Source organism: Myotis nattereri (genome assembly GCF_964212035.1).
Source record: "Myotis nattereri genome assembly, chromosome: 16".
Taxonomy (NCBI): Eukaryota; Metazoa; Chordata; class Mammalia; order Chiroptera; family Vespertilionidae; genus Myotis; species Myotis nattereri.
In genome coordinates this window covers 16,906,827-17,139,064 of record NC_138091.1, presented here as the reverse complement: position 1 = coordinate 17,139,064, position 232,238 = coordinate 16,906,827, and the positions used below count along the sequence as shown (strand labels likewise).

At 53.9% G+C, this 232,238-nt stretch overlaps 22 protein-coding genes across 26 annotated transcripts; 16 read left to right on the top strand and 6 right to left on the bottom strand.

The window, feature by feature from the left end:
• Positions 1-9,195: 9,195 nt before the first annotated feature.
• SLC2A4 (solute carrier family 2 member 4) lies at positions 9,196-15,132 on the top strand. The gene is made up of 11 exons (XM_081110062.1): positions 9,196-9,438; positions 10,741-10,857; positions 10,973-11,145; positions 11,233-11,357; positions 11,474-11,589; positions 11,679-11,841; positions 11,927-12,114; positions 12,281-12,385; positions 12,484-12,585; positions 13,329-13,532; positions 14,057-15,132. Exons 1-11 carry the CDS (start codon positions 9,406-9,408, stop codon positions 14,258-14,260), a joined length of 1,530 nt encoding a protein of 509 aa, XP_080966188.1. The 5' UTR covers positions 9,196-9,405; the 3' UTR covers positions 14,261-15,132.
• Positions 15,133-15,569: 437 nt separating this feature from the next.
• On the bottom strand, positions 15,570-21,338 carry YBX2 (Y-box binding protein 2; the record flags this gene model as incomplete). 2 transcript variants are annotated; one of them, XM_081110060.1, is made up of 9 exons in its annotated part: positions 15,570-15,951; positions 16,059-16,142; positions 16,517-16,694; positions 17,029-17,132; positions 17,285-17,569; positions 18,100-18,189; positions 19,021-19,054; positions 20,425-20,488; positions 21,062-21,338. In XM_081110060.1, 8 exons carry the CDS (start codon positions 21,336-21,338, stop codon positions 16,092-16,094), a joined length of 1,083 nt encoding a protein of 360 aa, XP_080966186.1. In that variant the 3' UTR covers positions 15,570-15,951; positions 16,059-16,091. The 2 variants fall into 2 exon arrangements, with proteins under 2 accessions (XP_080966186.1, XP_080966187.1); XM_081110061.1 differs by lacking the exons at positions 20,425-20,488; positions 21,062-21,338 and adding an exon at positions 18,534-18,768 and having other exon boundaries at positions 19,021-19,044.
• A 17,724-nt stretch (positions 21,339-39,062) lies between these two features.
• Positions 39,063-43,638, top strand: EIF5A (eukaryotic translation initiation factor 5A). Its single transcript, XM_081110269.1, has 6 exons — positions 39,063-39,266; positions 41,115-41,300; positions 42,295-42,399; positions 42,550-42,681; positions 42,778-42,851; positions 42,996-43,638. The coding sequence occupies exons 2-5, from the start codon at positions 41,136-41,138 to the stop codon at positions 42,838-42,840; spliced, it is 465 nt and encodes a 154-aa protein (XP_080966395.1). The 5' UTR covers positions 39,063-39,266; positions 41,115-41,135; the 3' UTR covers positions 42,841-42,851; positions 42,996-43,638.
• Positions 43,639-43,857: 219 nt separating this feature from the next.
• GPS2 (G protein pathway suppressor 2) lies at positions 43,858-46,649 on the bottom strand. The gene is made up of 11 exons (XM_081110268.1): positions 46,441-46,649; positions 46,068-46,230; positions 45,630-45,739; positions 45,441-45,553; positions 45,237-45,316; positions 45,066-45,148; positions 44,757-44,907; positions 44,558-44,647; positions 44,389-44,468; positions 44,207-44,302; positions 43,858-44,039 (listed from the first exon to the last, which is right to left on the bottom strand). The coding sequence occupies exons 1-11, from the start codon at positions 46,639-46,641 to the stop codon at positions 43,956-43,958; spliced, it is 1,251 nt and encodes a 416-aa protein (XP_080966394.1). The 5' UTR covers positions 46,642-46,649; the 3' UTR covers positions 43,858-43,955.
• Positions 46,650-46,708: 59 nt separating this feature from the next.
• NEURL4 (neuralized E3 ubiquitin protein ligase 4) lies at positions 46,709-58,463 on the bottom strand (the record flags this gene model as incomplete). The annotated part of the gene is made up of 29 exons (XM_081110267.1): positions 46,709-47,407; positions 47,968-48,133; positions 48,217-48,329; positions 48,486-48,630; positions 48,766-48,873; positions 48,961-49,048; positions 49,388-49,567; positions 49,933-50,091; positions 50,647-50,811; positions 51,003-51,164; positions 51,249-51,347; positions 51,443-51,667; positions 51,781-51,926; positions 52,336-52,467; positions 52,555-52,724; positions 53,057-53,135; positions 53,235-53,311; positions 53,402-53,600; positions 53,696-53,858; positions 53,980-54,065; positions 54,378-54,559; positions 54,781-55,045; positions 55,189-55,261; positions 55,726-55,814; positions 55,908-56,019; positions 56,183-56,481; positions 56,625-56,690; positions 56,887-57,331; positions 58,182-58,463. The coding sequence occupies 29 exons, from the start codon at positions 58,461-58,463 to the stop codon at positions 47,203-47,205; spliced, it is 4,680 nt and encodes a 1,559-aa protein (XP_080966393.1). The 3' UTR covers positions 46,709-47,202.
• A 902-nt stretch (positions 58,464-59,365) lies between these two features.
• On the top strand, positions 59,366-61,409 carry LOC308532598 (uncharacterized protein). Its single transcript, XM_081110111.1, has 4 exons — positions 59,366-59,991; positions 60,339-60,446; positions 60,599-60,661; positions 60,868-61,409. The coding sequence occupies exons 1-4, from the start codon at positions 59,510-59,512 to the stop codon at positions 61,307-61,309; spliced, it is 1,095 nt and encodes a 364-aa protein (XP_080966237.1). The 5' UTR covers positions 59,366-59,509; the 3' UTR covers positions 61,310-61,409.
• Positions 61,410-63,016: 1,607 nt separating this feature from the next.
• Positions 63,017-78,014, top strand: ACAP1 (ArfGAP with coiled-coil, ankyrin repeat and PH domains 1). The gene is made up of 23 exons (XM_081110110.1): positions 63,017-63,053; positions 63,400-63,537; positions 64,064-64,121; positions 69,513-69,632; positions 69,847-69,900; positions 69,986-70,044; positions 70,275-70,458; positions 70,582-70,626; positions 70,737-70,832; positions 70,943-71,017; positions 71,339-71,448; positions 72,665-72,716; positions 72,812-72,912; positions 73,243-73,366; positions 73,462-73,673; positions 74,719-74,788; positions 74,913-75,007; positions 75,111-75,280; positions 75,858-76,030; positions 76,422-76,531; positions 76,612-76,722; positions 77,507-77,556; positions 77,836-78,014. The coding sequence occupies exons 2-23, from the start codon at positions 63,485-63,487 to the stop codon at positions 77,934-77,936; spliced, it is 2,223 nt and encodes a 740-aa protein (XP_080966236.1). The 5' UTR covers positions 63,017-63,053; positions 63,400-63,484; the 3' UTR covers positions 77,937-78,014.
• A 1,288-nt stretch (positions 78,015-79,302) lies between these two features.
• KCTD11 (potassium channel tetramerization domain containing 11) lies at positions 79,303-81,328 on the top strand. The gene has a single exon (XM_081109688.1). It carries the CDS (start codon positions 79,365-79,367, stop codon positions 80,064-80,066), a length of 702 nt encoding a protein of 233 aa, XP_080965814.1. The 5' UTR covers positions 79,303-79,364; the 3' UTR covers positions 80,067-81,328.
• A 267-nt stretch (positions 81,329-81,595) lies between these two features.
• Positions 81,596-82,838, top strand: TMEM95 (transmembrane protein 95; the record flags this gene model as incomplete). Its single annotated transcript, XM_081108917.1, has 6 exons — positions 81,596-81,764; positions 81,971-82,027; positions 82,208-82,288; positions 82,391-82,415; positions 82,527-82,630; positions 82,747-82,838. The coding sequence occupies 6 exons, from the start codon at positions 81,596-81,598 to the stop codon at positions 82,836-82,838; spliced, it is 528 nt and encodes a 175-aa protein (XP_080965043.1).
• Positions 82,839-94,990: 12,152 nt separating this feature from the next.
• Positions 94,991-105,089, top strand: TNK1 (tyrosine kinase non receptor 1; the record flags this gene model as incomplete). The annotated part of the gene is made up of 12 exons (XM_081108916.1): positions 94,991-95,153; positions 95,323-95,393; positions 95,504-95,695; positions 95,826-95,981; positions 96,098-96,381; positions 96,613-96,886; positions 102,488-102,582; positions 102,878-103,042; positions 103,270-103,349; positions 103,718-104,016; positions 104,098-104,193; positions 104,278-105,089. The coding sequence occupies 12 exons, from the start codon at positions 94,991-94,993 to the stop codon at positions 104,389-104,391; spliced, it is 1,989 nt and encodes a 662-aa protein (XP_080965042.1). The 3' UTR covers positions 104,392-105,089.
• PLSCR3 (phospholipid scramblase 3) lies at positions 105,045-110,160 on the bottom strand. 2 transcript variants are annotated; one of them, XM_081109674.1, is made up of 7 exons: positions 109,713-110,160; positions 109,203-109,527; positions 109,067-109,109; positions 108,749-108,969; positions 108,352-108,513; positions 105,961-106,122; positions 105,045-105,777 (listed from the first exon to the last, which is right to left on the bottom strand). In XM_081109674.1, the coding sequence occupies exons 2-7, from the start codon at positions 109,470-109,472 to the stop codon at positions 105,721-105,723; spliced, it is 915 nt and encodes a 304-aa protein (XP_080965800.1). In that variant the 5' UTR covers positions 109,473-109,527; positions 109,713-110,160; the 3' UTR covers positions 105,045-105,720. The 2 variants fall into 2 exon arrangements, with proteins under 2 accessions (XP_080965800.1, XP_080965801.1); XM_081109675.1 differs by having other exon boundaries at positions 109,203-109,450; positions 109,713-110,159.
• A 7,601-nt stretch (positions 110,161-117,761) lies between these two features.
• On the bottom strand, positions 117,762-119,324 carry TMEM256 (transmembrane protein 256). The gene is made up of 4 exons (XM_081109687.1): positions 119,195-119,324; positions 118,907-118,938; positions 118,584-118,664; positions 117,762-118,489 (listed from the first exon to the last, which is right to left on the bottom strand). Exons 1-4 carry the CDS (start codon positions 119,277-119,279, stop codon positions 118,346-118,348), a joined length of 342 nt encoding a protein of 113 aa, XP_080965813.1. The 5' UTR covers positions 119,280-119,324; the 3' UTR covers positions 117,762-118,345.
• A 4,095-nt stretch (positions 119,325-123,419) lies between these two features.
• NLGN2 (neuroligin 2) lies at positions 123,420-134,978 on the top strand (the record flags this gene model as incomplete). Its single annotated transcript, XM_081109659.1, has 7 exons — positions 123,420-123,876; positions 127,463-127,513; positions 129,595-129,744; positions 129,917-130,102; positions 130,222-130,414; positions 130,729-131,325; positions 132,116-134,978. The coding sequence occupies 7 exons, from the start codon at positions 123,420-123,422 to the stop codon at positions 132,987-132,989; spliced, it is 2,508 nt and encodes an 835-aa protein (XP_080965785.1). The 3' UTR covers positions 132,990-134,978.
• A 223-nt stretch (positions 134,979-135,201) lies between these two features.
• Positions 135,202-138,607, top strand: SPEM1 (spermatid maturation 1). Of its 2 annotated transcripts, XM_081109673.1 has the most exons (4): positions 135,202-135,493; positions 135,794-135,875; positions 135,971-136,031; positions 136,241-138,601. In XM_081109673.1, exons 2-4 carry the CDS (start codon positions 135,846-135,848, stop codon positions 136,966-136,968), a joined length of 819 nt encoding a protein of 272 aa, XP_080965799.1. In that variant the 5' UTR covers positions 135,202-135,493; positions 135,794-135,845; the 3' UTR covers positions 136,969-138,601. The 2 variants fall into 2 exon arrangements, with proteins under 2 accessions (XP_080965799.1, XP_080965798.1); XM_081109672.1 differs by having other exon boundaries at positions 135,256-135,875; positions 136,241-138,607.
• Positions 138,608-139,942: 1,335 nt separating this feature from the next.
• On the top strand, positions 139,943-141,658 carry SPEM2 (SPEM family member 2; the record flags this gene model as incomplete). Its single annotated transcript, XM_081108915.1, has 3 exons — positions 139,943-140,080; positions 140,238-140,295; positions 140,424-141,658. The coding sequence occupies 3 exons, from the start codon at positions 139,943-139,945 to the stop codon at positions 141,656-141,658; spliced, it is 1,431 nt and encodes a 476-aa protein (XP_080965041.1).
• A 978-nt stretch (positions 141,659-142,636) lies between these two features.
• On the top strand, positions 142,637-146,669 carry SPEM3 (SPEM family member 3; the record flags this gene model as incomplete). Its single annotated transcript, XM_081108914.1, has 5 exons — positions 142,637-142,774; positions 142,926-142,987; positions 143,213-143,302; positions 143,423-143,822; positions 143,913-146,669. 5 exons carry the CDS (start codon positions 142,637-142,639, stop codon positions 146,667-146,669), a joined length of 3,447 nt encoding a protein of 1,148 aa, XP_080965040.1.
• Positions 146,670-148,881: 2,212 nt separating this feature from the next.
• Positions 148,882-150,718, top strand: TMEM102 (transmembrane protein 102). Its single transcript, XM_081109664.1, has 2 exons — positions 148,882-149,239; positions 149,323-150,718. The coding sequence occupies exons 1-2, from the start codon at positions 149,026-149,028 to the stop codon at positions 150,639-150,641; spliced, it is 1,533 nt and encodes a 510-aa protein (XP_080965790.1). The 5' UTR covers positions 148,882-149,025; the 3' UTR covers positions 150,642-150,718.
• Positions 150,719-152,636: 1,918 nt separating this feature from the next.
• Positions 152,637-156,122, top strand: FGF11 (fibroblast growth factor 11; the record flags this gene model as incomplete). The annotated part of the gene is made up of 5 exons (XM_081109686.1): positions 152,637-152,829; positions 154,459-154,569; positions 154,770-154,873; positions 155,589-155,787; positions 156,052-156,122. 5 exons carry the CDS (start codon positions 152,637-152,639, stop codon positions 156,120-156,122), a joined length of 678 nt encoding a protein of 225 aa, XP_080965812.1.
• Positions 156,123-157,144: 1,022 nt separating this feature from the next.
• Positions 157,145-168,102, top strand: CHRNB1 (cholinergic receptor nicotinic beta 1 subunit). Of its 2 annotated transcripts, XM_081109662.1 has the most exons (11): positions 157,145-158,182; positions 158,263-158,402; positions 158,929-158,973; positions 159,719-159,828; positions 159,942-160,050; positions 160,426-160,573; positions 160,885-161,094; positions 163,652-163,875; positions 165,146-165,327; positions 165,632-165,779; positions 166,110-166,748. In XM_081109662.1, exons 1-11 carry the CDS (start codon positions 158,116-158,118, stop codon positions 166,248-166,250), a joined length of 1,524 nt encoding a protein of 507 aa, XP_080965788.1. In that variant the 5' UTR covers positions 157,145-158,115; the 3' UTR covers positions 166,251-166,748. The 2 variants fall into 2 exon arrangements, with proteins under 2 accessions (XP_080965788.1, XP_080965787.1); XM_081109661.1 differs by having other exon boundaries at positions 165,632-168,102.
• A 582-nt stretch (positions 168,103-168,684) lies between these two features.
• ZBTB4 (zinc finger and BTB domain containing 4) lies at positions 168,685-174,249 on the bottom strand. The gene is made up of 2 exons (XM_081109658.1): positions 173,198-174,249; positions 168,685-172,557 (listed from the first exon to the last, which is right to left on the bottom strand). The coding sequence occupies exons 1-2, from the start codon at positions 174,238-174,240 to the stop codon at positions 170,631-170,633; spliced, it is 2,970 nt and encodes a 989-aa protein (XP_080965784.1). The 5' UTR covers positions 174,241-174,249; the 3' UTR covers positions 168,685-170,630.
• A 204-nt stretch (positions 174,250-174,453) lies between these two features.
• On the top strand, positions 174,454-191,855 carry SLC35G6 (solute carrier family 35 member G6; the record flags this gene model as incomplete). Its single annotated transcript, XM_081108913.1, is given in 8 exon segments — positions 174,454-174,514; positions 185,157-185,341; positions 185,345-185,358; positions 185,360-185,565; positions 185,568-185,739; positions 185,741-185,796; positions 185,799-185,914; positions 191,757-191,855. Coding segments are annotated over 8 exon segments (909 nt in total).
• Positions 191,856-199,892: 8,037 nt separating this feature from the next.
• Positions 199,893-213,834, top strand: POLR2A (RNA polymerase II subunit A). Its single transcript, XM_081109657.1, has 28 exons — positions 199,893-200,899; positions 201,044-201,180; positions 201,273-201,446; positions 201,536-201,817; positions 202,145-202,306; positions 202,435-202,655; positions 202,835-202,967; positions 203,450-203,574; positions 203,681-203,891; positions 204,374-204,583; positions 204,669-204,837; positions 205,014-205,108; positions 205,257-205,460; positions 205,609-205,831; positions 206,294-206,477; positions 206,872-207,043; positions 207,136-207,241; positions 207,337-207,542; positions 208,843-209,067; positions 209,219-209,465; positions 209,727-209,827; positions 210,271-210,375; positions 210,466-210,648; positions 210,890-211,093; positions 211,272-211,458; positions 211,568-211,681; positions 212,030-212,179; positions 212,274-213,834. Exons 1-28 carry the CDS (start codon positions 200,773-200,775, stop codon positions 213,428-213,430), a joined length of 5,814 nt encoding a protein of 1,937 aa, XP_080965783.1. The 5' UTR covers positions 199,893-200,772; the 3' UTR covers positions 213,431-213,834.
• The last annotated feature ends 18,404 nt before the right edge of the window (positions 213,835-232,238 follow it).

Below are 232,238 nucleotides of genomic sequence, written 5' to 3'. Positions count from 1 at the left end.
GCTCAGTCTTTGTGGTGTAGAGATTGAAAAGAACATATGCAACGTTTTTATTTTATTTTTTTAAATATATTTTATTGATTTTTTACAGAGAGGAAGGGAGAGGGATAGAGAGTTAGAAACATTGATGAGAGAGATCGATCAGCTGCCTCCTGCATGCCCCCCATTGGGGATGTGCCCACAACCTGGGTACATGCCCTTGACCGGAATCGAACCCGGGACCCTTGAGTCCACAGGCCGACACTCTATCCACTGAGCCAAACCGGTTCAGCAGAACATATGCAACGTTTTTAAATCATCTATAATAATAAAAGTGCAATGTGCTAATTAGACCTTACAACCTGCGAGAGAAGCCAGGGTCCTGGGTGCCAGAGGGAAGCTGGTGCTGGCAGCTGGGGGAAGGAAGGCCTACTCTTGCACAGATTTCGTGCATCGGGCCTCTAGTTAACCATAAAGGAATCTGTCATTTTGATTATACCAAAATTAGGGTTTCTATTCAATGAAGTTCATTGAAAATTTAATGGGCAGCTGATAAAATGAGGGAAATACTTGCAATGTTTGTCTGACAAAGAACCAATTTAATTTTTTAAATGTTGCCAACCAATAGAGATAACAGGCAGAAACTATAAGGAGAGAATTTACAAAAAAAAAAAAAAAGTCAAAGCACAGCCTGGCTGGTGTGGCTCAGTGGTTGAGCATCAAGCTATGAACCAGGAGTTCACGGTTCAATTCCTGGTCAGGGCACATGCCCCAGTTCCGGTTGCAGACTTGATCCTCAGTAGAGGGTGTGCAGGAGGCAAGCAATCAATGATTCTCTCTCATCATTGATGTTTCTATCTCTCCCTCACCCTTCCTCTCTGAAATCAATAAAAAAAATATATTTTTTAAAAAGAAAGCCAAAGCGCTAATAAGTGTTTAAAGGGATGCTTTAAGCCATGACTAATCAGACGGAACTTCAGTAAAATATCACCTTTCATCCATTGAACTGACAAATATTAGAAATCCAAACCAATTCTCATGTATTTGATTAAAATCTGATAAGGGTATTTTGAATTTTAAAAGACTGATCAATGCCCTAACCGGTTTGGCTCAGTGGATAGAGCGTCGGCCTGCGGACTGAAGGGTCCCAGGTTCCATTCCGGTCAAGGGCATGTACCTTGGTTGCCGGCACATCCCCAGTAGGGGGAGTGCAGGAGGCAGCTGGTTGATGTCTCTCTCTCATCGATGTTTCTAACTCTCTATCCCTCCCCCTTCCTCTCTGTAAGAAATCAATAAAATGTATTTTAAAACAAAAGGCTGATCAACTTATTTGTGACAACATGGGTGAAAATTGAGAGTATCATGCTAAGTGAAATAAGTCAGATGGAAAAGAACAAGAATAATATGATTTCACTCATATGTGGGATATAAAACAAAAGAGCAACAAATGAAAACACACACAAATTCATAGATACAGACGACAGAATGGTGATTACCACAGGGAGGGGGTTTGGGGGAACTAAGAGGGAAAAGGGGGGCAGGTATGTGGTGGCAGGGAGACTAGATTTCTGGTAGTAAACACACAATGGAGTATACACATATCGTGTTATAAAGCTGTACACCTGAAATTTATATAATGTTATTACCCAATGTTACCCCAATAAATTTAATTAAATATTTTAAATTTAAGAAAAGAGTGACTATCTTTTTTAAAAATATATTTTATTGATTTTTTACAGAGTGGAAGGGAGAGGGACAGAGAGTTAGAAACATCGATCAGCTGCCTCCTGCACACCTCCTATTGGGGATGTGCCCGCAACCCAGGTACATGCCCTTGACCGGAATCGAACCTGGGACCTTTCAGTCCACAGGCCGATGCTCTATCCCCTGAGCCAAACCGGTTAGGGCAAGAGTGACTATCTTAAGTGTTGTTGAGGGGGTAGATAAGTCAGAACTCTCAAACACTGCTGATGGGAATGTAAAATGCTACAACCACTTTGGAAAGCAGTTTGGCGGTTTCATAAAAAGTGACATATACACCTATCATACAATCCAGCCATTCTATTCCTAGGTATTTCCCAAGAGAAATGAATGCACATATTTGTACAAAGACACTTGTACATGAATGTTCCTAGCAGCTGTATTTGTAATAGCCTGGCGTTGGAAATAACCCAAATGTCCATCAACAGGTGAATGGATAATCAGACTAATTACTATTAATAATCAAATAAATAATATTCAGCAATAAAAAGGAATGCACTATTGATACATGGAACAACATAGATGAATCTCAAAATAATTGTTAAGTGAAAGAAGCTAGACAAAAAGGATACATTCTGTATGATCCATTTACACAAAATTCTAGAAAATGCAAACTAGTCTATAATAACAGAAAGCAGATTAGTGGTTACCTAGGGGATAGGGAAAGGGCTGAAGGGAAGAATTACAAAGAGGTACAAGGAAACTTTGGGGGATAATGGAAATGTTTATTATTTTTTTAAAAATTGATTTCAGAGAGGAAGGAAGAGGGAGAGAGAGATAGAAACATCAATGAAGAGAGAGACCCACTGATTGGCTGCCTCCTGCAGGCCCCCCGCTGGGGATTGAGCCTGCAACCATGGCATGTGCTCCCTACCAGAATTCAACCCGGGACCCTTCAGTCCCCAGGCCAACACTCTATCCACTGAGCCAAACCAACTAGGGCTATTATCTTGATTATTTGGACAGTTTCACGGGTATATACAAATATCAAAAGTTAAACTATACACTTTAAATATGTGTACTTTATTTTTGGCAATTATGTCTCAATAAAGCTGTTTAAAAACAAACAAACAAACAAACAAACAAAAATAACAGAAACAGAGGCTAGGGGGCTGTCAAGGGCAGGGGAAAAAAAAAAAAAAAGAAAACAAAAATAACAGAAACAGCCCTAGCCGGTGTGGCTCAGCTGGTTGGAGTGTGATCTCATATACCAAAACGTTGTGGGTTCAATTCCTGGTTCAGGCCCGTTCAGAGGTTGGCTGATTGATGTTCTCTCTCTCTCTGCTTCCTTTCCCTTCTCTCTAAAATCAATAAGCAACCCGGCTGGCATGGCTCAGTGTTGAGCATCATCCTATGAACCAGGAGGTCACGGTTCTATTCCCAGTCGGGGCACATGCCTCGACTCAATCCCCAGTGTGGGGCATGCAGGAGGCAGCCAATCAATGATTCTCTCTCATCATTGATGTTTCTATTTCTCTCTCTCTCTCTCCCTTCCTCTCTGAAAAAAAAAAAAAAATATATATATATATATATATAAAATATAAAAATATATATATATATATTTTTTAAATAGTGGGTGAGAGTGGCTGGGGAGAGGTCACTGGGGGAAAAAGGAGACATATGTAATTCTTTAAACAATAAAAAATTTTAAAAAATAAAATCAATAAAGCATATCCTCAGGTGAGAATTAAACACAAACACACACACACAGAACAGAAACAGAGCCCTGGCCAGGTAGCTCAATTGGTTAGAGCGTCGTCCCAATACACCAAGGTTTTGGCTTTGATCTCTGGTCAGTTCACATACAAGAGTCAATCAGCGAGTGCATGACTAAGTGGGACAACACATCGATGTTTCTCTCCCTCTCTCTCTCTCTCTCTCTCTCTCAAATAATAATTATTTTAAAAAGAAACAAAAAACCTTACTCAGTTCAATCTATTCTAAGCATTATATGAGTATCACATTATTCACCTTCATTAAAACTCTAAGATGTAGACACTATTATTATCCCCCTTCTCATTTTACAGATGAGGTAAATAAGGCACAAAGAGCTTAGGTAACTTTCCCAAGGGCACAATGTTAGCAAGTACCAGAGCTGGGCCTCAAACGCAGGCCGTTTGGGCCCCAGAGTCCATACTCTTAACTATGCAGCCTTTGGGTGGCAGTGAGTGAGAGGGTGTGGTGGCAGCGAAAGCCTTCCACGCTGCTGATGGGAGCTGAGCCGCGGCCAGTCATTCTTAACAGCAAGCTCTTAGTCATATTAGGTATAAGTATACCCTGTGACTCAGCAGTTCCACTGTGGAGCTAGATATAAATAAAGACCTAGGCATCGGCGGAGGAGGGATAGATCTTCCAAAGAAGCGCTCGCAGAAGTTCATGGTGACCCTCGTATGAAAACGTTCATCGCCACATTGTTTGTTCAGCTGGGAGCTAGAAGTGACATGGGGCTCCTCAGTGGGATGATAACATGTGGTGTGACCGGTAACAATTTTAATAATCACAGAACATGAGTTTTTAAAACAGTGCTTACTGAAAATAAGACCAGAATGAAAGATATAACAAGATGCTATTTATATTAATTTAAAATGTTTGCACACCAAACAATTCATATCTTGCAGGACCACAAGTAAAAAATGAGCATGAAAGGCATTTAGAATGGTTGCCTTTGGAAGGAGAACAAACGAGAAATGGATATGTAACTAAAAGAGAATAGATAGTTTTCAACATAAAAATAAAGCATAGATCAATGAAAACAACGGACCAAAAACTGTGTTATTCATTCAATCCTCCACATCTGAGACCCTAATACATAGACAACTGCAGTGAAAGGACAAAAGGAGATAGCATTGCTGGAGCTCAGGAGTCAAGGGTTCCCCCCAGAAGCGAGAAGCAAAGAGGACCTGTGAGAGTAGGAGCTGGAGGCAGGGTGCAGGTGTTGTGTGAAGGAATATGCTGGCTTTCTCTAGCCCACCAATCTCCTACTGCCATGGGCTGAACTCAGCCAGAAAGCAGGGAATACAGGAGCTCGGGAAACAAAAGCCTGCAGGATTTAGCTCCCCATGACATAGGGCAGAGTTTAGGAAGGGCTGCAATTGGTTCTGAAATCACATGGGCCCAGGATTACTATGCGAAATCAACACACACACACACACACACACATGCAGAGCTCCAATTCAAAGTTCCCACTGCTTCATAAGTCTCTCTCCTTTATTTTCTTTCCTATTTTTTAAAAAATATATACAGAGAGGCATGCATATAAGCATAACCAATGGACATAAGACACTGGGGGATAGGGGAGGCTAGGGGACTGTCTAGGGCGGGGGGATAAAATGGACACATATGTAATACCCTTTGTAATACTTTAAGCAATAAAAAAAATAAAAAAATATATATATACAGAGAGGAAGGGAGAGGGAACGATACAAACATCAATGATAGCCAGGCCCCTGGCCAGTGTTGCTCAGTGGTTGAGCATCGACCCATGAACCAGGAGGTCACAGTTTGATTCCAGGTCAGGGCACATGCAGGAGGCAACTGATCAATGATGAGCGAATCATTGATGTTTGTATCTCTCTCTCCCACTTTCTTCCTCTCTCTGAAATCAATAAAAACATTTTTTTTAAAAGAAATATCAATGGCCGAAACCGGTCTGGCTCAGTGGATAGAGCGTCGGCCTGCGGACTGAGAGGTCCCAGGTTCGGTTCCGGTCAGGGGCATGTACCTGGGTTGCGGGCATATCCCCAGTGGGAGATGTGCAGGAGGCGGCTGATCGATGTTTCTCTCTCATCGATGTTTCTAACTCTCTATCTCTCTCCCTTCCTCTCTGTGAAAAATCAATAAAATATATTTAAAAAAAAAAAAAGAAATATCAATGATGAGAGAATCATTGATTGGCTGTCCCCTGCATGCCCCCTACAGGGGATGTGCCCTGACCAGAATTGGAACCATGGCCTCCTGGTTCATAGGTTGATGCTCAACCAGAGCCAGGCAAAACAGGCTCTCTCCTTCATTTTATTTTATTTTATTTTATTTTTATTGATTTCAGAGAGAGGAAAGGAGAAGTGGGAGATTGAAACATCAACGATGAGAGAGAATCACTGATCGGCTGCCTCCTGCACACCCCCCTGGGGATCGTGCCCTTGACTGAAATCGAACCTGGGACCCTTCAGTCCGCAGGCCGATGCTCTACCCATTGAGCCAAACCAGCTAGGGCTCTCCTTCATTTTTAATCTTCTATCAGTCAACATCTTTCCCCCCATTTTCCATGGCATTTTTTCTTTTTCTCTCCCAACTCTCTCATTTCTTTTTTTGTAAATCCTTACTGCAGATATGTTTTTATTGTTGAGAGAAAGAGAGGGAGGGAGGGAGGGAGGGAGGGAGAGAGAGAGAGAGAAAGAGAGAAAGAAAGAAAGAAAGGGCAATTGGTTCCTTCTGTGCACACCCTGACCGGGGCTCCTTATTTTTTTTTTTTTTTGTCTTCTCTTCTACTTCCCCATCACTTCGCCACATTTTTTGTATCTAGATCTGACTTGCTTCCCTTAATCCTGCTTTTCCTGGGATTTAAATCCCTACACTGGTCCCCGAGAAGCATCAGAAACAAGGCATCTGAAGGCGAGCAGGAACGTGCCTGTGCTGGAGTGGCAGCACAGACCCCAGGCGTGGGCCCCAGCCCTGCACTTCACCTACACGGACTTCTCATCCGCCCCCAGCCTGTGCTTCCTGCCCATTTCCTGCTTTCTTCTTGGCACCTTTCTCTGCTTTTCCGGTCTCCCTGACCTCCTCGTCCCTGGTTCTCCTTTCACCGTCCAATCAGTCTTCTCCGCTGCCATCTATTGCTTCTTCTCCTTTCTGCTCATAAATAACTGGTTCTTAATGTTCAGACCTTAGTTCTTCATCTACTCCCCTTCAGTGAGAGGGGGAAGCCGTTTACCAAGTGGTTCTCTCCTTTGTGATTGCTCCCCAACATGGCCACGGGGAGCAGACCTCATTTCATTCATTCAGCACATATTTATTGAGTGCCCACTCCTAGCCTGGGTGCTGGGGACACAGGTAAGCAAGGTGACTTTCTGTCCTCAAGGTTACAGTACAGGGAAGAACTGATAACAATATACTCTTGGGGACACATGACTTTCTGGAGGAAAGCCAAGGAAGGTTTCACAGAGGGGGTGAGCCTTTTTCTGGAGGATGAAAGGAGTCCTGTGGTATTCCAGACTGAGGGGTTATTAGTATGACAAAGACACCAAGGAATGACAAAGCACCGTGTGTTCTGGGCACAGGAAGTCGTTAGGTATAGAGTGGAGAAGATAGAAAGTGAGGAAGAGACAGGAGAGGAGAGACAGGGCGTTCTGTTTACTCTTTTTTTATATATATATATATATTTTATTGATTTTTTACAGAGAGGAAGGGAGAGAGACACAGAGCCAGAAACATCGATGAGAGAGAAACATTGATCAGCTGCCTCCCGCACATCTCCCACTGGGGATGTGCCCGCAACCCAGGTACATGCTCCTGACCGGAATCGAACCCGGGACCCTTCAGTCCGCAGGCCGATGCTCTATCCACTGAGCCAAACCGGTTTTGGCCTGTTTACTCTTTTTTTTTTTTTTGGAATTTCTTTTTTATTTATTTATTTATTTATTTATTTATTTATTTTTTTATTGCTTAAAGTATTACAAAGGGTATTACATATGTGTCCATTTTATCCCCCCGCCCTAAACAGTCCCCCAGCCTCCCCTATCCCCCAGTGTCTTATGTCCATTGGTTATGCTTATATGCATGCATACAAGTCCTTTAGTTGATCTCTTACCCCCCTGTTTACTCTTAAAAGGGTTTTGAACTTGAGAGTGGGGGCAACCAAGAGCCAGCGACTTTTGAGGCTGGAGTGATAAGGTTGAACTTTTTTGTATTACACCCTGCCCTCCGTGTAAGGGAGAAGGAGAATCAGGAGGAACAGGCAGGGTGATGGTGGTCTGGACCAAACTGGCAGCAGAACAGGTGAAGAAAATCAGATGGTTGTGAGTTTCGAAGGTCCAGACACCAATGTTGGTAACTGGATAAAGGGAGCTGCAGGAGAGAGGAAGTTAAATATGACTTCCGAGATTCTTTTTTTAAATCCTCACCCGAGGATAATTTGTTTTTCATTCATCTTTAGAGAGAGTGGAAGGGAGAAACACGATGTGAGAGAGACACATGGATTGGTTGCCTCTCACATGCGTCCCACCAGGGCCAGGAGCCTGCCAGCGAGGTATGTGCCCTTCCCCGAAATAGAACCCAGGACCCTTCAGTTCGCAGGCCGATGCTCTATCCACTGAGCCAAACGGGCTAGAGATTTCCAAGGTTCTGGTAGGAGTGACAGGGTTGCTATTGAGACCACTCACAGGGATCAGAAAGTTAGGAGGAGCAGGTTTGGACTCGGTCCAGGCAGTAGCTGAACATTCGGAGCAGAAGCCCTGGAAAGGCAGCAGGGCCTGGGACACCGGGCCGGAGGCTACGCCGGCCCGATCCGCAAGCGCGTCCCCGCTCTCCCTCCAGGTGGCACTGCTGCCCCGCGCGCCTGAGCCCGGTTTCCCGAGCCGCGTGCGTTCGGTATTCACCCCTCGGTCCGCTTTTCTCAGTCCGCGCCCCCTCTAGGTCGCGACCTCCCCGCGGGGCCGGAGCGAGCTGGGGATTCAAACCAGGAACGGCCTCCAGAGAGAGTGTCCAAGTTGCCCACGCGACCAGCACATGCGTGGGGGCGCAGGGACCTCAGCGTGGCGTGGTTGCTGTGACCACCTGTCCCTCGGGCTGCTTCCAGGAACCGACATGGGGACCGGGGGCAGGGAAAGGGCCAGATGGGCTGTGCCGGGAGCAGGGACGCATGGAAAGAGGACCCCCCGACACGCTCGGAACGGAATGCCCCGTCCTCCATGGCCACCCCCGCGTGGGAAACATGTCGCGGACCCTTTAAGGCTCCATCTCCCTGCCCTCCCCAGCCCAGGACAAGCCGGGACACCCGGGACTTGACATTTGGCTTCTCCCAACGTGGGAGCTAAAAATAATCGCTGTGGGTTACTTTAGGCCATCGCTTCTCAGGCACCGCGCGCGGGCTCGCACGCTCTCCGGCCGCCCGAGTGCCCTCTGGGGCGAGGATACCTGGCCCATTCCCTGCACTCGAACCCGCGGTCCCAACTTGCGGCGCCAGACTTTCCAGTCGCCTCTCCAGCCCCCAGACCTCGGCTGGTGGGAGGAGTCTTCACGCGAGGGGGCGGGGCCTCCTCCAACCTGGAGGGAATCCGAGGGGCGTGTCCTGCCGGCACGCTGTGGGGTGTGGCCTGGCTGACAATCCGCTAGCAGGTGCCAAGCTCTTAAACCCTTCGCTTAGGGGCGTGGCCTCCCGGGGTGTGCGGGACCCTGGCCAATGGGTGTCGTGAAGGGCGTGGCCCTTGGCGAGGTGGGGGCGCTCCTCGGGTCTTTTCCCTCGAGCCCGGTCCTGCCAGATCCCCGGAGCCCGGCGGCTCTCGAGCTCCCTGGCTTGCGGCGGTGGGTCCCGCTGGGCACCCCTCCGCACTTCACCCGGGACCCCCGTCGCCCCCGCGCCCTCCGCCCGCCAGGCTGGGCCGAAGACCCCCAGTCGCCTCCGTCTCGTGAACTGCTGCAGCTCCTTTGCCTGCCTCCAGCTCCTAAGACAAGATGCCGTCGGGCTTCCAACAGATCGGCTCGGAAGTAGGGTTCGGCATGGAGTGGTGGGACGGGGTCGGGCCCCGCTTCTCCCGGGCGGGGGTCGCCGCCGGGGTCGGCGGAGGGGCGGTCCCCGCGCAGGCGCAGGGGTGGGGGTGGCAGCCTGGCTATTTATACTCCGGACGGGACAACCCGTGACGGTCGGATTCCAGTCCCTCCCGGAGCTGAGGGAGCCTGGGGGGCTGTTCAGGGCCACGGGCCACGGGCCACGGGCCACGCCGGACTGTGTGAGGCCAGGGCACCCCTTCTCCAGCGCTCGGCGAATTGCGCCAGAATCGGGGACACTCTGCCCTCGATCCAGCTTGAGAAAGCAGATCCGGGCGGGCCTTGAATTCCAGGAGCTTCGTCCCGGCTCCTGGGAAGTGTTTCGGGGCCCGAGGCCCCGTGCTGGCCCCCGCCCCCACTCCTGGTGGTTCTCCAGAACGCTGAACTTTCCCTGGGCCCCGGGGTTGGCGGAGGGGCACCCCCCCCCCCCCCCAGCTCAGGTTTCTGCTCGGAGACAGTCTGTGCCGCCAGTGAGCGACCGCCACCGCCCCTCACGCCACTTTCCCGCCCCATCCCCTGGGCCCGGCTCTTCCACGCGAAAGCTCGGCATGGCCCCCTGCCCTTCGACGGGGCTTAGGGGGAGGGAGGCGGGCGAACGTAGAGAAGGCCACCACCAGGGCCATGGGCAGGGAGCAGTGACCGCGATGTCCTTTCTGGAATCACTCTTCTGGAGCCTGTTGGGGGCCTCCCGGAGCCGCCGAGAGAACCCCCAGCGGGGAGGGAAGAGGACGGAGGGGCCGATGGAAATGCACATTTATAAATGTCCGTTTACAAAACCAGCGCTGTCCAGGATGCCGTTAACATTTTATTTTGATTTTCACACATTCATTGTAGGCAAAGCAAGCCACAGCCCAGCCCCCTTTCCTCCTCCCCCAGAGGAAAGCTATGTTCAGGGGGGAAGTGACTTGTCCAAGGTCACATCAACCTGAGCTCAGGTCTCTCAAGGCCAAACCTGTCCCAAGGTCACAGGAATGGTGAGACCTAGGTCCTCAAACATTGCTCTGCTGGCTGGACGCAAACACCCAGTGTCTCCTCCACGCCCTGGTTCCTGTGGGGTTCTTCCTGCCCCTGTTTATGCTGAGGTCTTCCCGCAAGTCCTAATATGGCCCAGTTTCCCTCACCCAGCGTGCTGGATGGAGCCCAGGAGCATAGGCCCTGGCTGGGCGCAGGCCCAGGCCCCTGGAAGAAGGAACGAAACCATGTTTCCGGGTGACATGCCTCCTCTCCACTCTGCCCGCGCAGGAAGGAGAACCTCCTCAGCAGCGCGTCACCGGGACCCTGGTCCTCGCCGTGTTCTCTGCTGTGCTTGGCTCCTTGCAGTTTGGCTACAACATTGGGGTCATCAATGCCCCACAGAAGGTGAGGCTCCGGCGGCCGGCAGAGCGGGGGTGCCCAAACAAGGAAGGCAGGGGACCGCAGGGATGAGCAGAGAGGGAAGGGTCTGCAGGAACTCACTCCTCTGCTGTCTCCCCAGGTGATTGAACAGAGCTACAATGAGACATGGCTGGGGAGGCAGGGGCCTGGGGGACCTGGCTCCATCCCCCCAAGCACCCTCACCACCCTCTGGGCTCTCTCCGTGGCCATCTTTTCTGTGGGCGGCATGGTCTCCTCCTTTCTCCTTGGCGTCATCTCTCAGTGGCTGGGAAGGTACGGGGCTAAAGGACAAGGGTAGGGGACAGGAAGGGGCTGTTGTACAGGCACCCTAACTCTCACAGCCCACTCTCTGCCTGCCAGGAAGAGGGCAATGCTGGTCAACAACGCCCTGGCAGTGCTGGGGGGCGCCCTCATGGGCCTGGCCAACGCTGCTGCCTCCTATGAGATGCTCATCCTTGGACGGTTCCTCATTGGTGCCTACTCAGGTACCCAAGGGCACCATGGCCCTGCCCAGTGCCCTGCTCTCCTTTACTATCCCCGGGTTTGGTGGGAAGGAGTGGGCAGCCAGCTGCCTCAGCCCCCTCTTCTTCACTCTGCCCAGGGCTCACATCGGGGTTGGTGCCCATGTATGTGGGGGAGATCGCTCCCACTCACCTGCGGGGCGCCTTGGGGACACTCAACCAACTGGCTATCGTCATTGGCATTCTGATTGCCCAGGTGATTGGGCCTGCCCTCACAGGGGGGTGGGGAGAGGTCTGGGGCGGGGCTCGGGGGCACAGGCTGAATGATCTGCCATCCTCCCACAGGTGCTGGGCTTGGAGTCCATGCTGGGCACTGCCACACTGTGGCCACTACTCCTGGGCATCACAGTGCTGCCTGCCCTTCTGCAGCTGGTCCTGCTGCCCTTCTGCCCAGAAAGCCCCCGCTACCTCTACATCATCCGGAACCTGGAGGGGCCCGCCAAAAGGAGTGAGCCTCCACCCCACTTGCTAGAGCCTATTCCCGCCCCTGCGCCTCCCCCTGGCCTCTCAGTCCCGACCCTCCTCGCCTCCAGGTCTGAAGCGCCTGACAGGCTGGGCCGATGTGTCTGGGGCACTGGCTGAGCTGAAGGAGGAGAAGCGGAAGCTGGAGCGCGAGCAGCCGCTGTCCCTGCTGCAGCTCCTGGGCAGCCGAACCCACCGGCAGCCCCTGATCATTGCAATCGTGCTGCAGCTGAGCCAGCAGCTCTCCGGCATCAATGCCGTACGTATGCAGCGGCCTCCAGGAAGGGCAGGGTCAGGGAGCAGCCGGAGAGGAGGGGAGAGGGAACAAGCCCCCTTCCTTAAAACTCGGGGTCAGTCCAGGCTGGTGGGCCGCAGGGAAGGAAGGAACATCCCTCCCATCCCCTCTTTTCCTCCCCCACGTCTAGGTTTTCTACTATTCAACCAGCATTTTTGAGACGGCGGGGGTAGGGCAACCAGCATACGCCACCATAGGAGCTGGAGTGGTCAACACAGTCTTCACCTTGATCTCGGTAACTGCGGGCCTCTGGGGCGGCCACCACCATTGGCTTCGCACCCCTTGGTTGTCTCCATCCACTTCCCATCCTGAAGGCCCTGACTCTCCCTGCAGGTGCTCTTGGTGGAGCGGGCTGGGCGCCGGACTCTCCATCTTCTAGGCCTGGCAGGAATGTGTGGCTGCGCCATCTTGATGACTGTGGCTCTGCTTCTGCTGGTGAGGCCTGGGGAGTAGGAAGGGGACCAGTGGCCCAAACCCACGGGGACTGCTCCAAGAGGCTGTGTCCAGCCAGGGCCACTCCTCAACACATGTGCTTTTTTTTTTTTTTTTTTTTTTTTATATATATATTTTATTGATTTTTTTACAGAGAGGAAGGGAGAGAAAGTTAGAAACATCAATCAGCTGCCTCCTGCACACCCCCCACCGGGGATGTGCCCGCAACCAAGGCACATGCCCCTGACCGGAATCGAACCTGGGACCCTCCAGTCCACAGGCCGGCGCTCTATCCACTGAGCCAAACCGGTTCGGGCCACATGTGCTTTTGATCCTGGAGCCGGCCTGTGTGCTGGGATCATGGTCTGTGCTCCCTAGAGGCCCAGGTTACACTTCCTCCCATGATGGGAGGGAGCTGTAGCACAGTTCTGGCAGCCAGGAGGGAGAGCCGCTGTCTGGCCGGCCGTGGGAACAGTAATTCCTAAGGACCCAGCTTTAGAACCAAGGGGAATTGATCAGCTTAATAGCCGAGAGTCCGTACCATTCCCTCGGCCTTGAATTGGCCTAGGGAAACCAGCTGAATGTCAGTGTTTAGAGATGCTCAGGGGTCTGCTTTAACCTAGGGTGGCAGACCCCCGTCCCCCACGAGCTGCTGGGAGGAGTTGATTTTAGTTCTCTGGGTTGAGGGCAAAGGAAGATGCAGAAAGACCTGACCTGAAGTCCCACCCTCCCTGCCTGGTCCCCAGGAGCGCGTTCCAGCCATGAGCTATGTCTCCATCGTGGCCATCTTCGGCTTTGTGGCATTCTTTGAGATTGGCCCTGGCCCCATCCCCTGGTTCATTGTGGCCGAGCTCTTCAGCCAGGGACCTCGCCCAGCAGCCATGGCTTTGGCTGGTTTCTCCAACTGGACGTGCAACTTCCTCATTGGCATGGGTTTCCAGTATGTTGCGGTAGGTGGCCCACTCCCATCCATCTCCCACCATAGGCCAGGGCGGGGCGGGGCTCTCAGCCACTCACTTCCCAGTCAGGCACTCCCTCAGCTCAGACTACTGGTCTTGAAGATCACTTTGGTGAACCCTGAAGACACCTGCCCCACCTGCATCAAAGGAAAGAAGGGAGCTGAACTAGATTGCATAGCAATAGAGGTGTCTTCAAAACCAACTAGTGGCATAACTTATCTAGACTAGGAATAAAATTATAAACTTCATTGTTAATACTGTGAATGTCTGGGAATCCACTCTCAGTACAGTAACTCAGGATGGTAAGAGGGTGGAAAACTATAGGAGTTGGGGTTCAGAGGATCCTTTTTTCACTAAATTCTCATTCCTGGCTATTTCCATTACCCTGCAAAGGAGCCACCTGCTACCTGCAGTATCCCTGCTCCCTAGGAGAGACTTTCGTTCCTAGCTTGCCTGAGACGGCCCCCCCCCCCCCCCCCCCCCCCCGTCAACACCTCTTTCTCCGCCTGTCCCAGGATGCTATGGGTCCTTACGTCTTCCTTCTATTTGCGGTCCTCCTGCTCGGCTTCTTCATCTTCACCTTCTTAAAAGTGCCTGAAACCCGAGGCCGGACGTTTGACCAGATCTCAGCTGCCTTCCATCGGACACCCTCTCTTTTAGAGCAGGAGGTGAAGCCCAGCACGGAACTTGAGTACTTAGGGCCCGATGAGAATGACTGAGGGACCAGGCAGGGGTGGGAGAGCCAGTCCTCTCTGACCCCCTCCTTTCCTCGGTGGCACTTTAACCCTCTCGTCCCCAGCACTCCCAGGGTGGGGAAGCCCCTGCTGCCTGGTGGAATTGGGAAGCTGGAGGGAGGGGTGGTCCGAGACCCCCTCATTTCCCTCGTGTGACTTTCTTGGATTATTTATGTGTTGTGGTTAGGCTGTGGCCGCCAGGGTGGGCCGTTCTCCCCCCTTGTCCCCCTCCTCCTTCCTCCATAGTTCACCCCAACCCGCCTCAGCTCCAGAATACTTTGCCCCCCTGCTAGAGAGGCGGGATTGGAGGAGAGGCTCTAGGACTGACTTAGGGAAGGTGAACTGAAGTACAGAGCAGGAGTGGACAAGAGAAATCGTTTCCTACCACCTTGGACTCCTCCCACTCTCTGGCACTCTCTCTGAATTCTTGTCACATAGACTCTGGGTGAAGAGGGCTCCGTCTTGACCCCTCCAAGGCGAAGGATGCACCCTCCCAAGGTCTAACCTCACTGCTCTCACTGAAGGCTCAGTCCTCTTGCTCACCTTCCAGGGCGAGAGGGCACACCTGCCCATGTGTGAGAGGAAGGGATAGCAAGCTCTCGCCTCTAAACGCAGGGCTCTGCTCCCAGAGGCCCAGGTCTTTCTTCCTCTCCCATTCTGGAAGGTGTTGAACCCAAAGGCTTTTGGCCAACTAAGGGAAAGAGACATTTGAAAGGCTGCCTGCAACATTAGGCTGGGAGGAATCCTCGGATATTTTTGTATATGCTTGAAAAAGAAGGGGCGGGGAGAAGAAACCAAAAGTCTGTTGTATTAAATGTAAATATATAGATACGTGTATAAAGTCACTGTATGAGACAAGCGTCCTGTTGTGCAGGCACTCGAGGATGGGCTCAGACAGGGATGGACCACAACATCCCCTTCCCCTCTTCCCCTCTATCCCGTCCCACCCCTCAGCTCCCGGCTGAAGAATCCGCTGGATGCTGTCACTCATGCCCCACTTATATTTCTAGTCATTGCTTTAATTAATAGTAAATTAATAAGTTGTAGCTGGAAGTGTCAGACTGCGCTCTCAGCACTTTACAAATCACTTATTCTGCAAGGGAAATATTATCCCCATTTTACAGATGGGAAAAGTGACTCACAGGTTTGAAAGTGCTTGTTCAGAGCTCCACAGCTAGAAACATGGGAACAACGATTCATGACCAGGCCCTGCCCACTGCCCCACAACCTCCTCCCCACCTTCACCCGCCAGTTACCAGCAATTCTCCGAACAGAAAAGAGGCAGAGACCAAGACAACAAGAAAGCCTGTTTTTGTTTTTACTGGAGGCTCAGGTGGCACATGACAGTTCATAAAATGGCTTCAGAGGTAGGGGGTCGAGGGGAAACAAAAAATAAACTGGGGTGGGCAAGAAAAACAACCAGGAGGAGGTAAGAGCTGGCTGGTTCCTTCTCAGCCTGATTTAGGGGAGGGAGTTGATGCCTCTGAACAAAAAGGATGGATCCCTTCCTTCAGCCCTTGGTAGGGAAGAGAGAAAAAAAAGCAAAAAGCTGTTGCTTTGGCCCTCCTGAGTCTCATGGAAAAGGGGGAAAAGCCAGTGTTTTGATGTCATGAATATGGGAAAGGGGGAGGGGGTGCTGGGTAGGGTGCAGGTCAGTTGGAAAACCTGGCAGATACCTGAGAGAGAAAAAGAAATGGACAAGTCATGACTAGTAACTTCTCAGGACCCAGTCTCCGCCCTCTTGGCTCCCCACCCTGGGCCCTCTCCGAGCGCAGCCACTCACCAGATGGTAGTTCTGGGTGTCCTTGAGTTGGAATCACTCCAGGATGGTGGTGGTGGGGTCCCCACTGTTGATGGGGGCTGAGGTCTAGAGAGAGGGGTGGTCAGTTGAGACCTTCTTGTTCGTTAGGGCCCCCCAACTTCCATCTTCTCCCATCTTTTCTCTTCCCATTCCTATAACCCCTTCCCATTCCTCCTCAAATTCACATCCATAGCTGGTGCTGTGGCACCAAGCAGAGCTGAAAGAGGAATCTGCAGGGGCTGACACGGGCTGGACTGCCTCTGCTGGGGTTTCCCGGTGGGTGGGGTGCCTGCCAGAGGTGGGCCCAGCAGTGCTGGCTCTGGTGTCAGGCTGAATGGAAGGGGTGGGGTGGGGTGGGGGCAGGGCCAGGAGATGGGGGAATAGGAGGATAGAGTGATATGGGAAGGGGAAGGGAAAGAAAGGCAGCCCAAGGTCCTCACCTCCTGGGCTGTGGGCTGCCTGGGTCCAGGGGGCTGCTGCCGTCGCCGCTGGAAGTAGGGGCGGTTTCGTGGGCGCTGGGGCTCAGGCCGGGAACCATCAGTGGGACCTTGGCTGGGCTTGGTCTTGCCATCCCCACCTTCTGTGGTAGGCTGCTGGGGTGGCCGGGGGCGGAAAGGCCTGGGGAGAAAAGTGGGGGCCCTAAAGGGCATGGAGGGGCCCAGTGCAGACTGCCTCCTTCCCTCTCAGGACTCCCCCAGGAGAGGTGGGCCAGCCAGCTTCCCATCCCCGTCTCCACCCCAGGAGCCAGCTTCTTTAGCCCTAGGAGTTGGTTCCCCATGGCACCTATGCATTAATCTCTCGCTATCCAGCTCCCGGCAACCCCACCCCAAACCACCGGCTTCAGGCCTGTCTGAGAACTTTGCTCTTCCCCTTCCCATCCCCCTACACCCACCACCCCCATCCGATACTGGACAGTGAAGGGTGAGACAGGACCCTGGAAAGTGAGTCTTACCTTCGGTATCTGGGCCGGAATCTGGGTGGGGGAACCCGCTCATCTCCCTGCTGTTGGTCCCCCTCCAATGGGGCTGTCTCTTTAGGGTCTACCCCATCGGTGCCCTGGGAACACAGAGAGGCCCTGGTGAGCGGGGTGTCCACAGCTCTTCCCAGCCCTGGGTCCCATCCTCTGGGGACTCTGGCTCTCTCTTCACCAACTTCCACTCCTTTCCTAGGACTTGGGAAGCTGGTTCCACATCCCGAGTTCCCCTCACCTCTATAGGCTGCTGCTGGTTGGGGGGCCTCGGGCCTCGCACAAAGCGCCGTCGGTAGAAGAAGGGCGGTGGGCGCCGTCGCCTGGGCCTCTGCCCAGGGTCTTCAGCTCGCTCCCCTTCGATGCACGGTTCTGTCCCACCCGATGGAGCCTCTGCCACCATGGGTGGTGGGGCAGCCGGGCGAGGCCGGGGGATAAATCGGCGGAACCTACGTCGGTTGGGGGCATAGCGGCTACCCTTCACTGGCACCCCTCCAGGCCCAGTTACGTTAGCAGCTTCTGCACCCTGGAAAAGAGGTGGGGAGAACTTGCTCCAACAACAAATGCACAACATTCCCAAAATGGCTCGAATCATTTGTCTCCCCCTTCTTCCAGCTAAATCCCCTCTCCAGCTTTCTTCAGCCCCTCTAACTTCTGCCCACCCTCCCTCAGGGGGGCAATGGCATGTTTGGGCCCTTCTAGGAAGGGCCACCTCTGCAACTTGTCCTTTTGGAATAGCTGCTACTGAACCCTCTTCATTTTAAGCCTGGAGGGCGAGGGGTGTGGGTGCAAAGGCCTGGCAACTGTCCATGTTACTAGAGAGCTGACTGCCTCTGAGGGCCTGCGAAGGGCCCCGTGTGAACAGACAGAAATGCTTGAAGTACAAAGAAACCCAGATATGAAATACTGAGTGATAAAAGGGACATGTTCTTTAGGATGTCTCTTTAAGCAGCCAAAGTGTTAAAGATGACAGTCTGCGTGCGGACACAGTCCGGGCTAACGCGCCAGAGGAAGGGGGGCAGCCTCCCACTCGGTCTCCCGCCACGGCCCCCAAACCTTCTCTCCTTCCACGACATCAAACTCCACAGTCTCCCCGTCTCCAACGCTGCGCAGGAACTTCCTGGGGTTGTTTCTTTTAATCGCTGTCTGGTTAGGGGAAAGGCCGTGAGAAAGGTGAGGACTAGTCTGTCTCACCCCTGCTGGGCCCACCACCCGCCTGTACCCCTTTCAGCATTTTACGTGTGGGCTGGGGCTGGAGGGTGGAGCAAGGAGAAGGTAGTCAGAGTTTAGTAGGGGAAGAGCCATACACTAGGGGCCTCAAGAACAATTGTGCAGTTACCACCATCCCTAGGACACACTCCCTCCTCCTTTACCCCTCAGGCACTTACAAAAGGGAGGCGAGAAACACGAACTCAAAACAAAAACAACCGCAACAAAAAGCAGAGACAGCCCCAAGTTGCAAAGTGGGGAAAATGTCCTGTGCTTCTTACCTCGATCCCACTGAGAGCTCTTTCCACCAAAGCAGTGGTTCTCAAACTGTGGCGGGCATCAGCATCACCTGGAGTGCTCGTTAAAAGATTGCCGCCTCTCCCCCAAGTCTGATTCAGTAGGTCTGGGGTGGGGCCTGAGAATTTGGATGTCAGGTGATGCTGCTGGTGCAGGGACCGCACTTTGAGAACCACTAGCCTGTGTCCTTTGCCTCCGGACATCGCCTGTGATTCGTCCCTGTGGTGTTAACAGGTCACAGTAGGCACTGCGCATGCCAGGCGCAGAGGGCAGCGCATACGTTTCTGACGGACAACCCAACACAAGTGGGACCAATGGCAGTTAATGTGGGCACCTGATGCAGATGGGGAGGGAAACCATTGCCTGGTGGACATGCTGTTGTGAGGTAAAAGCTGCAGAGCATGATCTGTGCTGCTCAGCCTTTCAAGAGAGGGCAGGTTCCTTCCCTCAGAAAGCCAGCCTAGCTCTTACCTGGTGAACAAAGACATCTTCCTTGGTGTCATTCCTGCAGGACAGGATGGCTGTTAGGGGGTGGCTTTGGTGAGGTGCTCACCTCCCCCGGGGGGCGCCCTAGCTGCCCATCCCTAAACTCCGCAGGCCCACCCCCTCGCCTTCCGTGGCTGATTGGAGGTAGGCAGGGTCCCAGAAGCAGGCATGAAGAGAAGTATACCTATCCCTCCATGGAAAACCTGGGCTTCATGAAGAAAGGGTGGAGGAGGAAAGGAAATTCACTTTGCAGGAGCTGAGCACTCCACCCTCTACCGCTTAGAACCTGGTAGGGCTGGGTATAACTGTCCCTGTCAACACCCCCTCATCCCCACCCCCCATCGTGGTTGGAAAATTCCACTCCTGTCTCCTTCCTTCTACAGTCAGAGAGTGCAGGCAGGAGGAGAGGTGCAGAACAAGTCTGAGATGGGGACAATGTGTCAAGAACTTGCTCTCAACAGCCCCAAACTTCATTCTCAGCCTCAACCAGGAGGTGAACCCCAAGGTCAGGCCCCTTTTCAGCACACCAAGGGACCAAGGGTAAGAGAGAAGATAATATCCGGCCATCCTCTATTACGGCTTGCCTATTACCCCCGTTTATCCTAGCACCCCAATGCGGGGAGGGGAGAGACGTTCCTTCCAATCTCCCAGGAGTCCTGTTTTCAGAATTAGAGGAGGGCCCTCCCCTAGAACAAACATTCCAGCTGTAAAGCACTTGGGTCTGCACAAAGGTCAGCCTGCGAAGAGGGAACTAGGGCCTCCCCAGAGGGCTGGGCTGGGCAGGGTGCCCAGGCTGGGGAAGGGCCCACAGGGGGGGACCTGGCTTTGCTCAGAATCTGCCACTAGGGCCTCTCCCAGTGCATGGGGGTGGGGTGGGGCGGGGGGGAGTGAGGCTGCCAAAGAGAAGAAAAGCAGCAGCCTCTGGCTGGGCTGGCTCCTTCCCCAACCCCCACCAGCCTCAGTCCCATCAGGTGGGGGTTTCAAATGAACCAACAACCCAGTAAGGAAGATGAGTTATGAGAGTGCTATGTGTGCTGCCCGAAACAGGAAAGTGAGTGCGGCCCAGCGCCCCGGGGCACAGACAGCAGGTACATTCTGCCCCAAAGGTGAGGCAAACTAAACCAGGAGGTGAGACAGACAAGCTGGGAGGGTCGGAGCAGGTTTGCCAACTTCCTAGATCCTTAACCCTCCGCTGCCCTTGGAGACGAGGAGCTTCATCTCGCCCACATTTGTGTTAGGATTAAAGGCTTTCAATCAACGTCAGCTGGACATTGCAACCATGTGCTTCGTTCGGCAGGCAGGGGCGGAGATGAGGTCGGGGAGGTGTCCACTCCCACGGGCCAGCCGGGAAGACGCCCCTTCCTCCCCCTCCCTAGGCTCCTCGGATACCTGTTGATGAATCCGTAACCATTTCGGACGTTGAACCACTTGACAGTGCCCAGGACTTGGATTGCTGCCAGGCAGAGGTGCCGTAGGGACAGTAGGTGGGGGAAGAGATGGAGTCGGACTCAGTTTGGAGACACCCCAAAGCCTAACCTACCTTCCTACGGCCTCAGTTAACTTAGCTTCAAGTGGAAGTGCCCCCACAGGGAGGCGCGGGCTTTCCACACCTTCCAGCACTGAGACTGGCTCCTCGAGGCCTCCAGCCCAGGCCTTGCACCTAGACTCGTGCACTCACCTGCTGCACCAAGTCTTAACGTCAGAGTCCCTAGTGCACCTGCTTCCCGGGCTTAGCCATTGCGTGGGACTAACCCGCGCCAAGCCTTCCGCCCGGGGCGTGGCCAGACCCTGCGGTTCCTTCTCCACCCGAGGCCCTCGCTGGACCTGCTCACCACGCCCCCCCACCCCCACCCCCGCCCAGAAGGCACGGCAGGACTCCCACCAGGGACCCACTCCGGTCCGCCGCCCCTACCCCGGCCAGTCCTTTGAGCCCGGGGCTTCCCAGACCCCGCCGGGCTCCACGATGCCCCTCGCCCAGCCCGCCCGCCCCCTTAGAACCGCCCTGGCTCGCGTCCTCCCCCCTCACCCAGCACCGGCTTGTCCGCCTGGCTCCGGGTTGAGGGCGCGGGGGTCCCCGAGGCCGCCGTCGCCGGGTTGCCAGGAGTGTGGGGGCCCAGCGCCGACGGGGTCCCAGCGGCTGGGCCGGAGGCGGCTCCGACCCCGCCGCCGCCCGCCCCGCCGCCTGCTTTCTGTGGCTCCCCCGCCGGCACCGGCACCACCACCGCTACCACCCCTGCCGCCGTCGCGGGCACCGTCGCCGCGGGGGCCGCTGACGCCACCGCTGCCGCCTCCGCCTCGCTCATCCCGCCGGGTCCAGTACCGGCCCCCGCCACCACCGCCTCCTCCGCCACCACCGCCGCCACCGCCCCGGCCCCTCCCCCTGGCTCGCGCACCCGCCACCCCGCTCGGTCCTCGCGCCCCGAGCCTCGCCCGCACGCCGGCAGCGGGCCCGGACCCCAGGCCAATCGCAGCCCGCAGCCGCGGCGCGCGCAGACCCCGCCTCCCGGCCGCAGGCCAATCCCCGCGGACCCGCACGCCCGCCCCGCCTCCCGGGCTTCGCGTCGCGGCCGCAGCCCGCGCCCGCCGCCCCGTAAGTACACCTGGGCCCCGCCCCGCCGTCATCACGTGACTGCGCACGGCCACACCCATTGGTCGGCGGCCCCTTTCCCCACCCCTCCGCCCCTTTTCACCGGCCGCGGGAAATCAAACGGGCTGGTGGCGCCCCAACGGCCACCTGGGCTCGGCGCGAAGGGCGGGGCGGGGCGGGGCGGGGCCGGCCGCTCCACGGTTGCCCCTAACGACCTGGGTGGGGGCCGGACGCCGCAGTCTCGGTTCCGGCGTGAGCGGCGCGGATCGCCTGCACCCTCGAGGCGGCCCCAGCCCGCTCCGCGGCTCGCGAGTGAAAGCCTCCTCCCAGCCGCCCCGCCCGCTCTAGAGGATGCGGGCTCGGGCCGCCCGGGCTGCGGCCTTTGCCCGCGGAGCCAGCTGGACGGCGCAGCACAACAGTTTTCCCGGCTCACGCTTGCTTTCACAGCCGGGGACTCCCGCCTTTGCTTTTCAGGTAAAATTTACAACCAAATGCACAACTCTCCACCGAGCTCTGATAACCGCGTTAGTCCAGGTGGTCGGTGTCCTCGTCCAGGTGTTCTTCCCTCGCCCCCAGCAGTTCCCTCGAGCTCCCTGCAGACGATCGGCCTCCCCGCGGGCCACCGCGGCGACCACCCTAGATGCATTTCCGGGTCCGTGCTGGGCGCGGTGGTCGCCGGTCAGGCGGGGCCTCCCTCTCCAGCTCCCTTCTCCCTTCTCTTGTCCAGCTGGCCAGGCTTAGGGCCTTTGCACCGGCGGTTTTCCTCCAAGTCTTGCAGGCTGACTTCTTTAAGTACCAGCGTACATATCCGTCCTATGACATCGTCCTTTATTTTTCTCATGGTGTTTTTGAAAATATGGGAGTATCCTGTTTGTTCATTTGCCCCTTTATTCTATTTCTGGCCCCCCACCCCCATGGTCCCTTCTGCCACGCTAGACTGTGAACTCCACAGCGGCAAGAATTCCGTAGTTATGCCTGACGCCTGGGACAGTGCCAGCCACAACACAGACAGACTCTCTATATTTCTTGAATAAATGAATGGCCCCCGTTCCACAGATGAGAAGGCTGGGTTTCTCGGGAGCCCCGGAGGTCTGACCCGGGAGCCGCCATCTCTCTCCTGGAATGATGCGGCTCCAGAAGTTGCTCCTCCCGCAGGCGCCCTCCGCGGCCCGGGGCGGACCTGGCCCGCGCCGGGCAGCGTGTATTTTTAGCCGGGACAGCACACGTGCCCCTGGGCGCAGCTCGGCCCCACGTGCGCTTCCCGGGTCCAGGTGTCCCCACGCCCAGCCCGCCCTCGGCTCCCCAGCCGCGGCCTGTCCCGGTCCTGGAGCGCCCTCTCCCGGCGGGTCCCGGGGGCCGCCGGCACTGGTTTCCTTGCCGTCCTTCAATCCGGTGCCTCTTACCCCACCGTTTCCGAATGGAGGATTCTGTTTCCCAGGACACAATGGACAAAAAAGGAGAAAAGATGAGAAAACAACTAAATCACGAGGCGAGGCAGTGAAGGATCCAGAAATGATCACCTTCCTTTAGCCTATTAAGGACCGACTCACCTGTGCCCACTCCTGAATTCAATTCGAGGCTGGGGAAGGCAAGCAAGGCGGTTCGGTGTGTCCCTGGCAACAAAAGAAGGGCCCGGGCCTATCGAGAGGTCTCTGGTTGGTGCCCCGTCAGGGCACATGCAGGGGCTGCGGGCTTGATCCCGGGTGGGAGACGCGCAGGAGGCAGCCGATTGATGGTTCTCTCTCAACACTGGTGTTTCTCTCTTTCTTCCTCTCCCTTCCTCTCTGAAATCAATAAAAATACATTTAAAACAAGCAAACAAAAAAGATTAAAAATTAGGAGACGAGGGGCGGGGGTGCTGCAGGGAAAAGCACTCCCCCTGAGGCCTCTGAGACATGAAACAACATGCGTACATACAACAGTTACCGACTCTCTGCCTCCGTGGATAAGAATTAGCAGATGCCACCCAGAGATGCTCAGGGGAGTTGAATGTCCCTGTTCAGTTGGAGGGTTTGTGATGTAATGTTCTGGGTATTTAAATATCATTATGTGCTGTGGATAACAAGGACTCCAAGGCATTCGGAGGAAGGCCGCCTCCTTTCTCTGTCACTCTCTTTGCATTTGCTCATGCCACCTGAAGTTGTCTCGCCTACTTTGTTCACTGTTACAGAACAAACACCGCCATGCCTCTTTAGCTATTGCCCCGTATATTTCCGTTAATTTAACACCAAGCTTCCTGAAAGCAGTCTTTTTTTTTTTTTTAAATATATTTTATTGATTTTTCTACAGAGAGGAAGGGAGAGAGAGTCAGAAACATCGATGAGAGAGAAACATCGATCAGCTGCCTCCTGCACATCTCCTACTGGGAATGTGCCCACAACCCAGGTACATGCCCTTGACCGGAATCGAACCCAGGACCCTTCAGTCCGCAGGCCGACGTTCTGTCCACTGAGCCAAACCGGTTTTGGCCTGAAAGCAGTCTTTACTGTCGCTACTCCCTCATCTTTCTTTCACACCCCACCAGCCCAAATCCAGTTTCTGCTCTACCACTCCACTGAGATGGCTTCAGCAATGGTCTTACAGTCCCTTCTTTAAAAAAAAATTTTTTTAGCCCTAACTGGTTTGGCTCAGTGAGCATCGGCCTGCGGAATGAGCGGTCCCAGGTTCGATTCCGGTCAAGGGCATGTACCCAGTGGGGGGTGTGTAGGAGGCAGCTGATCAATGTTTCTCTCTCATTGATGTTTCTAACCCTCTCCCTTCCTCTCTGTAAAAAAAAAAAAAAAGTCGCCGAAACCAGTTTGGCTCAGTGGATAGAGCGTCACCTGCGGACTGAAAGGTCCCAGGTTCGATTCCGGTCAAGGGCATGTACCTGGGTTGCAGGCACATCCCCAGTAGGAGATGTGCAGGAGGCAGCTGATCGATGTTTCTCTCTCATCGATGTTTCTGGCTCTCTATCTCTCTCCCTTCCTCTCTGTAAAAAATCAATAAAATATATTTTTTAAAAAAGTCAATAAAATATATATATATATATATATATATATATATATATATATATTTTTTTTTTTTTTTTTTTTAAGATTTACCTGTGCAACCGGCCAGGCCAATCCTTCTTAATTGAGACATTCGGTGGATGTTTTTTTAGTTCTCTTTCTACTCCATCAAGAGAAGTGCTCTTTCTGTAGCTTCTACTGCCCAACCTTTTTTATACCTCTCCTTTTGTGGCTTGCCCTTCTCACCAGCCTCATTCTTTCCTGGGCTGTCTTCTCCTGCCACCTGCCATCTATCTGCAGGAGTTTTTATGCATTCCCCTGCTTTGGGTGACCACCTGCTACTGTCACCCTTAAACCTGTGTCTCCAGCCCTGTGTCCTTCCCACCTCCTGTCAGACTCTGAGCCAGGCACTCTGTAGCCCGTTGCTCCACAGGCTTCTGAAACTTGACAAGCCAACCTCTCAGCTCCTCTGTTTCCTCCCTCCCACTTCCTCCTTGCTGAGTTACATCACCACATTCCCACAAGGGATCATCCTTTAGTACCAATTCTCCATTTGCAGAGCAGTTCCTCCTGGATATGTCCAAGCTTAGCATAGCAAAGATAGCAAAGGCGGAGGTTTGTGGCATCAAACTGTGGCATCAAACCTTGAAAGGTTTAAAAGGAGTCACTCACCACCTGGCCAGCGTGGCTCAGTGGTTGAGCATCAACCTGTGAACCACGAGGTCATGGTTTGATTCCCAGTCAGGACACATGCCCGGGTTGTGGGCTCGATCCCAGTGGGGGGCATGCAGAAGGCAGTCAATCAATGATTCTCTCTCATCATTGATGTTTCTCCCTTTCTTCCTCTCCTTCCCTCTCTGAAATGAATAAAAATATATTTTAAAAAATAAAAGGGGTCACCTCTGCCCCTGGTACCAAATACTCCCAGCAACATTCCCCTCCAACTTTCTTGTTGCAGCTCAAATCAGATCTTACTTCTTCTCTCATCCAATTCCTGTTCTCTTATTTCTCATGCCTACAGCCTCCACCTTCTCCCATCTACTCCTTAGCTGCTGCTACCTCTGTCCTCCCGTTTCCAGGCTCTGCTCGCACTCTGCCAAATCCTTGATCGTTTCTCCACCGTCCATCTCCTTGTCCTCTCGACCATATCTGATATTACTTACCACCTCCTTCTGGAAACCTTGTTGTTTTTTTAACCTAAACACAGTAATTGCTGATATTTGTTGAGCATTTACTATGTCCCATATGCTGGGGGCCAGCCCCAGCGGTCCAGGGGTTCCCAAAGGTGTGGACTGAGTCGGCGAAGAATGTTTTACACGGAGACAGCGTTCAGAGCTCTCTAGCTTTCCTTAGTCTCCGTGGATCTTCCCTGTGCCTGGCTGAGGCCTCAGAGAGAGATCCCAAGGCAAGCTGAGCCTTTATTTTATAGTGAGAGGTAAACAAGGTAGTGGTTTCCAAAGTTACACTGTTCTTGTGAGTTTCACTTGTTTTGACCATGGTTATACTTCCTGCACTTCCTCAGCCCATTAGCTTCCCAGATAAGATCTAGGGAGTGTTACAAGGTCAAGCCTAATTATGCTAAGAGGACTGTGCCCTCTAAGCTGGGAATTGTTTGTGACTTTGCCTACAGGTCAGTCTGAGGCTTAACCCTATATCAGCTCCCTACACCCATATACACTTTTAAGCACAGTAGAGGCCTCTAGTCATTGCAACCGTCCTGGGAAGTGGATACTATGAAAATTATCCCATTTTTCAGATAAGGAAACAGAGGTATAGTAAAGTGAAGCAACCAGCCTAAACTCATAATACTGTGGAACACACTGAGCTGAAATTCAAATGCAGATCAGCCTAACTCCAGAGCCCAACTTCCAAGTCATCAGCCTCTTTCCGCTGTGCTGGGACTGCACTTTTCTTCTTTTCTTTATTTTTAAAATATATTTTATTGATTTTTTACAGAGAGGAAGTGAGAGGGATAGAGAGTTAGAAACATTGATGAGAGAGAAACATCGACCAGCTGCCTCCTGCGCACCCCCTACTGGGGATGTGCCCACAACCAAGGTACATGCCCTTGGCCGGAATCGAACCTGGGACCCTTGAGTCTGCAGGCCGACGCTCTATCCGCTGAGCCAAACCGGCTAGCGCTGGGACTGCACTTTTCCATCTTCCTCACCATCTTATGGCCTCGCGCCCCCTCCAGTTCTTCCCACATATCAGGCTTTTCCTCCCAAACTAAATTTCTGGAGAGGCTGTCTGCATTCCGCAGGCACTGCTGCTTCTCTGTCGGCATTCAGGAAAGACTCTGACAGTTGTCATGTTACTTAGTTCAATGAACACTTTTTTGCTCTTATTTCTGTCTGTGTGGCAGATGCAACTGGAGGCCATTTCCTTCTCACGTGTCTTCATGGGCTCCTCAGTCTTTTACTTGCCCCTTCCTAAAGGTCAGAGTCCCCGGTTCCTCTGTTCTGCCTCTGTAACCTCTCCTGTGGAGACTCATCTGCTCCCACGGCTGTAGATATGCCCTGTTGTGGGTAGAATTGTGTCCCCTAAGAATATATGTTGAAGCCCTAACCCCTGGCACCTGTGAATGTGACCTTGTTTGGAAATAGGATCTTTGCAGATGTCATCAAGTTAAGGTGGAGTCACTAGGAGGTCCTAATCCAATAGGATCGGTGTCCTTAGAAGAGGAAAGTGCTACGGAAAGACAGGCACAAAGGGAGAAGGCCGTGTACTGAGGTGCTACAGCTGCAAGCCACGGAACGCCTGGGGCTGCTAGCAGCTGGAAGAGGCAAGGAAGGATCCTCTGCGAGGCTTTGAGAGGACAGCCCTGCCAGCATTGTGATTTCAGACTTCTACAGAACTGTGAGGAGGAGTTTTTGTTGTTTTTAGTACCAAGTTTGTGGTACTTCGTTGCCATAGCTCTAGGAAACCAGTCAACAGCACAGACACAGAGGACTCCCCGATGTTTGCCTCCGGCCTAGAACACCTGAGCTCCCGACCCATGATGGCCAACTGCAAGCTGGGCGTCTCCAGGGTGCCCTGTCTCGGTAAAGGGCTCCACCGTCTCTGGTTCACACCGTCAGCAACGCTCACCTCCGTCACTGCAACAGCCTCCTGCCTACTTGGCCTCCTCACCTCCAGTGCTCCCACCCTCCAGCCCTTTTCACGGAGCTCCTCCCCGTCATGGTGTTCCATGGCCTACTTTATTTTCACTTTGTACTTATTCGCACCTGATATCTCCTTGTCCCTGTTTTCTTGTTTCTAATATGTAAGCTTGGGATCTTGTCTGTCTTACTCACTGCTGTACTCTCAGTACCTAAAACGATACCTGACATCTAGTAAATGACCAGTAAATATTTGGCTGCATGAATGAAGGCAGCCAAAAGATCTTGATACAATGTATTTTTTTCTGGCAATATTTAGGCACATTAAATATACACATTCCCACCGAAACCGGTTTGGCTCAGTGGATAGAGCGTCGGCCTGCGGACTGAAGGGTCCCGGGTTCGATTCCGGTCAAGGGCATGTACCTGGGTTGCGGGCACATCCCCAGTAGGAGATGTGCAGGAGGCAGCTGATCGATGTTCCTCTCTCATCGATGTTTCTAACTCTCTATCTCTCTCCCTTCCTCTCTGTAAAAAATCAATAAAAAAATATATTTAAAAAAAATACACATTCCCTATGACCCAGAAATGCATCTTCTGAGCACATAACATAAAGAGATTCTTTTACAGGTCTGTAAGGAGACAGGCATGAGTGCGTGAAGGTGGGAAGGTGGAGGCATCCTGGGCATCCATTGCTGGGAGTGTGATAGGTAAGATGTGGTGAGCTGAGTGAATACCATGGAATATTATGCACAATTAGAAACAACCGGTTAGAAGTACTTATGGTAAAAAAAAAAAAAGTTCTTATGGTAAAATAGATGCTTAGAGAAAGAGTTAGAAACAGAATGACATATGCAATGATTTTTCTTAAAAACACATATTCCCAGCTGCTCTTGTCTGTGGAGTAGTCACTCTCAGTCTCACTGCTTCCCTAATAAACTCTCTCACTTTAAAAAAAAAAAAGATTCCCACAAATAACAATTATGTCTTGTCAGAATACATGAAAATAAAAAGATATATACTAGCACAATTGTATATGGAAGGAAGGGGATAAGAATAGGGTAAGAGCCGAAACCGGTTTGGCTCGGTGGATAGAGCGTCGGCTTGCGGACTGAGGGGTCCCAGGTTCGATTCCGGTCAAGGGCATGTACCTGGGTTGCGGGCACATCCCCAGTGGGAGATGTGCAGGAGGCGGCTGATCGATGTTTCTCTCCCATCGATGTTTCTGGCTCTCGGTCTCTCTCCCTTCCTCTCTGTGAAGAATCAATAAAATATATTTAAAAAAAAAAAAAAAAAAGGGTAAGAACCCTGGCCAGTGTGTCGCAGTGGTTAGAGTATCTGCCAGAGCATCAAAGGGTAGATGGTTCAATTCCCAGTCAAATTCATGTACCTGAGTTGCAGGTTTGATCCCCCGTCCTGGTCAGGGCCTCTCTCTCCCCCCTCTCCTCTTCCTTCCCTTCTTTTCTCTATCACTAAAAAATCAATGGAAAAAATATCCTCAGGTGAGGATTAACAAAAGAAAAAGAAAGGTTAAAAAATAAAATAAACTTTATGAATGAAATACTCTATTCTGCTTAAAACTCTTCCATGACTCCCCATTGGAGACACATACGTAAAGTTCGAATCTCTTAGATTAGCTCTGAAGACCCAAGATTCAGCCTTCTGTCTTCCCATTGAGTCCCTGCCCATCCAGGCCCCAAACATTCCTCCTGACAGGTCTTCCTGACGCTGGTCTGAATTGTCCAATACAGAAACCACTAGCTATATTTCAAGAGCAATGGCTAGTGGATACTGTATTAGCACAGATACAGAATATTCATCAACACAGTTCTAGTAAATAGTGCTACTACAGAACTATCTATATTTTTAATACGTTTTTATTGATTTTAGAGAGCGAGGGAAAGGGAAAGAGAAACATTGATGAGAAACATCGATTGGCTGTCTCCTGCACACCCCTTACTGGGATTGAACCTAAAACCCGGCATGTGCCCTGACCGGGAATTGAACTGGTGACCTCTAGGTTCGGGGTGGATTCTCAACCACTGAGCCACACTGGCCAGACCAGATCTATCTCTATAAATCTTAACTTTCATGATAATAAATCATCTGTTCTCTAATTTCACTGACATTTACTGAGTACCATTTTCTGACCATGAAGTGAGGAAGGCAAGTGCACCAATAACTAATGGTAATTGCAGTGCTTGTTAGCAACTCTGTGACTTCTAAAAATATTTCAGATAGTTTACAATAAAATATGCATATTCATTTATTTCAACAAATATATACTGAGTATCTACTGTGTGCCAGGTATGATAAAAGGTGCTGGGGATATAGTGGTGAATAAGACATACAAGATTCCTGCCCTCATATGACTCACAGTCTAGTAAACAAGACAGTGTATCTGTTTAGTTACATGTGCTAATTATAGATACAATAAAAGCCCTGAAGGAAATGCACAGACTGGTGTGACAGAGAAGGATGTGTGTGTGTGGGGGTTAATCTAGATTAGGCTGTCAAGAAGACACTGCCAGGATGCGGGTCACAGCTTAAACTGACCTGAAGGCTGAGGAGAAGACAGCTAAATGAAGGGATGAGGGAAGAGAGTTTGAGGCACATGAAACAACTAGTGCAAAGGCCCTGAGGCAGCAGAGACCTGAATTTATTAGAGGGAAAAATTTAGTGAATAAGGAGGAGGGTAAAGTAGGCAGAGCCAGATCCACCAAATGGATGTATTCCAAGCATGATGGCAAGTCTTTGAAGGGTTTTAAAAGGGGGATTGAGTCATGTGGCCTGATGAACTTATTTTTAAAGCATTTTTAGGTTCACAGCAAAATTGGGCAGAAGATACAGAAATTTCTCATATACCCCCCTCCATGCACAATCTTCCCTACTTAATTTATTTTTTAAATATTTGGCTACTCTGTGGAAATAAGTTGGAGGGAGGCAGAGATGCTGGGAGCATGGGTTAGTGTGGGGGCAGTGAGGATGGAGAGATGTAGACCAGCATGAAGTATGTTTTGGAAACAGTGTGTGCAGGACTTGGTGGAATGGATGTGTGGGAATGTGTGAAAAGGAATCAAGGAACCTGGGTTTTTAGCTTAGGTGACCTTTGCTGGGTGATGATGCTATTTACTTCAGTGAGAAACCCTAGAGGAGGAACATAGTCAGGAGTTTGGTTTGAAACACCCAGGAGGAGAGCTCAAGCCAGCAGTTGGAGCCCTAGTGGAGTAGCTCAAGTGGTTAGAGCAGCGGTTCTCAACCTGTGGGTCGCGACCCCTTTGGGGGTCGAACGACTCTTTCACAGGGGTCGCCTAAGACCATCGGAAAACACATATATAATTACATATTGTTTTTGTGATTAATCACTATGCCTTAATTATGTTCAATTTGTAACAATGAAAATACATCCTGCATATCAGATATTTACATTACGATTCATAACAGTAGCAAAATTACAGTTATGAAGGAGCAACGAAAATAATTTTATGGTTGGGGGTCACCACAACATGAGAAACTGTATTAAAGGGTCGCGGCATTAGGAAGGTTGAGAACCATTGGGTTAGAGAGCATCGTCCCATACACCAATGTGGGTTTGATCTCAGGTCAGGGCACATATAAAAATCAACCGATGCCCTGGCTGGTTTGGCTCAGTGGATAGAGCGTCAGCCTGCGGACTGAAGGGTCCCAGGTTCGATTCCAGCCAAGGGCACATGCCTGGGTTGCGGGCTTGATCCCCAGTGGGGGGCATGCAGGAGGCAGCCAATCAATGATTCTCTCTTATCATTGATGTTTCTCTCTCTCTCCTCCCTTCTTCTCTAAAAAATCAATAAAATATTTTTTAAAACATCAACCAGTGGATAATACATAAATAAGTGGAATGAAGAATCTCTCTCCATACCTCATCTCCCTCTCTTCCCCTTTCTTTCTCAGATCAAGCCTATATAATAAAAGGGTAATATGCAAAGATTACTATGATGTGCACTGACCACCAGGGGGCAGACGCTCAAGGCAGGAGCTGCCCCCTAGTGGTCAGTGTGCTCCCACAGGGGGAGCTCCGCTCAGCCAGAAGCCTGGCTCATGGCTGGCCAGTGCAGCTTTGACAGCAGGAGCCTTGCCCACCTCCACAGCAGCACTAAGGATGTCCAGCTGATGGCTTAGGAGCAGCCAGACATCCCCTGAGGGCTCCTGGACTGCAAAAGGGCCCAGGCCGGGCTGAGGAGGTCCCCCCGCCCCATAGTGCACGAATGTCATGCACCAGCCTCCAGTTTAAAATAATTTAACAAAGCAGGCAGTTGGAGGCAGGAGTCTGCAACTCAGGAGACAGAACTGGAGTCCTGCCTTTGGAGTCCTGAGTACAGATGAGGCTTATAGCCCTAGGGTTGGTGAGCTCTCTACAAGGTACTAGTAAGTGTTAATCTCTCTATTCTCTTAGATGAGGAAATGGTCTCAGAGAGGCTAAGGGACACCCCAAAGTTAAAGAAGCACTGAGGGCCCAGGAGTGGGAAAGGCATGACGACTATGTCAAATACAGGAGGCCTGCAGGGGCTATGGGAAGGAACAGCTGGGACAGGTAGGTTGGCACCTAACTCTGGCAGGCCTTGAATCCCTGCAGAAACTTGTTCTGAATTGAGTGGCCCTGCATGGTTGTCTGAAGCCATCTACTAGTACTGGGTTCTTGGTTGAATTGAATCATCTCAGAGACTGCTGTCATTGGTGGGGATCTAGGCTTCCCTTCCCTGGCAGACTCCCGAGGGCAGTGAGGGTGGTGGGTATTTTTCTGGACCGGCAGATCTGTGTGGCCTCTCAAATCAAACTCTGACATGACAGCTCAGTCTGGGGAACCAAGGTCGCCCATAAGATGGACGGCTCAGGTGAACTGTGGGGCTGACTTGGAGGACTGTTTTCTCCAGGGTGGCGGGAGGGGGGACTCCCTCTTCTGTAAATAGGCAGGAGACTTGGGCCTCAAGCCAGGGAGAGGAGGGATCCTCTTCTTGTATAAGTTACATCTGTAAGGCTGGTCTCCCCCCTTTGTAGAGTTTAGGATTTGGTGAATCCCACTTGTCTCTGAGCCATCCAGCCACCTCCCTTCAAAGAAATTGAGAGCACCAGTGCCAAAAGAATCAGATATTCTAAGCTGGACCAAGCACCCTGAGGAGGAGAGGAGGCGAGGAGGCAAGCACAGGAGGGAGAAGACATGCAGGCCTCCGGCCTGTTTCCTGAAGTGTGCCAGGAGTGTATTCTTTAATCTCTAACTTCAAACTCCCATCCCACTGTTTTACAACATTCTTTTTTTAAAAAAATATATATTTTATTTATTTTTTACAGAGAGGAAGGGAGAGAGATAGTTAGAAACATCGATGAGAGAGAAACATCGATCAGTTGCCTCCTGCACACTCCCTACTGGAGATGTGCCTGCAACCAAGGTACATGCCCTTGACCGGAATCGAACCTGGGACCTTACAGTCCACAGGCTGATGCTCTATCCACTGAGCAAAACTGGTCAGAGCACAACATTCTTTTTTAAGAATCATTATATTTATTGAATTTTCAATCAAGTGGGAGAACAAAATGCAAATTAAATGGAATGTTTACAAATAAACCAGTACAAACTAATGTGCAGTCAGATGAAACCATAAGACTTAATATCCTAAAACCAAAGAAATGACTAAATAAGCCATTAAGCAGCTAAAGTGTGTCATAAACTTTTTTACTGGAACTCATACTTGACTCATTATGAAGCCTCTTTAATCTTCAACCAAAAGATCAACTGATTCTTATAGTGTGGTGTTTAACTTGTTCACTTGTTCCAGTTACTACCTCAAAGCTTAGTGTATAAAATACAACTATTTTATTAGGTTCATGGATCCTATAGCTTAGGATTTGGACATGAATGGCCTGATGATGTTGGCTTGTCTCTGCACAATGCCCATGGTCTCAGCAAGGACAACTCACATGCCTCGTGTCTAGAACTGTTGACAGGAGTCCTTATGCATGGCCTTACCATATAGCTTCGGTTTCCTAACAGCCTGGAATATGTTAGTTGGATTTCCTGCATGATAGTCCAGGGCATCAGGTGCAAGTGTGTAAAAAAATATATAAGGTAATAGCCTGTTTGGCCCAGTGGATAGAGCGTTGGCCTGCAGACCAAAGTGTCCCTGGTTAGATTCCGGTCAAGGGCACGTACAACAGTATCAGGGCTCCTCCCCTGCTCGAGCCCTGATGAGGGCACATGCAGAAGGCAACCAATCGATGTGTTTCTCTCACATGGATATGTCTCTCTGTTTTTCCCACTCTCTCTAAAAATCAATGGAAAAATATCCTCAGGTGAGGATTAAAAAAATAAAACAATAAGGTGAAAGCTGCATCACTCTTCATGACTCAGCCTTTTAAGGCCACATGGCATCACTTTCACCCTATGCTTTGGCCAAAGCAACCAGAAGCCTGCCCAGATCCATCAGACTTCTTGATGGGGAATGGAAGGTCACACAGGATAAGAACATGTGAGAGGAGAAATATTACTGTGACAATCTTTGGATAATACAATGGAACATGGTCTGCCCTCTCTCTAACAGTTCACCTCATTCCCATTGCAGAATGCACTACACCCTTCCCAAGACCTCCAAAGTCTCAATTAATTATGTCGTCAGGACAGTTTCAGACCTCATCCTCTAAATCAGGTCCATGTATAGATTAGGCTCCCCAGTAGTGGTTTCTCAAGTAGACTTCCTCTTGATCTGAAGACTACTTTGACTATGTATCTGAAGCATCTAAAACAAAATAGTAATTACTGGGTGTATTATGTATCATTTGTTACCAAACTGATGCATAAATGATGCGAGCTTTCATCTCCCTCTAGGAGAGCCCCCAGCACAGGAAGACCATCTACCTGAAGTGCTAAGAAGACTCAACACTCTTCCTTCCTGAATTCCTTTTGAGTTCTTGGCAGTTTCTCCTATTCAGATTGCCTCCTCCCTCCAATTCATTCATTCTATAAACACTCAGAACTGGCCATATGCCCAGCTCTGTGGTGGGTGCTGGGGGTGGAAAGACTCTGTTTATAGTCTGGAGGGGTAGACATGTTGTCTGTAAGACAAGTGCTAGGTTGGGGTCATCACAGAGGTAATGAGGCAGAAAGGAGGCCATCCAGGTCAGCCTGGGAGCGACTGGGATGGCCTCAGCGGGAGGAGAAGCTAGATCCCATTCTGAAAGGCACACAAGATGCAGCAAGGGTATCCCCTCGGATTGGAGGCCTACAGCTGAGGCCCAACCTGCCCTTTGAATCTTTCTTCTCTGAACACAGATGTCCCCTGCTCCTCACCTCCTCTTTTACATCTTGAGGTATTCTTCTTATGGTTCTAGACCAGCCAAGATGGGTTGATACCCAGCTAAGGTTTCTTTTCTTTTTTTAAGTATATTTTTATTGATTTCAGAGTGAGGAAGGGAGAGGGAGGGAGAGATATAAACATCAGTGATGAGAGAGAATCATCAACCAGCTGACGCCTACAGGACCCCCACTGGGGATCAAGCCCAAAACCTGGGCATGTGCCCTAACCAGGAATTGAAAGCTGACCTCCTGGTTCATGGATTGACGCTCAACCACTGAGCTACACCAGCTGGGCTGTTTCTTTCTCTCTCTCTCTTTTTTTTTTTTTAAATGTATTTTATTGATTTTTTACAGAGAGGAAGGGAGAGAGATAGAGAGTTAGAAACATCGATGAGAGAGAAACATCGATCAGCCGCCTCCTGCACATCTCCCACCGGGGATGTGCCCGCAACCCAGGTACATGCCCTTGACCGGAATCGAACCTAGGACCTTTCAGTCCGCAGGCCGACGCTCTATCCACTGAGCCAAACCAGTTTCGGCTCTTTCTCTTTTTTAAAATATATTTTTATTGATTTCAGAGAGGAAGGGAGGATAGAGAGATAGAAACATCAATGATGAGAGAGAATCATTGATCAGCTGCCTCCTGCACGCCCCCTACTGGGGATCGAGCCCACAACCCAGGCATGTGCCCTTGGCCGGAATTGAACCTGGGGCCCTTCAGTCCGCAGGTTGATGCTCTATCAACTGTGCCAAACCGGCTCGTTTCTTTATCTCATCCACAGAACTCCCAGATCCTTCCTCACCCTGTTGAGGGCTGATCCTTCTGATTCCTCAGCTCTAGGTCTCCACTGCCAAAAGACCTACCAGCCTTCCAGACTGGGTTTGGTCCCATCTTGGTGCTCACTCAACTCCACATTCCTTACAAAGGGCTGCGTCACACTGCTCTACAGTTGCCTGGCTTTCCCCCATTGGCCATAAAGCATGGCCCAGAGCAAGGCTTCCGAGACCACCTGGAGAGTGAATGAATGAGTGAATGAATTATCATAGTCAACACGCTATAGTCATTTGTGATTGACTCATTGAGCTTCTTTCCTCTACGAGCCGCGTCTATGTTCTGTCCCCAGCCTTGTTCCTATTCACTTGGTCCATTTCCTAAGAAATGTTCTGACTTTTCTAGCACCCAGGTTGAGCAAGATCTCATGGAGGGTGGGTAGGTCTTTTCTTCCAGGCCCAGAACAACTCCAGTCTCATTCTTTTCCACCTGCTGCCTCTTTTCTTTAACTTCCAAAGAGGCAAGGTCAGAATCACAAAGATCCCTCAGGCATCCTTCAGGGTGCTGCTCCTCCTCCCAACTCTCATTATAAACCCATCACTCACTGGTGGTAGACCCGCACTGGCCTGAGCACACAGACCAATATTAGATTTCTGTTTATTATCTGACAATCTCCTTCCCCCCAACTGTGGGGCAGAGCTCATACTGCTAAGCTCACCATCTTTGTGTCCCAAGTATCTGGTACTTAATAGACTCAGTAAATATTAACTGAATGAATGGGTAAGTGAGTGCAGTCAAGATTTCTGCTATGATCCCAGCAGCTGGGTGTTGTGAGAGCAGGTTCAAGACCTGTTCTTCTCCAAAGGGTTACCTATTTGACCATTCTCAAGGTCCATTTGATGTATTTGACTTTTATGCAAGCCCTTGAGGGTGGAAGGAAGAATAAATAGTTCCTGCCCAGGTCCCTGGATAAGGATCAGTTCACTGTGAAATATTTGTACCACAGAGAACCCCCACCTCAACCCCAATCCTTGCCTGATTTCTCTCTCTCTGGGAATTCTTTTCATCAGCTGGCTTAATTTATCTTTACATGAAACACAGAAACAGTTTACTGTGGTCTCATGTATGTTGTTAATCCTCACCCGAGGATATTTTCCCCCTATTGATTTTTAGAGAGAGTGGAAGGGAGGGGGAGAGACAGAGAGAAATATCCTCCACGAGCCTGACCAGGGCCCTGCAACCAAGGTACATGCCCTTGACCAGAAGAGAACCCAGAATGGTCTGCAGGCCAATGCTCTATCCACTGAGCCAAACTGGCTAGGGCCAAAAAATTTTGTTTTACAAAGGAAAGGGCAGGCATTTCAGAAAATTGAGTGGAAAGAGCTGGGGGTGATAGTATAATCCTATATCCTATATAATAAAAGCCTAATATGCTAGGTGTCTGGTCTTTGGGTCATCTGTTCAACCAATCAAAGCATAATATGCTAATGATATGCTAAGACTGCTCAACCACTCGCAATGATGTGCACTGACCACCAGGGGGCAGAAGATAGACCGGTCGACCAGTAGCTATGATGTGCACTGACCACCAGGGGGCAGACGCTCCAATAGGTAGGTTAGCTTGTTGCTGGGGTCTGGTGATTAGGACTGAGCTAGATGGGCTGGACATACCCTGGAGCCCTCCCATGGTCCCTCCCTGGCTGGCCAACCTCCCGGTGGTGTCCCTCGGCCTAGCCTGTGCCCTCTCCAATCTGGGACCCCCTCAGGGGATATCGGAGAGCCGGTTTCAGCCCAATCCCGCAGGCCGGGCGGAGGAACCCTACTAGTGCATGAATTCGTGCACTGGGCCTCTAGTGTGCTACCTAAATGTATTAATTCAAGCTGATGTTTGCAGCTCACATCTATCGTCACAGGATTCTTAAACAAGAACCAGATTCAGGCCCTCGCTGGTTTGGCTCAGTGGATAGAGCGGCAGCCTGTGTACTGAAGGGTCCCGAGTTGGATTCCAGTCAAGGGCACATGCCTCGGTGGGGCTGGAAACCAGTAGGGGGCGTGCAGGAGGCAGCCCATCGGTGATTCTCATTGATGTTTCTATCTCCTTCTCCCTTCCTCTCTGAACTTGGTCGAGTTATTATGTTCAATAAAAATATTTAAAAAGAATAAAAGAACCAGATTCAGGATTTTGGATTCTAATGCCAGATGGTTCGTTGCTGGTCTTGTTCACCTAGCTTACTGAAGCCAACCAAGAAGCCGCGAAGGTGGTCTGGACACCTAGGAACTGGTGGGAGACCGAAAGTTTTCAGGAAATGCAGTTTTCTCCTCTAGAACGAGGGCCGGGTTAATGCATCCCAAGAGACAGCTTGTTTCCATCTTCATGGACATCCTCTATGATTTATGAGAACGTCAGTGGAATTTAACATACCATTCTTATAATTTTTTTTCTAAGTGTGCTCGAAGAGAATTGTTTTTGGAGACCACCGAGAACAGTTGGCGTGAGGGGAAAGAGAAATTACAAATAAGTATCCTAATTCAGAATTCAGAGGTAGAGCAGCCCCTGCGTGAGCCGTAGGGACCAATGCGGATCAAGCGTTTAAACAAGATGGTGGCCGCGGCAGGGCCGCTCTATCTTTCCGGATGAAACTCTATGGCAGAGCGGGGCGCAGAGCTGAAGCTGAGAGGGGTGATAAGCCCACCACACTGGCGCCTGGGAAGACCGGAGCGCAGGGCGCTCCGCTGCGCATGTGTGACTGGGCCGGAGGCCGGCTGGGGGGGCGGGGGCGGGCTTGAGACAAGGAGCCCACCCCACACGGCAAGTTTTCTGAAACGTGTGAGTCGTTTAGGTCCAGTTACAGCCGTGGTGGGGCGTTTCCTACAACGCATGCGTTCTAGACGAGGCTAACGATACGGTGGCGTGGTCTTTTCAACGTCCGGCGTACAAACGACGTCTGAGGTGGAAGGGGTGGTCAAGCTTCCCAATACACATGCGCTTTGTGGCCGAGGCGTTTCCTTCAGAGGGTGCGGAGTCTAGGGCTCCTTATTGCGCAGGCGCAAGAACTGTCCGGTAGGGCTAGTGGTCTGTCACGGGGAGGGAAGAGGAGGTTAAAGGATTAAAAAACCGGGTGCGCCTGCGCGTTGCCTACTAGTGGGCTGAACTCAGGATTTCTGAGGGGCGGAGTCACGTATACACGTCATTGGATGGGTAGGTGGGAGGGAGGATGGAGCCTGGGGAGGATCTTTGCGCTTGCGCAGTGCGGGGGTGGAGGGCGGAGGAGCTAGATAGCACGCTTGCGCGGCTGTCACAGGGCTGCTTGGTTGGTCAGTGGGGAGTCGGCGCCTGCGTACTAAGACCCGTGTGCAGCAGCGGCGGCGGCGGCGGCGGCGACGGCGGCAGCGGGCTCAGAGGCAGCGGTTGGGCTCGCGGCGAGCGGACGGGGTCGAGTTATTGCGTTCGCGCGAGGTGAGAGCGGGCAGGGCGCGCGTGCGCGGAACCTTGACTTGGGTCTGGGAGTAGAGATGGAACTGCGCGGGGGTCGGGGAGGGGGCAGAAGGGAGCGGCGGTGGCCGCCGCCGGGGTCCGGTCGGCGAGCGGCGCGAGGTGCGGAAAGGCGCGGGTGCGTGCCCTGGTTAGCGCGTGCGGTGACGGTTGGGTCCTGCCGGGTGACGTTGGAGCGACGCAGGGCGGGGGACGGCGAGCCGCGAGGCCGCCACGCGGGAGAGGCCGCCAGGCGGTCACGCCGGGGCGAGGGCCGGGGGCCAGATCGGCCCGGCGGGACAAGGGTACCTGGGCGGTTGAGAACCAGGCGCCGCGCGGCCACGTGAGGTGGGGGAGGGGGCTATTCGGTGAGAGGGCATTTAGGGGGGGCTGGCGGCCAGCGGGGGGAGGGGAGGCGGCGTGGCTCCGGACTGGCGCGGCCTTTGAGGAGGGGGCAGCTGCGGCACCGGAAGTGCCCCGTACGGAAGGCTGCCCTCGGGGTCAGAGGCCGCATGGCCAAACGTGGACTGGGTCCGCATGGCAGCGCGGGGACCCCTCCCCCCAAGTCCCGGCCACCGGAAGCCCCGGGCGGCCACATGGGCGGGAGTCGGCAACCCTCAGCGCGGGGAGAGCGGGTCCTCGTGGGCGCCTAAGGGCGCTTGGGAATTGGAGGAGTGGGAGAAGCCGGAGGCCCGGACCGCGATCACCGAGAGCGCCCACTGCGGGCATATGTTAGCGCGCTCCCACCTCGTGGGCCCCGGGAGCGCTCCCCCAAACCTCAGGTGAAGTGAGGGGGGCCAGCCAGGTGTAAGTGACACTGGTCCTTGCTAGGAAGTCAGAGAAATGGAGAAAACGAGGGCGATTGGACGGGAGCCCAACTCAGTGGTGCTGACAGCGCCTTAAAGTCCGGGGCGGATGAGTTCCCCGCTGTTCTGGGTGCTCAGAGCCTTGTCACTGTCTCCCCCGATGTGTGTGTTTTGGGGAGTTCTGGCTTTAGAGTCTTAATTCTACTAACCTAGTATAAGTTATAGTACTAATTACTACCAGTCTTTTGCTTTCGTTTTATTGTCATTCACCACTCCCCACTCCCTCACTTTCTACTGACTTACAGGCCCCGTCTGAAAAGCCGACAGGACCGGAGCATCTTGGGAAAAGTGGGAGGGCCCTCGAGGAGACGCTGGGTTCCTGGGTTCCCCTTGGGAAACAAGATTGAGGTGTTTGGCAGGGGGATCAGTTAGAAAACAACTTTACTTTCTCCCCCTTGGCTGCATCGACAAATGCCTGTTGGAGAGGCGGGAATCCCCCAAAGAGCCCTGTGGTTTCCTGTACCAATGACTAGCTTGTGTGTGGACAGGGTGGGGGGGGGGTGTAACAGAGACGGGTGGGGCCCTGCCCTCCGGTATCCACCCGCCCTTCTCCCCTCCGCATTAGCCCCGCCCTTTGGCTGGCTCAGAGCTGCTCACCTAATTATAGCCCTGGTTATGTGTGGGCTAAAGGGGTAGTTGGTTTCAGTGGCAAGTAGCACCTGAGTCCTCGTCCTCCCCAGGGATTAGGTCTTTGCCCATCTCAGATTTGACATCCTAATGCCCCCAAACTTCTTTTCCCAAGTCCCCTTTAACTTTCAGTTGGGGTGGGGATCCAGCTTATTCTCCCCAACAGGAGTTCTTGAGTATTTGTGATTCCAATCAGTATTTAATTTAGGAATTTGTATTTTATTTTAAGTGGGAAATGGAATAAACATCTGGAATGAAAATGAAGCAGTTTCTAGAGAGTGGGATAAAGTGGAGACACTTAGCCTCCATCCTTGCTGACCCCAGTTTTTTTCTTGACTAGTTGGAATCGAAGCCTCTTAAAATGGCAGATGATTTGGACTTCGAGACAGGAGATGCAGGGGCCTCAGCCACCTTCCCAATGCAGTGCTCAGCATTACGGAAGAATGGCTTTGTGGTGCTCAAAGGACGGCCATGTAAGATTGTGGAGATGTCCACCTCCAAGACTGGCAAGCACGGCCATGCCAAGGTTAGAATTCCACCTCTTCACATCTTGCCTTCCCCACATTTCCCATGCTCATGGGGCTCCTGGCAGCAAGCTATCAGCAGTCCTAGCCTTCTGTTTACTCTTTTCCTTTTTATTGTCCAGTTCTGTTCAGCACTCAGCCCCGATACCGTTCTTTCTACACTTGCTACCAGCCTTGAGCCTCTTCCACCATCGTTCTGTGATAACTCCCTCTATAACTTCTCTTGGTGGTCCATGGTCCTTTGTGCTCTGGCTATTTAGCTGCTCCATCCTTATTCATGGCTTCCACTTTTTCTGTTGGTCTTTCTTTGCTTGAATCTCTATAGGTGCTCTTTATTCCTATCACTTTGCCCAGGGTTTCTTCAATCCTAATGAACTGTAGCCTTCCCTGAAGGGGGCCAGGGTAGCTGCCCCCTCTCCTTGAGTTAATAGAGCCTCCTTGCCCATTGGGTCCTAACATTCTTGCCCAGTGCTTTCCTTGGCACTTCAGACTTATTTTTTCCTCAAAAGTTCAATCCTGTCTTCTGTTGACTTGGCATTAATCCTGGGTTCCCCCTGTTGTCCTAGATTCTTCTATTTCATGTTTTTCTTATTTCCTAATTGCTTTGTTCTTTCTGATTTACCTAAGTAATTTTTTTCTTTTCAGCTCTCTTCCTTTCTCAGTCCTTCCTGTATTCTCAGCGCTTTCCCTTCTACCTTATTTTCCAAGTTCTTGGCCTTTTATTCACCAATGATTTGATAAGCTTGAGGTCACTGACTACTCCAAAGCTGGCCTACATTTTCCCTTGTGCTGTCAATCTAGTCTCGATGGTGGTCTTTTCCCCTCAGGTTCCTTTTGGAAGTTTTAGTATTTCTTGAATTTATGGCTCATTACCAATTCCCCTAATCTTTGCCCAATCTAGTCTGACTTCCCTCGCCAGCCAGGGACAACTTAAACTTGATCTCCTCCATCCTGAAGTTTAGTTGGGTTTCTCTTTGATGTGATGCATACATACAGGTCCACCTGGTTGGTATTGACATCTTTACTGGGAAGAAATATGAAGATATCTGCCCGTCAACTCATAATATGGACGTTCCCAACATCAAAAGGAATGATTTCCAGGTATGTGGATGGTCTTGGTGTAGGGTTAGTCAGTTGGGGTGGGGGCGCAGATACTGATTGATCAGAAGAGCTTGTGCTGGGAGGAGAGGGTATTTGGTATGTCAGACCCTGTCTCCTCAACCTTCAGCTTTCTTCCCTCTTTTCCCCCAGCTGATTGGCATCCAGGATGGGTATCTATCACTGCTCCAGGACAGCGGGGAGGTGCGAGAGGACCTTCGTCTGCCTGAGGGAGACCTTGGCAAGGAAATTGAGCAGAAGTACGACTGTGGAGAGGAGATCCTGGTATAGTGCCCCACCCACTTTCTTTTGTGCCCAGCTTTGTTCCTTGTGCTTGGTCCCTGAGCTCAGACTTCTGATTCTCCCTTTTGCTCCCTGAAGATTACAGTGCTGTCTGCCATGACGGAGGAGGCAGCTGTTGCAATCAAGGCCATGGCAAAATAACTGGCTCCCAGGTAAGTGTGACAAACTCCCCCTCAAGTCCCCTTCACATACTTTGTGGATGCTTTAATCTTAATTGTTCTAGGCTTTCTGACCCCTAAGCCTTCCTCCTGTTAAAGGTATTATCCTGTCTTACCTGGTTTCTCTTTTGTACCCAGGGTGGCGGTGGTGGCGCAGTGATCCTCGAGCCTGCAGAGGCCCCCTCCCCCAGCCTGGCTCAGCTCTGGCCCCGGCCCTTGGCTGGACTCCTACACAATTTATTTGATGTTTTATTTTGGTTTCCTCCACCCCCTCAAACTGTTGGGGAGCCCCTGCCCTTCACCCTGCTCCCTTGGCCAGGAGTGAGTGAGCCATGGCCTTGGTGAAGCTGCCTTCCTCTTCTCCCCTCACACTACAGCCCTTGTGGGGGAGATGGGGTGGGTGCTGCTTGTGGTTTAGGTTTTTTTTTTTTTTTTTTTTTTTTTTTAAATTCTGGAATCAGCCGTGGATTCTGGCAAATGGTCCGTGTGCCCTCCCCCCCCACTCATCCCTGGTCTGGTCCCTTTTCCGGTCCCTGTTCCTATAGCCCTTTACCCCAAGCACCACCCCCACAGACTGGGGACCAGCTCCTTCCCCATGCCTATGTCTCTCCCCAAATCCCTTTAGCAGGAGAGGGAAGAGGAGGAGAGGAAAGGGGACCTGCCCCCCTCCTCAGGCATCTGGGAGGGCCCTGCCCCCATGGGCTTCACCCTTTCCTGTGGGCTCTCACCCTGACACATTTGTTAAAATCAAACCTGAATAAAACTACAAGTTTAATATGAAGCCCCAACTTGGCTACTTTGAATAAATGGGTATTTGCTAACTAGAAGGGAAAACTTGGGAACCAAAAATAGATTATAGATGAGACTGTGACAATGAGTTCATCACAATCAACCCACTGTCCCTAGTCCGGGAACACTAACTTGCCATGGACCTGACCTATCCCCCACCCTTTAAGCAGCCCTGGCCTAGTCCAGGTGGGGTGAACACAAACAGTAGTAGCCAGGGGCGATGGCAGATAGATTTTATTGGCCTGGGACATACCAGGGACTCTCACCCAAGGTAGGGGGTGGGGTGAAGTTGAAGATGAAATTTGATGGTCACTTGTGATAGAATCTTGGGTTCTGGCTGTGTTGGAGGAATGGGAGTCGGGGGCCAGGTTGGCTAGTAGCAGCAAAGCTGGACTGGTGGTGATGAAAGGGGGGTTTGTCAGTGTGCGTGTTCTCCCTTCTGCTCCACACCCATATAACCACCCCCAAGGAAGAAGGGAAGACCATGGGTGTGGGCCTGTCCTACCCAATCCTGTTTTCCATGCAGTGCAGAGACTGACAGGTACGATTATCACCCTTACCTTGCCTGCTGGTTGCATCTGCACAGGGAGCTGGGGGGAGGCGAGGAGTCCAGGGGCTGGATGTAGAGCTTGGGGATGCATGGGGCGCAGGGAGGACTGCAGAGAACAGAGTCAGAACCTGTGGCAGCCTGGGGTTCCCCATAGCAAAACCCTTCCCCTGATCTCCCAAGCTTCACACTCACTGAGTCAGAGAAGCCAGTTTGCTGGTTAGCATGTTCCATTTGCTTTTGTAGGGACAGGGCACCACCAGGCTGGAGGAACCCTAGGTGGGAAAGAAGGGTGTGTGAAGTGAGTAGAGAACGGGAAAGGGAGAACTTGTGGAACCAGGGTCCCTGAATGGGGTGTTATCACCTGTCTGGGTGGGCTGGAAGTGGCTGTGCACAGCATAGGGCTGTGGCTGTGGCTGAGACAAGTACTGCACTGCAGGAAAGGCTGAAGGTGCTGAAAAAGATAGGAAGCACAGCCATCAGAACCTCGCTTTAGTCTGTTCACAGCACTCTAACCCTCTGGGCCTCGAAAGTACCCCCTCCCCTCTTTTCCCACCACTCACCTCTGAGCTGCTGACTAGGGCTATAGGCCGGTTGGGCGGGTCCATAGTGAGGTGGGGGCTGAGCAGTCCCATAGGCACCACCTGGGCTGCCTTGGAACTGCCCGTGCTCTGGGGTCCCTGTGAAGGCTGCAGAGCCCACATAATGCCGGGTCTAAGGAGGAGGAGAACTCGCTGTAAACTGGAAAGCAGAATCTCAGTGGACTGTGTGCTCCCGTTTGTCTCCGTACATGTCAGTGTCACTCCCTGCGGGAGTAGCGGTTAGCAAGGTGGTGGAAGTAGTAGGGGAAACACCAATCTGACTCCTCTTACTGTAAGCACTTGGGGTCCGAACATCTGTTTGGCTCTGTCCGCTGCCATGAGGGTGCCTGGGCGATTGTGTCCTCCAGGGCTCCCTAGAGAGGGAGAGGGGCTTCATGATGCTGACATGCAGTCTACAAGACCCAGGAGGGCCCACGGACAGGTGGTTCCTGTAACCCTCACCCTGCATGCTGAGGAGATGAGTTCCCGTGTGAACAGTCAGGCTCTGTGGGTATGCGGCTGATGTCAGAGTCGTCAAGTCACTAGAGGGAAAGGAAGGCAGGTCAAACATCAAGGACAAGTGCCCTCTTGCCACAAACACCGATCTTTTGTTACCTGACTCCATCTATACGTTTTGCCCAATTTTAATTTTAGCTCCAATCCCACCTCTGCTCTTTTCGCCTCCGTTTTTCTTCCTCATGTAAAACTTTCTTGAGCTGCAGGAAAAGCTGGTGCTTCTCCTCCTGAAGGGCCAAAAGCTTCTCTTGCAGCTTCAGGATCTGGAAAAAGGGAGGGAAAAGAAGAAGGTAGGAGAGCCAAGGGAGGAAAGCGCTGGGAAAGATGGACTACACATACCTGTTCTTTGGTTTCCTCTAAGGACATTCTCTCTTCCATCTCCTTTTTCTTTCGTCTCTCCTGCTCTTCCTTCATCTTCTGTTCCATCATCTTGTCTACTTCTTCTTCCTCTGGAGGAAGGGTCACACAGGGAAAGGGGCGGAATGGTTAATTAGAATGTTAGCGACTGAAGCCAGCAAAAATGGTTATCCCAGTGCTCTCGATAAGAGGCTTCCGATCGCTGCAGGGGGACGCAGAGGTAAGGTTCACTAGGTGCTCTCCAAGGTCCTTCCCGGCTGAGGAATTCTGCAGGTCAGACCTGGCGGCTCGAACTCCCACCACCACGGGGCTGTTCCACCCCCTCCTAGCTTCTGCCGCCGCCGCACTGATCGGCCCGAGGTGGGGCCTGGAACAGCGGTGTCCACGGGCGTGTGCCCTCCCGCCTTGGCCCCGGCTCACCCTGCCGCTTGCGCTCCCGCTCCATCATGATGTGCCGGTGCAACGCCCTGGCCATGGCGTTGGAAAGCTTGGGGCGCTCCAGGAGCGCAGGCATGGTGCTGCCGGGCTCGCACGGGCTGTGGGCGCCCGGCTCTGTCGCTGACTGCCAGGCCTCGGACTGGGCCTGCGGGTAGCGAGCGCTCAGGGACAAGCGCGCCTGCTCGGCCGAGACCGAAGTCCGCCCACCGCCCCGGTCACGTGTCGGGGACCCGCCGCCCCGCGCCGCCCGACCGCGGGGCCGCCCCCCGCTGCTCCAGCGCGCACGCGCACGTAGGGGTTTCTAGCCTCGGGGCTCTCGCCTCCGGCCCCACCGGCGACCCCGGCCCCTCCCTACCCTCTTTCTCTGCGCTTCGCTCCGCACTGCGCGCCTTGGCCATACGTCACATCCGGTAACTGGGCTTAATCCTTCCGGGTTCACAGCCGGGGCTTTAAGGATTGGGCGGAAGGAAAAGGCGGAAGTGTCGAGGACGGGTGCCTGTGGCGTCCAAACTCCTCCACTGGGCCCGCCCCACGCCGACCAGCCCTGGACTCCCATTCTGGTCCCGCGGTTGGGCCCGACGAGACGGGCCAGGAACCCCCTTAGGAAGTGCAAGAGGCGACGTAGGTGCTCAGAGACGGTGTTTATTGGCTCCTTCGAAATCAGAGTCATGACAACTGTACAGAGGACCCAGCCCCTCCACTGCGCCGCCCTTCCCCTTTCCTGCCTGGTGCCGCAGGAAAAAGCAGCTTCATGTGGGGCACAGGGAGACTGGGATTCACAGTAACCAGGAACAAAAACGGAAATAAATTAAGTGATACAGGGGAGGGAGTCAGAGGGAGTCGTGTTCCCCAAATCAGTGCATGAAGAGGGGTTACCCAGGGCCTGGAGCCGGGTTCCCCACCAGCTCCTCCACTGCAGAGGGAGTGTTCTGAGGCCCTGGACATGGAGATGTCCTCCACTTCCCACCTAAATCTGAGACTGCCTCCATGCTCCTGTGCGTCTGCCAGAATGAGCACCGTGCATGCTGGGGGTCACCGAATGAGGTGGCGGCAGCCGTCACTCAGAGTCCACGGGCCCAAGGCCCAGCTGTGCTTGTCGTCGTGAGGTCTCACTCCCTCATTCCACCCGTACCAGCAGGGCATAGAGGAGTGTGGCCCCCTTCTCCTTGGTTACCCACTCCAGTTCGGCTGGGCTGAAGTGAGGGTCAGGAGGCTCTCTGAGGATCGCGGAAGGAGGGCCGGGGGTGTAGGAGCCAGGGCGCACACACACCTGGAACGCCACCTGGGCCTGGTGTGTCCGCTGAAATTTGGGGTCCCGAAATCTGTCAGGCAAAAAGCAGAAATAGGGTGGTGAGGCCTCTGGCCAGTCACCTCTCCTAACTGCAACTACACGGGCCTTGCTAGTCCTAGGAATCACTTCTACTTTACAGGGACTGGCTCTAGCTGTTCTCTCTATTCTAAATGGCCTTCTTCCCAATGCCTGCTCAGCTAACTCCACCTCTTCTCCAGCCTTTGCTCAAATCTCACCTTAATGATATCTACCCTGACAACCCTTTTTAATATGCCTGCTCCAACTACACTTTCTAAAAAATGTTTTTATTTTAGAGAGAGGAAGGGGGGGGGGGAGATAAACATCAATGATGAGAATCATTGATCAGCTGCCTTCTGCATGCCCCCTAGTGGGGATCCAACTCACAACCCGGGCATATGTCCTGACCAGGAATTGAACCGTGACCTCCTGGTTCATAGGCGAATGCTCAACCACTGAGCCACAATGAGAAAGGGCTGGGTGGAGACTGAGGAACTAGCAAAACAAGGTGGGAAAGGAGAGAGCAAATCATGGAGACCCAAGTGGCCCTGGGGCCACCTCCTGTGTACTTACTGCACTTTGGATGCCAGGGTCTCGGCCCCAGCATATTGGAGGGAGGGAGAAAGCAGCACTGGAGGGGGCTGCTCCTCCCGAGGAGGAGCACAGTTCTCACCCGGCTCCTCAAACCCTCCCCTGGGCTCTCCCTTCAGGGGCCGGCAGCTCAGGATGGAGGCAGTACCTGTGAGGAGAACTGGGTCAGAGTAGCCCACAGGCTCCAGCCCACAGGCCCAGCCTTCTCTGATTCTGTCAGAGCTACAGTACCTGCTCCCAACTCCCCTCGGTCCAGCACCCTCCGGATGGCTGCCACATTGCTGCCGTGATATGCCATGTGCCACTTCTTGGTTAGTGTCCCAGCCTCCAGGTGAGGATTCACTCTAGGGAGTGGGCAGATAGGCAGATGGGACAAAGGTTACTGGCTCCCCAAGGTCATCCCCTAGACATGCAGTTCTGTCACTTCCATGCACCCTCTTGGCACCTTCCTTTTTCAAGGGGGCAAAGAACAGTAAGAGAGAGACAGGCCCCATATGTACCTGAGGTTGAACCTGCACCAGCCAAAGGGCAGGGCGTATTCCCGGGGAGGTTCCCCACGGCGCCTGTGGGCTTCGTCCCCGCGCATCTTCCGGCAAGACTCACAGTAGCACAGGCTACGCTTTGGTTGAGGCATGAAATAATCCTCTGTGGGAGAGTAAGTGGCAGACTTGGTGCTATGGCTCCTGTCCTGGGTCTCAACTACACAGCCTCCTCTGACTGGTCTCTAGGGCTCTCACTGGTCCAGGGAGTGAGGCAGATTCTAGGGGACTGGGGCCTCACCAGGAAGCAGCAGCAGTTCTTGGAATCGGGAACAAAGGGCATGGTACTCGCAGCTCTTCAGAGGGCTGGCAGCAGACGGTGGGCCCCAGCACACACTCTCCTTGATCCCTGAGGGAGCACATGTGGCACAGGTCATGGGAGATGGGCTAGAGGTACGGGGTGGGGTAGGATCCTGGTCCCTTTGGGCTGGCTCACCATCCACCATGTCCGCTTTCTCCATGTCCCCTTGGGTTCCAGTACTCTTCAAACTGGCAGCTCCTGGCTCAGGGCTCACAATGGTCACCTGCAGCACAGAGGGGTGGTCAGCCAGTGTCAACAACCTCTAGAGCATCAGTTCTCAACCTGTGGGTCGCGACCCCTTTGGCGGTCGAACAACCCTTTCACAGGGGTCGCCTAAGACCATCCTGCATATCAGATATTTACATTACGATCCATAACAGTAGCAACATTACAGTTATGAAGTAGCAACGAAAATAATTTTATGGTTGGGTCACAACATGAGGGACTGTATTTAAAGGGCCAGAAGGTTGCGAACCACTGCTCTAGAGCCTCCTGATCTCTTCCTTGATCTTGGACAGTCGTCTCCAGACCCTCCCTCCTCCCGGCCTTCATTGCCACTAACCTGCTCACATTGCCCATAGAGGTCCACGAGCGCATGGCAGGGCTGGGGGACGTCTGGCACAGCCACCCCCTGGTCCCTCCCATTGACATGGAGATGCAGTCCCCCAGAGCTGTCGAGCCGCAGTCCCAGGATGGTGCCTTCAGGACACGTGTCCAGATTTGGCCCAAACTTCTCGCAGATCTGGGAGGGAGAGATCTACTGTCTTCCTAGAGAGCAGACTCCCACCAGCAGCAGCCACCCGCACCCTTCCCTCTGCTGCAGGTCGCCAGTCCCTGGGCTCTACGCCCCCCCCCACCCCCCCGCTTCAATGACCTCGACTCCACCTCCCCTTCCCCCCACTGCAACATTCTCAATGTTACCAGCATAGGAGGCAGCAAGCCTGAGACTGTCCAGATAACGATACTTGCGCCCTCATGTGAGTCCACTCGCTACAGTGCCCCTTCATATCTGTGATCCTACCTCCAAGCTCGGGGCCCCTCTCCTTTTTGCACAGCCCCTCCCTATTCAGAGACCTGGCCTCTCACTTCTCCCTGCTCCCCACCCACCTTGAGGCCATTGTGGAAGACCCCATGGCCCCGCAACAGCCAGGCTGCCCGTTTAAGGGCACAGGCAGACGCAGGGAAGTTAAGCCTCTCCGGTGGGCAGGTGATGACTCCCAGGACAAGGGAAGATGTCCACTGGCGGTTCAGGAAGTCTATCCGCACCTGGGAGAGAAGGCAGCTACTCCCCAGCCATGGCCGCCTGGGGAAGAGGCCACCCACCCAGCACACCCCGCTCCCCACACCAGCCAGGGAGGGAAGATGACATCTCCCAGGCTGTGGCCTGGGATGCTGCCCCTTCTAACGCTTGGAGGAACTGGAAACTGCAAATTCAGTTATTTCCTCTCCTCTTTCCGCCTTGGTCTTGCTGTGGACTCTGTAAGGATTCTTGTCCCTCGAGGCTCCCTTCCCCTGGCTAACCGTGACGTCTTCAGTTTGCAACGACAGGGCCCTCTGGAAAGCCCTCCCTGCTCCCATAAACAGGACCCGGCATCTTCCCTGGAATACCCCAGCTCCTCCCTGCTGCTTCCCTCACCAGGTACCAGGTGGGCACTGACCTGCAACTCCCACCACAGGGTATAAACAGAAGCCTGGGAAGGTCATTCAAGGGACATGCCTTTCACTGTCCTCAATCTGGAAAGGCCTTGCTCCAGGAAGGTTGGCCCTGGGTCGCCCTGAGCAAGAGTTGCTGGGGACGAGAAGGGGACAAGGAAGGCCCACCTGGACCAGCAGCTGGGGCGCCAGGGGCTGACTGATGACAACGATGCCCTGGTTGTAGCTGGCCACCCGCGTAGCTGTCCGGTTCCCATTGGACAAGAGGATATTCTTCCCATGGTTCTCCAGGAATTCAAGGGCTGTAGGCATAATGGACACGTGATCCTCGCCCTGGTGTGGAGGAGAGACTGAGCTGCTAGGGCTGCCAAGGCGAGGCCCAAGCCCCCACTAGAGTTCAGAGCTTCTGTGCATAGGCTTCTACCCATCCTGGACAGGACTGGAGAACCCAAAAATAATCTGGTGGCCAAGGGCCCACCAACGGCTCGTCCATGTGCCCAAAGGGCCCTGCTGCAGCCTCTTACTCCCAGGCCATGTTCCTCGTCCTCATCGTCTTCATCGCCCTCGCTTCCGGTGTCCGAGCTGGGGGAAGGAGGCTGGGTGCCTTCTGGCTCCTCCAGCCTTGTGGAGCTGACAATAGACACACTCCGCACTGGCCCGTACAGATCCAACACAGCCCACACGTTCTGGAGGCACACAAGACCCAGGAAGTTGGAGATGAGTGAGGACCTCAACCCACTCCCAGAATTCAAGGCAAGTCACGGGTCTACCTTGGCAATGCCAGTGGCTGCAGGCCCCATGTCCTCTCCATCTACCAGGATGTGCATCGAGTCATCTGCCCCCCGGCGAATGCCCACACGGCTCCCCACCTAGGACCGAGGTGAGATAAGGACAGATGCTCGGCCCACCTCTCTGCCATCCCAACTCCCAACCCCACCCTTATCCCCAGATCCAGCTGCTTCACCCCCAGCCTCTCTAGGTTCCGGCCATAGTTCATCCTCTGGAGCAGCCCGTCACGCCTCACTTCACAGCTGGACACCATCCAGGTGGTCTTTGTCCGGAGCTCTGGCAGCGAGGGAGGCACCCCAGGGCCACCACCTGCTCCAGGCCCCATCTCCCCTGGAGCCAGCGTTGTTAGCCCTATCCGGAGGGAACCTGCCCACTTCTCATCCAGCTCTTCCACTTTCACCTGTGTGAGAAAATATGCGCTTGCACTGGATGGGGCGGGGCAGGGCAGGGAGGAAGCAGTCTCGTCCTGCTGTGAAGGGCCTGGAAGCCTCCTGTCATATCGCCACAGCCCACCTCAAAGACTTCCTCAGTCTTGAGCTCCTTGGTGCTGAAGACAAGGCCATGAGCATAGCCAGCTGCCCGCACCGCCCTTGTGCCATCTTCCTCCAGAGTGACATTCTTGCCGCAAATACTGTGGAATCGGTGAGCCACGCCAGCCACTGCGGAAAGATGGTGCCGAAGAACAGAGTAGAATTGGGGCAGCAAGCTTTAGATGGCACACAGAGCAAAGCTTTCAGGTGAAACAGGAAGCTGACATAAAGGTCCCACCTGACATCACCCCCTTAAGACACGTGACACCTCTTTTCACCACATTAAGACTCATCCCCAAACCTGGTGGACCCAGCTTATGGTGTCCTAGCCACTTAGTGGCAGGGAAGCATCCAGGCCCTGGGTACCAGGCATAACCCTGTCCTCTTCCCGGCTGCTTCCCACCATGGGATGCTCCCTCCCCTCTGCCTGCAGCTGCTGCAGTCAGTCTGTCTTGCAACAGCTTCCCTGACCCAGAAGCTGTCTCTCTCAGGTGCACAGCAGGCCAGCAGAGCCCCCCTCCCGCCCTGCTGGCTGAACCTGGGGAGTGCAGGGGGAATGACTTCTCAGTGGCGGTGTTGCTGGTTGCCAGGCTGTTGTCCATGGGGCCGGTAGCATTGGTGATGGACACTTGGACACACTGGCCATAGAGATCCACAACCGCATACACCTCTGGTAGGAAAGGAGGAGTCAGAACCTTGACAGCCTCAGGGCCAGGCTGAGGGGGCAGGCCGAGAGCCACAGAGTAGTCACCTTTACCCGGAGGCAAGCCCGAGCAGGCAGCGCCCTGGTCCTGGCCGTTGATGAAGTAGTGCAGGTCGCCCTTGGAAGTCCGCATCATGCCGATGCGCGCACCTGTGCCCAGCGCATCGAGGTCGCACCCGTAGTTGTTGCGCATTGTGTTACCATCTTGCATGATGGCTGTGCCACTGGAGGGATGGCCAAAGGGGGAGTTCAGCCTCCCAGCTTCCTCCCCACACAGGTCCCTGCCCAGTCTCTGCTGTCAGAATCTTCCAGGGCCTTGGATTAGCATCTCAATCTGGGGTCTGAGACCCAATCCTGTCTCCTACATCCCTGGGATCTCTCTCATGAAAAAGTAATAAATACCCTGAGGAAGGAGGGAGGTGAGTTCCCAGAATTAAAGAGAAGAGGTAGCCAGATCCCCTAGTCTATCACAGAAGCAGGCCTGAGACCCTGCTTCCCTTGTCCCAGCCAGCTCCACCCAGTCCCACCCAGCTGGTCCCAAAGCAAGTAGCCCAACCTCAGCATCCAAGTATCGTAGTCAATGTCTGTCATAGTGTTGGGGAATTCAAGGTCCTCCGGCCGAATAGCAGTCACTCCTGTGAGGAGGCAGGGTTAGGTCAGAGCCAAGCCCCCAGGCATAGGCAGGCAGCACCTCCCACAACAGACAGACACACACACACACAGCTGCCCCTCACCAGCCTCAATGGAGCCTGACCAGCGGTCCACCATCTTCTGAATGACAATTTCAAACAGCTCTCCATCCCGCAGGGCCCTGCCCAGGAGAATGGCGATCAGACAGGCCCTATTGGGTTGCTGAAGCTGGGCAGCAGGAAAGTGGGGACATCCCAGTCCAGACACTGACCGGTTGGAGATAACAATGGCATCATTGAACTCGCTGCGGCAGTTGTGACGGAGCGCAGTGCGGCCGCCGTTAGTGATGACGGCGTTACTGCCGTGCAGCTGGTGGAAGCGGAGGTCGGAGCCCCCCGCCCCTGAGGATGGGGAGCTGGGAGACACCTGGTTGTTCCCCTCAGGGAGTGGCTCCGGGACTGGGGTCACCTCTGCAAGAGGGGACATCACCTATTAGGCATACAGTTGTCTCTGAGGCCTCAGGAGGCCACCCCCCCGTCCTGCCCCTGCCCAGCCCGGCCCTCACCCACGTCGTCCACAATGGTGGCCTGGGCAGCCTGGCCGTAGAGATCCACAACAGCATAGACACCCGGGGGCACATTCCAGGCAGCAGGGCCCTGAGTCATCCCATTGACAAAGAAGTGGAGAGTCCCGTCCTCCCTACGAACCACGCCCACCGTGTCCCCTGCCTTGGAAGAAGGGGGGCTGGAGTGAGGAGTCAGGCAGAGTCCCTGCCGGGGCTGGTCCTGCGGCAGCCCCCCCTTGTCTACTCCCCACGGTTGAGACCTGCCAGCACACCCACTCTCCCACCTTGAGGCGGTCCAGGTTGTGCCCATATTCATCCAAGATGGTTGTCCCATTGTGCATCACCCCATTCCCAGTCATCATCCAGGTCCCTAGGGGTCAAGGAGTGGCAGAGGACATGAGGGAGAAGCCAGGACGCCTCTCCTTTGTAGAGCAGCCCCCACGTTATTCCCCAGAGCCTTTAGCCCAGCCTGCCTCTTCTCTGACAGTCGGCTTTCCCCCAGAAAAGACAAGAAAACTGCTGTTCTCACGCCAGCCACAGGCCCTGTCCAGGGGCCTCCTCAGCTACCGACTCAGCCGTCACAAGTGTGACCAGGGGAAAGGGCTGGAGAACAAGCATCAGGCTGTGAGGACGGCTTCCTCCCTGGGACCCTCTTCTGGCCCTGCCCCTCTCAGGAGCTCACCAGAACGCAAGTTGGTCATGGTGGAGGGCAATTGGAGGTAGGCAGGGTTGTGGGTGGTGACACCAATCTCAATGGAGCCAGCCCATTTGTCCACCATCTTGTCGATGCGCACCTGGAATACCTCTCCGTCCCGCAGGGCTCTGCTGCTCAGCACCACGCCATGATTGAAGTCATCGGTGGCACTGAGGGCACAGCAAGTGGGGACTCAGACCCCCCAACACAAACTCTGAACGTGCCACATCTTTTTAGCCCAAGTCAACCAGACAAACATCATACTCAGAAGGCTCCCCCCTTTCTGTCCAGGACACCCCAGATCAGACTCCTTGTACCTCCCACTTCCTCCCCCTCCCCCCAATTCCATTAGAGCCCCTTCTGCAGGCTTTCCCCACCCCTTGGGCCATACTGGGGCCTCAGAGCAGTGCGTCCCTCGTGGGTGATGGCTGCCTTCTGCCCACAGTTGGGGTGGAAGAGCAGGCGCTCAGGTTCTGCCTGGGCAGCAGGAGCAGCACGGCGGAGAGCGCCCTCAGGGGACAGCGCCCGCAGGATGGCATTGTTCCTGCGCAGACGGTCACTGTGGTTGTTATTGTGGACGATGGTCACCTTCACTGCCATCCCGTACAAGTCTACCACACCATACACCACTGGGGGTGTCAACGGGGTAGCCACGCCTGTGGGGGTGCAAGGCAGAGGAATGGGGGGTAAGGGAAGAAGAGTCAAATACAGAGACGGAGTATCAAAGAGGCAGGAGGAGGAGGTACAGACCACCCCACCGGAAGCCCGGGCCCGCCAGCCCTCGCTGACTTCCCCTCACCTTGGTCAATGCCGTTAATGAAGAAGTGGAGGGCAGAGTTGGACTTCCTTGTGAGACCAATGTGGTCACCCTCCTATTCAAAACAAACAAAAAGGAACAGCCTGGAATTCATCCACAGTCAGGCTCCAGACAGTGTGGGAACCATGAGAACAGAGCCGTCCTGGAGTTTTCCCGCCACCACACCACAGGAAACAGCTCCAAAAGTTCTCCTGCGTCTCAGACCACCCCGAACGCTTCCTGCAAGCCATTCAGTGCTGCAGCAAGTCACCTTACCACCATGAACTTGCCTAACCGCCGCAACAATCTGTAAAACACCCCTAACAGGCTCATTTTAGACATCTGCAGAAAAGAAAAAACTACCAAAGGGGTAAGCTTCTTGCCTCGGGTCACTAGTACACACGGCCAACCCGGAAGAGGCACTGAACCCATCTGACTCTAAAAACTGAGTGCCTAACTGCTGGGCAACCCTGCCTGCTTAGACAGAACTTTTAGGCAAAAGATAAAGGCTGTGCTCTAGACTGCGATGCCCACCCTCACCTGCAGCTCATCCAGACTGAATTCACAGTACTCCCGGCGGGTGCCCTTGCCGTTGGTCAGGATCCCACAGCCGCTCATCATAATGGTGCCTAGGAGAAAGCACACGCCCTGGTTAGGGGACGAGTTTCCTTCCCCTCGGGTTCCCCAGGCGCCCAGCCACCCCCCCTGCCAGTGGCCGGTACCTGACTGCAGGTTGGTCATGGTGGCTGGGTATTCCAAATTGTTGGGGTTGTGGGTGGTGACACCAATCTCAATGGAGCCTGACCACTTATCTACGAGCTTGTCGATGCGGATCTGGGGTGGAACATTAGAAGGGAGAGGTGGGCATGTAAATGTGGAGAATGGACTCTCAGCCCCTGGTCCTTCCCCAGTCCCCACCCTTCCAGTAGAAAGGATCAAGCCCCATCTTGAGCTCCCAGAGGGTGAGGTGCCAGCCAGACCCCAGGCTCTTGCACACCTCAAACATCTCATTGTCCCGGAGCGGGCGGTTGGTCATGACAACCCCATTGTTGAATTCATCCAAGGGCCGGCGACGCTCAGCCGTCTTGTTGTTGTTGCTGAGTTTGATGAGAGTCCCACACTTCTCATGGAAGAGCAGGGCGTCATTGGAAGTGAGGATGGGGGAGGTGGCAGCACCGCTAGACCCTGCTCCGTCCCCTGCTGGCGGGGAGCTCAGGTTCACATTCAGGAGCCCCCCATTGTAGGCAGACAGGATGGCATTGCTCACCACCTCAGACAGCTCCATACTGGCGAAGTCTACAGCAGCAGGACGAGAGAAAAGCTGACATGAGGCCCTACGCCCTCAGGTCTGCAGTGCTCTCCCTACGCCTCTCCTGAGGCCCCTCCCTCGTCCACAGCATGTCCCACTCCCCTTCCCGGGGCCTCCCAGACGCCCTCACCATTATGCGACTCAAGGCTGTTAGGAAACGTCTCCGGCCGGGCCTGCGCTGGGGACACCATGAAGGCTGGGAACCAGGCAGGATGGGAGGGGAATGAGGGTTCAGCCCCTGCTGCAGAGCCCACAGCCAGGAGACCCCCTCCTCGAGCCCCTGCTCTCCCCGTCAACAGACTCGGGGGTCTGAGTGGCCCGGCTTGTCCCTCCGTGTCCCTTCAGCCATCCCCGTGCCCGCCCCTCCACCGCGGCCCTCCCTGTGTTCTCACCTTCATCCCTGGAGGTCCCCTGTTCAGCCAAGGCAGCATCTTCAGGGGGAGCGGAGGGCTCGAGGGGAGGTGTGGGGATGGGAGTGGGGGAGCTGAAGCCTGGCTCAGGGGGCAGCACAGTGACTTGGGTGCACTTGCCATAAAGGTCCACCACGGCCCAGACCCGGGCCGGCAGGCCGGTGGCAGCCACACCACAATCCCGCCCGTTCACCCAGAGCCGCAGCTCCCCAGCCGCTGTGCGCTCCACGCCCACGCGGTCCCCTTCGCCAAGCTGGTCCAGGTCCTGCCCATACTCCTCCAGCACAGAACGTCCATCCCTCAGCACCGAGCAGCCCGACACTACCCAGGAGCCCCCCTTCAGCCCTGTGGCGCTGCTTGGGAAGTCCAGCACACTGGGGTCCAGTGCCGTCACCCCAATCTCAATGGAGCCACTCCAGGAGTTGACCTGTGATAGGGGTGGTGGACAGAGGCTCAGGATGGGCCACCGGTGGGCTGCCCACCACGAGGAAACCACAACTCACAGGCCGCTGTGTCCTCCTCTCCCCACCTCCCAGACCGCTTAACTGACCGTTCTCCCTCGGACACCAGAGACCACCCCGAGCTGCAGTCCCACGAGTGATTTTCTGCGCTAGGTCCACTCTGCCCTGCACCCGGCTCGGCGTCTGCGCCAGTCCGTTCCCCAGCGTGCTGGCTGATTTCCCGGCTCCAGCTCCCTGCCTCCTCTAACTTCGCTAGACCTGTGGCTCCTCAACCCCCCAAATTCACAGCTAGCTCTCCAGGTCCATATTCCTTGCTCCTGTATATCATCGACCCCCCCCCCCCCCCGCCCTAACTCTCTCCTAGGCTCTGGCTCCACTCAGATGCACTCTCTGCCCAAAGCCGTCTCTGTGCACCTGGCCTCCTCCCTGAATCGCACACACCTCCCACTCCGAGTCGCTCTCCCTACCCATCTTCCCCACCAGCCCGGAGTCTGTCCTTCAATGGTCGGCTCTTTCCTAGGTTCTCTGCCCATCACATCGCTGACATCTCTCCGTCCTCCATCTCCCAGAAACTGTCCGGGCTGGCCCCCTACTCCTTCTAGCGGGCGAGGCCCCGTGCCCCTTGCCTGCTCCTGGGTCTGGGCAGGCTCCAGCTCTCCCGGCTCCTCCAGGCCGAAAGCTCCTGCTTCACGCTCCCTCCCTGCACGTCGCCTGGCCTCTGAGTCTGTGGGTGCCCCCGCGGTCCCCAATGTGGGGCTCCCTCCGGTCCCCTCCCACCAGCCTCCACGTCTTGGCTTGGCGGCCCCAGCTCCGCACCTTGCGGTCGATGCGGACGGTGAAGACGCGTCCATCGCGCAAGGGCTCCCGGCTCAACACCAGCCCGTGGTTGAACTCCTGGCCCGGCTGCTGCCGCCGCGCTGTGCGCCCGCAGGCCGACAGGCTCACCAGGCGCCCGGTGCGCGGGTGCAGCTCCCCGCCGCTGCCCAAACCCGCGCCAGACCCCGGTCCCGGGCCGCTCCCGCCGGGGCCTCCACCCCCACCAGGCCCCGGCCCGGGGCCTCCCCCAGACCCCCCACTCCCACCCGACCCCGCCGCCATCGCCGCTGACGCCGGGGCCGCACGACAGCCGCGTTTGGCGGCACCGTAGCAACGGCGGTGCACAAACACCCTGAAGGAATAGGACCCGGGGCAGGGGCCAGATGTGCTTTACGGCACTGCCGGGCGCTGAAGCATCCCGGGCTGAGGGCTAAGGAATTAACGGCTACCCGGTGGGAACAGAAGGACGACGGGGTCGGAGGATTGCTTTACGGCACGACGAGGTGATGGGGTGGCTCCGAGAGCGGGGAAGACTTGGGCTGGGAGTTTTTACGACAGTGAAAGAAACGACGGCCGCAGCCATTTTTACGACGGAAGGGGGTGCCTTTGCGACAGCGGCACCGACAGCCCCGCCTTGAAGTGTTCGCTTTACGGCAAGAGGAGGAGGTGTCTGCCCTCAAGCTACCAGCGTCCCGGCTGTGTGCACGGGAGCCGGGAGCCGGGAGCTTTGTACACAGAAACCTCTGCCCGCCACACCGCTGAGATCGGATGTGTCTTGCGACAGGATCGCAATCCCTCCGCTTTCCACCTTATAACACACCTCTCGCGAGAGGCCAGGCGGCGGACTTTTGGGGGAAAAAGGGCTTGCGGATGTTTCCAGTCAAGCCCACCTTGAACTCCAATTCATTCATACTTAGGTCTTAAAGCTACGAATGAAAAGCCCAACGAAACCCCGGCAGACAGTTTCAAGCAACAGCGCTGACGGCCCCAAAAGATTGCCCCAGAGCTATTCACAAGCCCCCCGCCCAACTCCGACGCTCGCGCTACGGTTGGATGACTGTGAGGTCACAAGGCTTCTCGCCCCCGCGCCCCCCCGGAGAAAAACCGGAACAAATCCCAGAGACAAAGACTTCTGAGGGAGGGGCAACGGGGCTCTCAGCCCGAGGTCCCCACGTAGTCTTTATTCCGCCCACCGCGACTCCAAGGAGCACAGGGGTGGGGCCCGGTCCTGGCCCCTGAGTCCCCGCCGGGCGCGGTGGGGGCGGGGCCGAGGGGCGGGGCCATGCGGGCAGGGGCGGGGTAGCTGAGAGTGGCCCCCTGGTGGGGCAATGGAAAAGCAGGAGTCTGGGGGGGCTGCTGGCAGCCTCACCCAGGAATCCCCTGGCGGGGCCACCAGGGAAGTGCCAGGAGGCATCACAGGAGTCGCGGCAGGCTCCGGGCTGCCCTCCGGAGTCGTCGCGCCGCAATGTTCTGGCCGCCCCGGAACAGTCAGTAGAGGCCTGGTTTCTAGCCTTCGCTCCGGAGTGGTAGCGGCTCCTGGTTCCCGGCCCAAGCAGCCTCCTGGGGAGGTTGTGGGCCACAGCCTTGCGTCTGGCACATACCCTGGCGGATTTAGCGCCCCCATTCCTGGAACCTGTGCAGCCGGGACGTCTGACTTAGGGTCCAAGGGGTCTGGGGTGCACAACTCGGAATGCAGTCCGCGTTCCGGTTCAACTTCTTTGCACCCCCACAAACCCTATAAGGATCTGCCCCATAACATCCTGAAAACCAGCAACCACACCTTGATACAGAAACCCCCCAGTGCGGACAGGTGAGGAGCCCAGCTTCGTTCGCAGGCAGCACGGAGCAAGGAGGGAGGTTAGGACCCTGGAGGGGCGGGGCCAGGAGGGAAGGGGCGGAGTCCTGGGAACTAGACGTGAGGCCATGGAGTGGGAAATGTGAGGGTCCCAGCCTTTGGGAGAGCAGCAGGGCCTCTCGCTACAGAGCACGTGATTGTCCTTAGGTGTGACCCGCATCCCTAGCCTCCTGCTTCTCTGGAACGGCAAGGGGGGAGGAGAAGTTTCTGAATGACTGAAGGAATTAGGGAGAGTCCTAATTCTGAGGAGGAGGTCACTCGAAGGTTTCCTACCCCTTTTTTTGTGTCCTTCCCGACTGCAGGAAAAAGTCTCAACACTGGGATGAAATGAATATCATGACCACTTACCACCCTGCTGACAAGGACTACGGATTTATGAAGGTGGATGAGCCTCCCACTCCCTACCACAGGTGCGCTGAGCTTTCAGCCCTAATCCTTCAGCCCACACTCTCTTACCTATTGGAAGGAGGGGAGGGGAGGGGGCGGAGAAGGCAGAGAGGCCTCAGGGACTGGATGCTACCTGAAACCCTCCTCTCTGCCCTGTGTCCTCCCTCCTCTGCAGGCTGTCACCGCAGGCCAGCGATGAGCCCTCCGTCACAGTGACTCCGGAGGCGCTGAGGGAAAGGTGAGAGTGCTGCCAGAGATCCGTAGGGATGGGTGTCTTCCTCCTCCCACTCCTGAGCTCAGGGATCTGAGCCAGTTCTGCTTTTTTGGTCCCCTAAATGGGAGGTGCTGCCTTTCTCATCCAGCCAAGGCAGAGGTGGGGAGTCAACCAGCTGCCCCCACTGTCTTTTCACGTCAGGGCTCCCAACTCGATTCCCTCCCTTTCAGGTTTGCAACAATGGACAATTTCTACCCCAAGGTCCTTCAGCACCCTGATAACAGAAGCTCAGGGTCTTCAGACAACTTTTCCAAAACCCGTGAGATGAGGGGCTGGGACTGCATGGAAAGGGGAGGCGGAGTGAACCTTGAGCGGGAGCACGGCAGGAAAGCTGAGCTCTTAAACTGGCCCACAGACTCCAGTGGTTTTGAGAAGCACCGCAAGACACACTACAATGAAGGGAAGTTCCTCGTCGCTCAGAAAAACCAGCCCTCGGGCAATAACAAGAAGAGCAGCCGGGGTAGTGGAAGTTTGGGCAGTGGTGGTCGAGGTGCGATGCTGGGCCCAGAGGCCAGGCCTGTGGAGAGAGGCTGGGCAGGAGGACTGGCCAGAGGAGTCAAGGACAAGCTTGGCCTGGTGACCAGGAACCACATCCAAGAAGCTGAGTGTTAGTAGCTGTGGTGGGGCTCCTGGGACTCAAGGGAATTGTAGTCCAGAGCCTTCTTCCTCCGTGTGCGTGGATTGGCCAAGGGCCCTGCTGCCCGAGGGGGAGGTAATGCTGGGAGGTGACCCTAGGGGAGACAGAGGGGCAGTGAGGTAAGTTCCCCGTCAGGATAGTCCCCAGGAAAGTCTGGCTGATGAGGAAGAACAGAAAACCCAAGAGACCTGTGGGGGGTGGAAAGGTCACTAACGTTTTTCTAAAATAGAGGGAGGTATAGAGGTGAGACGAGAACCTGGGGCTTGAGCTCCTCCCCTCTGGTGGTGGGAGGGCCACAGTGGACACCTAGGGGCCTGGACCCCCTCGATGGCCATAAGACTCAGATGAATGTGGGTGACTCCTCAGATTCCTCTACCTTCAGAAATCAGTCCCCACCTCCGGCCATCATCGTGTCGGACAAGGAGGCTGATCTGCAGCGAAAGGAGTATTATAGCAAAGGAAGATACCTGAGGTGCTGTTCTCACCCGGAGCTTGAGGAGGACACAGAAGATGAGCAGCAGGACAGTGACAGTGACAGTGGGTCCGGGTCAGGCTGGGGGCGGGAGGACTGAGAACTAACAGACTGATGGGTGCCCCAACCCTGATCCGGGGATGCTTCCAGGTTCTACAAGCTTGCGCTGGGCGAGTGAGAATTCCATAGGAACTGAGGTCCGCTCGCTGGACCACAGAGGAAGCCCCCTTCGGGATCACAGGCCATCGAGAACTCCCTGACAGTGACAGGGACACCATTACAGCCTGGTGAGGACACCATGCCACTGGGCCTGGCTCTTGGCAAGCTCCCATCCCCCAACCCCCGACTCCCTTTAGGCCAGTAGATCTGCAACAGGTGCTAAGGCCCTAACCATCCTAGTGTGCAAGGGCCACATTGTACAGAGAGGAACCAGGGACGACCACAAGTGGTTGGGGCCCCCTCCAGCTTGACACCATCTGCTGGCCCCAAGCCTCCTCCCCACTTCTCTCTGCCACCTACCCCACTCCGGGTACTTCCCTGTTTTCCAAAGAAGTGGGTCCCAAGCAGTGTCTGGCTACCGTCAGTGTCTGGCTTCCAAGGGGCTGAACTGCCCAAGCCCACAAAACTCAGAGAGGAAAACTAGAAGCAACCCCAACTCCTCAAACCAAAAGGAGTGCAGATGTGAGCCTGGGCAGGGCAAGTGGCTGCCTGCACTGGCCAGGGCGGGAGAGGGGCTCAGGTAGGTTCTAGGGAGTCGGAGGGGTCACAGGAGCCAGATCTGCTGTAAGAAAACCACTCACCCAACCCTCCACTCTCCAGATGCATCCCTTCTGCTTTGATGGACTCAGGAGGGGGAAGCCACACAATAGGAAATGTAGCCAGCTGGAGATGGGGAGGGGGCCAGCCTTCCCCTGCCCTCACCACCCAGGGGTGGACAATAAAGAGAAGAAGAGCAGCAGCAGTCTTGGTGCCGTGAATTGGGGGCCCAGGCGGACCTGCTCAGTCACTGAAGAGAGGAGACGGGGGAGGGAAATTCACACACAGGAAACCACCATGAGCAGCCAGAGCCGAGAAGAAAGCTCGGAGTAGTTGGGGGACTGGGGTCCAGAAGGTCTTGGGAGTCTGAGAAGGCCCAGCTGCAGCAGGGTGACAGTGATTGGTGTGCTTCAGTCGACATAAATTCACGAGTGTCATCTTTAATTCTTACAAGAACCCTGGAGGCAGGGGTTGCCATGCCCATCTTCCAGGTGAGGAAACTGAGGAATCAGAGAGCTCGCTCAAGTCATGCACCCTGTAAGTGACCAAAAGATTTGAACCTATATCTGCCGGGCTCTCAAAACTCAGCCACTAAAGGAGAAAGAAGCAGAGACCTGACCCAGTAGGAAGGTGACAGCATATCTCTGAGGGCGGGGCTGTGGCTTCTCTGATCTCAGGCCCCTCTCCTCAGCCCAGGCCCCGCCTCTGCCCCTCCCAGCACTGCCTGGAAGTGTGGGGCCAGAGCTCCTCCTAGGACACCCCTTCCCCTTGGGGAACGAATTATCACCCCTCCCAGGCTCTACCCCAGAGAGAGAGCTTTTCTCCTTCCTCATCCAGGCCCCTCTGGGGGCAGGGAGTGCCTCCACTTGCATCCCCACCCGCCTGGCCCCAGGATCCATTGGCCTGAAGTGATCAAGCTGAGATGACAGTCAAACTGGATTTCGAGGAGTGTCTTAAGGACTCACCCCGCTTCCGGTAAGTGTGCACAGGTCTGGGGGGTAGAGGAGGGGCGGCCCGACACCCCCCTACACACACACACACACACACACACACACACACACACACGTACACACCCTTCCCCAGGCCAGATGTCCTAGCAGGGAATAGGTCTCAAAGGGACAAGATCAAGCGTGTGGGCCAAAGCAGTACCTCTGCTACCAAACCCAGAGGTCTCTGACCCCCAGAGCTGGCATTCCATCATCCTTCCTCTCACTGGGACCCCTGCCCCTCCCCCAGCACCTGCTGTGGGCGGTTAGCAACTTCCTGCCCTTACCACATCCACCCTCCTTCTACCCTTCCTGCTCTGGCCTGGGCCATAGTAGCTCCTACACTGTGGCGTGAGCAAGCTAAAGAGGGCTGGTGGGTGGGCCTTTTTAACCCGCCAGCTCTTTCTGTCTGCACTCTCCACGCTCTAACCCCAACCCCTGACCTGGCCTTGCCAAGGTGGACAGACTACACGGACCCAAGCTCTGTTCCCCTGACACCATCCCTCCTTTCCCAGAGCCTCTGTTGAGCTGGTGGAAGCTGAAGTGTCGGAATTGGAGACCCGACTGGAAAAGGTGACTCAGGGTCTGACTTTAAAATGAAGTGGGTGGGACCAGGAAGAACAGAGAATGAGTCCCAGGGATTATTGAGTGCCAGTCGTGTGGGATAGATATTTAGGGGCAACAGAGAAGCAAAAAGGTAGTTCTATACCCTCAAGGAGCTCAGGATCTTGGGGAAAAAGGTCTCACTTGTGGACTTACCCTGTCCGCTCTTGAGCCCTGCATTGTACCAGCCCCGGGCTGTTGGGTAGAGCAAGACTCTCTGCCTCTGAGCCCGCAGACGGACTGGAGGACAAACCAGCGAAACACTCAAACACATTACAGTAAGGCCTCCCCTGGCCACCTTTATAGAACAGCCCATGCATGTGCAGGTACAAGTACATATACTCCCCTCCTCTGAGTGGCGTTGTTTTTCTCTATAGCATTTAGCTCAATCTGACATTATGTATTTCCCTGCTGTTTTAGGTTTCTGTTGCTGTATAATCAACTGTTACAAATTTAGTGACTTTTTAAAAAATATATTTTATTGATTTTTTACAGAGAGGAAGGGAGAGGGATAGAGAGTTAGAAACATCGATGAGAGAGAAACATTGATCAGCTGCCTCCTGCACACCCCCCACTGGGGATGTGCCCTCAACCAAGGCACATGCCCTTGACCGGAATCGAACCTGGGACCCTTCAGTCCGCAGGCCGACGCTCTGTCCGCTGAGCCAAACTGGTTAGGGCCAAATTTAGTGACTTTAATACATGTCTTTTATCATAGTTTTGGTGGATCAAGAGTCAGGAAGCTCAGCTGATCCTCTGCCCAGGGTCTGGCAGGCTGCAGTCTCTTCGAGGCTCGGGCTCTTCTTCCAAGCTCGCAGGTTTGGGGACTGAGGCCCTCCAGCCCTAGGAGCCACCAAGTCCCCGTCCGTGTGGCCTGTCCACGGGCAGTTTACTTCGTAGCAGCTCATTTCTTCAAGGCCAGCAGGCGAGCCTCCCTTGTGTGAGCTGGCAAGATAGTGCCAATTTATATTACCCCTAGGGGCGAGCCCATCACCTCTGCCATGTGGTGTAACCTAATCACAGGAGTGTCATCCCATCGTGTTTGCCATAGTCTACGGTTAGAAGCAAGTCCCAGGTCTCTCTCACACGCAAGGGGTAGAGATCATGCCAGGGTGGGAATCACTGGGGGTCACCCTGGCATGTGTCTGTCATGCTATTTTTGCTGATATTTTTTCTTTTCTTCACTGGAATTCTAAGTATCATGAGGGACCTTTATGTTTTGTTTTTGCTCAGTCACCAGTGCCTCTACCATGGCCTGAAAGTTAGTGGATGACCAACTAATATAATATACATATATTTTAAAATGAAACCTTTTGCCCTAACTGGTTTGGCTCAGTGGATAGAGTGTCGGCCTGCGGACTGAAGGGTCCTGGGTTCGATTCCGGTCAAGGGCATGTACCTTGGTTGCAGGCAGATCCCCAGTAGGGGATGTGCAGGAGGCAGCTGATCGGTGTTTCTCTCTCATCGATGTTTCTAACTCTCTATCCCTCTCCCTTCCTCTCTGTAAAAATCAATAAAAAAAATATATTAAAAAAATAAATAAATAAAATGAAACCTTTTATTTGAGTAAATGATACATTCACAAGAAGTTGCAAAAACAGTACAGGGAAGTCCCACAAACCCATCACCCAGCTGCTCCCAATGGCGGCATCTTACATAACTGTGGTGTACTAACTGTGGTGTACTGCCAAAACCAGGAAATTGCAATGAACTGTCTACAGGTCTTACGTGGATTTCACCTGTTTTGCATATACCCTTAAAAAAAACTTTGTGTATAATTCAATGACACTTTATCATGTGTATAGATTCTTTTTTTTTCAATATATTTTTTATTATTGATAATATTACAGATATCTCCTATTATTCCCCCCTATGCTCCCCTCTGTATAGAGTCTTACAACCAGCATCACACACAAAATACAAAACTCCTATCACCACAAGGGAACTCTTTTGTATTAAGCTTTGTAATGATACCTCCCTGTCCCCTTCTCTAATCTATGACCATTCATCTGGCCTCTGTCTCTAGACTTTTGTCATTTCTAGAATGTTATATTAGTGGAATCTTACCTTATGTGACCTTTTAAGATTGACTTTTTTTCCGCCACTTAGAATAATGTCCTTGAAGTTTATTCAAATTGTTGTGTATCAGTAGTACCAGTAGTTCATTATCAATAGTTCATCTACGAATAGTTTATTCCTTTGCATTGCTGTGTACCATTCTTTTTTTTTTAATTAAATCTTTATTGTTCAGATTATTACATTTGTTCCTCTTTTTTCCCCCCATAACTCCCCTCCTCCCAGTTCCCACCCCACCCTCCGCCCTCACTCCCCACCCACTGTCCTCGTCCATAGGTGCACAATTTTTGTCCAGTCTCTTCCCTCATACCCCACACCCCTTTCCCCGCCAAGAATAGTCCATTCCCTTTCTCTGTCCCTGATTCTATTATAATCACCAGTTCATTCTGTTCATCAGATTATTTATTCACTTGATTCTTAGATTCACTTGTTGGTAGATGCATATTTGTTCATAATTTGTATCTTTACCTTTTTCTTCTTCTTCCTCTTCTTAAAGGATACCTTTCAGCATTTCATATAATACTGGTTTGGTGGTGATGAACTCCTTTAGCTTTTCCTTATTTGTGAAGCTCTTTATCTGACCTTCAATTCTGAATGATAGCTTTGTTGGATAAAGTAATCTTGGTTGTAGGTTCTTGGTATTCATCACTTTGAATATTTCTTGCCACTCCCTTCTGGCCTGCAAAGTTTCTGTTGAGAAATCAGCTGACAGTCGTATGGGTACTCCCTTGTAGGTAACTGCCTTTCTTTCTCTTGCTGCTTTTAAGATTCTCTCTTTGTCTTTTGCTCTTGGCATTTTGATTATGATGTGTCTTGATGTGGTCCTCTTTGGATTCCTTTTGTTTGGGGTTCTCTGCGCTTCCTGGACCTGTAAGTCTATTTCTTTCACCAGGTGGGGGAAGTTTTCTGTCATTATTTCTTCAAATAGGTTTTCAATATCTTGCTTTCTCTCATGTTCTGGCACCCCTATAATTCGTATGTTGGTACGCTTGAAGCTGTCCCAGAGGCTCCTTACACTATCTTTGTATTTTCGGATTCTTTTTTCATTTTGCTTTTCCAGTTGGGTGTTTTTTGCTTCTTCGCATTTCAAATCTTTGACTTGATTCTTGTGTTTCTCTGGTCTGCTGTTGGGAGTCTGTATAATATTCTTTATTTCAGTCAGTGTATGCTTAATTTCTAGTTGGTTCTTTATCACAACATCGAGGGTCTCATTAGATTTCTTGTACATCTCATTAAGTTTATCGGCGGTCTCTAGAAGACTCTTGAAAGACCTCAAAAGTGTGGTTTTGAATTCTATATCCAGCAGCCTGCTTTCCTCCATTTCTGTCACTTGTGTCCTGTTTCTTTGTCTCAGCATTTTTTATGCTTCGCTGTGTCGATAGAGTGGCTTTCTGTGCTAAGTGTCCCAATTACCTGAGGTAGACACTCTTGGTGCACCCCCTTGTGGTCTTTGTGCGCAGTCCTGTTGTTGCTAAGCCTTGATTGTTGTAGGCAACACTGGGAGGGATTTGACCTCCAGGCCAACTGGCTGTGAGAATCAGCTGTGTCTGCAGTGGGAGAACTCCTGTCCTGGATCTCTAGGGCAGTGCTAATCTAGCCTCTGCCTGAGGCTAGCTGTGTACCATTCTATTGTATGGATGTACCAATTTGTCACTAGCTCAGTCTTACGAAAGTTTCTTACTCAAATATATGAGGGAGAGAGGTGGATAAAGAAAAAAACTGAACACTCAGTCCCCCAGCTCCACACAATGGGTTTTTGTCGCTTGTCACAGACACCCCATGGGGACATCTGATAAGGTTTGATCATGACCAGTTTCCTGACCATTACTGATCCTGCTAGCCACCTACATTTCCCTGAGGCCTTCGCTGGCTCTAAAAAGTGTCTTCCAGTTCAACAAAAGTTCACTGGGAGATCAACCAAAGGACTTGTATGCATGCATATAAGCCTAACCAATGGACACAGACACCAGGGGGGTGAGGGCATGAGTTGGGGGGAGGAGGAGGCAATGGGGGATAAGGACACATACTAGTATATAATACCTTAATCAATAAAAAAAAAAAAAAAGTTCACTGGGATGAGTTGACAGGCTCCGCAGTCACTTGCTCTATCCCAGATACAGTGACTCAGGCCAGAGCCAAGTGGCGTCACCTCAGGGCCAGTGCAGCTCCTGCAGGGAACAAGGCCCAGGGGTCAGGAGACCTCACTTTGGCTTCGGACTCGGCTACCTGGCTCACCTAGTGAGATCCTCCTTGGGCTAGTCTCTTGTCCCCTTGTTTATCAAGCCTCCTTGTTTGTCAATGGGACCAGAGAGAGGGGCCTTAGGAGCCCCCTAGCATGCCATCTTCGTCCTGACCCTCTGGCTGGCCGACTGATCAATTTATATTTATGAGGGAATGTTCAATAAGCATAGAATGGGACAAGTCCAGACAGTTAGCGCTGCAGAGCAGAGGTTCCCAATGTGGGGCACATGTCCCAATGTGGGACCATTTGATTTTTAAGGGGGGCAATTCGAGAATGAGTTATTAACAGTGAATTTTTTTGGCGTTTCTTATGGTTCTATAAATATATATGGTGACATACTTATGCATTTCATTCTCTATTATATGTTTTGAAACTTTATTTGCTGTTTTTTTTCTATCACTTTATATTATTATTATTATTTTAACAATTTCTTAGTGATTTCTTCAGCAGTACTTCAACTGTCCTTTCATTCTTTTATTTTTCTATTTCATGGATGCCATGTTCTTTGGGAGCTTGTTTAGACGAAGTTAATGGCCTTTTAGGCTTCCTCCACGTGAATAGGAGTTCACTTTTTGAATAATAAGAATTCTATGTCGGGGGGCGGGGCATCAGGATTTTAGAGATGCTGAGGTGGGGCATGGCCAAGAACAGGGTGGGAGCCACTGCTGTGGAATTCACGCCGATTAGGTAGAGCATTCATCCTGTGAGCCAGACAGTGCCTGAGGATGGAGTTTCTGGGGAGCTCTGAATCCAAGCAGTTGCGGAGAGACATTTTGGAGGTGAAGCTGACAATGGCTTTGGTGACAGGCTGGGAGGAGTTTTGTTCCAGGCACAGAGCAGTGGGAGCAAAGCAACAGAGATGAGAAAGCACCAGGCCTGTGTTAGGAACTGTGAGAGCTGGACTGGGCTACAGAGAAGTTCAGGCAAGGTTGTGAGGGAGGGTCTCAGGCCAGGCGAAGGGGAGAGGAAGCGGACAGGAATGGGGGTTGCTACCGACTACGGTGGCGCATGGCACGACTCCCTTTTGCCCTGTTGCTCCCTAGCTCCTCAAGCTGGGCAATGGCCTCCTGGACAGTGGGCGCCATTACGTTGCGGCTGGCCGCGCCTTCATTGTCGGCATTAGTGACCTGGCCCGCCTGGGCCCACCAGAGCCCATGATGGCGGTATGTGTAGGGCTGGGGTCTGAGATGAGCGATCCCGTGGAAGCTGGGGGAGGGGTGGTCTGGGGTCTGCAGGTCCCAGGCCAGAGCAGGGCTGGTGCTGCCACCTGAGATAGCCATTAGGCTGGTCTAAAAATGGGAGGGTAAGGGCCCGACCCTACCCTCGCCCCCATGCCTGCTACTCTCTTTCTCTCTCTCTCTGCCTCTTCTTGCCTAGGAGTGTCTGGACAAATTCACTGAGAGCCTGAGCCACAAGCTGGACAGCCATGCGGTGAGTGGGGGTAAGTAGGGCAGGTGGGGAGAGCAGGGTTGTCTGTAGCCCTGACCTTTACCTTCCAATTTCCGCTTCCCCTCAGGAGCTTCTAGATGCCACCCAGCACACACTGCAGCAGCAAATCCAAACCTTGGTCAAGGAGTGAGTGTTGGGAGGGAAACCAGTCCTCCAGCCCATTCCCACAGCAGCCTCCCTGAATGAGGCGGAGACTGAGGGTTTCTGGTGACCTGCTTGCTACCCCCCATCCCAAGAACCCCCTTGGAGCTCTGACTGTACAGAGGCTGACTGACAGCTATGAGTGGGCCTGCCCTGGGGACTTCTCTGCGGGGGCAGGTGGATGTGTCTGTGATGCTTTGTATCCCCCACCCCAGAGGTCTCCGGGGTTTCCGAGAGGCGCGCCGGGATTTCTGGCGAGGTGCTGAGAGCCTGGAGGCTGCTCTCACCCACAATGCGGAGGTCCCCAGGCGCCGGGCCCAGGAGGCAGAAGAGGCAGGAGCCGCGCTGAAGACAGCTCGAGCCGGGTACCGGGGACGGGCACTGGATTATGCCCTGCAGGTGCCTGTCCACCCTCTTGGAGTACCAGGGCCTCAGCCACCTGAAGGCTAGAGAGTCCCTGGGGTGCATTGGGAGGGCGCCCTGTCTTTTCAAGACTGACCTGACGTGTTTTTGGGCCCTCAGATCAATGTGATTGAGGACAAGAGGAAGTTTGACATCATGGAATTTGTGAGTTGCAAGGGCAAGGTGGGAGGAGCCTGCTGATGAAGAACAGGAGGGAAGAGGGAACTACTGAGGGGTCCTTCCTCAGCCCTGCCCCCTCCCCACCTTGACCCCAGGTGCTGCGTTTGGTGGAAGCCCAGGCTACACATTTCCAGCAGGGCCATGAGGAGCTGAGCCGGCTGGCCCAGTATCGCAAGGAGCTGGGTGCCCAGGTAGGGCCTCATGGAACAGGCAGATGGGATGGGATAGTGGGCTCTGAGATAACTTCCCTGGCCTGGTTGGGGGAGGCTCAGGCCATCTGAGACGCCCCTTCTATGCCCAGTTGCACCAGCTGGTCTTGAATTCAGCTCGACAGAAGAGGGACATGGAGCAAAGACATGTGCTGCTGAAACAAAAGGTGAGGGCTGGGCCCAGCTGGTGTGGCTCAGTGGTTGAGCATCGATCCATGAACAAAGAGATCATGGTTCTATTCCTAGTCAGGGCAGACACATGCCCAAGTTTTGGGCTCTATTCCCAGTAGGGGGCGTGTAAGAGGCAGCCAATCTGATTCTCTCTCATCATTGATGTTTCTATCTGCCTCTCCCTTCCTCTCGCTGAAGTCAATAATAAAAATAAATAAATAAATAGGCGAGGGCTGGGACTGCTGGAGGGAGGCAGGTGGGCATAGGGCCTTGCTCTCTGCTCACAAAGTTGCCTTTTGACCTTTCTGTGCCCTCAGGAGCTGGGCGGGGAGGAGCCAGAGCCAAGCCTCAAGGAGGGGCCTGGTGGCCTGGTCATGGAAGGACATCTCTTCAAAAGGGCCAGCAACGCATTTAAGACCTGGAGCAGGTGAGGAGAGGATACTCCAATCAGCCAAACCCATCCGGGATTACAGGTTTTTTTTTTCAATGTTTAAAATTGATTTCAGAGAGGAAGGGAGGGGGGAGAGAGACAGAAACATCAATGATGAGAGAGAATCACTGATTGATTGGCTGCCTCCTGCACTCCCCACACTAGGGATAGAGCCCGCAACCCGGGCTTGTGCCCTGACCAGGAATCAAATTGCGACCTCCTGGTTCATAGATGGATGCTCAACCACTGAACCACGCTGGCCAGGCCCATTCAATATTGTTTGAGTGGTTGTAGTGTGCTAAGCACAGCAAGGAAAAAGACAAAAACCCCTGCCTTCAGAAAGTTTCTATCCCATCAGCAAAGACGGACAATAATACAATAACTAAGGAGATGTTTATTCATATCTATTATGTTAGAAGGTAAGAGTGGCAGAGGAGAGGGATGAAGTAAGGGATGTGGATAGCTGAGGAGGGGTTGTGGTTTTAATAGAGTGGTCAGTGTAGGCCTCATGAGAAGGTGACCTCTGAGTGAAGACTCGAGGACTTCTGGGGGAAGAACGTTCTAGGCAGGAGGGGAGCCAGCACCAAGGCCCTGAGAAACCTGGCGTGTGGGAGGACCAGAGAGGAGGCCATCGGTGTGATGAGAGGAAGGAAGGAGGAAGTGGGAGGAGATGACGTTGGAATTAATAGGGATGTAAATTATGACAGGGCCTGTCGGCTTCTCTAGGGACTTGGGCTCAACTCTGAGGGGAATGGGGAGCCATTGCAGGGTGCAGAACACGATGGTGATCTGCTCTGACTCGACTCCTTCCCCTTCGAGGGCCACTGCCAGCCCATGTGGGGTCTTTGTGCAAATCAGACCCTATAGGGGCTTCTTCCCCCAGACACTGAGCCCTTTCCCCAAGATACTGCCATCTATCAACAACAACAACAAATTGTAGCAATAGACTTCTTTTGTTAGAAAAGGCATCTTACTGTCATCTGCTGTAAAGTTGACTTCATAAATATATCAAATCCGGTTGTCCAAGATGTGATGGGTGCCCCTTAGACAGTCTACGCAACCGTCCCCTCCTCTGGAACATCTGGGACACTCAGCCCAGGCCTCTCCTATCGGCAAAATCCTTATGGGGCAAAGGACACAGCCTCTCTGCTGTCGCTGTCCCAGCCTCATCCTGATGCTGCCCACGTCCAAACTCTACCTTCCCCTCCTGCAGACGCTGGTTTACTATTCAGAGCAACCAACTGGTTTATCAGAAGAAGTACAAGGTGGGTAGCCCGGGTGCTGGAGGCCTGGGCCCAGGGAGACTCAGCCCTGGCTTCCTCTGGCTGGACATCTGCCCCTTCTCACCTTCCCCTGCCAGGACCCCGTGACTGTGGTGGTCGACGACCTTCGTCTCTGCACAGTGAAGCTCTGCCCCGACTCCGAAAGGCGGTTCTGCTTTGAGGTGGTATCTCCTAGCAAGTGAGTAGAGCCCCCAGAGGTGATGATCTAAAAGCTCTAAATCTTTACCAGCTAGAAAGGTAGGGCCCATCACCCAGACTCCCCTGGAGCAGAGGCTGGAGGCCCCCATGCAGCCCCAGGCATTAACCCTTTGGTGGCTGGATTGTGGGGCAGCCTGGGGGAAGGGTATAGGGTGATGGGGGATATTTAGAAGGACATAACCTATCGGTGCAGAAATATTTCCGTCTGATTGGTACCAGCTGAAGACTAGCTGAATGTCAGCCTGCCCATCTGCCACATGCTCTCCAGGCCTCAGACCCCTCCTTGCTCTCTGTCCCTTTTCCTGCCCAGGTCCTGCTTCCTGCAGGCTGACTCAGAGCGCCTCCTACAGCTGTGGGTCAGTGCTGTGCAGAGCAGCATTGCCACGGCCTTCAGCCAGTCTCGCCTTGATGACAGCCCCCGGGGTTCAGGCCAGGTACCTTAACGTGGGGGTCTGGGGCCAGGTTGCCCAGGGAGATGGGACATCCCTTCCCCGACCCCATGGCCACTCTTTCTTCCCATCTGTCCCAGGGCTCAGGACACCTGGTCATGGGCTCTGCTGCCACACTGGGCCCCGGCGGGACGACCAGGGGAAGGGAGCCTGGCGGAGTGGGGCATGTGGCAGCCCAGGTGCAGAGTGTGGATGGCAATGCCCAGTGTTGCGACTGCCGGGAACCAGCCCCTGAATGGGCCAGCATCAACCTCGGTGTCACCCTCTGCATTCAGTGCTCCGGCATCCACAGGTCACTCCCCAAAGCCCCGAGCACGGGCCCCATTCCTTCTGGCTGCTGGGGGAACCAAGATAGAGCCCATCAGAAGGCTCTTCCTTCCTCACCCTGCCCTGGCTTCCTCTCTTAGATAGATTCTGGCTGTCACTGGGCACAAGCCGGGCTGAGCCTGTGGGGCACCAGGTGGATCCAGGGGGGCCCAGCCTCTCGATCTAATCAGCAACAGGGGACCCACAGTAGTTTATTGGTTTGACTGGAGGAGGTGTGGGGTCAGGACTGCTGAGGATGGGTGAGCCAATGAAGAGCAGAGAGAGGAGAGGTGTGAGGCCTTAGCAAGTCTATACAGCCCTCACCCCGAGTCAGCCTGGTAGAAGGATGGCAAGAAAGAGTTGTCTAGGCCCGTGGTCAGCAAATTGCGGCTCTGGAGCCACATGCGGCTCTTTGGCCCCTTGAGTGTGGCTCTTCCACAAAATACCACGTGCAGGTGCGCACGTACAGTGTGATTGAAACTTCGTGGCCCATGCGCAGAAGTCGGTTTTTGGCCTGGGCGAGTCTATTTTGAAGAAGTGGCGTTAGAAGAAGTGGGGGGTACATTCGCTGAGGTCGACCTCTCAGATTGAGGACGTTTTTTAGCAAAGGCCCGCTTAGGAGTACCCTAATTAAGTTAATAACAATGTACCTACCTATATAGTTTAAGTTTAAAAAATTTGGCTCTCAAAAGAAATTTCAGTCGTTGTACTGTTGATATTTGGCTCTGTTGACTAATGAGTTTGCCGACCACTGGTCTAGACCAAAGCACCAAGAGTGACGGGGGGTGGATAGAGAGGATGAGGCCCTTAAAATGAAATGTAGGAGAAGTGAGAAGAGGGGATGTGAATAGGCAGGACCCTGCCAGATGCAGGTCAAGGCTGCAGGGCCCCAGCTGCCCTGCTGCCTCCTGGCCTAGGGCCCCTGCATGTCCCCCCCATGCAAGACCTTGTCTCCAAGTCCTTTTAGGATCAGCAGTTGCTCCCACAGCTGCTGCCTCACGTAGGGCCTGACTTCCACTCTGGCCCTCCAGGAGCCTGGGAGTTCATTTCTCCAAAGTCCGGTCTCTGACACTTGACTCATGGGAGCCGGAACTAGTGAAGGTGATTGGGGGGTGTTATGAGGAGGGTGGGGGTCCGATGGGTTGAGGGCAGGGCTGTAGAGCCCGAGGGCTCAGACTCTCCCCGCTCCCTACCTGATCGTCTGCCTCTGCCTTGGCACCTGAAGCTTATGTGCGAGCTGGGAAATGTCGTCATCAACCAGATCTACGAGGCCCGTGTGGAGGCCATGGCAGTGAAGAAGCCAGGGCCCAGCTGCTCCCGGTGAGGCTGGCGGGAGGGGCTGGGCCGCCCTCTTCGCAGGGAGGGAGGAGGGTCTGGAATGAGAGGAGGGAAGACCGTCTCCTTCTCCTGCTCACCCCTTCAGGCAGGAGAAAGAGGCCTGGATTCATGCCAAATACGTGGAGAAGAAGTTCCTGACCAAGCTTCCTGAGATTCGGGGGCGAAGAGGTGGCCGCGGGCCTCCGAGGGGGCAGCCTCCTGTGCCCCCAAAGCCTTCCCTTAAGCCCCAGCCAGGGAGCTGCAGATCCAAGTCAGGTATAGGGTTGGTTGGGCAATCATTGAGCACCTGCTGTGTGCTCAGCACTGGGCCACACCTGGTGGGGAGGTCCAGCGTTTGAGGCCCAGGCCTTCCCTGTGTGAGTGCTGAGGAGCCGGACCACATCAGCACTGGTTTTAGAAGGTAAGAGGTCTTGGGCTTATAGTGAAGAGTAGGAAGGAGCCTGAGGCTGGGAGTAGGCAGGGAGGGCTATGGAAGGGAGTTAACCGCGGGAGAAAAGTCAGCAGTGAGAATGAGCTAGGGTCTCCAAAGGCCTGAGAAGGCAGGTGTGAGTTTGGCTGGAGCAGAGGGAGCCAAGAGAGTGGAGGCGAATCTTCAGTGAGTCAACTCACCCACAACATCCCAGCCAGTCAGGGTGGTTGGACAGGAAGAGGTGGGTGATGCTTTCTGGCCCGAGGGACGCCACACACACACTCACATACACCTCCACTTCCCACCGATCCCCAGAATCTTGAAGGCCTCCCCACAGTTGAGCAGTGACCTACCCCAATACAGCATCAGGGGACTTTGCTGAGGGTTTTCATCCCAGACTCAAAGCTGATTCCCCCTAAACAGAGCCACCCTCTGATAACCTGGGCAGCCTGCACCCCGGGGCCCTGCTGTTTCGAGCTGCTGGGCATCCTCCATCCCTCCCCACCATGGCTGATGCCCTCGCCCATGGAGCTGATGTCAACTGGGTCAACACGGGTCAGGAGAACGTCACACCACTGATCCAAGCCACCGCTGCTGTGAGGGTCCAGCCAACCTCCCCACCCCACCCTGCGTCACCTCCTCTTCTTCCCTACGCCTGACTTTCTGACCCCTCCCCCGCCTCATAGCGAGTGATAACCAATCCAGACTGTTGCTAAGAGTGATTAGGAGGTAAACAACCTGAGCTGGAGTCCAGGCTCTCACCACTTACCGGCACAGTTAAGGACCTCTGTAAACCAGGGGTCCCATACCTCATCAGGTTGCACTGTGGGTGTAATGTATTGATACCTGTAAAGAGCTAGAGCTGAGCCTGACACTTAGTTGTACCCCTAAACTCCTGATCCCATACCTGCCCTCTGAACTGTATGAATCTTTAAATCTGCCTCTAAAGATGCCACCCTCACTCCCTGTCTCTGCTTCTCAATGCAGAATTCTCTTCTGGCCTGTGAGTTTCTCCTCCAGAATGGGGCGAATGTGAACCAAGCAGACAGTCGCGGCCGAGGCCCACTCCACCACGCAACCATCCTTGGCCACACTGGGTAGCAGACAGCGATGGTGGCCTTGGGGAGGAAGGTTCCGGACGGGAGGAGCTGCTGCTAAACCTGGCTCTCCTCTCTAGACTGGCCTGCCTGTTCCTGAAACGGGGAGCTGACCTGGGAGCTCAGGACTCTGAAGGCAGGGACCCTCTGACCATTGCCATGGAAACAGCTAATGCCGACATCGTCACCCTGTGAGGATACCTGAAGGGGCAGGACCAGCACCTTTCACATGGGGGTGGCTAAGTCCCAGACCTCGATGCCAGAGATGCCTGGGGAGGGGAGTGGCAGCAGGCAGGATGCTCCCAAGTGTTGATTGGGAAACGGAGTAGCAAGGGTGTGGGCAGGGTCCAAGGACGGTGAGCTCATCCCGAGAGTCATTATTTGTCAACATTGCTGTCAGGCCTCTTTTTTTTTTTTTTTTTAATATATTTTATTGATTTTTTACAGAGAGGAAGGGAGAGAGATAGTTAGAAACATCGATGAAAGAGAAACATCGATCAGCTGCCTCCTGCACATCTCCTACTGGGGATGCGCCCGCAACCCAGGTACATGCCCTTGACCGGAATCGAACCTGGGACCTTTCAGTCCACAGACAGACGCTCTATCCACTGAGCCAAACCGGTTTCTGCATCAGTTGTCTTTTAAGGACTAGACCAGCCGTGGGCAAACTACAGCCTGCAGGCCGGATCCAGCCAGTTTGAAATGAATAAAACAAAACAAAACAAAAAGACCGTACCCTTTTATGTAATGATGTTTACTTTGAATTTATATTAGTTCACACAAACACTCCATCCATGCTTTTGTTTCGGCCCTCCGGTCCAGTTTAAGAACCCATTGTGGCCCTCGAGTCAAAAAGTTTGCCCACCCCTGGACTAGACCCTGGGCAAACAGATGAATAAACAACCCAGCTCAATGGATGGGAAGCTGGGGGTGGGGGGAAGGATGCCGTTCATTCTTTAATTCTCTCCTCCTTAGGCTTCGATTGGCAAAGATGAGAGAGGCAGAGGCAGCCCAGGGCCAGGCAGGTAAAGTACCCCCCAGCCCAGCCCCATCAGGCTCTTCATCGTAACTCCGGGCTTCGGGCCCCTGGTGACCAGCTTTATGTCTGTTATTCAACAAATCTGTACTGGGCGTATGGGACACACCGGGCCTCAAAACGGGGTGAAAAAGGCAAGAGTTGTGCCCTGTTGGCTCAGGTGTTTCCTCCAGCCGCGCTCTTACCGGGACGCCCCGCCGTCCCCAGCACACGCTCTGGAGCCGGGGCCCAGCCTTCGGGGCTCCCAACCCTCCCTCCCTCCCCCCAGGAGACGAGACGTATCTGGACATCTTCCGAGACTTCTCACTGATGGCTTCCGACGACCCCGAGAAGCTGAGCCGGCGGGCCCAGGACCTCCACACGCTCTGAGGCCGGGCCGTGGAGGGCCTGCGACCCGCACCCCCACACCCCCGCCCCCGCCCAGCCATTAAAGCCTCCGTGCTTGAACCTTCCCTCCATCCTCCTTTACTGGCGCCGCCCGGGCCCGCAGGCCGTCCGGGGCTGCGGCTCCTGGGACGCGAGTGCCTGGGAGTCGTGAGCTCGGATCACACGAGGGGCGAGTCCCGGGCGGGCGGCGGGAGGCCCTGGGGCGGGACTCGGGCGCCGGCGACGTGGCCAGACCCGTCGGGCCGAGGCGCGGCCGCTCGCGGGGGCTGTGCCGGCCTCCGGGGGGGGCGGGGGGGGGGGAGCTGGCGTCGGGCCAGAGGGAGGCCGCGCGGCATCCCCGGAATGTGCGGCTCAGCACCGCCCGCGGGAGTTCCCGGGGGGGACGGGAAGGGCGCGCGAGTCCCCGCGCTCCGAGGGCCGCGCCCGGTGTCTCAGCCGCGGGGGTGGCCCCTGCCCCGCGGGCGGCGGACGTGCGGCCCCGCACACCTGGGCCGGCGGGCGGCGCGGCCACATCCGGAGCGACGCGCACGAGTCACCGCCGGCCCCGCCCCCGCTCGCGCCCGGTCCGGCCGGTCCTCCCCGCGTCCCCGGGGCCCTCGGAGCGGCGGGGGCGGGGGCGGGGCGCCGGGGCGGGGGCGGGGCCGGCTCTTAAAGGACCGGCGCGGCAGCCCCGGCACTTCCTGGGGGCGGAGAGCGCCGAAGCAGCTGCAGGCACCCGGTCCCGAGACTCCCGGCCGCTCCCCTCGAGCCCCGCACCGTCGCAGCTGGGAGTCAGCGTGCGTCCTCGCCCCCGCGACCCGCGGCCCCTCCGCTGTCAGCTCGGGGAGCCCCGCCTCCATCCCCGGGACCCGCTGGAGCCGGGCCCAGGCCAGGCCTCTGACTGGCCCCCAGGACCCGGGGGGTCTGCTCGCGGCGACGGCGATCCGCCCGAGGACTCGGAGGCTGGACCCGCAAACAGGCGGCCTGGCGCTCGACCGTCACCTGCCGGTTGGGTCCGGAAGCCCCGTCTACAGACCGCAGAACGGACCGCTGGCCGCCCAGAGGTGGACGCGTCTGGACGGAACTTGCCATCCTCTTGGACTTCGCTGCGCGCTCCGCATCAGTCCTCCAAGCCCCTGGGCGCTCTGTGCCCAGGAGCCATCCCCCACCGCACGGTAGCTGGGGGAGCCCCGGATCTTGCTGCCTTCGACTCCAACCAGTGCCTCCCCCTGAGTCTGAACCTTCCGACCCCATTCCGCGCACACCCAGGCAGTCCTGCCCTTTTCTCTTTGGGTGTCTCCAGCACTCCCCAAAATTTCCCCTCCTCCTGTGCCCTCTTCACCCCCCTCCTTTGGGGGCCCCGTGACCCTGAATGTGGGGGGCACGTTATATTCCACCACTTTGGAGACCCTGACTCGCTTCCCAGACTCCATGCTGGGGGCCATGTTTAGGGCTGACACCCCTATTCCCCCCAACCTCAACTCCAAGGGCGGTGGCCACTACTACTTCATCGACCGGGATGGCAAGGCCTTCCGGCACATTCTCAATTTCCTGCGGCTGGGCCGCCTGGACCTGCCCCTGGGATATGGGGAGACGGCGCTTCTCAGGGCAGAGGCCGACTTCTACCAGATCCAGCCCCTCCTAGATGCCCTGCGGGAACTGGAGGCCTCTCAGGGGACCCCTGCACCCACAGCTGCCCTGCTCCACGCAGATGTGGATGCCAGCCCCCGCGTGGTGCACTTCTCTGCGCGCCAGGGCCCCCACCACTATGAGCTGAGCTCTGCCCGGGTGGACACCTTCCGAGCCAACCTCTTCTGCACCGACCAAGAGTGTCTGGGTGCCTTGAGGGCCCGATTTGGTGTGGCCAATGAGGAGAGAGCAGAGGGGGGACCACACTTTCGTCTGGAGTGGGCCCCCCGCCCCACGGAACTTCCGGAAGTGGAGTACAGGAAACTGGGGCTGCAGCCACTGTGGACTGGGGGGCCGGGAGAGCGACGGGAAGTGGCCGGCTCACCGGGCTTCCTGGAGGAGGTGCTCCGGGTGGCTCTGGAGCACGGCTTCCGGCTGGACTCCGTGTTCCCTGACCCTGAAGACCTACTCAACTCCAGGTCTCTGCGCTTTGTTCGGCACTAAGAACTAAGCTGGGACTACTGCCCTTGGTTTGACTGTAGGGGGGTGGGGGAGGGAGAAGAAGGGGACAGCAAAGGGGATGAAGGCTCCCCTGAAGCCCCTTCCTAGCTCTGCTTTGGGGCTGTGAGTCGGAGGTCCCACTGCACCTGACCGGAGCCCAAATGTGGGCGGGACTCCCCAACCCAAGCCCACTGAGGGCTCACAAGCGGTACCCAGGGCTGGATGGGTGCTGATCCTGGGAGGGCCGGCAGGTTGCCCTGGCTCATTCTCACCTGAGCCTGGGGACCTCCAGTGTCTTGGTTGGAGCTCAATATTCAGGGGTCTGGAAAAGTGGGGACACGTCTCTGCCCCAGGCTAGGCCTAGCAGAGCAATGCAGGACACAGGCCTGGAAGGAGGAGGGACTTCGGGTTGCTCTGATGTGGTCTCCTGGACTGTGACTTCTCCTGAGCTGAGTGGCCTGGCCTGAAGGAACATAGGGAGGGAGATCTGCTGTGTCCCAAGTCACCTACTGAGGGGGGCAGAACAGCTACACCCCACCCTCGGCTGCAGAAGGGAGCTAGGAGAATCCCTATTCACTATGGGGTGGAGCATCCCTCTGACACCCACGTTTTTTAAAGGATCTGGTATTGATGGTGGAGCTGGCCATGGGGAGGAGGGCAGCATCTTTTTGGGCCTTGGCCTACCTCCCTTCATGTGTACGTGCGTGTTTGTGTGTGTCTGACTGATGTGTGAGTCCCTGACATCCGGGCTTCCATCTGTGTTGCGGGCAGTGGTGTCTGTGTGCTGGTCTTTCTGTGGTCTCCGCATGTCCAGGCCTGTTTGAGGTTGCTCAGAAGCTGAGCACCAGGTGTGTCTATGGGTGTGAGTAGACTGAAAATTAATAGTTTAACCACAAGGGGTGTGTATGTATATGCATACACGTGCATTCACGTCACCACGGATGCAGAAGGGGCCTGTTGGGGTTTAAGTCACTGGGATCTTCCTGGTGAGAGGGGTAAGAGAAGTCACTGGGCTTAGCGGGCCCTTGGAGACCTTTATGGAATTCTTGGTTGTTAAGGCAACCGTGGGCCTGTTGCTAGGAGATAGCTGGGGAAAGACTCAAGGCTGCTGGGAGCAGAGAGGAGCTTAAGAGTTTGGGAGCGTCGACGAGGATATGGGAAGGGGTGGGATTTTTGCATCTCTGAGGGGATGGGATATTCACGAACAGCCTCTCTGGAGAGTCGCTTATTATTTATCACAAGAAGAAAAATAAAGTTGCTTTTGGAACCACAAACTTGTCAAGTGCTGTCTCCCTCGCAACGGAAGTCCTGCTTTCTCTGCCCCTCTCCCATCAGCACATCAGTGTCGTCTTCTGGTCCCCAGTCCCTCGGGCCCCAGGTTCACCCAGGCCAGGGAAGGAGCAGTGGCACTGTTCTGGAATGCTCTAGAACCTCCAACTGTTCTGGAACTCTGCAACTTTCAGGCAAAGGGCCAGAGCCAGGATCACAGAGCCTTCGTACCCCAGGGGGTGCCGGCACCCTCACGGGGCCTCATGTGGACGCTGGCACTAAGTGTGGCTTTCCTGGAGGCTGCCCAGGCCTGTCTCTTCTGCCGCCTCCCAGCGCATGGCTTGTCGGGCCGCCTGGCTCGGCTCTGCAGCCAGATAGAGGCCCAGTGGAAGGACTGTGAGGCCTCCTGGAACTTCTCCACCTTTGCCTTAGGTAAGTCCAGCCCCCAGGGACGGGCTCAGCAGTAGTCACCCCGTGCCCCAAGCAGGGCAGCCTGTGGCTTCCCAGCTGTGCCCTCAGCTGAGTCCCTGGACTCACTGGCTCTCCCTGTGGGAGGGCTTCTTTGGACCGTGGCAACGTCAAGGAAGAATCTTCTTCTGGGCTGATGAGGAAATCATGGTCCTTGCCCATCCCCACAGATGAGGAGTCCATGAACAAGGTCACGGAGAAGACTCACAGGGTCCTGAGGGTCCTGGGTGAGGTCACCGGGGAAGGCCCAACCAGGGGCTCGGACGGACACGAGGAGGGGGCTGGGCGGCAGGGAAGGGTGGCGGGCAGGTGGAGACAGAAGGGAGTGATGGGGGACGTGCTGGGTGAGAGGGGGGAGGCCCACAGGACTGAGACCCCGGCAGAATGGCTGCTCTCTGCCTCCCCAGAGATCAGAAGGTCTTTCTCCTCGCTCCCTCTGTATTGGCAATGGCTTCAGAGGACCAAGTTTCCCGAGTACAACAGGGAAGGTACTGATGGGAGGGGGCACCCAGGAGGGCCTGGGGCCTGGGGCGAAGGGGTGTGCGGCCGGACGGCTCATCGGTGCCCACCCTCCTTGCCTTTCATTTCAGCTCTCTGCAGTCCCGCCTGCTGTGAGTAGGAACGGAGAGGCAGTGAGGACCGGGCCGGCTCCCAGGAGAGCCTGCAGTGGGCTGGGCGGGAGGAAGCGGGATAGTCCGAGGCTGGAGTCGGGCTTCCCCTCCCCAGCTCTGGCCCGCTGTCTCCTGCAGGGGGCAGCACCATCCTGTACAACTGCTCCACCTGCGAGGGCTTTGAGGTGCTCTGCTGGCCCCAAAGGCGCTGCTTCCCAGGTCCTCATGCCCCACCCTGCCTGCCTCACCTCACCCAGGCCTCGGAGCTCTCGGGCTCCCCCAGTGTCCGGGGGTGTGGTCTCCAGCATCCTTCACTGTTTCCTGGGTTCCCGCAGGAAGTCACGATCTTCGGGAAGCCAGGATTCTGCTCCTCTGTGTCTTTGGAACTGTCCTGCTCCTGGGCGTCCTGAGCCTTGTGGTGGAGTGAGTGGGGGGAGGGGGGGCAGGAAACAGCCTCCCTGCCTCCGACCGCCCAGTGCTTTCCACCACCCTCCCCTCCCACCCCCTCCCCTCCCACCCCCTCCCCTCCCACCCCCTCCCCTCCCATCCCCTTCCCTCCCACCCTTTTCCTTGCCAGTTCCCTTCCCCTCCCATCCCCTTCCCTCCCATCCCCTTCCCTCCCATCCCCTTCCCTCCCACCCTTTCCACCCCCCCCCCCCCCCGCCAGTTCCCTTCCCCTCCCATCCCCTTCCCTTCCCATCCCCTTCCCCTCCCATCCCCTTCCCTCCTTCCCTCTCATCCCTTTCCCTCCCATCCCCTTCCCTCCCATCCCCTCCCCTCCCACCCCCTCCCCTCCCATCCCCTTCCCTCCCATCCCCTTCCCTCCCACCCTTCCCCCCCCCCCCCGCCAGTTCCCTTCCCCTCCCATCCCCTTCCCTTCCCTCCCATCCCCTTCCCTCCCATTCCCCTTCCTTCCCATCCCCTTCCCCTCCCATCCCCTTCCCTCCCACCCTTTTCCCCGCCAGTTCCCTTCCCTCCCATCCCCTTCCCTTCCCTCCCATCCCCTTCCCTCCCACCCCCTCCCCTCCCATCCCTTTCCCTCCCATCCCCTTCCCTCCCATCCCCTTCCCTCCCACCCCCTCCCCTCCCATCCCCTTCCCTCCCATCCCCTTCCCTCTCATCCCCTTCCCTCCCACCCTTCCCCCCCCCTGCCAGTTCCCTTCCCCTCCCATCCCCTTCCCTTCCCTCCCATCCCCTTCCCTCCCAGTTCCCTTCCCCTCCCATCCCCTTCCCTCCCATCCCCTTCCCTCCCATCCCCTTCCCTCCCAGTTCCCTTCCCCTCCCATCCCCTTCCCTTTCCTCCCCTCCCCTCCCCTTTCTCTCCCTTCCCCTCCCCTCCCTCCCTTCTTCTCCCCTCCCCTCTTCTCCCTTCCCCTCCCCTCCTCTCTCCTCTCTTACCTCCTCTCCCCTCCCCTCCTCTCCCCTCCCCTCCTCTCCCCTCCCCTGCCCTCCCCTCCCCTCCCATCTCCTTCTCTCCCCTCCCCTCCCTCTCCCTTCCCTTCTCCTCTTCTCCCTTCCCTTCCCCCCCCCCCCATCCCCTGCCTTCCCTTCCCTTCCCAGACCTCCCACCTCCATCTTCCCTCAGGTTCCACTTCCTTGAAGCAAAAAGCGACTTACGAAGACGCTGACAGATCCTAGCCTCCAGTTGTAAAGGGAGTGTGCCCATACCCATACCTTCCACTTAGCTTGGGGGCGGGGAGGTGTGAGGCAGCCAGCCCCTTAGTTCCAGCCCCAAAGGTTCAGTCTTCCAGATTCTGAAACCCAGATGTCCCCATGATCCTACTGTCGGAGGCCTCCAGGGGCCCAGGCACCCACAGTTGGAAACTTCCTCCCCTGCAGCCCTCAACCAATCAGATAGGGCCGTCACCAATGCCAGGAAAATATCTACAGAAGGAAAGAATCCCCTCCACACGCACTCCCACGCCCACACCCCGGCCTGCCTGTTCCCGTAACGCGGGGGCTGTTTGCCCCAGAAGCGACTCCTGGCCCTCCTGTGACTGACTGGGAATCCGGGAATGAGTGTTCTGGAAAACGTCCTCCCTCTGGAGCAAGACCACATCAGTCAGTCTGCTGGCAGGCTCTCCCCCATTTAGCATTGTGAAGCCTGGGCCTCCCAGGGCGGCCTCCCTCCTGCCGGGCCCAACTAAACTGCTGTGAAATGGCCTCCGCCCCTGCCTGGTCTCTGTCTGCCACTGGGGTGAAGGGCAGGAAACTCAGGGGAGCACAGTGGTTCTCCACTGGGGCGGTTTTGCACCCCATGAGGCATTTGGCTACGTCTGGAGACATTTTTGATTGCTTTGATTGGGGGGGATATGCTACTGGCACCCAGTGGGTAGAGACCACCGATGCTGCTCAACATCCTAACATGCCCAGGAGAGTCCTCTACAACTAGGAATCATCCAGCCCAAATGTCCATAGCATGTGGTTGAGAAACCCTGGTGTTTGGTCCCTTGGCTGTCCGGAGTTTTGGTTTGGGAGATGGGAGGTGGGACATGAAACGAGAGGGCTAGCCCTAGCCGGTTTGGCTCTGTGGGTAGAGCGTCGGCTTGCGGACTGAAGGCTCCCAGGTTCGATTCCAGTCAAGGGCACATGCTGAGGTTGCGAGCTCTGTCCCCAGTAGGGGACATGCAAGAGGTAGCCAAGCAATGATTCTCTCTCATCATTGATGTTTCTATCTCTCCCTCTCTCTTCCTCTCTGAAATCAATAAAAATATTTGGGGGGGGGGGGGAGAGGCCTGTCACCAAGCACAGGGCCTAGGCCTGGAAGGGGTCCCAGCCCTCACCGACCTCAGTGGTTTTCAAATGGGATACTTGGAGGCTCCAGGGTCAAAGTTCTCAACCAGCTGCACATCAGAGTGAAGCTTTAGAGAAGCTTTAGAAATTACCCAGGCCTGGGCCTCATCTCCAGAGATTCTGAATTCAGTGGTCTCTTATGGGGCCTGGGTTCATCTACCTTACAGCCAGGGTTGGGAGCACTGTTTTGGGGGTACCCAAGAATGTCCTGGAATGGGGAGAAGAATGCCTACTCCTTCCAGGAGAGTACCACCCATGTTGTTTTACATGTTCTAGTCCCATCCCGTCATTTTACACACACAAAGAATGAGACCCAGAGATCTTACAGCCTGATTATACAACTTGCCCAAGATCAAGCACCAACTCATTCATCCATTCATTTGACAAATACTTAGTGAGTGCCCACCGGGTGCCAGGCAGCGTCACTTCCCCAGCTGGGATGGGAAGCCGCCCTCCTAGCTGCCCAGGGACCGCCGCTCTCCTCTGGTCTGCAGCAGCTGCCCCTTTCCCTCCTGTGCTGTGCCATTGTTCCCAGGCTCCACATTTCGGAGCTGTCCTTGTTTTCACACCCAGCATGCAGTGGGTCAACCACTTCTGCCCATTCACGAAGGACCTCTACGCCGCCTGTCCCCTCCCGCCCCATGGCACCCAGCCCATTCTAGACCCCTCTCACTGTGGATTTGTCTCCAAGTTATGCCATCTGACTTTCCCCACTCCCCTCAAGTACTTTGTACCCTCAGTACAAAGGCCACACTGGTCTTAAAACTCCACATGCTCACAACCTTCGGTCCAATATCAAATGATGGTTAAGAACTTGGGCTTTGTCTCGGAGGGAAGGCAGGGGAGGGTGGGTGGATGGGAAGTAATCAACCAAGAACCTTGTATGCATATACAAATGGCCATGGTTACAGACCACGGGGCGCTGAGGGCCTGGGGTGGGCGGTGGGAGTGGGCTGGAGGGGGTCAATGGGAGAAAAGGGGGACATATGTAATACTTTTGACAATAAAGAATTATTTAAAAAACAAATAAAAGAACGTGGGCTTTGGACTTGAGCTTCAGATCCTGACTTTGCCTCTTAGTGGACCTTGGGCAAGTTATTGAACTTCTCGGTTCCTGTTTCTTTATATTTTAAATGCAGATCATGTATTTCATTGATTCTATGGCCTTATTTTTCCTGTTTACATTTTAACATCTCTGAAGAATCCATCTTCAATTGAAGACATATAATGGTATATATATTACGACTGGTGATTTCTTAAATTCCATGGAATGCAGCAGTATTCACCTTATAGGATTACTGTGAGGTCCAAATAAGTTCATATAAAATACTTGGAACTGTACCCAACATTATTGCAAGGAGCCCTCATTAATCATTAGCCATTATGATATCTTAGTTAAAACCTTCCCTAACTCTTCCTTGCCTACAGACTATATAGACTTGGGCCTGGCTGACATGGCTCAGTGGTTGGGCATCGATCTATGAACCAGGAGGTTGCGGTTCAATTCCGGGTCAGGGCACATGCCCAGGTTGCGGACTCGGTTCCCAGTGTGGGGCGTGCGGGAGGCAGCCAATCAATGATTGTCTCTCATCACTGATGTTTCTATATCTCTATCCCTCTCCCTTCCTCTCTCTCTAAAAATCAATAAAAACATTTAAAAAGGAAAAAAAAGAAGATAGACTTGGCCCTTGACCCTGGCGTTCAAGGCTCTCCATCAGCAACCAGCTCCCCTGTCTCATTTAGTCCTCAGGGCAGACCTGTCCAAACATATCAAACTGGAATCTCCACTCGGATGCCTCACAGGCCTCTCATGCTCCACATGCCCAAACTCACCTCCCCCTGACCCCACCCACCCGCCTCTTGTGATCTCTCCCAGGCCTCATGGCAGTGCCAGCACACCACGGGCACCCTCTGCCACTCATGTCACTTGCCTACTTCGCACCAGTAGTGATTTGCCTTTGTAATGCTTCTTGGAACCTGACCCCAACATGTCCCTGGAGCCTTACCTCTCAGCTCTGTCCACCCCACAGCCACTCTGAGTCACGCATCCTTGGCCAAACCCTGTGTTCTCATGTTGCCTTACCTTTGCCTGGGCTTGTTCCTATCCCTGGGATACCCTTCTCCTTTGGCTCAGACATCGCTTTTCCTGGGAAACCTCCTCTGAGCCCCTGAGGCAGGGTGGATTGTCTCTCATGGGGCACCTGTTCCATCAGGTGGTAGTGCTTCTTTACACGTCCTAGCTCTACGCCACGCCTTACCCTATAAAGCCACTGCTTCAAGCTTTATGTTTTTGTCTCCCCAGTGCCTGGCACCTGGTAGATTCTAGGAAGCACCCTGACAACTCCAGCCCTTTCTCTGAACCCTTGTGGCATGCCCTCCCCATGGAAGCTCTTGCTGAGCACGTAGCACAGGAGGCTGGTAGAGTCTGTGTTTCTTTTCTGAGCACATAAGGCCAACTCACCCGGAGTGTGGCCTTCCAGGGCAGGCCTGGCTTTTCTGAGCCCCTCGCCATACATGGGAGGCTGCTACAGCAGTTTTAAATAATGGCCCCCATGTTCTCTCACTTGCCTCCCATACAGAGGTAGGACTTATGTATCCTACCCTTGAACCTGGGCTTCTTGACTGGCAAAAGTGATGCTGGGTCACTTTCTGGTCTCCAGCCTTAAGAAATTGGCACCTTCTGCCCTCTGCCTCTTGGGATTCTCACTCTGGAGCAGAGTCACGATGCTGTGAGGACTCCTGGCCTACATGCAGAGTCCACGTGGGGGAGTTCAGCCAAAATCCAGCATCAACTGCCAGACATAGTGATAATACAGCCCTCAGCTGTCAAGTCACCCCCAGACTTTCAGTTTTTCCAACTGAGACACAAGACAGAGTGGAGCAGAGATATAAACCATCCCTAGAGTGTTCTGCAGGAATCCCAGATGCTCAAAATCCAGGAGCATAATGAGTTTTTTTTTTTTTTTTTTTTGGCCGCTAGGTATTATTACTCAACAATAGATAACTAGAACAGTGGGGCAGAAAAAGGGGCTTAGAACTTGGTGCTGAAGGCCCTCGATATGTAGAGCCTCTCCACAGAGGGCCTGCGTGTCCTTACGATGGGGGGGCTGGCTTCCCCCAGAGTGAGTGACTCAAGAGAGAAAGGCAAGAGCCACACTGTCTTTTATGACCTCAGAAGTCACACACCATCCTTTTCAGAACAGCCCACTGATTACACAGATTAGCACCATTCATTGTGGGCAGGCATTACACAACGTGAGAATACCAGGAGGGGAGGGTCATTGGCAGCCATCTTGGAGGCTGGCTACCACACATGTAGGCACAGTTAATTCTCCAATAACCTCAAAAGGTGAGATACTCCTAATAGGTTTATCTTGAAGATGACGAAACGGAGGCACAGAAATATGAAGTAACTTGCTCAGATTCACAGGATGTGAGTGGTAAAGCTGGGATTCAAACTCAGGCAGTCGGGCTCCAGAGGTGAGGCCCAACCTACTGTGCTTTAAATGCCCTCAGCTCGCCCTAGCCAGTTTGGCTCAATGGATAGAGCGTTGGCCTGCGGACTGGAGGGTCCCAGGTTCGATTCCAGTCAAGGGCACCTGCCTGGGTTGCAGGCTCGATTCCCAGTAGGGGGCGTGCAGGGGGCAGCCAATCAATGATTCTCTCTCATCATTGATGTTTCAATATCTCTCTCTCTTCCTTCCTCGCTGAGATCAATAAAAATATATTAAATAAATAAATAAATGCCCTCAGCTGCACTGTAAGCCTGAAAGAATATGGTATGTATAAGCAAACCACTGAGAAAGCAAACCAGCAGATACATACAAGGTGGTGGGCTGGTAACTCTGGAAACTAGTGAGACAAATGCAAATTGGGAAAGGATGAGGCCTCAAGGTCCTGGGAGATGGAGATGGGGTGATGGAACAGGAGGGTCTTACCTAAGGATCTTGGAAGAGCCAACCACGTGGGGACATGGAATACCAAATGGGGAGGGAGGCAGGGATGGTTTCACCAGGAAAATAATTATGGGTTATGTTTGGAAACTCCCCTCCCCGTCACTCCCAGCAAAGGATCTCTTAATGTCAAAAACCTTAGCTTCACCCTAGCCAGACGACTATCTCATCCATTTGTTCACAAAGGTTACTGAGTCCTTATCATCTGAGCCAGGCAGTAGATTGGGCATGGGGAACACAGCAATACCCAGGCAAGATGAAGTCCTTTTCTACCTGGAGCTTCGAGTCTAGCAGGGGAGACAGACAAGTTACTGGCAAATTCTACCAGAGCCATGAGTGCAAACACAGGGACGTTAGGGTGCAGAGAAAGAGACCTGAGCAGTTAGGGATCGATTTCTTGCACTTTAGCAGCGTCAAGCTGGGATAAGGGTGGGGACACTCTTCCAAGCAGAGGGAACAGCCATGCAAAGGCTCAGAAGAGAGCGAGATGCAGAACATGAAGGTGCTTTCCCTTGCTGAGAAGGAGACTGGGTGAGGTAGAAGGGAAAGAGCCCAGAGATCTCAGGGGTCAGAGCAGAAAAGATGCCACGGGGGCACTAATGTGGTTCCCGAAAGGAGCAGAGAGGTTTCAAAGGAGGGATGGGTTCCACCTCCAAGCTAAACCCAAGGCGGGAGCGGGGAAGGCGCCCTCTCTGCTGATCCTCCTGGATCTCTGCCCAGTGAGGACAGACTTGGCCCCAGCGGTGTGAATGTGCTCATTCTTCTCGAATGCAGAGCCTATAGGGCATGGCAGAGGCTGGGGTGGTGCCTGATTTGGGCCTCCAGGTGTAAGTATTCGTCTTAGCATGAAGGAGATGCTCCCTGAGGGTGGTGAGGAGGGTCAGACTGTGCTCCCCAACACCCCACCCTCCTTTACTGGCAAAGGTGGGGATGAGAGGCACTTAACTCCCAAAGTAAGAAATCAACAGGGAGAAGGGGGGGATAAAGAGGCCTCTGATTACCTGTTTGTTTTTTTCCAAGCCAAAGACAAAGGCGGGGCTGAGCCTCTACTTCTGACGTCCTGCTGGAACATGGAGGACCTAGGCCAGCTGACAGTGCCCCATCATCAGCCTCTTCTCCATCACGTAGGCAGGGCCTAGCCAGGGCCCATCTCTCTCCCCTGAACCAATGGTAAGAGTCGCTTTCCTGAGCTTCCTGCTTCTCCTCTCTCACCTTTTCCCAGTCTCTTTCTATAGCAAGCTGGTTCTGTCATTCCCCATTAAAAACCCTTCAGTGATTCCCTGTAGGGCTCTAGGGTCAAGCCTTGGGCTGACGGGGTGGCAGGGCCACAAAGAAGTCCCAGCCTGGAGGGCAGAGCTCTCCCAGCATAATTAAGCCTGACCTTGTAGCCCTCCCTAATTCCTTCCTAAGTAGCTAATGGGCTGTGGGAGGTGCAGAAAGTGTTGCCTAAGCAAGCACATTTGTATAAAAGTTAATCTACTCTTATTTTAATCAGACTATAAAATAAAGGCTTGCAGGCTGGGTGTTTTGTGTCCTCATCCAGGCACAGGGGATCCACTGAGCCCCAGCCGTATTCTCCTGTCTGTCTTTTCTCCAATCCTTCACTGCCCCTCCTCAGGTTCACCCTTGGCCAGGCTGACGCAGCACAGTTCCCAGAGTCACTGGGTAAGGTCCAAGCTCCTGACCATGCTCTGCAAGGCTCTGTAGAATGAATCCCACCAAGGCAGGTATTCTGTCTACTGTTCACCTGAGTGTCCAGAATCTGGCACAATGAAAGCTTGCTGGAAGGATAAATTGATGCCTATTCTGCTACTGCCAACCTTTCTGGATGCATCTGCCCATATGTTCTACATTCCCCATGTGCTCTACACTCATGTGTTCAACTCCCAGAGGACCTCTAGTACACTCAGACCTGTGAGGACACCAGACATTCAGAGAAAAATCAGGTTTCACATGCTCTTCCTTGAAGGAACTTATGGAGCCATTGTGTTTCCACCAAAAGAGTATGTAACACTAAGATGAATCTCAAAAATGTGTTGAATGAAAGAAGCTAAATGCAAATAATAAACACTGTGTAACTCCATTGATAAGAAAGTCAAGAGCAGGCAAAGGTGACCTATGGGTTTTAGAAATCATGCCAAAACCGGTTTGGCTCAGTGGATAGAGCGTCGGCCTGCAGACTGAAGGGTCCTGGGTTCGATTCCGGTCAAGGGCATGTACCTGGGTTGCGGGCACATCCCCAGTAAGAGGTGTGCAGGAGGCGGCTGATCGATGTTTCTCTCTCATCGATGCTTCTAACTCTCTATCTCTCTCCCTTCCTCTCTGTAAAAAAAAAAAAAAAAAAAAGAAATCAGAACAGTAGTTGCCTCTGGGGAATGGGATTGATTGCAAATGGGCACAAGGTAACTTTCTGGGATTGTAGGATTGTTCCAGGTCTTTAGCTGCATTAAGGGATGTGTGCATTTCTTGAAGTGCTTTGATTTTATACAGTTAAATTTGTACATGTTACTGAATGTAAGTTATACCTTATTAAAGTACTGTCAGCATAGGAAGTAATGTTCATATGACATAACAATGACCAAAAAAATAAAAAAGACACACCCCCTCAGTGTATGAATTAAACAGCACATTAGCCATAACCAAAGAAAGAATTGGTGAACTAGAAGAAAGAGCTGAAGAGATGACATGGGTTGCATCATGGAGACAAAAAGAATGAAAGACATGGAAAAGAAGTTAAAAGACATGGAGGACAGAATGAAAAGGTCTAGCATACTTCTACTCAGAGTCCCCAAATGAGAGAATACAAAGAATGGAGAAAAAGAATAGTTGGAGAGATACTGGCTGAGAATTTTCCAAAACTGATGAAAGATGCAAATTCATAGGTACAGGAAATACAACATATTGAGAAGAACAAATAGAAAAGAATCCATAACTAGATACTTTGTAATAGAACTACAAAACACCAATAATGTCCTAAAATCAGGGAGAAAAGACATCACCTACAAAGGGATGACAATTAGACGAAGCAGACTTCTTCAAAATATGCATTGCACCTATTATATACCTACACTGGCTCAAGTACTAGGAACACATGATGAACAAGACAGACTCAGTCCCTGCACTGTGGAGCCTACAAGTGTTTCAAGAACAACAGATGTGGCCGAAACCGGTTTGGCTCAGTGGATAGAGCGTCAGCCTGCGGACTGAAAGGTCCCGGGTTCGATTCCGGTCAAGGGCATGTACCTGGGTTGCGGGCACATCCCCAGTAGGAGATGTGCAGGAGGCAGCTGATCGATGTTTCTCTCTCATCGATATTTCTAACTCTCTATCTCTCTCCCTTCCTCTCTGTAAAAAAATCAATAAAATATATTTTAAAAAAAAGAAAAAGAACAACAGCTGTGAAGGGAGCAATGACAGTGCGATGAGCCGGCCCAGGTAGGGTGAAGAGAACTGGCAAGAAAGCCATACAGATAGAAGTGCGAACTATTAAGATTTTCCCATCGATGCTGGAAGATCCCAGGTGTTTATCAAGATGGGGTGGGCTTTTCCTTCCCAGGGGCTCTGAGGGCAGTAGCTGCTGTGCTCACCAATCCTGCCGTGGGACAGGAGACAGAAAAGATGTCCTAAGACTGGTGGCTTCCCTAGAAGCCCCGAGGGAAAGGAAGAGAGCATTCATCACGGTCCCAGACTGTGTCCCCACAGCCACAGGCCAAGTAGCAGTGTACAGGACCCCAGGAGCAGCAGAGGCTACGTGGGGAGACGGAGGTTATGCCAGGATGGGGCGAGGAGGCGCAGGGGCTGGGGAGGGGTGCCCTGATGTAGGGAATGCTGCTTTGATCACCAAGACCAGGTACCAAGCTGGGATAGGGCTGAGGAGCTACTCAGACGCTCTGTGCCTACCCCAATACACGACTTCCCGCAGGAGCACCCCCAAGGTCCTCACACTTCAGAGCTGGGAAAAGGACCATGTCTTCCGTCTTGAACTCCGTTTAGACTGGGGACTTTCCGCACCACCTCTCTGCCCCAACTTCATCCCCAAACACCCCGCGCTGCCAGCCTTCCCCAGGAGAGAGCCAGGAAGGCCTGTCTCTCCCGACCAGGGCCGGGGCGACTTCCGGTTCAGCCTGATCTCCCCAGCGCTGGGCCGGTGCGCTCGGTCAGGTGCTCATTCACCGAAGGGGCGGGCCCTGGATGCGAGGGGCGAAGGAACGGGCGAGAAAGGGGTGAGGGACAGGACAGGAGAAAGTCTGGGGAGGCGCGAAGAGTTCCTGGGGGAGGCTGGACGGAGGCTGGGAGGGTGGGGAGAGGCGGGAGGCGAGCGCAGGCGTGGGAAGGGAGGTGCTCCGGGTCTGACCTGGGGGGAGGGGCCCGCCGCCCACGCAGCCTCACCTGGCCCCGGCCCGCTGCCAGGTCCCGCCCCGCGCGGCCCCGGTCCCACCCTTCTCGGATTTAGTCCTGGCTGCTCCCGAGGCCGCGCAGCCGCCGCTTCCGCCTTTGCCAGGTGAGGGTCCGGGGCCCCCGGGGCCGGGGCTGGGGCTGGCGGGGCAGCCATCGCCTGGGGTGCGGCCGCGGGCGCTGAGCCTGCCCGCCCCCCCCTCCCCTGCTCGGTCCGTTTTCCCTCCTGTCCCCTCCCTCGCGCTTTCCTCTTCTCACCTGGCCAGCGGTCCCGGCCGCCAGGTGACCCGGAGGGAGAGAGAATGGAGAGATCGGGCCTTCTCCTTCCCGCCCTGGGCCCTTGCTCGCGCCCCGTCCCTAGCCCACCCCCGAGGTCCCGGCGTGGGGTCCCGCGCTTCCTCCCGGCTGGCCTGTGTGTGCGTTGAAAGGAAGAGTTTGTTGGTGCAGGCGTGTGCGGGGAGTTTGTTTGTGCTGGCAGCCCGCGCCCGGAGCGCCCGGAGCCTGTGCCTAAGGCTGGCGGAGCTGCTGGAGGCTGAGTGAGAGTGACTCAGGCGCGCACGCGGGGCGCGCTGCTGCCGGGGAGGCGGCCTAGGAAGTGTCCGGGCTCAGATCCAGGCCTGAGCGACTGCAGGTGCTGCTGCCGCCCGTGCAGGAGAGGCAGGGGCCTGAACGCTCCGGGCTGAGGGGCAGTCTGCCTGCAGAACTCAGGTGTCTGTGGACACTGGACCTTGATGCCTTGCATGTTGTGTGTGTTTATGTGGACCTGGGTGCTATGGGGCGATGTCGAGGAGGGCAGGGAACGGCCCTGTCTCAACTACATGTATGTGAGAGGGTATGTGACAGTAAGCCTGGGTTTTATGGCAGCATGCTAGAATGTGTGTGTGTGTGTGTGTGTGTGTGTGTATCTGGGTGTGGGAGGCAGTGTACTTTTGTGTGTATGTGCACACGTGTGTGTGTGTGTGCCTACATGTTTGAGGTTCTGAGGTATGGTGTGGTTAGCATATCTGGGCATCTCTGGTATGTCTGTGGTAGGTCAAAATGTCTGGTGTGTGTATGAGGGTGTGCAGTGGTGTGTCTCGGTCTGAAAAGGCAGTGTGTCTGGGTGTCCTAGGGGTACAGGGCACGGTGCCATATCTCGGGAGTGAGCAGGGAAACACAGCTGGAGTCTGCAGTGGTGAGGTCTCAGGTGTGGAGGAGGCAGGTTTCTCAGTGACGGGGTAGAGGCCTCGGTCTCAGGCATGGGGAGCGTTCCTCCTGGGGTGTGTGTGTGTGAGTGGAGGACATCTGTCTCTGATGTGTCCCTCCTTCTATACCTGAGGGTTTCTGATGGTTGAGGGTGGAGCTGGGGACCACATCCCTGGTGTCTGGGTGTCTGAGGTGCCTACCCTGGGCTCTGGGTCTGGAGGAGAGCGTACCATCCTGAGTTCCTTCTCCAGACATGCTCCCGGAGGCGGGCGCCCCGTGGCTGCTGAGGCTACTCCGGGACATCCAGCTGGCCCAGTTTTACAGATCCATACTCGAGGAGCTGAATGTTACCCGGCCAGAGCACTTCGACTTTGTAAGACCTGAGGATCTGGACAGCATTGGCATGGGCCGGCCTGGTGAGGGACCCCTAGCCCCGAGGTCCTCCTCTCTCTCTCCCCCCAACCTGTTAGTTGCTACAACCCCCATGTCCCTCCCACACCAGCCCTCTTCTTACCTTTAAATTCCTTGCATCATGCCCCCCCTCCCCCCCATACCACCCAGCTCTTTCATTCTGGTCTCCCCCAGCCCAGCGCAGACTGGCTGAAGCTCTGAAGAGGCACCGTTTGGGGCACAAACCTAAGAACTGGGTCTACAAGGTGTGTGTTTTGGGGCGGGGACGGGAGGTTTAAGGGGCTGGGGAATGGGCTGTGCTGAGTGACAGGGGTCTGCAGGCTTCCACACCCCTGATTTCCCACCCCTGTTTCAGATCCTTGGGGGGTTTGCCCCTGAGCAGAAGGAGACCACCCCACCTTCAGACAACCCTCCATCCCTCCCTGAGCCAGAGGGGGGACTCAAGTGTCTGATCCCAGATGGTGCTGTGTGCAGAGGGGAGCTGCTGGGCTCCGGCTGCTTTGGTGTGGTGCACCGCGGGGTGTGGACGCTGCCCAGCGGTCAGAGTGTGAGTCCTCGGGGGGCCTGCTTCCTTCTGGGTGCCTGGGCCAGCTGCCCCTGGCTCTGCTGCCCTCTCGGCTCTGGCTCTGGTGTAGCTCTCCCCGCGGTGCCTGATGGTGCTTCTCCCACACCCCCAGGTCCCAGTGGCTGTCAAGTCCCTCCGGGTGGCTGCTGAAGGCTCCGCGGGCACGGAGCTGAGGGACTTCCTTCGAGAGGTGTCGGTCATGATGAACCTGGAGCACCCACATTTGCTACGTCTGCACGGGCTCGTGCTGGGCCAGCCTCTGCAGATGGTGAGCAGACCTGACGATGGCTCCGGGGACAGCCCCGGGCTGAAGTGAGACCGGAGGGTGGGTGGCCAGAGCCCCGCGGGGCCGGACCTCGGCTCACGAGGCGCCCTGCTCCGCAGGTGATGGAGCTGGCGCCGCTGGGCTCCCTGCACGCGCGCCTGACCGCGTCGGCCCCGGCGCCCCCGCTGCCCGTGGCTCTGCTCTGCCTCTTCCTGCGGCAGCTGGCAGGGGCCATGGCGTACCTGGGGGCCCGCGGGCTGGTGCACCGGGACCTCGCTACGCGCAACTTGCTGCTGACTTCGCCCTGCACCATCAAGGTGGCCGACTTCGGGCTGGTGCGGCCGCTGGGCGGCGCCCGGGGCCGGTACGTGATGGGCGGGCCCCGTCCCATCCCCTATGCCTGGTGAGTGAGGGGTGCGCCCGCAGTGTATCTCGGAGGCCAGTCGGGGGGGTGCGGGTCTGGAGGGCAGCAGCGGAGGGAACTGGTCCTCTGAGGGAGGCTGGACCCAGAGGAGTGCGTGGGTCTGGAAGGGCTTGGGGAGCACGGGGTGGGGGTGAGGGGTGGGGGGCATGCTCAGTGGCAGGTGGAAGCTCCAGGGCACATATCCAGCCCCCTTCAGCTCCACCTCCGCAGGTGTGCCCCAGAGAGCCTACGCCAGGGGGCGTTCTCTTCTGCCTCGGACGTGTGGATGTTCGGCGTGACGCTGTGGGAGATGTTCTCTGGGGGCAAGGAGCCCTGGGCCTGGGTCCCGCCCTACCTCATCCTGCAGCGGCTGGAGAAGGACCAAGCCCGGCTGCCTAGGCCTCCTCTCTGCTCCAGGGCCCTCTACACCCTCGCCTTGCGCTGCTGGGCCCTCCACCCTGCTGATCGGCCCAGCTTCTCCTCCCTGGAGGGGCTGATCCAAGAGGTGGGAACCCTTGCATCCCCCCATCTCTCTTCCCTCCATTCTTTCTCCCAGGGTTCCGTGCTCAAGACTAACCATACTGACTCCTGGGCTGGGGTCTGGGACCCCTGTTTGCTCTGAACAGAGCAGTCCCTACCTGCAGGGCGCTAAGAGCCCTGGGGAGCAGCTTGGTGCTACATAGATGAAGGCTGAAGGGCGGAGGGCTGAAGGCCAAGAGAAGGGGGAGCTCAGAGCCGAGAGCCGTAGGTTGCAGTGGGCGTTTGCGAGGAAAGTTTCAGCGTGGAAGGGGAAGGCCGTGGCGTGCTTGGGCGCTGCCCCACGGGAGGATCTGTAAGGCATGGTAAACAACCAGAGCTGACCTATGGAGCACTTGGCCTGTGTAAGATGCTGTACTGAGTGCCTTACATGTATCCTTATGCATGTTCACTCATTTAATCCTTACAGAAACCCAGCAAGATCATTGTTACCTTGATTTTACAGACTGGGCAGTTCAGGCACTGCCAGTTTAGGTGACTTGCCTAAAGGTACACGTAAGCGGAGGAGTTGGGATCTGAACCAGTCTCTCTGACTTCAGAGCTATTCCCTAAATGACTATACTATTTCCGGTATTCTTTTGAAAACATTTTTGAAATCATTTTTTATTTTTTAATTACAGTTGACATACAATATTATATTCGTTTCAGGTGTATAGCCCAGTGATTAGACAATATATAACTTACTAAGCGACCATCCCGATAAATCTTGTACCCATCTGATTCTACACATAATCATTAGAATAGTATTGACCATATTCCCTGCTTTACACCCCCATGACTGTTCTGCTGCTATCCGTGAGAGATTTATGTGAGAACGGAGTATCAGTTGGCTGCCTCCTGCATGCCCCCTACTGGGAATTGAGCCTGAACTCCAAACTCTTGCATGTGCCCTGACCAGGAATCGAACCAGCAACCTTTCCGTGCACAGACTGATGCCAACCAACTGAGCCACACCAGCCAGGGCTGTTTCTGTTGTGCTTGTCTCTTTATTTTTTTTTTAGATTCAATTGCTGATAGATATGTATTTAATGCCATTTTACTGTATTTTTAATCTTTTTTTTCTTTCCTTCTCCTCACCTTCTCCTTCTTCTCCCTTTAACATTTCATCTAATACTGGCTTGTTGGTGATGAACTCCTTTAGTTTTTCCTTGTCTGAGAAGCTCTTTATCTGTCCTTCTATTCTAAACGTAGCTCTGTTGGATAATCTTGGTTATAGATCCTTGGTTTTCATTACTTGGAATATTTCTTGCTAATCCCTTCTGGCCTGTAAAGTTTCTTTTAAGAAATCAGCTGACAGTCTTATGGGAGCTCCCTTGTAGGTAACTAATTGCTTTTCTCTCTCTCTCTTTATTAAAAAAATATATTTTTTTTTATTGATTTCAGAGAGGCAGGGAGAGGGAGAGAAAGATAGAAACATCAATGATGAGAGAGAATCATTGATTGGCTGCCTCCTGCACACTCCCCACTGGGCATCAAACCTGTAACCCAGGCATGTGCCCTGACCAGGAATCGAACCATGACCTCCTGGTTCATAGGTCAATGCTCAACCAGTGAGCCACGCTGGCCAGGCCTAACTGCTTTTCTTTTGCTGCTTTTAATATTTTTCCCTTTGTCTTTAACTTTTTGCATTTTATTATTATTTTTGTTAATCCTCACCCTAGAATATTTTTTCCATTGATTTTTAAAGAGAGTGGAAGGGATGGAGGGAGGTAGAGGGGATGAGAGAGAAACATTGATATGAGAGAGATTCATCGATTGATTGCTTCCCGTACATGTCCCAACTAGGGCAGGGGATCAAATATGAAACCCAAATATGTGTCCTTGACTGAGAATCAAACCCAAGACCCTTTGGTGTGCAGGCTGATGCTCTAACCACTGAGAACACCAACCAGGACAACCTTTTGCATTTTAATTATGATGTATCTTGGTTTGGGCCTCTTATTGGGGACTCTCTGCACTTCCTGAACTTGTATTCTATTTCCTTCACCAGGTTGGGGAAGCTTTTCATCATTATTTTATTTTTATTTTTATTTATTTATTTATTTATTTATTTATTATTTTAAAGTATTTAATATTTGAATAATGTTCACACTGTGGAACTGCAGAAAAACACAAAAAAGGAAAAATCACAAAATCCAAAGACAGACACCATTCTATTTTTGTCATAATATGATTCCAGGATTCTGCTGTGAACCTTATGCACCTGGGTTAAGTGTAGTGGCTACTCAATGGAGGCACTGCTGCCCCCTCAGGAATTATTTTATTTTTTAAATTTATTTATTGATTAAGTTCCTTTTCAAGAATAGTTTAGTGATGTTTAGAGAGAGGAAGGGAGAAGTGAGAAACATTGATGCAAGAGCGGAATATCCAACAGCTGCCTCCTGCATGCCCCCTATTGGGGATTGAGCCCCAACCCAGGCATATGCCTTGACCAGGAATCCAATCAGCAACCTCTCCCTGCGTAGGACAATGCCTGACTAACTGACACACACCAGCCAGAACAATTATTATTATATTTAATCCTCACCTGAGAATATTTCCCACTGATTTTTTTATTTTTTATTTTTTTAGAGAGAGAGGAGGGGCGAGAGAAACATTGATGTGTGAGAGAAACAGTGATCAGTTGCCTCCTGTATGTGCCCCAACTGGGGATCTTTGTGCCCTGACTAGGAGTGGGACCTGCAACCTTTTGGTGTGTGGGACGATGCTCTAACCACCTGAGCCACCATCATTATTTTTTAAATAGGTTTTCAATTTCTGGCACCCCCAGGATGCAAACGTTGGAACACTTGAAGTTGTTCCAGAGGTTCCTTACCCTAGCCTCAATTTTTTGGATTTTCTTTCTTTTTGCTGTTCGGATTGGGAGTTTTTTGCTTCCTTATATTCCAAATCGCTGTTTTGATTCTCAGCTTCATCTACTTTACTATTGACTTCCTGTAAGTTCTTCTTCATTTCAATTAGGGTATCCTTCATTTCTGACTGATTCTTTTTACAGTTTCCATGCCCTTTTTTTAAAAAAAAAATGTTTTTATTGATTTCAGAGAGGAAGGGAGAGGGAGAGAGAGAGAGAAATATAAATGAGAGAGAAACATTGATTGGCTGACTCCTGCAGGGCCCCTGCAATCCGGGAATTGAATTAGCAACCTCCTGGTGCATGGGACAAGGCTCAATTAACTGAGCCACACTGGCTGGGCCTCATGTTCTTTTTTAAAATATGTTTTTATTGATTTTAGAGAGGAAGGGCGAGGGAGAGAGAGAGATAGAAACATCAATGATGAGAGAATCATTGACCAGCTGCCTCCTGCACACCCCACAATGGGATCAAGCCTGCAACCCGGGCCTGTGCTCTTGACCAGAATTGAACCTGGGACCCTTCATTCCGCAGACTGACACTCTATCCACTGAGCCAAACCGGCTAGGGCCTCATGTCCTTTTTTTAAAGCTGTTGAAGTTCTCTCTAAGTTCATCTGCTCTTCCCCTAAGTTCGTTGAGCATCCTTATCACCACTGCTTTGAACTCTGCTTCTAGTAGCTTGCTTATCTCCATTTTGGTTGGTTCTTTTTCTGGAGTTTTGTTCTGTTCTTTCCTTTGGGACGTGTTTCTTTGTCTCCTCATTTTGGCAGCCTCCCTGTGTTTGTTTCTATGTATTAGGTTGAGCTGCTTTGCCTCCCAGGCTTGGTAGAAGCCTAATGTAGTATGTGTTCCACAGGGTCAGAGGCACAGGCTCCCCTTCACACAACCTCAGCACTCCAGGTGTGCCCACCCCTTCCTGTGGGCTGTGTGCACCCTCCTGTTGTAGTTGAGCCCTGATTGCTGTTGGAGGGATTTACCCAGGCCAATCGGCTGCAAGGGCTGCCTGCGACCACCATGGAGGGTCAGCTGTGCAGGGGCCCATCCCACAAAGTAGGACTTACTTCAGCAAGGCTCTGGTGCCTGCTGAGTTCGCTCCTTACGTGTGTTGCTTGTGGGTCTGAAGCTGTTCACTGGGTGCGCTGGCTCTGGAGCCTCCTGCAGGTGCAGGCAAAGATCAACAGCCACATGTGTTCTGCCCAGGTCACCTGGCATGAGCTACAAAGCAATCTGCACATGACCGCTACTTGTGCTCAGCTTGGAGGTGTCCAGGAGAGGCCAAGCTGCGAGCCAAGGACAGCTGCCACTAGTATGGGGCCTGGGGCCACTTAGAAAGAGGTATGGGGCATGCTGAAGCCAGATGCTGCTTGTTTGAGAGATTTTGGGAATGTCTGAAGCATGAGCCAAGACAGGTCATTCATATGGAAAAGCCATTGGAAACAACTTGGGTGGGCCTGAAAGTTGGTGGGGCAAGGTCTCAGGGAATCACCAGGACTTGGAAAACAGTGATAGCCAGGTTGATGGAAACTTAGATATGGTACCCTCCTGCCAGCTCTGTGGGGGAAGGGCTCAGAAAAGGAATATGGCCTCTGCCTGCACTTCTGAGAGAAAGCTGCCCCTCCAGCTCTTGCCCTGATCCCAGACACTTCCGTTCCTCCCCATATGTCCCTGGTGCCTTTTGAGCTCCTGCCCCAGTGCTGGAACTCAGATGGAGTGAATCCAAGTAAGTCTGTGCTTGGTACCTTTAAGAAGAACTGCCTGTGACTCTGTAAGTCCCCCACCTCACTCGGCTACAATCCCCACTGGTTTTCACAGCCACAGCTATGGAGACTTCCTGGAGTGGGGGACCAGGAGTGGGGCTGGGACCCCTCACTACTCAGGGGAGGACCTCTGCAGCCAAGATATCCCTCCCAAATTTTATCTGCCATACAAGGGTATCAGACCTGCTTATTCTTCATATCCACTCCTCCTACCAGTCTCGATGTGGCTTCTTCTTTATATCCTTAGTTGTAGGACTTCCATTCAGCTAGATTTCAGGCAGTTCTGAATGATGGTTGTTATGTAGTTTAGTTGTATTTTTTATGTGGTTGTGGAAGGATGTGTCTCACATTTACCTACGCTGCCATCTTGACTGGACGTGTTAAAGGAATTTAGTCTTTACTCTAAGGGTACTTGGAAGCCATGAAAGAATTTTGAGCAGGGAAGGAACAAGACTTCACATATTGTATCACTCTGGCTTGGTGGGTGCAGGAAAGGATTAGAGGGGTGACACTGAAGATGGGAAGCCCAGGTAGGAGACAATAGCTGTGAAGCAGAAGTGATGTGAAGAGGTCTGGGTGAGGGTTGAGACACTGGAGCTGGAGAGAAACAAACTTCCCAGAGGTGCTTGGAGGTGGATGTGATGGCCCGGGTGTGGAGTAAAAGCAGTATGCAGGTGCCGCCCCCGTGATCTCCCTAGCTAGAGACAGACCCCCCTCCTCTTGCTCCCTGGCCCCTGGGCTGTGTCCAGCTTGGCATGGAATCCAGGTCTGCCTCCTCCACTGGACTACAATTGGGGGACAGGGAGGGACAGTCCCATCCTGGGCCCAGAACAGAGCACATACCTGGAATGGGTTGGATTGGTGGGTGCATAAACTAAGAGGAGTCTCTTTCTGCCCTGCTCCATGGTACCCTCTCACTCAGGCCACAGCACAGCCACTGTTTCCCTCTGTTTCTACAGGCCTGGCCTCCTGAGGGGCGCTGTGTGAGGGATGTCTCAGAGCCAGGTGCCCTGAGGATGGAGTGCGGTGATCCCATCACTATCATCGAGGGCAGGTGAGTGCCTCCTGTTTCCTACGAATCCCCAGGAGGACTCCCTCCCAACATGCCTGACCCTGGTTGCTTTTCTGCTTTCCCCGTAGCTCCTCCAACCCTAACCCTCTGCTTCAATCCCTGAGAGCTCCAGTCCTGGCCTCCTGGCTAGAGCATGCCCACAGAGCCCTTTTGTGCTGGGGAGAAAAAGGCTTTCCTTCCTCCAGGCAGATGCAGCTCCACGGCACACAGCTCGTGAGCTGAACGCATGTGGGGGCCCAGCCTCCATTCGCCCCATGTTTTCACCCTCTTTCTGCAGCCCCAGCTCCACAACCTGGAAGGGCCAGAATGGTCGCACATTAAAAGTGGGCAGCTTCCCAGCCTCGGCAGTGACGCTGACGGACCTGAAGGGCTCGCCGGCCACCTGTCCAGTCCACAGAGGCTCCCCTGCCTGGGGAGAGCAGAGACGGGGAAGCATGGACGGGTGAGGACCTGAAAGAGTGGGGACAGAGCTGGGCTGGGGAACCGACCAAGTTCAGCAACTGCTCTGCAAGGGAAGCTTGGGGAGGGGCCGGGGTCAAGCTGGGAGCTGGACGTGCCTTTTAGAAGCTTCACTCTGGGTCTCAGACGGGGAGCCCCAGAGATTCTGGGAGGAGACACTGATGTCGGGTGGGGCTGGGGTAGAAAACGAACTGGGTCACTCTCCAGCAGGGCCAGAGCCAAGGCAAAGCTTCGGGAGCCACCTCCAGCTCAGGGTCAGAGAAGGAACATGCCCCTGCAGAGGAGAAAGGGTGAGTGTGGGGGAAGGGCAGGGCCCCAGGGTCTCTGGGATCAAGAACAGCCCTCAGCTCTGCCCCCTGCTCTGGATCCATGCCTTTGACATATGACTTCCCCACATATGACTTCTTCTTTCACCACTTCCTTCTGCCTGTTGACATCCCAGCTGCCCTTTAAATCTGCCTTGGGCACTGCCCAGCATCTCCACCTGCAGCGCCTGCGCTGTCCGTTCTTTGGGGACGTAGCTGCCCAGGCCTGGCAGCTGTCTTATTGTCCCACCTCACACAAGGACCACCCGAGGACAGCACGAGCAGACAGAGTGGGACGAAGGCAGGGCCCTGCACCCAGGCTTCCTCTCAAGATGTTTTTTCTCACTGTGCAGGCATTTCCAAGAGTCTGGAATCTGTTCTGTCCCTGGGCCCCTGCCCCACAGGGGGTGGTTTGAGCCCCCCTGAAGTTCGAAAAGCCAGAGATGTCCCCCAGGGGCCCCCAGGCCTGCCACCCCGCCCTCCCTTTGCCTCCGGCTCTTCTCAGTCCAACCAGCCCCCCAGGGAGAGGCCTCCCTGGCCCAAAAGAGAACCCCTGCACAGTCACCCCTTGGGAGCACCTGGAGCCAGCAAAGCCGCTGTTCCCTCCGGAGGTCTCTTGCCCGACCCCGATTTGCAGAAGAGGGTTATGGAGGTGAGGTGTCCCCGAAGTGGCTGGTGTCCAGAAGGGGCTGCAGGCCGGGGTGAGAGCCTAAGTGAGGCTTTGTCCCCTAAGGTGGAGCTGAGCGTACATGGAGTCACCCACCAGGAGTGCCAGGCGGCACTGAGAGCCACTGGAGGAGATGTGGTTTCTGCCATCCAGAACCTTAAGGTAAAGGCAGACTCTTCTCTTGGGCTCCCACCGCTCCTGCCCCTGCCCTCTGGCACTCAGCTGCCCTCCCTCCTGCTTCCACAGGTAGACCAGCTCTTCCACCTGAGCAGCCGGTCCAGAGCCGACTGCCGGCACATCTTGGAGCATTACCACTGGGACCTCTCAGCGGCCAGTCGCTATGTCCTGGCTCGGCCCTAAGCTCTGCTCCTTTAGACATGGACACCAGATGCACCAAGGAGCTGACCCTGTGGGGCGAGCAGAGCATAACAAGGTCCTGAAAGGGTGTATGTTCTCATCTGAAGAGAGCCCGCCACAGGCAGGTCCAGGAGTCCAAGGTTGGGCACCGACGCGTGTCTCCGACCCTGTCTCTTGGCCTCTGAAGGCTCAAGCTCCCTTGGCTGGGTCACGGAAGGATCTAGTCCACCCTTGCTCACCACATTGCCGACCAGGAGGAGGACTTGGAGGAACAGAGCTGCTACCCACCATCCCCATAGGAAGCTTGTCCTTGCTACAGAGAATGCCCAAGTGGACACACTGAACCCTGGGAACAGCCATCCTGAGCTGCCTTCAGCTCCACACTGAGCTCCGGGGGCACAGCCATCTCGGATGTGGGAGCAGCCGTACTGACTTGGGGCACGTGGCCCAAACTGCCGGGGCCGGGGCCGCAGCCATCATGGGTGATGAAAGTTGCTGTCTAGGATGCAAGGACACTTGATCCTGGCAGCATGGATGACGAGACGAGACGAGACGAGACGGGCCAGCCCCACCCGGCCCAGCTGCCATGTTTCCCTTTGTTTCTCCCCATACCAACTCTTTCTTCTGCCCTCTCCCATGACATAGATCTTCCAATGTCCAAAACGTTACAAAGTTTATATGAATATAACATACAAAGATGCAGCCTCCTTTATAGGAACAGGGAAGGAAGGGGTGGTTGGTTAAGGCACACGGAGCTGCAGCAAGCACCAGCTGTGGGGAGGGCCCCGGGGGAGAGGACGTTGGCACTGGGGCCGAGGCCCTAGAGCCGTTGCCGGGGAAGTAGGGATCCCCTCTGAGTGCCACGTTCTGAGGCTGAACTAACTGGTCAAGCTGAGGCAGAGGTGGGTGGCATATCAGCCATCTTTGGTGCGGTTTACCCTTCCCCACCCCAGCTCTGTTGTAAAACCCCAGGGCCCTGGATTCCCAAGGCCCCATCCAGAGCAGAGGAGAGGCCCTGGAAGGGGGTGAGAGGAAGTGAGTAGGGCAAGTCTGAAAGCTGATACGCCTGTGTGCTGAGGGATGGCCGGAGACAGCGGTGAGAGGTAGCAGGGGAAGGGCTCTCATACATACCCTTCTGCGGGGGCCACAGGTGAAGGGGGCCAGGGGAGGAGGGTAGGGGTGGGGCACCATGGCCCCAGCCTCTTAGGCATCCCTGTCTGTCCGCTGCAGTAAACATGGAGGAAAGGGGCTGCCTCTGAGGAGGGGCCGGGCCAGGCCAGGTGACCATCTTGAGTTCTGGCTGAGGTGATGGTCCTCACCCTGAGATGCCGTCTAACTGGTGATGGCAGAGGGCCCAGTGCCTCCTCGCTTCTCGAAGAACATGTAGTCCTGAGGGGAGGGGACGGTCAACAGGAGGTGCGGCTGGGCCGGCCTGGCTCAGCGGTCACCACCCAGATCTAGAACTGCAACACCCCCCCCCCCCCCCCATAAAGTCTGTTCCTAACGCTTTCCTAGCAGGAGGCCAGGAAGTGCAAGCCTCCAGTGGGAGCAAAGGCGGGACAGCCAACTCACAATGAGGAACGTGGCTCCCAGCAGCACGGCCTTCACTCTCACGTCCAGATCCAGCGGGAACTGCAGGCCAAAGTCGTCCGCGTCCGTGAGGGCTTCCTGGAGCAGCCCGCCCCACTGCTTGCTGATGCGGCCCACGCTGCGGGACTCATCGGGGGTCTTCACCTGTCAGGAGGGAGAGAGGCAAGAAGAAAGGACCCCACTAGGGTGGATGCAACTGCTCTCTCCTGTCTCCGGTCCTGCTCCCGCAGGCACCTGTATGAACTGTGCGGCTCTGCGCTTAGTGAATCCTCACAGCCTTGGGTTTCCATGTGACTTCTGGGGAAACCGAGTCACCATACGTCACACTGGGAATACACAGCAAAAATCAGCATTCAGACTTGGCTGTGTTTCTCTCGAAGGACCATACGTGTCAAGGGAACGTCAGTGGTGAGAGAAGCGGAAGCATAACAGAGTCCAGTCTCCGTGGTGTATGTGTGGCTGGTTGTTCGGTTTGTTTTTTCACCAAAGTCCCTGCCACCCACATTTAGCACAGTTTGTGCCCTCCACCAGTGGTCGGCAAACCACGGCTCTCGAGCCACATGTGGCTCTTTGGCCCCTTGAGTGTGGCTCTTCCACAAAAGACCACGTGCGGGCGCGCACGTACAGTGCGATTGAGACTTCGTGGCCCATGCGCAGAAGTCGGTTTTCGGAAAAAGGAGATAGACGAAACAAGTACACAAGACGCGTGTGGATGGGAGAGTTGGAAGGGGTCGACCTCAGCGAACGTACCTCAATCAGATTGAGGACGTTTTTTAGCAAAGGCCAGCTTAGGAGTACCCTAATTAAGTTAATAACAATGTACCTACCTATATAGTTTAAGTTAAAAAAAATTGGCTCTCAAAAGAAATTTCAATCGTTGTACTGTTGATATTTGGCTCTGTTGACTAATGAGTTTGCCGACCACTGCCCTACACCAAGAAGCTTGACCAAGAGGGCAAGGGAGGCTGCTAAAATTCTGACTGCACCCTGTCAGCCAACCAGGCGCCTAGAAGACTGTGTCTGCCCCAGGGGGTGCCTTTCCTTTGCAAAGCAGGGAGGGCCCTGCCCAGCACTGCAGCCTCAGCTAGAGAGGGCAGCCTCTGAGGACCATGCTTTCCACTAGACCCTCTGAGCCCAGCGGCAATAGGTCCTGCTGATGCAGATGGTAACTCACAGCAACTCCCTGGTCCTTTTCCTGTGCTCATTCTCCAGTGACTAGAACTATCACGATTTCCTATGTCCTTCCCATCCCCTTCCCTCACTGGCCTACCCCTCTGGGGCACTTCCTGATGATCAGTCCCACACTGGGCAGGTTCTCTCCCAGCCAACCGTGTGGTCCCAAGAGTACAGCCCCAAACATGGACCATTCATAATTATGTAAGAGGGAGACTGGCCCTATGAGAACCCCACAGTCTACACATTCCCACCCAGAAGTGACCAAGTTATGTCGTTCCCAACCAGTTCCTATCACAGAATCTTTCCTCAGCTGCTAAGGTGACTCAATTTTTAAAAGTAACCTTAGGGAGGACACCTCATCAGATGGCTTGGAAAGTCTACTGGATTATAACCTACTGTTTCTTATCTGCACAGGTAATTATCCCTTAAAGAATTCAAGGATCTGGCCCTGGCCAGTGTGGCTCAGTTGGTTGGGCATTGTCCCCTGCACTGAAAGGTTGCTGGTTGGGGCACATGCCCAGGTTGTGGGCTCAGTCCCTGGTAAGAATGTTCAGGAGGCAGTGGATTGATGTTTTGCGCTTACATCAATGTTTCTTTTTCACTCTCTCTCCCTCCCTCTCTCTAAAAATCAATGATAAAACTTAAAAAAAAGTCAAGGGTCTGTAAAGTGCCTTTGTCTTCTACAAGCAAAGGTGCTTCCCCAGCCGCACGCTGAAACTGCCACCACTTGGATTCTCCAGGGCCCAGGTGGTGACAGGAATGCATGGTGAGAAGGGTCTCACCTGAATTCCAGGCTGGAGAGGCCCCTGGACTTCGAGATCGGCAAGGCAAGCCACAGGGGGTTAATAAGTTAAATTACTGCTTGCTTCAGGGTCTGAGCTCACAAACTCAGGCACAACCGTCACATGGGTCCTTCTCCACTCTAAATCCAGCCTGGCCGTGGCTAGTTCCCCTTCTCAATATGGCCGTAGGGAACAATGAGCAGTGGCCCTCAAGATGAAACCGACTTTGTCATGCGTTTATAAGACCAGGGAGCCATCCTATGTCTACAGGGAGGAACACTGGAAGTGTGGCAGGAGTCACAGTGAGTTTGGATCCAAGAGCTCAGTGTCTTGACTTTAGCTTGGCCATCCTGCCTCCTGGAAGCTGCCATCTTGGTGTGTGAAGGTCCTAGGAACCGCCCCTTACTCTTGATACCTCAAAGTTGGTGTCGGAGCCACAGCCGCAGGTCCAGCAGGGCCCCACCACTCGCAGGATGGTGTGGCGGTCGGCGTCCTGAATGGAGAACTTGGGGAGGAAGGGATGCCAGGTCTGCAGCACATGGCCAATGGTGGTGCCTGGTGGCGACTGCACTTCCATCTGGAGAGGGAGGTAGACAGGGTTACGGCCGAGCCAGAGGACCCTGGCCCAGGCTCTCACCCCTCCAGCTCTATCTCTGGTCTCCCCTCAAAGACCTCCCATCCCCTTTCGCAGACCTCCAGTCCCACCCGTCCACTCCCAGGCCTCATGCTGGAGATGCTCCATCATTGATCCTCCGCATGGCATGACCTCCTGTCCCCCGCCCACCTCTCCCGGACCCATCCCTCCCGCCCACCTCCTGGAGGCCACACGGGCAGCAGCTGCAGCCACAGTGGAGGGGGCGGAGCAGGCGCAGCACTTCTCGGTCCCCGGGGTCCACCAGACGGACGCGAAGGGGCCGGCGGGCGCCGCAGCACAGACGGGCACAGCAGTTGCTCTCCTCGGCCGCCTGACCCAGGGGCTGCCCAGCCCCCGAGCGCAGTTCATACCGGTTACTTGTCTCCCAGCCTAGGCGCGCTGCCAAGGGGTGACACGGGGGCTCAGGCACCCGCGCCTGCCCAGGAGCCCACTCTCTGCCCGTCACCAGGCCCGACCTACTCGTCCTTCCACTCACTTTCCACGCGCCCAGCCCTCTGGTGAACCAGGATCTGGTCAATCTGGAAAGACAGCGGGGTCGCGCCCCGCTCAGCGCGCAGCCCCGAGCGCCGGGGCCCCGCCCTGGCGCTGCTCCCTCCCCATCTCCCACTCACCGGCACCAAGAATTCGAGGCCAGAAGGCACCCCGGGCAGCGGCAAGAGGGGGGCGGCTGGCCCGGCCGCAGGGCCCAGGGCACCGGGGCCGGGCGAGGGGAAGAGAGCGAAGCCGGGCGCGGGGACAGGCACGTGGGCGGGCACCGGCGCCGGTCCGGGCCCGGGATGCTGCACCTGCTCCGGGTACCCAGCGGTCACCGGGTAGGGAGGAGGGGGCGAAGGGGCGTAGCCTGCGGGGGGCAAGTATCCTGTAGGGGGGCAGGGGTCCATTAGAGAGACTTGCGACCTCCTCCTCTTGCCCCTTAGCCCTTGGGGGACCTCGAGGCTGCGGGGGAAACGTGGTGAGAAGAGACTAAAAAAGATGGGGTTGGGGAGCAGGGCGGCGGCTCCGGAGAGGAAGGGAGGGGCCCATCCAGCCAGTCCGAGCACATTCCCGGAGGGTGCGTCCGACACCCGGCTCCCAAGTGGGGGGGTAGGGATAACGGAGACCCTCGCCCTGGGCCCACCTACCTGCCATAGGGAAGGGATGAGGTCCGCGGGTTGTCGCTCTGCCGGAAGCTTGGTTCTAGAAGTGGAGCCAAGCTCGGGGACAGCCTGACAGACACAGACAGACACAAAGACGCACAGGCAAACGCGGGGAGGCGGCTGCGCCCGGCGCCCGCCCAGGGTCTCTCGGGCGGCGCCTCTGACTCGGGGAGAAACCGAAAGTGTCAGCGGGCGGGGCAGAGCACCTGGGACCCTGGATTCCCTCCGGGGTTTGCAGAACCGCCCCCTCCCTTTGTTCCCCCATTCTCCGCGGAGGCGGCTGTTGGCAGACGGCAGGACGGATGGACCCGCGATCAGACCGACGGCCCGACCTCGAGGGAGCTTTCCTGACCCCTCTGCGTCCCCCGCTCACCTGAAGCCCCTAAAACAGTCGGGGTGCCCAGCGCTCCGAGGCTCCCGCGAGCTCGTGGAGGCGGGCCCGGGGTCTGGCCCCGCCCCTCAGCGCCGGGGCCCCGCCCTCCCGGCCCGGGAGCCGCGCCTGCGCAGGAAGGACGCCGGCTCCCCTGCCCGGCTGCGGACCCGGGACCGCGGGCTCCTCCGCGTGGTGGGCGTCCTGCCTCTTCCGTTTCCCTGCAGCAGGCCGGAGAGGAAGTCCTCTCGGGGAGGGCAGCCGACGGCGTCCTACCCGGCAACCCCGCCGGGTGTGCGCACGGAGAGCTCGGCGCCCTCCGCAGAGGCGAGGGCAGCTGGCACCGCTCGGGACCCAGGCCCCTCCTCCCAGGGTGGTTCGGGCCTCGCTGACCTGACGCAGCGGGACACCCTTCACACTGTCACCCCGCGGCCTCTAGGACTAGCTCCCGGCCCCCTTCCTGCCTCCCTGCAGCTCACCTCGCTGTCTCTTATTCCTGAGGCAGCAGTGACCCACACGGATGCCTTGCGATGACAGTACTTCCTAAAGTCGTGCCCAGCCACGCGGGTGACAGGCTGCCAACCAGTTCACCAGTGAGTGTGCGGGAGGTTAAGCTCAGGGAGACCGAATGAGGCAGTGCAGTCAGCAGGAAAGGCTTCCCGCATAAAGTCCCTTCTTTTGGGTCCTGAGCAGAGGCCCGAGGTGTGAGCGATCCTATGCCTTGGGGCCCATAGGCGGAGGGAGTGGCCAGGGAAGCGCCCGAGTGCACAAAGGGCCCCTGGGAGCTGGGCCTTGGCCCCAAGGGCAGCAGGGAACCTACTGAAAGATTCTGACCAAATTTAATTAAGAAAAAGTTACAGTAAAAATTTTGTTTTAGAAAAACCATTAAGACTGTAATGTGGGGACCTAACCGGTTTGGCTCAGTGGATAGAGTCGGCCTGTGAACTCAAGGGTCTCAGGTTCATTCTGGTCAAGGGCATGTACCTTGGTTGCAGGCACATCCCCAGTGTGTGTGCGTGTGTGTGTGTGTGTGTGGGGGGGGAGGGTCAGCTGATCGATGTTTCTCTCATCGATGTTTCTAGCTCTCTATCCCTCTCCCTTCCTCTCTGTAAAAAATCAATTATATATATATATATATATATATATATATATATATATATATATTTAAACTGTAATGTGGGAAACAATGGGGCACCCAGGCTGGGGGAGAGAATGGCTGTGGGAGTGCAGAGTGGACAATACAGAACTTGTCGGATGAGATGTGGGGGTGAAGAGTCCAGGACAACCTCAGGTGCCTCTGTTGACCAGGCAGATGAAGGAGAAACTCACCAATATGAATATGGGAATTGATTTGGGGGGCTCCTTTGCCGGTATGTCCATGTTCTTCTGGGCTGTTCATCTGCTCCCACAGCTTCAGGCATCATCTTCTTCAGACAAGGGCTTGACTGCCCTCCACCAAAATACGTAGACATACAGAAATTCAGGTATTCAACAAAGATTTAGTGAGCACCTACTGTATGTCAGATAGCATTTAAGGTGATAGGAATATTTACCAGTTAAAAACAGTTAACAAAACAATTAACTAATATTCCTGATCCCCTGGAGTTCACATTCTAGTGAAGAAGAGACAGATAATGTAAATAAATCCATCAGAAGTGACAAGTGCGATGAAGAAAAATAGAGCAGAATAAGGAGAATAGAGAGTGGTGGGCAGGGGTTGCAATTTAAATTTTTAAAAATAGTTTTTATTGATTTCAGAGAGGAAATGAGAGGGAGAGATAGAAACATCAATAATGAGAGAGAATCATTGTTAGGCTGTCTTCTGCACCCTCCCCACCCCCACTAGGGATTGAACCCGCAACCCGGGCATGTACCCTGACCTGGAATAGAACAGGTGACCTCCTGCTTCATGAATCAACACTCGACCACTGAGCAACACCAGCTGGGCATGGGGTTGCAATTTTAAAGAGAGCAGACTAGGAAGGCATCACCACGAGGGTGACCGTTGAGCAAATACCTAAAGGAGGTCAAGGATTGAGCCATGCAGACTTCTAAGTGAAGAGTGCTTCACGCATAGGCCACAGGGCAAGGGTCTTGAGGCAGAATGTGCCTTAATTGTTCAATGAACAAAAAGAAGGCTAGTGTAGCTGGGATAGAGTGAATGAGGGAGGAACAGAATGGATGAGAGGGAGGTAAGAGGTGGAATCACATATGGCCTGTAGACGATTGGGTTATACTCTGAGTGACATGGGAAGTGTTGGAGGGTTTGGACAGAGACCAGACATGAGCCTCACATACTGAAATAATGGTCCTCAACTCTGGCCCCAAGTTAGAATCAGTTGGGGTGCTTTAAAAATACCTCTGCCTGGGCCCCACTTCATATCAACTAAAGTAGAATAGTTTGTGTGAGGTGCAGACACAAGAACTATTTTTGTTGTTGTTAATCCTCACCCGAGGATATTTTTCCATTGATTTTACTTTTTATTCTAGAGAGAGTGCAAGGGAGGGAGGGAGGAAGAGAGAGAAACATCAATTCGAGAGAGAGACACATGGTTGCCTCCTGAATGCACTTCATCTGAGCCCAGGATCGAAGCTACAACCCAGGTACTTGCCTTGACCGGAATTGAGCCTTTGGTGCATGGGCCAATGTTCTAACCACGGAGCACCATGGGCCAGAGCCATAAGAACTTTTTTAAAAAAATATTTTTATTGATTTCAGAGAGGAAGGGAGAAAGATAGATAGAAACATCAATGATGAGAGAGAATCACTGATCAGCTGCCTCCTGCACGCCACTTATTGGGGATCGAGCCCAAAACTTAGGCATGTGTCCTTGACTGGAATCGAACCTGGGACCCTTCAGTCCACAAGCCAACACTCTATCCATTGAGCCAAACCAGCTAGGGCCGTAAGAACTTTTTGAGAATTCTTCAGCAGGCTTTAATATGTAGCTAAGGCTGAGGACTACTGTGTTAGAAGGATCTCTCTCTCTCTCTCTCTCTCTCCTTTGTCCACAGTCTCTCTCTCTCTCTCTCTCTCTCCTTTGTCCACAGTAGGCTGTAGATAATCAAGGACAGAAGGAAGTTCTTGCATAAAACTAGGTGAGATTTTTTTTAAATATGTTTTTATTGAGTTTAAATATTTTTAATATATATTTTTTTTTATTGATTTCAGAGAGGAAAGGAGGAGAGTTAGAAACATCAATGATGAGAGAATCATTGATCAGCTGCCTCCTGCACACCCCCTACTGGGGATCGAGCCCACAACCCCAGCATGTGCCCTTGACTGGAATCAAACCCGGGAACCTTCAGTCCGCAAGCCGATGCTCTATCCACTGAGCCAAACTGGCTAGAGCTGTTTTTATTGATTTTAGAGAGGAAGGGAGAGGGAGAAATAGGAACATTGATCAGCTGCCTCCTGCATGCCCCCTACTGGGGATTGAGCTGGCAACCTGGGCATGTGCCCTGACAGGGAATCAAACTGGCAACCTCTTGGTACATGGGTCAAAGCTCAACCACTGAGCACACCAGCCAGGCAAACTAGGGGAGATTTAATGGGGGCATGGGCCAGGGGCCAGAGGGTAGCAGTGGGAAATGGTCAGATTCCAGTTATGTATTCAAGCCAACAGGATTGATGATGGCTTGGACAGAGGATGTGAGGAAAAGGGAAGTCAAAGCTGACTCAAGCTTGGCCCAGGAGGCTGTTCAGTGTGAGCTCCGCACTTCCTCTGTATTTCCTGCCTTTTCCTGCTGCCCACTCCATCCTGAGCTCCAGGCGCCCCTGTTCGCCTCTCGCTGTTACCAGGGCGACCTTGTCCCTCTTTTCTGGTGAACTGTGCGTGCTGAAACCCAGCCGGTGGCCGGAAGTCTCACCAGCCTCCAAAGGTGGAGCCAGCCCACCTGTTCCTACTTGTAACACTGAGCTCATCGTATCAAATCGTGTTTTAAAGGGTCTGTCCTCACTGTTCCTTGGTATGTACATGAAGGCAAGAATTTAGCTCTGGGACCTGGACAGAAGAGAGTCTGAGTCGCAGCTTACCCGGGTCCTGGCTGTACGATACAGAACAAGTTCCTGTCCCTCTCTCGGTTTCACTTCCCACCAACTCTCAGGACGGTTGAGATACAAGGTATAGTAACAATGAGGACAAAGGACCAAGCACGCCTCATTTATATTGCTTCCCCAAGAGCCCCGCCTACTGGCAGGACAAAGCTCAGGTATTAGGGATCACATGACATGGAGGGTGGCCATTCCAGAAACCAACCGGGTTCTCCTCCCCCTGGAAGTTCCCAGGCACTGCCTGAGATGAGGCTAGAAATGCATCCAGAGCACTAAACGGGGAGGTAGGAGCCTGAGGATCCAGTGCTGGCTCTGCCACTGGCATTGGGGGTCACTCTGGGGCCTATTTTACTCATCTTCCAGTGACGAATTATTGTGATGCTCGAATACACCTCAGATCATGTCTCCTCCCTGGATATAAATGCTTCGGCGGCTTCCCACTGTCCTCACTGAACTGCCCAACCTCTCGGCACAGTCGCTCCACCATTGGACCAGTGCTCTCCGCATCTTTCACTGCTGACCCTCTCACGATCTTCAAGCCCGTCACCAGGAATTGCTTCAGGTCTCAAGTGCTCTGGGCTCCCTCTTGCTTCAGGGCGGCCTTGAAAGCTGTTGCCTGGTCTGGAACACGCACCTTTCGCTCCTCATCATCCAACTCCTTCAAGACTCCACTGAGCACTCAGCTACACTGCAGCTGCCACAGGAGGCTGGAGCTCAGGAGGAACTAGGGTGGGAGACAGGAATCCTGGATCTAAAATTATGCAGATTAAAGGTGCGGGGCTGAATGAGGTTGTCTAAGCATCCTTAATTAGAGAAACGGTCTGCACTTTTTCGAATGCACACCTTCAGAAAAATTAGGTATGCACCTCCAATATACTCCACAGATAGGCACTTTATAAAACATACACAAAGATAGAATTTTAAAAAATGAAATTATATTGAGAGCCACCCCCCCCCCCGCAAAAAAAAAAGAAATTAAAATATGTATGCATAGTAGTTCTAATTTTTTTTCATTGAAATTTGGAAACCATTGATTTAAACTGCAAAGGGGAGAAGATGACAAGCAGCCACAGAGATAGGAAAAACCAGAGTGGTGTCACAAAAGCAACATGATGTGTTTCAAGGACAGTATGACCAGCTGTGTCAAATGCTGCAGGAGCCTGAGAAAAATGAGATCAAAAATCATCCATTAGATCTGGCAACAAGGAGGTCATAGTGAGTTATGGGATCCTTCCAAGAGTATTTATGGGGAAGAAACGGGATGGACCAGAGTGGGTTGCAGAGTAAATTTGAGTCTGGACTTTCCTGCTGAGCTCAGACGCCTCCCTGAGCTCCTCAACTACCTGCGTGGCGCCTCCAGTTGGATGTCCCTTGGACATTTTGGAAGCAACATGTCCAAACTGACCTTCAGACTTGCCTCCCTTTAATTTGCAACCTCCTTCAGTTTTTCTCATCGGAGTAATAGCACCTCCACCAAGTCAGGCATATAAGCCAGAAATCTCCCTCTCATTCATCCCTTATGCGCAATCCATCAGCAAGTCCTATCAGCATTATCTTAAATGTATATTGAATTGGATCCTTTTCACCCTAAGCCAAGCCCTCACCTCACACCTGGACCTCTTCAGTGGCTTCCTGACTGGTCTCCCTGTGGCCATCCTCTGATTAGTTCTCCAGATCTTGTAAACATCACAGATTCTAACTCTCTCGCTTTAAAAGCCTTTCAATGATTTATGGTTGCACTACAAGGAAATTCTGAGTGTCTGCCTGCCACATGTCGTGCTTTCCAACTCACCCAATTTTCTCTGGCCTCAGAGACGTTGTACTGCTTCTTCTGGACCTGTTTTGCCAGTTATTCTTTCTGCCTAAAATACACTTCCTTCCAGCGTTGTGCATGGTTACCTCAGCCTGCAAGGCCTTCCCATCTGAAAGGATGTAACTTCCCTTGCCCCACTCTCCCACGGCCTCCCTGATCTTTTCCTTCAAGCAGAGCGCAACTCACAGTGATAAATTTGTTTAAGGTCCATTTCCACTACTAAATGGAAGACTCCACGAGGGAAAGTTGGCATCTGTCTTGTTCACAGTTGAATTTCCTTATGTGTCTGACACCTGATCAATACTTGATGAGCACTGGCTTAATAAATACTGCCCCCTAAATATCTGCCAGTTCGCCACATGCTGGGGTGCTACTCCAGCCTGCCTTGCCACCTTTCCCATTCCTTCTCTCAGACACGTGACCCACACGGAAGAGTCCTTTAGTCCCATCCTCCTCTGCTCCCTACCTCTGTCTTTGTTTACTGTTTCCTTCAGACAGCAGAGTTCTTTCAGGGATCATCTCAAGCACCGTGAAGCATTTTCCTTTTTATTTTCGTTAATCCTCACCCAAGGATATTTTCCCCATTGATTTTTAGTGAGTGGAAGAGAGACACATTGATTGGTTGCCTCCCACAGGCACCCCGACCAGGGCTGGGGATCAAGCCTGTAACTGAGATACATGCGCTTGGCCAGAATTGAACCCAGGACCCTTCAGTCCACCGGCTGATGCTATATCCACTGAGCCAAATTGGCTAGGGCTTGTGAAGCATTTTCTAACCCCTAACACATAATGTTCTGTCCCTTCTTTGAATCCCAAAGTATAGTGTAAGTACAGTTGTCCCCCTGTATCCAAGGGGGATGCGTCCTAAGACCGCCAGTGTGTGACTGAAACCAGACCATGCCGAACCCTATACACCAGTGGTTCTCAGCCTTCCTGATGCCGCGACCCTTTCGTACAGTTCCTCATGTTGTGGTGACCCCCAATTTCATCGTTACAAATTGAACATAATGAAAGCATAGTGATTAATCACAAAAACAGTATGTAATTATATACATGTGTTTTCCGATGGTCTTAGGCGACCCCTGTGAAAGGGTCGTTCGACCCCCAGGTTGAGAACCGCTGCTATGCCGTTTCTTCCTGTATAGGCTCAATGCTCTCTGGCATGACAGGTCGCCATCTATATCAGAACATGCTTTCTGTTCATGTCTGCCACACACAAATTTAATGCCTTTTCCATCTTAACTAAGCACTTATCATGCACTGTGGCTGTAACTTTGGCAGTTTGAGCTGCAATAGCAAAATTAGCACGAATTTCTTCCACCTTTGCAATTTCATAGATACGTGTCCTTACTATAGATCTTAGCAACCTAAGCATGACTTTATTTCCTTAACATGTTAAGTGCCAAGCCTGTTTTGTCTTCCTTTCCATTTAGCCCGAGATATCTGATTTCACCGATATGCTGGCGGCACCAGTGACTGACGAGGTCCGGACGGAAAGTATAGTGTCAGTCACCGGTGACTGACATGGCGCTTAACGTGTTAAGTCAAGCACTTTCACTTTTTCACTTAAAAGAAGCACTTCACAGCTTCTCTTTGGCACACTGCATTGCCAGCATCACTACTCTTGTGCTTTGGGGCCATTACTAAGCAATGTAAGGATTACGTGAACGTAAGCACAGCAAGTCCATTATGGTCGATCTGATAACTAAGACAGCTAAGTGACTAACCGGCTGGCAACTGGACAAAGGGATGAGTCACACATCACAGTGAGACAGAGAGGGATGGCAGAGAACAACACACCTTCCAAAAAGTATAAATTGTTTATTTCTGGAATTTCCTCCTTTGTATTTCTGGGCCACAGATGACCATGGGTAACTAAAACTGCGTAAAGCGAAATTGTGGAAAGTAAAGCCACAGATAAGGGGGGGGGGGACTACTGTAAGGGCATTCCTCCTCCCCTGCCTTGCCTTACACCTGGCTTCCAGAGTAAATGAGTGCTCAATCACTTTGTGGACTGGCAGGGCTGAAAACCACCACCCTACAGTAATCTTCAAATTCTAGTAGCCACGCGATGAGCTTATTAGAATACAGATGGCAGGCCTTGAGGACTTCCCTGAGAATCTGCATTACCTCAAGCATTATTTATCACTTTGAGTTTAAGAACCTCGTAACAGATTAACTTGAAGTGAACATTATCCTCAGACCCAAAGCTCACTGGTCCAGTCTTAAGAAAGGCAGGAAGTTCCGAGATTGACAATCCCTACCCTTCTTCCTCCAAGAGGCTAGATGAACAAAGACTCCATACTTCTTTGCCTTTCTCTTTTAATCTCCTCCCTGTGTCACCTCTCAAAAATGTACCCAGAAATTAAACACAAGGAAGCTCAAAGAGCCAAGGCAAGCCAGCCCAAGATTAGAAGGCTCCCTCCCACAGGGGCCAAAGTCTGGATGCTGGGGTCTCCACTCAGAGCCTGGTAGTAAAAGCTGGTGCAGAACAAGGTGGTTCCCGAGGCTAGGAGTAGCCCGGCCTGGAGGAGACAGAGGAGAAAACAAGGCGATAAGCGAAGGGCAGACTGCGGAGTGGGTGGGGCTGGGCCAGAGTCAGGGAGGGGGAAAGTTTACCCAGAGGGGCTTTCTGCAATGGGGCACCCCTAACAGGGCCAGGCTGTGTAGGAAGTGGTGTTTGTTGGCCTTGTCAAAGAGCTGTAAGAAGAAGAGAAAGAGTCATTGGGGTGAGGGGTGGACTTCCTGAGCAACACAGGAGCCTGGATCCCCAGGGGCAAAAGGTCTGAGTCTCAGCTTGCCCCTCCCGCAGGCACCCGACACCCCAGGCTTTCTGCCCTTGCAGCTGCAAAGCCCCGCATTCCGCCCCTCCCCGCAGGGGACCCCCGACTGTGTGCCCTCCTCGACCCGGAAATCGGGGAGCCCCAGCGCAGTTACTTCACCTCCTTCGCGTAGGCATCCGGAAACTGGGCGCCTGTGGAAAGGAGAGGCAGAAGTTACCAGCTCTGACGCCCCAAGCCCCGGGAGGACCCCGGTGGGCACCGGGGAGCAAGGGCACCCCCGGGAGGCTCCTCACTGGCGGAGACACGCATGGGCCGCCCCAGGAACCGGTGGACCCGGCGGAGGGGCTCTAAAGGGCTGCGGGCTTCGCGATTCCCACAGACTCCATCCCTGCACCAGACCCCCTACGTCGCCCCAAGCACACCCAGCTCCATCCCCAGGCCCCTGACCATGCGCCCCGTAGGAGGCCAAGCCCAGGGCCCCGGCTCCAGACAGGGCACCCAAGCGGCGGAAAGCAGCGCCAGGTCCGGCCATGGCAGTGGACGGTCACGAGCCTGGCGAACACCGCCCAGGCCACCCAAGAGGCCAGCCAATCCCGAGCCTCCATGCAAATAAGGTGCACAGGTACCCAATCAGGGCCGTGTTTATTTCAGCGTCCAGGTCTTCACCCCGGTACTTGCGCCTTTGTAAAGCTCCTGTTGAATGGCGAAGGCGCCTGGCGGCGGAGAAATCGGAACCAATTAGGAGCGGAGGAGCGGAGCAGTGGGGGGGTGGGGCTGGGGGGGCGGTGCTAGGAGATTTGCGTCACGGATTGGCCCACTTTCCAAGTTGATCGTCTCTTCTCACACCCCCTCCCACCTCCGGCCAATTTCCAAAGATCCAGGTCCCCAAGCAGGTCCCGCCCCTTCCCCCACAGGCTCCTCCTTTTCAGCTTTAAACCAGGCCCACACCCCAAAACAGGCGACCCCACGGACACCCAAGCCCCACCCATCTCCATGAAACCCCGCCCGCTGTCCATATGGCCCCTCCTCCAGGCCCACAGGCCCCGCCTCCTTCACATGATGCCCCGCCCTCTTTAGTTCACCCTACCGCCACCAGCCGCGAGAGCCCCGAGGGATGGGAGATCTGGGTGGATGTCTCCATCCTGCCCCGATCCGCTTCGTCCATGCGTCGGTCTGTCCACTCCCGCCCTCTTCCACCGTTTCCAATCCCCCCACACTCTGGAGGGCGGGCGGGCGGGCGGGCGGGTGCGAGCGAGGGGTGTGCGCCGCTCTCTCTGCAGGGGGCGGGGGAGGCGGCCGCGCGGTGACGCGCGGGGCTGCTGCGGCTGCTCCGCCGACGGATCATCACTCTCGGGCTGGGATGGACGCGGGGCGGGCGGGCCCTGGCGCACGGAGCCGGGAGTCCGGGCCTCCCGGCTGCTGAGCGTCCCCCGAAACCTCCCCCTGACCCCCCCTTTCCCTTCTAGGAGCAGTGCTGACCCCCGCCCCGGGGTTCCAGACTCCACTCCCGCCTTCCTCTGACTCCCCGGACCTCCCACTCCCGCCCGCCCTCGGGATCGACTAGATCCCTCCCTCTCCCCGAGGATTCCGGCTGGATCTCTGCCCCTGCACCGCGGATCCTGCTCTCCCGGGCTTCGGGCCCCTGGGGATTGCGGTGGACTCCTCCTCCCGCACCCGATTCCTTAGGATCCTCCGCCTGTACCACCTCCTGGCCCCTCGAAGCCGGCCCACGGAGCCAGTGGATCCTCATTCCAGTCTTGTCCCGTAGTCTCCTCCTCACTCCACTGGCCCCACTGCGGGGTTCCCTGTTCTCGGGTTCCTCCTGACCCCCTCCCTTCCCCTCCCCGGGGATCGACTGGATCCCGGCCCCGCCCCCTGGGGCTGGGGCGATCCCCCTCCCCCGCTGGGTGAGGCGCTGCGGGCGGGGGCTGGGCCTGCGGGACCGCGGGGGCTCAGAGGCCGCCGCCCCCTCCTCGGAGCCCTGGATGGAGGCACCACGGCCCCAGGGCTGAGCCAGGTAGGAGCTAAGCCGGGCGGGTGGAGGGGCTGCGTGGCGGTCCGCTGGGGTCTCCCACTCCCCATCTCTTTCTGCGCCTGGTTCCCCCCAGCCTGCCTGTCTGCCTGTCTCCGCCTAGGGATGCTCTCCCGTGTCTCTCCGTCTCCGTCTCTTTGTCTCTGCCTCTCTCCAGCCCATGAATGATCCTTTGAATGGGCCCACAGACCCCGTGTGTTCCCATCTCCCCTCCCCCTCCTCCCCTTCCCGGCCAAGCCATTTCCCCCACTGCAGGGAGAGGGGGGGCTGCGGCCTGAGCCCCTATCCCTCAACTCTTCCCGGCTGGGGGAGTCAGGCCTGGGCAGGGATGGAGAGAGCAAGGCAGAGAAATAGGAGGGGGGCGGGGGGGTGGGGGAGGCAAGATGTGGCAGACAGAAAGGAGAGAGAAGGGGAGAGGAAATGGGGGAGACAGAGCTGGGGAAAGGAGAAGGAGAGAGAGAAATAGAGAAGGCTCGAGGGAGAAATTTGGGGAAGGGGCTTGAAGGAGAGAGGAAGATGGGGAGCACTGAGGAGGGGGATGTAGAAGAGAGTGATGCGAGAGGACAGGGTGAGACTGAAGGCAGAGCTGGAGCAGTGGGGAGCGGCTGGGAGAGCTGCTCTGGGATGCTAGGGGAGGAAAGAGATGGGGGGCAGCGGGAGGGGAGAAGGGAGAGAAGCTGGCAGGGAGAGGGCCAGGGGCCCAAAGTACCTTCAGGGCGGAGGGGTGACAGGCAGATAGACTGAGTTAGTAGGAGGGGGAGGGGTGGCAAGGCCATGGAAGCAGAGCCCAGCCTGGCATGGGCAGAGGAGACCCGGAGGGAGCCAGCCCCAAGCCCCCTCCAGGTGATGGGGGAGCAGGAGCTTTGGAGGAACTGAAGAGGGGGAGGGCATGACTAGGTGTGTGTGGTAAGGATTCCTGTGTCCTCATCTCTGGAATAAATTGACACCTGCAGAGAGCCACCCGCGGGCTGGCGCCTGGCTCTGAAAACCCCGCGTCAGCAAACAGCTCTGGCAGCTGGGGGGGGGGGGGGGGTGCTGAAATGACCCTTCAGTCTGATCTCTTCCCTTGCCCTGCTCCTCTGCCCTGAGCACTCAGGCCTCAGAGCAGCATCTGTGGGGCACTGGCAAGGGGAAGGGCAGGTGAATAGCTGAGATGGGATGAGGAGAAACCCTAGGTTTGCCCCCAGGACGTGGGTCAAAATGCCATGCATGAGAGAAAGCCTGTAGTACTAGGCTGTTCAAGACTTGTGGGGGGGGGGGCAGTCAGTGGGTGCATGTGATGGCCTCCAAACCCACCTCAGCACCCCTTCTACCCAGCCAGAGGCCTGGTCACTAGGACTAGGCTCTGATTGGCCAACAAGGGCCAAGAGGCGGGTCCTTTAGGGTTCTTTAATGCCCCCAATCTTCTGCTCCCCTCAACATATATACTTCTTCCGCTGTGCTAAGGTTTGGGGACACGCTAGCATTCTGATTCCTGCCTCTGCCCTCATGGCCAGAATGGACCCCATAACCAAGCCAGTCCATTACCCTCTTCCTCCAGACCCGAACCCCCCCCCCCCTCCAGGGTTAAAGCTGCAGCCCGTTGCCGAGGTAACATTGCGGGGCAGCATCCCTGTCGCTGGGCAACCGGCTGCAGGATCACGCATCTGTCCCTGGATTTGCCCCCACTCCATCACCCCCTCCCTATTCTAGCCCCTGCCTCAAGGCATCGTAACTTCTGAGGGGAGAAATGGAGAGAGCCTGGGGAAAGGACCCCCCCCCCCCACACACACACACACACTGATGCACAAATGCCTAGGGAATGGGGTGCTGAAGGCAGGAGAAGGTGCTGGGCTTGTGCAGTCCCAGGAAAGATCGGGAGTCTGGCCTGGGGTGGGGGTCCAGTGCCATGAAGTCACAGCTCGGGAGTAATTAACACGTATAAACAAACCCTCCACTTCCTGCTAATTAATGACTTGGTATTTTTATTTTCTCTTCCTTGTCTATCTCATCCCTCCCCGGGAGGTGGGAGCTGGGACTCTGAGTCCCTGAGGAGAGCCTCCTGGTTGGGATAAAGCGGCTGGAAGGAGGCAGGCCGGGTCTGGGGAGCCGCCCGTCCTGCCCTCTGCTTGTGTCCTGGACTTTTACCACATCTTGACCTGACCCCCAGCCTCAGACTTTTCTATCTGGGTCCCTGCTGATGGAGGGGCGTTTTCGGGTGGGGAGACGTGCTGGGGGGCCTGAGGGTGGAAGAAGGGGGTCAACCAGTCTGAATTCCAAGCCACTAACCACTTGTCTTTTCTGTTTCCCCATTCCTTTCTGTCTGCCCCTCTTCCCTTCCCTTCTCCCACCTCTCCGGCGTATGTGTCTGTCTGTCTGTCTGTCTGTATCTTGCGTACCCTCTCCCTTCCACCCACAGGTCCAGCCTGCATTCACCTTCTCCCACTTCCTTCCCCTTCCCTATCCCTTGCCCCCTCCATGGAAAGGAACAGACCCCTTCTCTGTCCGGTCTAACCCAGGTCCCTTTCCACTCCCCTTCTCCCTCCTTTCCCACCCCCTCCTCCCTCCTGGGGCGAGGGGGGGCCTCCCTCCCTCTCCCCCCCCTTCTCTCTCTCTCCGAGGGGGGGGTCCCGGGGAGGGAGGGGGGGTCCCCCTATCAGCATGTGGCTCCTGGCACTGTGGCTGGTGGGGCTGGTGGGGGCTCAACGCGGGGGAGGGGGTCCCGGAGGTGGTTCCCCAGGTGGCCCTGGCCTGGGCCTCAGCAGCCTCGGGGAGGAGCGCTTCCCAGTGGTGAACACGGCCTACGGGCGAGTGCGTGGTGTGCGACGTGAGCTCAACAACGAGATCCTGGGCCCAGTGGTGCAGTTCTTGGGCGTGCCCTACGCCACCCCACCCCTGGGCGCCCGCCGCTTCCAGCCGCCAGAGGCCCCAGCCTCCTGGCCTGGCGTGCGCAACGCCACCACCCTGCCACCCGCCTGCCCGCAGAACCTGCACGGGGCGCTGCCCGCGATCATGCTGCCTGTGTGGTTCACGGACAACTTGGAGGCAGCCGCCACCTACGTGCAGAACCAGAGCGAGGACTGCCTGTACCTCAACCTCTACGTGCCCACCGAGGACGGTAAGGGCGCGGGCACCAGGCCGGGCATCCCGTGGACACAGCCCCCAAACACACATGCAGAACCTCCGGCGCTGGCACAGTCCGGGATGGGAGCTGGGCTTTGTGGAGACAGTGAGCAGACAGTATATCCCGGCCGGCTCTGCATGCCCTCCCGGGTGGGTTGGGTGCCGGCTGAGCAGTCCCAGGAATGACTGACTCCCATATAGACAGCCACCCAGGAGTTCATTGTGCCCAGAGAGAGCCAGTGGTAGAGTCAGCAGGCACTAGGCTGGACTGACCCTCCCCGACCCCACAGAGGGAGCACCCACCACCCTGCCTAGGCAGCCATTCCAGCTCTGCCCGCGCCCCCCTCCCCCCCAGGCCTGGACTTGTCCCTGGCTTGTCCACTTTAGCAACATCTATCCCTCAAGGACAGCACAGACTCCTCCTCTCCCCCAGACCAGTACAGCAGACTTCCACCTGTCACATCACGTCCAGAACCCCTGGCCTAAGCTGAGTGCCTCTTCTCCAGGATGCTATGTCCTCTGACTCCCAGACCATCCTGAAGGATCAGGGGAACTCCTGGCCAAGGGCCTCTCCACTCACAGCACCGCCCAGCCCTCCCCTCAGAACAGCTTCCCTGCTCTTCAGCTGGCTGGCTGTCAATAAGCCCTCAGTTCATTACAGCTCTGCTCAGAGTCCCCTGGAGGTCTCCGCCTGCCCACCTGCAGCACACTAAGATTAACCAGAGGGTCTTTCAGGGGAACTCCCAGCTGTCTACAACAAAGGCAGGCAGAACTCCAGCCACCTCAACAGACCGTCCTCACAGCCCATGCTACCCTTCTAACACCCATGTCACTACTCCAAAATACCCCACCCCTCAGCAGAGACCATCCACTCCTACCACACCCCACAGGCATTTTCCAACAACTTGACACATAGGTCTGGTACCAGGAACCCCTCTATGTACACCCTGCATACCCAGCACCCCCACATCATGTACGCAAGTCCCTCAACGGATCAGGGATCTCAACTACTCAACATTCAGATTGTGTACCCAACCAGCCTACGCACTGACCACATATATCGGGCGGGAACATCCGGCCGGTGAAATCATTTTGTCTGGCCCTGTCAAGGCACTAGGGGTGAGTTAAGGAAATGTTTGACCAAATACAGCAGGCTAATTTTTAAGTTAATAATTTTGTATGGCCTGTGAATGATGTGATAAATATCCACATGGCCCTTGGCAGAAAAAAGGTCCCCCACCCCTGAGTATGTGTTACAACACCCTACAAACTATAATTCCCCACACCTTCACCCAGCACACACCCCAGTACTTCTCTGAAATTGTGTATCCCATCACCCACACCTGTGGCTCCCAATATCCCTGGCTATAGATCATGTGTCTAGTAACACCCAGTCATAGATAGATCTTTATCCAATAACACTGTACCTGGACCATGTGCTCCACCAAAGTCCTCTCATGCCAACCTCAGAACCCCTCATGTACCTCAACCAACACATGTCCTTTCCAATAACTTTATGGACCATCTACCCTATATTGCTCATACCAACCATGTACCCTAACGCCCTAACTACCCATATACACCATGCCTCATAGTAACCCATACACACAATGCATAGAAGTATCATTTACTCTAATCCAGTGGTTCTCAACCTGCAGGTCGCGGCCCCTTTGGCGGTCAAACGACCCTTTCACAGGGGTCGCCTAAGACCATCCTGCATCTCAGATATTTACATTACGATTCATAACAGTAGCAACATTACAGTTATGAAGTAGCAACGAAAATAATGTTATGGTTGGGTCACAACATGAGGAACTGTATTTAAAGGGCCAGAAGGTTGAGAACCACTGCTCTAATCTCATCCAGATTCCAAAGCATCCTAATAGAACATTTACAGAACACCCTCTGTGTGAGAACCATCCACTCCACATTCTCCTGCACGCCCATGGACTACTTACCCCATCCAGTATTCTCCGGTGAATTCTTCACCCCAGGGCTTCCACACAGACTGTCCATCTCAACACTCCCCATTCGTGGACTCTCCACTCCCACATCTTCATACAGGCTGTCCAACCCATGTCCTCCTCAGTGGGTGGTCTCATCACCCCCCCGTGTGAAACATCCATCCAACACTTCCCGCCAATGGACTATCTACTCCAACATCTCCGTGTAAATTACCCACCCTGCCCCACGCCACCCATGCCCACACCTTCTGTATTTTTAACCGTCACTTACTGCCAACCTGCTGGGGGCCCGACACATTCAGGTGATCTCACTGAGTCTTCACACCGGCTGTGGAAGGAAGAGGTTGACTCAGGCACACACACACAGACAACATAGACACTTCATATTCTCACGTACACGCATGCCTTGCTGACTTCGCCCCATTCTCATCCTGTCACAGAGAACAGGCCCTGATCTTAATGGGTCCTCATGGGCCGTGATTGCCCGTTGGGAGAAGCCTTCCCCAGGCTGGCCTGGGCCCTGTTGACCCATCCCTCCCTCTGTGGTTGAGGTGAAACCAGTCAGCCTGGGGGAGCCCCCTCAGGCCCCTGGGTTCCAAATCTCCCCTGAAAGAAACCTAGAGCCAAACTCGGCCTCGTCTGGGTCCTCTCCTTGACAGTGGCCACACTTTGTGCCTCCGAGCGCTGCCTGGCACCTTGTGTGTCCGGCTGGCCCAGGGCACCGTGTTTCCTATTCCCTGTTTGTGGACTGAACCCCTGCACTGGGGGAGGGGGCTTTTGGCATTAAAACAAGGTTTGATGAGGGGCGAGTGCCCCTGGTGGGACATTTACCATCTGGGGGGAGAGCAGGCGTGGGTAGGGGATGAGGTTTTGCGGGGAGGGGTACAGAGGGAAGAGGTGGAGTGGAGGGCAAGACCTGATGACCCCTTTCCCTGCTTTGCCCCACATTGGGGAGATGGGGTGAGAAGCCAGGCCTGTGAGTGCGGGCGGAAGAGCAGTGCTGGGGCTGAGAGGCTGGGTAGGTGGGCAGGCAGCCGTAGCTGACCGGCCCCCAGCCCTCCAGGTTGGTCCAGAGGGAAGCAGAGTCCTTTCTGCGGCAGCCCTTCCTCTCCACAGCCTTGGGGAGCAGGCAGGTGCTTGGCTGGCCCTGAAGAGGGTCTGCGTGAGTGGTGGCCAGGTGGCACAGCTGGCCTTGGTCTCCCGGGCAGGCCTCCCCCCCCTCCAACCCGCCTCTAACACCGTTTCATTTCCAGCGACTAGCCAACACATGGACAAGCCAGATCCTTTCCAGCCAAGTCAGTATGTCTTAAGACAGGCCTCAGCCCACTTAGGCACCCCACCCCCACCCCCGCCACCACCAAAACAAGCCTTTTCTTTGGGGCATGACTTTTTCCGGGGAGGGGAACAAAATTGGGTTGTAGAAACGTTTTTCTCTTTTCTTGGTTTCTTTTTCTTGCAAACAAATTTTGCTTTTTTTGGCTTATTTTTTCTGCCCCCCCTCCCCCATCCTCCCCTTTTCTGCGTTCTGTCCTCCCTTCCCCATCCACAACCTCCCCCGACCCCCATCTTTCCCCACAAAATTGTCCTTTTTTCTCTGTTTTGTGTTCCCGGTCTTAGGTCCGCTCACAAAAAAACGTGACGAGGCGACGCTCAATCCGCCAGACACAGGTAGATTTAAAAACCCCCGCTGCTGCATGTGGTTGCTGATAAGAGGACGTTCACGTTCACGGCCCTGCCCCCAACTAAATGCCCCACAGCCCTCAAGGCCCTCAGTTGTTCTCCCAACTAAAAACGAAAAAGAAAAGAAAAGAAAAATTTATAATAATTGGAAAAGAGAATTATGAAAACTTCAAACGAAATTTGAACAATGTTGGACCCACTAGAAAACCTGCAAGAAAAGCTAAACCTGGCGAAAACAAAATGAAAAAAGAAATTGGAATGTCAGAAAAAAAATAAAACACCAAAGAATTGGATAAAATGCTTAGAGTTTTACCGAAATTTGGACTGTTTTGAAACTTGTGAAATGTAACATTTGAAAAAACAATTTAAATTTGTAGCAAAACATTTGAAAAAAAAAATTTCAGATGGCAAATTGATGACACAATCGAAACATCAGAAACCTGGTACAATTTCCAAAAGCCTGTCAGATGCAGGAAACGCAAACATTTGAAGCAAATTAAAGAATTTGGAAATTTTTGAAAACAGGGCCCAATATCTTGAAGTTTCACCACAAAATTTTGAAAAGAAAAAAAAAATGCAAAGAACTTTTTTCTTTTTTTCTTTTTTTCCAAAAAACGGATCTTTTTTTTTTTTTTTTTTTTTTTTTCTTCTTGTTGAATCTGCCCCAAGAGCTTCTTGCTTTTTGGTTGTTGTTTTTTTCTTTCTTGATCCCGTTTTTTGTTGTGGGTTTTGAATTCTTGTTGCCCCAGCCCCCCTTCTTGCTCCTTCCCTGTCTGACTCCCCTCCCCGCACTCGGGAGTGGAGGTGCTGGGTGGGGAGGAGTGGGGAGAGCTAAGGACATTTAGGACAGGACTTGGACTCCAGCTTGAACTACTGGAAGGCCACTGGCGGTTCAGGAGCAAAGAGAAATTTGGGGAGGGACACACAGGGGGCACTGCCCACCCAGAAGCTCCTGGCCAAATCAGGCAGAGGGAGGTGGCGGAGAAGGTCCTAAGAGATAGGAGGCGGGAAGCCGCTGGGGGTGGAGGGAAGTATCTTAGTGACCTGTTGACCCTCTGGCTAGAAGAAAGTTCCTAGGGGGATGCAGGAGGCCGGCAGGGCCATGGGGACCCACTGTGGAGGCCTGGCTCTTGTTTGCCGAGGGCCTAGTTTAGTCAGAGATTGCAGGTGTCAAGAAAGGAAGGTCTGTGGGCCAGGGCTCACCCAGCCCTGGTGCTGTAATGCATCATGGAGAGGCTGCAGGGGAGGGCACGTCCGACGTATGTAGCCTTGGGGACTGTGGCAAGTCCCCTCAGACTCCCACTCCTCAGTCCAGCCTGGAGTGCCCCAAAGTCTACTACCTGTCGCAGTGATTAGGGGATCCTCTGGGGACATGACGAGAGAAAGGTCCGGTGCAGAACCCAGGGCTCAGGCCAGTTTGCAGGGGGTTCCGTGACTTAGAGCGGCACCCTGGCTTCATTAAGCAGGCTCTCTCCCACCCTGCCTCCTTCTGCCATAGTAATTAGGCTGGGGGTTGCCATGGTGACAGGGGAGGTGACCTAGAAAGGAATTAGGGCGGGGAGGAGACCAAGCCCCCAGGGACCCTAGGGCCTGGCACCCCCTCATGGACAGACTAGGCTACCATGTGGAGCTGAGGCCCAAGGCCTAAGTCTGAGAAAAGGCCAGGATCCTCCCAGCATCTTTAGCTCCAGCGCCAGCCTTAGGAGCACACTCTCCCTAGGAGCAGGAGGAGATTTGCTGTGTGTGGGGGGGAGGGGTCCCCTGGATCCAGATGCCCTGAGGAGGGCCACACCCACCCCTGCCTCTGTTAGGGTTCCTGGAAGGTCTGCCTGGCACTGGAAGAAGTGCTGTGGAGCAGACTGGCAGGAGGTGGGGAGGGACCAGCTCCCAGAGCTAGCTGGGGAGGGAGGGCGGGGAATCCGGTCTTGCCCCCCAGGGATGGGAATGGCATGTCCCCTGAGCTCTGGGCTGGTCTTCAGCAGGCCTGGGAGCTGGGAGGAGCTGCTTCTGGTCTCACTGTGTCCTTGTCCCCCACTCCTGGCCCACCTGCCCACCCCCTCCCCACGCAGATATCCGGGACTCGGGGAAGAAGCCTGTGATGCTGTTTCTGCACAGCGGCTCCTACATGGAGGGCACCGGGAACATGTTCGATGGCTCTGTCCTGGCCGCCTATGGCAACGTCATTGTAGCCACGCTCAACTACCGGCTTGGGGTGCTCGGTGAGGGAGGGCAGCCAAACCTAGGGAGTCTGGGAGGGGGGCCTGGTGGGTGGGGGGCCTTTAAACCCAGCAGCAGCAACAAAATGGCTTCTGGGATGGACTGAGCTGCCCTGATAAGGGGCAAGGACACTGTAACACCCCCAGGTAGCTCCCTTTCTGCCTTTACCTCCAGGTTTCCTCAGCACTGGGGACCAGGCTGCGAAAGGCAACTATGGACTCCTGGACCAGATCCAGGCCCTGCGCTGGCTCAGTGAGAACATCGCCCACTTTGGGGGTGACCCCGAGCGCATCACCATCTTTGGGTCTGGGGCAGGCGCATCCTGTGTCAACCTTCTGATCCTCTCCCACCATTCGGAAGGTACCGGCAACCTCATCAGCCTGCCAGCCCCGTCCCCTTTCCCGTATCCCTGAACCTGCCGGGTCCCCCTTCTCTCTTGGGCTGACACTGCCCAGCCTGAAGCTTGCCTGTCCCCCCAGGGTTATTCCAGAAGGCCATCGCCCAGAGTGGCACTGCCATTTCCAGCTGGTCTGTCAACTATCAGCCGCTCAAATATACACGGCTGCTGGCGGCCAAGGTGGGCTGTGACCGGGAGGACAGCGCTGAAGCTGTGGAGTGTCTGCGCCGGAAGCCTTCCCGGGAGCTGGTGGACCAGGACGTGCAGCCCGCCCGGTATGGGTGTTGGGACGGGGGTGGGAGAGGGCCAGGGTCAGGTCTGCGCTCACCTCGCTGGTTCCAGGGAGGTTGAGGGTGAGAGGTGTCTGCAGGCATTTTCTGATGGCCCTGTCTTCTATTCTTGGGAGCTTTCCCCAAGTATGCACAGGGTGCCCGAAAGTGCTTCAGAGAAGACCTCCCAACAGGCCAAGTGCCCTTGAGGGATCCTAGATGTTAACTCAGGAGCAGTGTTTTCAGGGCAAAGGCTCAGCAAGCTCTGAGCCCAGTGGAGGCCAGCGAGCTGGTGACGAGACCCTACCCCTTCTCCCCAGCTACCATATCGCCTTCGGGCCCGTGGTGGACGGCGACGTCGTCCCCGATGACCCTGAGATCCTCATGCAGCAGGGAGAATTCCTAAATTACGACATGCTCATCGGTGTCAACCAAGGAGAGGGCCTCAAGTTCGTGGAGGACTCAGCAGAGAGCGAGGACGGCGTGTCCGCCAGCGCCTTTGACTTCACAGTCTCCAACTTTGTGGACAACCTGTATTCCTACCCGGGGGGCAAGGATGTGCTGCGGGAGACCATCAAGTTCATGTACACAGACTGGGCCGACCGGGACAACGGTGAGATGCGGCGCAAGACCCTGCTGGCACTCTTTACTGATCACCAGTGGGTGGCACCAGCCGTGGCCACCGCCAAGCTGCATGCCGACTACCAGTCCCCCGTCTACTTTTACACCTTCTACCACCACTGCCAGGCTGAGGGCCGGCCCGAGTGGGCAGACGCAGCGCACGGGGATGAGCTCCCCTACGTCTTCGGGGTGCCCATGGTGGGTGCCACCGACCTCTTCCCCTGCAATTTCTCTAAGAATGATGTCATGCTCAGCGCCGTGGTCATGACCTACTGGACCAACTTCGCCAAGACTGGGTGAGGGCCAGAGGGGCTGGGCGGGGCTCCATGCAGGCCAAGGCGCACACACCTCCACCCCCAGTCCTCCTCCCTCTCCCTCCCTCACAAGGCCCTCTGCCATCGGCACTCTTGCCTTTCCAACTCAGACACCTGCTGGACACCTGCTCTGTGCCAGGCACTGAGTTGCGTGTTGGAGCCTCGGCAGTTAAGCACAGAGGTCCCTGTCCGTTCTGGGGTGGGCTCCCTTGGTGGCTTTGGCTCCATGCCTGTCTCTTCATCCCTCCCTTGCCTGGTCGCCCTCTCTCTTTCTTCTCCCAGGGCTCTGCCCTCTGACTACTCCCATCTGTGTATGAGTATGTGTGAGCGATTGTGTCTGTCTTTATTGCTGTCTCTACATCGCTCACCCTTGAAAGCCATTGATCTCTCTCCCTTTCCCTTTGGTCTGTTTGCTTCTTGTTGCTGATTTCACCCCGGCTGCCTCTCAGGTGTCTTTGTCTTCCTGTTTCTACGTGTCTCTATCTCAGGCTCAGCCTCTGCCTCTCCCACTGGCTATTTCTCTGTCTCTGCTTATCTCTGTCCCTCAGTCCTCATCTCTGTCTCTAGCAGTCTGTCTCTTTCCCTCTTTGTTTTTCTATGTCTCTGGCAATTTCTCTCTCTTTGTATCCATCTCTGCCTCTGGTTTCCTCTGCCTTTCCGCTGTTTCCCTGGCTCTCTGCATCTCTGTCTCCCTCCCCCGCCCTCCCCCACCTTCTCGCCCTGTGGGAGCCTCACCCTCACTCCTCCTTTCCCTGCCCTCCTGTGCCCACAGCGACCCCAACCAGCCGGTGCCGCAGGACACCAAGTTCATCCACACCAAGCCCAACCGCTTTGAGGAGGTGGTGTGGAGCAAGTTCAACAGCAAGGAGAAGCAGTACCTGCACATCGGCTTGAAGCCGCGCGTGCGCGACAACTACCGTGCCAACAAGGTGGCCTTCTGGCTGGAGCTCGTGCCCCACCTGCACAACCTGCACACGGAGATCTTCACCACCACCACGCGCCTGCCTCCCTACGCCACGCGCTGGCCGCCGCGCCCGCCGCCCGGCGCCCCAGGCACACGCCGGCCCCCCTCACCTGCCACGCTGCCACCCGAGCCCGAGCCCGAGCCAGGCCCCAGGGCCTACGACCGCTTGCCTGGGGACTCCCGGGACTACTCCACAGAGCTGAGCGTCACTGTGGCCGTGGGCGCCTCCCTTCTCTTCCTCAACATCCTGGCCTTTGCTGCCCTCTACTACAAGCGGGACCGGCGGCAGGAGCTGCGGTGCCGGCGGCTCAGCCCCCCTGGGGGGTCAGGCTCCGGTGTGCCTGGTGGGGGCCCCCTGCTCCCTACCACCGGCCGAGAGCTGCCACCAGAAGAGGAGCTGGTGTCACTGCAGCTGAAACGGGGCGGCGGCGTCGGGGCAGACCCCGCTGAGGCCCTGCGCCCCGCCTGCCCACCCGACTACACCCTGGCCCTGCGCCGGGCACCAGACGATGTGCCTCTCTTGGCCCCCGGGGCCCTGACCCTGCTGCCCAGTGGCCTGGGACCGCCACCTCCCCCGCCGCCACCCTCCCTCCACCCATTTGGGCCCTTCCCCCCACCTCCTCCCACCGCTACCAGCCACAACAACACTCTACCCCACCCCCACTCCACTACCCGGGTATAGGGGACAGCTTGGGGGGGCCTCCTCCCCAGCCCTCCCATCGGCAGGAAGTGCCACCCGGAAGGCAGGGAGGAGGACCTGCAACAGGCTTTTCTTGTCCCACGTGGAGGGACACGAGGTGGACGTGGGTCTCCTCCCCAGGATGCGTGTGTTCCCATGCACAGAGGCCCCTTTTCTCTGGACCTGGGCCTTTGAACAACTGGGGGGTGCTCCGTCCCCTCCATCGGGACCCCAGCCTTCGGTGTGTGGAAGCGCGGGGGGGTGTCCCACGCGGAGGTGTGCTTTCTCACGGGGGGTGTTTTCCCATGTGCAGGGTGAGGTTTTTTTTGCCGCCCTGGACACATGTTGGCCCTCTCAAAGAGTTTCTGCGGGGATTTGTACCCCAGAATCATACTCCCTCATGCCTTCTCCCGCCTCCTCTCTCCGCCCCCCACCCCGTGGAGACCCTGGAAGTGGTGTGCTCATGTACAGCGACCCTTGGCCACAGGATAACACAGGGTGGTTCTGGGAAGCAGTGAGGACCAGCCCCCTACCCACGCCGCACCCCTCCGCCCTGGGAAGCATGTTTTCCCGCCCGTGGCACAAGTCAGCGAAGCATGGTCTCCTGGGTAGGCCTCGCCTTCCATAGCCGACAGCCCCTGCAGGGGCGGGAGACCCGGGCAGCCTGTCCGCCCGGGAGCTTGTCCCATAGGTCCAGGGCACACTCTGAGTGGAAACATGTTCTTGCATGTGGATGTGTGTTTTCCCATGCAGATGGTCCCTTCTCTCCAGTACCTCCCTGCATCCCCCAGGCCTCAGGCCCAGCACCGAGTTCCTCCTCACACAGCAGGTGGGAACAGACTTCACACTGGCAGAAGCGGAGGGGGGTGCATAGAGGCTCAGGGGAGAGCTCTGCTCCTCCCTCCCCCAGAGATGCGGAGTTGGGGGTCAGGGCCGTGGGACCTGCCACCTGTAGAGGCCATGCATGTTTGACCAAAGCCCTCACTGGGGTCTGCGGACAGCCTTTCCCTCAGTCCTCAGACCATTACTCATCTGTGCCAAACTGGGTCGGTGGGTTTGCCAAGAGCTCCCCAGTCCTGGGCCAGAGTAGGTAGATGTGGGAGCAGGTGGGATACAGGAGGGGGAAGTGGCAGCTATAGGGGTCCTACCTGTGTCTCTCGTCTCCTCATCCCCCTGTGCCTCCGTTCCCTTTTCCCACGCCTCTTTCTCCCTCTTAGGAGCCATCCCTGTGTCTGTGTCAGACCAGCCCCTCCCCTCAGCTGCCCATTCCCTGTCTGTGACCTGCCCCCTCTGCCCTCAGCTGCCAGGGCTGAAGGAAAGGGGACGTGGAGGGGGAGGGGAGGAGAGCCAGGGGGGAAGGCTTCATGGTTGGGGAGAGAATGAGGTCAGCTCGCTGAGAAGCAGGTGGAGGGGGCAATGGGGCCAGGTCTTGGTCAGACACCAGCCGGAAGAATGTGAAAGGATGTGTAAGGTGACCGCCCAGAGGGGACCTGAGCCTACAGGGAAAGGAGCCTCGCCAGGAGGGTTCTAAGGGCACCAGTGGAGGAGAGAATCCTTGTCCGCTGGCCTTTTGTGGGTTGTTAGTGCCAAACTTGAGTTGGGGCTGGGGTGCTGTCTTCCGCTGACATCGGATCCGGAATCCCTGGTCTTGGCTCCCCAGAACTTTGCCCCTTGACCGTCCCTCCTCCCACTTCCACCCATGGGACCTTCTTTTCCCACCCCTCTCCTGCCTGGTCTAGTTCCTTTCCAAACAGCCATGCCCTCTAAATGCCAGGGCTCTGGGCCCTGAACCCTACAGACAGATGTCTCACACATTGGGGCATGGGAGAGGGGCTGGGGGACCCCATGATTCAGCCACGGACTCCAATGCCCAATCCCTCTCCCCAGAACAGTTCCCTGACAACCCCATGTCCCTGCCCTTCGCAGCTCTGTACACATTTTTAAACCTGGCAAAAGATGAAGAGAATATTGTAAATATAAAGTTTAACTGTTGGTTGTGCCTGCTGTGATGTTAGGGGGTGGGGGCAGGGCGTTTTGAAGAAACAAGCCTTGGGGGTGTGACTGCTGATGAGGGAGCTCTGTAGCCACGGCCCTTTTCAGCAATAGCTCTGAGGCCTCGTCACTGAAGGGGAGTGGGTGCTGAGTAAGGTTGCCATGGTAATGGGGCTATTTAGGGAGATAAGATTAGGACCCACCCTGGCCCAGTGGCTCAGTTAGTTGGAGCATTGTCCCATACACCAGAAGGTTTCGGGTTCGATTCCTGGTCACATATCCAGGTGGTGGGTTTGATCCCTGATCTGGGTGTGTACAGAGGACAACCGATTGATGTTTCTTTCTCTCTCTCTCAACATATCCTCAGATGAGGATTCTTTTAAAAAAAGAAAAGAAAAAAGAAAAAGATTAGGGCCCGTGTCTGTGCAGAGGACTGAGCCTGGTGTAGAAAAGGACCAGATGGGCTGATGGGCGTGGACACCAGGCAGGCTGGAGGGCCTCGCTAGCTGGTCCAGGTAGCTGGCCACAGGAGGGGCATACAGGGTGCGGGGTTGGTTTCTTCCACGGTGTGGGCCCAGGCCAGAGGGTTAATCCCGGGCCAGGGCTCTCCCTCTTGGCACATTGTGAGGAGCAGCCCCGGCATCATTGTGACCCGCCTACCCCCAGGGGCCTCTGGGTCAGGCCCGCGGGCTGCTGGGGACTGTGGCACAGTGGGTTGGGGGTCTAGGGGCCCCGGTGGTCCTAGGGACCCCCATGGCTGTGGCTGAGCAGCCATGGCCCAGGTGCGCCTCATATCACAGCCCCAACACCAACAGCTGCCAGGACCTGGGCAACTCGATCCTGTTGCTGCTGGGCCTCATCATCTGCATGAACATTGGCATCAACATGGTGACGCTGGTGAGGGCAGGGCTGGGTGGAAGGGTGCCGGCGGGCTGGCGGGGGGCAGGCCTGGTGGCCAGGGCCTACGTGGGGTCACCGTGCCTTTCCCCCAGCTTTGGCGCAGACTCCGTTTCTTCTTACACAAAATGTTCTGCAGAATTGTTTCTGAGAAAGGTAAGCTGAGCCCGGGGTGGGGGGGGCGCTGGTTAGGGCAGAGGAGGGGCAGATGCCCAATGTTCTTGCCCTTGACCCCCAGCTGGCCCCTTCCCCTCCCAGTCTCCCCTCTCACATGCCACAGCTGTGCAGCTTCTCTCCCCGAACCCTGCTCTCTGCCCCGTAGGCGCCCGTGTCCCCCGCAGCCTCTCCCCTCTCCCTACCCACAGAAGCGTCTAAGTCATCCTCACCGAGAAAGAAGACCCAGCACTCAAAGCCGAGCCCCCCTGCAGTCCACCTTCGATGCACCATGGACCCTGTGCAAATGACCGTGACCCCCCGACCCACTCGCCGCCAGCGCCATCGAGGCTGCTCCGCACACCGTGCCCACCACCCAGGAGCCTGGGCCCCCGACACCGACGACGACGAGGAGAAGCACCCTCATCGGCACGGGGCGATCTGCTCCCACAACTGGGATCACCCCTCGGACTGGGACGGCTTCCAATCCGCCCAGGGGTTCTGGGATCCCTGGGCCCAGGACACTGCGGGGCTGCCCACCCAGGGCATTCGCTTCCAGGAGACCGTAGAGAGAAGACCCCTCAAAAGAGAGATGCGGTCGGAGATGAGCTTAGAGGCCTATGTGTACCCTGTGAACCCCCCGCCCCCCAGCCCACAGTGCCACAAGAACGGAGGGCGGGCGGGAGCTGAGGGGGGGCAGGAGCCGTGCTCGCCTGACCCCCCAGCACCCAAGGGTCCAGCAGCTGTCCCAGATATCCCCCAGAGGCACCCCTCACGCCACCTAGTGTATGACGCCCTTGACGTGAGGCGGCGGCTTCGGGAGCTGACGCAGGAGGTGGAGTCTCTGGCCCACTGTTACCCCATGGCCACCAGAGCCAACGCTGCCGGAGGGGCGACCAAGGACAAGGACTGGGTATACCGTCCGCTGACAGAGAGGTGACTGGAGAAGAATAAAAAACAGAGAGAAGCTGGTGTGTGGTGGTTTGGAGCCCCGGGGGGGGGGGGTTGGCGGGAGAGGGGGAGCAGTGCAGGGCCCACACAGCTCCTAGAAGCCCTGGTTGCTAAGGAAACGATCTCCTTGGGAACAGGGCCTGGAGAGCCCTGAGGACCCTCATCCACCTCTTGGCCTCAATCTATCAACCCTGTCCTCAGACCTCTTCCAGGCCCTTCTGGGTTCTACGGTTCCCATCTGCCTCCGCCCAGTTCTCTTTAGTGCCCAGAAAGGGCCCCCGCCAATCCTACCCCAGATGCCCAGGCAGCCCACACTGGAAGGGAGACCTCCGCCCGCATGGTCTGGGCCCTCCGTGGTCTGGTTCCTGCCAGAGCCCCGGTTTAGGCTGCAGCTGTGGGTGAGGTGTGGTTCCCTCTCAGCCCTCATTTCTTTTTCTTCTTCTTTTTTAAATCTTTAAACCTTTTTTCTTCCTCTTCAAAAAATTATTTATTTCCTTTTAATCCTCACCTCAGGATATTTTCCCCATTGATTTCCAGAGAGAGTGGAAGGGAGGGAGGGGAGAGAGAGAGAGAATGAGAGAGAGAGAGAGAGAGATAGAGAGAGAGAAACATTGGTGTAAGAGAGACACATTGATTGGCTGCCTCCCACGTGGGCCTCTACTGGGGTTGGGGATCCTGCAGTGGAGGTACATGCTCTTGACCAGGACTTGAACCTGCAACCCTTCACGGGTTGACGCTCTAACCACTGAGAAAACCGGTCAGGGCTCAACCCTTGTTTCTTTGGGGAGGGAAGGCAGCCGGCCCTCACCGTTCCCCAGTCAGAACCTTAAGTTCCTGTGTCCTTAAGCGGGCTTAGAGCAGAGGATGAGAAACCGGGGACACTCTCACGGGCTGTGCCCGCCCTCTTCTGATTCCTATCGTCATGTCACAAGCGAGGAGACAGCAGCTCAGAGAGGCAAGTGCATCCCCTGACAGAGAGGTGATTGGAAAAGAATTTAAAAAGAGAGAGAGAGAGAGAGAGAGAGAGGGAAGCTGGTTTGTGGTCGTTTGGTGGGGGACGGGGGGGCCGGTCACACAGACATCAAGGATCAACTTCACGGCCTCAGATGCTTCACCCCCTGCTTCTGCAGGTAGAGTCTCATTGCCAGAGTCAGCTTCGCCCATCGGAGTCTCCCCCCTGCCTTAGTTTGCCATGCGAACTCTCCAGAGTATTCCATCCATCGAGAGCAGCTGGGACTACACACATTCACACTCACATACACACACACGTGCGCACACACAACTTGGGAACGAGGCGCCATGTGAGCGCACCACGCTGAGGCGGCCGGACCTCACCTCCATTCCAGATGGGCTCCGGGAATGTGAGCAGACAGGCCTTCCGTGAATCGCCCGGCTTCTCTGTCATTTTCATTCGGTTAATGCCCCGATCGTTTGCAGCTGACTGCATTCAGGGGGCGTGTACCAAGCACCTACTCTGTGTTTGGAGCCTTGATGGAAAATGCCTACTGGCTGTTCCTCTATTTCTGCTGAGTAGTTTATTGTGCAGACAAATGACTTGTGGTTCCCAGGGCACCCCTTTCACAGACACCAGTGATGAACCTGGTTTAAATAAAAAACTTCGTCATATCAACAATTACATCTATTTTGTGCTTTGTGAGATTAATGTTTTATTTTAAAATTTTTTTTTTTATTGATTTCAGAGAGGAAAAGAGGGGGGGGAGATGGATAGAAACATCAATGATGAGAGAGAATCATCGATTGGCTGCCTCCTGCACACCCCCCACTGGGGATCGAGCCCACAACCCAGCCATGCGCTCCCCCCCCCCTCCCGCCCCGGGCCAGAATTGAACCCGGGACCCTTCAGTCCACAGGCGGATGCTCCATCCACTGAGCCAAACCAGCCAGGGATAATGTGGTTTTCTTAAGGTGGTAGCTAACAGTTTTTCAACTTGAAGGGGTGGCTCAGTGGGAGGGCCATTGGTTAAGGACCAGGTCCATGGTTGGAGGGGGTCCCTGACAGAGGCAGCAACCCCAGCAAGGTAGAAACCAGTCTTGCTCTGAAGCAAAGGGGCTTATAGGCTCAGTGACCACCAACACCGAGGGCTGAAATCCCTGGCCAGAAAGGATGGTTAGGGTAGGGCCAGAGGTATGACAGGGAAATGGTCAGGACGAATGTACAGTGAGGTGACTTCAGAGGGGACTCTTGCTGTCACCCATCCATCTAGTCACCCTAGATCAGTGGTTCTCAACCTTCCTAATGCCACGACCCTTTAATACAGTTCCTCATGTTGTGGTGACCCCCAACCATAAAATTATTTTTGTTGTTACTTCCTAACTGTAATTTTGCTACTGTTATGAATCGTCATGTAAATATCTGATATGCAGGATGTATTTTCATTGTTACAAATTGAACATAATGAAAGCATAGTGATTCATCACAAAAACAATATGTAATTATATATGTGTTTTCCGATGGTCTTAGGCGACCCCTGTGAAAGGGTCGTTCGACCCCCAAAGGTTGAGAACCGCTGCCCTAGACGCTAGCTAGCCCCAAGTAGGTGTGGGCGGGAAATACCAACAGGCTACATAAACTGCCATCGTGTCTTAGAGCAATGAAATACTAGTAGAGGAAACCTTTATGCACGCTTCAATCCCTGGGAAGACTGTCTCACTACTGTAGCTACCATACTGCCAAATCAGGCATCAGGTGTTGAGTTAAGCAAGCTCCCCTGGAGACAAAGGACAGACGGAACTCTGGGAAACCTGGGGACTGAGCCAAGGACCAGCGGAGTGGATCCAGGGGCTGCCGCCTCTGCACTGTGACTCCTGCCATGTGCCTCATTATGACCCGGCTCCCTCACCAGCTGGCCAGGGTCCCCAGGTCCGGTCCTGGCATGAGTGCAGTGTGGGTCGGGGCCGGTGGGGGGGTGCGGCCCTGGTGGCCCTCGGACCCCCCCCCCACCATGGAAAACAAGCTTTGGCATAACACCCTGGGGAACTGCAATCAAGACCCAGCAAATCTCCAGGATGCGGAGGACTTCGTCCTCCTGCTCCTGGGCCTCATCATTCTTGTCAACATTGGGATCAACCTGACAACTGTGGTCAGTGCTGGCGGCGGGCCCTCCCTGGGAGCGCAGAGGGCGGAGGGTGGGAGCCAGCTTCAGCCTGTACCCCCATCTGCAAGAGCCGTCTTGGCGGGGAGGGGGGAGGTTGCTGGTGGAAAGCTTGGCCTTCACTCCCACCCCACCTCACCCCCAGATGTGGCGTGGGCTCCAGAGTGTCGTAGACAAGACGATCAATTGGATCCTTCAGAAAAGTAAGTAAGGCAGCTAGCGAGGGAGGGGACACCCCCACACCCCTGCTACCACCACAGCCCAAGAAAGACAAGCCCCCATGTTCCCAGCCGACAACTGCCCTGCCCTCACGGACTCTTGCGTTCCCCAGATGCAATCTTGCAGGCTTGTAAAAGTCCCCCCAAAGACGCCCCAGCCAAGGCCCAAGACATCCACATCCACTGCGCCCTGGACCCTGTCGAAGTGCAGGTGACCCGGCCCTCCTGCTTCTCGGATTCCTCCCATCACCATCCCCGCAAGCGCAGCCGCCGCCCGCGCCGCCCCCCCCACCGCCGCCCCCACTACGGCTACCAGCAGAGACGGAGGAACCACAGACAATTCCCCGCAACCTGCACGCTCTTCCACAGCCCACCTCACAGACACAGGAGGTCACGGCTGAGGCCAAAACCCATCTTTGACCAGGAGGACCCGGACTCCTTTCTGGAGGACGACAACAACCTGTCCTTCCCCCATCCCAAGTCCCCGCCGTGGGGCTGGGGCGGGCCGCGCCATCGGATGGGGCTGCCCTCCCACATGAGGCTGTGGGGCCGCCAGGGCGGGATCCTGGCCAGCTTGCCACCACCCTCCATCTACCAGGCCCCTGAGCTGCGCCGCATGCCCAAGCGCGTGGAGGCCAAGTCAGAGCTGAGGCTGCAGTGCTATGGGCTCCACCGCTCGCAGTCCCGCGCCTGGGGCAACATGGAGGCTGAGCAGTGGCCCTTGCCCCCTCCACCTCCCCACCGGCTGCCTCCCAACCCCTCCTGGGCCCATGGGGGGCACAGCCCTTACCAATCAAGGGGCCAGCTCCTGTATGACTGCTGGGATCAGCGGCGGCGTGGCCTGGAGGCCTCCGAGCCTCCATCCGCCCTGATGGCCCGGAGCTGCCGGCCCGAGGCCCGGGAGTACTGCTCCCCACAGGCCCACCGCCGGAGCCTCCCCGGCCATGCGTACAGCCACAGCCCTTACCCGTCCACAGGACACTTGAGCTACACCTCCCGGGACCCCCATGAGGTCCGGCGCCGGGCAGCTGAATGGGCTGAGGCCCTCCCCACTCAGCACCCCCTGACGACATCTGCCTCCCTCACTGTGTTGGGCGAGGTCTCATACCAACGGACCCTGGCTCCCAGCCAGGCCCTGCCTGAACCCCAGACTCCTGAGCCGCCCCCAATCACCTTCATGCCACTCAGCCGGAGCCCAGGGGGCAATGCCAATCACCAGGTGTACGACAGCCTGGAGCTGAAGCGGCAGGTGCAGGAGAACAGAGCGAGGGCCAGCTCGCTGCCGCCACCTTCCACCTCGGCCTCCAGGCCCTCGCTGCACAGGGGCCGGGCTGGGAAACCGAACTGACCGGTGGGGCGGTGGGGCAGGCCCTGAAAGAGGAATAAAGAGCAGCAGAGTCCAGGAAACCCTGTGTGGTCTGTGGCTGGGACGCGCCACTTCTTCTGCCAGCCTGGATCCCTGCCCTCAGCTCCCGAAATGAGAAGCGCTGTGCTTGGCATGAGGCTCCCCGTGGGGCAGGGGCCCTCCTGGTCCTGCGCCAGGGCTCTCAGCAGATCTTGCCGCTGCAGACTCCAGACCAGGGGTCCTCAAACTTTTTAAACAGGGGGCCAGTTCACTGTCCCTCAGACCGTTGGAGGGCCGGACTATAGTTTTAAAAAAAACTAGTCGGCTGCTAAGCAACAGGCAGCGGCGACAAAAACACGCGGCGGGCCGGATAAATGTTTTCGGGGGCTGCATGTGGCCCGCGGGCCGTAGTTTGAGGACCCCTGCTCCAGACCATTGGTCTTCGGGCACCTGCTCTGTGTGAGGCTCTTTCTGTCCCCAGAGGGGACTCAGAGGCTCCGCCCCACGTAAGAAGCTGAGGTTAGATTCCAGACGTGGTGGTTCCACATCGGTCGGGGTAGATCCAGGCCTGCAGCCTCGCAAAGGGCAGGAAGAAGGCAAGGCTCTGGATTTCGGCCTGGCTTTCCCCAGGGCAATGAGGCCATGGTCTTCATAGTTTCAGAAGGGGATGGGCTGCTGCGTGAGTGTTCGAATGAGTGAGTCAGCAGGCAATGAGGGGGAAAAATGAGGATGAGATGTTGGGGGGCGGGGGGGGCCGGGGGGGGGGGATGTTGGCTTCTGGGCCCTATTTGACTCTCCAGGCTCAGGTTACGCAAACCCAGTTACCAGGGAATGACACTTGGCCTTCCTTTTACTCCGCCTTCCTCATTGTGACCTCCTGTTCCATTATGACCCCGTTCTCCCCCTCCCCCACCAGAAGAGTTTGGCTCCTAGTGAGTATGTGGGGGCCAGGGGGCCCAGGTAGTCCTGGGACCCCCGGTCATGGGTGAGCAAGCCCACCACGCAGCCCCAGTGTGCTCTGGCACCAGCTCCAAGAAATGCCAGGACCTAGGAGACTCGATTCTTCTGATTCTGGGCAGCTTCATCTTGCTCAACGTGGGGATCAATGTGGTGACTCTGGTCAGGGAGGGGCCTGGGCACCAGGGTGGGGAAGCCCTAGGGTCTGAGGTGGGAGGGGGTGAGGTGAGAGGGCTGCTGGGATGTGGCCTGGCTAGGGTTGGACTTCAAGGCTCACCTTACTTCTGGGCTCTCCCTTCCCCTGCTTCCTCAGCTCTGGAGGCATCTGAAGAGCTCCTTGCGGATTCTTTTCCATCATTTTTTCCCCAAAGGTGAGTGAGTGGTCCCCAGCATGGGCTCGAGGGGATTTGGCCCTATCCCCTTTCTTCTGTCCCTGTCCCCATGTTCAGCCATTCAGGACCTCAGGCTTCGTCTTACCCCACCTTTCCCTGCAGACAAGCAACCCAACTCTATAGGCAACCATCCCATGGCTATGCGCTACTCTGTGGACCCCAAGAACCTATGCTCAAGAGCCTTTTCCCGCTTCCATCGTTGTCCAAGCCTCCAGCTCAGGAACCCTAACCAGCTTGACTCCTGCATACCAGATACGAATGATGAGAAGGAATCTAGGTGCTACTGGATGAAGCCTCAGTATGGACACGCCAGGGCTCCCGTAGAGACGCTAAGGGGACTGTGGAAGGAGGGGATGAAGGGAGCTAGGGAGGCCCCTCAACTCATAGCCTCAAAGGCCCCAGGCACCTGTCTCTGCAGGCAAGAGACAGCTTCCCAGTTTCTCAGGATGAGCAAGTTGGATCCGGTTCCACTCTGCTTGCCCCAAGGGAATAAGACTAAGACCCCAGATTATGCCCCAGCCCAGACACGGACCCACCCCCCACCCCGACCCCCTGAGCACACCCCTACCCAGGCCCATATCCACCCCCCACTCCACCCCTTTGAGCACATCCCCACCAAGGCCCAGATCTGCCCCCAACACCGACCCCCTGAGCACACCCCCACCCAGGCCCAGATCTGCCCCCAACCCCGACCCCCTGAGCACACCCCCACCCAGGCCCAGATCTGCTCCCCAGTGCACCCCTCTGAGCACACCCCCACCCAGGCCCAGATCCGCCCCCCAGCCCAACCCCCTGAGCACACCCCCACCCAGGCCCAGGTCTGCCCCCAACCCCAACCCCCTGAGCACACCCCTACCCAGGCCCAGATCTGCCCCCAACCCCGACCCCCTGAGCACACCCCCACCCAGGCCCAGATCTGCCCCCCAGTCCAACCCCCTGAGCACACCCCCACCCAGGCCCAGACCTGCCCCCGACCCCCTGAGCACACCCCCACCCAGGCCCAGATCTGCCCCCCAGTGCACCCCTCTGAGCACACCCCTACCCAGGCCCAGACCCGCCCCCCAGTCCACCCCTCTGAGCACACCTCCACCCAGGCCCAGGTCCACTCCATAGTCTGCACCCCTGAGCATACTGGCACCCAGGCCCACGGCCCTGAGCATGCCTCAGCCCACACCCTGGCCCAGGCCCCAGCCAAGGTTTCCTCGCGTGCCTTAGGCCACTCCATGGACTACATACTTGAGCATCTAACAGTCCATACCCCAACCAGCGACCCTGCTCATCTAACCTATACCCATGCCCACACGTTGGTCCCTCCCTCACCCTCTGCCCCAGACCCTCCTCTAACTTCTGCCCTTGCTACTACTCCTGCCCCAGCCCCTGTTCCAAAATTTGCTTCAGTCCTTGCCCCAGCACTGGTCATGGCCCCAACTACCACTCCAGTTCCTACTCCTACCCCTACCTCCACCCTTACCCACAGCCTAACTCCTATTCCCTCTACCCTGACTGTCTTCAATCAAGACCTCTCCACTGGCCATGTGATCTATGCTACCCCCATGGTAAAGAAGAACTTATTCTATGGGTGCCCCACCCAGAACACTGGGTATTCCAGAAAGGACTTGGGTACCCTCTCCAGGCCCCAAGACAGAGAGGGCCTGATACACTCTGGTAAAGTCGAGCAAACATCGAAGCAACTTAGTGGGGATACTGCCAACACCTCCACAGGATCCACAGTAGGTTACCTGGAGTTGGAGAATATGGGATGGAATAACTCAAATGATGCCAAAGACAAGTTCTTACAGCCTAAGACCTTCCCTTACCGCAGCTTCCATCCTTGCAATTCTGAGGGGAAAGAAACAGACTCCCAGCCTCCAGTCTATCCCAAATTCCTGGTCTACTCCAAGGATGATTCACCTTCTCAACCTTGCTTTCATTCTCCCACCAGTGTCCAGAATTCAATGTACACTGCTCCTCCACCATGCACTCTTTCTCTCCCTCTTGTTTCTCCCAGATCCTTTGTTCTTCAACAATCTACCAACCACCAGGTGAAGCCTTCCACCTCAACACAAACCCCCACCTTACCTCCAATCTCGATACCCTCTTCCCAGTTTCCCATCCCTTCCCAGTTCTCCACCATTTTCCAACCCCCAATCCAACCCCAATCTTCTGAACTTCATGAGAGACTAGGCCTCACCCAAGACTCTGGCCTCCTAAGAACCCCAGGCCCTTCAAAAGACGTTAGAGTTTCCAAGAACCCAGGCCTCGATCAAGATCCAAGCCTAAAAAAGCTGCCAGGCCTTACCCAACATCCTCATCTCTGCAAGAGTTCAGGGCCTGCCCACGACTCTGGCCTTCGCAAGAATCTAATTACCCAAGAGTCTGGCCCTGAAAAGCGCCTAGGTCCACCTCAAAATGTAGGTATTCTTAGGAGCCCATGTCTCACCCAACCCTCTGGCCTCCATAAGAACCTAACATTTCTCCAAAATTCTGACATTCAGAGGAGCTCAGGCTTTGTGCAAGAGACTGTACTCTGCAAAAGTCAAGATCACTCCCAAACAACTGGCCTCCATCACAGCCCAGGCCTTTCTCAAGATTCTGGAGGTTACAAGAGTACAGGTAATGCCCAAGATTGGGGAGTCTCCAGAAGTCTAGGCCTTACCCAAGATTCTGGCCCACAGAAGAGCCCATGCCTTGCCAAACACTCTGAAGTAAACAAGAGCTCAGGCCAGGAATCTGGCCACTACAAAAGCCCAGGCCTTGTCCAAACCTGTGGCTTCCATAAGGGCTCAGGCCTCACCAAAGACTCAGGAGACTACAGAAATCTAGGCCTGACTAAAGATTCTGACCCCTATATGAATCCAGGCCTTATCCAAGCCAATGAAGCAAAAAAGAAATGTGGCTTTGCCCAAGATATTGGAATTCACAGGAGCCTAGATCATATTCCAAACCCTAACTTCCACAAGAACGCAGGAATTAATCAAGATCCTGGCCCACAGAAGGGCCCACGCCTTACCCAAGACTCTGGCCTCCCCACGACTCACGGCCTTAACAAGGAATCAAGCCTCCACAAGGACTCATGCCTTATCCCAAATCCTGACTTCCACAAGAACCCAGACCTTGCTCTAGGTACTAACTCTGTCCAAGTCTTGGGTCCCTCTCAGACTCCAAAGTCCTCGCTGCCCTCGACAAAGTCATTTGTATATGAGGAGACTCCTCGGAAGAATGCCGAGCAGCATCTCCCACGGACTCCTGACCCACTCTGTCAGCACTCCTGCCCTTCCAAGGCCCAGGTGATCTACAGTGACCTGCAAACCTTCTCAGAGGTACCTGTATTGATTGAGTTACAACCATCCTCCCATCGAGTAGGTGGCCAAGAATGGGTGTACCGTCCTGTGGATACAGCTCCTCCAGCTAGCCAGAACTATCACCAGATGGCTATGCCTCCCAAAACCAACGTGAAGACTCACTGCGCTGGGGCAGGCAGCCGGGTAGGGCATGTGGTCTTTGATGCCCGCCAGAGGCAGTTCGGAACGGGCAGAGACAAGTGTGAAGCTCTATCTTCCAGGCGCCTTCGCCAAGAGGCACCCAGCAACTCAGCGGAGAACGCTGAGTGGGGATATCAGTGTGTAATGAGGCCCTCGGAAAAAGAGGGGACCAAGGTGCATTAGGAATAAAGAGGCGAGAGAAATGTTCTGTGATTGATTGAGGACATCCACCCCAGCCCCACTGCCGACACTGGCCACTCTCAGGGTCTGATGGGAGCTGGACCTATACTTGCCCCTTCTCCTCCAAAGCTGCAGAGCTAAACCCATGATCCCCAAGGCCCTGGAGCTGCATTTTCCAACACACTAGCCATTAGCTATCCATGGCTTTTAGAATGTAAATTAATTAAAATTTAAAATTGTTTTTCTGTTTCATTATTTACATTTCAAGTGCTCAATAGACATGGGTGGCTAGTGGCTACTACATTGGACAGGACAGATTTAGGACATTTTCATCATTACAGAAAATCCGACTAGGCAGTAATGCTTTAGAGTTTAGAGTCACTTTCCTTTCCCTGTCACCCATCCCCAGCTTCTTCAAAACTCCCACAGAGCCCAGAGAACTTAATTCTTTTTAGGGTGGCTCAGAGGCCGCCTCTGGGGAGGAGGTAAGATGTAGGGATGCCAGATGCCTGATTATTCCAGAATGTGAGAGAGAGCCCAGTCTTCAGTTTTCTTGATCTGGTCTCTTGGGTCACAACCGGATGTATGGAAACCTGCCTCTCCAGTTCTGGGCAGTGTTTGGGACTCTGAGTTGCTAAGGGAGAAGAGCTCTCTTTGTCAGTGACTAGGAACGCCTGAGACCTGGGCTTCCCAAATTGAGCTCTGGATTCTGAGAGTCCCTTCCTTTACAGGCCTCTAATTTTTCTAGGTGTTTGTTTAATTCTCTTGCCCATGGGCTATCACTCCAGAGATAGTCCCCAGGGGAAAGGGTATGTAAGAAGTCCTGGTCCAGCAATGCATAGGTCTGATCTGTAAGCCTGTCCCTGGTGTCCTAACTTTTGTCCCGTTATTCTGGCTCCCTTGTCATCCTGGACTTAAGCTTCGTCCCTGAAAGCATTGGTAACTGAAAACAATTTTCTTCCCCATAATTTCCCTTTGCTCTGCCCCCCCCCCCCCCCCCCCGTCCAACTGGGAGTTTCCTCTGGATTTGATTTTCAGTTCTGATAACTCATCTGTGTACACACCAGGTATGAGATTCCAAAGTGTTTTTCCCGTCACCACACATGTGTAACTGAGGTGGGTATCATTTTTTTTTAATATATTTTATTGATTTTTTACAGAGAAGAAGGTAGAGAGATAGTTAGAAACATCGATGAGAGAGAAACATGGATCAGCTGCCTCCTGCACATCTCCCACTGGGGATATGCCCGCAACCCAGGTACATGCCCTTGACCGGAATCGAACCTGGGACCTTTCAGTCCGCAGGCCGACGCTCTATCCACTGAGCCAAACCGGTTTTGGCGAGGTGGGTATCATTAATATGTCCCCTCCCCGAGTCAGATGTCCACTCCTGGGTCACCACCTGTGTGTTCTTGCCTCACACGACTACCACCGGTTCCAAGGGGAGTTCCTTTCTAACACCTCTCTGGCTCGGCTCTGACCTTGGGCAAGTCATGTGCAGCCTCTCTAGGACGCAGTCTCATCTCCAAGATGCAGTTATAAGTACATGGAAGAACCCTTCTAGACCTACATGACCAAGGCTCCGCTACTCACATGGGATAGAGGGGCCCCTGTTTCTCCCCAATCCCTGAGGTGTGTCCACCATTACTGTTTGCTATTTAGATATATCCTATCACCCTTCTGCTCCAACTCCAAGGAATGTTTGTGTGGGGCTGACCTGGGTTTGGAAACGGAACAGTTTATCTCCATAGAAACTCCAACTCCAACCAGGCCCTTCAGAGGAACAGTGAAGGATGTGGGGGCGTAGCCCCATCGCTCTGGTAACGGAACAACTGCAACTCCCCGGACAGCGCGAGATCTGAAAAGAGCGAAGGGAGTGTTGACAGAGGCGGGGCGGCCCGAGCCACCTGGCCGGCTCCTAGAAAGGGGCGAGGCTGGATTTCGGGGCGTGGCCCTGCGGGCCGCAGGAAGAAGCTACCTGTTGGATTGCTTTAGCCATTTTCTTCCCAACTCTTGCAGTTGCCCCTTAGGGAAGCCGCAGACCTTAAGCCTTTTCCGAAAAAGAGGTCCGGGGAGGTAGACAGGGACGCCGGAGGGCTATCACGTGCCGAAGGAGGGGTGAGTCCGGTGAACCGGCCCATGGGGCGGGGACCAGAATAGGAGCAAGGGCAAGGGCAGAGGAGGTCTTTATTTGTTCGTTTTCAAGACGGAACTCACAGCCCTTTATCTGCAGACCTGTTGGCGCACCTGCCTGAGGCACTCTGTCGGCCTCGGAAAGAGAGAAGGGCGGAGGTGCCTTTTGGCCGGTCTAGGCTTCCTCTCGTCTGTGTCGTTCCCCGGCCCCAAACCATAGAGCCGCATGGCTTCCGCGGTCTGGGGGAGTGCCCCCTGGTGGGGCCCGCCGCCCCCGGCCCCAGCCCGCCCGCTCACGGACATCGACTTCTGCTCCGGAGCGCAGCTCCAGGAACTGACCCAGCTCATCCAGGAGCTAGGAGTGCAGGAGAGCTGGAGAGACGGGCCCAAGACGGGCCCAGACCTCCTCCGGGCCAAGGACTTTGTTTTTTCTTTACTCGGTGAGTAACCCTCCCCGGCTTCAGAAACGCGCAGCTCAGCCCCGCCCCGGAGTTGCGTATCACAATCCCTTCTCTTCCCGTAGGTCTGGTTCACCGCCGAGACCCCCGTTTTCCGCCCCAAGCAGAGCTCTTGCTGCTTCGTGGCGGGATTCGCGAGGGCTCCGTGGATCTGGGGCCTTCACCCCTAGGCCCCTATGCCCGGGGGCCTCACTACGACGCCGGCTTCACCCTGCTGGTGCCCGTGTTTTCTCTCGATGGCATCGGGCAGGAGTTGCAGCTGGACATGGAATCCTGTTATGCCCGGCTCTGCCTCCCGGAATTGATGCAGGGAAGCTCGGTGCGAAAGGCATGGCAGGACTGCCTGGGACCCCCAGTCCCAGGAGGACGCGGCTCGGTCCCCCGCACCGAAAGCGAACAAAGTCCCCAGGATCAGCAAAGCTCCGTGGACCAACCGCCCGGTGACGTCACCGAGCTGGACCCGCACGTGTCTTTGGAAAAATCACCTAGTAACCGTTCGGGGCCCGAGTCGCCTCGGCCAGATGTAACCGACCTCGGCTTTCCCGCATCCCCCAAAGAACTGGGTGGTGACGTCACCAAAGCAACCGCGGAGAGTCCTGCACCGCCGCTGTCGGAGGCTCCGGAGGCGTGGCCCACACTGTGCCCGGCCAAGGTGGCTGCGTGGTTCTTTGCTGTGCTGGCTGAGGTCGCCGAGTCCCTGATCCCGGTCCCTGGTGCCCCGCTCTTGGTCCACGCAGCCCGCCACGCGGGATTCACCACCATCCTCCTGGCTACTCCAGGGCCCCCACGCCGTCTCCTGCTTTTCGACCTGATCCCCGTGGTGTCCGTGAATGGCTGGCCCGAGGGGGCTCGGAGCCACTCGTGGGCCGGCCCGCTGGCCTCCGAGTCGTCGTCCTTCTACCTGGTGCCGGGCGGGGACCCAGAGCGGCCGGGCGCTTCCGGCTGGCAGCTGTGCTTCGCCCGCCAGGAGCTGGCGCTCAAGGCGCTCATACCCGCCCCGCTGCTGCAAGCGCACGCGGCGGCCCAGGCGCTGTTGCGCCCGCTGGTGGCCGGGACCCGGGCCGCGGCGCCCTACCTCCTGCGGACGTTGCTCTACTGGGCTTGCGAGCGGCTGCCTGCGCTCTATCTGGCGCGGCCGGAGAATGCCGGCGCCTGCTGCCTGGGGCTGCTGGATGAGCTGAGCCGTGCGCTCGAGGCCGGGACTCTGCCCCACTATTTTCTGAGCGGCCGAAAGCTCTGGGCAGGGGACAGCGCGGCTGCGCTGCTTATGGCGTTGGCCCGGCTTCGTGGGGACCCTGCCCGGGCCCTGTGCGCCACGGTGGAGGAGGCCAAGACTGCGCGCAAGGGGGGCGGCTTAGCTGGTGTGGGAGGCGGGGCCCATTAAGGACTTCTACCAGCATGGAAAGTCCCTCACTTGGGAGACACTGAGCACCCTGGACCCAAAATTCCGTTCAAGAAGGCATCCTTGCGGTTCCTCCCCATCATTCCACTCGCCTCGCGCTCCATCCCGGGTACAGGTCTTTCCCGTCTGGCTTCTCTGCTCTCCAAACCTGTGGCCAGCATCCCTCTTGCCCTAGTATAGCCTCTAGCAACTATCTTCCCCCAATTCTTACGGTCTCTTCGGAGTCTATAGGCGGGAGGGGGAGGATAAGTGGAAAGGAGAGCGGTATGGAGATCAGAGACAGACCAATTCGTCTCACACAAAAGCAATCATATTAAGGAGGCCGGATTTCGCCCCAAGCTAGATCTCGACTCCCTCCCCCCAGTCTCTTCAGTTATTACCTCCACTTTCCTCAGTCAGTTCTGTCCTCCCATCCTGGGCCGGAGGGTCCCTTCACTCTCTGGGTGCTCACCCTTCCATTGATCTTAAGCCCCATCTCCCTCCCCTCATCCAGGGTTCCATTCAATGGAGTCACCTTGGTTCCTCCTCCTCTGAACACCCAGATATGCGGCCCTGCCTCTAAGTTCATCCCCACTCCCTGCCTCTAAGGAACCCCAGGGTTCCTACCGCCCAACTTAACCCCCTTTTCCTGGCGTCTCCGCCCCCCGCCCCGCCCCCAGGCTGGCTCTTGGGGAAGCGCGAGCTGCGGTTGCGATTGCCGCGGCCGCCTCAGCTTCCCACTGTCGCTGCTGCTACTGCTGCCGCCTCTACCGCCGCTGCACTTGGTCCAGCCGCCAGGCCGTGCTCTGATTTTGCCGGACCAGGGCGCTCTGCGGGGACACCTTCACTCTTCCGGGGGCCCAGGACGCCTAGCCAGGCGTGGAGGGAAGCTCCGTTTGCGGGGGACAGGGAGGGAGGAGCCTGGAACCCGGGCCAGCACCACCCGTCGCGGGATCTACAAGACAGGACAGGTGGAGGGGCGTCGGGGAAAGGGGGGTTGCTATAGGTAGTCCCAGGGAGGAGGAGGAAGCCCTGTAGCAGTGATGCGCTCAGACTTGTAGGGGGCCTGTTCACATTTGGGAACTGGTGACATGAGCGCACTCTTTTGCGGGGCTGGTTGGATTGGAGGGGGTGGGATCTAAACAGCACCAGCTGTTCCTGAGGAAATTAAGGGGCGGCCAGAGGAAAAAAAAAAAACCACCACCAAAACGGATGCTCCTTATTTCCAGGTTGACAGAGGGCCCCCAGACACCTACCTGGTGTATCCACCAGGAAGGGTGGATTTGGAGGTGACTTCAAAAATAGTGGAGGGTAACATGGGCTCAGCAATTTGAACCCTGAGCCACTAGAAATGGGGGTGGCTCGGTGAGAGGGAAAAAAGGTATTGTCTAGACGGAGTCTGATAACCCGTTCTCACTGAACAGGAACAGCCTGGATATTCCCAGACATAGTTTGGGGGGATTTCAGTGGGGAAACGTGGGAGATCCTCTTCACTTCGAGGGTGGCAAAGTTGGGTTCTGCCCTGACACTGGCAGGGCCCCAGCAGGGGTGGGGTGAGCTAATATTCCCAAAGCTAAGGATCCACATCCTTGAGATTATAAAAGTGGATTTGGCAGGAGTTCAGGGGCCCTGAAATAGGGTGAAAAGATGCCTGGGGATGTTGGAACCACGTATTGGAAATGTTGAGGGTTGTGACTTTGGGATAGGGTAAGTGGGGACAGAGATACTGGAGAGCAGGGGAGGGGACAAAAACCCAGGGTGGGTTGCCTGAGAGGTACATAGGCTGCTGGATCCAGTGGAGCTAGCAAGGGGGCCCGAGGGTGAGAGCCGACGCTGGGGGGGGGGGGGGGGGGCTGAGGCTTGTCCCTAAGGTCCGGTGGGTGGGGCGGTGAGTCGGGGAAGAGCGTCCAGAGCATGCCGTGGTGAGCGGGCTTCTCCGGGGGAGACCAGCGCGCTCCCAGCGCCTGCTGGTTTGGGGGTGTCTCCTCCCGGGGCGCCATGGCGGCGCTGGCCAGTAGCCTGATCAGGCAGAAGCGGGAGGTCCGCGAGCCCGGGGGCAGCCGGCCGGTGTCGGCGCAGCGGCGCGTGTGTCCCCGCGGCACCAAGTCCCTTTGCCAGAAGCAGCTCCTCATCCTGCTGTCCAAGGTGCGACTGTGCGGGGGGCGGCCCGCGCGGCTGGACCGCGGCCCCGGTGAGTGGCTGGGGCGGGGTGTCCGGGACGGGGGTCTCTGCCCGGGAGGTCGAGATGAGGGGCTCTGGAGAATGGAGCCCGACTGAGGGAGGCTCCCGGGAAGTGAAAGGGGGTGGACCACAAAGTCTCTGCCAGTCCCTGCCTCAGTTTCCCTCCTCTGTTGCCCGTAACCCCGAGTCTCCTTGCTTTTGAGGGCAAGGCGAAGGCTTGAGGGGCTCAGTCTGGCGCCCCAAGCCTCGTGGCTCCTGCTCTTCCCCCACCCCCACCCCCGATCCCCACCCCCACAGCCCTTCGCCTACGTGCAGGCTCTCGCGATTCTTTCCATCCACAGCCGAGGGGCCTGGGGGCTCCGGACGCTTGGGTCACCCCGAGAGTTTCTGCGGCTCCGGCGGCCCCGCCCCCACCCCGCTCCTCCCGCTCCTCCCGCTCCTCCACGTCTTGGCTCGGTTCCTCCTGGCCGAGCTGGCCTGGCTCAGCGCCAATCTCCCCAGCTCTCCCCTGGGTGTCCTTGCAGCTCCCTCGCCAAGCCGCCCCTCTGTGCGCCCTCCCCCCTTGACCTGAGCTTCAGGAGAGGAGCTGGGTTCCCCCCATGACCCTCCACGAGACTCCGAAACCGGGCCCCACGAGCTCAGGGGACCCTCTGCTGCGAGGAACTCAGACACGGTACCAGGCCCGCGGGAGACCCGCTCGGAGGCTGGGGGTCGTACCACCTACGAGGGGGTACGCGGAAGTCGGCCGACAGCAAGCGACCGGCGTGGAGAGTTGTGCGGGTTCGCGCGTGGTCCCGTCCAGGTGCCACAGGCAGGGAGTCCCTCTGGCCCTGCTCCCGCCCGCTCCCAGCTCGGATAGGGTGAGCCCCTCGCGCCCTCCTCCCGCGCCCCCCCCCCCGCCGCCGGCCCGCCGCAGTGGTACGGTCCGCAGCCCACCCTTTGAGTGCGACCCGGCCGCCACGTGACTCACCCTGCCTCCCCACCTCCCCCTTTTCCTAGGTTTGGTCCCGGGCGCCCCCCACCCCAGGCGGGTTACCTGGCTGAAGGGGAAAGGCTGAGCCTCGGGGAGGCCTGGGCCCCCGAGCCAGCGGACTGACAGGTACAGACAGTGGGTCAGTGTCAGACTGGCCGGCGCTGGGCCAAGGCGAGGCCCGTGCCAAGGGAGCAGCAGCAGCAGCAGGTGCTGAGTCAGCGTCAGGCCCAGTCGCACCCCCACTCTTGAGGGGGCGCCCCTACCCTGTGGTCACCTTGCGGCCCCCCACATTCGCAAACACAATGTCACTTCCGCAGCCCTGCCTGTCTCCCTCTGCTTTTTGATGAACCTGTGCCCTGCCTCCTCTCTCCCTCCACCCCTGTTCTGGTTGAGCTGTGGAGTAGGAATTAATCCATTTCAATTCATTTCAATACATGACACTGAAAGCCGGTGGTTAGAGGCAGCAGGAGGGACCCACACCTCAGCCTCCTCAGGAACCCAGGCGAGGGGGGAGAGAGCTTTCCTGGAGGGTCGGAGAGCCGGGGCCCTAGCACTCTATTCCTCCCCTCCCCTCTCCCTTCTTTTCCCCCCTCTGATCCCACCAAGTGTCGGAATGTTTTGGGGAACAGAGATATCGTTTTTAAAGATGAATGTGTCTTTCTCTAGAGCCTCAACTTAAAGGCATCGTCACCAAGCTGTTCTGCCGCCAGGGTTTCTACCTCCAGGCAAACCCCGACGGGAGCATCCAGGGAACCCCAGAGGACACCAGCTCTTTCAGTGAGAGGGGAAGCCGGCCCCTGGGTGGGAAGGGGCTAGAGGGGCTAGGAGACTAGGGCAATCCCATGCCTGCTTGAGTTTCTGTTTACAGTGGGCCTCTTTGACTCCCAAGGGAGGAAGTGAAGCTAGGATGGGGGGGGGGGGGGCTCAGATGGGGATGCAAGGCCTGGGGTACTGATGCCCCCTCTCTCCATCCCCAGCCCACTTTAATCTGATCCCCGTGGGGCTCCGTGTGGTTACCATCCAGAGTGCCAAGCTGGGTCACTACATGGCCATGAATGCTGAGGGGCTGCTCTACAGCTCGGTGAGACGACGAGGCTGAGTGGCTCGGGGTTTGCAGATTCCCCAGCTACACCTTTCTCAGCTACAGCTATGTTACGGTTCAGGACTCCCTCCCACACCAGCGCTTGCTGGTGTCCTGTCTTTACTGCCCTCCAGATACCCCCCAGGCTTCTTGACTGTCCAACCCCTTCAGCCTTTCAGGGCCCCCATTTCTCTTCCTACCCCTTCCAGGCTTCATTATCACTCACTGCCCCAGAGTCCTTCAGGATAGGGCCTGGTCAGAGCTGGGAATAGAGTGGAGAGTCTAGTTCAGCGGTTCTCAACCTGTGGGTCGGGACCCCTTTGGGGGTCGAACGACCCTTTCACAGGGGTCGCCTAAGACCATCGGAACACACATATATAATTACATATTGTTTTTGTGACTCATCACTATGCTTTAATTATATTCAATTTGTAACAATGAAATTGGGGGTCCCCACAACCTGAGGAACTGTATTAAAGGTCGCGGCGTCAGGAAGGTGGAGAACCGCTGGTCTAGTCCTCACCCTCAGGGGCCTACCAGACTCTTCCTTGTCCTTACTTCCTCCCAGTTCCCACTTGGATCAGAAGTTGGCCCCCCCAGCCTGAAATGTATGGATTATATTTTGGCTTGTTCTTCCCAGGGCTCCCTTCTGTCCAGTGATGTGTCTCTTTGTGTCTTTGTCTGTGTGTGCCTTCCTGGGTCTTGGTCTCCTCAGCAACATTTCACAGCTGAGTGTCGCTTTAAGGAGTGTGTCTTTGAGAATTACTATGTCCTGTACGCCTCTGCTCTCTACCGTCAGTGCCGTTCTGGCCGGGCCTGGTACCTAGGCTTGGACAAAGAGGGCCGAGTCATGAAGGGAAATCGAGTCAAGAAGACCAAGGCAGCTGCCCACTTTGTGCCCAAGCTCCTGGAGGGTGAGTATGGACTGGAGAAAATGGGGGCCACGTGGAAGGGTATTGACCTTGACATGGACATTTAGTGACACGCATCTCAGGGGCTACAAGTGTGAGGAGGACCAAGCCAGGAAGACTTTGGCCTTTGGGGGTTTGGGGAGTTCTCCTATGGGGTTGGGGTTCTCAGAGGATGACTATAGGGGAAGGGAGCCCTTTCAGAGCTCTGATTCTGCCGAGGTCTCTCTGTGCCTAACTCTCCTTTCTGCTCCTCTCTCCCCTTCACAGTGGCCATGTACCGGGAGCCTTCTCTCCACAGTGTCCCCGAGACGTCTCCTTCCAGTCCCCCTGCCCCCTGAAATATAGACCCTGGACTGGACACTCCTGCACTTGCACCGGTCTAGCCACGGCCACAGCCTGTCTCCCAGCCCTGCTCCTGGACCTGCTCTCACCCCAGCTGCCATACTCATGCCCTGAGCAGCCAGGTCCCACCAGGTGCTCTACCCTGAGAGAGCCTAGGAACTGCTGAAACCCTTAGATGCTTGGACCTTAGAGGTGGATGTCCGAAAATGTCCTGGCGGATCACTTCTTTCCTTCCACACTTATCCCCCCCCCCCGCCCCCCGCAAAGCCTTTTCCTAAGATGGCACTGGGGGTTTCCAAACAGAGAACAGGACTCCAATACTCCCCTCCCCCGGCTCAGCCAGTTCCTGGAGCCCTTTTCATGGCCTCTGAGCCATAGATTTATAGATCTACTGGAGCTCAGGGTTAGTGTCCTTTCCCTCCTCCACCTTCTGCCTTGTTCTGAACAGGTTCTGCAACACCAGGCACCTCAGCCAGGGCCACTTCTGCTCTAAGGCTCTGTGCTGGATCCACCAGGCTTCCTCAACCCAGACAGACCCCGTGCTTCCAAGTAGAGAGAGGCTGGATTTGAGCCCTGTCCAGCTCTTGGCCTTGGCCTGAATTGGGGCCAGTCTCAGATTACTACAGGTTTAACTTTTTTTATCCCAGAGATACCCAATACTAGAGCATGGTGTTCTAGACACATATGGAGCCATACTTCCTTCTGAACCTCAGCTCTAGAATATAGACCACGACTCTCCACCCTTCCCTCCAGGATGGAACTGGGGCCTATATAGCCATATTATTGCTCTAGAGTAAGTTCTAGTAGACCCATCCTCCCAACTTCTCTAGTGATACCTATTAAGAATGAGTTCTGGGAAGGACCCAGCTATTATTCAAAAAGAATTAAGTCCTGGATGAATTAAGAACTACTTGTTTTACATAGATAATTTTCTAAAAATCATACTCTTCCTCCTAGAGAATGCTAACCTTATTTTTACATGCAGTTTAATTCAGCTGGGGCCCAGGGAAATAAATCTGAGGAAGGGCTGAGGAGTTTTAGAAGGAATCCATGGCTCATTATGGGGGAGCTAGGATGGGGAAGGGGTCAAAATCATGACTTAATTGGACCTGTGTCTGGGTTTGGGGGACATGAACACAGCTACCTCAGCAAGAATTCCTCCCAGATCCCCTCTAAAGCTGAGGTCTTTAGGGAAATGGGTCTAGAATAAGAAGAATATGACATAGACCTTACAGTATACAGATGATGTGTTGTAGAATTGTGCACCTGAAACCTGTATAATTTTGTTAACCAGTGTCACCCCCAATAATAATAAAAAACATGATATAGACTTGACCATCCCAGTGAAGATACCCCAATTCAGCAATAAGTCCCACCACTCTCTCCTAAGTCAGGACAAGGAGGGTGAGGGCCTCTCTTGGGTTCCAGAACTCATATAACCCCAGAGCTTCTACCTGAATAGAACTTGCTTTACTTGACAGCTTTATAACCTCAGCTGTGTGTTAGGTACCAAACAAGGGCCTGACTAGATTCTTCTGAAAAAACAACCACGGAGAGCTAGGGGCAGGCCTGGAAAAGATCCGGAACTCACTAGTGAACTAGGAGGTGGGCTCTGGGCAGCCTCAGACCTGGGCAGGGGGGACTGGGGAGGCCTAAAGGGAGGGCCAGAGCCGTTGATGCTTCCCTCCCCCACATAGACCCCGCCCGGGCCCCACCGTGTCCTGGCTCTGCTGGGGGGGGGAGGGGGGGGCCAGGGTCCACTCCCTGCATTCTCACATAAAGAAGATTTATACAACGGATGTGTTGTCTGTTATCCGTGGGTGGCGTGCACTGGCAGTTGTTCGGGGCGGGATCAAGTCCCAGGGGCGGGGCGGGTGGGCTGGCGGCTGCCCCCCAACAACAGGTGCACATTCTTGGACGCCTCGTCACTTCCCCTGCCCTGGCCATCCCGGTGGCTCACTGAGCGAACTCACTGGACGCGGCCGGGCTATGACCCTAGGAGCGCTGCTGCTGCTGCTGCTGCTGCTGCTGCTGCTGGGGGCGCCGTTCGCCCCGGGTAAGTCTGGGCTTCAGAGGGACAGTGACGGGGCCAGAGGTCATGGCCGGGCACCTGCTTCACTGACTGCCCTCCTCCAGGCGCCCGCGGCTCGGAGGCAGAAGGCCGGCTCCGCGGGAAACTTTTCTCGGGCTATGACAGCTCGGTGCGGCCTGCGCGCGAGGTCGGAGACCGCGTTAGGGTCAGCATTGGTCTCCAACTGGCGCAGCTCATCAGCCTGGTGAGGACGCACGGGCGGTGGAGGTCAGGCTCGCCCGCGGGCTGGGGGCGTGGCTATCGGTAGGGCCGGACCGAGGGACGACGGGGGCGGGACGAGGCTGAGAGATGGACCGGTCGCTAGCAGAGCCTGGGTGGACATCGGCGTGACCGCTGGACAGGCCGGGTGCGGGGATGAACCCGCCTGCGGACGGATCTTGGAGTGGAACCGGGGCTGATGGGCGGACTGGGAGGCGGGCCTTGAGGCGGGGTCACAGGCTGGGCGGAGCTTGGTGCTGGTCGCGTCAATCAGCAGCGGGCGGAGTTTCAGGGTCGGACTTTGGAGCTGGGGTGGGGCTCCTGGGGCGGGACTTGCGGGGGAATTGACTGACAGTAGAGGCCGCAGGAAGTTTCGGAGGTAGAGGCGGGGCTTGGGCCCGAGCGGGTGGGACTCAGAAAAAGCGGGGAGTTTCCAGGGAGAGCTGGACCGCCGAACCCCCTCATTTATCTCCACTTATATAACCTCTACCTTTTAAACTTTTCCCTTCTAGAACGAGAAGGATGAGGAGATGAGCACAAAGGTGTACTTAGACCTGGTACGGAGACCCCCCGGGATGGGAAAGGGTGTCCCGCTGCCTTTACAAATGTCCTCGAATGTCCGGCCCAGTCAAAAATAATTTTTTCATTATGAACTAAAACAAGAAACAAACAAACAAAAAAGAAAACACATTTAAAACTGAAACAGCCCTGACCGGTTTGGCTCAGTGGATAGAGCGTCGGCCTGCGGACTGAAGGGTCCCAGGTTCGATTCCGGCCAAGGGTACATCCCTTGGTTGCGGGCACATCCCCCAACATCTCTCTCATCGATGTTTCTAACTCTCTATCCCTCTCCCTTCCTCTCTATTAAAAATCAATAAAATATGTTAAAAACAAACTGAAACAGAAGCTTCGGGAAACAATGCCATCTTTACTGCGGGAGTTGTACTTCGTGCATTTTTTTCATTCTAATTTTTTTGAACTATTTGGGGGCCCCTAATTTGATTCCTGACCCACGAACGGGTCTCGAACTGCCGTTTGGAAACCACTGTTTTAGAGGATAGCTAGTGCGACGTCTTCGTTGTTACGGACTAAAAAATTGGGACCCGTTGCGAGGGAAGGGGAATCAGCTGCTGGAGTCCGAGCCAGTGCAGGGGGAGCCGGAACCAGAACTCCGGCTCCGGAATCTCACCCACACCTGCGCTGCCCCCCACCCTCGCGCTCACTGCGCGCTTCCCTCGGACCTTCCAAGGTTCCCCCCAGCCTCCAGCCCCTGACAGCCCCCCTCGGCCTCTGCTTTCCTAGGAGTGGAATGACTACAGGCTGAGCTGGGACCCCGCCGAGTACGAAGGCATCGATTTACTGCGCATCACGGCTGGATCCGTGTGGCTCCCAGACGTGGTGCTACTGAACAAGTAGGGTCTTTCCAGGACGGGGTGCTGGGTTGTGGGGGGGCCGAGGCCTCTGGGAGGGCGCGGCAGCCGGAGGGCGGGGCCTGGTCCCACCTGAGCAGATGCCTTCCCCGCAGCAATGACGGCAATTTTGACGTCGCGCTGGACATTAACGTCGTGGTAACCTCCGATGGCTCCGTGCGCTGGAAGCCCCCTGGCAACTATCGCAGTAGCTGCAGCATCCAGGTCTCTGGGCTCCACCCGGGGAACTCCAGGCGCTCGTAGAAACCCTCCCTCTCTCAGATAGCCTGACTCCCACCCCTCCCTCCTCCGTTACCCCTCCTGACCCTCACATCTCTCTTAACCGCCTGATTTTCCATTGTTTCATTGCTCACTTTCATTGACTTCCAGTCTTCCTCAGTAACTCCCCTCCATTGCCCCTGCCCCCCCCCCATAACCTTCCAATTCCTTTGTGACCCCCACTTCCCTGTGACCGCTCCTGGTGGCCCTCATCTTCCTGGTGCTCCATATTCTATGACCCCTGCCTGCCCTGTGATCGCCCTAACTCCCCCAGCCCTGACCAGTTCTCGGCCAGCTCTAGTGACTCCTCCTTCCATTCAGGTCACCTACTTCCCCTTTGACTGGCAGAACTGCACCATGGTGTTTCGTTCCTATAGCTATGACAGCTCAGAGGTCAGCCTGCACACTGGTGTGGGCCGGGATGGGCAGGAACGGCAGGAAGTGGACATTCATGAAGGGACCTTCATTGGTGAGTGGGCCTGGATCCCACATCTATGACTGTTATGGCTTCCGGTTTCTAACAGGCTGGTAAATATACTCCATCAGCAATGCCAATACAAACCTGTGGTGTCAGCAAGATAGGTATGACTAGCTACGTTGTGCTAAGACTTACTTCAGTTTATTAATGATGGGCTGTCCATCCTAGTGTTCACAGCTAACCCCTTATCGCATCAGCCTCCACTGCTCTAGAATGTGGTAGAGCAAGCCATAACCGGCACCAGCAAGGACCAGGCCCCACACCTGTGTCCCCTTCTCCTGTTCTTCTTCCCCTTCACCAAGAGAATGGCCAATGGGAGATTATCCACAAGCCCTCTCGGCTAATCCAGCCTCCAGGGGATCCTAGGGGAGCGGGAGAGGGACAGCATCAAGAAGTCACCTTCTACCTCATCATTCGCCGGAAACCGCTCTTCTACCTGGTCAATGTCATTGCCCCATGCATCCTCATCACTCTCCTGGCCATCTTCGTCTTCTACCTGCCGCCAGATGCAGGTAAGGGAGAAGCGGCCCCAGCACTCGTGTTTGTTGTTGTTGTTTTAATTGATATCAGAGAGAGGAAGGATGAGGGAGAGAGGGATAGAAACATCAATGATGAGAGAGAATCATTGACCAGCTTCCTCCTGCACACCCCCTACTGGAGATGGAGCCTGAAACCCAGGTATGTGCCCTGACTGGAATCAAACCTCGACCTCTTGGTTCCTGGGTTGACACTCTACCACTGAGCCACACTGGTCAGGCCCAGCCCCCATTTTTACCAGGAGCTCAGCTTCTTCCTCTCCATCGTTAATCCAGGCAAGGTTTTCCTGTCAAGCCAGCACGGATTGTGCTTCAGCAATCTCACTCAGGTTTTCTCTTCAACCAGAGCCTTTTTATTTATTTATTTTTTTAAAAAAATATATTTTATTGATTTTTTACAGAGAGGAAGGGAGAGAGATAGAGAGTTAGAAACATCGATGAGAGAGAAACATCCATCAGCTGCCTCCTGCACAGCCCCTACTGGGGATGTGCCCGCAACCAAGGCATATGCCCTTGACCGGAATCGAACCTGAGACCCTTCAGTCCACAGGCCGACACTCTATCCACTGAGCCAAACCGGTTAGGGCAACCAGAGCTTTTTTATCTGGATCCAGATTTTTCCTCCAGCCTCAGGCTCTGCCTGTCTTCTGTTGCTCACTTCTTTTCACCCAGTAAATTCTGCATACTTCAGAATCCTAGTATCTCATCCTCGAAACCTCTACTCCTCTGGCCAACAATCTCTCAGATTTAGACAACTCTCCTGTTCCCTGTCCTCATTCTTTGTATCCTCCTTCCTTCACTTTTTAGACACCTACTGGTCTCTCTATATATTTTTATATTTTATTTTATTTTTTTATTGATTTCAGAGAGAAAGGGACAGGGAGAGAGAGAGATTAGAAACATTAATGATGAGAATCATTGAACGGCTGCCTCTTGCACGCCCCCTACTGGGGGTCGAGCCCGCAACACAGGCATGTGCCCTTGACTAGAATCCAACCTGGGACCCTTCAGTCCTCAGGCCAATGCTCTATCCACTGAGTCAAACCAGCTAGGGCTCTCTCTCTTTTTTAAAATATGTCTTTATTTTTAGAGAGAGAGGGGAAGGGAGAAGGATAGAGAGATAGAAACATCAATTGGAGAGAAACATCATGGATTGGCTGCCTCCTGCATGCCCCCTACTAGGGATTGAGCCTGCAACCCAGGCGTGTGCCCTGACAGGGAATCGAACCAGTGACCTCTTGGTTCCTGGGCTACTATTCTTTTTCTTTTCTTTTTTAATTTTTAATTTTTTTTTTTTATTTCAGAGAGGAAGGGAGAGGGAGAGAAAGACATGACCTCCTGGTTCATAGGTCAACATTCAACCACTGAGCCACACCTGCTGGGCCACCTAACTAGTCTCTTAAACTCCTATTTCTCTTGGCAGTAGTAGCCAACATTTCTCTAGGAGGCAGCATAATATAGTAAGAGTAACCTTGTGCAAATTCCTTAATCTCTATGTGTCTCCAGTTTCCTAATCTAGAAACAAGGACAGTGGTTGTTCCTACAGAATAGGATTATTTTGAGGATCACGTGAGTTCATGAGCATACCCAGTAAATGCTATGTAAGTGGTGGTGTTGTCGTTGCTGTTTTTGAGCACTTGCTGTAAGGTAATCAGTACTTACCTCACAGAGTTGTTGTAAAGGTTAGAATTGAGTTAATCTGTGTAACATATTAATCAGATTGTGACCTCCTGGTTCATAGGTTGACGCTCAACCACTGAGCCACGCTGCCATGCGGGCAGGGACTGATTTACATTTTAACTGGCCAGTGGTGCTCAGTTGGTTGGGCTCCGCCTTGTGCACCCAAAGGTTGCTGGCTCTATTCCAGGTCAGAGCACATGCCCAGGTTGTGGGCTCCATCCCCAGTAGGGGGTGTCCAGGGGGCAGCCAATTGATGTTTCTCTCTCTCTCTCCCTTCCTCTCTCTCTAAAAGTCAATAAAAAATATTTAATTTTTAAAAAGATCAATCTGGCTGCTCTCTTGAGAACAGAGGGGGGGATGGGTAAACGATGAAGCAAAGAGGAGGCCTTTATAATAACTCAGACGTGAGGTAATGGTGGTTTATACCTACATGAGTGTTAGGGGTCGATGTGATAAAATATATTTTGAAGGTAGAGCCATTAGGATTTGCTATGAATCGGATGTGGGACGAGAGAGAGAAGGGAGCTGAGAATGACTGAAAGGGTTCTGGCCTGTGCCACAGGAAAGATGAAGTTGTTATTTATGAAATGGGAAGACTATGGGAGGAGTTGGTGATGAGGGAGTTAGGTTTTAGACATGTTAAGTTTGAGGAGAGGTTTAGTTGGCAGGTGAATATAAGTGTAAGGGAATAAGTCCAGGCTGGAGGTATAAATGTAGGAATCATTGGCATGCAGTTGGTCCTTCCAAAAGTCTGTCCTTGAGTGAGTGGGCTGGAAACATGGTCACCAATGATGCCATGGAGATTGTCTTCCGGCAAAGCCTAATTCTTCTGCCTTTCCCTCTGCCCCCCAAGGAGAGAAGATGGGGCTCTCAATCTTTGCCCTGCTGACTCTTACTGTGTTCCTGTTGCTGCTGGCAGACAAAGTGCCCGAGACCTCCCTGGCTGTCCCCATCATCATTAAGTACCTCATGTTTACCATGGTCCTCGTCACTTTCTCAGTCATCCTCAGCGTTGTTGTCCTCAACCTGCACCATCGCTCACCTCACACCCACCAAATGCCCCTTTGGGTCCGTCAGGTAAGAGAATCTCCTCCTCTAGCTTGTATTGACTCTTAATCTTAGTATTTGGCTTTTTGTCCAGGTCTGACTTCTCCCTCCTACCACTTCAACCTTCCCTTTCACAGACTGAGGGAGAACTACAGCTCTTCATGGACTGTTGAAGTGCCAAGGCCTGCTGGGTGTCCAGACGTTGCACAGTTACATTTGCCCTCCCATCATGACCATTTCATAGATCCCACACTCTTGCTGTAGACCAATTCCAGCAGGTCATAATTTCAAGAGTTTCATCAAAAGGTTGATGAGACGTGGGGACTCAACCGGGTTGAGTCACACATGTAGACACCTGTTGGGAATGGCTAAAGGCATTTCCCCAAACCTGAACAGGAAACTGATTGTGGCTGCCAGACAGTTAAAGGGCATCTTCATCTACATGTTATTGCCTCCTACTGGCCAAACACCTGAACAGCCGTAGGCTAATTCCCCCATTCTGACAATGGACTGACTCTGTGCCAAACCCTGACCCTTTGAAGTGTATATCTCTGTCTCGCCTCAGGACAAGTTGTGTTAATAAGAAGCATGGGGTCCTGGGGACGATGAGAGAACCCAAGGCCTTACCAGTGGTTCTCAACCTTCTGGCCCTTTAAATACCGTTCCTCACGTTGTGACCCAACCATAAAATTATTTTCGTTGCTACTTCATAACTGTATTGTTGCTACTGTTATGGATCGTAATGTAAATATCTGATATGCAGGATGGTCTTGGGCGACCCCTGTGAAAGGGTCGTTCGACCGCCAAAGGGGTCGCGACCCACAGGTTGAGAACCGCTGCCTTAGACTTAAGATCTTAGAACTTAGCTCCTTTAGCTAAGCTCCTCTGACCCCCAAAATGCCTTACAAAATTGTATTTCGTCTCCGGACTCTTTATTAGTCTCTGGATTCCTATGTCACCTACCCACAGCCCCCTCTCCAGACTCCTGAACCCTTCTTGATGCTGGGACAAGAACCCCCGCACACTCTCATCATCAATACGGCCCATCCTGGGTCCCAGGGGAACATCCTCGGGTTAGGCACTGTCAGGGTGGAGCCTCATAACCTCCCTCTCCAGTCAGGATGGCTCCCGTCCACCTCAGCTTCTGAAGGCTGCGTGGCTGCCTTTCCCTGCCTGTGAGCTCTGGGGGACATATGCGCACATGCTTAGGAATGGGCATGTGGTGTGGGGGTGGCTGGCTGTTTCCCTTCTGGCCTAAAAGCATGAGAGCCCCCTCCAGCACGCCTCTTCTACTCTGCAGATCTTTATCCACAAGCTGCCTCTGTACCTGGGCCTGAAGAGGCCCAAGCCTGAGAGAGACCAGATGCCGGAGCCACCCGCGGCAGCCCTCAGGGAGTCTCCGGGGAGTGGCTGGGGTCGGGGAACAGATGAATACTTCATCCGGAAGCCACCGAACGATTTCCTCTTCCCCAAACCCAACAGGTAGAACCTACTCAGAGAGGGAGAACTACAATTTCCAGAAGTCTGTGCGGAGGCAGGCGGTCTAAGCTCCCCAAAGATGCTGAGCATCATGGGAGTTGTAGTAGCTGCTGCCCCCTTTGCTGAAAGGGGGAGACTACGCCATAGAGACGGGAGGAATTACGGGAGGCTGGCGAAGTCACCGCTGCCGGCGGGGAGAGCCTGAGAGCGTGTGCAAAGGGGCAGGATGTTGGGGCGGGGGCTATGGCCCGAACGCAGGCTGTGTCTTTGCACCCGGGACCTGACCAAACGGTCCCGCCTCTTCCAGGTTCCAGCCTGAATTGTCTGCCCTGGATCTACGGCGATTTATCGATGGTCCAAACCGGGCTGTGGGCCTGCCCGCCGAGTTACGGGAGGTCGTTTCCTCCATCAGTTACATCGCTCGACAGCTGCAGGAACAGGAGGACCACGATGCGGTAAGTCCGGTGAGGGTGGAGCCGGGCACAGCCTTGGCTCCACCCTCAAACTCAGGCTCCGCCTCTAATATTACGTTTCTATTTTTGATTGGAAGCTTCCTCATTTGGTCCCGCCCCCTGTTTTCCGACTGGTTCTTTTTTCCTTTTTTTTTTCCTTTTTTTTTTTTTTTAAATCTGACTGGTTCTTTACCGTCACCAATCGTTGGTAGTTTCGCAGCCTGCCCTGACCTCAGAGCTGTTGTAGGAGGACCAGGACAGGGTCCAGGGACTTGGGGGGTGGCCTTCCCTGGGGTCTGGAGCTCAGGGGCAGTTTTCTCTGCTTACCCCCAGTTGAAGGAAGACTGGCAATTTGTGGCCATGGTAGTGGACCGCCTCTTCCTGTGGACCTTCATCATCTTCACGAGTGTCGGGACCCTCGTCATCTTCCTGGACGCCACATACCACTTGCCCCCGCCCAACCCCTTTCCCTAGGACCTAGAGTCAAGACCTAAGTCCTCGGTCAGCTGAACTGAGAGCTTGGCCCTTTCCCTTTCTGCCTCTTAACTCCTTCACTAGGGATCCAGTCGTGTCATTTTGTTTCCAGGGAGAACCTAAGTGGGAGTGGGCATACGGAAGCCTTGGGCCCACCAGAAATGCACTATCAGTTTATTTACTCTTTGGCTTCTTAAAGAAACTCTTTTGACTATCAACACCCAGGTTCCCAGTAAAAAGGAACAAAGCAAGAATGAGACTGTAAGCCTTATGAGTGCAGGAACTGTGTCTTGTACCCCCAGCACCTAGCACATGTCCTGCTTAACATTTGTTGAATAAATAGGGAACTTTTTTTCTGGAAGGAAATACACCAATTAATAGCACTTATGTTTGCACGTTGGGACTAGTGGTCATTTTTGTTTTTACCGTTCTGTAACGTAATATGTTTTGAAATAAGTATTATCTTTAAGATAAGTATTTCTAAAAGGATGTATTTGTAAAAAGGAGAAAAATCGCACTTAAAAAATCTTCAAGTTCCAGCTTTGGTGCTTAAACTTTGGACAAGCTACTAAACTGCCCTAAGTTTCTAAATCGTACAGTGGAGCTAATAATAGTATCTGCCCCTTACTCTAAGGATCATATGAGAAGACTAGAGGCCCAATACACGAAATTCGTGCAAGAGTGGGCCTTCCTTTCCCCGGCTGCTGGCACCCAGTCTTCCCTCGCAGCCCAGGCTTCGTCCAGAAGGTCATCCTGAAGGACATCTGTTCTAATTAGCATATTACAATTTTATAATTATAGATGGGAACAAAAGCACTATGTAGTATGTATCAGAGGTTGTAAACTTGTGTTTTGTTTGGCCCATGGCATTGGCCTGAATAATTTTTTTTTTTTTAATCCTCACCTGAGGATATTTTTCCATTGATTTTTAGAGAGGGTGGAAGAGAGAGGGAATGACAGAGAGAAATGTTGATGTTAGAGAAACACATCGATTGGTTGCCTCCTGCACAAGCCCCAACCAAGGCCAGGAGTCTGGGGGGAAGCCTGCAACCAAGGTACATGCCCTTGCCTGGAACTGAATCTGGGACCCTTTGGTCCACAGGCCGACGCTCTATCCACTGAGTCTAACCGGCTAGGGTTTGGCCTGAATAATGCTAAATTTAAATTAGTTAGCTAATTTTAAAATTTGGGTATTTCACAGAGAAATGTGGATTTCTGGCTCCTCTTGAAAAAATTTTAAAAACCTACAGTAACACCAGGCCTGATTCCCCTGTTGGCAGCAACCTGCAAGAGCTCATTAGTGGCTGCCCACTCTGATCAATTCCTCAAAGCCCTCACCCACCTGACCAGCTTCACTCATTTTACTTACCCATCCCTCCATAACACTAGACAAAATACAGGGGAGGGCATGGGGGACAGGAGTTGAAGCCAATGGGAAGAAAAAAGAAAGGTTGTTGTGTCTCTTACGGCCATCCCATATTTTGTGCCTGTTTCCTTCCAATTTGGAGAAAGGGTTACACCTGCTTTAAGGCAATGCCTTTCTGGGACAGGAGGATCTTGTGCCCAGAAGGCTGTGTGAACTGAACGGAGTTTAATGTTTCTGCCTGGAGGTCAGACCAAAGTCAGCTGGAGCCTAGTAGGCTGCTGCAATTACAATGAAGTACCTCACACCAACTCAGTTGCTGGAGGTTGTTGTCCTAAGAGGGAGACTAGGGCTACAGCTCCCAAGGGTCCCTGTGGGACAAGGTCAGCATGTCCCTGTCCAGCCAGACCCACCGACCACACAAATAATTGCACCTGGTATCCCACTGCAGAGCACAGTTTGTTTGTCTTGTTGGTTTATTGGCCTAGAGAGTTGGACACACACACAAATGCGGAGATAAATATTGGTCAATTTCTCTAAATCTGGGTCCTCACTACATATAGAACTAGAGTCTGTAGAATTCTAAATCTCGCGTGCTGTGGCACAGAACCAGTGGCCTTCCTACTCCACCATCACCCTTCTTCCCAGGGAACATGAGGAAAGGGCCCAAACTGACAAGACGATACTTTTCAAAAGATGAAATTGCAAAACCCCCAATTTCCAACATCTGAAATTCACAATATTCAAGTTCCCCATGTCTTTTACTCGCCATTTTGCCACAATCTCATTTGTTGCCCAGAACCACCAAATTCTGGAAACTTTCCCCTAAACCATATTTTCAAAAAAATAAACGTCTACAATCTCAGTTCTCCCAAAATGGTTTCAGAATTGTGACCTGCAGAAATTACCATTCCCTGGTCCATCCTCCACCCCTTCCATCTCCTGTGCCTTTCTGCCTCAGCGGTTCAGGTTGCGGATATAAGGGGACTGTCATCTCATCTGCCCCTGCCTCCAAGGCCTTCCTCAGTCTGTCTTGTGGTTCCGCTGTGTGTGTATATATATATATAATCTGTGTGTAGATATAGATATATATATATGTATTCTTTATTATGTACTTTTTTCGCAGTTTTTCTAAAGTGCCAGAAACAAGATTTGTGGGAACGTTTTAGTGATTTTTTTTTGCATTTTTCCCTGTTAAAAAATTTTTTTTTCTCCCATAAAAATTGGAACTTGGTACATTCAGTAGGAAAACTCTTCACTCGGACTGTGGCCAAGACCAAGAAAAGTGCAAAGAGACAGAGGAGTAGTGAAGGAGCGACACTCCTCAATAGTTAACATTCAGGGAGCCTGTCAAGAACCTCCCCCTTTGTGTAGTCTGGGAGGGTAACAGGGGCAGGAGGCTGTTCCTGTCCCTTCCCCCAAATTCACCTCCCTCTAAAAGCCATGATCTTGCCCTTTCAACGTCTTTTGAGAGGGCAGCCATCTTGGCCCCAGAAAACAGTAGCTGGGAAAAAGGCTGCCATTTTGATGATAGCAACTTTCCCCCTTTCTAAAACTGCACTCCTCTAATTCCCATTTTTCAAATTTGCTCCCCAGAACTGGCTCCCCCCTTATGAGCTGGGTGTTTTTGGGTGAGGTGGGTCAGATGGGAAATGCTCATCCAATCACAGAGTGGGGAGGCCCTGTTATCAGAGAATTAGGAGCAAATGTTTCTCCAACAACCCACTGGAAGGAAACGTAGGGACCCTGACCAGGGTTAACTAGTGCAAATTAGGGATTAGGGACTATTTAAGGTCCCTGCACCCCATCCCTAGGCTGGGATCTTTGGGTGTGGGGAACTGAATCAGAGATGGGGTATAAGGTGCTATTTTGGAGGGGAAATTGGTGGGGATACCCCAAAGCCCACCAAGGGAATAGTATGGTTTCCCCAAAACCATCTGGAGTGATTGGTGAGGGAAGTGGTGCTGGGAAAGATGGGGGTAAAGGTAAGGATGGGAGGTCATGTGCAAATCTTGAGCTTACCCACCCATCCAACCCCCATTATTTTTCTGGCTATTTGGTCTAGTCTGGGAGAAACCATCAGGAAGAAAGAAAGAAAAAAAAAAAAAACCACAGGGAAAAAGTAGATTCCCTTCCCCATTCCATATGGAGGTCCTCCCTCCTAGCCCCCAAATCTGGCTTAGCCCAGAAGAGGCCATATGTAGAGGCAGAAAGAGATGTGATCTACTCACCTCTTTTGCCTTGGAAGAATCTGGGACTCACTGGATTTGGGGGTCAAGATAGAACCAAGATTGGTGCTGCCCTGGGCTGGGAAAGAAACAGATGGGTAGCCCTCCTCCCCAACACCCCCTTGACCTGGACTGGAAGAGGCCATCTCCAGAGTCTAGGAGTTTGAGGAGGGATATGGAAGATCCAAAGGCATGGAAGCCAAGGAAGGCATGGCATCTTAACGTGAAGGAAAAAGGGACGCAGAAATCCACCACCGGAAGATAGAATCCAAAGCCGAGCTCCCATGTGGGTGGGTGTCAGGTATCACAATGGTCTGGTCCAGGCCCTGGGCCAAGAATGGAATGTGCTCGGAAGCATCTGGGCACGGGCTTAGAGAACGCTTCAGAAGGAGGGAGGAGCATAGGGAAGAGAGATGGTTTCCCCCTAGGAATACGAATGGGGGGGCGGGTTAGACATTCAGAGCTGGTGGGGGCCATGAGTAGAGATTCATGTAAGTATATTGCTCAGTTGCCCCGAGGGCTGGCCAAGGGAATGGGAGCTGGCCCTGCCCCTCATGGAGGTCATTCCCTGGAGGAGAACCGAGAGGGGAACCACCAAAGACCCCTTCCCAGGAGATAGGAAAACTAAATCTCACACAAAGCAGCCTGACCCCTGAGCTCCAGGGGCCCCTAAGTCCCTGCACAAGAGTGTGGAGGGGCTCCCAAGGGGCAAGGAGGCCAGGGAGCTGGTAGTGGCGGGGGGTTCAGGGAGGGTGGCCTCTGGTGAAAGGGGAGATCTGGGTCCAGAGCTCACCCCACATCTCCCTTCTGGGTTCCTTCAATCCCTGCCCATTCCCCTTCTCCCTTAGGGGGGACTGGTGGGGGAAGAGTTTGGGGAGGCGGAGTTGGGGGCGTAGGGGGTACTGCTTGAGGATTGACTGCGTAGCCAAAGACCCCTGGTAGGAACGGAAGGGCTCCCCCACCCTTCTCATCAGGTAGGACCATGTTAAGAGCAACTGGGAGCGCAGCCAAGTTGCTGAAGTTGTAAGGGTAGGCGGCAAGGAGCTGGGGGCCATAGACGAGGGGGTAGGGCTCGGGGTAGAAGGTGACTTTGGCAGCTCCTATCCCTTCCATTCGGTCCCCCTCCCCGGCCCCCACGGGCCCCTCACTGCCAGGCTTTCCCCTGCCACCACCAGGTTCCCGGCCGCTTCCGATCAGAGCCAGTGGGAACTCCTGCACAGGTGGGTATGCATAGGCGCCCCCTCCGGCCACCACTGGGAGCTCCTCACCCCCTGAGATGACAGGGTCCTGGACCGAGGCGGCCTCAGACGCTTCCTCCGCCGCAGCACTCCCGCCACCGGCCTCCCCGCTGGATGAGGAGACTTGCATCTCTTGGGGGGCCTCCTCCTTGACATCCCCGGGTCTGGTGCCAGTGCTGCCCTTGGAGTAGGCAATGACAGGTGTGGGGGTGCCCCCAGGCCTCTCAGCAGCGTGCCTCTGCCCATGGCGGCTCAGGGCGGCTGCCGTCTTGCACACCTTGGCGCAGTGAGGGCAGGCGAAGCGCGTGGAAGACCTCCGTCCAGCCCGGGAGCTGTGGGAGCCCCCACCGTGGGCCTCCTGGTGCTTGCGCAGCTTCCTCTGGGTAGCGAATGTTTGGGCACAGTCCCCGCAGCGGTGCCTCCGCTCCCCGCAGGCACGCCCTGTGGGGGCCTCAGCCCCCGGGGTCTCCTCCCAGCTCCTCGGCTCCAGCTTCTGTCTCCAGCGCGGCGGCCTGCGGCCTCTGGGCATCCCGCTGCCCCCGCCGCCGGCGCCTGCAGCTCCAGCCTTGCGCTTGGGCTTGTACGAGTAGTAGGGCCTCCAGAGCTGGTCCTCCCCGCCAGCCTTCGATTCCTCCTCCTCCTCCTCCTCGTCCTCCTCTTCATCCTCCTCCTCACTCTCCACTTCCTCTGCACTCAGTTCCCCAGGACGCAGGTCAGTTTCTGAGATGCGGCGCTTGACAATGGCCTCCTCGCCAATTCGCACAGTGATCTGACACAGTGGAGGGGGCACCTGAAGCTGAGGCCCCCGGCCAGGCCCTGCGGGAGGACCCCCGTCCCCGCCACTCCCACCGGCTGGCTTGGCCATGTAGGTCAGAGTCCTTCCGGCCCGCAGGTTGCGGCCTTTGGTCTCCTCTGTGGCCGTGGCAGGCCCTGCAGGTGTGGCGGGGCTGCCCGCTGTGGCTGGGCTGGTTGGTGTGGGCGTAGGCACTGGGGGAGGAGGTGGGTACTCACGTTTCTTGGGGGGCCTCGGGGGAGCAGTGTAAGTGATGACCGAGGCGGCTTGGGCCCCACCGGTGTTGGCCAGCCCACTCCCTGTTCCACCACTACTGCTGGCCCCATGAACAATGACGGAGGGAGCTGGGTGGGCAAAAGTGATGACGGAGGGCGGGGGGCCAGGCTCTGGGGCAGGTGGGGGGCCAGGCGGTGGGCTGGCTGGCATTGCTGTAGGGGCCGGTGTGTTGAGGCTTGGAGAAAGAGGGGCTTCAGGGGCTCCCTGGCTGTAGGTCTTGTAGGGTCGCTTGGCTGCCCGCATGGGAAGCAGGCGGTACAGCTTGAGGGTATTGAGCTTGGGCTTGTAGCCTCCATTGGGTGTCTTCTCACTGGCTAGGAGGCCGGGGCTAATACCGTGAAAGGCTCGCTGGTGGGTCTTCAGGTTATAGTAAGTGACAAAGGTTTCCCAGCAGAAGATGCACTGGTACCTGGGCCGGGACAGAGGAAACAGGGTAGGGACAGAGCCAGTTGAGTCAGGAGCCCTGAAGCCAGGGCCTCAGCTTCCCATAACCTCTACTGCCCTCCACTCAGACCTAGAACTCCCTCAGCCACCTGCTCACCCTCCTTTCCTGCTGCTTATCCCACCCTGCCAGCCTCGGGAGGGACACCAGTCCTGCCGAGCTCAGTGTCCCACCCCAGCTGTGAGACAGTGGGCCTCAGCTGTTCCCTCTGTGAACTGGGAATAATCACACACCCTGCCTAATTCACCAGGCCTTCTTTTAAGCTCAAATGACAGGGGAAATGTCTTATGAACAGGGACACATTATGGAAATATATATTATAACGACTGATGGGCATAGTCTTTTCCTGTGAGGGTAACTTTTATCCTTCCTCCTTGGTCTTCACAGCACCAAGCAGGGTCGTGGCACCTAGAGGTGCTAATAAGTATCAGCAGAAGGAGCTGGGGCTGAAAGGAGGCAGATGGGTAAGTGATGAAGAGCAGGTGAGCAGGAGTCTCAGGATGACGTCCTAGGCTCCATGCTCTGCCCACTCGCTCCCTTGCCCATGTGGTGCCCGAGTGCTGGTGTTGACTCACTGCCCCCACCCCCCGCCCTCCCAGACACTCACCTGCGCTCCCCGGTGTGCCACACCTCGTGCTTGGTGCGGTACTCGGCCAGGGCGAACACCTTCTCACAGTAGCGGCAGGGGTACTTCCTCCGCCAGGAGTGGACATTGCTGTGCCGCTTCAGGCTGGACAGGGTCACGTAGGAGCGCTCACAGGCCGCGCACACATACAGCACGTGGCCGCCGACCACCTTCACCACGTGCTCCGGGCCACCTCTGAAGCCCACGGTGGGGGGCAGGGCTGAGGCGTCCACGCCCGTGGGGCCACTCGGGCCAGAGCCCCCGGCTCCCAGCCCCGCAGAGCCCCTCGCGCTGGCCCCCCTGCGGCACTGTGCTTCGTGGGTCTGGAGCCTCTTGGGGTGAATGAAGCTTTTCCCACATCGGGGACAGGGCAGGGGCTGTCGGGACAGGGCAGGCTGCGAGTCAGGGCCCTGGGCCTCAGCCCTGTCACTCTCCCACTCCCTGGCTGGCCTAGGCCCAGGCCCAAAGCTGTCTTCTTCGGGCTGCGAAGTGGCCATGGGGGCTGGGGCAGGAGGCACCCAGGCATCACCTCCCTCCCCCAGGCCTTGTAGGCGGGAGATGCCCAGGCGCCGCCCCAGAGCTCCAATCTCTGCCACGGCTGCCCCATCCCCGCCACCGTCAGGTAGTGCAAGGCGGGCGCTGTAGATGAAGTTGAGGACATCAGAGAAGGCCGCTGCTGGGACCCCTGGCAGCTCTAGGACCCTGGGTGGGGAGGACGCGGGGGGCGAGGCTGGAGGCGGAGAAGAGGAGGAAGAGGAAGAAGAAGAGGAGGAGGCAGCTGTGGTGGTGGCAGGGTTAGGGGCTGAGCCCCCAATAACTGGTGGGAGGGGCAGTGGAGCTGAAGCAAGCAGGGCCTCTCTGAAGAAGGGACTGGAAGCGGCCAGGACGCTGCGGTGAGCGGGAAACTTGGTGTCTCCGGCTATGAGGGTGACGTCACAGAAGAGCCCGCGGAGCCGCTGCTCATTGAGCTGGCGCAGGACAGCGGGGGCATGGGATGGGTCCGTCACCTCTGCTGGGGGGGGCATGGCACCAGCCTAGACAGAGGAGAAGAAGTCAGGGGAGCATCTCAGAGGCTGGGCAGAGAGCAGGGGCCTCAAAACTCAGGGAGGTGAGCTGGGGGTGGGGGTGGGGGGCCAAATGCTGTTGGTCAGAGACTAGTGGAAGGCTGACTAACTTCCGATCACAGAAGTCAGGGGTTAACCTTAGCCACCCACGTCTGGCCAGCATCCAGCACCAGTATGTCGGACATCTGGGGCTGGAAGATGCCAGGGACACCTCAGGTCTTGATGAAGGTCCAAGGTTAAAACCTCCAGAGTCACAGGCTAGAAAAATAAGCAACAGACACCTCTTTCCCATGGGACTGATGACCATTTCATAAGACTCACAAGGCTAGACAAAATGGCTGGCCTGCTGCCTCAGGTCCAAATTTTCCCAGCTGCACACCTCTCACCGCCTCACCTGAGAGCACAGCCACCATGGAGCAGAATGAGGGTGGCTCAGCAAGTCCCTCCGGCCAGGCCTCTTCCCTCTGTGAAGGAACAAACCATGTGCTCGGTAAGAGACCTGAAATGGGAGGCACCCCAGGAGCTAGGGGGTGGGAGAGTGCTCAGTGTCAAAGAGGACACGGGCTGCTCTGCAGACCCTGACCCTCCCAGGGGCCTGTCAGGCTATTTGCTTAGCCACATCCAGTGGGACCTAGGAGGCCACCCAGAGTCGTGCAGCCTGGTTCTGCTGGCCCCATCAGCACAGGAACAAGCTCATTTGCATATTCCCAATTCAAAACATACAGCAGCTTCGTGCAGTGCTCTAGGTCTAGGGAAGCCTGTTGGATCACTCTCAAGTCCCTTTGGCCCAATCTTAAAGTTCAAAGGAAGTCAAACATTTGCATACTGTCTTTTTTATAATGACTTCATTTACATATCAAAATGGATTTGTTTGAGACTTTTTATTGAACCAAGCTGCTAGATATTCAAATTAGGAAAGGACCTCCTCTCACAGGTGCCAGCCCCATAAATCTTTGAGGGGATTTCTGGCCCAGGTGCCAGGGGACCACCAAAGACCACAATTCTTACACAAGTGCCCGGCTTGCTCCAGCTTCTGAAGGGACTGGAAAGGCCACCAGATCAGGAGTGAGGAAACTTGGGTCCCACTCCTTACTCTCAGAGCTAGGGCCCTTAGGACTTTGGCTTTAAAATAGGGGTTGTGTGCCGAAACCGGTTTGGCTCAGTGGATAGAGCGTCGGCCTGCAGACTGAAAGGTCCCAGGTTCGATTCCGGTCAAGGGCATGTACCTGGGTTGCAGGCATATCCCCAGTAGGAGATGTGCAGGAGGCAGCTGATCGATGTTTCTCTCTCATCGATGTTTCTAACTCTCTATCTCTCTCTCTTCCTCTCTGTAAAAAATCAATAAAATATATTTAAAAAAAAATAAAATAAAATAAAATAAAATAGGGGTTGTGGCCCTAGCTGGTCTGGCTCAGTGGGTAGAGCATCGGCTTGCAGCCTAAAGGGTCCCGGGTTCGATTCCAGTCAAGGGCACATGCCTGGGTTGCGGGCTCCATCCCCAGTAGTGGGCGTGCAGAAGGCAGCCAATCAATGATTCTCTCTCATCATTGATGTTTCTATCTCTCCCTTCCTCTCTGAAATCAATAATAATAATAAAAAATAAATAAAATAGGGGTTGCGGGAGCGGGTGGGACACAACTCCTATCTCACCTCTTTCTGGGAAGCTCATCCAAAAGGAATAGTAGGCAACCCAAAGGCGAGCTGTGGCAATCACCACACAGAAGGCACGTCACAGCCGCTCTCTCCCCTGTGGGCACAGCCAGGGCTTTGGGATTGCATTTTTCAGTTGAAGATCTAAGTTCGAGAGCCATACAGTGACTTAGCCAAAGTCACACAGAGCTGATAACAACAGGTGGGGCCTGTGCACAGAGCCAGGCCTGCTGACCTGAGAGCAGAGCTCTTGGCCCCTCTCGTCTGCCCTGGGAGCGATCTCCTTCGGAATGCCCTGGGTCACACGCTCTCTGACATGTCCTGCGTCAGGAGTTCCCCACACAATTCACACCACCCCATAAAAACCTTATCTTCCCACTTAGTAACTACACTACCTGGATTAAAAGGCCTTCCCTCCGAAGTCCATTTCAATTCCCCAAAATACTCCTCTGACTCCTCCCCTGGAGAAGCAGGTGATAAACAGAGGTGAATGCACAAGTTCAACAGCCCCAATGGCCAGGCACAGACCTGGGTTGGTGCTGCCCGTCAGTTGCTGGATTGCAGGTGGGTCTGGTTGTAATGTGAGGAAAGAGAGCATTCCCTCCCATGATAGCCATTGGCCCACTGGGACCCCCAAGGGTCAACGCTTTACTTGCATTACCTCACTTACTTCTTCCTCTTCACTACCCTAAAAAGTAGCTTAGCTTCCCCATTTTATTTTTAAATATATTTTTATTGATTTTAGAGAGAGGAAGGGAGGGGATAGATAGAAACATCGATAAGAGAAACATCAGATCAGCTGCTTCCTGCACGCCCCCTATTGGGGATGGAGCCTGCAACCAGAGCATGTGCCCTGACATGGAATCCAACCGTGACCTCCTGGTTCATGGGCCAACCCTCAGCCACTGAGCCACACTGGCCAGGCTAACTTCCCCATTTTTTAAATATATATTTTAAAATATATTTTATTGATTTTTTACAGAGAGGGAGAGGGATAGAGAGTTAGAAACATCAATGAAAGAGAAACATCGATCAGCTGCCTCCTGCACACCTCCCACTGGGGATGTGCCCGCAACCAACGTACATGCCCTTGACCGGAATCGAACCCGGGACCCTTCAGTCCACAGGCCGACGCTCTATCCACTGAGCCAAACCGGTCAGGGCAGCTTCCCCATTTTTAATGACCAACTGAGGCTCAGAGGTGCTAGGTAGCTCACTCAAGAATATACGAGCAGTTAGCAGGGCTGGCACCTGATCCCAGGAAGTTTGGCGCCCACGCCTGTGTTCTTGACTGTGCCAAACCAGGTGAAGGGCTTGTTTACAGCTATGAGCTATGCTATTCTGATATACTAGGAATATATAGATTTGGTCTTCATCTCCATGACAGAGAGCCTCTAAAACTTGGAATTTCCTAAGTGGTAAGAGCATTAGGAGCATCTTTTGTTCTAATGGTTGGTCTTTGATTCTGCTTCCTGACACCAAGCTCCTAAATCCCTGGGGACTTCCTGGGTGACAGGAGCATTTTTTTTTTGTTCTAATGAGGTGACTGCTGGTGGACTCCTGGGCAGGGGCTGGTCGCCAGAAAGACCAAGCCATGATAGAAGCTTGGAACTTTCAGCCCCACCCACCCCCAACTTCTGGGGAGCGGAGAGGGACTGGAGACTGAGTTAATGATTGATCATGCCTACGTGATGATGGCTCCATAAAAATTCCTAAACTGCGGGGTCAGTAGAGCTTCCAGGTTGGCAAACACATCCACCTGCTGGGAGGATGGCGCATCACAACTCTTCGGAGACAGAATTCTGCTCCTGCGGTCAAGACCCTTCCAGACCTGTCCTGCACACCTCCCCATCGTCTATTCGTCTCCATTATCATATGCTTTATTATAACCAGTAAACAGAAGTATTTCCCTCAGTTCTGTGAGCCATTCTAGCAAATGATCAAATCTGAGGAAGGGGTCACGGTCAACCCCAGTTTATAGCTGGTCAGTCAGAACACAGGAAGCCTGAATTTGCAACTGGCATCTGAATCAGGGGGGTGGGGTGGGGGTGGGGGGGATGTGACACTATTTCCAGGCAGTTGGTGTCAGAAGTGAATTGTAGGACACCCAGTGAGGGGAAAACCCACACACCTGATGTCAGAAGTGTTTGAGTAGAGCACAGAAAAATAGTGTGTTTTTCTTGCAACAGCCCACATGTTAAAATTAGAGGAGAGGCCCTTCCTCCAGGAAGTAGCAGCCCTGCAGTGAGCAAAGCAAAGGTTCACTTCCAGCCCCCACACACTCGGGTGGCCAGGCCGGCCCACTGGCACCACCATCCCGCATGGCGCCCGCTGAGGCGTGGTGCCTGCGAGGGTGGCCGTGTTGACTTGGACAAGGCCCATTGAGGCTTCTTAGAACCAGAGACGTCCAAAGCCGGCCCGGCCCTTAGAGGTCACCTAGGACGGCGGTCGCCAACCTTTCAGGCCTCACGGACCACCAGTGGTGCCCAGACCACCGGTTGGCGACCGCTCACCTAGAAACATCATAATCCTGGTACGGACTTGTAGCTGCCATTTATGGAATACTTATTATGTCCCAAGTACAGAGCTAAGCGCTTTATCTGCATCATCGCATCTCAACACTCAAAAAGGACCATAGTAAGGCAGGGGCTGTCATCAACCCCACTGCACAGATGAGGAAACTGAGGCTTTAAATGCTCTACACGCTTCACTTTCAGGTATAGAGAACACGGTAGCAGTGTGACTTGCCCCTGGTCTTACTGCTAACCACACAGAGTTTGAACCCAGCTCTGCTGAGTTCAGCGGCCCCACCACGGGCCACTGCCCTACGAGGGCTTGTGGGAGGTGGAGAAGAACTAGCTAAATGACTCTGGGCAAGTTACTTAACCTCCTGTACCTCCGTTTCCTTGTCTGTGAGAAGGGAAAAGTCCCCACTCTGTGTGGTTATTCTGAAGAATAAGTGAGCTGATAACTGGTAGAACCTAGAAGAGCACCTGGCACGCAGTAAATGCTCAGGAAGCGCTCACTCTTATCAGCATCTCAGAACGTCGTCCCAGAAAATGATGCGGGGAAGTGAAGAAAGAGAAGCAGAAATCTGGCTTCATGGTACGTTTGGTGGCTCTGTGGTTTTTAGTTTATTTGTTTTTACTGCTTCTCTACTCTTGACTGGCGGTGTGGCCTTAGAGGTGTGACTGAGGTGGGGATCGGAGCACTGCCACCAGACACACTCGGCCTCCTGCTGTTCCCTTTGCCTGGAATGTTTTCTCAGCCTCATGCCTTGCTGCGCGCGCCCCCCCCCCCCCCCCCCCGCCTTTAAGTCTAGACTCAGAAGCCACCCCACCCCACCCCAGGTCTTCCCTGGCCACCCTCTGCCTCCCCAAACTTCCTGTCACTCTCCCCTACTTTATTTTTCTCTTTGACACTTAGTAAAACATATTGTTCATTTATCTCTAGAATGTAACCTCCAAGGGAAGAAGAGTTTTTTTTTAAGTTTATTGATTTTGAGAGAGAGAGAGGAGAGAAACATTGATGTGAGAACGCAACATCGTTCAGCTGCCTCCTGCATGCCCCCCACCAGGGACCAAGCCCACAACCTGGGCATGTGCCCTGTCTGGGAATAGAACTGGCAACCCTTTGGTGTGCGGGACTGCGCCCAGCCAACTGAGCCACACTGGCCAGGGAGGGAGGGAGGGAGGGATTTTTGTCTGCTTTGTTCACTGCTATCCCCAGTGCTTAGAACAGTGTCTGATATGTAATGGGAGATTTTTAAAAATTTGGTGAATGCATGAGCCTGTCTTCTTCAAAGTCTGCCTGTAGTCTGTCCACCCTTGGGAAGGAAGTCATCCTCAGTGCAGGACTGGGCTGGTCGGGAGCTGGGATGATGACGGCAACTCGACCACTTCTGGGGCACTCACACCGGGCCTGACACAGCCCCAGGGCTTTACATGCATTGCCTGATGTAATGATTTCCCCAAACGACCACCCGAGGTGGGTATTTATATTATCCCAATGTGACAAATAAGGAAACCGAAGCTCACAGGGAGGTGGATATACCTTGTTCAAGGTCACACAGCTTGTGAGGAGCAGAGCAAAATTCAAATCCAGGCCTGTGTGGATCCAGGTGCTGAGTCTCGCCCTCTGCCATACTGCTGGATCCTGCCCGAAAGGGCCTATGGCCAGCGAGCGGGTTGCAGAATCACCGCACAAGGTCTCACGTGCTAAATGCTAACTGTGTCATGTCTGACTGTCCTTTCCCTGGCTCCCCACATCCGGCAGTCCCCAAGTCTGGTCAAATCTGCAGCCCGACTTGGGAAAGGCTTTGGAAGCCTTCCCTTCAACCCACCTCCGGCCCCCAAATTAGCTCGGGGCCTTGTGAACACTCGCAAGGTCCAAGGTCATGGTCTCCCAGCTATTCCCCTGCCTCCAGGCTTACCTCTCACTGAAGGTCAACCTCCCCAATGCAGCTCAGGTGGTATTACTCTTGGTCTCAGAACCCTTCACTGGTCCCCACTCACTCCAGAATAAAGCTCCAATTCCTCAGCCAGGCACTCAGGGGTCTACTTCCAATCTTGCCTGTGCTCGTCTCCCTTCAAGCACCGTGTGCTCTACAACCTCGACACATCCTGGACCTCCACGCTTTTGCCTATGCTGGTCCTCCTGTTAGAAATGCAGCCTTTCCTCCACCTCTTCTCCAAAGCCCTGCAAAATGTTAAGATGGAACTCAAATGCCACCTCCCTCGTGGCCCTACCGAACCCACAGGACGACAAGCTCTCCCTCGCCTGGCTCATCCACATCTCTTTGCTTCTATGGCCAGCACCCAGCAGCAGATATTAGCTCACTCCCCAGGCTCGGCCTTGCTGAGTTGCTAAGCACATGGGTCTTCTGAAATGGATTGGTGCAGGTGCTGAGGGAGACAGAAATTGGGGAGAAGTGTGTGCAAAGAGAGGCCCGCAGAAAACTGCAGAAGGGCAGCAGAAAGCAGCGTAGAAGAGCACAGGACCTGGAACCTGACTGCCTGCGTTCAAATCCAGCTTTCCCTCTTCCTAGCTAAGTGGGCCTCAGCGGTCTCATCTGAAAAGGAGAGGTAATTAGAATACCTACCTCCACGGGGGACTGTGAAGACTAAATGAGTGATCATATGTGAAGCTGAGAACAGTGCCTGGTACACAGTAAGTGCTAAATAAGTGCTTACTGCTACTGTTATGAGCCAAGCCCCAACAGGGGCTCAGCGCTGGCAGAGGGTTGACAGTTGCTGGCATAGTCCCCAAACTGTAGCTACTTTTCTGGCACATTTCCCATATGCTACTTGCTTACAACCCTGTTGGGAGATAGGCAGGGCAGACAATTAGTCCCATTTTACAGATGGGGAACCGAGGCTCACTCAGGGAAAGTGCCAGTGAAGAAGCAGGAGGGCCAGAACCCGTCAGTTCTACCTAGACCTCCTTCTCCTCCACCAGGCAGCGGCGCCCCTGCTGTGCAGGCCTCGCTTAGCGCCCAGCAGCCCCTCCATGCAGGAGGCCCCAGCCATCGTGCCTTCCTGCCGCTCCCCATGCATATCCACCCTCCAGGCCAGGCGAGGCGCAGTACCCAGTGGTGTGTACACACTCGGAACACACACACACACCACCCCCCCCCTACACACACACACACACACACACACACACTACAGAAGGGCCCAGGCCCCAAAGGTGAGCGAATTCAGACCCTTCCACAGTCACAGGAGCTGCCCAGCGGGCGTCACAGACCCAGAAGCGATGGAAAAGCAGAGATACCAGCAAGGGGGGCCGAGAGAGGGTGAAGCAGGAGGCGGAGGCTGAAAACTTCGTGTTTCTTTTTTCCATTTCAGTGACAAGAGTCACACCCGACCTTTACGTAAACATGACCAAGGAGCCACTCTGTCCAAGCTCAGTTTCCTCGCAGCCGCCAGGCCTCTCCTCCCAGTGACCCTGACACGCTGGGCAGGCCAGCGAGAGGCCAGCGCCCAGACCCTGCACAAAGACGAGCCCGGCCACCGGACGTCACCCAAGCCTCCTGCCTGCTGCCCTTGCTCTGCCCCACATTTATCTCCCTGCCTTCTTCCTAACACAGCCCCACAAGGCCACTCACACACACGAAAGGCAGGCACGCACACACGGCTGCGGCTGGTCTCGAGGCTGAGGCCCACACGCCCTTGTCACGCCACCTCCCTCCCCACAAGTGTTCTCTGAGCAGCTCGCCTCCCAGCCCAACAGCAGGGACAGGCTCCCCACAAACAATGTCACAAAAGAATCCCTCAGCGCACACACAACCGTCCCCTTGCTAGGCTGCCCGCGGTCCCATCAACACGACCTGCACATTCCACCCAGAGCCCCTCACACCAGTGCCAGCTGCTCCACAAGTACTTGAGACACACCCTAGGGTTTCTCAAGTCCCTCACGATGGGTGGTACCTGAGTTCTAGACGTGCGCCACCTTCCCAGGCAACCCGCTCATCGCACAGACACAGGAACCCATGCAGCGGGGCCGTCCTCACCGAGCAGCACAGAAACGGGCCACACCTCAGCGGCACAGACGCGGGGCCCAGAAGTGACACCTTCCAACTCAAAGGTAAACAACCGCCCCTCCAAACAGGCGCAGACCAGACGCCTGCACTCGGCCGCCCAGAGCACTGACACCAGCGAGCTGTGCGGAAAACAGCAGTTCATAAATAGTTCATCCGTGCAGGAGGCAGACGAAAACAGAAAACACTTGCTGCTATAAACCTGCCGAACGCCCCACATCCAGCAAACTCTGCAGGTACCGGATCCTGCCTGGAACGCGGACCTGTCACCCCAAGCCACGGGGCCACCTGCTGTAATTCTGCCCCACAACCCTGGGCACCCCACCACCTGGCTTCCAGTCCCCCTGGCCCAGGAGGGCCCTCCCCAGACCCCTGGCTGCCAGACCAGCAAACGGTGGGGCGCAGGAGCGGTTTACCTGGCCGCACAACACGCAGGAGACACGCAATCTCCGGGACCCACAGCCACCACCCCGCCCCGACGGCGCAGCGGCTCCGGGCCCCGGCTGGTCCTGCGCACCCCGCGCACCCTAACTCCGGGGCGCTCACCGGCCCACCCCTCCCCCGCTCTGCCTGGCTCCTACGCCATCGCCCTCCCAGCCGCTAGCAGCGCCGGCCGGGGCTCACGCCCGCCCAACCCTACCCCCAACCTGCCCCAGAAGGGGAGGGGGCATTCGGCTGCAGAATTAACCTTTCAAATGGGGAGTGAGGGCGCCCCTTCCCCGGCCCCCGCGATCGCGCCTCCCCCGGCCGCCGCTGGGTCGGACGCCGAACCCGGGCCCCTCAGTCGCCCCCTCCCAGCGCCGTGCGCGCCTGGGGGCGGGGCCAGCCTCAGCCCCCGACCCCGGAGCCCCCGGGTCAACCCCAAAGGGTAGCGGTCGGGCGCGGGGCGCGACCCTGGCCCCCGCGGCACCGGGCAGCGGGGAGGGGGCCCGGCTGTTGGCTCCGGTCCGCCTGGCCCTGCCCGGCTCGCCCGGGGCCCACCTGACTGCGATGGCGCCGCGTCCGCCAGGCCCGGCTCATCACCGTGGCCGCCCCCGGCCGCTCCTGTTTCGCCCGCCTCCAGCTCCGGCTCCGGCTCCGGCCCCGGCCCCCCCAGCGCCCGGCCCCGGCCCGGCCCCGCAGCCGCCGCCGCCGCTGACATCATCGGCTCCCCCCCCACCCCGGTCCTACCCCCACCCCCACCCCCGGAAACAGTCCCCCCCAGCGCCGCTGCCGCCGAGAGGAGGCCGGCGTAGCGCAGCCGACACCGACACAGGGCTCCGGGCTCGGGTTGGGGCCGGCGCACCCTGCGGCCTTTGCCCGGACCGGACCGATCCCGGGGGAGGAAGGGCTCGAGCTGGGCCGCCGGGCGGCTGGGCACCCGGCGGGGCGCGGGCCTGGCTGCAGCACCCCCGCAGGGCGCACGACCACCCACTCCTAGGAAGGGACAGCCCCCTCCCCCCAACACACACACACACACACTGCCCTCCACTCGGCGTGGCACTCCGCCCAGAGATCGCACAGCCTGCTAGGGCGCAGACCCACAACATGGCAGGCTCGGCTCGCAGTCGGGCCTCGGTGGACCCGCAGACCCAGGTTCAACACACTCACAGAGCCAGCACACACACACACACACACACACACACCCTCCCCAGAAATGCAGGGCACCCGCACCAGGCCAGGCCCAGGAATGCCCAGCCTCTGGGAACAGGCCCATCGATGGCTACCAGCGCAGATGAGCACGCAGCTAGGTATTTTGTCCACCAGAGGAAATATCCAATTCTATGTACTGGTCCGTAATGCAGAGGCCTTGGTGCGGGCCTCCTCGGACAGCACCGACAGCACACACAGAAGAAACCCATTCCTGCAACTCCAGAGGGACCGTCCCCAAGGCTCCTCCCTGGTCTTCAAAAATCCAAAACCCAGGAGACCGAGGAACCAGCCCTCAGAGCTCCTTTCTGAAACAAGGTGAGACATGACAAGCTAAAACCAAAGAAGTCTCATCACAGAGCTAGTCTTAAAGAGAGAGAGAAAAAATAAAAAAAGAATCAGAACAACGTTGGAATCACCGAGGCAGAGATGTAAAGCCAGCAGAGTGGGACACAGAGAAAACAGGCCCACCCCCATCTCGGGAGGTTCGGGGAAGAACCCCACCCCGGCCATCAGGTCACAATGGCTGGAGCTCTTAAGGGTCCCAGGGGCCCTGAGCCAGGAGGAGCGGAGGAAGTCCAAGGAAAGATGGTGAGTGTGAGGGCTAAGGGGGCCTAGCCTCCTTCCTTATAGCTCCTGGCTGCTCCCCGTTCCCGCCCCTAGCACTTGCCAGCTGTCCTAGAGAAGGAACAAATGACATTCACCGTGGTGTGCCCAGATGTCCCTGGAACCTGTGACATCACATAAACACATAGCGTCAGAGGCCACCTCCTCTTCCTCATACCAGCCGAGGATCGCGGGCTCTTCCTTTTCTCCTCCCAGGAACAACTTACCCAGAGAGACAGTGCTCCAGGACTACTCACGCCCTGCTTCCTGCCGTATTACCCCACTGCACTGCCTCATCCATCTTTCAGGCCCTTTCTCGCTCCCGAGTTCCTCAGCAAGACGGCCTGCCCCTCCACAGTCCACGGGGTCCTAGACCCCAGCCTGACATTTGCCCTGTCTCAGGTCCCCTGGACTATGGCTGCCCTAATGCCTGAGCTCTTTTCTCCCTAACAAGCTGGCACTCACCCCTCCTTCAACCTGCCAACTTCACCCAGTCATCATGGCTGGCTCTCCACTCTGCCCAGCCTCCCCCCGGCACCTGTACTGCCACCCACGAGTCTGCTTGTGGCCGGGCTGGGCCCCTTCTCCCAGGCGTCTTACCAGATTTCCCACTTATCCTTGCTGGAGCTGCTCATCTGTTGATGCCTCTTCCACCTCCCCTTTGCCTGGCCCCTGCCTGTATGCCCTCACTCAGGTGATGCCTGCTGGCAACACTGTCCTCGTCCACAAAAGTTTTTCCATCATCTGCTCTGTTCTCCTCGCCCTCTGTCTCGAGAGCCAGGGTCTCAGTCACCAGGACTGGTATGGCCTAGTGGGCAGCACCGTGGGACTCATCATCATTGTGGGACCTGGACTAGGGATACTACCGAGGGGACGAAGGGCCTCTGCATGGCTCTGAGCTATGTGCTCGCTTTTCTGGGCGGCCTGGCACTATCGCTGGGGCTTCCCCTCCTGCCTACCAACAGTGCCTTCCTGTTCTGCTTGATGGACCCGGTGGGCTGTGTACCAGGCCTTTCTCCTTTCCCCTGCTGCCCATTGATCCTCTCCTCTGAGCTGGAGCTGTGTGAGGGCAGTGGTGATCTTTGCTCTGGTCTCCTGTGTGTGAGCTATTCGGTCACCAAGGTCCACCCTGCCCTGGTGTGCACTATCCTGCACTCTGAGGTGGTGGTGGCCCCCGCGATGCTGCAGTATTGGGTGCTCTATGAGACTGTGGCACCTTTTCTTTTATTTTCTATTTATTTATTATTTTAAAAAATATGTTTTTATTGATTTCAGAGAGAGGAAGGGAAAGGAAGAGACAGAAACATCAATGATGAGAGAGAATCATCAATAGGCACACCCCCTACTGGTGACTGAGCCTGAAACTTGGGCATGTGCCCTGCCCAGGAATTGAACTATGCCTGGTTCATAGGTCGATGCTCAACCACTGAGCCACACCCACTGGCTGGGCTATTTTATTTATTTACTAGGGGCCCGGTGCACGAAATTCGTGCACTGGGTGTGTGGGGGTGGGGGGGGGGGGAGAGTGTCCCTCAGCCCAGCCTGCCCCCTCTCACATACTGGGAGCCCTCAGGGGTTGACCCCCATCACCCTCCGATCGCCTGATCGGCCCCTTGCCCAGGCCTGATGCCTCCGCCAGAGGTGTCAGGCTTGGACAGGGGACCCCCATCTCCCCCCGATCACTGGCTCCGGCCCCCGCCCAGGCCTGAGGCCTCTGGCCCAGGAATCATGCCTGGGCAGCGGACCCGCATCTCCCTCTGATCGCTTGCTCCACCCCCTGCCCAAGCCTGACGCCTCTGACCCAGGCTTCAGGCCTGGGCAAGGGGACCATCATATCCCCCCAATCCCCGGCTCCGCCCCCCACCCAGGCCTGACGCCTCAGCCAGAGGAGTTGACCCTCATCACCCTCTGATCACCAATCACCGGATCGGCCCCTTGACCAGGCCTGAGGCCTCCGGCAGAGGTGTCAGGCCTGGGCAGGAGACCCCCAGCTCCCCGCGGTTGCAGGCTCCGCCCCTGCCCAGGCCTAACGCCTCTGGCCTAGGCGTCCGGCCCAGGCAGCGGGGACCTGCAGTGGCAGCGGGGGGCGCCGTGATCGTGGGCTTCGCTTTAGGCCCAGGCAAGGGACCCCTAGCTCCTGGGACTGCCAGCTTCAACCTTGCCCAGCTCCCATCGCTGGCTCCACCCCTACTTCCTGCTATCACTGGCCAGGGCAGCAAAGGCACCTGATTCTCCGATCATGGCTGGGGGGCAGGGCAAAGGCGGCCCGGGGCCGCCTTTGCCCTGCCCCCCAGCTCTTAGCTCCCCCCTGGGTTTCAGATCACTGTCAGTAGCAGGGGGCTTCTTCCTGCTTTCCCTTTCGCCTCCCTGCATTGTGCCTACATATGCAAATTAGCCGCCATCTTGTTGGCAGTTAACTGCCAATCTTAGTTGGCAGTTAACTGCCAATCTTAGTTGGCAGTTAACTGCCAATCTTAGTTGGCAGTTAATTTGCATATAGCCCTGATTAGCCAATGAAAACGGTATCGCCGTACGCCAATTACCATTTTTCTCTTTTATTAGTGTAGATTTATTGTTGGTAATCTTCTCCTAAGGATATATATATTTTTAATTAAATTTTTTTTTTTTTTTTTTTTTTTACAGAGTGGAAGGGAGAGAGAGATAGAGAGTTAGAAACATCGATGAGAGAGAAACATCGATCAGCTGCCTCCTGCACATCTCCTACTGGGGATATGCCCGCAACCCAGGTACATGCCCTTGACCGGAATCGAACCTGGGACCTTTCAGTCCGCAGGCCGACGCTCTATCCACTGAGCCAAACCGGTTTTGGCTTTAATTAAATTTTTATTGTTCATATTATTACAGTTGTTCCTCTTTCCCCCCCCATAGCTCCCCTCCACCCGATTCCCACCTCACCCTCTGCCCTTACCCCACCCCCCACTGTCCTTATCCATAGGTGCACGATTTTTGTCCAGTCTCTTCCTGTACCCCCCACACCCCTTTCCCCCTCAAGAATAGTCAGTCCATTCCCTTTCTATGTCCCTGATTCTATTATATTCACCAGTTTATTCTGTTCATCAGATTATTTATTCACTTGATTTTTAGATTCACTTGTTGATAGATGTGTATTTGTTGTTCATAATTTGTATCTTTACCTTTTTCTTCTTCTTCCTCTTCTTAAAGGATACCTTCCAGCATTTCATATAATACTGGTTTGGTGGTGATGAACTCCTTTAGCTTTTTCTTATCTGTGAAGCTCTTCATCTGACCTTCAATTCTGAATGATAGCTTTGCTGGATAAAGTAATCTTGGTTGTAGGTTCTTGGTATTCATCACTTTGAATATTTCTTGCCACTCCCTTCTGGCCTGCAAAGTTTCTGTTGAGAAATCAGCTGACAGTCGTATGAGTACTCTCTTGTAGGTAACTGACTTTTTTTCTTTTTTCTTTTTTGCTTTTAAGATTCTCTCTTTGTCTTTTGCTCTTGGCATTTTAATTATGATGTGTCTTGGTGTGGGCCTCTTTGGATTCCTTTTGTTTGAGATTCTCTGTGCTTCCTGGACTTGTAAGTCTATTTCTTTCACCAGGTAGGGGAAGTTTTCTGTCAATATTTCTTCAAATAGGTTTTCAATATCCTGCTCTCTCTTCTTCTGGCACCCCCATAATTTGGATGTTGGTACGCTTGAAGTTGTCTCAGCTCCTTACACTATCTTCATATTTGTGGATTCTTTTTTCTTTTTGTTTTTCCGGTTGGGTGTTTTTTCCTTCTTTGTGTTTCAAATCTTTGACTTGATTCTTGCGCTTCTCTAGTCTGCCGTTGGAACTCTGTATGATATTCTTTATTTCAGTCAGTGTATGCTTAATTTCTAGTTGGTCCTTTTTCATATCCTCAAGGGTCTCACTAAATTTATCGGCGGTTTCTAGAATATTCTTGAAAAACCTTATAAGTGTGGTTTTGAACTCTATATCCTGTAGTTTGCTTTCCTCCATTTCTGTCATTTGTGACCTGTTTCTTTGTCTCCGCATTTTTTAAAAATATATTTTATTGATTTTTTACAGAGAGGAAGGGAGAGGGATAGAGAGAAACATCAATGAGAGAGAAAAATGGATCAGCTGCCTCCTGCATACCCTCCCCCCCCCCCCCACTGGGGATGTGCCCACAACCAAGGCACATGCCCTTGACCGGAATCGAACCTGGGACCCTTCAGTCTGCAGGCTAACGCTCCATCCACTGAGCAAAACCGGTTATGGCTGTCTCCGCATTTTTTATGCTTCCCTGTGTTGATAGAGTGGCTTTCTGTGCTGAGTGTCCTATAGGGCCCAGTGGCTCAGCCTCTCCAATTACCTGAGGTGGACACTCTTGGTGCATCCCTTTGTGGGCTTTGTGCACAGTCTTGTTGTAGTTAAGCCTTGATTGTTGTAGGTATCACTGGGAGGAATTGACCTCCAGGCCAATTGGCTGTGAGAATCAGCTGTGTCTACAGTGGGAGAACTTCTGTGCTGGAGACACCCTTCTGGGGCAAGACTTGCTTCAGTGGGGCTTTGGTGTTCACTGAGTCTGCCCCCTGAGTGTGTCCCTTATGGATCTGAGGAGTTGTAATCTGGATGGTCCCCCTCTGACCACTGGGTACACTGGCACTTGGATCTCTAAGGAGGTGCTAATTTAGCCTCTGCCTGAGGCTACCCAGCAGGAGCTATGGAGAGATCTGCAGATTCCTCTTCTTTGTTTGGGGTTTGGAGGTGCCTAGATGAGGTCCAGCTGTGAAGCAATGCAAGCTGCTGTGGGGCCTTGGGCCTTTTTGGATGTTCTGGGTCTCTCTGACCCAGCTGCAGTTTGTTAGGTAAATTTCAGATTGCAAAGGGCCAGACCTTTCATATGCAAAAGCCTCTGCTCACAGCTTGGGTGGGGTGGGGTCTCAGGGAATCAACAGGGCGGAGCAAACAGCTATGGCTGATCCTCAGTCCTGCCCTAAGAGGCCCCGCATCTCAGTGTCCAGGTAATCGCTGCCAGCACCTCTGAGAGAAAGCAGTCCTTGAGTTCCGCCTGATGCCAGACAGTCCAGTTTCTCCCCGTATGAGTCTGGGTCCCCAGAGACTCACCCAGAACTGGAGTTCAGAGCAGTTGGGAGCTTGAGACTCCCTCCCAATTGAAAAAGACAACCGAAAAAGACAACCGTGTCCTCAGTTGCCAGCCCTTTCTGTGCGTGCCTCCGTACCTCTGCACTTTACTTCCGCACCTCCTCTTAAGTTTCAGTGTGCCTTTCTCTTTCCTTCTAGTTGTAGAATTTCCACTCAGCCAGCCTTGCTGTGGTTCTGGATGATGTCCGTTTTGTCTTTTAGTTGTATTTTTGAAGTGGTTGTGCGAGGCAGCAATTTCAGGTGTTTACCTATGCCGCCATCTTGGTTTCTCCCCAGGATATATATATTTTAAAATATATTTTTATTGATTTCAGAGAGGAAGGGAGAGGGAGGGAGAGAGAGAGGGAAACATCAATGATGACAGAGAATCATTACTCAGCTGCCTCTTGCACACCCCCTATTGGGGATCAAGTCCATAATCTGGGCATGTGCCCTTGACCAGAATCGAACCTGGGACCCTTCAGTCCGCAGGCTGATGCTGGGTAGGGCAAGGATATTTTTTCCATTGCTTTTTCGGAGAGAGTGGAAGAGAGAAAGGGGTGGGGGGAGAGAGAGAAACATCAATGTGAAAAAGCCATATCGACAAATAGGGGAGAGTGAACCCACAACTCAGGTGCCCTTGACTGGAATCAAACCCTTCAGTATGTGAGCTTATGCTCTAATCACCAAGCAACACAAGCCACGACTTTTTTTTTTTTAGAGAGAGGAAGGGGGGAGAGGGAGAAAGAGACATGGATGTGAGGGAGAAATATCAACATTGATTGGCTGCCTTCCACACCCTCCCCCGCACCCCTGACTGGGATTGAGCCCACAACCTGAATTTGTGCCTTGACTGAGAATTGAGCATGCCACCTTCTAATGTACAGGAGACGCTCCAACCGAGTGAGCCACACTGGCCCATGCGAGAGAGATGGTGGCACCTCTGACATCATTGGGGCAGTGGTTGTGCTGGCCATCACCAAGGCCCAGATACAGGGGTGGGCAAACTTTTTGACTCGAGGGCCACAATGGGTTCTTAAACTGGACCAGAGGGCCGGAACAAAAGCATGGATGGAGTGTTTGTGTGAACTAATATAAATTCAAAGTAAACATCATTACATAAAAGGGTACGGTCTTTTTTTTCAATAGTTTTATTCATTTCAAACGGGCCGTAGTTTGCCCACGGCTGGCCCAGAACCTCAGCTGTGAGAGGGCAGGGCAGGTGGAGGAGTGAGACTGACTTGAGAGCTGGGGGTGGGGGGAAAGGCAAGGGCAAATAGGGACTGGAATAAAAACCTGGGAGAACAAGTGAGTGGAAGAGAACTGGTGTGGGACAGACCTTGGGGTCCAGGGGAACCGGGACTTGGTGGAAAGGGACTGCCTGGAAGACCTGGCACAAGCCTGGGGACCAAGACATGTGGAATCCAGGCTGGGGCGAGAGGATCGGAGAAGAGTAATGAATACTGTCCGAGGAGCAGATCCAAGGAGCTGAGGCAGGCGGGCCATGAGTCACGGGGAGATGGCACCCCAGCACAGGGAGAAGGCCAGGGGCTGGGGCGTCCGGAGGCCAGCAGAGCAATCAGCTGCGCTGGGGGAAGGGCGTCTGCCTGTTTTCCTTGCGTGAGATTGCCTTCCCAGTGGCTGTACCCCCTCCCTCCCTCCACCCCAACCCGTCCCCCCTCCCCGGCCAATTTGGGGTGGTGACGTGACATTGACATCAAACAAGGATCACCCTGTATGTGGCTGCACAGTTTGTGTCATCTCCGCTGTGGAAGGATAGTGGGAGCCCCCCTCCCCCACCTTTTTTCTGAAATATTCTAGAAGGGAGAGGATTCCCTAACGTTCGGATGCTTAGGCCCTGACCCCCCGGGGCTTGCGTCCCGCCCCGCGGCTAATCTGCTTTTCCTGGATCGTCACGGTCCGCGATCTCCCTCCCAGGCAGCGGCCAGCCTCCTTCCGGACAGGCCTGAGCCGAGGTCTCGGAGCGGCTCCGGCCGGGGATCCCGCACTCGGGCCGCGGACAGGGCTCCTCCGTGAGCGGCCAGAAGATGCCCACCCGTCCCAGGAGGCCTCTCGGCAAATAGCTACTTCCGGACAAACACTCGGCCTGGCCGTCTGGATTGACTCATACATATTCAGCGCGACTACTGCATATTCATGACCAAGGGCGGCCCCAGCAGTACCCCCTGCGGGAACGCCCGCCGGCCCCGCCTCCTTCATTACCGAGTCACAGAACAGACCATTTTCCAGCGGGCGGGGGGGGATATTAATGACAAACTTGGGCTGAAGACGAAACACACTCCAAACTAGACTCCAAGCAGCCTATATTCACCCTCGATCCTCCAAACCTCAAACCTCAGCGCGGGAGCGAGCAGTTTAGGGAGGTGGAGGGATTTAATTTCCCTTCCCCCCCGTCATTTCAAAGGTCGCTCAACCCCGGAGCCGGGAAGGGAGGAGCAACGACTGGAGCGCGCGCCCCCGTGCGGGCCGGCGCAGACCGCCCTGGAGAGCGCAAGGGAGGGCGGGAAAGGAAGGGGCGGGGATGCAGGGACGGATCTATAAAAGGCGTCATTCGCTCAGTTCTCTTCTCAGAAGCGCCGAGAGCGCGGCCGGGACGGTTGGAGAAGAAGGCGGCTCCCGGAAGGGGGAGAGACAAACTGCCGTAACCTCTGCCGTTCGGGAGCCCGGTTAACTATTTATTTGTTACCCTCTTTCTTCTCCCCCCTCTGAACCCTCTTCCTTCCCCCTCCTCCTTTTTTTTCCTTTTTGAGAAACGAAAAACCTCCGGAAACAGGGAGGAAAACTCCTTTCGCTCCTTTTTATTTCCCCGCCTCCTTCCCTCCCCCAACCTTTCCCTCCTCCGGCCTTTTCTTCCCTACTTAGGGAAGATCCTTCCCGGCGGCCGCCCCGACGGGGTCTGAGCTCTTAAGCGGAGGCGGCGCAGGCTTTTTGTAGTGAGGTTTGCGCCTGCGCAGCGCGCCTGCCTCCGCGATGCACGGGGGTGGCCCCCCCTCCGGGGACAGCGCATGCCCGCTGCGCACCATCAAGCGAGTGCAGTTCGGAGTTCTCAGCCCGGATGAACTGGTAAGCGGATCTGCCCTCGACTCTTCCTCCCTCCTCGCTGCGGGCGGGGTGTGGCGCTGCTCGCAGCCCTAGGCGACAGGCCTATGGGTTCGCAACGCCCAGAGCCCCAGGCAACGTGGGGTCCAGCCTAGAGGCTCCTCAGAGTTCAGTTTTGTTAGGGTGTTAGCCTGGCCGCAGCTGAGGCTGGAGGGTGAGAAGGGTGACTGGCACCGCACGGCAGAGATCCCGACATGAAACGAAATCAGACGAATTTTAGGGGCCCATTGCAAGTTCCATCACCAAGAAACTAATATTGGCAGTTAGCAAACACAATTCCAGATATTTCATCGAAGGTTGAGTGTTTGGCCCTAACTAGTTTGGTTCAGTGGATAGAGCCATCGGCCTGCGGACTGAAGGGTCCCAGGTTCGATTCCAGTCAAGGGCATGTACCTTGGTTGCGGGCACATCCCCAGTGGGGGTGCGGGTGTGTGTGTGTGCAGGAGGTAGCTGATCAATGTTTCTCTGCTCAGATGTCATGTCAAGGGAGCTCTTTCCTCACCACCCTATTTAGATGACATCCTTCTGCATTCTATAACCAACCCCTTAGTCTTTTTTAAAAAAAATATATTCTTTTACTGATTTCAGAGAGGGTGGGAGAAATAGAAACAATGATGAGAGAATAATTGATCGGCTGCCTCCTGCACACCCTATTGGGGATCCAGCCCATAACCCAGGCACGTGCCCTGATCAGGAATCAAACCGTGACCTCCTGGGTTTGAGGCTCATCCAGAGTCACATGGCCCTATAACCTCTAGTCTTGATTTATTTTACTTCATAACCTGTCACTACCTGAGAGGATTCGTTTTTCTGTGTGTGGTTTTTTGCTCCCTCAATAGAATGTAAATTTTATAAGAGACTGTTTTCACTCTCTTCTTTCAGCATCTCAAATAGTGCCTGGCACATAAGGCATGTAATTAAAAAGTTTGTCAAATGAGTGAATGAAATAATTGAACAAGTACCCAAAGATACATGTAGAAGTATTTTATTGCAACATTGTTTGAAATTATAAATTTCCTAAGTATTAATTTACTAATAGGAATCCTGTTGAATAACTCAGGTTCTATTTTTACAATAGAACAAGACCTTCCCAATAAATTAAATGTGAGGCTCTGCAGCAAACTCACAGGTCCCCGTGAGAGATTTTAAATTTTCTAGAAACACAAGCACACCTGGGAACTACTAGTGCCAGGTGGTTCCTTTTCAACATTAGGTGGCACCAAACCCTTTCAGATGACGTCATGTCTTTGTGAAGCTTGGTTTTTAGCAGTTGCTAAATTCTGGGCAAGATCATTGTAGAGCAAGAAATAGGGTGGTCCTGTCCAATCTGATTCTAAGATTTGAGAAGTTGGGCAGTGCCCAGCAGGTATCATAAGTAAATAATTGTGGTTATTTGGGGGGGGGGGGGATGCTTTAATATATTAAAAACGTTTTTCTCAAATTTAGTGTATTTTTTCAAATGGTGTTAAGTTGGTAGGACATAAATACTTAAGCTGTTTGGATCTAAGTAATTAGTAAGTGGTGTTTTTGTGTGTGTGTTTTGTTTGTTTTTGTCTAGGGAGTGTTGTGAAAATTACTGAGACACTAAGGCATTGGACCAATAAGTTTAGGAATCTGGATAAATGAAAGCGTTATTGAACAATAGGCAGAATAAGGCCCCATTTATGGAAAAACAAACAAACAGGAACATTTTCATTTTTTAAAAAGCATGAAAGGCTGTTCACAAAACTTACAGGGGTCATTGCTTGCTGTTTATATAGTGCTCCTGTTGTTGTCTAATCATCTGAGGATATGCTTTTATTGATTTGAGAAAGAGAGGAAGGGGGGGGAGGAAAGGAGGGAGAGAGAAGAGAAAGTCAGCGATAGATGTTTCTCACATTGATGTCTCTCTCTCTCCCTCTCTAAAATAAATTAAAAAGAAAGAAAGAAGCATCAGTCGGTTGCCTCCCATATGCACCCCGCCTGGGGGGGCGGGGGGGGGGGCGGGATTGAACTCATAACCTGGTATGTATCCTGACCAGGAGTGGAACCTGTGGCCTTTTGGTGCACGGGATGACGCTCCATCCAAGTCACACTGGCCAGTTTTGAGGGAATGAAATTTCCACTTTGGGTAGGAGGAGGGTGGGTAAGAATCCTCTCGTGGAACAGATAAATTTAAGGGTAGAATATTTTCTCATAAGTCTTGAGGTGGGGTGTATATTGAGATACTGAGGGCTCTGAGAATTGGCTGCAAGGTAAAGCTATTGTCTTTGCTGTTAAAAGATCTTTGGCCCTGGCCAGTGTGGCTCAGTTGGTTGGAATGTCATCCCATGCACGAAGAGTCAGGTTTGATTTCTGGTCAAGGTACATGCCCAGGTTTCAGGCTCTTGGTTGGGGGTCATGCTGGAGGCAACCAATCGATGTGTCTCTCACATCAATATTTTTCTCTCCCTCTCCTTTCCTCTCTCAAAAAAGAAGAAAAAAAGTGTTTTGATGTTGCAGAGTAAGGGGAAGGAAGCAGGGAGGTTTGGTGCTGTGGTTTATGAAAAGCTTGGGCAGCCCTGACCGATTTGGCTCAGTGGATAGAGCATTGGCCTGTGGACTCAAGGGTCCCAGGTTTGATTCTGGTCAAGGGCATGTACCTTGGTTCCAGGCACATCCCCAGTAGGAGGTGTGCAAGAGGCAGCTGATCGATGTTTCTAACTATCCCTCTCTCTTCCCCTCTGTGAAAAATCAATAAAATATATTTAAAAAAAAATAAAAGAAAAGCTTGCGCAAAGTCAGGGGAAATGGGTACTTGAATACATTTGAAGGCATTGACTCCTATTCATTAAAAGCAACTTTGTTCCATGGAAAGCATATCCTAATTTATTTATACCCCAACTTATTCCAAGAAGGATTTAAGACAGTAATAGCCCACACTATCTTTTAGGTAGTGTAAAGCTATCCTTGTCTTCAAATTACTTACAATCTAACAAGGGATTTCCTACACGTGCAACAAATATTTGCTGAGCCTCTACCATGTGCTGGTTATTGTGCTAGGTGCTGAGGATAGAAAGGATAAATGAAACAATCCTTGCCTTCAAGGATTACAGTCCAATGGGAGAGACAAATGTGTAAATAAGTAATTAAAAATTGGACTGAGGACCTTGCTAGGGTGTGGATAAGGCTTCGAAGAATTGGAGAGGTGACATTTGAATTGGGTCTTTTTTTTAAAATTGATTTTAGAGTGAGAGAGGAAGGGAGGGGGAGAGAGTGAAACATGGATTTGTTGTTTCACTTATTTATGCATTCATTGGTTGGTTCTTGTATGTGCCCTGACTGGGGATCGAACCCACAATATGGCATATCGGGATGATGCGCTAACCAACTGGCCAGGGCTGAATTGGGTCTTAAAGAGTGAAAAGAAGTTTACTGGAAAGGAGGGGCATGGGAAGACAGGGAATTTTGAGAACTCTTTGGCAGTTGGAGCATAAATGGGGTGGAGAGATACCTATTAACACATTGTTTGCGGGTGGATTTTATCGCGCGCTAACAGGTGGCGCGGGCCATTTTTGCTAATTTTTTGCACAAATGGCAACGTTCAGTAAAATTACGATAACTTTAGTTTACGTATTTATACGTTACCCGCACTCTACCGCTAGTCTATAAAAAACGTACTAATACGTGTCCCGCGCTCTACTACACTGGTAGAACGTATAAATACGTAAAACGTGTAAACACGTTTCCCGCATACAATGTGTTAAAGCTGTTGCCCCACCAGTGTGGCTCGGTGGTTGCACGTTGACCTTGAACCAGAGGTTGGATTCAATCCCTGGTCAGGGCACATGCCCAGTTACGGGCTGTCACCAGTGGTGGGCATGCTGGAGGCAGCCGATCAATGATTCTCTCTCATCATTGATGTTTCTGTCTCTCACCCTCTCCCTCCCTCTCTGAAATCAGTAAAAATATATTAAAAATAAAAAATATATATGTATATATATATATATTTTAAAATCTATTGTAAGACTGGATTGAAGCCAAGTTGTAAGGACCTTGTGTACTTGCTAAAGGCAGAGGAAAGAGAATGAGTTTTTACTGACAATCTAGGGCACGCCTCTTGTTCTGTGACCTCAGGGGCACCTGGGACCGGCCACTCCTCAGGATTCTAACCTTCATCATGTGGATAGTGAGACCTAGTGTTTGGGTAAAGGGTTGGGGGCTAAAATAGATTGTATATAATTCAGAATGACAATTTGTTAATTTATGGTAGAGGGACAGTCCAGGACAGCCGCTGGCCCAGTCTCAATGCCTAGGAGCAGAATTAGTCCTTAGAAGGTGGTTGGCTCGGTCAGCATGAGCTTGGAGGAGAGGGAGGTGAAAAGTTTTACGTGCTATTTCCCTTAGGCCTTCTCTAATAACTCTCTTCACAGCCAGATTCAGACCTGCTTCGGCTTTTTTGTGTTTCATTCAAGGTGAGCAACCTGCCTATGTTTCTCACAGTGCAGCTGATGAGGTTCCAACTTTGTGAATTCAGTCACCCTCCAGACCTGTCTCCCTGAGATTTCATCAGGTCATCTTGAGGAGTATCATGGGTGCTCAGAACCTCTTCAGCCTTCATCTGTAGAACATTTTGGTTCCTACCCAGCAGTGGCCAATCAGATCCATTAGGAGGGGATTACTGGTTTGACTGGCAGGGAACAATCTCTCTTTTCCAAGTTCTTTGAGGGTGCTTCCCTGTCTTTGAGGGTCCTAAGTAGTTTAGTTCAGTTTAACAAACCTTTATTGGGAGCCATGGGATCCAGGATGGTAGAGAAATGCTGCCTGCCCAAGAGATGCTTAAAATCTATGGGGAAGACAGACCCCAGTAGATAATTTCATTGAATGAGATGTACAGGGATATAGAGGGGTTGCAGAAGCACAGAGAAGGAGTGCCAGTCTGCCTTGGGAGGCTGTGGAAAGGCTGTGAAGAATTAATGCCTGCCCTAGTTGGTTTGGCTCAGTGGTAGAGTGTTGGCCTGCGGACCAAAAGGTCCTGGGTTCGATTCCAGTCAAGGGCATGTACCTTGGTTTCAGGCTCCTCCCTGGTCCCTGGTCAGGGCGAGTGCAGGAGACAACCAATCAATGTGTTTCTCTCACATTGATGTTTCTCTCTGTCTCTCTCCCCCTTTCATTCTCTCTAAAAGATGGAAAAATATCCCCAGGTAAGGATTAACCAAAAGAAAAAAAAGGGGGAAGGGGAAGTAATGCCTGAGCTGAGTCTTTAAATAGCATTTTGTTTTTCGGGGAAGGACATTTCAAGGACGTATAATAGCATGTGCAAACACCCAGAGGAGTGCAGGCACAGCCAGGTGATAGGGAAGTCTGTTACAGGTGTGGGAAAAGAAAGGAAGGTGAGAACATCATAAAACCCTTTTGTAAGCTGCCTTGCTGAATTCGGACATCATTCTGAGAATAAGAGGGTATGAAGGTTAGATTTCCATTCTAGAGGGAACACCCCAATTGTGGCATGTATGGATTGGAGAGACATAGATTGATGACCTATGGGATGCTCTGATGTGGACCACAAAGAAAGGCCTGACCTGGGGCAGTGGTGGAAGGGATGGAGAAGGGGGCAAACTCAAGAAATATTTAGGAGTTACAGACGAGATACACACGTACTTGGTGAATGAATGGGTAATTACATCCTGGGCTTATTAAGTCCTTGTGATTACACAGTTCATAATTATAAACCAAGAGTCTCTGGCCTCCACTCATGCTCTTTCTATTGTTTTATGCCTGAGGGTAAGTGTTAGGGTCGCCAGAGGAGCAACACACAAAGCCAAAAGGGATAAAGAATGATGAATTTATTAGGTAATCTGGATACCCAGATGGGCTGAGCCCCAAAATGGTGCCAGTATCCAGGGACAGGGAGTCAGAGATTTTTAAAGGACTCTGGGGGGGCTTTTTCTGGGTTGGGGAATTCTCTGGGCGGGGGAATTCTCTGAGCGGGTCCTGACGGAAAAGAGCAAGTGGAATGTGGTCTTCTCAAATGCTAAGGGAAAGGGACTGTCTGTTGTGAAGTGGTCTAAAGGTTACTTCCCAGGGGAGGGGTGTCCATTCACTTATTCCATCAGACCCGACAGTGAGAAGGGGTAAGTATTGGGTTGGATCTTGAGTGCCACCACCTTAGGGGGGACTAAGGGAAAGGAGAGGTTCTTGCGGAAAAGGCGTTTGATTGTAGACGTGTTGGATTTGGTTTATCAGGAGGTATCTGCAGGGGCCTTAGTCGTAGTTTCATATCTGACTCCAAAATCCAAAAGAAGGGTGACCTGGAGGGGATTTGGGCCTCATCAGTATATAGTGAAAACCATGGGGTAGCCGAGAGTGCTGTGAGGAGTGGGGGTGAACGAAACCTCGGGGAGCAGCAGTGTTTAAGGAGCAGACCAAGGCAGAGGAGCCTGGGGAGAGACGAAGAAGCAGCAGCCAGAGAGGTAGGGAGAGAGATGGTCAAGGAGCGGTCCCACGAGCCAAGACAGAGAAGGGTCTCAACGGGAGCGGTGGTAGGGACGGTGGTAGGGACGGTGGTAGCAGAAGGAGGGGATATTTAGGACGATGGCTGTATAATAAGCACTCATATATGTCATCATCTTGCCCTTTGCTGATTTGAATTCACCCGTTTTCCCCCCAGCATGATGCAGTGGAAAAAATGCACAGGCAAATTCTGGCTCTAATGCCTTCTAGTTGCATGACCTTGGGCCTCCGTTTTGTGATCTGTAAAATTAAATGGCACCTATTTTATAAATTATGAAAATAAGAATGAATCAGCTAGCACTGCACTGGCACCAAGATGGGTCCTAGAGGTGAAATCGTCACTTACGCTGCAGCATGGTAGGGTGGGTGAGCGTATTTGGGAGCAGAAAGGGTTGGGTGTGACTTCTTGAGCCGGCTCCTCAAGCAGCTCACTTCACCAGCCTCTGGTTTCTCGTGTCTGAGTTCTTCCCTTTGGAAGCTTAGTGGACCAGGAACCTTACCTACTTCAAAGGTCTTCGGTGGTTGGTGTGTGAAAACTAAAGGTTTCCTCACCCGTCCTGTAGCCCAGGCAGAAATCCCTTCAGTGCGAATCTCCTGAGCCCTTGTCTCAGCCTTTCTTTCACTGACTTGGTGCCGGTGGTGCCTGGCCCCACCTGCTCAGAATTCTGGGCCTTGCCTCTGCCTTCATCTCGCGAGGGCCTGGGCTTACGTCTGCTCCAGGTCATTTCCACCAGCCCTTCACTCTAGCTCCTGGCTCTCCTGCCTTATTATAAAATCTCTACCTGAACATGGAAGGGTTCACGCTGGCCACACCCTTGAGAAGGGGAGGGTTTGAGGACGGGCTGCCTGACTTCGTAGAGCTGTCAGGCATGTCTTGAAGCGGGACACCTGAGCCATTCCAGCGGAACAGGCTCCTGCCAGGGGCTCAGTTTCTGGGCTTGATCTCAGCTTTGGGGAAGAAACAGGCATTGGTGGTTTGTTTTTGTTTTTTTCTTAAAACAACTTTTTTTTTTTTTTTTTTTTTTGCTGTTCAAGCCTATATATGTCAGTGGCTTAGAATTCAACCTGGAGGGATGTCTGGTCATGTCCTAGAGGTCGCAGCTTGCATGGAGCTTGAGATTAACTGAGTGCTGGTCTGACCACTTCTCCCTGACTCAGACAGTGACTCGGACGGGGTCGTGACTTGTGGCGCTCAGTTTGGTTACTCCCAGAGGTGTTCACATACTGCCCCCCGCCCCTCACTCCAGGGTAAACTTGCTTAGTCTTCTGCCAATAGCTGTGGGCCTTGGAGGCTTTAGGTGTGTAAAGTCTGGAAACTAAGAATCCTATTTAGTTGTTCTTGGCCTTCTTCCCCCAGAAGCGAATGTCCGTGACGGAGGGTGGCATCAAGTACCCGGAGACCACAGAGGGGGGCCGCCCCAAGCTCGGGGGGCTCATGGACCCGAGGCAGGGGGTGATTGAGCGCACTGGTCGCTGCCAGACATGCGCAGGTGAGTGTGGGGGGTTGGTGCGGAGTCACGAAGGGGAGGGGGAGCTTAAGTCCTTAAAGAAACGCAGGCCTGTGCGGGGACCCCTGGAGACCTCGTCTCTGAGGCGAGAGCTGGGAGGAAAACGTCAGGTGTGTGTTCCCACAGGAAACATGACAGAGTGCCCTGGCCACTTCGGCCACATCGAGCTGGCCAAGCCTGTGTTTCACGTGGGCTTCCTGGTGAAGACGATGAAAGTTTTGCGCTGTGTCTGCTTCTTCTGCTCCAAGCTGCTGGTGGACTCTGTGAGTGGGGGTGGGCCCGGCCCAGGGGAGGGGTTACATGGTGCGGGGGCAGAGGGGCAGGCCCGCCTGACGCTGCTCTGCTCTGTCCCCAGAACAACCCCAAGATCAAGGACATCCTGGCTAAGTCGAAGGGGCAGCCCAAGAAGCGGCTCACACATGTCTATGACCTCTGCAAAGGGAAAAACATCTGCGAGGGTGGGGAGGAGATGGACAACAAGTTTGGTGTGGAGCAACCTGAGGGTGATGAGGATTTGACCAAAGAAAAGGTAGCTGGGGCAGGGAGGCACTGTGGGGGGGGGGGGGGTCCCAGAGGCCCGATCCCTGGGTTCTAAAGGCCCCTCGTTTTCCTGGGAAGGGCCATGGTGGCTGTGGGCGGTACCAGCCCAGGATCCGGCGCTCAGGCCTGGAGCTGTATGCGGAGTGGAAGCACGTCAACGAGGACTCGCAGGAGAAGAAGATCCTGCTGAGTCCCGAGCGCGTGCATGAGATCTTCAAACGCATCTCCGACGAGGAGTGCTTCGTGCTGGGCATGGAGCCGCGCTACGCCCGGCCCGAGTGGATGATTGTCACGGTGCTGCCGGTGCCTCCGCTCTCTGTGCGGCCTGCTGTCGTGATGCAGGGTTCTGCCCGCAACCAGGTCAGTGGCTTCTGGACTCTTCCTCTCAGCTGACTGGCAGGTGTCGGGGGGCGGGGGGGGGGGGTGTACGTACAGGAGCCAGTGGGAGAGTACAGTGTGCATGGATGGCGGACAATCACCTGAGTCTGAAAATACCTGCCCCTTGCTAGCTGTATGACCTTGAACAAGGTCCCTAAGGTGGTTAAAGTTCGTGGAGGTGCTTCTCTAACTGAAAGGAGAGAGCAGACCTGCCTCAGGGTGGGGTGAGGACGCCAGAGGCGCTGTGTGCACACACCCGTGCTGAGTGCTCAGTGGGAGCTGGGTTGTGACTGCTGATTCCTACTTCAGGATGACCTGACTCACAAACTGGCCGACATCGTGAAGATCAACAACCAGCTTCGGCGCAATGAGCAGAATGGCGCGGCCGCCCACGTCATTGCAGAGGACGTGAAGCTCCTCCAGTTCCATGTGGCCACCATGGTGGACAATGAGCTGCCTGGCTTGCCTCGTGTGAGTCAGCACACTCCCTACTCGGGGCACGAGAGGAACGGGTAGGGGGCCAGCACGAGGCCTCCGAGCTCTGGAGGAGAGGCCAGTGCTGACTGCTGGGGTGCCCCTCACCCTGTGTTTGCTCACAGGCCATGCAAAAGTCTGGGCGTCCCCTCAAGTCCTTGAAGCAGCGGTTAAAGGGCAAGGAAGGCCGGGTGCGAGGGAACCTGATGGGCAAGCGAGTGGACTTCTCAGCCCGCACGGTCATCACCCCCGACCCCAACCTCTCCATTGACCAGGTTGGCGTGCCTCGCTCCATTGCCGCCAACATGACCTTTGCAGAGATTGTCACCCCCTTCAACATTGACAGGTGTGCGCAGTTCAGAAGTCCTGCCTGGCGTTGCAGGGGAGACCTGAGGGTGATGGGCTCGGAGTGAACGAAGGGAGCATTGGCGTTCACAGCTGGGCGTCCGTTGGGCTTGGCTTTGAGGAACGCCAGTGAGAGCTTTCGGGGAAGTTTTTTGTTTATTTCATGTGTTTCCTTCCTAGACTTCAGGAACTAGTGCGCAGGGGGAACAGCCAGTACCCAGGGGCCAAGTACATCATCCGAGACAATGGGGATCGCATTGACCTGCGTTTCCACCCCAAGCCCAGTGACCTCCACCTACAGACTGGCTATAAGGTACGGAACAGGCCAGGCCTCTACTCACCTGAGCAGGGAGCTGTGTAGAATGGGGGCTGGCTGTGGCTGTCCTGTTCCTTAGGATCCAGACTCATTGACTCTCTTTTCAAAACACTGCTGCTCTAGGCTAGATTGTGGTTGTTAGCCTCTGACAGTCTGGGGGGGAGTCACATAATCCCAAGGGCAGCATGCGGGGCACATACGGCAGGGAAGAGGGAGGAACAGACAGAGGCTTCTTGTTTAGAATCTCTTAGTTTTCTCCCCACACTGAGTTCCCTGGGGTTGGTGGGCACTATTCTTGGTCATCTCTGATAACCTGGTATCTAACCCAGGGCCCGGCCCAAAGAGGATGGTTGTCAAGTGTTTCAAGTGAAATAATACCAAAGTACCATCCCTTTCCGTCTACAAAGCATGTTAGGTCCCCCGTCATTCATCCCTAGCATCCCCCCTTCACCGAGACTTTCCACACTTCACCTCCCCAGGTGGAACGGCACATGTGCGATGGGGACATTGTTATCTTCAACCGGCAGCCAACTCTGCATAAAATGTCCATGATGGGACATCGGGTCCGCATCCTCCCCTGGTCCACTTTTCGCTTGAACCTTAGGTCAGTCCGCTGGCGGAGGGCGTCGGACTGGGGCGGGGCTGCTCCCTGTGCTTTCACAGCCGGCGTCAGGCATCCTCCCAACTCGCACTCCTCTCTCTCCCTGCAGTGTGACCACCCCGTACAATGCTGACTTCGATGGCGATGAGATGAACCTGCACCTTCCACAGTCTCTCGAGACTCGGGCAGAGATCCAGGAGCTGGCCATGGTGCCACGCATGATCGTCACGCCCCAGAGCAACCGCCCGGTCATGGGCATCGTGCAGGACACGCTCACGGCTGTGCGCAAGTTCACGAAGAGAGACGTCTTCCTGGAGCGGGTGTGTGTCCTGGAGAGGGGCCCGGGCTGTGCGGCTGGGGTTGGGGAGGAAGAGCTGTGACCTTTGCCCTGACTTGCTCTGCCCTGACCTGTGAGATTAACTTGCTTGTGAGGTGGAAGGAGTGTAAGTTAGGGAAGATCAGAGGCCAAAAGGGTGTACGACTTGAGCTCCCCATTTAATTCCATAAAATGTCATGTCATTTCAGGTATTGTCTGGGAAGTAAAGGTGAAGGGGAAAATCAGTGACCTTGTTAAAATTCTCTTTATCTGCTTTTTTTTTACTTTCACTTATTTCCTAATTATTACAAGTAATTTATACTTACTGGTGGGGGTTTTTTAAGTCTCATTATGACAAATTTTTACATTAAAATTTTGGAAAACATTTTTTTATCTATTTGCCTCCAAAATCTGGCTTTCCTCCTGGGGCAGGGTAGCCTCCCCTGCAGTTCTCAGTTCCCATCGTCCTTGCTCTGTATCTCACAGGGCGAAGTGATGAACCTCCTAATGTTCCTGTCCACGTGGGACGGGAAGGTCCCACAGCCGGCCATCCTGAAGCCCCGGCCCCTGTGGACAGGCAAGCAGATCTTCTCCCTCATCATACCCGGCCACATCAACTGTATCCGCACCCACAGCACCCACCCCGACGACGAGGACAGCGGCCCTTACAAGCACATCTCTCCCGGGGACACTAAGGTAGGGCCTGGCTTCTGGGGGTGTGGAGACAGGACCTGGACACGGGAACCCCAGCAGGGGCCTTGAGTGGGTGCTCTGTCTGCAGGTGGTGGTGGAGAATGGGGAGCTGATCATGGGCATCCTGTGTAAGAAGTCTCTGGGCACATCAGCTGGCTCCCTGGTCCACATCTCTTACCTCGAGATGGGCCATGACATCACTCGCCTCTTCTATTCCAACATTCAGACTGTCATTAACAACTGGCTCCTCATTGAGGGTAAGTACAGGGCTCTAAGCCCTCTACGAATCCTCTGCCGCTGCTGGCTGTTCTCTGCCCTCCCTCTCTCCGTCCTTAGATTGGGTGTCCCTCCTCCTCCTCTCTCGGCTGTGATTCTGTCCCATGGTTCTTGGGAGACCAAAGAAGGTGTTGCTGATGCTTCTCCTTGTCTCTAGGTCATACCATTGGCATTGGGGACTCTATTGCTGATTCCAAGACTTACCAGGACATTCAGAACACGATCAAGAAGGCCAAGCAGGATGTCATAGAGGTGAGAGCGAAGGCTGGGCAAAGACTGAACAAGAACCTTTCATGGATTTTGAACTTAATTAACAAAGAGGGTGTGCGGATTAGAGAGAAGGGGAGTAAGACAGGGTTTGGTGCTTCACTGAGAACTCTGCCTCCATCTTCGCACCCAGGTCATCGAGAAGGCGCATAACAACGAGCTGGAGCCCACCCCAGGGAACACCCTGCGGCAGACCTTTGAGAACCAGGTGAACCGCATTCTCAACGACGCCCGAGACAAGACCGGCTCCTCTGCCCAGAAGTCCCTGTCTGAATACAACAACTTTAAGTCTATGGTTGTGTCTGGAGCTAAAGGCTCCAAGATCAACATCTCCCAGGTGGGAGCCTTGTCTTTTCAGATTGGGGCCAACACTGAGGGTTGAGAGGGGAGGAAAGTATGTGTTGCTGGGGGAGCAGTTGGGGGAAAACGGGGAACTCACTCTCAAGGCAGAGGGAGTCAGACGCACCCCACCTTGTGTTTCCCAGGTCATTGCCGTCGTCGGGCAGCAGAACGTGGAGGGCAAGCGGATCCCGTTTGGATTCAAGCACCGGACTCTGCCCCACTTCATCAAGGACGACTACGGGCCCGAGAGCCGCGGCTTCGTGGAGAACTCCTACCTGGCCGGCCTCACGCCCACCGAGTTCTTCTTCCATGCCATGGGCGGGCGTGAAGGGCTCATCGACACAGCGGTCAAGACTGCTGAGACTGGTGAGGCCTTCAGAGCCAGGGTTCCCGTGGCTGGTCCCAGGGTGCACCACAGGCAGAAAAGTGCCGGGTGGGGAGCGGGCTTCTCGGGCTAAAGTCGTCTATTCCCAGAGATGGAATCTGGCCTTTGTGGAAAAAATAGAGACTACAGCTCAAGAGCTAGGCAGATGCCCTCATTGATTGCTCTATAGCATTTCAGGATGAGGGGTGGGGCCTCGGGGCTCCCTGCTACCGACCTGTCGCATGGGGGCTGGTTCCTCGGGGACTCTGCTGGGCCCTGGTTCCATTTGGTAGCAGACCGAGCTTTTAGTACGAGATCTCAGGGATGATGGGCTTCTAGCCGGCTCTTCAGGTCGGTTAAGGCTTCAGAGTAACCAGCAAGGCTCATCCTGAGATAGGGAGGACTCTTATGGCTTTGTCAGCCTCTTCTTGCCTTGGGTCTCATGGTTGATTACCTCCCTCCAGGATACATCCAGCGGCGGCTGATCAAGTCCATGGAGTCGGTGATGGTGAAGTATGACGCCACTGTGCGCAACTCCATCAACCAGGTGGTGCAGCTGCGCTACGGCGAGGACGGCCTGGCGGGCGAGAGCGTGGAGTTCCAGAACCTGGCTACCCTTAAGCCGTCCAACAAGGCCTTTGAGAAGAAGTGAGGAGTGGCAGGCGGGTGGTTCTCCCTCCAGCAGCGCAGGCCAGAGCTGTGGGATTCCCCTTCCCACCCAGGTCACCGGGATGTGTCCTGCTGTGGAAACCCCACCCTCTGACAGCAGCTGTGCGATGGCGGAGGGAGGGTGGAGGGCGGAGTTGAGACCCGTCACTGCTTTGTTCCTGGTGACGGCACAAAGCAAGCTTTGAGGGCATGGCGCAGGCTCGGGCCCGTTGGCAGTCCTTGGGCCTAGATCTTACGTTTCCCTGCCCAGGACTCTTGTCCCAAAGCTCTGTTCCTGAAGAACGCGCACCTTGGGGAGCCTCACAGGGCTCCTTTGCAGAGATCAGGCCCCAGAGCCCGCCTGGTCCTAGACACCACGCCCCGTCACCTGCAGGTTCCGCTTCGATTACACCAATGAGAGGGCCCTTCGGCGAACTCTGCAGGAGGATCTGGTGAAGGACGTGCTGAGCAACGCGCACATTCAGAACGAGCTGGAGCGAGAATTTGAAAGGATGCGTGAGGATCGGGAGGTGCTCAGGGTCATCTTCCCAACTGGGGACAGCAAGGTGCGTGTGGACAGGAAGGGCTGGGCTGGAGAAGGGTCCCCTGTGTGGCTGTCCCCAACCTGTGATCCTTCCTCCTTTCGCTCCTGCCCCAGGTTGTCCTCCCCTGTAACCTGCTGCGCATGATCTGGAATGCTCAGAAAATCTTCCATATCAACCCTCGCCTTCCCTCGGACCTGCACCCCATCAAGGTGGTAGAGGGTGAGTACCTGCTCTGAGGCCTCCAGGCAGGAATAGCCGTCAAGAGTTTGCTGGACCATGGTCTGCAAACTCTGCATCTCTCATTTGGTCCCCAGGAGTCAAAGACTTGAGCAAGAAGCTGGTGATTGTGAATGGGGATGACCCACTGAGCCGGCAAGCCCAGGAAAACGCCACACTGCTCTTCAACATTCACCTTCGATCCACGCTCTGCTCCCGCCGCATGGCTGAGGAATTTCGGCTCAGTGGAGAGGCCTTCGACTGGCTGCTTGGAGAGATTGAGTCCAAGTTCAACCAAGCCATTGTGAGTATTATCTCACCTCAGCCTTGTTTTTCTCCTTTGACCTCTCTGGGCTTTGGAGACCAGCCCACTTCTGCCCACAGACACCTAACAATAACTCTCATTCATTGTGAGTCTGCTGTGCGCCAAGTCCTGTGTTTGAGGCTTTCTACCTTTATTCCTGAGGGTCCTACCACGACCCTAGTAGGAGGGGCTGTTAGTCCCATGTTGCAGAGATAAAAACAGCCTTGGAGAGTGTGTGACTGTATTTATACGATGGTCATACAGGAAGTAAGTGGCATGGCTGGGATATGAAATGGTACTATTGGCCGAAACCGGTTTGGCTCAGTGGATGGAGCGTCGGCCTGCGGACTGAAGGGTCCCAGGTTCGATTCCGGTCAGGGGCATGTACCTGGGTTGCGGGCACGTCCCCAGTGGGGGATGTGCAGGAGGCAGCTGATCGATGTTTCTCTCTCACCGATGTTTCTGGCTCTCTATCTCTCTCCCTTCCTCTCTGTAAAAAATCAATAAAATATATTTAAAAAAAAAAAAAAAAAAAGAAATGGTACTATTGTTTATTAAAATGTTTCCAGAGTGCAGAATTCTAAGTTAGATGGAGGTAGGGAATTGCAGTAAGCAGAAAAGAGATATATAGGTACTGGAATATACCATCACTCTCTTTAAGGACTTTACAGGTTAATTGAAGGAGAGAAGCATTATGATTATAGGCATGCTTTAGAATTCATTTGATCTAAATCTAGTTTTATAAACTAAATAATTAAAATTCACTAGGAAATACTACAAAACATGGCTGAAAGAAATTAAAAACTACTTATTTAAATGTTCTTCCATTAATGAATGGATAAAACAAATTGGCATGGCCATACAAGGGAATATTATTTCATGATAAAAAGTGATAGGCTAAAAAAAAAAAAAAGTGATAGGCTATCAAGCCATAAAAAGGCAGTAATGAACCTTAAATCCATAACAACTAAGTGAAAGAACCCCATCTAAAAAGACTGTATACTGTATGACTGCAATTAAAAGGTTACATTTTATCAAATATGATTATATCTCAATTAAAATAATACATTGGGGAGCACCTTATTTAGAAGACTGTTGCCAAATGAATATTTACCCTGTAAGTTTAGCATACTTTAGAGATTTGGGATTTAGATGGTATGGTACCTTTTCAAATCTCTGCCTTTTCCAAATGCCTCTGTCCCATGTCCTTTAAGAAGAGAAGATCGTTTCAGCCCTGACTGCACCTCGCTTTCATTCCCCAAAAGGGAGGGCATTTCTGATCTCGCTCTGCTTACTCCAGGCCCATCCTGGGGAGATGGTGGGAGCTCTGGCTGCACAGTCCCTTGGAGAACCTGCAACCCAGATGACCTTGAACACCTTTCACTACGCTGGTGTGTCAGCCAAGAATGTGACACTGGGTGTGCCCCGACTTAAGGAGCTCATCAACATTTCCAAGAAGCCAAAGACCCCCTCACTCACGGTCTTCCTGCTGGGCCAGTCTGCGCGAGATGCTGAGAGAGCCAAGGTAGGACTTGAGGGGATGGGCTTCCCGGCCGGGGAAAGGGAGGGGAACGCTTTCTCTTGAATAGAAAGTTTGGGATTCTCTCTACGGGAGCGTTTGAAGAGGCCTTTGGAGCTACCCAAACACTGTGTCATGGATCCTTCCTCCTTCCCAGGACATTCTGTGCCGCCTGGAACATACGACATTGAGGAAGGTGACTGCCAACACAGCCATCTACTATGACCCCAACCCTCAGAGCACGGTGGTGGCAGAGGATCAGGAATGGGTGAATGTCTACTATGAGATGCCTGACTTTGATGTGGCCCGAATCTCCCCCTGGCTTCTGCGGGTGGAGCTGGACCGGAAGCACATGACTGACCGGAAGCTGACCATGGAGCAGATTGCTGAAAAGATCAATGCTGGTAAGGCTGGGAGGGCCAGCCCAGCTCAGCTGAGCCTGGGATCCCCTTCTGTCATGTCACTGCACCCTAGTCTCCAGGGCATCTCTCCTCCAGGTCCCCTCTCCATCCCCTTTTCCTCCTCAGTGTTTCCCCTCCTTCCAAAGGGTTCTATAAGGGGGTGGGGGTGGGGAGCCAAAAGAGCGCCCTGTAAGGAGAGAGCTGCAGGTGGACAGTGACGGAGCAAGTCCAATAGGTGTGATCTCTCGTGACTCCTCCCCCCAGGTTTTGGCGATGACTTGAATTGCATCTTTAACGACGATAACGCGGAGAAGCTGGTCCTCCGTATCCGCATCATGAACAGTGATGAAAACAAGATGCAGGAGGTAAGTGGGAGCCAGGAGGAACTTATGTCAGATCTAAGAAGCCATTAGATCTTGTTCATGACCAAGAAGTTACAGTGAAAGCAGCATTGAGGTGCCAGTCACACCCCCTAACGTAGGAATGGGTAATCGTGGTTAGCAATGATTTTCAAAACTTCTAGCATCAAAAGTCTTTGAAATCTGTAGTAGTCATATAGCTAGAGCAGGTAGCGTTGGAGTGGGGTAGCCCTGTCATTGGCTCTCTCCTCCCTGTGGGTGCCTGCCTGGTGCTTTAATAATGAAAAATCAGAACCTACTGTGGAACTGTTGGAGAACAGATAACCTCACTGCAACTGACGGGGGACAGTCTGGGCCTGACTTGACGGTTAGGCCCCTGAGGAGGCTAGAATTTGTGGGGAGCCTGGGAAGAGACCGGATTCCGGGAGCTCGCCTCACTCTCGTTGCAGGAGGAAGAGGTGGTGGACAAGATGGATGACGATGTCTTTCTGCGCTGCATCGAGTCCAACATGCTGACAGACATGACCCTGCAGGGCATCGAGCAGATCAGCAAGGTCTGCCATTCCCTCCCCAGCAGCCTTCCACCTCCCCCCCTCCCTCCCACCCCGGCCCCGCCCACCTGAACCCACCCTGTGCCCCTCCAGGTGTACATGCACCTGCCACAGACAGACAATAAGAAGAAGATCATTATCACCGAGGACGGGGAGTTCAAGGCCCTGCAGGAGTGGATCCTGGAGACGGACGGTGTGAGCCTGATGCGGGTGCTGAGTGAGAAGGACGTGGACCCCGTGCGCACCACGTCCAATGACATCGTGGAGATCTTCACGGTGAGTCCGCGGCCCCGTGCCCGCAGTCCGTCCTGCGTCTCCGGCTCAAGGCCCCGTCCCTGGGGCTCTTGGCAACAGACGCATTCTGTGTTTTCCACTCGCGGGGTGTCCGTGGTCAGTGTCTTTAGCCTGCACCCCATTTTGCCTCTGGGCTTCACGGGCTGCCCCTCTGGATCTGTGTGATGGTCGGAGCTGCGAGCAGAGCTACTCCGCCCTGACCTTCCCCCCAACCCCACTCCAGGTGCTGGGTATTGAAGCTGTGCGGAAGGCCCTGGAGCGGGAGCTGTACCATGTCATCTCCTTTGATGGCTCCTACGTTAATTACCGGCACTTGGCTCTCTTGTGTGATACCATGACCTGTCGTGGCCACTTGATGGCCATCACGCGACACGGAGTCAACCGCCAAGATACTGGCCCTCTCATGAAGTGCTCCTTTGAGGAAACGGTAATGGCAGAAGTGCTGGGTGGGGTGGGAGGGGGGAGTGCTGTGGCACTGGTGCTGTCCTCCCTGGCGGCGGGGGGGGGGGGGTGGCGGGGAAGGGGGGGTGCGCCGTGTGGTGGTGAGCGGCCCTGGGCACTGCGTGGAGGGTCTGATGGGGCCTGGCCCTCTTCTGGCTGCTCAGGTGGATGTGCTGATGGAAGCAGCTGCGCACGGAGAGAGCGACCCCATGAAGGGGGTGTCTGAGAACATCATGCTGGGCCAGCTGGCTCCCGCCGGCACTGGCTGTTTCGACCTCCTTCTCGATGCAGAGAAGTGCAAGTACGGCATGGAGATCCCCACCAACATCCCCGGCTTGGGGGCTGCCGGACGTGAGTATGAGGGTCTCAGCTGCCCAGAACCTGGCTGGGCCTTTGAAGGGGAGGCAGGCCCCGGACGGGAGGGTGGCTGTTACTCAGAGTCGCTGTGTTCCTTCTGCAGCCACCGGCATGTTCTTCGGCTCAGCACCCAGTCCCATGGGAGGCATTTCTCCAGCCATGACGCCCTGGAACCAGGGCGCAACTCCAGCCTACGGCGCCTGGTCCCCCAGTGTTGGTGAGTGGCCCCGCCCGGGAGAGAGCTCTTTGGGTGGATCGAGGGCTCGCAAAGGGTCACCAGGTTGGAACATGAGGCCATGGAGCTCTGGGGAGGGTGTTGGACTCCAGCTCTGTTTTTGGGTTTTGTTTTTTTTTGAAGTTTAATACGTTAACTTCATTGCTGTAAAGCCAGAAAATATGACTTGCGGGCTGAGGCCATGTGGGTGTATGACGTTCCTCCTGAATTGGACAGAGTTACTTCCCTTGCCTCACGCCTCCCATCCGGCTCTCCGACTTGCCCTGAGATGGAGAGCCGACTGCGCACAGGCTCCCGCTCTGGTTTTAACGTAACGTTTCTCTCTCGCAGGGAGTGGAATGACTCCAGGGGCAGCCGGCTTCTCTCCCAGCGCTGCTTCAGATGCCAGTGGCTTCAGCCCGGGTTACTCGCCTGCCTGGTCTCCCACCCCCGGCTCCCCAGGCTCCCCAGGCCCTTCAAGCCCGTACATCCCGTCACCAGGTGAGCTGTCCGTCTCTCACTGCCAAGTTCATTTCTCCCTGGTCTTTCCTCTGGGGCTAGTCTCACTTACCTCCTCTCGGCTTCTTTCCTACAGGTGGTGCCATGTCTCCCAGCTACTCACCAACGTCGCCTGCCTACGAGCCCCGCTCCCCTGGGGGCTACACACCCCAGAGTCCCTCTTACTCTCCCACTTCACCCTCCTACTCTCCTACCTCTCCATCCTATTCTCCAACCAGTCCCAACTACAGTCCCACATCACCCAGCTACTCTCCGACCTCTCCCAGCTACTCCCCGACTTCTCCCAGCTACTCCCCGACCTCTCCCAGTTATTCTCCCACCTCTCCCAGCTATTCTCCAACTTCCCCAAGCTACTCGCCTACATCACCTAGCTACTCGCCAACCTCTCCCAGCTACTCGCCAACCTCTCCCAGCTACTCGCCAACTTCTCCCAGTTACTCGCCAACATCACCCAGCTATTCTCCCACCTCTCCTAGCTACTCGCCGACTTCTCCGAGTTATTCTCCAACATCACCAAGTTACTCACCCACTTCCCCAAGTTATTCACCCACCAGCCCTAACTATTCTCCAACCAGTCCCAATTACACCCCGACATCACCCAGCTATAGCCCAACATCACCCAGCTACTCACCTACTAGTCCCAACTACACACCAACAAGCCCTAACTACAGCCCAACCTCTCCGAGCTACTCTCCAACTTCACCCAGCTACTCCCCGACCTCACCAAGTTACTCCCCCTCAAGTCCACGGTACACACCACAGTCTCCAACTTATACCCCAAGCTCGCCCAGCTACAGTCCCAGTTCTCCCAGTTACAGCCCTACCTCACCGAAGTATACCCCAACCAGCCCTTCCTACAGTCCCAGCTCACCAGAGTACACCCCAACCTCTCCCAAGTACTCGCCTACCAGCCCGAAGTATTCGCCCACCTCTCCCAAGTATTCTCCTACCAGCCCCACCTATTCGCCCACCACCCCGAAATACTCACCAACGTCTCCTACTTACTCACCGACCTCTCCAGTCTACACCCCAACCTCCCCCAAGTACTCACCTACTAGCCCCACCTACTCCCCCACCTCCCCCAAGTACTCGCCTACCAGCCCCACCTATTCGCCCACCTCCCCCAAAGGCTCTACCTACTCGCCCACTTCCCCTGGCTACTCGCCCACCAGCCCCACCTATAGTCTCACCAGCCCAGCCATCAGCCCAGATGACAGTGATGAGGAGAACTGAGGCTGAGCAGGGCGCAGCGGCTGGCTAGGGCGAAGGGCGTCCTCTCACCTCCCTGGTGGGGTGCAAGCCGCCAGCCTGGCTCCTTTGTACATAGCTCCTTGTGTTCCCCATTGAAGTTTTGGTCCTGTTTCCAGTGGGGCTTTGGTGTTGTTCTCCACTTGTGCTGTCTCCGAACCCACTCGCCTGACTGGTGTTCTTCCTACCCCACCCACCCAAGTCTGTCCCCAAATTGAGGATCCCTCCCTCCTTGCCTGTGGCTTGATTGGGGGTAAAGGGTATTTTGACTTCTTAGGGGTAGTGCCTGCTCTGGGTCGTTACATCTGATCCTCAAGAACAAAGCTAAAGCTGCCTTTCTGTGTATTATTTTTTGAAATTTAAATAAAGTTTACTAATTTTGACCAAAAGCGTGTATATCGAGTGCTTATTGCTAGGCAGGCATACCCAGGCTCCTGCTTCCTGCCTGGGCTCCTCTGCCATTTAGTGTTTCAGGTGCTTCCTGTTATTGGGGGGGTTGGGTGGGTGGGGAGGCAGGAACATGAGAGCAGGTGGTACATTTCACCTGTTGAACAAATACCTACTATGTGCCAGGCAGTGTTCTGGATCTGTCATCAAACAGATACAGCACTTGTCCCACATTAAAGCAATATTGAACATAATGGCTTTTTAACCTATTTTCATGATTATAATATACTAGAGCAGGGGTGGGCAAACTTTTTGACTCGAGGGCCACAATGGGTTCTTAAACTGGACTCAGAAGGAGGAGCTGCGGCCGTGTTTCCCGACGTTGCCATGTTAACACTGCTGCTGGTGAAGGAGTGGAGGGGAGAGCAAGAGAACCCTCTGCTCTTTCAGCTCCGCGGGCTGGATAGAACAGCCGAACGGGCCGGATCCGGCCTGCGGGCAGTAGTTTGCCCATGGCTGTACTAGAGGCCCAGTGCATGAAATTCTTGCACGGGTAGGGTCCTTAGGCCTGGCTGGTGATCAGGGCTGATCGGGGCTTTCCTGCTGCCAGCCAGGGCCTCCCTTCGTTCCGTGCCACCCCCTGGTGGTCAGCCCACGTCACAGCCAGCAATAGAACTCCACGTCTCACGGTTGAACTCCTGCAGGGACACTTTGCATATTAGCCTTTTATATATAGAGATAGTTTGGAAAAGTATAAGAAGATGTACAGGAGAAGAAAAGCTACCATGCTTAACACGACCACCAGGAGGCAGCTTTTCTTTTGGTATTTTTTTATGTTTCTCAAGTCACTTTTAACCAGTTTTTGTTTTGACCTCGAACCGACAATGAGAAAATTATAAATAATGTAATATGCTTTAAATCTGGAGTTAAAGGATTGGGGGCTCATTTGCTGTTTTCAGTTGGTCATTGCATAATTTCTCTTATTAGCACCTTTATGTAGATAACAGCTTTCTATAACGTCTGCAAGTTATTTCTGTTTTACATGAGATATTTTATTTTATATATTTTTATTGATTTCAGAGAGGAAGGGAGAGGGAGATAGAAACATCAGTGATGAGAGAGACATTGATCAGCTGCCTCCTGCACGCCCCCTGCTGGGGATCAAGCCCGCAACCTGGGCATGTGTCCTTGACAAGAATCAAACCTGAGACCCTTAAGTCCGCAGGCCAACACTCTACCCACTGAGCCAAATCAGCTAGGGTGAGATATTTTATTTTAAAATACATTTTATTGATTTTTTACAGAGAGGGATAGAGAGTTAGAAATATCGATCAGCTGCCTCCTGCACACCCCCCACTGGGGATGTGCCCGCAACCAAGGTACATGTCCTTGACCAGAATCAAACCTGGGACCCTTCAGTCAGCAGGTCGACGCTCTATCCACTGAGCCAAACCAGTCAGGGCTAGGGTGAGATATTTTAAATTAATTTATTTAATTAGTTCTAATCCTCACTTGAGGATATGTTTTTGTAGTGTCTCCCCCCACACACCCCCAGTTTTTCCTTCTTTATTGAATAACTTTAAAGATGTAATTACAATGAAAGGTGACATGTTAGGACAGAATTTTTTTTCTCCTGGTTTAGAGGATATGTTTATTGATTTCAGAGAGAGAGGATGGGAGAGAGACACACAGACTGGTTGCCTCTTGTAAGCGCCCCAACTAGGAACTAACTGGCAACTTACTTATGTTGTGTCCCTTTGTTCTTTAAAGCTTAATCATATTTCAAAGAATAGAAAGTGATATGGCCAAGATCTGTTAATTTATCACCCAAATTACAGATAATAGATAACATTTTGTTATATTTAATTCAGATCTGAAATTGTGGAAGAAATACTGTTTTATAAAAAGGACATATGTTTATTACAGAAGATCTCTAAGCACTATAAAAAGAAAAAAATCTCAAGCCCCATCACCAAGAAACTAATATTGGCGGTTAACAAACGTAATTCCAGACATTTATAGGATGGTAGAAAGCCAGATAGAAATTGTCTAATAAAAATGGGGATATTTACACACTGTCGAGTCTGGGTGCTGTAACACATGGACTGGCGTATGAACAGACATTTGTTTCTCTCCGCTCTGGAAGCTGGGAGTCCAAGAGAGAGGTGCTGGCCGGTTGGGTGCCTGGTGAGTGCTTTCCGGTTCATAGACGGCCATCTACTCACCGTCCTCACGTAGCAGAAGGGGCAGGGGCGCTCTCGGGGTTCTTTATGAGGACACAATTCTACTCATGAGGACTGACTCCACCCTCATGACCTAAGCACCCCCCAGATCCTGACATCCGAATACCATCGCATTGAGCCCTAGCCGATTTGGCCAGTGGGTAGAGCGTCAGCAAGGGCACATGCCTGGTTGAGGGCACATGCCTGGTTGAGGGCACATGCCTGGGTTGCAGGCTCAATTCCCAGTGGGGTGTGTAGGAGGCAGCCAATCAATGATCCTCTCTCATCATTGGTATTTCTATCTCTCTCTCTTCTCTGAAATCAATAAAAAAAAAATTTAAAAAATGCAGTTGTTTCTAAACATTAAAACAAACAAAAAAAACCCCACCATCACAGTTGGGATTAAGTTTCAACATAATTTCTGAAAAACATTCAGTCTATACCAGGGGTGGGCAAACTTTTTGACTCGAGGGCCACGATGGGTTCTTAAACTGGACCGGAGGGCAGGAACAAAAGCATGGATGGAGTGTTTGTGTGAACTAATATAAATTCAAAGTAAACATCATTACATAAAAGGGTACGGTCTTTTTTTTTTTTTAGTTTTATTCATTTCAAACGGGCTGGATCCGGCCTGCGAGCCATAGTTTGCCCACGTCTGGTCTATACCTTCAATAATTTAATAGATTCAATAATTTTTTAGAAGAAAAAAAAGTTAAGTGAAACATAAATTTGCTGGATGTCATGTCACTGATAGACTGCCATAAGAAATATTCCTAAAAGGTCCCTCTAACATCAAAAAAACAATATTATGAAAACTTGGCAATGTCAGGCTATTTTTTTAAAAAAAACAATGAAACTTTAGATAGTATAGATTGATTACAGTATTCTTGTGTTCCCCCTTTTTGTGTGTGTGGTTTTTTTTTAAATAGAACATGTGGCCCTAACTGGTTTGGCTCAGTGGATAGAGCGTCGGCCTGCAGACTCAAGGGTCCCAGTTTTGATTCCAGTCAAGGGCATGTACCTTGGTTGCGGGCACGTACCCGGTGGGGAGTGTGCAGGAGGCAGCTGATCGATGTTTCTTTCTCATCGATGTTTCTAACTCTCTATCTCTAACCCTTCCTCTCTGTAAAAAATCAATAAAATATATTTAAAAAAAATAGAACATGTGTATACTCCCACCCATTTTAAGAAACTGAATCTTGGTGCCCCTTATATGCTCTTGTCATAGCAGGGCCTTCTCTCTTCCCCGGGGGTTTCTTGGTGATGTCCCTTTGTTGTTGTTGTTAATCCTCACTCAAGGATATGTTTTCCATTGATTTTTTTTTCCTTCTTAGAGAGTGGAAAGGAGGGAGGGCAGAGAGAGAGAGAGAGACATCGATGGGTTGCCTCCTGTACAGAAAAAAATCTCAAGTTCCATCACCAAGAAACTAATATTGGCAGTTAGCAAACATAATTCCAGATATTTCATCAAAGGTTGAGTGTTTGATCCCCAACCAGGGATCAAATCCTTAACCTTTTGGTGTATAAGACAATGCTGCAACCAACTGAGCCACCCAGCCAGGCACTATAGTTTTTATTTTTATTTTTTTAAAATATATTTTATTGATTTTTTTACAGAGAGGAGGGGAGAGGGATAGAGAGTTAGAAACATCGATGAGAGAGAAACATCGATCAGCTGCCTCCTGCACACTCCCTAGTGAGGATGTGCCCGCAACCCAGGTACATGCCCTTGACCGGAATCGAACCTGGGACCCTTCAGTCCGCAGGCCGACGCTCTATCCACTGAGCCAAACCGGTTACGGCAAGGCACTATAATTTTTAAACAAACTTTCATCGAGTTAGGGAAGTACTCTTACCTTACTATGAATTAATATCAAATTTTATGAAACATTGTTTTTCCTCCAGGGCCTTGCTCGCCTCAGAAGTGTTTGAGATTATTCCCTCATTTTCTGTTGGTTTGTTTTTTTCAAAGTATGGGATTACCTGTTCTCCAAATACTAGTATTTGGCAGCACTCACCTGAACTGGTCAGGGCAAGATGCTAGGTGTTTTCTTTGTAGGAAGATAGTTATGTACTGATTCAGATCCCTAATTAATTATAGGACTTCTATTTCTCCTTGACTTTGTTTTAGTAAATAGTATTTTCATAGAAACTTATTTTCAAATAAAGATATTCATAATATCTTATTTTTATGACTCGTTTAATGTCTGCCATTTCTGGAGTTATGTCACCATTTTGTCTCCTCTATTTCTAATATGCATATATTTATGTTTTTATTGATTTCAGAGAAAGGAAGGGAGAGGGAGAGAGGGATAGAAACATCAATGATGGGAATCTTTGATCGGCTGCCTCTTGCACGCCCTCTACTGGGGATCGAGCCACAACCAGCTGGGCTTCTGTATTGGTTATTTGTTCTCTAGCCAACTTGCCGTAAGGTTGTCACTTTTTCACTTTTTAAAAACTTTATTGTTGAAAGCATTACAGACGTCCCCTTCTTTTTCCTCCCATTGACCCTCTCCCCCCAGGTCCTCTCCCCGCCCCCCACGGGCATCACTTTTTCACTTTTAAATGAACTTCTGGCTTTATTGATTGTATTAGATGTTTGAATCCTAATTAATTCCTGTTCTTAGCTATATTGTTTCCTGACTTTCTAGTTTCTTTGGGGTTTATTTTGCTATTCTTTTAATGGTTTCATTAGCTTTTTATTTATTTTTTAAAATATATTTATATTGATTTCAGAGTGGAAGGGAGAGGGAAAGAGCGATAGAAACATCAATAATGAGAATCACTGATCAGCTGCCTCCTGCACGCCCCCCACTGGGGATCGAGCCCACAACCTGGGCATGCCCCCTTGACCGGAATAGAGCCTAGGATATTTTAGTCCGCAGGCAAAAGTGCCATCCACTGAGCCAAATCGGCTAAGCTAGCTGCTAGGGTATTCATTAGCCTTTTAGCTGTAAACACATACATTGTATTTTTTTTAAGTACGAGGAAAATAGTCTTTTATATTTGCTTAGATATTTAGCATTTTCTATGCTCTCCTTCCTTCCTGAAAGTGATTTTTCCCTCTAGCATCATTTCCCTTCAGCCTGAAGAACTTCCTTTAGCGTCTCTCGTAGAGCAGTGCTGCTGGTGACACGTGCCCGCGGTCCTCTGCCCTCACTTCTGAAGGGTCGCGTCACTGTGTATAAGGTTCTGCTGTGACAGGTTTGTTGTTCTTCTCGCACTTTCAAGATGTCCGACTAATCTCCCGGCCTTCTCAGTTTCTGATAAGTTTGCAGCCTTGTGTGATTTTTCTCTGGTTGCTTTCCAGATTTTTTTTTTTAATCTTTGCTTTTGTTGTTAGTCCTCAAGGATATTTTTCCATTGATTTCTAGAAAGAGTGGAAGGAGAGGGAGAGACAGAGAGAGGCATGGATGTGAGAGAGACACATCCATTGGTTGCCTCCTGCACGCACCCCAACTAGGGCCAGGGAACCTGCATCCAAGGTATGTGCCCTTGACCGGAATTGAACCCAGGACCCTTCAATCCACAGGCCGACGCTTTATCCACTGAGCCACACCGGCCAGGGCTATCTTTGCTTTTCAATAGTTTGGCTTTTATATTCCGAGGGATCGTTTTCTTATTTATCCTGCTTGGGTTTCCCTGAGATTTTTGATTTTGTAAGTTTATGTCTTTTTTTATGATTGTTTTCTCTAAATGTTATTACTGATTTCAGTGAAAGAGGAAAGGAGAGGGAAAAGAGAGCGAGAGAGAGACATTGATCGGTTGTCTCCCAAACACACCCCAACTGGGATCAAACCCAAAATCTGGGTATGTTCCCCGACTGGGAATCGGACCGGCGACCTTTCAGTGCACGGGACAGAGCTCACCACTGAGCCACACCAACCAGGGCCGTTATTCTTTAAAATATGTTTTTTGCCCCATTGTTCCCTCTCCTGGCAGTCAGTAACGTGGGTTAGATTTTTTTACTTTGCCCTATGCCTGAGGCTTTTATTCATCAATCTCCTCCCCCACTTTTCCTCTTCTTTATATCATTTCTATTGATCTATCTTCAAGTTCACTGAGATTTTTTCCCCTCCTGTCATCTACTAGTATATTCTGCTATTAAGCCTATCCAGTGACCTTTTATTTATTTTTATTTTAAAATATATGTGTTTTTTTAAAAAATATATTTTATTGATTTTCTACAGAGAGGAAGGGAGAGAGATAGAGAGCTAGAAACATCGATGAAAGAGAAACATCGATCAGCTGCCTCCTGCACACCCACCACTGGGGATGTGCCCGCAACCCAGGTACATGCCCTTGACCAGAATAGAACCTGGGACCCCTCAGTCCGCAGGCCGACGCTCTATCCACCGAGCCAAACCGGTTTCGGCATAAAAAAAAAAAAAGTATGTTTTTTATTGCCCTAGTAGCCTAGCCGGTTTGGCCCAGTGGATAGAGTGTTGGCCTGAGGACTGAAGGGACCTGGGTTGGACTCCTGTCAAGAGCACGTACCTCGGTTGTAGACTCGAACCCTGGCCCTGGTCAGGGCGTGCAGGAGGCAACCAATCAATGTGTCTCTCTCACATCGATGTTCCTCTCCCTTCCCTTTCACTTTCTCTAAAAACCAATGGAAAAATATCCTCAGGGTGAGCATTTATAGCAACAACATCAACAAATATATACTTATATGTTTTTATTGATTTCAGAGAGAGGAATGGAGAGGGAGAGAGAGATAGAAACATCAATGATGAGAGAGAATCATCATCTATCTGCTGCCTCTTGTACCCCCACTACCGGGGCTCGAGCCGCAACCGGGGCATGTGCCCTGACCAGGAATCAAACCCGAGACCTCTTGTATCCTGGCTGATGCTCAACCACTGAGTCACACCAGCCGGGCTATGTGTTTCTGTGTAAAGACACCTGATTTAATATAGTATATTGTTGATTCATTATAATTAAACTCATTGTCAAAAGCATTATAACTCATGCTTTAACGAAACTTATCTAACACATATTTTCTTTTTTTAAAAAATATATTTTATTGTTTTTTTACAGAGAGGAAGGGAGAGGGATAGAGAGTTAGAAACATTGATGAGAGAGAAACATCAATTCAGCTGCCAGATGTGCCTGCAACCAAGGTACATGCCCTTGACTGGAATTGAACCTGGGACCCTTCAGCCTGCAGGCTGACACTCTATCCACTGAACCAAATCGGTTAGGGCCTAACACATATTTTCTCTGTAAGATACATCACAGCCGCCCTAACCGGTTTGGCTCAGTGGATGGAGCGTCGGCCTGCAGACTCAAGGGTCCCAGGTTCGATTCTGACTAAGGGCATGTACCTTGGTTGCGGGCACATCCCCAGTGGGGAGTGTGCAGGAGGCAGCTGATTGATGTTTCTCTCTCATTGATGTTTCTAACTCTCTATCCGTCTCCCTTCCTCTCTGTAAAAAATCAATAAAATATATTAAAAAAAAAAGATACATCACAGCCTTCTTTCAATTAAGAACAGACAGCAGTACTTCAGTACTCCATTTGGGGACCTTTTTTTTTTTTTTTTTTTGAAACACTGAGTGTTTTATTTATTTATTTTTCTCCCTTTACTTTATTTTATTATTTTTTTCCATCACCGTTTATCATCCATATATCCTCTTTCACCACACCACTCCCAGTCACCACATCATTTGGGGACCATTTTCAACATCACAAACAAAAAGCAGAAAAATGTGTTCCTAAATATACCTCAGAAAGGACACGTAAGTAAGTATGAAAGCCAAAACAAGAAGGCAAAGTGTTGCCTTCTTCAACCTCAGCCTGAAAGTGAACATTGGGTGATTGAATGTTCATCAGTCTGCCTGTCATGCAAATGACCGTGAAAGCATCATGAGTATTGATTTTGGCCTTACAAATAAATGTTTGGCAAGAAGGCAAATTTGAATATAGAATCCGCAAACAATAGCATCAACTTTGTGTGTATCATGTTTATCTTTCATTCTTTCTCTGTTGAAATTTCATATCTTTTTACTCATTTTAGAAATGTAGTTTTTGCCCAGCCCGTGTGGCTCAATGGTTGAGCGTCAACCTATAAACCAGCAGGTCGTGGTTGGATTTCTAGTCAGGGGCACATGCCCAGGTTTCCAGCTGGATCCCCAGTAGGGGGCAACTGATCAATGATTCTCTCTCATCATTGAGGTTTCTATCTCTCCCTCTCCCTTCCTCTCTGAAATCAATAAAAAAAAGATTTTTTTAAAAGTATATATTTTTAGGAAAGAATATATATTTTTAAAAAGTCTTTTTTTATTGATTTTAGAGAGAGAGGAAGGGAGAGGCAGATAAACATCGATGTGAGAGAGAAACATCCATCGGTTGCCTCCCTTACGCACCCTGAGTGGGACTGAACCAGGAGCCTGGGCATGTGCTGTGACTGGGCATTGAACCTGCAACCTTCGTTGCACTGGACGATGCTCAACCAACTGAGCCACACTGGCCAGGGCAAGAGTATATTTCTTTGCCTCATTGAGCGTAGTTACAATAGCTGTTTTAAGTCTTTTTATAATAATACCAACCTTTTTCTCAAGATAGACCTCTGTTGACTTTTCTTTTCCCTTTGAATTGTCATATTTCCCTGGTTCTATGTATGTAAAGTAATTTTGGATTGTATTTGTACATTATTTTTTTTAATATATTTTATTGATTTTTTACAGTACAGAGAGGAAAGGAGAGGGATAGAGAGTTAGAAACATGGATCAGCTGCCTCCTGCACACCTCTTACTGGGGATATGCCTGCAACCAGGGTACATGCCCTTGACCGGAATCGAACCTGGGACCTTTCAGTCCACAGGCCGACACTCTATCCACTGAGCCAAACCAGTCAGGGCTATTTGTACATTATTAATGTTATATTATGGTGACTCTGGATTCTGTAATCTATACTAATAAAAGCATAATATGCTAATTAGACCAGATGTCCTTCCAGACAACCTTCCGGCTGAAGCTGGGGCTGCGAGGGAAGCCTGGGTCCTGGGTGCCAGAGGGAATCTGGTGCTGGCAGCTGGGGGAAGGAAGGCCTACTCTTGCACGAATTTTGTGCATTGGGCCTCTAGTCTTACTCTAAAGACTGTGTACTTTTGTTTTATTAGGCAATTGACTTGGTTAGACCCAACTGCAAATATTGTCTCATCTGTGGTGGAAGGCAGGGGGAATTTTTGAGGCCAGTTATTTCAGCTTTGTTCTCACCCCAAGAGAACTCTTAGCTGCACCTCCTGCCCCCCAGCCTCTCTGGTGAACCAGCTGACCTATGGTTTAACTTACTGCTTTTAATTACGATGAACTATCAGCCTCCTCTTATTTGCTTACAAAATCTTCATTGTTTTAGAGAGCACCCTTAGACTTGAACTTCTCTGCACTGTTGCGAATAAAGTCAGTTCCTTTGGAGAGAGTGTCAGATCTCTCTGTTTTTATGAACGGCCTTGTCCCCTGGGGAAAATCTCTTAGCCAGTGCCCTGGGTGCTGGGTTGGAGTGGTAGGTAGCCTCTGACCTTCTCAGCTGGCCTCTCCCCAGAAGGGAGCCTCTGTCCTGAGTGAGCTGAGGCGTGGACAATTGGGGCTCCGGTGTTCTTGGCCAGCCACACCTGGGATAAAGCCTCTTTCCACTGTACCTGTCCCTTGATTGGGAGCTGAGAGGAGAGGAAGTCTTGTCTTCTTGGCCTCACCTGCCCAGAGCTTCCGTCAAAGTGGGCTGGGGCTGGGGCTGGGGGGCGGGGGGCAGATACAGAGAGGGAGCAGCAGGTTGTGGTGCAAATGCTGTAGATCCTCACTGTTCTTACTAAGTTTTAGCAGGTTTTCTTGAACAAATGTTTCCTCACCTCTGGAGTCCTCGTAGGACATTCACCAGACTTTTAAACCATAATTGAAATAGCTTTCACCAGTTATATCTGTTTCACTTGGGAAGTGGTCCATGGAATTCCTCATGCTGCCATCCTGGAGGTAAAACTTCACCTTTCTTCTTCTTCTTCTTGTCTTCTCTCTCTCTCTCTTTAAAAGTTAATAACAACTTCATTGGGATATCATTTACACATCATACACTTCTCCCATTTCAAGCGTACAATTCAATGGCTTTAGTTATATTCATAGGTATGTGCAACCATCACAATCAATTTCAGAACACTTTTATCACTTGAGAAAAAGAAACCCCATACTCTTTAGCTATTGCCCTACCCCCCTCCATCTCTAAACAACCATTTATCTACTTTCTGTCTGAATAGGATTGCTCATTCTGAAGATCTGATATAAATGGAATCATAGAATGTGTTCATTTGGGATTGGTTTCTTTTTACCTTTTTTCTTGAAAGATAGTGTTGCTGATTTTGCAAAAATGTTTTTGTAGCCCTAGCGGGTTCGGCTTAGTAGACAGAGAGTCAGCCTGCTGACAGAAGGATCGGGTTCGATTCCGGCCAAGGGCACGTCCCTCTGTTAACAGGCTCTTCCCGGGCCTTGGTTGGGGCACATGCATGATGCAACCAATCGATGTGTTTCTCTCATACAATATTTCTCTCTGTTTTTCCCTCTCTTCCACTGTCCATAAAGGTCAATGGAAAAATATCCTTGGGTGAGGGTTAAAATGATGTTTTTGTAGATTGCTCATGTTTTTCACATGTAAAGTTGGTATGCCTGATTTTTTTAATCCTTACCCCAGGATATGTTTCTTGATTTTCTCTCTCTCTCTCTCTCTCTCTCTCTCTCTCTCTCTCTCTCTCTCTTCTCTCTCTTTCTCTCTCTCTCTCTCTTTCTTTCTTTTTTTTTTTAGAGGGAGAGAGAAACATCAATCGATCAATTGATGGATCGCTTGCCTCTTGTATGCAAGCCCAATTGGAGATCCTACTCACAACCTAGGTATATGCCCTGACTGGGAATCGAACCCGCCACCTTTTTGGTATACGGGATGATGCTCCAACTAACTGAGCCACCTGGCCAGGTTGCTGATTATTGAATTCTAGGTTGACAGTTATTTTCTCTCAGAACATTAAAGATTATTCTTTTTGTCTCCTGGGTTTACCTTTTTTGCTGTTGAAAATCTAGTCATCAATCCAATTGCTTTTCCTTTGTAGGAAATCTGTCTTTTCTCTTCGGCTGTTGTAAGATTTCCATTCCTTGGTGCGTCACAATTTCACTATGACATGTCTGAATGTGGCTTCCTTTCTATTTCTCGTGGTCCTCCTGTAATGTTGTAAACTTTCTAGCTATGAAGATTGATATCTTTCAATAATTCTGGAAAATATTACCTTTTTTTCATTCTCTCTATTTTCTCCATCTGAAAGTTGGTTAGATATATGTTAGACCTTCTTACTCTAATTGTCCATGCCACTTAATCTCTCTCTTTTTTGTTTTCTGTCACTTTATCTCTCTTGAATGCATCCTGGACAATTTCTTCAGATTTATCCTTTGATTCACTATTTTCTTTAGTTAAGCCTATTCTGTTTATTTCATTCTATTGAGTTCATTTTTATAATATATAATTTTTATATATTTTTTCCTTTCTAGAAGTTCTGTATGGTTCTTTTTTCAAACCTTCTTATCTGCTCGGTCATTCTTATGATCAATTGATCCATTCTTATCTCTTGTTCAAATTTCCAAGCATCTTTTTCATTCCTGTAAACATATCAGTCAGGTGAAGCTAGGTTACGCTGTGGTAACAAACAACCTGAACACCTGATTGGCTTCCAACAACAAAGCTTTTTCCCCACTGCAGTTTGGCTGGGCCTGTGTCCTATGTCGTTGTCCTCACTCTGGGGCCGAGGCTGATGGGGGGGCCCGGCCCAGAACTTCGGAACTTCGTTGGTTGCAGTGACAGAGGAAGAAAGAAGCTGGTGACACATTATTTGAAAAGCTTCTGTCAAAATGTGACACTTCTCTCTCAATCACATTTCATTGTGAGTCATGACTAACTCTCAGCGGGTGGCAAAGTGTAACTGGCTTGCAGGGAGAGGAAGAGGTATCAAGTGAATAGTAAAAATGCCCTTCTTGGTAAAGAGTGTTCACTGGTCTTTCATTTCTGGGAATTATAATGAGTGAAGTCGTTGCCAGGGCTAGACCTAAGGTGAGGCAAGCAAGACACACGCACAAAATTTAAGGGGAACAAAAACTCCTAATTAAAAATATAATTACTATTTTAAAGCAATATTTTTAAAAGCAAAATTAGTATAAAAATCCATGATGAATGAAATATCAACATTTTAAACTTATAAAGGCTCAACATTAGTAACTGCTTCCCCTTTGCCTCTGCCCCAGTGTTGCTCAGCACGACACTGGTCTGTAGGTGTAATTCTGCCCTCCTCCTGGCACCCCCTTGCTTGTGTGTTTTATAGCTATCGATTGTGCGTTGCTCTTTTCCCTTGGAACTTTATCTGTGCGAGAACTTTGAGTCCTTGATTGAGGAGGTGAACCGAACCTCTAGAACGAACCTGTGTCTGCTTGTGCTGGGTCCCTGGGTGCACTGCCAACAGGGAAGCCCTTTGCGTCCTGCTGTAGGTTTTCTTGGGCTCTGAGGCAGTGGGCACTGGAGCACAGACCACGAAAAGGCTGGATCGTGGTTTCGGGTTCTCAAGGAAGACTGCTTTTTTCTTCTGCTGAACGTGAAGGCAGGCAAGTTCCCAGGGTCCTTCCTTCCCAGAAATGCATTCTGGCTGCTTTTGTACGTCTTTAGACAGAGGCTGTAGGAAGTCCCGACCACATGCACAAACCTCCCACTCTCTTGGTAGGGAGAGCCCTGAGTTTTATCTCCTGCCCCCCGCATCCCAGAAAACAAGCCGTGCAAAACTCAAGGTCTCTTCTGTGGAACAGAAAGCCTTGGGAGCAAAGTGACTTTGGAACTCCCTTATCTCTTAGGCTTCCTGACTTCGCTTCGTTTTCGGCCTCTGTAGGAATACTTTTTGTGCCAGCTCAGCAGTGATTTGTTCGTTTGGTTTTCTTAATATGTTTTTATTGATTTTTACAGAGAGAGGGGAAGGGAGAGGGAGAGGGAGACAGAAACGTGCAGAATTGGTTGCCTACTTACTGGCTCCATGCATGTCTCTGAAGTCAAACTCCGCGCAGCTGCTGTAGGATTTGAGCCCCCACTGCCAGCTTCCTGGGGCCCCTGGAACGGAGGTGTTGGTTTTGCCTGCAGGAGCCCCTTTGTGGGGTGACTGACTCACCCGTTTACCTGGGACTGAAAGTCCAGGGTCCCGTAAAGCACCTCAATCCCAGGCAACCTGGAAGCGGTTACCCTGCCATCGGTGCTCGAGGACAGGCTTGGGGCAGGGGCTCTGAGTCTCTATCTTGCTCCTCGGAACCCCCACCCCCACCCCCCCCCACCCCCCGCCTCGCCCCCAAGCCTGTGGATCTTAGCCCTTCCCCGTGCCTATAGGGGGCAGACTATGTGCTCTGCCAGCCATGGATCTTCCTGAGCCCCTATGGCAGTGGTTCTCAACCTTCCTAATGCCGCGACCCTTTAATACAGTTCCTCATGTTGTGGTGACCCCCAATTTCATTGTTACAAATTGAACATAATTAAAGCATAGTGATGAATCACAAAAACAATATGTAATTATATACATGTGTTTTCCGATGGTCTTAGGCGACCCCCGTGAAAGGGTCGTTCGACCCCCAAAGGGGTCGCGACCCACAGGTTGAGAACCACTGTCCTATGGCCACCTCACGGCCACCCATCAGGCTAGAAGCCAGGTGAGAGGACTGTGGTCAGGGAGCGGGACTCCTTGCTCAGCCCTTCGGAAGGCGCTTGCTGGCCTCAGACCTAGGCCGGGCCAAGCTGCAGACGCAGAGGACTGCCCTGGAGGTCAGAGCTTCTCGCCAACCTCCAGAGCTGCTTTCACCCAAGTGCACCTCAGCCAGGCTGCCGCCCGCGTGCACGGCGGTCTTTCTGAGCCATGCTCCGTGCCTGTTGCTCTCAAAACATTGTGAGAAGATTAGTCTTTACCCCACCCTTTTATTTATTTATTTTTATTATTATATTTTTAGATTTATTTTTATTGATTTTTTTTTTTTTTTTTTTTTTTTTTTTACAGAGAGGAAGGGAGAGGGAGAGGGATGGAGAGTTAGAAACATCGATGAGAGAGAAACATCGATCAGCTGCCTCCTGCACACTCCCTGCTGGGGATGAGCCTGCAACCACGCACATGCCCTTGACCGGAATCAAACCTGAGACCCTTCAGTCCGCAGGCTGACGCTCTATATCCACTGAGCCAAACCGGTCAGGGCTACCCCACCCGTTTAGCAGATTCTCCAGAGAAATGCCTCCATGCAATTTATCTTAATACCAAGAGTAGGAGTTTCCCTGAGCAATCGCTTTGTTGTTAATCTCGGGGACTCTTGAAACTGTTATTGAGAAAGTCACTCTTTCTACATTAACTGCGGGGACATTCAGAGGAGACTTGTGCCTCCCACACAAAGCAAAAGGGCATCACCAGTCTGCATCTCAGAGGTGTTTCTGGTTTGTGATGCCCCACCTTGATTTTTCATTCTTCTTCCTTGTTCTTTTCTTTACTGAGGGAAACTTACATCCAATTAAGCACACAAGTCTTAAGTATACAATTGGATGAATTTAGACAACACAAATGTCAACACCATGTACCTTTCAAACTAACTCTGGAGGCTTTGGCTAGAAATAAATGATTAAGATCTAAAGGGTGTCAGTGTTTGCAAAGCAGAAACAGAACTAGGCAATACCCAGAGTGTTCAAAAAAAGAAAGAAAGGTATGAGTTCTGATAGTGACAACAACGTTGTTGAGAAGAATCCGTCCTGCATGCTTCCCTCTGGAGCGGCCCAAGGTGTCCATCCTGCAGGTGACGGGGCCTGGATAATGGGTGCCTGGTGGTCCCAGTGCACGGACATTCTCTCCTCAGTCCTTTGGGGTAACTCGCGGGTTATCTGGAGGTTTGATGTATATGCAGGCTTTGTTGAAGGACTGGAAAGTTCCAAAGCTTAGGTTCGAAAGCTAGGGTCACAGACTAGAGTAAGAGGCAAACACCAATTTGACTCATAATTGGGAACGAAGTATCTAGTTAAAGTAATAGGATCGGTTCCTCATACCTCAGCCCACTTGGTTTTAGTACTTCAGCAGCTTGATTATAATGACTCCATTTTATGTCTTCACTCTGTTCCTCAGACCTAACACCCAAATCAAAAGAAAGACCATTTCTACCTCCCAGAAGGTCCCCTCATAGTCCTTAACAGTCAGCCCCACACCCTGAAACCGCTCTCCCCTGCTTCTAATGCATTCTCTTACTGTTTTTCACGCATTCTTTCAAATATCTTTTTTTTTTTTACATTTTTATTGGTTTCAGAGAGAAAGGGAAAGGGAGAGAGATAGAAACATCCATGATGAGAGAGAATCATTGATTGGATGCCTCCTGCACACCCCCTACTGGGGATCAAGCCCGCAACCTGGGCATGTGTCCTTGATCGGAATCGAACCTGGGACCCTTTAGTCCGCAGGCCAACGCTCTATCCACTGAGCCAAACCGGTTAGGGTTCTTTCAAATATCTTACCTCTTCTCTTGGGCGCTGAAGGACATCAATAACTAGGCTATTAACTTCTGGAGAAGCCCCCGCTGCGGCTTATCCCCTTACAGAGCTCACCTCCCCGTCGGGAGAATGACAGCCATAGAGCAGGGGATGCTGGGGGAGCTCTGAGGGCAGATGCCACCTCTCCGGCCTTCGGACCAGGCCCCGCTCCCCGCCTCAGGTCTGGAAACGTCCTCCACCTCTTACTGTCCAGCCTGAGTGCTTCCCAGGACACCAGCTTATGGATGACTCTCATCTTTGATTCATCGATCCCTCTCCATCTCTAATCACATGGACCTTCCGCCTCCTTCAACCCATCCCCAAACTCAGTCTCCACAGCTCATCCAATCAACCCTCCTTGCTATGTGCCTGTCACTGTGCCAGGTGAAGGGGGGGCCCTGAGGACTCTGTTAAATGCGGGGCTTGCTGACCCACACGTGTAAAAGTCGCCTCTCACTACACCTCTCAGAAGATGACTATCACCCTAAACCTCTGCACACCAGCCTCAACCGGGCCCCCCGGGAACGTAGCAATCTGTGCTCCTCTAGTTTATTGAGCAGCTCATACTATTTAGTTTATGGCTATTAGGTGCCCGGTTCCGACACTTGGGATACATCAGTAAACAAGGCAGGAAGGCCCCTGCCCTGGGGAGCTCACATTTTAACGGTAGAAGACACACAATAATTGTAATAAATCGGTAAATCCGGTGGCATGTGAGAACGCGACAATTCTATGGCAAAAAGAGAAAGAATAGGCCCAGGGGACTGGGAGTTCGGGGCTGGGGGCCAGGATTACGTGGAGTGGCCAGGGCAGACCTTGAGCAGGTGCTGTTGGAGCAAAGGCTTGAAGGCGGGGAGGGAGAACTCCCATGGGTCTCCAGGGACGGCTCATTCTAGGCCAGCGGTTCTTAACCACTGTGATTCCTCCTCTTATCCTGAGGCCTTTTGCCAGGTTACAGAGATATTTTTACTTGTCACAAGTGTGTGTGTGTGTGTGTGTGTGTGTGCGTGTGTGTGTGCTGGGGCATCTAGTAGGGAAAGGCTGTAACAGTCAATGGTGCTGGCGGTGAGAAACCCTGGTCTCGCGGAGGGAAAAGCCAGTGTGAGGACCTGCAGCAGATGTGCGCTTGGTGCTCACAGAACTGCCCAGAGCCACGGGCGGCTGGAGGGCTGGGAGCCAGGGGAGGGGGGCAGTGAGGACTGCACTCCAGTGTCCTGAGGTGAGGAGCCACTGCAGCATTTGGGGTGGGAGAGTGACATCATCTCACTGAATGTGTTAGAGGCTCCATGGGGCTGCTGGGCACAGGCCGGGGGCGGGGGCGGGGGCGGGGTGGGAGGCTGGAGGGGGTGTCAGTAGAAGCTGGAGCCACAGGAGACCAGTGCAGTGACCCCGGGAGCCAGCTCGGCCTCCTCCTCGGGCTTCCTCCTCTCTCCTTAAAGCTCTGACCCCGTTCTTCTCCTTCACTCTCAGCCGATGACCTGACCACAGACTTCACAGCAAAAGCAGAAGCTGCCAGAGGGGACTCCCACTTCACACCGCAGCTCAAACCCTCCTCTCCCGGCCCAGGCCGAGCCCAGGGCGAGGGCCCAGGACCCCCCTGGGGCCCTTCCCTTCTACACTCAGGTGTGCTCTGGCATCTCCCAGGTGAAAACCAAAAATCAGATAGACAAGACTCTCCTGCGACACAGGAAACGCAGGATGGGGCCACCACCGAGTGCCAACCTCCTGAAGTATGGAGTTCCTTTATTATGAAGGACCTAGGGGTCCCACGGATGCCGCTGTAATCACCGATTGTTATTGAACAGGAAAGGAGGAAAGGAAAGACGCGATCTGGTCATGCCATGTACACAGCTTTGCATTTAACACTCTCCAAGTCTGTCCCCGCTGGTTGGTGGGGGAAGGGACTAGACAGAGGCAGTTGAGACGCATGCCCAGTAAGGTCTGAGTGACATGGGAAGGTGCCTACCTGTCTGCCAGTCATACCTGAGAACAAATTAGTGGCCAGGATGGGCGTGGCCACTGCCAGCGCCCATAACCTCATCTCTCTCTATTTTTCTCTCTCTCTTTCTCTCTCTCCCTCTCTCTTCCCTCTCATGCTCAGGGTCCCTGGCTCTCCTGTGGCAGGGGATGTCCTCCCTGGTGCCCACGTGGCGCCTGGCCATGTTGGACTCCACACATGGGCTAATGGACTTGAGCTGGTGCTGAACTTCACCGGCTGCAACATGGAACGGCTGCTCTGGACACTGGCCCTGCCGCACGCCCAGCTGCCCCTCTGTCAGGACTGGCCTGGGGGCCATGGGACAGTGGACACTGAGGAATGTAACTCCTCGCCAATAAAATCTTCTACCACCTCTCATCCTCCCGTCGGGTTTTCTGAAACTCTTTTCCCAGGGGCACCCCCACAACCCCACTCTCATGAACAGTAGAGGTTTCCCACTCACACACTCTGCCGGCAGCACCACCCCCTTGCTGTGTGAATTCTTATCAGGACCATGAACTTTTTCAAATAAAACAGAAAGGGCCGGGCCGGCGTGGCTCGGTGGTTGAGCGTTGACCTATGAACCAGGAGGTCACGGTTTGAGTCTTGGTCAGGGCACACGCTCAGGTTGCGGGCTCCATCCCCAGTGTGGGGTGT

Bases quoted from the DNA above. Each gene is read 5' to 3' on its own strand.
- CHRNB1 (XM_081109661.1), top strand. From the start codon at position 158,116: ATGACCCTAGGAGCGCTGCTGCTGCTGCTGCTGCTGCTGCTGCTGCTG. The intron at 159,829-159,941 runs GTAGGGTCTTTC...CCTTCCCCGCAG, and splicing joins GACGTGGTGCTACTGAACAA to CAATGACGGCAATTTTGACG. The intron at 160,574-160,884 runs GTGAGTGGGCCT...CCCTTCACCAAG, and splicing joins TCATGAAGGGACCTTCATTG to AGAATGGCCAATGGGAGATT.
- SLC2A4 (XM_081110062.1), top strand. From the start codon at position 9,406: ATGCCGTCGGGCTTCCAACAGATCGGCTCGGAA. The intron at 11,358-11,473 runs GTACCCAAGGGC...CACTCTGCCCAG, and splicing joins CCTCATTGGTGCCTACTCAG to GGCTCACATCGGGGTTGGTG. The intron at 12,386-12,483 runs GTAACTGCGGGC...CTCTCCCTGCAG, and splicing joins CAGTCTTCACCTTGATCTCG to GTGCTCTTGGTGGAGCGGGC.
- POLR2A (XM_081109657.1), top strand. From the start codon at position 200,773: ATGTCCGTGACGGAGGGTGGCATCAAGTACCCGGAGACCACAGAGGGG. The intron at 201,447-201,535 runs GTAGCTGGGGCA...TTTCCTGGGAAG, and splicing joins AGGATTTGACCAAAGAAAAG to GGCCATGGTGGCTGTGGGCG. The intron at 202,307-202,434 runs GTGAGTCAGCAC...GTTTGCTCACAG, and splicing joins AGCTGCCTGGCTTGCCTCGT to GCCATGCAAAAGTCTGGGCG.
- LOC308532598 (XM_081110111.1), top strand. From the start codon at position 59,510: ATGGAAAAGCAGGAGTCTGGGGGGGCTGCTGGCAGCCTCACCCAGGAA. The intron at 60,447-60,598 runs GTGCGCTGAGCT...CCTCCTCTGCAG, and splicing joins CCTCCCACTCCCTACCACAG to GCTGTCACCGCAGGCCAGCG. The intron at 60,662-60,867 runs GTGAGAGTGCTG...CCTCCCTTTCAG, and splicing joins CCGGAGGCGCTGAGGGAAAG to GTTTGCAACAATGGACAATT.
- KCTD11 (XM_081109688.1), top strand. From the start codon at position 79,365: ATGCTGGGGGCCATGTTTAGGGCTGACACCCCTATTCCCCCCAACCTC.
- EIF5A (XM_081110269.1), top strand. From the start codon at position 41,136: ATGGCAGATGATTTGGACTTCGAGACAGGAGATGCAGGGGCCTCAGCC. The intron at 42,400-42,549 runs GTATGTGGATGG...CTTTTCCCCCAG, and splicing joins TCAAAAGGAATGATTTCCAG to CTGATTGGCATCCAGGATGG. The intron at 42,682-42,777 runs GTATAGTGCCCC...TGCTCCCTGAAG, and splicing joins ACTGTGGAGAGGAGATCCTG to ATTACAGTGCTGTCTGCCAT.
- PLSCR3 (XM_081109674.1), bottom strand. From the start codon at position 109,472: ATGGACCCCTGCCCCCCTACAGGATACTTGCCCCCCGCAGGCTACGCC. The intron at 108,514-108,748 runs GTGGGCGGGAGG...CTCCCTCTCCAG, and splicing joins GCCCGTGTGGCCTCCAGGAG to ATGGAAGTGCAGTCGCCACC. The intron at 106,123-108,351 runs GTATCAAGAGTA...CCCTCCTGACAG, and splicing joins GCTCCGACACCAACTTTGAG to GTGAAGACCCCCGATGAGTC.
- ZBTB4 (XM_081109658.1), bottom strand. From the start codon at position 174,240: ATGCCCCCCCCAGCAGAGGTGACGGACCCATCCCATGCCCCCGCTGTC. The intron at 172,558-173,197 runs GTGAGTGTCTGG...GTCCCGGCCCAG, and splicing joins TGGCACACCGGGGAGCGCAG to GTACCAGTGCATCTTCTGCT.
- GPS2 (XM_081110268.1), bottom strand. From the start codon at position 46,641: ATGGGAGTCCAGGGCTGGTCGGCGTGGGGCGGGCCCAGTGGAGGAGTT. The intron at 44,908-45,065 runs GTAAGAGGAGTC...CCTCCTCCTTAG, and splicing joins TCGGACCCCAAGTGCTTACA to ACCCGGCATTATGTGGGCTC. The intron at 44,648-44,756 runs GTGAGTGGTGGG...TATCTTTTTCAG, and splicing joins CCCTAGTCAGCAGCTCAGAG to CACCTTCAGCCTTTCCTGCA.
- SPEM1 (XM_081109672.1), top strand. From the start codon at position 135,732: ATGGCTGTGGCTGAGCAGCCATGGCCCAGGTGCGCCTCATATCACAGC. The intron at 135,876-135,970 runs GTGAGGGCAGGG...CCTTTCCCCCAG, and splicing joins GCATCAACATGGTGACGCTG to CTTTGGCGCAGACTCCGTTT. The intron at 136,032-136,240 runs GTAAGCTGAGCC...CCCTACCCACAG, and splicing joins CAGAATTGTTTCTGAGAAAG to AAGCGTCTAAGTCATCCTCA.
- TMEM256 (XM_081109687.1), bottom strand. From the start codon at position 119,279: ATGGCCGGACCTGGCGCTGCTTTCCGCCGCTTGGGTGCCCTGTCTGGA. The intron at 118,939-119,194 runs GTCAGGGGCCTG...TCCTTTCCACAG, and splicing joins GGCCTCCTACGGGGCGCATG to GCGCCCAGTTTCCGGATGCC. The intron at 118,665-118,906 runs GTGAAGTAACTG...TTCTTCTTACAG, and splicing joins CGGATGCCTACGCGAAGGAG to CTCTTTGACAAGGCCAACAA.
- ACAP1 (XM_081110110.1), top strand. From the start codon at position 63,485: ATGACAGTCAAACTGGATTTCGAGGAGTGTCTTAAGGACTCACCCCGC. The intron at 73,367-73,461 runs GTACCTTAACGT...CATCTGTCCCAG, and splicing joins GCCCCCGGGGTTCAGGCCAG to GGCTCAGGACACCTGGTCAT. The intron at 77,557-77,835 runs GTAAAGTACCCC...CCCTCCCCCCAG, and splicing joins GGCAGCCCAGGGCCAGGCAG to GAGACGAGACGTATCTGGAC.
- TMEM102 (XM_081109664.1), top strand. From the start codon at position 149,026: ATGGCTTCCGCGGTCTGGGGGAGTGCCCCCTGGTGGGGCCCGCCGCCC. The intron at 149,240-149,322 runs GTGAGTAACCCT...CTCTTCCCGTAG, and splicing joins CTTTGTTTTTTCTTTACTCG to GTCTGGTTCACCGCCGAGAC.